The following is a 282,199-nucleotide window of genomic DNA, read 5'->3' as shown; positions in this document are numbered from 1 at the left end:
ACATTAGGCCTATCTGGATAATCCAGGATAATCTTCCTATCTTAAGGTTTATAACCTCAGTTCCCTCTTGAAGTCTTTTTTATCATAGAGTTTAACATATTCCTAGATGCCTAGGATTAGGGGGCCATTATTCTACCTACTACACTTTTCTGCCCACATTTGTGCTGCTTGCTGCATTTCTAGCACAGGAAGGTGAGGCTGGTGACTAGCCCCTACCAAGATGTCTGTCAGCAAAAAGTGTGTGAGGCAATGTTTGCTCTCAACTGCTTCCTCAGTCTTCTTTTAGTTACTAATTAGCACAAAGTACCACGTAAGTCCCCCACTTAAAGACTCAGTGCACTTAAAGCCCCAACAGCACCCCACCCCTCCTGCTCCTCAGGTGTGACCTTTACCTCCTATAAAAAAATAATAATGTCTGATCAGGTAGTGGCCCAGTGGATAGAGTATCAACCTGGGATACTGAGGACCCAGGTTCGAAACCCCAAGGTCACCGGTTTGAGTGTGGAATCATAGACATGATCCCAAGGTCGCTGGCTTGAGCAAAGGGTCACTGGCTCAGCTGGAGCCCCCAGTCAATGCACATATGAGAAAACAATCAATGAACAACTAAAGTGACTCAACTATGAGTTGATGCTCCTCATCTTTCTGCCTTCCTGTCTGTCTGTCTGTCTGTGTGTGTGTGTGTCTCTCTCTCTCTCTGTTTCTCTCTCTTATACACACACAAAATTATAAAGTTCCACCATTACTATCTGGAACACATCTAATAAGTCACTGAATTGTTAAAGGCCAATAGGCAGTAACCCTTCCCTAATAATCTCAGAATAAAAATAAATAAAAAGATTCATAAAATATATCTAATTGCATAGAAAATTTGTTACTCTATGTCTGTGAATTGCAGACAAGCTGTATCCAAAAGCTTGTTAAGTCCTAGTGCTCACCCATGTCCTCTTTGTCAGCATGTCACCATGTCCTTATGGTCAGCAACCAATACCATGCCCTCAGTTTTCTCTCAGGGACTATCATCCATCCCTTTCCCTTCTAGGAGACCCACATTTTGTGCCAGACCTTCAGCCCCAGCTCAGCTCACAGGTCCCCAAGAGAACTTCAGGGGTGTGCTGATTGTTAAGATTATAGACAACAAGGAAGGAGGCTGTGTTACAGAGGAAAGGGCCCAGGTTTATCGGCCTAGAGGCCATCTTCAGCAGTCTCCTCTGTAAGTGAAATCTGCCCAAGATATTTGCTCATAGCATCCATGTTTTATAGAGAAATAATCAAATTTTTAAATATATTGGGAATAATTGTCTTCATAATCATAGGGGATCTTTTTCTATTTATTTAAAACAAAGTTTAGCAGCCAATTTCAAGGTTATAAAGAAAAAAAGTTATTCAGAGATTGAATCTGGCTTGCTTACAAATTCTCTCTCTCACACACACACACACACTCACTCACCTATTTCTTTGATGCATGATTGTAGTAAAGAAAACTAAAACATTAAAACTGTTTTGTTGCTGACAGATTGTTTTCAAAACTCAAAATTTCACCTGCTCTGTGGTGGTGCAGTGGATAGAGCACCAACCTGGAATGCTGAGGGCACTGGTTTGAGGCCCCAGACTTTCCCAGTCAAGGCTCATACAAGAAGCAATCAATGAACAACTAAAATGAAGCAACTATGATCTCACTCCCTTTCTCTCTAAAATCAACTTTAAAAAAAATTTTTTTAAGTAAAAAATAAATTTAGATAAAACACCTCAAAGTTTCCAGATGTCTCTCTCATTAAAGCATCTCCCTGACACACCAGACAGGACACACCTACTTGTCTGCTGGAGCTCACCACGGGGGAGGGGAGGGCATCACATTCTAGCACGCCGTTTTGACATCAGGTAATGTGTATAGTCCACATCCTTCTCTGATCTCTAGCTCATCTCTCACGCCACACCCTAGTCACCTCAAGGGTGATCCACAGTGAAGCCAGCAAAGCATTAGCCTCAGGGCCTTCCACTGAAGGCTGCTGGGAGTACTGGGAGTTGTAGAGGGGTCTAGGTGGGGGGGTGAAGCCAGGTTGCAATCAAAGCACTTTCTTTCTCTCTTTCTTTCTCTCTTCCTTCCTTCCTTCCTTCCTTCCTTCCTTCCTTCCTTCCTTCCTTCCTTCCTTCCTTTTTTTGATTGATTTTAGAGAGACAAGCGTGTATGGCATTCATCTGTTGTTCCACTTAGTTGTGCATTCATTGGTTGCTTCCCATGTGTGCCCTGACTGGGGATCAAACCCACAGCCTTGTCCTTTTAGGACCACGCTCTAACTGACTGAGCTACAGGCCAGAGCCACAATCAAAGCATTTCTGTGTAAGCAATTCTGGTAAATTGCCTGAAAATACATTTTTAAAAAGTATTCTGAATTTGTTATGATTTATTTTCTCATTCTAAATAAATATCTAAATAGGCACCTTTGTACATAATTTTGCATGTTTCTTTTTCCTTAGGAGGCCCCAAAATTATGAAAGCTTCAGCCCCACAAAACCTAGTTCTGCTCTTCTCACCTCATCAATAGCTCTGTCACATCCCAAGGTCTAACTCAGCTTACTTATTTCCTAGGCCCACTCCAACTTGCCTTCAACTGTAGAAACTGCAAGGTCAATGTAAATGCTATTTTCTACCAGTTATTACCTATGTGCCCCTGAGCAAGATATTTAAACTGCATATTCTTCACCTGTAAAACACGGATAAAATCTATCTTACAGGGTTATTTTTGAGGATCAGAAATAATGGATGAGCCTCAGGTGCTAAAAATAGCTCATTACTCAAACATAGGGCCCCGGATGGATTTTCCAGGTAGATCCTGGCCAGGGCACATGTGGGAGTTGGTTTCACTGTCTCCCCTCCTTTCACCTAAAAAAGGAAGAAAGAAAGAAAGAATGGATGGATGAGAAGTGGCCTTCATCTTGCTCAGCAGTAGGCACTGAATTTCTGTCACCTAAGACTTTTGAATTGCTGCAGTATATGGAGAATTGGAACACAAACTATGCGCAGGCCAGATTGAGTCCATGAGTAGCGTTAGCCCTCCCACTTGCTTGTCATGACTTAGACATCAACAAACCTTTATTTTTAAGATTTTATTTATTCATTTTAGAGAGGGGAGAGAGAGACAGAGAGAAGGGGGGAGGAGCAGGAAGCATCAACTCCCATATGTGCCTTGACCAGGTAAGGTCAGGGTTTTGAACTGGTGACCTCAGCATTCCAGGTCGATGTTTTATCCATTGCGCCACCACAGGTCCAACCATCAAGCTTTTGACAGGGGTTGCTTTATGTCCACTACCTTTGAGCCCAGTCCTGGAGTGCTCCAGCTTTGGTAGTCCCGCCTTTTGTCCTTTCTTCCAGGCAACCCAACCTGCCTCAGAGGACTACCCCCCTTTAAATGACGCTCTGTTCCAACCCTTTATTTCTAGCCTGGAAAAAAATATATTAATTTTTCTGTTCCCTCCACATCTTAGTTTGTTAGGACTACTATAACAAAATGCCATAGACTATGTAGCTTCTTAACAGCATAAACTTGTTATTTCCAGTTCTGGAAGCTGAGAAACCCAAAACCAAGGCACCGGTATGGCCAGGTGAGAGCTTTTCTCCTGGTTCGCAGCTAGCCCCTTCTCACTGTGTCCTGGCAGGGGTGACTGGTCTCTCTGGAACCACCTTTTGTGTGTGTGTGACAGAGACAGAGAAAGGGACAGATAGGAACAGACAGACAGGAAGGGATAGATAGGAGAAGCGTCAATTCTTTGTTGCAGCACCTTAGTTGTTCATTGATTGCTTTCTCATATGTGGCTTGACCATGGGCTCCAGCAGAGCAAGTGACCCCTTGCTCAAGCCAGCAACCTTGGCCTCAAGCTGGTGACTTTTGTTCAAACCAGATGAGCCTGCGCTCAAGCTGGCGACCTCGGAGTTTCAAATCTATGTCATCCACATCCCAGTCCGACACTCTATCCACTGCATCATGCCTGGTCAGACTCTGGAGCCACTTTTATGAGGCACTAATCCCATTTATGAGAGCGTCACTGTCATGGCTTAAGCACCTCTCAAAGGCTCCACCTACTAATACCATCATATCACTTGTTAGGATTTAGATATGAATGTGGGAGGTACACAAACATTCAAACCATAGCACTTCACTTTAGCTACTTCTAAGAATTTCTGTGTGATCAATTATTCCTCTAATATTCATTGATCAAATGTATATATACGGGACATTTTGTTAGGTTCTTGGGAAAAAATAACGACAATAAGAACTTCCTACTTTAATAGGCTTACAGGAAATAAAATGGATTCAAAATTACTACAAAAGAATAGAGTGTGTGTTAATTTCTACAGATGTTCAGAAAAGTAAAATATTATTTTGGGCCCGAAGAATCAGGAAAGGTTGAGTGAAGGATTGTCCAGCCTTGACTTTGAAGGATGGAAAGAACTTTGGTAGCAATACAGAGGGAGAGGGAATGTGCTCCCATGTGTCCAAGTCCCTGGCATGGCAAGTGAGTGGAGGAGCTCAAAGAGCTAAAGCTGAAAGAGAAGCTGACCTCAGATTTCCGGGGCCTCGATGCCAGCTATCGAACTATGACGTGGGCAGTGAAGAGCCCCAGGAGAGGGGACTGAAGAAAGAAAGAATGAACAATTACCATGGTCGCTGGCTTGAGCCCATGGTCACTGGCTTGAGCAAGGGGTCACTTTTTTTATAAAAATAAAAAACTCAGCTGGAGCCCCCCTGGTCAAAGCATGTATGAGAAAGCAATCAATGAACAACTGAAGTGCTACAACTACAAGTTGATGCTTCTCATCTCTCTCCTTTCCTGTCTGTCTGTCTCTCTCTCTCTCTCTCTTTTGTGCTAAACATATATAAAATATAGTTTTAAAAACATATACAATTTGTTCAAAACCCTGGGCTTGCCTGGTCAAGGCACATATGGGTGTTGATGCTTCCTGCTCCTCCCCCACCTCTCTCTCTCTCTCTTTTCTAAAATGAATAAATAAAATCTTTTAAAAATAAAAATAGGCCTGACCAAGTGGATAGAGCATTGGACTGGGATGCAGAGGACCCAGGTTCCAGACCCCGAGGTCACCATCTTGAGCGCAGGCTCATCTGGTTTGAGCAAAGCTCACCAGCTTGGACCCAAGGTCGCTGGCTCGAGCAAGGGGTTACTCGGTCTGCTGAAGGCCCATGTTCAAGGCACATATGAGAAAGCAATCAATGAACAACTAAGGTGTCACAATGAACAACTGATGATTGATGCTTCTCATCTCTCTCCGTTCTTGTCTGTCTGTCCCTATCTGTCTCTCTCTCTGACTCTCTGTCTCTGTAAAAAAATAAAATAAAAATAGCCTGACCAGGTAGTGGGGCAGTGGATAGAGCATCAGACTGGGATGTAGAAGACCCAGGTTCGAGACCCTGAGGTCACCAGCTTGAGCGCGGGCTCATATGGTTTGAGCAAAGCTCACCAGCTTGGACCCAAGGTCGCTGGCTCCAGCAAGAGGTTACTTGGTCTGCTGTAGCCCCATGGTCAAGGCACATGGGAGAGGGCAATCAATGAACAACTAAGGTGTGAACAACTAAGGTGTCACAATGAAAAACTAATGATTGATGCTTCTCATCTCTCTCCATTCCTGTCTGTCTGTCCCTATCTATCCCTCTCTCTGACTCTATCTCTGTCTCCGTAAAAAAAATAAATAAATAGAATAAATATAAAATAAAAATAAAAAATTTATACAATTCAATAGCAAAATAACTTTAATTAAAAATTGAGCAAGTCTCGGTCAACTGACTCAGTTGATTGGAGGAGCATCATCTCAAAGCACAGAGGTTTCCAGTTCAATCCCCAGTCAGGGCACACACAGGAACAGCTCAGTGTTCCTGTCTCTCTGTCTCTTTCACCCTATCTCTCAAAAAAGATAAAAAATTAAAATTGGCAAAGGAACTAAATAGACATTTTTTTTAAGGAAGACACACAAATGGCCACCAGGTACATAAAAAGGTGCTCAATGGACATCACCAATCATCAGGGAAATGCAAATCAAAACCACAGCTGGGATATCACTTCACACCTATTAGAAGGGCTATTATCAAAAAGGCAAGAGGTAAGTGTTGGTGAGGATGTGAAGAAAAGGAAACCCTTAAACACCAATGAAGGGAGGCTCATTTCAGCATTATTCACAGTAACCAAGACATGTAAAAAACCTAAGTGTCCATCAATGGGTAAATGAATAAATAAATAAATACATGTAAATATATAATGCAGCTAAAAAACAAAAAAGCAGTTCTACAACAACATAGATAGACCTTTGGACTTTGCGAACATTATGCTAAGTGAAATAAGTCAGACAGAGAAAGACATATATCACATAATTTTACTCACATGTAGATATAAAAAAAAGCTGAACTCATAAAACAAAGATCAGATTGGTAGTTGCCAGAGGCTGTGGGGGAAATTAGGTGAAGGTGATCAAAAGATTCAAACTTCCAGTTATAAATATGTTCTGGGATGTAATGTATATTATGTAATATAACATATATCATGTAATGTAACAATACTGTCTTGTGTTGCTAAGAGAGTAGACCTTAGATGTTATCTCAAGAAAAAAATCTGTAACTATGGAAGGTGGAGGATATTAACAAAACTTATTGTGGTAATCATTTCACAATATATATACACTTATCATATCATTGTACACTTTACACTAATATGAAGTAATGTGTCAATTATCAATAAAACTGGAAAAATTAGAAATAAAAATAAATAGTACTCAAATCCGTTTCTTCCTGAATGTTCCCATTTCCACTGTTTGAGGCCTTCATCATTGTTTTTGAATTATTATGATAGCGTGCTAATTAGTTCCCTGCTTTCTATTCACTGCCACCAAAATGATTTTTTTTTTTTTCATTTTTCTGAAGCTGGAAACAGGGAGAGACAGTCAGACAGACTCCCGCATGCGCCCGACACGGATCCACCCGGCACGCCCACCATGGGGCGACGCTCTGCCCACCATGGGGCGACGCTCTGCCCACCAGGGGGCGATGCTCTGCCCCTCCGGGGAGTCGCCATGTTGCTACCAGAGCCACTCTAGCACCTGAGGCAGAGGCCACAGAGCCATCCCCAGCGCCCGGGCCATCTTTGCTCCAATGGAGCCTTAGCTGCGGGAGGGGAAGAGAAAGACAGAGAGGAAAGCGCGGCAGAGGGGTGGAGAAGCAAATGGGCGCTTCTCCTGTGTGCCCTGGCCGGGAATCGAACCCGGGTCCTCCGCACGCTAGGCCGACGCTCTACCGCTGAGCCAACCGGCCAGGGCCCAAAATGATTTTTAAAACCTTGTTGCCCTTAAAACCTTCAATGGCCCTCCACCTTGCTGTCCCTCAGCTCTTCCAGCATGACGTTTGTATTCCTTAGTGTTATGATCTGCCCCTCACAAACCTCTTCACCTTCCTTTCTCACCACTCCCACCAGCATCAGTTATTCATTCATTCATTCAGCAAGGATTTGTAGCCCATCTACTGTGCATGTCACACCATACACTACAGCCATATTTGCAACACCTGAACACTCATTGCTACGTCCTGCTTTCCTGTGTGTGCTTTCCAAATGCCTGAGCCTCCTCAATGTCCCTGGAAAACTCCCTATTCTGCAAGGCACAAATAAATGCTCTTTCAAGCCTTCACTGACCCCCAGGTAGAGTTGGCCATTCCGCATCTCCGTCCTCACAGCCCGCCTGCTCTTCCACCGTCATTGCACACTACCTGGCATTTGCTTGTTCATTTATTTGTCTTTGCTGCTACACTTTTAACTCTTTGAGGACAGGATTTTACATATCTAATTCATCTTAGATCGTTAACAACACTTAGTACAGAGGTTAAAAGTAGAAATTCAATAAAACTTTGTTGACTAATTTCTCAGATCTTTTCCAGATCTAAAAGTCTGTGGTTCAGGTACAAGATAAATATTTAAAAGTAATAATTGAGACTATGTCATATATTCACACTTCTCACTCCACACAGAATTGTTAATTTGAATTTTCGTAATTGAAGTTTCCTTAAATATTGTGCAGGCAGCAACCACAGTTGCCATACCAGTGTAGGTACTCTCCTGGCTCATCTCTGAGCCCCATCTGTTTTATGGGTGTCAAGTCAATGTTAGCTGTTAGCTCACTCCCTTCCTGAGCTGTATCTTTATTTCTGTAATTTTAAACAAGGCAGGGAAAGGATTCCTAGGCTATTACACCACCTCTCGCCACCAGAGGGCAACAAGTAGACCCAGGTTATGTTAAAACCCTTCTGGCCACCAGATGGCCCCCAAACACCAGCTTAACCGAGGCAATGATTTAATTGAGATCAGATGCGCTTCAGACCTGGTTTTCCTTTATTCCCTCTCCCAGAAAGGTGACCAGACAACTACCTGGAACTTCTCTAGAGTTACATGTTATGAGGAGCAACACTAACAACTCCTAAATTGGTTAGAAAGAGAGGCTCTCTTCAAGCCCAAAGACAAGAACAAAAAATTTGAATATGGACTGAGGGCTTAGGTGAGATTAAAGAATTATTGTCAATTTTTTAAGCCTGTTAATGGCATTTTGGTTAAGAAAATAACAAATATACATAACTAAAGGAAAAACTAACTAAAAGTTCCCTCCCCAAGAGTCCTGGAAGATGGGTAGTAATTTCTAACCATGATTATCAAATTATATTCCTGAAAGCCTGGCACTGTCCTTGCCTGCCTCCAACATACCAAAAATGAAGTGTTTGTGAAACTCCTTCAGAGAGAGTTCTGCTGGGCAGGGAAAATTTTAAGTCATATCCTGTTCCAGGGACCTGGGTGGGCTGGCATGTGGCAGGGAGTGTGGCATATGGCATGTCCCAGGGAGGGTGGCTGGCTGGGAGGCAGAACCCTGCTAGATGGAAGCTACTTTATCTCCAAAGGCTGCAAACTCAGGAGAGGACTTTTCATGTTAGCTCTGGACAGATCTCTGGATTTATATTTTCCTTAAATGCTTTCAGGTCCTCCCATTAAAGATGGGTGGTAGTGCCTGACCAGGCGGTGGACAGTGGTTAGAGCATCAGACTGGGAAGCAGAGGACCCAGATTCGAAACCCCGAGGTCCCCGCTTTGAGCCCAAGATCGCTGGCTTGAGCAAGAGGTCACTCGCTCTGCCATAGCCCCTGGGTCAAGGCACATATGAGAAAGCAATAAATGAACAATGAAGGTACCACAACAAAAAATTGATGCTTCTCATCTTTCTCCCTTCCTGCCTGTCTGTCCCTATCTGTTCCTCTCTCTATATATATATCTGTCACACACACACACACACACACACACACACAAGATGGGTGGTAGTTATTTACCTCAAGTGAGAAATCTCCATTAAAAATCAGATTCAGCCTGACCTGTGGTGGTCGACCTGGAACGCTGAGGTCGCCAGTTCAGAACCCAGCACCCTGCACTTGTCTGGTCAAGGCACATACGAGAGTTGATGCTTCCTGCTCCTCCCCCCTTTCTCTCTCTCTCTCTCTCTCTCATACTCTCTACTCTCCTCTCTAAAATGAATAAATAAATAAATAAATTTTAAAAAATAAAAATCAGATTCACACTCAGATAGTATAAAAATACTGCCCGGGGGCATGTGTGGCACTCTCATTCAGAACTGAGCAGGAGGCTAACTGGGCAGCGTCATCATTATTTTAATTTTGTAGCCCCCAGAAGAAATAATTTCATGCCCTGCTTTTCTTCATAGATCGGTGCTGTTTCTTCTGTGCTAAAAGAAAATTTTATAGGGAGGCTGTTTAGAGGAATTTTTAACCAAAACTATAAACATTACTCCCATCACCCATAACGTGTATGTGACATTCCCCGACTGCCCCATCTAAAGTTGGTCCATGGCACCTGTATATGTCCTTCACAGCAGTATGACAGCCGTTAAGTGTTTCACTTGTTTATTTACTCATTTATTGATAATCCTCTCCACTAGAGTAGGTCACATGAGGGCAGGACCCGGATCTGTTCTCTCCCCCACTCTCAGCTCTTATCAGAATGTCACCAAGTGTGAATTTAGTAAACAGTTGTTGAATGGAAAAAATGAGTGAAGAGAAAGTTCAGTGTCATCCAAATTCTGCCAAATGCAAGAAAGAGGAAAGTGGAATCCTGGCTGGTTCCTATGTTAAACATTCTTTTAAGAGTGAACAGGACCATAAAGATTCTCACTCCTTTTCAATAGAGCACAATTACAATCATTGTTCATTTACCTGTGTTCTCCTGGAAGGACCACTTAAGCCAATTACTAATACTAAAACATAGAAATGTGGAATTTCACTGTTGAGATGGCAATCTATTTAAAATATGTTCTAATTTCACTCTCTTGTTAGATGGTTCTCCTGATAAATCTTTTTATTAAAGCCAGTCCTCTCCTAATTGAGCCTAATCATAGTAGAACAATTAGTATATGGCAAAGAGCCAGGCTGGGGAGTGCGCTGAGTCCCAGCCTGGCCCCTTACAGCTGTGCAACCTGGAGCCAGTCGGCTTTCCTGAGTTTTCGTGTACCCCTCTAATAACACCTCCCTTCAGGGCTGTGCGCCCAGCACACACTGGACCCTAAGAACTATTCAATTCCTCTTCTCTCTCCACCAGCTGAGAGTAGCCAAGTTACCCAAGACACCTCCGACTTACTCATCCAAGCATTAGTAACATTCAGTTTAAGAAATAAGAATGCAGGTCCCATCCCCATCGCCTCAACCTTCTCTCCAGTCTCCATCTCTGTGTACACACTTAACAGCAGATGGACACCCACAGTGCACATACACTCCCCACTTCCGCCACCCCTACTTTCACAGAACTACACTGGTTCTCCTATAGACTGTATTGCTTAATATGGCCAGAGGTCAGCGCTTAAGAAGATAAATGTTTTATAGAAGCTAAGGTTTCCTTAACCCTATGGTCAATGGGCTGCAGTTCAGGGGTATAATATAGCATGTAGTCACACACATAGCTTGACAGAGGCTGATTTCCTTAACATTCAGAAACTATACAAATCATTGAGAAAAATCTATTAAGAAAAAACAAACTACCTAACAGAAAAATGAAAAATAAAAATAGAAAAAGATCCTGACCAGGCAGTGGCACAGTGAATAGTGTTGGCCTGGGACGCTGAGGACCCAGGTTCAAAACCCTGAGGTCACTGGTTGGAGCACGGGCTCATCAGTTTGAGCGTGAGGTTGCTGGCTTAAGCGTGGGATCACAGACATGACCCCATGGTTGCTGGCTTGAGCCCAAAGATCACCGGCCTGAACAAGAGGTCACTGGCTAGGCTGGAGACCCCCAGTTAACACACAGATGAAAAAGCAATCAATGAACAACTAAGGTGCCACAACTATGAGTTGATGCTTCTCATCTCTCTCCCTCCCTGTTTGTCTGTCCCTAGCTCGCTCGCACTCTCTCTCTCTCTCTCTCTCTCTCCCTTGTGCATGTGTGCACATGCATATGCTAAAAAACAAACAAACAAAACAGAAAAAAAATGCAAAAAGCCAATAACCCTATGAAAATGTGTTCTGGCTTAGTCAGAATTAAGTCAATGAGACACCATTTTTCACCTATCAGATTAACAAAAATTAAATCCAGTAATGCCCACCGTTGGCAGGAATGTGGAGACACCAAGTATTCAAACACTATCAACAGAATTCTAAGCTGGGCAATTAACAATATCAACAATGTAAACAGGCCCTGACTGAGTGGCTAACTGGGTTAGGGCACTGTACCGAAACCCCAAGGTTGCAGGTGTGACCCCGTCAGGGCACGAACAAGAATCAGCCAATGATTAATGCACAAATAAGTGGAAAACAAATCAATGTCTCTCAATATATATTCATATCTGTCTCTGTCTCTCTCCCATTTCCTCTCTCTAAAAATGAATTTTAAAAAGATTTTTAATACAAAACTCAACTACACTAAAACAACTTCTGTTCATTAATAGTCACCCATAAGGGCCTGACCTGTGATGACATAGTGGATAAAACATCGACCTGGAACGCTGAGGTCACTGGTTCAAAACCCTGGGCTTGCCTGGTCAAGGCACATATGGAAATTGATGCTTCCTGTCCCCCCTCCCTTTCTCTTTCTCTCCCCTTTCTAAAATGAATAAATAAAATATTTTTTAAAAGTTTTAAATAAATAAATAACAGTCACCCATGTAAAAAGGGAAAAGACCGCCTTGGCTGGTTTGCTCGGTGGATAGAGCATTGGCCCAGCATACGGACATCCCAGGTTTGATTCCTGGTCAGCGCACACAGAAGAAGCAACCATCTGCTTCTCTTTCCCTCCCTCATCCACTTATCTCTCTCTTACTCCTTGCAGCCAGTGGCTCAACTGGGACTGGTTCAAGTGTCATCCATGAGAGCTGAGGATAGCGTGATTGATTCAAGCGTTGGCCCAAGTGGGGTTGCCAGGTGGATCCTGGTCAGGGCACATGTGGGAATCTATCTCTCTATCTCCTTTACTCTCAATTTAAAAAAAAAAGTAAAAAGACAATCAAGAGATTGGGAAAAGATATTTAGCCCTTAACAGACCAGCAAGCACAATATATAATAAAATTCTATAAATCAACAAGGAAAAGACTAACATTTTGAAAGAAAAAAATGGGTAAAGTCAATTCACATAAGAGAAAACAGGCAAGGCCACAGAGTACATGAAGATGCCCAACCTCACTAGAAATCAGAGAAATCTAAATAAAAACCACAGCAAGCATTCACATCAGTCAAAGTCACAAAAATTAAAAGGCTGTACAATACCAAGTTGGTGAGAATATGAAGTAAGAGTGTAAAACCACTTTGGATAATATTTCTAATATCATTGAAGGTTTTCATATTCTATGAACCAGCCATTCCCCTCTAGGCAAATACCATAAAGAAATCCCCACGCATATGCAACCAAGAGTTATTATATACAAAAATATTCTTTTTTTCTTTTTTTTTAAATCATTTAATGATAAGCTTACAACATTTATCTATAGGATCTATTTTTTTTTCAAGATTTTATTTATTCATTTTATAGAGAGGGGACAGAGAGAGAGCCAAGAGAGAGAAGGGAGAGAGGAGCAGAAAGCATCAACTCCCATATGTGCCTTGACCAGGCAAGCCCGGGGTTTTGAACCAGCAATCTCAGCGTTCCAGGTCAATGCTTTTACCCACTGCATCACCACAGGTCAGGCTACAAGAATATTCTTAACAGCATTGTTTGTAACAGAAAAAACTATATAGTACAACTTAAATGATTCATAAGTTGTGGCATAGCCATATAATTTGAAATTATTCAGTACTGAAAAGAAATTAGCTCAAAAATGGTATCAACAATGACGTCAGAGAAATGGCGCTGTGAGGGGTGTTCCCGATATCTCCCCCTTAAATTTCAACAAATTCAACAACTAGAGACAGAAAAACAATCCCAGGCGCATCTGAAATACACATACACCAAACAAAGGTACAATTAGGCAAAAAGGTGGTTGAATATATAATCCACTCTGAATGAAGTAAAATGGAGAATGGAGTATTCTGCTTTCCTCACTGATCTGAGGAAGGGTCGCTTTTGCTTGGAACTGAGAGAGAGAAAAGGAGGGCTGGGGGCGAGGGAAGAAGCTGAGCTAGGGCAGATGATCAAGCCAAGGAGAGAGCGTGCTGGTGGCTCAGCCTGAGATCACGGACACGGAGCTAGTGCAAGCAACAGACTCCGGCAGAGGTGGCCGAGCGGTTTGCCTGTGGAGGCCGGCACCAGAGCGGCTTTGGGCTTTGTTCACTCCTAGTCTGTGATCGCGGACAGTGTGCAAGTGGCTCCACCTGGCACCTCTGGCATGGGTGTTGTGTTCGCAGAGGGGCTAGGCTGGAGACTGTCAGCAGTGGACTTCTGTGTGGGCTGTAGCCAGAGTTTCTGTGTGGTCCTGGCTCCCAGACCAACAGCACAGGAAATGCGCAAGGGCTAGGATCACTAGGCCTGGACCTGTCCAGGCTGGGCCCCTCCACGAGCCAATACAGGTCACAAAGCGCATTCCCGCAGAGCAGACCTCCAAGTTCACTGCGGAAGTCATGGGGGCTGGGCTGCGGGCTTCCAAACAGGGCACAAGGGAGAAGCCTGTGGAGATTAGACCTGCAGAGCACTGAGGCAAACTAGACATACCCGGGGACCCTTAGAAAGGAGCCTGACCAGTAATCGGCTCCTTGCCCTGTCTGCTTATGCTGGTGGCTCCGGTTGGCAAAGCCTTACCCAGAACCCTGCTTTGAGCGGGGCTAGAGGGGGGACTTGGCAGCTCTTAGAGCAGGGGTCCCCAAACTTTTTACACAGGGGGCCAGTTCACTGTCCTTCAGACTGTTGGAGGGCCAGACTATTAAAAAAACTATGAACAAATCCCTATGCACACTGCACATATCTTATTTTAAAGTAAAAAAACAAAACGGTAACAAATACAATATTTAAAATAAAGAACAAGTAAATTTAAATCAACAAACTGACCAGTATTTCAATGGGAACTATGGGCCTACTTTTGGCTAATGAGATGGTCAATGTCCGGTTCCATATTTGTCACTGCTAGCCGCAACAAGTGATATGACGTGCTTCTGGAGCCATGTCGCATGCATCCCACGAGAAGTAGTACTGTACGTGAGTGATGCCATGCTTTGCAGTGCCACTACATACAGTATTCCAGGAGCACAGGATGCAGATGCTGTGCTCCTCTCAGTGACCACCAATGAAAGAGGTGCCTCTTCCAGAAGTGCGGCGGGGGCTGGATAAATAGCCTGTGGGCCATAGTTTGGGGACCCCTGTCTTAAAGCCTCTTGCTCTCCAGGCAGTGACTGGAGCAACTTCACAGCTGGGTCCCAAGGCTGCTGGTTCAGGAAGGAAAGACATGGGGAGAGGCACCGGGGAAACTGACTCTCCCATTGTCAGAGCCTGCAAACCCTAACAAGCCCCACCTACCAACGGGACTGAGGCCTAACTACATCATCGCCATAGTGACATATCAATTGCAAATCTCTATTCAAGAGTACCACAGGGGTAAAACCTGTGGTACAGCACTACCTGCCAAAAAAAAGGAGAAAAGAAAATACCTCTCAAAACCGGGGAAAAAATTACGCTTTTTATAACTTTTTCCATTTTTTTCTTGTATTTTTTTCCACTTTGTTTCTTTTATCCTCTTTCCACCATATTCTTTCCTTTTCATTTTGAACTTCATTACCCATAGGTATTAAAATTTTCATTCTTGTTTTTTTTATGAGGGTTATATTCCAAAAACCTTAACTCTTTTTATTTCTTTTTTCTTCTGTTCTTTTTCACTTTTTCTCTCATTCTATTGTCATTTACAAATTATTTTATTCTGGATTCGAATTATTTCTTTGTGGCATTTTGTGTTTTTTACTTCATTTTTTATCTTTTTGTCAATTACCCTCAACTCTGGCTCTCCATTCTATAGTTTTTTTTTTTTTTTTCATTTTTCTGAAGCTGGAAACGGGGAGAGAGACAGTCAGACAGACTCCTGCATGCGCCCGACCAGGATCCACCTGGCACGCCCACCAGGGGCGATGCTCTGCCCACCAGGGGGCGATGCTCTGCCCATCCTGGGCGTCGCCATGTTGCGACCAGAGCCACTCTAGCGCCTGCGGTAGAGGCCACAGAGCCATCCCCAGCGCCCGGGCCATCTTTGCTCCAATGGAGCCTTGGCTGCGGGAGGGGAAGAGAGAGACAGAGAGGAAAGCGTGGCGGAGGGGTGGAGAAGCAAATGGGTGCTTCTCCTGTGTGCCCTGGCCGGGAATCGAACCCGGGTCCTCTGCACGCTAGGCCGATGCTCTACCGCTGAGCCAACCGGCCAGGGCCCCATTCTATGTAGTTTTTGTTCCAATAACACAATAGAATTTTCCTTTTTTTCACTGTATTTTTAAATTTTTTTCTTTTTTTTAATCATCTCTTATTAGTGTTATTAACAATACCACTTTCAAATGCCATTAAGGAAAAAGAAATCAAATATCATGGATACAAAAGACAGAGATGTAGCTCAGATAAATGAGGAAAAATCTATAGAAAAAAATTTCAATTGCTTGGAAACCTTAGACTTAAATGACAGAGAATTAAAAATTGAAGTCCTAAAAATACTCAGGGAAACACAAGAAAACATGGAAAGGCAATTTAGAGAGCTCAAAAACAATTCAATGAACAAAAAGAATAGATCACCAAGGAAATTGAAACTATAAAAATGAATCAAACAGATATGAAAAACTCAATTCATGAACTGAAAAACGAGGTAACAAGCTTAGCTAATGGAACAGGCCAGATAGAGAATTAGTGACATAGAAGAGAGGCAACTAGAGGCACTACAGAGAAAAGAGGAGAGAGAGACTCAAGAATTTTAAAAATGAGAAAGCCCTACAGGAATTGTCTGACTCCATCAGAAAGAGCAACATAAGAATAATGGGTATAGGCCCTGGCCTGTTGGCTCATCGGTAGAGTGTTGGCCTGGAGTGTGGGGGACCTGGGTTCGATTCCCGGCCAGGGCACATAGGAGAAGCGCCCATTTGCTTCTCCACCCCCCCTCCTTCCTCTCTGTCTCTCTCTTCCCCTCCCGCAGCCAAGGCTCCATTGGAGCAAAGATAGCCCGGGCGCTGGGGATGGCTCCTTGGCCTCTGCCCCAGGCGCTAGAGTGGCTCTGGTCGCAGCAGAGCGATGTCCCGGAGGGGCAGAGCATCGCCCCCTGGTGGGCAGAGCGTCGCCCCTGGTGGGCGTGCCGGGTGGATCCCGGTCGGGCGCATGCGGGAGTCTGTCTGACTGTCTCTCCCCGTTTCCAGCTTCAGAAAAATACAAAAAAAAAAAAAAAAGAATAATGGGTATATCAGAAGGAGAAGAGAGAGAAAATGGAATGGAGAACATATTCAAACAAATAATAGACTTGAACTTCCCAAGCCTGTGAAAAGAATTAGAGCCTCGAATTCAAGAAGCAAACAGAACACCAAGTTATCTTAACCCAAACAAACCTACTCCAAGGCACATCATAATGAAATTATCACAAACCAATGACAAAGAAAAAATCCTTAAGGCAGCCAGGGAAAAGAAGAATGCAGCCTATAAAGGAAGGTCAATTAGGTTATAATCACATTTCTCAGCAGAAACTCTACAAGCCAGAATTTAAATATTGTACTCCAATATTTAAAATTCTGAAAGAGAAGAACTTCCAGCCAAGAATACTGTATCCATCAAAGTTATCCTTCAAATACAAAGGAGAAATAAAAACATTCACAGATATAGAAAGGATGAGGAAATTTATCACCAGAAAACCCCCACTTCAGGAAATACTGAAGGGGGTTATCCAACCAGATACAAAGCACAAAACAAAACAAAACTACAAGTAAAAGCTCCATCAAGATCACAATAAAAACAAGACTAATCTGTGACAACAAAAACAAAAAAGGGGAGAGGACAAAGATTAACAGAAGCAAAGGAGGATGGAGTACAGAAGCACTCATGAGATAATGTACTACAATGAATATGATATGTATGCTTTCTTTTACTCAATGGTAACCACCCCTGAAAAATATCACCACAGAAACACATGGCTTAAAAAAAGAAGAAACAGAGGAAAGAAGTATGGAATACAACCAAACAAAAACAAATGACAGTAAAACAAAAGAGAAGAACCAAACAAGATATAGAGTTATCAGAAAGCAATATATAAAATGGCAATAGAAAACCCTCAAGTTTCAATAATTACACTAAATGTAAATGGATTGAACTCACCAATAAAAAGACACAGAGTAGCAGGATAGATTAAAAAAGAAAGTCCATGGCCTGACCTGTGGTGGCGCAGTGGATAAAGCGTCAACCTAGAAACACTGAGGTTGCCGGTTCAAAAAAACCCTGGGCTTGCCTGGTCAAGGCACATATGGGAGTTGATGCTTCCTGCTCCTCCCCCTTCTCTCTCTCTCTCTCTCTCTCTCTCAATCTCTCTCTCTCTCTATCTATCTCCCCCCTCCTCTCTAAAATGAATAAATAAATAAAAATTTAAAAAAAAAAAAAAAAAAGAAAGTCCAACTGTATGCTGCCTTCAAGAAACACATCTAAGTTACAAGGATAAAAACAAACTCAAAGTGAAAGGTTGGAAAACGATTGTCCAACCAAATAACATCCAAAGAAAAGCAGGTGTAGCCATACTCATATCTAACAATGCTAATTACAAGACAGCAAAGGTAATCAGAGACAAACATGGTCATTTCATAATGATAAAGAGGACATTGAATCAAAAAGACATAACACTTCTTAATATATATAAACCAAACCAAGGAGTACCAAAGTATATAAGACATCTACTAACTGACCTAAAAATAAAAACTGACAAAAATACAATCATACTTGGAGACCTCAATACACCACTGATGGCTCTAAATCGTTCATCCAAACAGAAAATCAATAAAGAAATATCGGCCTTAAACAAAACACTAGAACAATTGTATATGATAGACATCTACAGGACATTGCATCCCAAACAGCCAGAGTATACATTTTTCTCCAGTGTACATGGAATATTCTCAAAAATTGACCATATGTCGGGCCACAAAAATAACATCAACAAATTCAGAAAGACTGAAATTATAAGGTCTACCGGAAAGTTCTGTCCATATTTGGAATAAAACAAAATACAAATTTTTCTTACCATCAATAAACTTTATTAAATAATATAATTGCCATTATTATTAATGATTTCTTGCCAGCATGAGGGCAATTTGTATATCCCATTTTTGAAAAATGCTTTATCTTTTGATGCAAAAAATTGAACCAGTGTTTGTTTGATATCTTCTTCATTTTTGAATTTTTTGCCTTTCAAAAAATTTTGTAAGGACAAAAACAAGTGATAGTAGGAGGGTGTTAAGTCCAGGGAATATGGTGGATGCGACAGATGTGCTTCTGTAGCATTTCTTCCTTGTTGAAATTTGTAAAAATTAAAGTGGCATAAATGAACTTAATCAGTAGCCATAGGTACACTATCACTGCACACATAAGACTAACGTGAATCAACTTTGTTTTAGTTAATTTGCTATGTCAGTATGTATACATTAAGTGATAAAAATAGAGAGGCACACATGCCCCAAATAAACATGTGCTTATGTGTTGAAACTTGTTGTGATAGAAACGGACAGAACTTTCTGGTAGACGTTATATATCAAGCATATTTTCTGACCATAAAGCTTTGAAACTAGAATTCAACGGCAAAAAAGAAGTAAACCACAAAAATGTAGAATTAAACAACATACTTCTAAAAAATGAGTGGGTCAAAGAAGAAATAAAAGCAGAGATCAAAAGATATATACAGACAAATGAAAATGACAATATGACATATCAGAATCTCTGGGATGCAGCAAAAGCAGTAATAAGAAGGAAGTTCATATCACTACAGGCCTATATGAACAAACAAGAGAGAGCCCAAGTAAACCACTTAACTTCACATCTTAAAAAACTAGAAAAAAAAGAACAAAGGCAACCCAAAACCAGCCGAAGAAAGGAAATAATAAAAATCAGAGCAGAAATAAATGAAATAGAGAACAGAAAAACTTTAGAAAAAATTAATAAAACAAGGAGCTGGTTCTTTGAAAAGATCAACAAAATTGACAAACCCTTGGTAAGACTCACTAAGGAAAAAAGAGAAAGGACTCATATAAACAAAATCCAAAATGAAAGAGGAGAAATCACCACAGATATTATAGATATACAAAGAATTATTGTAGAATACTATGGAAAACTATATGCCACCAAATTTAACAATCTAGAAGAAATAGATAAATCCCTGGAACAATACAATCTTCCTAGATTGAGTCATGAAGAAGTAGAAAGCCTAAACAGATGCATAAGCAGGGAAGAAATAGAAACAACTATCAAAAACCTCTCAAAAAATAAAAGTCCAGGGCCACACGGCTATACTAGTGAATTCAAACATTTAAAGAAGACTTGGTTCCTATTCTACTCAAAGTTTTCCAAAAAATTGAAGAATCGGCCTGACCTGTGGTGGCGCAGTGGATAAAGCGTCGACCTGGAACACTGAGGTCGCCGGTTCAAAACCCTGGGCTTGCCCAGTCAAGGCACATATGGGAGTTGAAGCTTCCTGCTCCTCCCCTCCCTCTCTCCCCCCTTCTCTAAAATAAATAAATAAAATCTTTATAAAAAAATGAAAACAAAATTGAAGAAGAATCAATACTTCCAAACACATTTTATCAGGCCAATATAACTCTCATATTGAAACCTGGCAAGGATGGCACAAAAAAAGAAAACTACAGACCAATATCTCTAATGAATACAGATGCTAAAATACTAAACAAAATATTAGCAAATCAAATACAACAATACATTAAAAAAATAATTCATCATGATCAAGTGGGATTCATCCCAGAATCACTAGGATGGTTCAGCATATGTAAAACAGTTAACGGAATACACCATATCAACAAAATAAAGAACAAAAACCATATGATCCTATCAATAGATGCAGTAAAGGCAGTCGATAAAATGCAACACCATTTTATGTTTAAAACACTCAACAAAATGGGTACAGAAGGAAAATATCTCAACATGATAAAGGCCATTTGAGACAAACCATCAGCTAACATTACATTAAATGGCATAAAACTGAGGACTTTTCCTCTAAAATCAGGAAGAAGACAAGGTTGTCCACTCTCACCACTCTTACTTATCATAGTGCTGGAAGTTCTAGCCAGAGCAATAAGACAAGAGAAAGAGATAAAAGGTATTCATATTGGGGAAAAAAGAAGTAAAGATTTCACTTTTTGCAGATGATATGATCCTATATATCGAAAACTCCAAAGACTCCACAAAAAGACTACTAGAAACAATAAACCAATACAGTAAGGTCACAGGGTACAAAATTAATATACAAAAGTCCATTGCCTTCCTATATGCCAACAACAAAACATCAGAAAACGAACTCAAAAAATAATCCCTTTTATGGTTGCAAACAAAAAAAATAAAATAACTAGGAATAAACATAACAAAGAATGTAAAGGACCTATATAATGAAACTACAAAGCATTGTTAAGGGAAATTGAAAAAAATACAAGGAAATTAAAAATATTCCTTGTTCTTGGATAGGAAGAGTAAATATAGTCAAAATGACCATATTACCCAAAGCGATATACAAATTTAATACAATTCCTATCAAATTCCAATGTCATTTTTTAAAGAAATGGAACAAAAAATCATCAGATTTACATGGAATTATAAAAAAACCCGAATAGCCAAAGCAATCCTAAGGAAAAAGAATGAAGCTGGGGGCATTACAATACCTGACTTCAAATTATATTATAGAGCCATGATAATCAAAACAGCGTGGTATTGGCAGAAAAATAGACACTCAGACCAATGGAACAGAATAGAAAGCCCAGAAATAAAACCACATATATATGGTCAAATAATTTTCGAGAAAGGGGTCAACAACACACAATGGAGAAAAGAAAGCCTCTTCAATAAATGGTGTTGGGAAAACTGGAAAGCCACATGCAAAAGAATGAAACTCGACTACAGTTTGTCCCCTTGTACTAAAATTAATTCAAAATGGATCAAAGACCTAAATATAAGACCTGAAACAATAAATTACATAGAAGAAAACATAGGTACTAAACTCATGGACCTTGGCCATAAAGAGCACTTTATGAATTTAACTCCAAAGGCAAGGGAAATGAAGGCAAAGATAAATGAATGCTACTACATCAGATTAAGAAACTTTTGCTCAGCAAGAGAAACTGACAACAAAACAGACAACCAACTAAATGGGAGCTGATATTTTCAAACAACAGCTCAGATAAGGGCCTAATATCCAAAATATACAAAGAACTCATAAAACTCAACAACAAACAAGCAAACAATCCAATAAAATAAATGAGACTTAGAGACATGGACAAGAATGTGATGGTAACAGGGCGTGGGGTGGAGGGGTGGGGAAGGGGCGAGGAAGGAGAGGGAGGGAGTGGGGGGAGGGTAGGGGCACAAAGAAAACCAGATAGAAGGTGACGGAGGACGATTTGACTTTGAGTGAGGGGTATGCAGCATAATCAAAGGTCAAAATAATCTGGAAATGTTTTCTCGGAACATATGTACCCTGATTTATCAATGTCACTGCATTAAAATTAATAAAAATAAGATTTTAAAAAATAAATAAATAAATAAAAATAAAATAACGTTAAAAATATTTTTTAAAAAATGGGAAGAGGACATGATCAGACACTTCTCCCAGGAAGAATACAAATGGCCAACAGATATATGAAAAAATGCTCATCTTCATTAGCTATTTGAGAAATGCAAATCAAAACTACAATGAGATACCACCTCACATCTGTTAGATTAGCTATTATCAACAAGACAGGTAATAGCAAGTGTTGGAGAGGCTGTGGAGAAAAAGGAACCCTCATTCACCGTTGGTGGGAATGTAAAGTAGTACAACCATTATGGAAGAAAGTATGGTGATACCTCAAAAAATTAAAAATAGAACTACCATATGACCCAGCAATCCCTCTACTGGGTATATAACCCCAAAACTCAAAAACACTGGTACGTAAAGACACATGCAGCCCCATGTTCATTGCAGCATTGTTCACAGTGGCCAAGACATGGAAACAACCAAAGAGCCCTTTAATATATGACTGGATAAAGAAGATGTGGTACATATACACTATGGAATACTACTCAGCCATAAGAAATTATGACATCGGATCATTTACAACAATATGATGGACCTTGATTATACTGAGTGAAATAAGTAAATCAGAAAAGACTAAGAACTATCTGAGTCCATACATAGGTGGGACACAAAAATGAGACTCAGGGACATGGGCAAGAGTGTGGTGGTTACCAGGGGGAAGAGAAGGGAGGAAAGGGAGGAGTGGGGGGAGGGGCACAAAGTAAACCAGATAGAAGGTGACGGAAGACAATTTGACTTTGGGTGATGGGTATACAACATAATCAAGTGTCAAAATGACCTGGCCCTGGCCGGTTGGCTCAGCGGTAGAGCGTCGGCCTAGCATGCGGAGGACCCGGGTTCGATTCCGGCCAGGGCACATAGGAGAAGCGCCCATTTGCTTCTCCACCCCTCTGCCGCGCTTTCCTCTCTGTCTCTCTCTTCCCCTCCCGCAGCCAAGGCTCCATTGGAGCAAAGATGGCCCGGGCGCTGGGCATGGCTCTGTGGCCTCTGCCTCAGGCGCTAGAGTGGCTCTGGTCGCAATATGGCGACGCCCAGGATGGGCAGAGCATCACCCCCTGGGGGGCAGAGCACCGCCCCTGGTGGGCGTGCCGGGTGGATCCCTGTCGGGCGCATGCGGGAGTCTGTCTGACTGTCTCTCCCTGTTTCCAGCTTCAGAAAAATGAAAAAAAAAAAAAAAAAAAATGACCTGGAGATATTTTCTCTGAATCTATGTACCCTAATTAATCAATGTCACCCTATTAAAATTGTCTAAATAAAAAATATATATATATATGTCAAAAAAAATAGTATCAACCTGGAGGAATCTCAGAAATATTATATTTAGAATAAATACAAGTCAGAGACAATATATCAGGAAATTACTAGTTATGTAACATGTAAAAACATGAAATATAAAATCATGCATGAGGAAAAGATAATTATCAAATTCAGGACCCTGGTGACCTCCGGGAGGTAAAACTGGAGGAACTGCAACCCGGGTCACACCAAGAACCATTTATGTGCTGACAGTGTTGTTTTTTTGCTGTTTTTATTCTTTATCCCTTTTTTGTATCTCATAAGTCAGTGATTCTCCAACCTTTTTTGAGCCATGGACCAGTTTAATGTCAGAAAATATTTTCATGGACCGGCCTTTACGGTGCGATGGATAAATGTATCACATGACCAAGACAAGCATCAAGAGTGAGTCTTAGACAGATGTAACAGAGGAAATCTGGTCATTTTTTTAAAATAAAACATCGTTCAGACTTAAATATAAATAAAACGGAAATAATGTAAGTTATTTATTCTTTCTCTGCAGACTGGTACCAAATGGCCCACGGACCACTACCGGTCAGTGGCCCGGGGGTTGAGGACCACTGTCATAAGTAACACAGAATAAATATTTTTTTGTTTAATGTACATAAACTTTCACTTAATCTCACTGCTAGGAATTTATAAGGGGAAAAACTGGGAACAACTTAAATATGGGAATATTACATAAAACATTCAATGCAACACCTGAGCTGGACAATCATTAAAAAGAATGAGATAGACCGTAACATATCTCAAGATATATAAGTGGGAAGGGGGAGAAATCACAGGACGAGACTATTTATGGAAAAATATTAGATTAGATGTACACGTACACACACACACACACGCACGCATGCACACATATACAACAAGAAATGTCTGGGTCACACAAATCCATTAACTTTGATCATCTCAGGGAATTGAGAACAGGTAATGAGAGGAGTCTTTTACTTTTCATTTTACACCCTTCAGAATAATTTTCATTTGTTTTTACCATTACAGCATATTGCCTTTATAATGCAAATAAATATAGATAAATCAGTAGAAAAAAATAAGTAACAATGTAAGACTAGGATGCTGGTTTAAACCAAGATTTTATTTTAAAAGCAAAAATCACGCAAAATTCTTTTAATCGCTGTTTTATGCTTATCTCTTTGGGGAATTGATACCACTCAAAGAAATGAATCCCAAAGGTGGCTGCTTTGTACAGAATGATAAATAGAACTGCAGTTAGAGTAAATTATCTGTGGCTCTTTCACAGCTTTATATAACTATCTGCAGAGCATGTTACCAATATTTGCTTTATTTCAAATTATCATACTAACAACCATGAACTGGTTTTTTTTTTCACCTAAAAGAATGTTTTTCTAGAAACACAATCAAAGAGGAAATAAAGACCCAAAGCACATTAGCAGAGTGGGCCTGCATACATAACCCAGCCAGGGTTCTTCCTGGGCCCCGGGCCATCAGGCCTGGCTATTCATCCTGCCTGACCAGAAGCGCACACCTGGCCTTCTGCCTTAGAGCGCCGGTCCTGCTCAGTGGGCTCCCACTCCGGGCAGCTGAAACACGGGCAGAACCGAGCTGTTAGCCTCATCTCCAGAGGCAACACTTGGCTCATACTCTGGGCACACCCAGGGTTCTGCAAAACTTTCGTGGGCTCCAGCCTGGCCTTTGAAGTCAGGAAGTCTGTGGCTGAAAAGGAAGAGGAGGAAGCTGAGTAGCAACAGAGGCTCTGGGGACTGGGTTACCCCAGAAGCAGAGCCCCCTCCCCCCCATAACTGAAAAACTGAGACCCAGATCCTCCCCACTACACTGAAACCAGAACTCTTGTTACCTATATTGATTTTTCTTTTACACTCAGGTAATAATTTATTCCAGAAATAAAGGGCCAAAAATTAAATTTTGTAAACCTTTGAACTTGGGGGTAGACATGTGGTTCTTGAATAGTACAACTTTTTACAATTATTCTTCCATTTCCATTCAGCTATAGGGAGAAAACAGGTGAGGGGAGCTGATAATACCTGCCCTCCAGAACCCCCAGAGCAGCTGTGAGGATCAGATGAGGTCACAGTCATCTTCAGCTGAGAGGCCCTTAGGAAACAAATTTATTGTTTCCTTCCTTTATAATGGAGGGTAGATCCAGTTCAAATATTAGTCATGTAAACAAGACTGTGTGTTTCTTCTAGAAGGAGAAGAAGGAGATGAGGAGGAGGAAGAATAACAATGAGAGCAACAACAGCTCAAGTTACCATTTAAAAAGGGAGACACTGTCTTCAAGGGCTTGCCACCTAAAGGCAATAGGGAAGGGTGGAGGTGGGCAGGGAGGTGTGGAGAGGGCAGAGGCTCATATTAAACACTGGTTCCGTGTCAAGAGCACTGTCCAGTGCATGGATAGCTCCAATATTTCCTTTAACCCGCACAGAAGATAATGAAGGTGCTGTTCTCCCGTTTTACAGATCAGAAAACTAAGGTTCAGAGGGAATAAAGAATTTAGCCGTGGTCAGGCAGAGACACTCCTCACCCAGGCTGGCATGCTTCCAGGGTGCCTATTTACTCCACGCCTTCGCACTCGCTCCTCCTCCTAAACGTTTATGTTCCCTGGCCTTATTTCTCATTCTCCCTTTCTGTTACCTCCCTTTAAAATCTATGGTATCCCTTTCATCCCTTGTTTTGTTTTTAATATTTTTATTTTTATTTTTAAATTTTATTTTGAAAATTAACAGGGTGACATTGATCCATAAGAGTACATAGGTTGTTTTTAATATTTTTAGAGAGAGAGAGAGAAAGCAAGAGAGAGAGAAGGGGGGAGCAGGAAGCATCAACTCCCACATGTGTCTTGACCAGGCAAGCCCAGGGTTTTGAAGTGGGGACCTCAGTGTTCCAGGTCATTCCAGGTTGACCCTTTATCCTCTGCACCACCTTTCATCCTTTGTGTTATTTCCTCTGTGCTGATTCTCTGTCCCAATTTTCAGCCCCCTGGACAGTTCAAGATCCAACTCCTTATAAACCTAGTGTCTCCAAAAGTAGCTCATCACCTAGCCACTCACTCCACCCCCACCTGGTGTTGCAGTAATATAATTGTATAATAATTAAATATATATAAATGTAGAAAAATATGGAAGATATATAGAAATAATTAGGATATAATATTAAAAGCAATTAAGGAAATTAAATAAAGTTATGCTGTCTGGATAGGAATTAACATTGTGTGTACAGATATGATAAACAGACTGCCTTTCACGCAGGACTCAGTTGGTGTGTGTGTGAAGTGGCTTGATGTCACAACTCTGTAGGTTAACATAAACAAGAAGTTTCCCTAGGAACACCTTAAAAGTGGCTTGATGTAACATTTTGGTAAGTTAACATAAAAAGAGCTCCCTGTGAGGAACTCCCAAAAAGGTGGTTTGAGATGATAATCCTGTAGATTGACACCTGTTAGAAGGCGTTGGCCAGAAAAGGTACTAAAGCTAAGGTCCCCCCTGCTGTGGTGTCGCCCAGACTCCAACATTGAACATGGACTGTCTCCACACCGCTCTGACCAAGAACAGCCTAGAGCAGGGGTCGGGAACCTATGGCTTGCGAGCCAGATGTGGCTCTTTTGATGGCTGCATCTGGCTCGCAGACAAATCTTTAATAAAAAAAATAATGTTAAAAATATAAAACATTCTCATATATTACAATCCATTCATTTCCTACTGCTCATGTTCATGGTTGCAGGTGGCTGGAGCCAATCACAACTGTCGTCCGGGACAACACCAAATTTTTATCGGATAATGCGTAACGTACACAGGTCATTATATGGCTCTCACAGAATTACATTTTAAAATATGTGGCGTTCATGGCTCTCTTAGCCAAAAAGGTTCCCGACCCCTGGCCTAGAGAAGCAGGTCAACAGGGCCCCCTTAAGCTGTACCCAGGCACGCCAAAAGGATTTGTGAGTAATAAGCTGCCTGTGTGATTCTTGCAACTAACTTGTATGTTGGTCGTGTTTTTCCTCCAGTAGCAGTTGGTGTTGGCACTGATAAGTAGCATCCTCATAGCCGCCTCAAGAGTAGTCTCGAAGAGGCTACCAGCCCTGCTAGGAGTGTCCACTGTGCAGGGAAGTTGAATCGGGGATGCCTGATCCACGCAGAGCTCAGGCTCTACTGGGACACCTGCGATAGCTCGCTTTTCCCCTGCTTCCCAAGCTCAAAATCACCAGCACTTTTGGTCATTTCTTCCCTTCCCCATCCATAATCATTCCATTATCTCACATTTTTATTCAAAATATCTCTTACCGCCTGACCTGTGGTGGCACAGTGGGTAAAGTGTTGACCTGGAATGCTGAGGTCGCCGGTTCAAAACCCTGGGCTTGCCTGGTCAAGGCACATATGGGAGTTGATGCTTCCTACTCCTCCCTCTGTTCTCTCTCTATCTCTCCCTCTCTCTCCCCCCCTCTCTCTAATAAAAATGAATAAATAAAAAAATAAAATAAAATAAACCTTTAAAAAATATATCTCTTACCTCTCACTTTTTCTTTCTCTTAACATCCCAGAGCCTTATGTCTGCCTGGTCCCTGCAGAAGCCTACAGCTGGTCCCCCCAGTGCTTTCAGTCAATGCTGATCCCTGCTGCTAGATTGGTCCCACCACCTACCTGCCCTGTGCCTTCTGGACATGCACTGCCTCCATCACACCAAGTCCACGCACAGCCCAGCACTCTAGGCAACCTGTATCTGAGCCCTCCTGGCTTTCCAGTCTCATGCACCACTCCCCAGGTTCCTGAGTTTAGCAACAAGATGGCTCACTGTGCCACACCCCTCCCCAGCACCAGCTCCTTCCCTGCTCTCTGCACATGCCCCCCCTCGCAATCCTCCAGCAGGCTGTCCTCTCTACCCACTCCTGCCACCTCTCAGTCAAGGCCTCCAGAGCTCTCCTGGCAAAGCCTGCAGGACTCATTATCTGTACTGTTCACAGGGCAGTAATTTTGCATTCCTTCTAACTTTTCTATTTAGCCTGGAACAGGCATTGAAACGGACTAGTGCTACTTAATATCTCTCGAGTCTGTATCTCATCACCTAAACAGTATAGCCACTTACAAGTGAAGGCTGTCTAACAGCTCTTGGTTTCTCCCTACAGGGCCTAATTCATAGATAATAGGTGCTTACTAAATGTGTTGCTTTCCTTTTTCTTCCCACATATATTGCCCTCAAATAGATAGCCAGGGCTGGTCAGAATAATAAACATCAATGCCCTGGACGCCTGGTCGCAACTACATTAACCAGCGGCCTCCAGGGCACCGGCAGCTGGCTCACAGGGCAGCTCATCTCCAGAGCGGCCTCTGACTGACATCGCCAACCCGGCCCCGCCTACTTATTGGTGATCGTAGTTCCCAGTCCTTTCCTGGGCTCCAGTTAAAAGCAAAATCCCGGGGAATGGGGACAGGGAGCTCCCTAAACCCAGACTCCCTCATTGGTGACGCCCCTGCTTCCCCGCGGCCCAGCTTCGGGCTTGTCAGAAACACCAGTGGGCCCCCTGTCCTTGGGAGAGAAAGCAGACACTGCACCTTTAAGTCTGCAGTCGGTTGAGAAAAACAAGCTGTGATTTATATAAGCGGGAAAATCATGTGATTTGCAGGAACTCTCCCTCCTCCCCTGACCCCCTCCCCTCGTGGCCGCTAGCCCTTCCCAGAGGGGCTCGGCCTGCGGGTGGCGGAGGGGAGGCCGGGCGGGGCGCCCGGGCCTCCAGGCACCCCGCGAGGGACGCGACGCGCGGGCTGGGCACAGGGGACCGACAGTGGCCTCCCTGCTGGGTTCCTGCGGCGCTTCCCGGTGGCCCCAGCAAGTTTGTTCCCCGACAGTCTCGGGGCGGGGTATGTTTAGAACTCCGGGAGGCGCCTGGCCCGGCCCGGCCCGGCCGGCCCAGTGCCCACAACCCCGGCGTCACACAAACCCCAGGGTCGCCACTGCCACCGCGCGCCCTGCCTCAGCATTACCCCCGGGGCAGGACCCGCCTGCCCCTTTCTGGGGAAGCCATTCGATGAAGACACTGAGGCTTTCCCCCAACTTCTCAGAGAGAAAGAAAAGCCAGGGGCCCCCCACAGACTGGTATCTTGTGTCCTCGAACACCGGGGGGGGGGGGGGGGGGGCATTTGGAGAAATAATTTGGTAGGGGAAGGTATAATGAAAATCAGCCATTTCCAGAGCTGAGAGGTGGTTGTGTTTAACCCAGAGGAACTAGCTTTCAGAAAAAAACTGATGTGGCCTTTTCAGACTGAGCCAAGGAAAATAAATACATGATTCAGAGGCCGTAACAACCAGCCCAGATCTTTCCAATAGTAGAGAGGAAGGGGTGTTGCTGCTGCACGGAGCCCACAGCCGCTCCAAGTTAACTCACAGACAGACAGTCGGAAGGAAAGGCAATGCTTGGATCCTCCTGAGTTGCAGAAACTGTAAAGTAGGCAAGACTCGAAGGGGGTCTCGTCTCAGCCATCCCCCATCTCTATAGGAATATACATCCTGGGCTCTTCCAGGAAGTGCTTACATTCAGTGAGGACTCCCCATCCCTTCCAAAGCCTAGCCCAGGGGAACTTAGGGGCTGTCTGGACAAAAAGAGCTGAGAGGAGAGTTAAGACCTCTCTCAGTGCCCTGTCCTTTGTGTAAACCACAATGATGGACTCAGAAATTGTCCAAGAAAAGAAACCCTCAGTGTCTCAGAGTAACCAATTTCATGGGAAAACCTTGTCAGGAATGTTTAAATCCCATTTTATTTTCCTCCAGTGGTCTGTTGGGGATAAGGCACAAACCCAGCACTGTCACATGGAAAACATGATGTAATTAATGAAGTTGCTAATGCACCATCTTGCTGTAACCTCAGCCTGTGGCCAGCAGAGCTTGGTAAATTTCAATCCACCTTCTGCATCCCAGAGCCAGCTGGGCCCTGAGAGGTCACTCTGACCCTCCTCTAGGCCCCGCCCCCACGGATGAAGGGTCTTTATGCTGAGAGAGTTCATAGAACAGCCTCGGTGCCCTCCGTCACACCAACAGCAAGAAGATCCTTCCTGAACAGAAAAGTTGGTCAGATACTCAATTATTCTCTGAATCCTAAAGATGAAAAATATGAGTTGGCAAAGGGATTCAGATACCAACTTCATTCATTCAGTTAGAGTGGGTACCTTCTGTGAACCTGGCCCTGATCTGGACACTGGGGACACACTGGGGACACAATGGGGACAAGACAGACACGGCCCTTGCCCCAAGCCCTTTCTGCTCTGCCTCCCATGACAAAGCTTGTGAAAGACTTTCCTCTGCTCTGCCTGCATATATATGTCCCCTCCCCAGCCCACACCCAGCACTGTGCTGCTGCCCCCAATTCCAGCTGCACATCTTACACATCTGCCAAGGGCTTCTATCAGAAGGCAGTAACTCTCTTTCAATTGGGAGGTGGATATAAAAAGTAACCCAAAGGCCTGTTCAAAATGAGATAAAAGTTGGCAGCCTCCTGCACCCCACCCCTCCCCAGATTGGTAATTTAGTTCAGGCAACACTGCAGTCAGTGCCATTTGATTCCTCTCTTTCTTCACTCCTTTTCTGATCTGCCTGGCTACCCCATCCAGGTCTCCTCTATCCAAGGCTTCCTGTGCCAGGGACCTGCCCATCGCTGAGCCCAGCATGGCAAACCCCAGTGACACCTTCCTAAGACAGTTCACCCACTTCCTCAGGGCACCTGAACTGCTCAGTCCTGCACAGACAACCACTCTGCAAGGTCTCTTCTGTTGCTATAAGGCTCCACATTGAGGGTGCACAGAGGTCCCCCCTTAACCGCAGGCCTGTCAACCTCTACCTTCCCCACCCTCCTAGACCGAACCAGCTGCTGCCTGATTTCAGCCTTTTCCTGAGTTCTGTTGCTGGCTTCCCTTGGTCATTCACAGCACAGTCTGATAACGTGCCGAGGAAGACCTGGCAATAAGCCTGTGGTGAATGAACATTTTAAAGAAACCAACAGAAATTATGACTACAAACTGAAAACACCCTAGAAGCCACAAACTCTGTGACTTTCAAAGAAGCCAAAGCTGGACATCTGAGGTTTCTTCTTGAACAGCGCCAAGGAGCACAGTGAGTGAATGAGTAAAATCAGCTCATCTTAGATACTGTTTCTTTCAGGAAATGGGGCCTCAAGAAAAAAGGCATCCCAGCCCCCACCAAATTCCATTCTGTTTCAAATTAGCCTTCTAGCTAAATCAGGGGGCTGCACTAGCTGGTCTTCATTTCAGATCCTCCTAACACCAAAGCTCCAAGTTCTCCAGTTCCCTGAAACAACCTTTTAGAAAATGCCACATTCTCATAACTGAGTAGAAAATGTATTTGTGCTCAGGGCCTGGGCCTGCAGCTAAAGCTCAGAATTCAGTTATCACCACTGTGTTGTCAGGCCTGTTTCCCTCTTTCTCCTTTCCCGGAAGGGGCCTCTGGTCTTTCTCCAGCTGCTGAGTAGAAGGGAACACACAGCAACCCCAGAGCAGAGGGGCCACCCAAGAGATGGCTGGCCTCGCCCCAGTACAGACTCATCTCCCCTTCTGCAAGGACAGCTCTCTCTCCCAAAAGACAAGGAACTTCTAAACAGCAGATCCTGGGTCCAGCCCAGGCCTCACGACGTCCTATGCCCCAGTTTATAAGCTTTTAGTGGCAACTAACACATTTGGCAAAGCTCCTCGCATGTGAGCCAAGCCAGGCCCTTTTCCCCAGGACCCAACTGACAAAGGGATACTAGCTTGGGACAAAAATGGGATCCAGCCAGACATGCCCAAAGCCTTGGTTCTTTGGTTCTCTGGACCAAGTCTGGAGAGGTCCAGAGGGAAATGTCCTTGAGTGGCCTTCTCATCACCAGGCAGGCTGGTCTCGAGATCTCAGGATGCACCAGTAATCTCAGGCAGAGCTCCATCCCCAGCCCACACTCCACCCAGGCCCTGGGCAGGGACTCTCCAGCATTCCCAGAAACAGGAAACAAGCTTTTCATGCCAGGCTCCATTGGGGCCCCTGGGTGGGAGCAGCTAGGCTCCCTCAATGGGCTCCTGCTGTGCCTGGAAGGTCCCAAAAGCATCTCTCTCGATCAGAGACAGCCACAGAACCAGCTCTCTGCTTTGAGGCAATTTTAAAGAAAATGGTATTTTGAAAGCTCAAGTTATGTTCTGGGCTTGGCTTTGGTTCTACATCTCTCAAAAGAACAGTCCTCTTCCCGTGACTGTGGAACTCCTGAAGGAAGTGAGTTGAGGAGACCTCAAGGAGCCTCTGCTTCCAATGTTACCCAGGCTGTGCCCTGTCTAGATTTTGCTGAAATGTCCCCAGGAAGAAGTGATCCTCGACCTTGGGGAAAGGATCCTTCCTCCAGGCTAACTGGAATGCCTGCCACCAAATATTCAAGACAGTGACTCAAGTCCCACCTCACCAACTGGGGAGGCCTCATCACTGTGTCCCTCCCAACCTCACAGTCCCTCTTGCCTCCTGCCCTTACCACCAACTGTGCCCAGGATTCTCCAAGGGTTTATGCTTCCTCTGTGACCTCTGGCTCTGAGTTCCTGGTTTTCCCCTCTCCCTTCCACCTGCCTCTCACCCCCCATAGCTGCCGTCCTCTCCGTTCCTATGTTCCCCCTCCAATTCAACAAGACTAATAAGCACAGCAGCAGATTTTAGTCAAAGTTTGGGGTCATGAAGGAGAATCACAGGAATTGTGTTAGAGTCTACTTACGGACATCACTCTCCTAAAAATCCATCAACCACTCCGCACCTCAGAAAATTTCTCACTGTTCCCTAAGTCACAACATACGCTATCCTCTCCAGCCTCTCTCTCCTCCAAACCCTTCTACCCAGACTCCAAGTTCATATGGATTTCTCCTGCAGAACAACTTATCTTGCCCTCAGCGTGCCCAGAGGGTCTCATGGTTCTCACCATAATGGTTTCCCTGTCAGGGTCCATCACGGCATCATCCATCAAGGGCACTGGCCTCCAGGGGGAGGTGTTATAATGATATAGCACAGTGTTTTGGTTTGTAGGTAGCACTTTCTGCCTATCCCCCCACCACTGCCAGTGCCCCCTCACATCTAGTACCACTGACAGTCAAGAAATCCACCCCAAATCTTTCCTGTTCTCTTTTTTCTTTTTTACTCCTCTGTGGTCCTGGAGCACTGCTAACTCATATTCCTGTTGTACTTCAAAATGATGCAATCAAACATAAGTTAACATAAGACCAACACAAAAGGACAAATACTGTATGATTCCACTTACATGTGAACACACTTTGAGATACCTAGAGTAGTCAAATTCCCAGAGACAGAAAGCTGAATGGTGGTTGCCAGAGGTTGGGGAGAGGAGAGAATGGAGAGCTAGTGTTTAGTAGGTATGGAGTTTCAATTTGGGAAGATGAAAAAGTTTTGTTTTGAAGATGGATGGTGATGATGGTTGCGCAACAATGCAAATATACTTAATGCCACTGAACTATACACACTTAAAAGTGGTTAAAAATGATCAATTTTATGTTATGTATATTTTACCACAATAAAAAAAGTAATGTCAGGCCTGACCAGGAGGTGGCGCAGTGGATAGAGCATCGGCCTGGGATGCTAAGGACCCAGGTTCGAAACCCTGAGGTTGCCGGCTTGAGCGACCGGTAACTGGCTTGGCTGAAGCCACCTGGTCAAGGCACATATGAGAAGTAATCAATGCACAACTAAGGTGCCACAACCATGCTCTTCATCTCTCTCCCTTCCTGCTTGTCCCTATCCCCCACAACTTGCTAAAAAAAATAGTAATGTTAGTAACATTCACTCTGCCCCCCAGAAACACTTACAGTTAACTAAAGAAATGGGAGTTTTCCCTCTGCCACCTTGGATCGCAGCAGCTTTGCGAACCCCCGTCCCTGAGTTCCTGGGCTAAGGAGAGCACACTCACCTGCTCTCAGATTCATGGTCAGTCAGCTCTCTGCTGACCTCGCCCTGAGTACAGAGGCATACATTCCCTTTCAAACTGAAAACAGAACTACAGAGGAGTGGCAACCGGAGCAGGAGCCTTCAGACTAAACCTGGTTCAGTTGTTAACCAGCTGTGCATTCTTGGACAAGTGATCGTCCAAGTGAGGTAGATGTCTCTACCTCAACATCCTTTTTTTTTTTTTTTTTTTTTTTTTTCATTTTTTCTGAAGCTGGAAACAGGGAGAGACAGTCAGACAGACTCCCGCATGCGCCCGACCGGGATCCACCCGGCACGCCCACCAGGGGGCGACGCTCTGCCCACCAGGGGGCGATGCTCTGCCCATCCTGGGCGTCGCCATGTTGCGACCAGAGCCACTCTAGCGCCTGGGGCAGAGGCCACAGAGCCATCCCCAGCGCCCAGGCCATCTTTGCTCCAATGGAGCCTCGGCTGCGGGAGGGGAAGAGAGAGAGAGGAAAGCGCGGCGGAGGGGTGGAGAAGCAAATGGGCGCTTCTCCTGTGTGCCCTGGCCGGGAATCGAACCCGGGTCCTCCGCACACTAGGCCGATGCTCTACCGCTGAGCCACCGGCCAGGGCTACCTCAACATCCTTATAAAGAAAATGGAGAAGACAACAGCAGCCTTGAGGAGATAATGGATGGGAACACTCTGAGAACTGTGTTCCAGTATCTCTTACTTCACTTGGCCAAGCTAAAGGCATGTGGAATGTAAGAGGGAAGTTGCTACCTGAAAAGAAGGAGACAGACAGCAATTAACTCAGTAAATACAGCCAAAAAAGTAATTCTTTGCTCTCTCAGTCATCATCACCCCCATCCAAGGTAGAATGAAGCAGTCCACTGCAAAAAAAACAAAAACAACAACAACAAAAACCATTTTGTTGAGACATTAATTTTCTCCATGATTAGCTTTCATTCAGAGCCAGAATCTAGCTTTGCCTGGATGCCTGTGTGTTGCCTGGATGAGGCATGGGAGAGGGGTTCCGCAAGGAGCACAGCTCTACAAGCTGTGTCCCATGAGCATGTATTCAAAAATAGCCCCTTCTAACAATGTTCAAAAGCACTCTTAACATGTTGACATGACTGTTGAAAGACTGGTGTTAACTGACACAAGAAGAGGCTACAAAACCATGAACCCCATACAGAAGGTGATCTAAAGGTGCTTCAGTGGGCTGAGTTGGCTGCCCCTTAGTCTGACCACCAGCTGGTTTTGCTGCTGTTAGAACCCACCAGCCCTGGCTCTGCTTCCACAGGACGTAGATGATAGCCCTTCTCTCCGTAAGAACCTCTCTTTCCCACAGGTCTAAGAAGAAAGTTCAGATCACCCACAGCCCAGGTAAGTCCACACTTGGCCCTTCCACTTCCTCCTCCTGCCACGCCTCCCTCACCACAACCCTGTCTGGTCCTTCCCTCATCCTTCCCTTCCCTTCAAGAAGAGACTTGTCAATGTCTTCTCTCCACCCCCAGTGGAATACTCCAAAGGAAGAGAGAGGTCCCAGGACTCCAAGTCTCCGGCCTCAGCCACAGTTCAAGACTGCTTCGTGTATCTCACTGGGCCCCAGCTCAGCCCAGACGGAAATCTCTGGGTAAGGCTTCATACTGATGTCACCAGTAATTACATTATGCTCATCCACACCCATTCCCACATCACCTCCTCCCACGTCCCCCTACCCACTCACTCAGGCAGTGCCAAGAAGTGAAAATGGAAGCAGAGCTGAAGGAACCCAGGCAGGCGATCCCGGGACACAACCAGAGCCCAGGGCTTGGCTCAGGGAATTTCTGTCTCCTGACTTAGTCCAGCCTGGTCTGCCACAGAGCCACTGCACCTCCACAGCAGAATCTGTAACATCAGAGTCGAATCTTTCCTCAAAGCACAGGAAGGGGTATCAGAGATTTCCTGAGCAGCTGGCTCCCTTTGGAGTGGCCTGTTTCCCTTCCCTGCTCTGGGCCCCCTCACACTGCGGGTGGCCTGTCCTTACTGTGGGCCCCAGAGCTGCACTCCACAGCCAGCCAGAGGTGTCTGAGAGTCACCACACCCAAGGTACAAAGACCCGGGGGCAGAGAGTTGTGAGGCTTTGAGAATGTCACTAGAAATTGCTGGGTACTTTTCTTAGTACTCAGGCAAGGTAGACCAAGGGGACTTTGATCCCACAGGCACCTGGTAGGATAAACTTTTACTACAAATCAGGCCTCCTCTCCACCCCTCCTTGCAAAGGTGGCCTGTGTAAGAACCAGCCTGCTCAGGTTAACCTGACCACACCTTCCTGGGGGCCAAGAGGAACCCTGTGGGAGGATAGGGGTTGGGAGGCCGAGCTGTCACTCTGGCTGGAGGAGGCAGGAACTCAAGAACCCCGCCCCCATTCCTGAAAGAGCCAGAATGTAGTTCCTTACACAACCAGAAGTATGAACAGCCAGACACTAGCAAAGCTGGTGATGTCTGAGCCAACACCTCCTCCACCAGCTGCCCTCTCTACTGCTCCATGGAGGCTGGGGTGGGGGTGGGGGTGGGGGAAGGAGTATTGCCCCCCATGAGGCCCCCACTAGCCCTGGCCCTCCCCAGCCTCCTCACAGGGTGCTTTGAGGAACTACAGCTCCTGCTTCCCCAGCCTGTGTCCTCACAAAGGCACCCTCTGTCCCAGCCGCCCAGCACAGGCCTCCCTGTCATGCTACCCACTCTCTCCCCACTCCCCTACCACACACATGCGCTTCCTACAGGAGCAGATTCCAAGCCGAGTTACTGTCGTGCTGTCGGGTACTGTCCCCCAACAACGTGCTGGATCAAAGGCTGCACATGACTAAATGCGCTGGGGTGCTCGTCAGGGCTCAGGGCTTAGGCAAGCATAATTACAGGGAGGGCCCGGCCGCTCTCAGCAGCCACACCTGGCCATACAGTAAACAGCATTTCTTCTATGGAGCTGGGGGGAGTTGAGAGACAGGGAGGCGACAAACCACAATTTGAATCATTTGGAGAGAATCTATAAATATAATAATGAGTCATTTGTAAAATATAATTTCATCCAAAAGCCTGGAAAAATAAATGGAAAAGAAGTTCTTATGCTATTTCAGGCTAAACTGTTCAAGGGTGTTCTGCCAGAACCTGGGGAGGGGACCCAGTTGCCCACCGAGAGTGCAGCTGGGCTCACCTCACATGCGGGCCTGCCTGAGTCTCTCACCCACACCCACACCAACACCCCGGGCAGCACTGCCCTGGACACCCCCTCCCCCAGACCCCTCGTAATATCCTGAGATCGGAATGCTGGCAATTCCGAGTTCTCCGTCGGAGAGCTGATAAGAATCACGGACAAGCAGCTTTCTTCCAGTCTGCACAGCTGAGAACAGTTTAGGGCAGGCCCGCTGTTGTTTTTGGCAAATTCTTTCCAGCCTTGGGGCCTTAACAGCCTTTCGCGCTCAGGGTGCTTTTCCAGTGTGGCTGCAAGGTCTCTCCTAGCTCCGGTTCCAGCCCTGGGCCCCAGCTGCTGGGCGTGGGGGGTGGGGGTGGGGTGGAGGGCGGAGCCTGCACAAAGCTCTGTCTGGGGGTGTGGGCTGAAGTCATTTGGCTGGACCCAGGTCACTGCTGTTGTTCAGGGTAGTAGTGAAGAGCTTAAGGTCTGAAATTAGGCTTTTTCTAGGTTCTGTTAAAACTGGGCCCCTTACTATCTGTGTACCCTTAAGAGTAAGTTACTTAACCTCTCTGGGCTCAGTTACATCTATTAGATGGGTTTAATAATAGTACCTTCCTCAAAGGGTTGTTGAGAAGATGAAATGAATTAATACGTAAAGCACTTTCAGTAGGGTCTGGCGTAGTGAGTGCTCAATAATGTTAGCTAATAAGATTCTTTTTTTTTTTTTTTTTTACAGATACAGAGAGAGAGAGTCAGAGAGAGGGATAGACAGGGACAGACAGACAGAAACAAAGAGATGAGAAGCATCAATCATTAGTTTTTAGTTTTTCATTGCGCATTGCAACATCTGAGTTGTTCATTGCCCTCTCATATGTGCCTTGACTGCAGGCCTTCAGCAGACCGAGTAACCCCCTGCTTAGCCAGCAACCTTGGGCTCAAGCTGGTAAGCTTTTTGCTCAAACCAGATGAGCCCGTGCTCAAGCTGGTGACCTCGGGGTCTTGTTGTGGCGCAGTGGATAGAGCTAATAAGATTCTTGTTATCATTTCTCACTGGGCACTTGATGCAGCAAGGAGCCACAGGACAAAGGCACCATGGCATACAGGGTTGACCCTGAGTGATCAGGTCCCCTGGCTTGTCCATCAGCCATTTCATTCTCAACTTGCCCATGGACGTAGGCAAACCCCTTAATTTCTATGACCCAAGCGTCCCCTTTATCTTCCTTGCAGGCAGTTTTGTCTCTGAACTGAAGCTCAGGTGCACAAAGGGAGAGAAGCAGCAACCTACCTGATGTTTAGAAGCCAAAAGTCAATTCGTCCTTTGAAGCCACAGAGTGCGTACTGAGCTCTAACTTGCCTCTTCTCTTTTCTTCCCTGTGTCTCCTTCCCTCTTTCCTTTCCTCAGATCCATCCTGAGTCCTGGCCTTCCAGCCCCGGGCAGAGTTGGCAGGGTGGAATGAGGTTCAAGTCCTCAAAGCCTATCTCTCCCAAGCCCCAGATCCTTGTCCCCTGTGCTGAGAATGGGATTGAAAGCCCTCAACAAGGCTTCCTCCCCACAAAGCAGTCCCCACACCCCAGAAGACCAGAAGAAGTCAAAGAAAACAGTCTCCAGGTCAATATTCTGCATTTTCCTTTCTCAGAAACTAGAATACCACAGCCCGCTCTAGTGAGGGGAGCCCTTCCTCCCGTAACTGCCTGACTCACCACGCAGGCACACCTTTTCCCGTGTTGCCCATGATCTTCCAATTCCTGAAATTATTTTCTCCAACAATTCTTTAATATACTTGTCAGTGTTTACATTTTCCTGAATGTCTTGTAATTCCCCTCGCCCTTTTTAGTGAGTTTGAATTGGGAATCTAAACAAGATCCATATACTGCCCTAGAAGGATAGCTCAGGTGGTTAGAGCGTTGTCCCAAAGCACAGAGCTTACCAGTTCGATCCCCAGTCACGGCACATACGGGAACAGATTGACCTTACTGTCTCTCTCTTGCTTTCTCCCTTCCTCTCTCTAAAATCTATAAAAAAAATAAACATTTAAAGATCCATATGGCCTGACCTGTGGTGGCGCAGTGGATAAAGCGTCGACGGAATGCTGAGGTCACTGGTTTGAAACCCTGGGCTTGCCTGGTCAAGGCACATATGGGAGTTGATGCTTCCTGCTCCTCCCCACCTTCTCATTTGCTCTCTCGTCTCTCTAAAATGAATAAATAAAAATCTTTTAAAAAATAAAATAAAAAATAAAGATCCATATATATATTTTTAATTATTTTATTTTATTTATTCAATTAGAGAGAAGAGAGAGAGGGAGAGGGAGAGAGAGAGAAAAGAGAGAGACAGGGGGGAGAAGCTGGAAGCATCAACTCCCATATGTGCCTTGACCAGGCAAGCCCAGGGTTTCGAACCGGCAACCTCAGCATTTCCAGGTCGACGCTTTATCCACTGCGCCACCACAGGTCAGGCCAAAGATCCATATATTGTAATTGATTGATATGTCTCTTGTAGTTTGCAGTTTCCCCTCCATGTAAATGTCAGTCTTTCTCATTCTCTCTTTTTCCTTGCAATTTTTTTTTTCTTTGAGAGAGAGAAGCAGGGAGAGAGAGACAGGAACATCCAGCTGTTTCTGTATGTGCCCTGACTGGAAATCAAACCATTGAACCAGCCAACCTCTAAACTGGGACAACACTCCAACCAACCGAACTATCCAGCCAGGGTTTTATTCATTGAATGATTTTTAGAGAGACAGAGAGAGGGAGAGAGAGGGGAGGGGGAAGGGAAGCATTCATTTGTTGTCCTAGTCAGTCATACCTTCCTTGGTTGCTTCCCGTGTGAGCCCTGACCAGGAATCAGACCCCAAACCTTGTTGTTTCTGGATAATGCTCTTAACTGACTGAGCTAACCGGCCAGGGCACATTATTTTTTTGATAAAAAAAAAAAATCCAGTTGTTTATCCTACAGAATTTCCTATCTGGATTTTTTTTTTATTAATTTTAATTAGATTTTTTTTTTTAAGTAAAACACATTTTTTTTGTCCTCTCCTATATCTTGCAAATTGATACTTAGATCTAGAGGTCAGATTTGTGTTTATTATTATCTCTTTTTGTTTCTGTTTTTTGGCAAGATTACCTCACATAGATGGTGAAGTATGCCTCTATTAATATATATAGTATCTGGTTGTCTCTCTTTTTGTCATATTGGCAACCATTGTTCAGCATTGCCTAGATCCATTAATTTATTAGAGGGTTTCAAAATTATGATATTCTAATTATATCATTATATATCATAAAACACTTCATTTCTAGTGATCTTAATTGCCTTGTATAGATCCAGACTTCTATCTAGTATCATGTTCCTTCTGCTTGAAGGACTTTTGTCAACATTTCTTTATTTTTTAAAAAAGATTTTTTTCTTCTTTTCCAAGTGAGAGGAGGGGAGATAGACAGACAGACTCTGCATGCTTCCAGACTGGGATCCACCCTGGCCAAGGCTCTGCCCATCTGGGGCCATGCTCGCTACCAAGCTATATTTAGTGTGCCTGAGGCAGAAGCTCCATGGAGCCATCTTCAGTGCCCAGGGCAATGCGCTGGAACCAATCAAGCCATGCCTGAGGGAGAAGAGAGAGAGAGAAGGGGAAGGTGGAGGCATGAAGAAGCAGATGGTGGCTCCTTATGTGTGCCCGGACTGGGAATCGAACCTGAGACATCCACACACAGGGCCAATGATCTACCACTAAGGCAACCGACCAGGGTCTAAAAATATTTTATTTTTTGATTTTAGCAAAAGAGGAAGGGAGAGAGACAGGACAGGAACATCAATCTGTTCTTGTATGTACCCTGACCAGGAATTGAACTGGCAACCTCTGCACTTTGGGATGATGCTCCAACCAACTGAGCTATCCTGCCAGGGCTGTCAACATTTCTTATAGTGCAAGTCTGCTGGTGATGAATTCTTTCACATTTTGTCTGAAGAAATTTTCATTTCACCTTAGTTATTTTTTGTTTGTTTGTTGTATTTTTATTTGTTCATTTTTAAGTGAGAGGAGAGGAGATAGAGAGACAGACTCCCAAATGCACCCAGACTGGGGTCCACCCGGCAATCTCCATCGGGGATGATGCTCAAATCAACCAAGCTATCTTCAGCACCTGGGGCCAATGCTCAAACTAACTGAGCCACTGACTGTGGAAGGGGAAGAGACAGAGATGGGGCAGAAGGAGGAGAAGAGAAGCAGATGGTCACTTCTCATGTGTGCCCTCATTGGGGATTGAACCTGGGGATGGCTGCATGGCAGGCTGATGCTCTCTCTACTGAGCCAACTGGTCAGGACCACCACCTTAGTTTTTGAAAGATATTTTTGTTGGGTATAGAATTTTAGGGTGACCATTTTTCTTTCAGTACTTCAAAGATGTTGTTTCATTGACTTCTGTCTGTCACTGTGGTAAAAAAATTTACTGTCATTTTTATCTTTGTTCCTTTGTACACAGTGTCTTTATTTTCCCCCCTCTGGCTGCTTTTAAGATATTTTACTAGGCCCTGGCCAGTAGCTCAGAGAATAGAGCATCAGCCTGGTGTATGGATGTCCCGGGTTCTATTCCTAGTCAGGGCACACAGGAGAAGCAACCATCTGCTTCTCTCTCCCTTCCCCCTTCTCTCACTCTTCTCCTCCTGCAGCCTGTGGCTTGATTGGCTCAAGAGTTGGCCCCAGGCACTAAGTATGGCTTGGTTGGTTCGAGTACATCAGCTTCAGGTGCTGAAAATAGCTCAGTACTCGAGCATTGGCCCCAGATGGGGTTGCAAGGTGGATCCCAGTCAGGGTGCATGTGGGAGTCTATCTCTCTATCTCCTCTCCTCTCACTTAAAAAAAATGATATTTTACCTAAAGAAGATGGCATAGGTAAAAATGATACTTGAATCCTCCCACAACTACATCAAAATTACAACCTAACTGCAGAACAACCATCATTCAGAACCACTCAAAATCTAGCTGAATGGAAGTCCTACAACCAGTGGTGGGATTCAGCTGGTTCTCACCAGTTCAGCAGAACCAATACCTAATTTTTTGTTGAGTTCAGTGAACTGGTTGTTAAAATGGCACTTGTAATCAGGGTTCTCTCTAATGTGGGCACCTGGGCAACCGCCCAATGTGGAAATTACAAATTTACATTCCTTACTCTTTTTTAACATTTATCTGTGTAATAGCATATTCTAAGAGTCCGTAGTAATGTTCGTTTCATTCATAGGTAAAGAAATGGGATCCTACTCCTACAGTGAAGAGATAGTTAAGGATAAATCACTGAGCCAATGATGCTCAGATAGAAGCGAAGAGAACTGCAAGTGAGGATGCCAATCGAGAGCAATATGAAAATATCTTAAATAACAGTTTTATTATTAATGTTTCTTCATTAATATTTCAAAACTCTTTCTTATAACATAATCTAGCCTTGTGTACCTCCTTTATTGTTCTTATTTAAGTATTAAATGCATGAAATAATAAACTACCTTTTTGTATATTGGTTTTTTATACTTAAAATGATCATTAGGGCAGAGAACTGGTTGTTAAAATATTTGAATTCCACCACTGCCTACAACTAGGGTTTAAAGAAGCCACATCAAGACTGGTAAGAGGGACAGATGCCCACATGTGACTTAAAACCCAGAGGAGGCCCTGGCCGGTTGGCTCAGCGGTAGAGCGTCGGCCTGGCGTGCGGGAGACCCAGGTTTGATTCCCGGCCAGGGCACATAGGAGAAGCGCCCATTTGCTTCTCCACCCCCCCTTCTTCCTCTCTGTCTCTCTCTTCCCCTCCCGCAGCCAAGGCTCCATTGGAGCAAAGATGGCCCGGGCGCTGGGGATGGCTCCTTGGCCTCTGCCCCAGGCGCTAGAGTGGCTCTGGTCACGGCAGAGCGACGCCCCGGAGGGGCAGAGCATCGCCCCCGGTGGGCAGAGCATCGCCCCTGGTGGGCGTGCCGGGTGGATCCCGGTCGGGCGCATGCGGGAGTCTGTCTGACTGTCTCTCCCCGCTTCCAGCTTCAGAAAAATACAAAAAAAAACCAAACCAAAAACCCAGAGGAATATCTTGGCTGTGGAGGTAGGTCCCCCTTAGGAGTAAGGGGTCCCAGCCCCACACTAGGCCTCCCAACCCAGGGTTCCAGAGCTAGGAAGAGAATTGCCCATAATTTCTAGCTGTAAAAACCAACAGGCATTGTGGCTGAGTGAAATATAAAGCTGTGGGCGTCCCATGCAACCCCTCCTAAAGGGCCCATGCACAGACTTCCTCAGACTCACACCCTCTGAGCTCCAGCACTGGGGCAGCAGCTTGAACGGCACAAGGGACACACAGGGAGGAGATGGATTGTTTGGCATCAGGTGAAAGCTGGGAGGGTGGCAACTTTCTGCCAGATAAAAGTGCTGGCAGGAGCTATTGTTTCTTTTCTGAGACCCTCCACCCAGAACCAGCAAGTGGGCACCATATCTGAGTTGCCATCAACATGGCTCATGCTGTTCACCCCAGCTACATAATTCCGAGACCCTGCATTACCCAACTTGTGGGCCCACCCATGCCATTTCCAGTGGCTTTCCCACAATAGACTATCTTGCCTCATGCTTTGGGATTTTCCTAAAATCTCTCAGACAAGTAGCATCTGGCCTCTGTGTACCCTATACCTTTTGCTAACTGTCCCCAAACCTAGCACTAACAGCAGCTGGTGTTGGTTCACAGCTTGGCCTCTCCTGGGCACCTCCCAAGTGCAGCATAAGTAGCAGCCATCTGCACATTACACTGTAGCTCATGTTGAGTGGCCTCATGAAAGGCACAGGTGGTGACTGACCTTGTACCTCCCAGGAGGCCTCAGAGCCAGTGTACCTGGTGACAACTTCACACCACACCAGAATACAACCCTACCACCTTCACAAGCAACACGCTCAAGAAGCAGCCTCAGTGAGCACAAAAGCCCCACTGAAGCAAATCCTGTTCCATAGAAACAGCTCCTGCAAAGCAGCTCCTCCACTGTAGTAGCAGCTGGTCCTTGCAGCCAGTCAGCCCAGGGATCAATACCTCCCAGTGATACCAACAGCAATCAAGGCTCAACTACAACAAGACAGTGCAGCTGACCAGGCCGTGGCGCAGTGGATAGAGCGTCGGACTGGGATGTGGAAGACCCAGGTTCGAGACCCCAAGGTTGCCAGCTTAAGTGTGAGCTCATCCAGTTTGAGCAAAAGCTCACCAGCTTGAGCCCAAGGTCTCTGGCTTGAGCAAGGGGTTACTTGGTCTGCTGAAGGCCCGCGGTCAAGGCACATATGAGAGAGCAATCAATGAACAACTAAGGTGTCGCAACGCGCAACGAAAAACTAATGATTGATGCTTCTCATCTCTCTGTCCCTGTCTGACTCTCTCTCTCTCAAAAAAAAAAAAAAAAGACAGTGCACACAGCCCACACAGGGATGCACCTGGAATGCCCAGCTCAGGTGGCTAAAGAGGCTGTGCCACTGAGCCCTACAGGACACTTACTCTATACAAGGCCACTCTACCAAATCTGGGAAACACAGCAGCCCCACCTAATACATAGAAACAAACATGAGGAAGCAGCTAAAGTGCAGAGACAAAGAAACTGGTCCCAAATGAAAGAATAGAAGAAATATCCAGAAAAAAGAACTAAATGAAATAGGGCAGGCAAACTACCAGATACAGAGTTCAAAACAGTGGTTATAAGGGTGCCCAAGGAACTCAGTGAGGACATAGAACCATAAAAAAGAACCAGTCAGAAATTAAGGGTACAGGCCCTGGCCGGTTGGCTCAGCGGTAGAGTGTCGGCCTGGAGTGCGGGGGACCTGGGTTCGATTCCCGGCCAGGGCACATAGGAGAAGCGCCCATTTGCTTCTCACCCCCCCCCCTTCCTCTCTGTCTCTCTCTTCCCCTCTCGCAGCCAAGGCTCCATTGGAGCAAAGATGGCCCTGGCGCTGAGGATGGCTCCTTGGCCTCTGCCCCAGGCGCTAGAGTGGCTCTGGTCGCAGCAGAGTGACGCCCCGGAGGGGCAGAGCATCGCCCCCTGGTGGGCAGAGCGTCGCCCCTGGTAGGCGTGCTGGGTGGATCCCGGTCGGGCGCATGCGGAAGTCTGTCTGACTGTCTCTCCCTGTTTCCAGCTTCAGAAAAAAAAAAAAAAAAGAAATTAAGGGTACACTAACTGAAATAAAGAATAATTTATAGGAAATCAACAGTAGAGTAGATGAAGCCAAGAATTAAATCAGCAATTTGAAATATTAGGAAGCGCCTGACCAGGTGGTGGCGCAGTGGATAAAGTGTGGGACTGGGATGCGGAGGACCCAGGTTCGAGACCTCGAGGTCGCCAACTTGAGGGTGGGCTCATCTGGTTTAAGCAAAGCTCACCAGCTTGGACCCAAGGTTGCTGGCTCAAGCAAGGAGTTACTCAGTCTGCTATAGCCCCAGGGTCAAGGCACATATGAAAAAGCAATCAATGAACAACTAAGGTGTGAACAACTAAGGTGTCACAATGAAAAACTAATGATTGATGCTTCTCATCTCTCTCTATTCCTGTCTGTCTGTCCCTATCTATCCCTCTCTCTCTCTCTTTCTCTCTGTCCCTATGTAAAAAAAAAAAAAAAAAAAAAAGTTTACATGAAATATTAGGAAGCAAAAAATACCCAATCAGAACAGAAAAAAAATCCAAAAGAACAAAGATAATGTAAGGGGCCTCTGAGATGACCTTAAATGTTTCAACATTCATATCCTGGAGATGCCAAAAGGAGAACATTGAGAGCAAGAAATTGAAAACCTATTTGAAAAAATAATAACAGAAAACTTTCTTTACCTAATGAAGAAAATAGAAGTACAAGTCTGGGAAACTCAGAGGGTCTCAAACAAGATGAACCCAAAAAATCCCTGGCCAGGTAGGTCAGTTGGTAAGAATGTCATCCTGATATATCAAGGTTGTGAGTTCAATCCCCAGTCAGGGCACATACAAGAAGCAATGAATGAATGCACAACTAAGTGGAACAAAAAATTGATGTTGTCTGACGAGTAGTGGTACAGTGGATAGAATGTTGACCTGGGACACTGAGGTCCCAGGTCTTTTGGGGTTTTTTTTGGGGGGGGGGTTGAGTGTGTGTGTGTGTGTGTGTGTGTGTGTGTGTGAAAGAGACAGAGAGGGTCAAAGGGAGGGACAGATAGAGACAGACAGGAAGGGAGAGAGATGAGAAGCATCAATTCTTTGTTACAGCACCTTAGCTGTTCATTGATTGCTTTCTCATATGTGCCTTGACCGGGGGGCTACAGAAGACCAAGTGACCCCTTGCTCAAGCCAGCGACCTTGGGTCCAAGCTGGTGAGTTTTGCTCAAGCCAGATGAGCTCATGCTCAAGCTGGCGACCTCAGAGTCTTGAACCTGGGTCCTCAGCATCCCAGTCCGATGCTTTATCCACTGTGCCACCACCTGGTCAGGCAGGTCCCAGATTTGAAACCCCAAGGTCACTGGCTTGAGTGCAGGCTCACCAGCTTGACTGTAGGATCACCAACTTGAGCATGGAATCATCGACATCACCTCATGGTCGCTGGCTTGAGCCCAAGGTTGCTGATTTGAGCAAGGAGTTACTAGCTTGCTTGGAACCCCCAGTCAAGGCATGTATGAGAAAGCAATCAATGAACAACTAAAGTGCCAGAATTATAAGTTGATGCTTCTCATCTCTTTCCTTTCCTATCTCTCTCTTGCTAAAACAAACAACAACAATCAAAAGGGTTGTCAGCTGATTTATCAACAGAAACGTTGCAGGCCAGAAGGTAGTGGCAAGAAATATTCAACATGATAAAAAGCAAGGACCTACAACCAAGATTACTCTACCTAACAAAACTATCATTTAGAATCAAAGAACAGATAAAGAGTTTCCCAGACAAGAAAAAGCTAAAGGAGTTTGTTACCATTTAACCAGTATAATATGAAATGTTAAAGAGTCTTTTTGAAAAAGGGGGGGGGGGGGAGAGAAAGAAAAAAGAAGAAGAAAAAAAGATAAAAAATACAATCAGCCTGACCTATGCTGGCACAGTGGTTAAAAGCATCCACCTAGAGTGCTGAGGTCACCGGTTCAAAATCCTGGATTTGCTTGGTCAAGGCACATATGGAAAGCAACTACTGCCTGACCAGGCAGTGGCACAGTGGATAAAGCGTCGGACTGGAACATGGAGGACCCAGATTCGAAACCCCAAGGTTGCCGGCTTGAGTGTGGGCTCACCAGCTTGAGTGTGGGGTCACTGGCTTGAGCGTGAGATTATAGACTTGAGCCCAAAGGTCTCTAGCTTGAAGCCCAAGGTTGTTTCCTTGAGCAAGGAGTCACTCACTCTGCTGTAGTCCCCTGGTCAAGGCACATATGAGATAGCAATCAATGAACAACTAAGGAGCCACAACGAAGAATTGACGCTTCTCATCTCTCTCCCTTCCTGTCTGTCTGTCCCTCTCTGTCCCTCTCTCTGACTCTGTCTCTGTCAAAAAAAAAAGCAGCTACTACCTTGATGCTTTCCTATCCTCCTCCTTCTCTCTCTCTCTTCTCTCTCTAAAAATCAATAAATGAAATCTTTTTAAAATACGAACAATAAAGTAGCAATAAACAACTTATCTATCAACAATTGAATCTAAAAAACAAAATAAATGAACAAGAAGAACAGAAACAGACTCATAGATTTAGAGAACATTTTGGCAGTTACCAGATGGAAGTGGGGTTGGGGGGATGGGTCAAAAGATGAAGGAATTAAAAAGTACAAATTGGTAGTTACAGAATACAAAGGGTCCTGGGTTACAACAGTCCTGACATACAACATTTCAAGTTTACAATGCCCACTACCATAAAAACTTTATATTGAATAAAATTGAGGTGTGAGTATTCTGGCTTATGCTGCTACCATCATACTTATAGACTACACGGGCAAACTAGTTTGGTTGCATGTGGTGAAAGATTACACAGTAATGGGGCCTATAAGTGAGGGAGTTGGTGTCCCCCAGTACACTTACCTACACCATTTTGGACTGTTAAAAGACAAGTGTTCTGTTTGTGTTAGGCTAGGGTGTGTGTCGATTTACACCAAAATTTGGGCTATGTCACTGTCATGGGAACAAACTATGTCGTAACTTGAGGATCCCCTGTAATCATATGGCTATGAAGTACAGCATAGAAAACATAGTCAATAATATTCTAATAACTATGTATGGTGTGAGATGGGTATGAGACTTATCAGGATGATCACTTAGCAAGTTATATAGTATTTTATCACTGGGTTGTACACCTGTAACTAACATAATATTGTATGTCAACTGTAGTTGAAAAACAAGAAATGATTTTTAAAAAGATATTTTACTTAGCTTTGGATTTAAGCAATTAGGTTTTGATATACCTTTGAGTAGTTCCAATATCTTGTGTTAGGAGTTCATTGAGCTTCTTGGGTCTGTGGGTTTATAGTTTTCATAAGACTTGGAATATATTTGGCCATTATTTCTTCAAATGTATTTTTGGCCCTCCCTCTTTTCCTGAGACTCCAATTACACATATATTTTGCCTTCAGAAGTTTTCTCACAGATCACCGATGTTCTCTCTGTCCTTTTTTTCATTCCTCAGTCTTTTTTCTCTGTCTTTCCATTTGGATAGTCTCTATGACTGTAACACCAAGTTCACTACTGTTTTCTTCCTCAGGGGCTAATCTGATATTAATCCCATCTGTGCTTTTTAAAAAAAATATTTCCCATTATATTTTTCATTTCTAGAAATTTGACTTGAATCTAATTTATATCTTCCATGTCCATACTTAGCATATTTAATCTTTCTTTACTTTCTTAAACACATAACTATTTCAATGTCTTTGTTTATTAATGTCCTTGCTCTAATGTCTGTGTCATTTCTGGGTCTGCTACCACTGACTGATTTATTTTCCTTGTTATGGGTTGTATTTTTCTGATTATTTCCTTGCCTGATGACTTTGGACTGAAAGGCTAACATTGTGAATTTTCCCTTGCTAAGTATTTTTGTATTCCTATAAATACTTTTGAACTTAGTTCTGGGACACAGTTAAGTTACTTGAAAACAGTTTGATCATTTTGAGGCTTGCTTTTAAGTTTTGTTAGTTGGGACCAGAATATCTAGTTTAGAACTAATTCACTACTGGGGTAATCCCCTTCTGAGTACTTTATCTGATTCCTTGTGGTGTATGAGGTTTGCCATTCTAATGGCAACATAAACTATTCTTTGCCTCGTGTGAGCTCCAAGAATTGTTTCCTCTGCCTTTTTGTGTGGTGTTTCCCTAGACTCAGGTGTTTCCTCACAAAAGGCTCTGACCGATACTCAGCTAAAGACTCAAGAGAACTCTGAAAATCTCTTTCTCACTCTTTCTCTCTCTCCCTCCTCGCTCCTCCTTTCTCCACATCTCACTCCTCCCTGGTACTCTGCCCAGAAAATTCTAGCTGCTTTGACTTCCCTGGACTACTTGGCCCATCTCTTCAACTGAGAGAAACTGGTAGACTTCACCTAGTTCCTCCAGTTTGTACTGCAGACCGGAAACTCTCAGGCAGTCACAGGCTCATCTCATTTGTTTTCTCTCTCTTGAGGATCATGGTCCTGTGCTATCTGATATCCAAACCATTGCTTCATATACAACTTTTTCATTTCTTCAGATGGAAGGGTATAGTCTATTCCCGTTATTCCATCTTTTCAAGAAACTGAATTTGGCCTGGGTAACTTCTTCGTTAACTTTATATATTCAGCCCAGGACCTTGCTTCTAGAAAATGTCCCTATATCCCACCATCATCTCCACTACTCCAAGTTGGATGCCCTTCTATAGTGAGCTTTTAACACCCTATCTGTGAGCTTGATTATTGCTCGAGTCTCTCTACAGGACTTCTATGTTGCTTCCTAGTCTGGGAGTCCATTTGAGTAGGGTTGTGTCTACATACATATCTTTGTATCTTTGTACCTGGTGTCTGGCATACAGTAGGTACTGAATTATATCTTTAGGATAATGAATAAAGAAAATTTTCTGGTCTCTTGGCCATCACCAGCAAGAACTAAACAACAATATTGCCAAATCCATAAGTGGTATGTAACATTAGACTCGCCGTAAACGGTGGGCACTGACACTGACAGCTGTCCTCCGGGCACTTGCCTCCTTCCAAGCTGAGTTGGCAGTGTCCAGAGCACTCCCAACAATGTGGTTTTAAATTTCCTGACCTTGACAATTCCAAGGCCTTTCACAGAGGGTGTGTGGGGCTGAGACACATGAGTCACACAGGTGCCAGCAAAGTGTAATTGCCTCACTAAGGCTCCCACCCCCTGTCCTGAGATGTGGTAAAAAGATGAAAATAAACATGGAGAAGCCTAGTAAACACTCTCTCCAATGTTTGGTACATTCCTCAGCCTCACAGATGTGTCCAGAACTCTGTGGCTGCATAAGAGGCATGGACGGAGAATCTGTCATATTTCGTTGCCGGCTCACTATCTGGAGAAGGCTGCCTCAGTAAGTGCAAAGCAGGACCAAGCAGAAGCAAGGAGCAGGGCAGCAGGGACTCGGGGCAGATCAGTCTCTGGAATCACAGTCTGCATTCTTCGCAAACGCTCTATGGCTGTGGAAACCCATGCTTTCAGGTCTAACAGACAAGGCTCTGCCAAGCCCCCATTCTGCACAGGGCTCAATACTAGGAGGACAAAAATGTTCTGCTGCCAGTCCTTAAAAAATTTAATAATTTCTCTAAACACAATGTCTCCCAAAGTAGGGTTCCCTATCACCTACATAAGTATCACCAGGGACATTAATTGATAATACAGATTCCTGAGCCCAACTCTAGATAGAAAGAATCATATTCTTTGGAAATAAAGCCCAAGAATTGATACTTTTAATAAGCTTCTTATGTACATAAAAGTATAAGAATTACTGTTTTGACGTATCCCTGTGAGGAGTGATTCACTGTGTTTAAGAACCTAAGATTTATATTAGGAGTTTAAAAGTCCCTGGTCAAGCCTGACCAGGCGGTGGCATAGTAGATAGAGTGTTGGACTGGGATGCAGAGAACCCAGGTTCGAGACCCCGAGGTCTCCAGCTTGAGCGTGGGCTCATCTAGTTTGAGCAAAGCTCACCAACTTGAGCCCAAGGTCGCTGGCTTGAGCAAGGGGTTAGTCTGCTGCAGCCTCACAGTCAAGGCACATATAAGAAAGCAATCAATGAACAACTGAGGTGTCGCAATGAAAAACTAATGATTGATGCTTCTCATCTCTCTCTGTTCTTGTCTGTCTGTCCCTATTTAAAAAAAAAAAAGTCCCTGGTCATTGTCATCTGGACTTTCTTCAACACTATAACTCCCTTGGTGGACTTCCAGTCTATTTGCTTTAATGGAGTCAATGAACTAGTATATAAAAACAGAAAAGGGCTAGGGAGCAAGCTGCACCTATATCTGTCTTATCCCATGCAATATATTCCCCTATCCCTGCTTACACTAACACATCTTGGGGCAAAATTTCCAGGGTTTTCCAGTCCTGCCAGTTTCCAGACCCTCTCTCTCTTTTTTTTAGTGAGAGAGAGCAGGAGAGAGATGAGAAGCATCAACTCATTGAGGCACTTTAGTTGTTCACAGATTGCTTCTCATATGTGCCTTGACAAGGGGGCTCAAGCCGAGCCAGCAGAGGTGGATTTAATGGCAGGCGCACTGGGCACGTGCTCTGGGCCCCAACTTCTGAAGGGCCCCTCAAAACCCCAACTTTACACTTTTTTCTAATGACACCAAGTTTGGTTTCATATGTGCAATTTTTACATTAATAGTTTATAATATTTTTTATTTATTTAAAAATATGATTAACATGTAGTTTTATTTTCCCTGTCTCTGGGGCCCAATATTTTCTTCTGTGCCTGGGACCTCAACTGACCTTAATCACCTCTGCTAGTCAATGACACTTTGCTCAAGTCAGCAATCTTGGGCTCAAACCATTGACCTTGGGCTTCAAGCCAGCAACCTCTGGGATCAAGCCAGAGACCACGGGGTCATGTTGATAATCACATGCTCAACCAGCAACCCCTCACTCAAGCTGGAGAACTTGCGTTCAAGCCAGCAACCTTGGGGTTTCAAACCTGAGATCTCAGCGTCCCAGGTCAACACTCTATCCACTGTGCAACTACCAATTAGGTTCGCAAGGCTTCTCATAGCTAAGCTGTGTTTTCTTTCTTTTCTTGGGTAGGCTAGTTTGAGCATAAGTTTACCCTTTTATAGAACTTTACCAGTAGCAACAAGAAAGAGCCAACCCAATCTAACATTCTAAATGTTTCTATTAAGTAATGTACTGCTAAAGTCACAGTAGGCACATGATCTGCATCCACGATTCAATAGAAAACTGTATAACTAGCTGTCTTAGATTGCCAATTTTTCAACCCAAGATATAAGGTTTCTTATTGCCCTTCTCTTACCTCCTTGGCTAAATCGACTCCATGCTTTAGGGCAGGGGTAGTCAACCTTTATATACCTACCGCCCACTTTTGTATCTCTGTTAGTAGTAAAATTTTCTAACTGTCCACTGGTTCCACAGTAATGGTGACTTATAAAGTAGGGAAGTAACTTTACTTTATAAAATTTATAAAGCAGAGTTACAGCAAGTTAAAGCATACAATAATAATTACCAAGTACTTTATGTTGAATTTTCGCTAAGTTTGGCAGAATAAATCTTTTTTTTTTTTTTAATTTTTTTTTTTTTTATTTATTCATTTTAGAGAGGAGAGAGAGAGGGAGAGAGAGACAGGGGGGAGGAGCTGGAAGCATCAACTCCCATATGTGCCTTGACCAGGCAAGCCCAGGGTTTCGAACCGGCGACCTCAGCATTTCCAGGTCGACGCTTTATCCACTGCGCCACCACAGGTCAGGCCTGGCAGAATAAATCTTTATAAAACAACTTACTATAGTTAAATCTTTTTATTTATACTTTGGTTGTTCCGCTACTGCCCACCATGAAAGCTGGAACACCCACTAGTGGGTTGTAGGGACCAGGTTGACTACCACTGCTTTAGAGCCTGCCTCTTGAAACCCCCCACTCATGATACTAATTTCTAAACTAGTTAAGACTATTTACGTTGGAATAAACAAAAATCCAATCCACTGGATTAAATAACAAAGAGAATGTATTTGCTCAGAGTACTTGAAAGTCCAGAGGAAGAGCTGGCTTTGAGCAAGACTTGATCCAAGAGTTCATATAATGCCACCGACTCAGTGTTTCCCACTCTCCCACTCAGCCTGTCACCATGTTTCATACAGTGGCTTTCCAGCACTCCAGATTCTCCCATTACAAGCATAATGTGAATACAGCAATTCCAGACTCAAATCCACATACTAGTAACTATTTTACAAGTTCAGAGACTCATATTCTCTCATTCATTTGAAATGAGTCAAGTGCTCTACCCTGAATCAACCACCATGGCCAGTGCAGTGGTTAGATTAATGATAGTTGGGGATAACAGCCCAGCCTACCTAAAACCCATGGCTGGAAATGTGTGGAATCCTCCAAAGGGAAACCACATACTGTGGAAGAAGTAGGGAGGGAATGGTTACTGGGTAGGCAACCAGCAAGGAGTATATAACCAAATGGAAAGGAAAACAGACATCTACTTGGTACTAACAAAATGAGGCTAGCAGTGCAACAGAAATGGGGATAACATTAGCTAAAAGAATAAAAGAAAGTACAACATAGTCCACCTGGAGAAATTTAGGAAGGTTTCTGAAAGGAGGAACAAGTACCTTCCAGGTAAGTAAGGAGGCAAATAATAAAGGAAGGTATTTTAGACTAAGATAAAAGCATGCATGAGGTCATGGAGGCTACGGAAGTCAGAATACCCAAGTCCTGCTGGAGAATAAAGGGGCAGGGAATAGCTGGGGGAGAGGGGAATGCCAGCAATGAAGATGGACCAGTAGGCAAGTGCCAACCTATGAAAGTTCTCAGGGCCACATTGTGGATTTATGAAGTTATCAGATAAGTGACAGTGAGCTTCTAAAGAGAATTTGAGCATGACCAGGCAGTGGCCCAATGGGTAGAGCACTGGTCTGGGATGTTGAAGACCCAGGTTTGAAACCTCATGGTCACCAGCTTGAGCACAGGCTCACCAGCTTGAGCACAGGCTCACCAGCTTGAGCATGAGGTTGTCGGCTTGAGCACGGGATTATAAGATATGACCCCATGGTCGCTGGCTTGAGCCCAAAGGTTGCTGGCTTGAAGCCCAAAGGTTGCTGGTTTAAAGTCCAAGGTTGCTGGCTTGAAGTCCAAGGTTGCTGGTTTAAAGTCCAAGGTTGCTGGCTTGAAGTCCAAGGTTGCTGGCTTGAAGTCCAAGGTCACTGGCTTGAGCCCAAGGTCACTGGCTTGAGGAAGGAGTCATTGATTCAGCTGTAGCCCCATCATGAACAAATGAGAAAGCAATCAATAAACAACTAAGGTGCCACAACTATGAGTTGATGCTTCTCATCTCTGTCCCTTCCTGCTTGTCTGTCTAAATAAATAAATAAAATCAACTTTATGAAAAATAAAATAGAAAGAATTTGAACAGAGAAATGATGTGAGACTATTGTATCAGAACAAGTATTCTGGCCACAGAGTAGAGGACATGTTGTTGAAGGGGTGCAAGATCCCAGACTTGGTCCTCCTACCCTATTTCCCCATCTCCATGAATGGCATTATCATCCTCTATCTGTGGTGATTATTAGTGCTGTTCACACACAACATGTCCAGTCTCCCTGCCCATCATATGGTATGACTGCCTCTTTGAAATGAGGGAAGGTCATGAGATTTGTTTTGGCTAAAAACCACCAAGTGCTAATTTTAAGGAATCTGCTATATCCTCTTTTCTGTCTTAAGTGATTATGAAAGCATGAGCCAAGGTGAAAACTCTGTCACACTAGTTCTTTATGAAAGATTGTGCCTGACCTGTGGTGGCACAATGGATAAGGCATCAACCTGGAATGCTGAGGTTGCCGGTTGTAGACCCCAGGTTTGCCGGTCAAGACTCATGTTAGTAGCAACTATGAGTTGATGCTTCCCACTCAACCGTTCCCTCCCTTTCTCTCTCTCTCTTTCCTCCCTCTCTAAAATCAATAAATTTTTAAAAAAATTTTAAAGATTGTTAAGAGTGATAAATATGGAGCAAGAATGAGAAGTAGGCCCTGGCCGGTTGGCTCAGCGGTAGAGCGTCGGCCTAGCGTGCGGAGGACCCGGGTTCGATTCCCGGCCAGGGCACACAGGAGAAGCGCCCATTTGCTTCTCCACCCCTCTGCCGCGCTTTCCCTCTCTGTCTCTCTCTTCCCCTCCCGCAGCCAAGGCTCCATTGGAGCAAAGATGGCCCGGGCGCTGGGGATGGCTCTGTGGCCTCTGCCCCAGGCGCTAGAGTGGCTCTGGTCGCAACATGGCGACGCCCAGGATGGGCAGAGCATCGCCCCCTGGTGGGCAGAGCATCGCCCCTGGTGGGCGTGCCGGGTGGATCCCGGTCGGGCGCATGCGGGAGTCTGTCTGACTGTCTCTCCCTGTTTCCAGCTTCAGAAAAATGAAAAAAAAAAAAAAAAAAGAATGAGAAGTAAATCTTTGTTGTATTAAGTCACTGAGATTTGGAGTTTGTTTGTTGCTATAGCATAACATAACCCACCCTAACTACTGCACCCCCAGCTGCCAAGCCAGAAACCTCAGCAGCATCACAGACTCTTCCCTTGCCCTCACTCCCCACCTCCATGTTCTTCTGAATCTATTTTTAAATTTATCTCCAATTAATCTATTTTTCTTCATCTTAAATGCCACTGCCCTAGTCCAGCACACCATCTTCTCTTGTCTGCTCGACTGTAACTTTGTCCCAACTGCCATCTTTTTTTGTAATTTTATGTGATCCACTAGTTTTTTTCCATACTTAAGCTAAAGTGATCTTACTAAAACAAACATTCAATCTCATCACTGTCTTGTTTTAAATTTTCCAGGCTTCCCATTTCCTTTAGAATGAAGTCAACACTTGTTAATAAAGCTCATAGAATTCTGTATGACTGGGTCAATATCTCTTCTCTTTATCACACTTCAAATGAACTGACCTTCCTTCAGCATCTTAAATTTGCCATGCTGGCCCTGACCAGTGGCTCAGTGGATAGAGCCTTGGCCCAGCATATGGATATCCTAGGTTCAATTCCTGGTCAGGGCACACTGGAGAAGTGACTATCTGCTTCTCTCCATCCCCTTCTCTTCCTCTTCCCCTCCCACAGCCAGTGGCCCAATTGGTTACAGCGTGGCCCGGGCACTGAGGATAGCTCCATTGGACCACATGAGCCTCGGGTGCTAAAAATAGCTCAGTACTCAAGCCTTGGCCTCAGATGGGGTTGCTGGGTAGATCCTGGTTGGGGCATATGCAGGAGTCTGCCTCACTATCTACCCTCCTCCCACCTAAAAAAAATTGCCATGCTCTTCCTCAGCTTTCATACAAGCTTTCCTCTCTGTCTGAAACTCTTTAATCCCGCCTCTTTGCCTGGCTAATTCCTACTCAATCCTCAGATTTCAACTGAGATGTCACTTCTTCCAGAAAGTTCTCCCTGAGCCCCTAGTACTGAGTTAGCTACCTTCTATGTACTCTCTTGTGCTTACAGCTCCTTGAACTTCTCCTGTTTATATCATTTGTTTGGGGTCACTGGTACTTAATAAAAGATAGAAAGGTCCTTATTATGGTCCCTAAGAAATGACCACCTGAACTAAGAGGGTGACAGCAGAGACAAACAAGAAAGAGATTGATTAGGGAAGCATTTAGAATGATTCCTATGTTTCTGGCCTGGGTAATAGAGGGGTTACCAATGTCACAATGAGGAGGTTTGATTCTAACATGCAGGTGATAGGAGCTGCAGCAGACAAGTTTGGGTGACCTACAGTACTTGCCCTTGGCCCACCTCCAATTCGGCTACAACTGCAGCAAACAGTCCCCCACGCATTAATAGCACCCTTCCTCAATGGCCACCACATCTCTGCCTTTCTTCCAGGTGAAGCATGGGGAGCTCCCTCAGCCAGTATGCAGGGCAGCCCAGAAGTATAGGGAGGTTAATGTTCCCTGCACAACCTTCTAAAAATGGGGGAGAGAGAACTTTGACTATATACCTTAGTCTCCTGTCCTGAGGAACAGTGTAAGATACAGTCTCCCAAGTTCCTCAAAGGCCCAGCCAGATGAAGTTCCAGCTGCCCACAGGGGTAACCACAGTCTTTGTGACTTTTCTTCCTTTCTTGTCTCACTCTCCTTGCTCCCTCTCTCCTGCTTCCAAGATCACCTTCCAGATTAACTTCCTAAAAACACATCCAAGCCTCAGGCCTGCTTCCAATGCATACAGGAGGTGACAAGAGAAGGAAACAAGAGGAGAAGCAGGTTGAAGGGAAGCTGTCCAACAATGCCAGCACCTCAAACCTCATGCTAAGTGTTGGGGGCCAAAATGCAAAGATGATAGAGCACCTTACTGTGAGATGCTCACAGGACCACAGGCACTTGATCTCTGCAAATTTACAGTGCCTTCATTTATGACTGTTGACCTCTCTTTCTTTTACACATTTTATGGACACAATACTTCTCTGGTTTTCTTCCTTATGTTCCTAGCTACTACTTTCAATTTCTTTTGTAAAATTAAGTTGAAGGAGTTGAAACTGGGCAATGGGCACCTAAGCAGTTGTGGTTGTATCTTAAACTTTTTTTTTTCTTTTTGTATTTTTCTGAAGCTGGAAACGGGGAGAGACAGTCAGACAGACTCCTGCATGCGCCCGACCGGGATCCACCTGGCACGCCCACCAGGGGGCCACGCTCTGCCCACCAAGGGGCGATGCTCTGCCCCTCCGGGGCGTCGCTCTGTCATGACCAGAGCCACTCCAGCGCCTGGGGCAGAGGCCAAGTAGCCATCCCCAGCGCCCGGGCCATCCTTGCTCCAATGGAGCCTCGGCTGCAGGAAGGGAAGAGAGAGACAGAGAGGAATGGGAGGGGGAGGGGTGGAGAAGCAGATGGGCGCCTCTCCTGTGTGCCCTGGCCGGGAATCGAACCCGGGACCTCCGCAGGCCAGGCCAACGCTCTACCACTGAGCCAACCGGCCAGGGCCCAAACTTTTTCTTTTTAAGATTTTATTTACTGATTTTACAGAGAAAGGAGGAGTGAGAAGCGAGAAGTATCAACTTATAGTTGCTTCACTTTAGTTGTTCATTGCTTGCGTGTTGCTTGTTGTATGTGCCCTGACCAGGCAAGCACAGGGTTTTGAACTGGCAACCCCAGCATTCCAAGACAACACTTTATCCACTGTGCCACCACAGGCCAGGCAGGGTGGGTGTATTTGATACTGTTGTGTGTTCCACACTTTTCAAAATATTTTTTAAGAATAGATTTTATAGCCTGACCAGGCAGTGGCACAGTGTATAAAGCGTCAGGCTGGAACGTGGAGGACCCAGGTTCAAAACCCTGACATCGCCAGCTTTAGCCCAAGGTCTCTGGCTTGAGCAAGGGGTAACTCAGTCTGCTGTAGCCCCCTAGTCAAGGCACATATGCGAAAGCAATCAATGAACAACTAAGGGGCCACAATGAAGAAGTGATGCTTCTCATCTCTCTCCCTTCTTGTCTGTCTGTCCCTATCAGTCCTTCTCTCTGTCTCTGTTACCAAAAAAAAAATATTTTATAAAATCAAACCAGTACTGCAAGAAATGAATTAAATGCTCCAATCAAAAGACATAGAGTAGCTGCATGGATAAGAAAACAGGACCCGTACATATGCTGTCTACAAGAGACTCACCTCAGAACAAAAGATACACATAAAATGAAAGTGAAGGGATGGAAAAAAGTATTTCATGGAAATGGAAATGAAAAAAAAAAGCTGGGATAACAATACTTATATCTGACAAAATAGCCTTTAAAACAAAGGCTATAGAAGGTCACTACATAATGATAAAGGAAGCAATCCAACAGGAGGATATAACCTTTGTAAATATTTATGCACTTAATATTGGAGCACCTAAATATATAAAGCAGATTTTGATGGACATAAAGGATGAGATTGACAGCAATACTATAATAGCAGGTGATTTTAATATCCCACTAACATCAATAGACAGGTCCGCCAGACAGAAAATTAACAAAGAAACAGTGGCCTTAAATAGTACACTAGATCAACTGGATTTAATTGATATCTTCAGAACCTTTCACCCCAAAGCAGCAGAATATACATCCTTTTCAAGTTCTCATGGTACATTCTCTAAGATAGATCACATGTTAGGACACAAAAAAGTCTCAGTAAATTTAAGAAGATTGAAACCATATCAAGAATCTTCTCTGATTACAATGGCATGACTAGAATCAACTACAATAGAAAAACTGAAAAACATTCAAACACTTGGAAGCTAAATAGCATGTTATTAAATAACAAATGGGTTAGGCCCTAGCAGGTTGGCTCAGTGATAGAGCGTCGGCCTGGCGTGCAGAAGTCCCGGGTTCGATTCCCGGCCAAGGCACACAGGAGAAGCGCCCATCTGCTTCTCCACCCCTCCCCCTCTCTTTCCTCTCTGTCTCTCTCTTCCCCTCCCACAGCCGAGGCTCCATTGGAGCAAAGATGGCCTGGGCGTTGGGGATGGCTACTTGGCCTCTGCCCCAGGTGCTAGAGTGGCTCTGGTCGCAACAGAGCGACCCCCCCGGAGGGGCAGAGCATTGCCCCCTGGTGGGCAGAGCGTCGCCCCCTGGTGGGCGTGCCAGGTGGATCCCGGTTGGGCGCATGCGGGAGTCTGTCTGTCTCTCCCCATTTCTAGCTTCAGAAAAATACCAAAAAAACAACAACACAAAAACAAATGGGTTAACAATAGATCAAGAAATAAATTTAAAAATTCTTGAAACAAATGAAAATGAATACACAACAACCCAAAATTTATGGACACAGCAAAAGCAGTCCTAAGAGGGAAGTTCATAGTATTACAGGCATACTTTAAGAAGCAAGAAAAAGCTCATGTAAACAACCTAGCCCTGCACCTAAAATACCTAGAAAAGAACAGCAAATAAAGCCCAGAGGAAGTAGAAGGGCATAATAAAGATCAGAGCAAAAACAACACAAAAGATCAATGAGACCCTGACCAGTTGGCTCAACGGTAAAACATTAGCCCAGCATGTGGCTATCCTGGGTTTTATTCCTGGTCAGGGCACACAGAAGTGACCATATACTTCTCAATGCCTCACTCTCCCTCTTCCCTTAATCTCTCTCTCTTTCTCTCCCCCCCTCACCTCCCACAACCATGGCTCAAATGGTTTGAGCAAGTTGGCCCTGGATGCTGAAATGGCTCCATGGCCTTGCCTCAGGTGCTGAAATAGCTTGGTTGCCGAGCAATGGAACAGTGGCCCCAATGGGCAGAGCATCATCCTGTAGGGGGCTTGCCAGGTGGATCCTGGTGGGGGCACATGTTGGAATCTGTCTCTCTGCCTCCTTGCCTCTCACTTAATAAAAAAAAAAGAGTGAGACCAATGAAACCAAGAATTGGTTCTTTGAAAAAGTAAACAAGATTGACAAACCTTTAAACAGAGTCATCAAGAAAAAAAGAGAGGACCCAAATAAATAAAATTAGAAATTAAAGTGGAGAAATGACAACTGACACCACTGAAATACAAAGGATTGTAAGAACATACTATGAAGATCTATATGCCACAAAATTGGACAACCTAGGTGAAATGGATAAATTCCTAGAAACACACAATCTTCCAAAACTGAATCTAGAAGAATCAGAAAACCTAAACAGATCAATTACAACAAATGAAATTGCAACTGTTATCAAAAAACTCCCGGCAAACAAAAGTTCTGGACTGGGTGGCCTTACAGGTGAATTAAGGTATTACAAAAAATTCAAGAAGAGGGAAGACTTCCAAGCTCATTTTATGAGGCAAGCATAATTCTCATTCCAAAACCAGGTAAAGATACAAGAAAGAAAGAAAACTAGCCTGACTGGGCAGTTGCGCAGTGGATAGAGCGTCGGACTGGGATGCGGAAGACCCAGGTTCGAGACCCCGAGGTCGCCAGCTTGAGCAAGGGCTCATCTGGTTTGAGCAAAAGCTAACCAGCTTGAGCCCAAGGTCGCTGGCTTGAGCAAGGGGTTACTTGGTCTGCTGAAGGCCCGTGGACAAGGCACGTATGAGAAGGCAATCAATGAACAACTAAGGTGTTGCAATGTGCAACGAAAAACTAATGATTGATGCTTTTCATCTCTCCGTTCCTGTCTGTCTGTCCCTATCTATCCCTCTCTCTGACTCTCTTTCCGTCTCTGTAAAAAAAAATAAAAATAAAATAAAATTTAAAAAAAGAAAGAAAACTATAGGCCAATATCCCTGATGAACATAGATGCTAAAATTCTCAACAAAATATTAGCAACCAGACCCAGCAATACATTAAAAAGATTATATATCATGATCAAGTGAGATTTATTCTGGGGAGCCAAGGTTGGTACAATATTTGGAAATCAATATATGTGATTCAGGCCCTGGCCAGTTGTCTCAGTGGTAGTGCGTCAACCTGGTGTGAGGAAGTCCTAGGTTTGATTTCTGGTCAGGGCACAGAGGGGAAGCAGTCATCTGCTTCTTCACTTGTCCCCTCCCCCTTCTCTGTCTCTTTCTCTCTCTACTCTTTCTGCAGCTGTGGGTAAATTGGTTCCAATGAGAGGGACTTGGGCACTGAAGATAGCTCTGTGGCCTCTACCTCAGGTGCTAAAAAATGGCTCAGTTGCTGAGCAATAAAGCATCGGCCCTAGATGGGCAGAGCATCACCCCCTAGTGGGCTTGCCAGGTAGATCCTGGTCATGCACATGAGGAAGTCCATCTCTCTGCTTCCCCTCCTCTCACTAAAAAATAAAAAATAAATTAAAATAAATAAATAAATGTGATTCATCACATAAACAAAATAAATTAAAATCACATGATTATATCAATAGATGCAGAGAAAGCATTTGAAAAAAAAATCCAGCACCCATTTATGATCAAAACTCTCAGCAAAGTGGGAATACAGAGAACATACCTCAACATAAAAAAGGCCACTATGACAAACTGACAACCAACATCATACTCAATGGGCAAAATTAAAAGCAATCCCCTTGAGATCAGGAACAAGGCAGGTGTGTCCCCTTTCACCAATTTTATTCAACATAGTTCTGGAAGTCCTAGCCACAGCACTGAGACAAGAAGAAATAAAAGCCATCCAAATAGGAAAAGAAGAAGTAAACTGTCTTTATTTGCTGATGACATGATACTATACATAGAAAATCCTAAAGTCTCCATCAAAAAACTACTAGACCTGATAAATGAATTCAGCAAGGTGGTAGGATATAAAACTAATATTCAGAAAGAAATCAGTGGCATTTTTATATACCAACAATAAACTGTCAGAAAGAGAAATTAAGGAAACAATCCCCTTCACTATTGCAACAAAAAAAATAAAGTACCTAGAAATAAATTTAACCAAGGAGGTAAAACACTTTTACCCAGAAAATTATAAGATATTGAAAAAGGAAATGAAGGAAGATGCAAACAAGTGGAAGTATATACCATGTTCATGGATAGGAAGAATAAACACCATTAAAATATCTATATTACCAAAGCAATCTATAGATTCAATGCAATTCATACTAAATTGTAAAGGCATACTTCACAGATCTAGAACAAATATTCCAAAAACTTATATGGAACCAAAAAAGAACCCTAATAGCCTCAGCAATCTTGAAAATGAAGAACAAAGTGGGAGGTATCACACTTCCTGATATCAAGTTATACAAGACAATCATAATCAAAGCAGCTTGCTACTGGCATAAGAACAGGCATACAGATCAATGGAACAGAACAAAGAACTCAGAAATAAACTCACACCTTTATGGTCCATTGATATTTGAGAAAAGAGGCAAGAGTATAGAATGAAGTAAGGACAGTCTCTTTAAATAGTGTTGGGAAAATTGGACAAGTACATGCAAAAGAATGAAACTAGACCACCAACTTACACCATTCACAAAAACAAACCCAAAATGAATAAAAACTTAAATGTAAATCAGAATACCATAAAAATCTTGGAAAAAAACATTGTCAATAAACTCTTGGATATCTCTTGTTGCAATTTTTTTGCCAATGTATTTCCATGGGCAAGAGAAATAAAGGACAAAATAAACAAATGGGACTATATCAAACTAAAAAGCTTTTGCACAGCAAAAGACACCACTGACAAAATAAAAAGACAACCTACACAATGGGAGAACATATTCGCTGATACATCTGATAAGGGGTTAATAACCAAAATTTATAAAGAACTTCTAAAACTCAACACCAGAAAGGTAAACAATCCAATTTAAAAATGGGCAAGGGAACTGAATAGACATTTCTCCAAAGAGGACATACAGCCTGACCAAGTGGTGGCGCAGTGGGTAGAGCATCGGACTGGGATGCAGAAGGACCCAGGTTCGAGACCCCGAGGTCGCCAGCTTGAGCGCGGGCTCATCTGGCTTGAGCAAGGAGCTCACCAGCTTGGACCCAAGGTCGCTGGCTCCAGCGGGGGGTTACTCGGTCTGCTGAAGGCCCGCGGTCAAGGCACATGTGAGAAAGCAATCAATGAACAACTAAGGAGTCGCAACACGCAACGAGAAACTGATGATTGATGCTTCTCATCTCTCTCCGTTCCTGTCTGTCTGTCCCTGTCTATCTCTGCCTCTGTAAAAAAAATAAATTAAATAAATAAATAAATAAATAAAAAGAGGACATACAGATGGCCAATAGGCATATAAAGAATGTTCAACATCACTAATCATCAGAGAAATGCAAATTAAAACCACAATAAGATACCACCTCAAGCTGTCAGAATGGTTATCATTAACAAACCAACACATAAGTGCTGGAGAGGATGTGGAGAAAAGGGAACAAGGGAACTTTCTTGCATTGCTGGTAGGAATGCAGACTTGTGCAGCCACTGTAGAAAACAGTATGGCATGTCTTCAAAAATATTAAAAATGGAACTACCTTTTGACCCAGCTATCCTACTTTTAGGAATATATCTGAAGAATCCCAAAACACTAATTCAGAAAAAGATATGCACCCCGTGTTTACTGCAGCATTGTTTACAATAGCCAAGATCTGGAAACTGCCCAAGTGTCCGTCAGTGGATTAGTGGATAAAAAAAGCTCTGATGGAACACTATGTGGCCATGAAAAAGAAGGAAATCTTACCTTTTGCAGTGGCATGGATGGACCTGGAGATTATTATGCTAAGTCAAATAAACCAGGCAGAGAAAGACAAATGTCATATAATTTCACTTATATGTGGAATATAATGAACAAGGTGAACTGAGGAATGGACTAGAGGCAGAAGTGGGGTTACAGAGAGCAGAGGGACAGCTGTCAGAGGGAAGGTGGAGGAGAGGACAAGATCAGAGAAGGTGAAGATTAGTGAAATTAGGTACTGCTCATGAAAATTAGGGGATCGGCCTGACCTGTGGTGGCGCAGTGGATAAAGCGTCGACCTGGAAGTGCTGAGGTCGCAGGTTCGAAACCCTGGGCTTGCCTGGTCAAGGCTCATATGGAAGTTGATGCTTCCAGCTCCTCCCCCCTGTCTCTCTCTCCTCTCTAAAATGAATAAAAATAAAAATAAATTAGGGGATCAAGGAACATGCAGATACTCCAGTACTTTTAGCCTTTTGTATAGTGCATTTTCACCAATGAAATAAAAATTGGTTTTGCATCTCATTTGCTTAATCAAACAAATTTCCTTGACTTGTGTTTGCTTTTCTGATATTCTTGTTTAATTTTTTAAAAATCAAATGCTTATTTTTTATTGCTTCATATTCATTTTGAAATATCCCCTAATTTTTTTGAGCAGTATATATACATAACACATAGATACAGGTAACAGGACAGCAAATCCCAGAGGGAAGGAGGAGAGTGGACCAAGGGAGAGTAGTAGGGGACATGCTGGTGGGGGTGAGAGTGTTATATTGAGTGGGACAGTTGAATCCATGTTAACACAATAAATTTAAATTTTTAATAAAAAAAAGAGTACATTTTTAAATGGGGTTTCTCTTCTCTACTCTGTCTACCCCAGTTGTTCCCAAATGTGTGCAAAGCATACATAGGCATCACCCGGGTATCTTGTTAAAAGCTGGCTTAACTTGCCCTACTTGACCCGGTCCCTGCTATTTTTCTGAACTTATCTCACACCATGCTACCTTGGGCTGACATTGCTCTGGCCACACTGGACTTCCTTCTCATCCTTGAACACACTAATGAGCTATCTATGACTTTTGTGCTTCACAGTCACAAATGACAGATGCCACTGTGTGATCTCTGCTCAAATGCTACCCCCTCAAAGCATCACTCTGAAATGGTGCAAGCATGCTCTGGCTGGGTAAGTCAGTTGGTTAGAGCATCATCCTAACACACCAAGGTTATGGGTTTGATCCCCAGTCAGGGCACATACAAGAATCAATCACTGAATGCATAAATAAATAGAACAACAAATCGATGTTTCTCTCTCTCTCTTTCTCTAAAAACAATAAATAAAATATTGCAAGCACAATACACACACACACAAGCTCTGTCACACTGACCTGTTTTATTGTCTGCTAACACTTATCACTATCTAAAATTATCTGGCTTACTTGGATTTTTGTCCCCTAACTCCATATTGTCTAGCACTTCTAGAATGTGCACTTCTGTTTATTGCTTTCTCCTAACTCCTGGCATACTCAAATTGCTCAATAAATATTTGTTAGATGCATGAATAGAGATATGCTTTCAGAACTCAGTAGAGAGAGCAGGGGTAATAGATTTGGGAACTGGCATCACAACAGTAACAGTTGAAACCATTTCATTAATTGGTTTGCCCAGTGAGAGTGGGTAGAAGCAAGGAAGACCAGAATAGAATCCAGGAGAACATCTACAGAGTAGAAAAGAAAAAGGAGCCTGGGAAGGAAACCAAGAAGATATGGCCAAAGAGACTGCAGAGAAGCACTGGAGGGAGAGACTTGTCTTAGAAACCAGGAAAGAAAAAAGTTCAGGAGTGGGAAGTAGGGGTCAGAAAAGCAAAGAAGGAATGGGACAGAACCATGTGCATTGAATTCTGGTTACTAGAAAGTCCCTGCTAAGCATCAGTTTCAATAAAATGAGGGGCATTTGAGTCCTGGCCAGATAGCTCAGTTGGTTAGAGTATCGTCCCAAAGCACAGAGGTTGCCAGTTCGATCCCCAGTTGGGTACAGGAACAGATTGATGTTTCTGTCTCTTTCTCTCTCCCTTCTTCTCTCACTAAAGTCAATTTAAAAAAAAATACTCATTGGATACATGCTCCAGCCTCCCTCCATTTGGAGGGACAATTTCAATGTCCCTCAGAAGGTTCCTAACATGGGAGGGACTGAGCCTTTCCCTTACATTTCATTGCCCAGAAATGGTTCATGTGCCCATGTATACACTAATTATAACAACAAGGGAAGAGGATTATTATGACTGGCTTAGACCACCCATGATCCATTCTCTGAGGCTGGGCATTCCATCCATTGAGATCATGAAGCCAGCTCCCAACTACATCTCCAAACTATCACGACTCCCAGGACTAATGAGCATGGGGGTCCCCTCTCAAGGATGGCTCATCTTAACTCCTGCACACCCTACCTGCACCAACCACAGCTACAGACTTCCAGGCACTCAGTTCATGCTTCTGTTCTGCAGGGCACCATGCTAAGTGCTGAGGGTCAAAATGAGAAAAACCATAGATAGAATTCCTGCCTTAGATGGCTATATCATCTAGATTGCATACACAGGACTATAATGAAAAGTACAAAGAATAGCACAGTTGATTCTAAATCAGAGAGGGAAGGATTATTATCAGTCAGGAAAAACTAGGCTATATACTGAAAAAACAACCCTCAAATTTATTTATGCCTCACTAATAAGCCTTCATAATGGACAGGAGGTTCTCCTGCGTGGCATCATGATCACACCAGAACCCAGTCCAGTGGAGCAGCCAATATCTTGATATTGCTGAGCCAGAGGGAAAGAGAGCTCAGGAGGGCTTTGAATTAGCAATTGAATTCTTGGCTCAGAAGTGAAATGTATGACTCCCACTTACAACCCATTGGCTAAAACTGATCACATGCTCAAATCAACCTCAGAGAGCCAGGAAGTAAGATTCAACCATATGCCAGAAAGCAGAGAGGCAGAGATATTTGGTGAACAGTGTAAAGACTTCCAGAAATCGTGAAGAATAACATTTTCACCAAGCTTTAAAAAAATTTTACTCTACAGTAGATGAAGTTAGGAGGACCTGCCAAATAGAGACCTATCCAAAAGAAGTCACAGAGGCCTGGCTAGTGTGAGCAAAGCCAGGCTGCTCAAGGAGGCAAAGGTGGGGCTGGGATTGGACCTGGACAGGCAGGCTAAATTTAGACTGAAGTCACAGAGGCCTGGCTAGTGTGAGCAAAGCCAGGCTGCTCAAGGAGGCAAAGGTGGGGCTGGGATTGGACCTGGACAGGCAGGCTAAATTTAGACTGCAAAGGCTTTGAATATCAGAGTAAGGATTTTATACTCAAGATTACCAACAATAGGATGCTACCAAAAGGTTTTTAAGCGGGTAAGTAACAGGATCTGATTTGCTTTTCTGGGAAGATAGCTTTGGCAGCAGAAGGGGGAGGAGACTGAAAGGGAGAGAGACCAAAAGCTAGGAGACCATAGCAGGCTGCTGTCATGGTCCAGGCTAGCCAGGAGGAGGAACTGAGACAAGGGAATGGAGGAAGAGACAGATGGGAGAGACTTCCCATTTCAGAAAAGATCACTGCCTATTCTTTTTAAAATGAAAATATTCAAACATATATTAAAGAAGAGAAAATAGTTGAACAAACCTCATACACCATCACCTGGCTTTGTTATCCACACACAGCCGGTTTTGCTTCAGCCATGCCTCCCACCCCCTTCACTCCAGTACATTCTTTTAAAGCAAATCCCAATTACCATAGCATTTAAATTGTAATTTTAGTATGTGATAAAGACTCTTTTTTTTGTTTGTTTGTTTTGTTTTGTTTTGTTTACAGAGGCAGAGATAGACAGGGACAGACAGACAGGAACGGAGAGAGATGAGAAGCATCAATCATCAGTTTCTCGTTGCGCGTTGCGACTTCTTAGTTGTTCATTGATTGCTTTCTCACATGTGCCTTGACCGTGGGCCTTCAGCAGACCGAGTAACCCCCTGCTGGAGCCAGGGACCTTGGGTCCTAGCTGGTGAGCTCTTTGCTCAAGCCAGATGAACCCGCGCTCAAGCTGGTGACCTCGGGGTCTCGAACCTGGGTCTTTCCGCATCCCAGTCTGACGCTCTATCCACTGCGCCACCACCTGGTCAGGCGATAAAGACTCTTTTAATCATGACTACAATACCATTATTGTGCTGAAAAAAAAATTAACAATAATTACTTAAGGTTATCAAATACCCAGTCATTAGCAAAATCTCCCTCATGGTCTCTTATTTTTTCTCAGTTGGTTTGTTTGAATCAGGATCCAGACACAGTCCACACGTTCCATTCGGTTCTCCTTCTTCCTCTCACTTGTCATTTACTAGTTGAAGATTCTGGGTCATTCATTCTACAGAATTTCCCAAATTCTATATTTCACTGATGGAATGCCCCTGCTGACATTTGAAAAGCTTGTCTTCCTTCTGCATTGCCTGGGAACCGGTGGCTAGATCTAATACTTCTCTTCTTTGAACAAAGCAGAGAGAACAGAAGGGCAAGGGGGAGGAGGCCACTGTTTTTATAACACCTACTATGCGCCAGATACTGTGTAGGTTCTTTACAAAGATGATCTCGCTTAATCCTCAGCACAACTCTTTGAGGTGAGTCCTCATCACCGGTTGGACAGATTCCCCGACCAAGGACAGACAGCATATATGCAGCTCACAGCAGTGAGGCAGCCAGGGAGGGCCAGCCCATGCCTTGCCCCATTAATCCTGATGGCATGGACTTCCTCCTAGAGCTTTCTCAGGAGGCCCCACTCCCTGCTGCATGAGGCTAGACTCTGTAAGGGGACCACTCAAAGGGCGGCAAAACCCAGGGCTAGAGTGGCCCTGTGAGCAATTTCTCCTCCCCAGAGCTGCCACGAACAATTGAAGAGAAAAACCAGGACATTTTCCCCCACCAGGATATTTTGTATGCTTTGCACTTACTGCTGCGTTTCCTTCATCTAAAAGCTCTAAAATTTCAAATAAAAAGGTACAATGAAAGCAGCAGCAGGATAAATAGCCACAGTGATCTAAGCTGAAACCCTGGAAGCTTTGTTCACATCTTTAGAAAAATTCTGAAGGCTCCTAGTAGCAGCTGCAGTACAAAGCCTCACACTTTAATTCTAAGGCTGCCAGAAATAGGTCTGTCAGGCCTGAAATATCACTGCATTTCATTACTCTTAAATGTGCATTACCATCTCTGCCTCATTACCAGCTGGGGGGTATTCTCCACACCAACTCCAGAGACAACTGAGGATCTGGGCTCTGTGGGAAAGGGGAAAGATGGAGTTGGGGCTAGAACACAGGGGATAGGAGGGGAGACCTAGTGACTTAAAGCCTCTCAAGAACACAGATTAGACAGAGGCCCACAGAAGTGGAGGATCCTGTTATTAACGTGTCCCCAGCAGACAGGCACTTGGAAGAGTCTGATGTCACCAACTTGGACAGTGAAGCCAGGAGGAGACAAAGAAGAGGCAGGACTGCTGGGGTGGTGGTGAAGAAGGTTGTTGAGCAAAGAATAGGGCCCAAGGAAGCACTGGGTAAAGGGAACAGAGGCCTGCCGGCAGGTAGGAACCAATCAAAGGCAAATTAGGCCATCAAGGCCTGGGAAGTCTGAAATCACAGGCACAAAGCAGCCAATGAAAAATCCTGGTGAGGGCTGCTGGCAGTTTGGAAGTTTGGAGCTCAGAGTAATCTGCATGTTTATAATAAAAGTGACATTCAGGGCAGCCCTGAATAATTCAGTAGGCCCTGTGATCTCGTTACAGTGCAAGTCCCCAGGGTACAAAGGGAAAGGGGTTGGCTGGGCCTGGGCTGGCTACCGTTGCCTGGCTCTCTTGAAAGGCCGGGACAGATGGGTCAGTGCTAGCCACCACCCAGTCACGCTTCGAACAGTGATTGGTTTTCAAAGGAGGACAGGGTTTGTGAATGAAGCCAGCTTGTTGCTTGCTGCCCTCAAAATAATGCTGCTGGGCCATGTGGCCAGCCAGGCCCCCTTGTGAATGGGGCATCACCAGTGGGTGGTGAATGAGCCAGAGGTGACTCCCTGTCCCCTCCCCCTGTCACTGCTGAGGCTGAGGGTGGGGGGAGGGGAGAAGTGCCACAAACTCTTCTCTCTGCTGACAGGGTTACCTTCCACCGGTCTTCCTCTTTGCTAGGTAGCCTTGTACCAGGTAGAATCAAGTTCAGCTGCATATACAAAAAAAAAAAAAAGTAAAAACAAGATGGAAATCTACTTTTCTCTCATGTAAAGAAGTCCAGAAATAATAGGACCTAGTTTATCAGTTTCACCGCTATCAGAGACCTAGGCCTCTTGCCTCCTGTAGGTTTGCCATTCTCTGTCCTTACAGGCCACTCCTGGCCTAACGTAATTGCTCACATGCCAACATTATGTCCACGCTCCAGCAGCCACCAGGAAAAAAGAAGATTGGAAGAAGGGGCCCAGGGCACATGCCAGGATTTTTTGCAACTTCCCTGAAGCTGCCACAGAAAAACTTACTTAGATGATTATACCTAACTACAAGAGAGGCTGGAGAATATGTTGTCTGTTTTATATGACCATGTATTTCTTGGCAGACAATTATCCAGGGTTCTATTCCATTTTTGCACATCTAGCAAGTGAAGTATGGACTTCCCTTTGTTCCAGATTCTCATTTCCAGGACATAGTAAACATCCATGGGAGGAATATAGTGCCTTCCTCCAGAGCACAAGGCAGGCACGCCACTCATTTTTAAAGATTCAGGTTCCTCTCCTGAAACACAACCCACTGTGTGTCCAGGCATAACCTGGCCCTCTTTGTGAATCCCTGTTGAAACTGAGGCTGACGCTCTTCTACCGCTATTGCTGTGAGAAATGAACCATCCCTCATCTCTGACTCAGCTAAGGCTCTTGTCATCAGCTACAACACAGGTTAATTTGTTAGCTTGTAAATAGAATAAGATCTCATATCTACAAAGTTCTTGACAGTATTCAGCTAAGAATCAGGGTTTCTCCAGAGCTAGTTACCAGAAATCTGCTACATTTCCCTTCCTAGCTACCTGAGCTGTCCACATGGGTTTCTCAGATGCCCCCTCCCCTCCCACAACCAGAGGAAGCAGCCTTCTTGTGAAAATCGAGCCACTTCCAGAGTTCCAGCAGGTCTTAAAATGCCCAAACACAGGGAAGTTAACACACTTGCATCCTCAGTTCTGAGTGTTCTCTCTGAGCCCATGGACCTCCTTGTCCCCATCTAGTCACTCCCCAGATTAGAGGAGCATGCTGAATCCTGCTTTGGCTTTTGCATCTGGAGTGACTTGGTGACCACCTTCTCCTCAGTTTCCTGAACCAAACTACACCTTCTTCTCTGTCTCCCACTCCATCTTCTCCAGTGCCACCCCTCCCGACTCTTCTACTCTCCTCCTCACCCTCTCACCAATGTCTCCTAGTTCAGATTTCCTTAGAGGTACAACTTCAGTCAGACTGTTCTGTTACTGTGTCCCTGCCCTACGACAGTCCTCTGGCAGTGAAACTGGGGCTCAGCCAGTCCATTTATGCAGCACCCCATCACCAGCCCCTACTCAAGATACTCACATGTGTGTCAAGGGGAACAACTCCAGCTTGTTTCGCCTCCCCCTCAGTCCCTCTTCTCTTAATCCTGCAAGCCAGAACCCTGAAGTCACCTACAGCCCTCTCACCTCTCACCCCCCTTCACCAAACACTCACTAAGCCCTGCCTTCTAAGTCTCTCTGGTGTCTGTTCCTCTTTGCCCCAGCCCCACTGACCCGGGTCAGACCCCATTGCTTCTTACCTGGAGTTTCATAGCAGCTGCCCACCAGGTGCCCCCAAACATTACTTAGTCCAGGCTTCAAAGAGCTTCCCAAGTGACCATTCTAAGAAGTAAATTGGGCCCTGGCCAAGTGGCTCAGTGGATAAAGCATCAACCCAGTGTGCCAGAGGTTGCAAGTTCAACCCCTGGTCAGGGCACCAATGAGAAGCAATCAATGAGGATACAACTAAATGGAACAACTAAGTGAAATGAGTTGATGCTTCTCTTTTCCTTCCCCGTGCTCTCTCTCTTCCTCCCTTCCTTTCTCTCTCTCTCTCTCTCTCTCTCTCTTTCTCTCAAATCAACAGAAAAAAATTTTTAATAAATTTTTTAAATGAGCAAATTGGCTCATAACCCTCACCAGCAGCTGAACAATGTACAAATTCCTCATCATGGCACCTGAGGCCTGATTATTCACCCTGCCCAAGCTTGTCTCTCTCCCCTCTGCTCTCCTCTCCTAAACACCCTCACACCTCAGCCACACTGAGCTACTCTGCAGTTCACTGACAACATCCTGTTCTCCGATGCCATACCTGTTGTCAATTCTTTCATACCTGTTATCAATTCTTCTAGGAATGCCGTCCTTCTCTTCTCTCCCTGTCCCTTTCCTAGACACTTACCATTTCCTAACCATCTTTCAAGACCCAAGCATGACCTCATCTGGGAAGCTGTCTCTATGCTCCTCTACAATCCTAGCAGCTGGGCTCTGCCCCTCTATGTTGTCACACAACTCTGTACACACATTTTCCCCATTAGGGCACACCCCACAATGTATGCAATTATTCGTCCTCCAGATGGTAAGATCCTAGAAAGCAGGGATCACAGTTGTTCGTCTCTGTGACCCAGCCATGCTCAATAAACCCTGGCTACCTAAATAACTGAATTTTCCCTCACTTCACTCATCTTCAATTCCAAGGCCAGTTCAATGGTGAGTTGTGACCAAGTAACACAGCTCGGAATAGAAGTTGCTCCCCTGAGGGTTTCAGGCTGGAAGATGATTCCAGGATGGAGAAAAAAAAGCAGTGAAGCTGAAGATGGGTGAGTAAGGGTTTGCCCCTCATGAAGACCAAGGAATGGGAGCCAGGTGATGAGGGGCACAGAGAAGAGTCAGATCCCAAAGGACATGCAGACATGGCTCAGACACCCTAGAGCTGCATGTCCATCCCCTTTTCAGGTATGTGTATGTTGGGGATAAGTGACAAAGAGGAGAAACGCCGTATAGGCTGTGGGGTCTGGATTTTATCAGATGCTACTAGAGCCAGCAGGCAGACCCAGAAATGATCCCATAACAGCATTCCTAGGAAACCCAGGGCTCAGAGTGTTTTGTGGCCCCAGAAGAGGGAGCTCAGTCCAGTGCCAGGCACTCTGCCTCGTGCCTCATCGCTAAGGAGAGAGACCCTACACAATAAGACGCTGTTTCCCAACGTGGGGCCCACGCCCCACAGGGGGGCAATTCAATAGTTAAGGGGGGCAATTTGAAAATGGACTCGACACAACTTTAACTCTTTCGTCCCGGGCCATTTAAATGCAATGCTAGATATTGGTGCCAAATTTAACAAAAAATGCAATTCTTAAATAATTACGGTAAATAATTATTAAGTATAATTTTGTTTGACAAGACTAAAATATGAACTGGGTGATTGGCGTCGTCAAGTAAACTTCGTCCTGGGTTCACAGCGGAGCGTGCCGTCTGCCGCGGGGAACCCTGGACGTTTTAAAAGCTCGCTAAACAACGCAGTTATTCTCACCTAATTGGCCCATCGCAACTTCTGTAGTGTTTCACATCATTCAGTTGTTGTTAATTTGAAATAAGTGTCAGTCAAAACTGTTGTAAAAGCTCGTTGATTTAATAAATATACATATATATTGTATAGATATAATTGGTATTTTATTTTATTTTTATCAATATTAAACTCTTTATTAAGTACTTCTTGCATCGGGGCTAGAAAGCAATAATATTTTATAAATATTATTGGGGCTATAATAGTGCATGCATGACAATTTTAATTTTAGAAGCATAACTTTCCAGAAAATTTTGTCAAGTGGAAAAAATATAGATACCTTTTGATTTGCGGTGGTAGTGTAGTAAATGTGTTATATACATTTAAATAAATATGAATTTTTAGTATACATTTACTCTATGTCACATTGAATATATTTTAACACATATTTTAATATTAGTTTTTAATTGATCTTATTTTTATTATAGCCCATAGTAAAATGAGTGGTGCAAGCAAGAAAAAAACTCGTCAATATTCGGAGGAATATTTAAAATTTGGGTTCATACCCGCTGTTCACGATGAGCGGATTCCTTTTTGTCTTTTATGCCAGCAATGCTTGACCAACGAATCAATGAAACGAGGTCGTCTTGAGGTGCATTTGAAGGCGAAACATAGTGCTCATATTAATTCAGATTTGAGTTACTTTAAAACTTTAAAGAAAAATTTTGAAAAAAGAACATTAAAGTCTCTATTTACTGCTCATACTTCAACTAATTATCATGTTCTTGAGGCTAGTTATCAAATTTCTTTATTCATCGCTAAAACTGGAGAAAATCACACTATAGGAGAGAATTTAATAAAACCGTCAATATCAGCATTTCTTAAAACGGTTCTTGAAAAAGATAACAAAGATGTAAAAGCTATGCCACTCAGTGACAATACTGTTAGCAGAAGAATAGACGAAATGAGTGAGGATATTGAAAAACAACTTATTGAAAAGCTGAAAACAAGAAAATTCTCCTTGTAAATGGATGAATCAACTTTGAGAGACAGTGAGGCAGTATTGATAACTTATGTAAGATATATTGATAAAGGACATTTTGCTGAAGAAATGTTGTTCTGTAAAAGATTAGAAAGCACCACTACCTCCAAAGAGATATATAATAAGCTAAAAAACTACTTAGATGTCAATGATATACCAATGAAAAATATAACATCTTGTGCTGCAGATGGTGCTCCCAATATGATGGGCAAGAAAAATGGCTGCTTAAAATTGTTGAAAGATGCGAATCCAGAAATGATTCTTGTGCATTGTGTTATTCATAGGGAAAACTTGGTAGCTAAAAACATCTCGCCTGTTCTGAATGAAGTATTACATACAGTAATAAAGTGTGTTAACGCTATTAACGCTAGTGCCAAATGTGAGCGTCTTTTCAAGCTATTTTGTGAAGAACAAAATGAAGACCATGTGAGACTTTTACTTCATACTGAAGTAAGATGGCTATCTAAAGGAAACTGTTTGAAAAGATTTATGGAACTGTTTGATACTCTTAGTGATTTTTTAAGCGACAAACCTGAAATGAAGTATCTGCTAACAATAGATGGTAAAGCATTTGTGAGTTATTTAGCCGATATCTTTGAAAAACTAAATATATTAAATAAGCAACTTTAAGGAACAAATAAAACTCTGGTCGATGCAAAAGCAAAGATATTTGGTTTCATTACCAATATTGAGTTATGTCAGAAACATATTAACAACAAAAACTTTAAACAGTTTCATTGGCTCCAAAAATGTGAAGTAACTGATACCGCTTTACTTGTTATTGTCAATCATTTGAATATTCTATCGGCTGATTTAAAAGAAAGATTTTCTGATTTAAAACAAATTGATTTCCCAACATGGATGATGCAGCCAATGTTAGTGGATTTGTCTGATATATCAAATATGCAGTATCAAGAAGAACTCGCAGAATTGCAAAATGATGAGTCAGTTAAAGCTTTATTTAATATCAAAGGAGCAATGGCATGGCTTTGTGAGGAAACAGAAATCAAATACCCAAATTCAACCAAATGTGCAAGAAAACTATTGCTACCGTTTCCATCTTCATTTTTAGCTGAATGTGGATTTAGTGCTGTAAATGATTTACTGGTAAAAAAAAGAAATCGGCTGGATATAACACAACGTGGAGACTTGAGACTAAAGCTAACCAAATTGGAACCTAATATAAAATCTCTGTGCAACAAGCATCAAGCGCAAGGATCACACTAAATTAAAATAATAAATTAATATAGAAAAATCTGTATTAAAATTATTTGGAATTTAAATTTGTTTTTCATTATATGTTTTGAAATTTTACTTACTGTGTTTTGTTAACAATTTCATAGTGATTTCTTCCTAGAACCTATCATTTATGTTTATTAAGTGAACAAATCAATTTTTTAATGTTAAAAATTATGTATGTTACATAGGGGGGGACATAAAAATTTAAGAGAGGTTAAGGTGGGGCATGGCACAAAAAAGGTTGGGAAACACTGCAATAAGATCTAGATGGCATATTAATAGGCTTCCAGCCCTAAATGCAATGATTGCACCTTGAAACTGAAAAAGGACATGCATGGAAAACCATGAAATCCAAATGAAGTATGCCGTTTGGTTAATAATATTGTACTAAAGTTAATTTTTTTATTTTGTCAAATGTACCATAGTTAGGTAGGTTGTTAACTTTGGGAGAAGCTGGGTGAAAGGGGTATGGAAACTCCCTATACTGTCCGATATTTTAGTGGTTCTAGAGTTTAACCTGTTTATCTAACTCCACTCCATCCTACAGGTTACCACACTCAGCTTCCAGAGGTGAAAAATGGGGCCAGTTTCTTTTCCCATCACATCCTAGTCCAGGAAAGGCTTTGCTTGACCTGAAAGAGTTAGGATACCTGAGGTGGCTCCAGAGAGTACACTGGCTGAGTTGGACTGGCTCCTTCTCAGCTTCTAACTAGTCATGAAACTATGTTCCTGAGCTCTCTCATTTGTAAAATGAGCAAAGTAATAAGAAACCAACTTTGTCCCAGAGATATGTTGAAGTTCACTGCGCATGAGAGTGTACTTAAAGGACAAAAGTACTTGTATTAATATGATTGTTATAAATATTTAGATTCAGACCAAGAAATAGGTTAGGAACCTCTCTTCTGTAGTTACTACACCCTCTCCTTTTCCGACGGCAAAAAATTCTCAGAAGTGGAGTGAAAAATCGAAGAAAACTGTGCGCTCCCCCAGCGCACGCTGCGAGGCTGGGAGGTCAGCCTGAACCAGCTGGATGGTCAAGGCCAGGGTCAAGCCCACGCACCCATCTCCGCCGTCCTTAGGCAGTCCAGCCACAGCGGGAGGGAAGGGCCCGCGGCTGCGCTGCGCTCTGGACCCGCCCCTCGAACGCGGCTAGAGGAACCGGAGCCCCAGACCACACCCCTTTAGGAGGCCCCTGCTGGCGACCCCGGCCGCGCCCCGCGAGAGGCCCAGCGCAGGCGGCCCCGCCTGGCTTCCACCCAGCCGCCTTCCGAGGGAAAGTTATTGCTCAAGCCTGAGGAATGCGGCACACAGAGGCGCGGGAGGAAGCGGTGGGAGATTACAGCGGCCAGGCCGGCTGGACCGCACCGCACACTGAGCCCTAATGTAAACAGCGCGCCCGGAGCTGGAAGCGGCGCGCCCAAGGCCCCAGGAGGGCCCACAGTCAGGAGGTGACAACCACGGGGACTGGCCTATGGGGCCACGACGGCCAAGCCAAGTCTCCCGCCCCGGAGGCAGTTTGGGAAAGGGCGACAAAGGCATGCAAGAACCTCCCACTGAAAACTCCAAGAAGGCTGGGATTTTTTTTTTTGTCTTTTATGTTCGTGATTAATCTTCCACGCCTGAAGAATGCCTTGAACATAGTAGGCGCTCAACAAACGTTTTTGAAAGCATGTCCTAATCCCTTCTGATCTCAGTTTTCTCCTATGTACAAGGTATGGTTTGATCTGAGGTCCCTAGCAACTCTGAAATTCTAGGATGCTGAGATTAAATCCCATGTGTACTGTTGTGGTTTGCTTTTAGTTTTTCAGGGACATTTTTAGTGCTACCCTTTATGATGTGCCAGGAGTGAATTTGACACCAGATGGCTTTTTTTTTTTCCTTTTTCATTTTTTTAAATAAGAAAGAAGACAAAGGGAGGGAGAAAAATATTTTCCAACTGGCAGTGCTGACAGCATTTTGGAAGAGAATCTAGGGAGGCAAAGAGGAGCTGTTTCAGCCTGCTTCTTCCTCCTCCCGCACACTCTGCCACCCTAGCCTCCACCATAAACGGGGTGGATATACTGGTGCTTTTTATAGACCAGGCGAAGGAATTATCATCACAGGAAATTCTCCCCAGAGCTGGTGCCTGGTCTGTCCAATCTGCCTCGCACAGAGAACTGGCTCCTGAGCCGCAGGTTCGTGAGTCGCATGGATTCCACCTCTAGGACGGGCTCCTGCTGAAGGCTGGCTTTGGCATTCATTGGAAGGACAGACAGACACCTGGCAAATCAAAAGCTAGAGTTTCTTGCCTGGCGAACATTGAGGAAAAATAGCCAAAATGGCAGCGTCCCCTGGAATCCCTCTTCTCTAGGATCCCAGCTCCCTCTCCTCACCCAGGGAAGAGGGGAACTGATGTTTGCTCAGAATAGCCTGTAATTCAGTTCCCAATGTTGTGGCAAGGAAAAGGGAAATTCCTAGAATGAGCCAATTTGGCAGTGTGTACAGTGGTTTTAACCAGGGTTGCTGAAGTCAGACTGCTTGGGTTCAAATTGTGGTTGCACTGCTTACTCTTTGAGTAGGGCAAGCGAATCTACTTCTCTGTGCCTTAGTTTCCTCGTTTGTAAAATGGAATAAAGCCCCCACCTTGTAGGACTGTTGTGTGGATTTAACAAGATAATACCAGAGAGCAGGGTAGCTCAGTTGGTTAGAGCATAGTTCCGCTATGTCAAGGTTGTGGGTTCAATCCTGGGTCAGGGCACATATAATAACCAAACAATGAATGTATAAATAAGTGGAACAACAAATTAATGTTCCTCTCTTTCTATCTCCCTTCATTCCTCACTAAAATCAATAAATAAATGTTTAAAAATAATACAAGTAAAGTATTAGGGGTCTGCCTTTTCAACAGACCAACAAGGTAAGCATTCAATATGTCTTATTGTTCAACTACAGGATCCCTCAAAAGAGGATGTTTTATTAGGCAGGACCTCAAAGAACTCCACTATGGCACTGTCACTTCTGGGTGAGGGAGTTTCAGTTCAGCTGACTGGTCTCTCTCTCCTCCTCCACCTTCGCATCCCCAGGAGACTGGAGAAAGGGGACACGGGATGAGCAGAAATCATGTGTCAGGCTGCAATTTGATGAATCACCCCTAATGGGATCTGTGGGGCTACTAAGAAATAGTCTACCCTATTCCTGAGGGAAGAAAGGAGTAGTGGACAAGGACAGGATAACTGTGGTGCTGGGTGGGAGGTTGTGACTCATGCAGTAGACCGTGAGGGACTTGCCATAGCTGCCTATGGTACATAAGTCTACTGGCTGTCCTTGATTTTCTGCTGGTAAATTGTTTTCTAATTGTATTAGACACAGTGTTCTTGAATCCTTGATCAGCAAGCTCCTTGAGATCAGGTCTTGTTTTCCTGTTGTGGTGTCCACCCCACACAAACTCCCAACAGAAGCTACGCAAAATGTAAACACTCTGAAATGCTTTTTGATTTGGTTGAGCTGTTTGTTATGGGCTGAATGTTTGTGTTCCACCACAATTCATACATTGAGAGCCTAAAAAACCAATGTGATGATATTTGGAGATGGGGCCTTTGGGAGATGATTAGGTCATGAGTCCCACAAATGGAACTTAAGTGCTCTTTAAAGAGACCCCATAGAGATCTCTTGCCCCTTCTGCCATGTGAGGACACAGCTAGAGGACAGCCATCTATGAACCAGGAAGCAGATCCTCACAAACAATGACTCTGCTAGCACCTTGATCTTGACTTCCTAGCCTCCAGAACTGTGAGAAATAAATTTCTGTTGTTTATAGGTCACCTATTCTATGGTATTCTGCTATAGTAGCACAAACTAAGACATGTTAAAACAATGGGACATGTTGAAACTCCAGACTGGATGGGCAAGGAGAGACAGCAGGTAGCTGGCATTCAAGACAGAGGATCATCTGCTGGCCCTAAGTGTCCTTTCAACCCACAGGCTCTCCCTCCAAAGAGCCATTCAAATTTTTCCAGCTTATAGAAAGTCAGTGACACCTAGGTTCCCAGCCTGTCCCACCACAAAGGAGGTGATGTCCACACCAGACCTGGGAAAATACATGTCTCCAGCTACTCCTGACCTGCAGGAGCCCCCAGGGCAAGCTTTGTTGCTACCTCTATCCCTTTCTGGAGAAGGCATTGGCCTCCCAACCAGGACAGAGCCAACTGCTGCCCTAAGTTTCTGGAGTCTCCATTTAGTTCTTTATGTGGCTGGATTATTCTCATTCTTTGGGTTTCCTCTTTGTTGTTGTTGTTAAATTTTCTACTGATTTGAGAGAGAAAGAGAAGGAGAGAAAAAGAGAAGCATCAACTCATTGTTTTACTTAGTTGTTCTATTTAGTTGTGCACTCATTAGTTGCTTCTTGTATGTGCTCTGACCAGGGACCAAACCAGTGGCCTCAGTGTACTGGGACAACGTTCTATCCACTGAATTACCTGGCCAGGGCATGGGTCTTCTCCTGAGAGGGAACTTTCTTGACCACTCTTTATCAAAAGTAACCACTCCCTCCCCCTAAAATTAACTTCCATTATTTTATCCTCTTTATTTTGTAATTTACATGCTCATTGTCTTCCCATCCAATCCAGACTGAAGGTTCCAAAAGACCAGGGATCCTGTCTTCTGTACCCTAGACCCTTTCATGGTGCCTGATATAGTGTCTGCTTAATGACTGTCGGCCTCCTCCCTCAGTTATTGCCCTTCTCTCTAGCATTTCAGTCAATTCTTATTTATTAATCTTTCTGTCTCTACTAGATGTGTCAGCCTTCTTTATATTGAAAATTTATTAATCCTGGCCCTGGCCAGGCAGCTCAGTGAATAAAGCATCATCCTGTTGCACCGAGGTCACAGGTTTGGTCCCTGGTCAGGGCACAGACAAAAAGCAACCAAGCAGTGCACAGCTAAATTGAACAAGTAAGTGGAACGAATCGATGCTTCTCTTCCTTCCTCTCTCTCTCAAATCAATGGGGAAAATTTTTTTAAATAAAATTTATGGTCCTGGCTGGTGGTTCAGTGGATAGAGTGTTGGCTGGGTATATGGACATCCTGGGTTCAACTCCCAGTCAGGGCACACAGGAGAAGCGACTGCTTCTCTTCGCCTCCCTCTTCCTCTTCTCTTCCTCTTCCCCTCCTGCATCCAGTGCCTCAATTAGTTCAAGCATAGCCCCAGGCACTGAGGATAACTAGGTTGGTTGGTCAGAGTGCATTAGCCTCAGGTGCTAAAAATAACTTGGTATTTGAACACTGTCCCCACACTCAGTTGCAGGGTGGATCCCAATCGGGTTGCATAAGGGAGTCTGCCTAACTCCCCTCCTCTCACCAAAAAAAGAAAAAAGAAAAGAAAAGCTTAACCAGGCAGTGGCACAGTGGATAGAGAGTTGGCCTGAGATGCTGAAGACCCAGGTTCACAACCACAAAGTCGCCAGCTTAAACGCAGGCTCACTAGCTTGAGTGTGGGATCATAGACATGACCCCATGGTCGCTGGCTTGAGCCCAAATGTCACTGGCTTGAAACCCAAGGTTGCTGGCTTGAACAGGGGGTCACTGGCTCATCTGGAGCCTCCTGGTCAAGGCACATATGAGAAAGCAATCAATGAACAACTAAGGTGCCACAAATATGAGTTGATGATTCTCATTTCTCTTCCTTCCTGTCTATCTCTCTCTCAAAAAAAAAAAAAATGCACCTCACTCCAAAAAATAGTAATAAAAAAAAAGAACAATAATAGAAAATTTACTAATCTTGCCCTTTTATCCATCAATCATCTTATCATTCCTTCCTTTACCCCACCAAGTACCCAGGAAAAATGCTTGGCTTTATGTATCAGGAACTTTGCCTGAAAGCAACAGAAGATCAAGTAAAAGCTGCTTAAACAATGATAAAGTATATCATTTTTCAGAGGCAGAGAGGGTTAATTTTACCTTTAATAAAGTCCAGGCTCTTATCAGCTTCTCTGTGATTCTGTCCAGATCCCTGGTGGGCTTCCTCTCATGTCTCATTTGCCAGGGTTCCATCACATGTCTAAGTCTAACCAATCACTGGCAAGGAGACAGAAGTGACTGATTGGTTGCTTAGACTTATGAACATTTATCTTCTGTGGCTGAGAAGGGCCTTTTTTCCCTGGGTAAAGGGCAGGTAAATCTGGGAACAAAATCGAGGCTTACCAGCACAGAAAAAAAAAAAGGTAGGGAGTGACTGCTGAATCTATGAGCTGCCCAATAACCTTCCAACAAATTGTTTTTCTGTTTAAGTTAGCCAGAGTTGGTTTCTGTGGCCTGTAACCACAGAAGTCTGGCTGAGGCGGCTCTGGGGCTCTTCAGTGAGGAGTGACAGAAGCAGCATTCACGGCCAGGAGGAGTGATGTCAGCACACATTCATGAAATAGAACAGAATGACCACACAAACACAGGCAAGAAATAGCCCTAAAACCCAGGAAAAAGTCTGTTGGGTGTTGTTGAGAGCTGGATTAGAAGCTGTATCTTTCAGGCAACTTTACTGTGACTATAACCCCAGGCTATGCAACCTGGGAAGGTGGGTCATGGATATTCTTATTGAACTAGACAGAAGGGACCACCCTCCCTTTTAAAAATTCTATCCTTCCTTGGTGTTGGAGAGGTCATCCATCTAGATGACTGGCCTTCCGCACCCACTGCCTTTCCTTCAGAAGTCTTGAACAATTATGCAGCCATTTTCAGCCCAGCTCATCTCTCAGCCTCCTCGGGGACATGCTGCTTGAAGAGCTCTCCCAACTCTGGACCCAAGACTCCATATCTCCACTCAAAGCTGAGACTCAAACCTTCCTTCTTTCACCTCCTTTCCTTCTTCCTCTTGGCTCCCCACTCCCACTGAGCACATTTTAAAGAATCTGGTCAAGTCCCTGGCCATATCGACACACAATTAGTGGTAGTCAATATTGTCTTATCCTCTTCTGCCTTATAGTGAATGGCCTGCCCCAAAGCCAGCTCCTCTACTGCCCCATCTGGATCTGGAATGCCCCCCACCCTTCTCAATCACTCCCTCTGAGCTGGGGTTACTCCCCGCTGTTTACTACCTCCATGCTTGCTCCCAGCTGTGCTCATCACTGGTTCTCATTGTCTCATATCAACTAGGCTTCACTGGGGTCCCATACTAATCCTTGTCACCTCTGAATTCCTAATCAAGTTCCCTCAGCAGTTCTTCCAAGCTCCTGAAGCTATTGTCCTCACCTGCACATCTGCCTCCTACAGATAACCCACTTCTGACTCTGTTAGCAGGATCAAGAGTGTCAGGCAATGCCTGTGACCTGTGGCGGAGCAGTGGATAAAGCATTGATCTGGAATGCTGAGGTCACTGGTTCAAAACCCCAGGCTTGTGCAACTACTATGAGTTGATGCTTCCTGCTTCTCTCCCCTCTGTCTGTCTCTCCCCTCTCTCTAAAAATCAATAAATAAAATCTTAAAAAGAAAAAAGTGTCAGGCAAAGATATCACTACTGTCCACTTTAAGCATCTCAGACTTTGGTCACAAGATGCTGGAGTAAAGCACTTTTTGTCCCTTTCTCTCAAAAATCACCCCCAAACAACAAGAATAAGAAACAAATACCCAAACTCCATCTTCAACTAAACTAGGAGACATTTAGAAAGAAAGTGGATGGAGAGTGGCAAATGACAAGGAGAGGCAGGCCCAAAACATCCAGAAGAAGCAAGCTGACTTCCCTCAGAAGTCCAGAGAAGCTAAGGAATTGGAAGTAGCAAGTAAACCAGAAGGGAGGGGTCTAAAAACTGAGGAACTGTTTGGAGATCTATTTAATGAACTATAGAAATGATCCCTGATAGTCTTTCAAAGTTCCATTTAAAGAGTAATTAGATAGTCAAAATACCCAGCCATTCTCAGCACAACCAAATGACTTATTGTGTCCCCCTCCCCACTCATTCAGGACACAGAAAGATCGATTCTGGAGCCCTGAAACAAGACTCTGGACTGTGTAGAGAGGGTGGGTGTGGAGAAGAAGAACTTGGATGAAAAAATGGGAGTGAAAGCCAGTATTCTGAATCCTGTCACTCAGCCTGCTTGCCACGAACCTCTCACCATTCCCACATGGCACCCAGCTCTGGGACCCTGGGCAGATGGACTTATAACTTTTGAGTGTAGAGTCAAAACTAGAAGATCCTTTTCTGGAAAACTAACTGTGCCATTTGATACTGACAATTGGGGCTTCCTAATGAAAGAGTCCAGCCAGTCATCTAATTGCCCTACCCTGAGCCCACATTGAAAGCTTCCAACTGGCTCTCTAGTGCCTCCCAACTCAGCTCTCACCCTCCTCAGGACAACTCAGGAACACCAGCCATCTGAGGAAAGTCTCCATCATGATACCAACCAAAAAACCCCCAAAACATTAAGTCAGGGGAAACAGAGACAATACAGAAAGAACATTTCAAATTAATATCCCCAGAGAGATAAGTTATTGCAAGAATCCAGAGGGTTTTTTTGTGGGTTTTTTTTTTTTTTAAGAGAGAGGCAGGGAGAGAAATATAGAGAGACAGGAACACTGAGCCATTCCTATATGTGTCCTGACCAGGGACTGAACTGGCAAAATCTGCACTTCAGGACGACACTTCAACCAACTGAGCTATCCGGCCAGTGCTTAATTTTTCTATTGATTGATTGATTTTTAGAGCTACAGAGAAAGGAAATGAAGAGAAGGAAGGGAGAAAAGAAGTATTCGTTTGTTTTCCACTTAGTTATATATTCATTGATTGCTTCCCGTGTGTGCCCTAACCAGGGATCAACACTCAATCTTGTAGTTATGAGACGACACTTTGAGTGAGCTAACCAGCCAGGGCCAAAAAAAATTTTTTTTTAAGAATACAGGATCATAACAACATAGTAAATGGATTGGGATATAGCATTGAGGAAATTTCCTATAAAACAGAAAAGATGATCAATAGAAAAATTATAAAAGAATTAAAGGATCAATGCAAGAGATCTAGAATTCCACATAACAGAAGTTTCAGAAATTTCATGGTTTTAAAAAATAATCACTTTAGAAAGAAGACAGTGGAAGAGGGAGAGAGAGAGTGAGAGAGAGAAGGAAGAGGAGGAGCAGGAAGTATCAACTGTCATATGTGCCTTGACCAGGCAAGCTCAGGGTTTCAAACCGTCAATCTCAGCGTTTCAGGTCAATGCTTTATCCACTGTGCCATCACAGGTCAGGCAGAAGTTGCAGATATTTGAAAGAAATAATAAAGAAATTCCCAGAACTAAAGGACATACATTTTTAGAACAGTGCTTTTTAAAATCTAACATGAATAGCCCTGGCTGGATAGCTTAATTGGTTGGAGCTTTTCCTGAAGCACAGAGGTTGCCAGTTTGATTCCCAGTCAGGGCATATACATGAGCAGTTCTATGTTCCTGTCTCACTATCTCGCTCCCTGCCTCTTTATTTAAAAAAAAAGTTTTTTTATTAAAATTTAACAGGACTCAGAATACCTGGAGGGCTTGTTGAACACAGATTGCTGGGCCCTATCACCAGTTTCTGGTTCAGTAGCTATGGGATGGGGTCCTGTATTTGCATTTCTAACATTTTCCCACAGGTGATGCTGATTGAGCTAGTCCAGGGGCCACCCTTTGAAAATCAGTTAGATTAAAAAGAACTATAAAGTGCCAAAAAAAATGAATGAATAATGACCCATGCTAATGTATTGTGCTGTTTCAATATATCAGGAAATAAAAAGAAAATCTTAAAAATGGAAGTGGGTTGGGGAGAGGTGAATTCAGAGTCTCAGGAATCAAAATAGCATGAGACTCCTCAACTATAAAATTAGAAGCTGAAAGACAAGGGAGCAATGTCTTCAAAATTCTGAAGAAAAGGGAATTTTTTTGATGGATTGATTTAGAAAGACAGAGGGAAGAGAGAGAGAGCAAAATACACATTTGTTGTTCTGCTTAGTTGTACATTCGTTGGTTGCTTCCCATACATGCCCAGAACAGAGATATAACCCACAACCTTGGTGTTTCTGGCTGATGCTCTGAGCGACTGAGCTAACCAGCCAAGGTCTGAAGAGAAAGGATTTTCAACCTAAAATTCTATACCCAGCCAAAACTATTCCTCACAGGCGAGGCTGGGATAAAGTCATTTTAGATAGGAAAAAATCTCTAAACTGTTACCTCCCAGGCACTCTTTCCCAGGAAGCTACTGGAGTAACAAGGAAGTAAACTGAGAAAAAAGAAGACACTAGGTCCTGGAAATATAGAAGGCAATGGGAAGTCTGAGGGTGACCAGTGTGCTGGCCTGGAGAGCAACACATCCAGAGGAAAGCGTCCCAGGACAAATGTGTCCCCAAGAAAAAACAAAACAGAATCGATAAGGTTATATGACAGGATTAACCAAATGCATGACTGTACTGAGAAGGCATTTTACAGAACTGTTGAAGAGTGTGGGAAGATGGAGCCAGAATGTGCAAGAAAATCAAGTAAAATAAAAAATGAGGCCTTGGCCTTGTCTCAGTTCACCAAGGGGTTGGCTCAGTGGTAGAGCATCGGCCTGGTGTACGGAAGTCCCGGGTTCGATTCCCGGCCAGGGCACACAGGAGAAGCGCCCATCTGCTTCTCCACCCCTCCCCCTCTCCTTCCTCTTTGTCTCTCTCTTCCCTTCCCGCAGCCAAGGCTCCATTGGAGCAAAGATGTCCCGGGCGCTGGGGGTGGCTCCATGGCCTCTGCCTCAGGTGCTAGAGTGGCTCTGGTTGCAACAGAGCGACGGCCCGGATGGGCAGAGCATTGCCCCCTGGTGGGCGTGCCAGGTGGATCCCGGTCGAGCGCATGCGGGAGTCTGTCTGACTGCCTCCCCGTTTCCAGCTTCAGAAAAATACAAAAATAAAAATAAAAAATAGGCAATTAACTCCAGGAAAAACAAAAATGTACGAGAAAGGATATGTAAACAGAGTACACAACAGAAAGTTATATTAGAAAAAGAAATGTAACCAGAATACTTGCCTCAAAAATAAACAATATTTTCAAAGTCAATAATGAAGTCACTGCCCTGGCTGGGTAACTGTGTTGGAGCACTGTCTCAGTTCGCCAAGGGTGTGGACTCGATCCCAGGGCCCGTTTAGGAGTTAACCAGTTGGCTCATAAATGGGTAGAATGATGAGTTGATGTTTCTCTCTCTTTCTCTTCCTCTCTCCCTTCTTTTCTCTCTCAAATCAAGAAATAAAAATGTGAAAATAATAATAATAATGAAATCACTGAACATAGAGTTAACCATAAATTATAATATAAACATAATGGGGATGGGGAGAGAAGAAGCAAGTAAGAGTCAAATTCTCATCTACTAAAACAAATTAGATAGATGAATCTAGTATGTCACTACATATATGGAAGGAAATATCAGCATAAGCAGCTAAAGGACTTGGAAGTGGTCAACCCTAGGAAGTAGGATAAAGACTGAGAAAGACCAGAATGATTTCTGTTTGTTACAAGCCCTTTAGAACTACTTGATTTTTAAGCTATGTGTATGCAATATATTTTGAAAAAAGTAAATTTTAATTTTATACAGCATCTTTCAAAGGAAGTAAAACCTCCTCCACTACAGTATATCTAGGACTGATATACTTTGAGCCCCACGTAAGCTCAAAGAAACAAGGGTCTCTCCACTTTCATCCCCCCCCCATGGGCATTACTCATCAGCACAGCCAGCTTTCTTTCCCACATTCAATCTCTCTTATCTCCCCCTGTTCAATCAGCCATTGACAGGATGGCTGTATCCAGCCCTACTGAGCTGTCAGTTTCCAGATCGTGCCTCTGGGACTTTGCATACACTTTGCCTTCTCAGGAAGGTTACTCTTTCCTATTCTGCTCTCACCCCAACAGATTAATGATGGTTTACTTTAGGCCTTATCTTAGCTAACACTTCCTCCTAGCTCTCATTCTTCCCAAAGTGATCAGGACAAAAGTACACCACCCCCATACTTTCATACAGTTGTGCTTCCCATGGTTGCTCTTAGCACACTGAAATGTGTAAATGCATCTCACCTGTTTGGCTTTCCCACCAGACTATAAACTCTATGAGGGCAGGAACCTTGCCTTACTCAACCTAGCGCAGGACAAGGTCAGGAGCGTGGTAAAATAGTCAATGGCCATACAAATGGCTAAATACAGGCTCACACTTAGTAAGGAGTCAATAAATATTAGAACAAGTGAATTAATGATTTACAAAAAGTTCAGACCTCTGCTTTCATCCAAAATATGCTTCCCTCTGCCATTTCCATTCTATCTACTCTCTCACTGTCCTACAAGGTCATACTTTTCAGGCAATCTATAATCTACTCACTCCTGCCTCAATCCTCTAAAGTCAGGGCCCCTTCATGTGACCAGGGGCAGCTCCAGTATAGGGCTGTCTGTGTTCACACTAGAATGGAGTGAGCAGGTTAGGGACTATCTGGGTGCCCAGCGGGGAAGGAAATCAACCCCCTCTTAGTTTCCCTGTCCAGGCCCAAAGTACAGCTCTAAGAGGTCTGGGACACGCTAAATAGAGGGAACACGGTTAACTCTTGCTTTGGTCTAACAAGGTTAGATCTTGGCCTAAACTGAGCAACTAGCTTTACTCAGTTTTCTCACCTCCCTGCCAATTTTGCAGGCCAAGAGCTGAGATTCTAGCCCTTCAAGCTGGCAGGCCTTGGTGACTCTCGACCTGGAAAGGTATGCGGCCCTTATCTGGGGTGCAGGGAGGACTGAAGTAAGGCGCCTGAGCATTAGGCAAGGGCCAGACAGTAAGCTCTGGAGGGTAAAAACCCACCGTGCATCACCCCCAGAGCTGTAGAGGCTAAAACGAATCTGGCCTCCGCGAGGCCTAGAAAGAAAGGGCCAGAATCGGCATCACTGCACAGCCTGTCAATCTCCAGCCTGGGTCAGGGGCTTTCTGTTGCCCCCCCCCCCACCGCGCCACGTGACCTCAAAGGGCCGGGGGAGTTTGGAATGCAAAGACCTAAGCTGTGCCCTTAAGAGGGGCGGGCTGAACTTTGTCGGCTGCGGGCGGACTGGAGGCGTGGGGGTGGGGCGCAACAGGGGTCCTTCTCTCCTTTCCCCACGGCGCAAGCAGGGGTAGCGACGGGAGGAGGAGGTTTGGCTTCGTACGGGCAACCTGTAAATACTAGCCGAGAAACTCGATCTGTTGCTGTAGCTTCCCTATTTAGGAGAAGGGCCGGTGCCAGGCGATTAGTGGCTGCTAGGGGCGCAGGTCACGTGATCACCCAGGACTAGGGGGATGGGGAGGCTGTGCTCCCGAGGAACCTGCATCGTGGGAGGTGAGAATCCCAGTCAGGCCTGCTGGCTCCCACCCCAAGTAATTACATTTGTCCTTCTGTTACAGTCTCCTGCACTATCCGTAGGGTGGGAGGTCCAGGGTGTTTCCTGCTGCGCGTTTGTCGACCCCACGCGCCCTCTGAACGCCTGGGCATTCACAAAGGTCTATTGCTTTCACAAAGCGCTGGTGAGATAAGACATGACTTCGGCGCTTGTGGTGGTGGCAAGGCTGCCAGGTGCTGCGGGGTGTGCGAGGCTCCGGGCCTGGGGCTCCCCCATCCTGGATGGTGGAGGACGTGCCTAGAAGGCTGGCATTCAGCCTCCCTGCCTCAGTGGCCCAGATCAGCAGTGCCCACAAAGTGCCTGCTAGGACTGTCTTCCAACAGAGCCTACTGTGTGTCAGGCTCTGTCAGAGGCATGAGGTATGTGGAGAAAAAAGTCCTTGCCCTCAAGGAGCTGACTGACAATGGAGTGAGGGGAACAGTTAGGTAAACCAGAATGAAAATACCGAAGCACAGAGGAACACCTAAGTCAGGCTGGGATCTGGGTGGCTGTGAGGAAGAGGTGGCACTTGAATTGTATTTTAAGGGGTAAGGAGTCATCACACCGGAGGGGGAAGGGCATCCTGGCAGAAAGACCTGCAGAAATGTGGAGGCACAGGGCATCAAAGATTTCCTGCTGCTTAGTTCTTCTCTAGACAGATGATGTTAAGTGTGGGGAAGGGTTAGGGCATGGGGCAGGTAAGCCAACAGGAGCCAGAGCTAGCATCTGAGCTCGATCCTGAAAGAGGGAGGTGGGGATGGGGGTGGGGTACTGCTGAATCATTTCACTTAGATAGGATCAGATTCGCATCTCCTACTAAAACTGGGTATGGATTTAGATTTAGGACCTAGAGAAGGAAAGAAAATAGGAGCATGTGGCAAGCCTCCCCAGAGCCAGCAGCAGTGGAAATGGAAAGAATGAAAAGACCACACAAATACTTGCGATGGAAAGAGCAACTGGTCTTCAGGACAGATTGCGGGTGGCCATGAGTGGGCAGGAAGAGTCTTGGTGACCTCAAGTTTCTGGTTTGGAGAACTGGGAAGATGAAGGATGCAGAAGGAACAGGTATATACCTCATTGAACAGATATATTATCTCATTGAATCCTCACAACCTATGAAGTAGATAGTACTGTTATCTCCATTTTAATATGAAGAAATTAAATCAAGAGTTAAGTGACTAAGTGGTAGGGGTGGGATGCATGAGCAGGCCTGCACCCTGCAGAATGCATTATCGCAAATCTGAAGTCCCAGTGAGGTTTCCCATGCTATTCTATAGAGAAGCTCATACTTACTTCCACAAGCTTCTCCTTTCCTCCCCAGCCCAGGTATCTGGCATCCCCACAGCTATTCAGTCACTGTCACTGGGTTTCCTTCCCTCAAGCCACCTCACCCCCAGGACCATGCCCTGAGCAGCCAGATGGAACCACACAAACTTCGTAACAGGAGTGCATAGGGCTCCAGAACCCTGGTGCCAAGACCCCACCTTCCCAGTTACAATACAAAATGCAAGTGAGACTGTGGGAACAATCGGGGGAACCAAGTAATGGATGTGTTCCATTTGTAATAAAATTTTAAAAAAATTAATGGAATACTTCAATGCCATCATAAGGTCATGAAAGGTCTCCGTTAGCCCAACCTTATGTTTGTTTTCTGGGGGGAAAGGGACAGAGTTCTGGAACAAACATGCAACTTCCACAGAGCAAGATGATCCAGCTTTCTCCCTTTCCCAAACCTTGGCTCAGAAACACCCAGTCCAACTCGAGTAGCCATGGGAGACAGACAGCTATTCCTTTGAGCTCCAGTCTCACCACTACTTCTTGCACAGGGGTAGGAGGGTGATGTTTCCAAATTGCCTCTCACCAGCTGAGGTAAAGATGAAGTAAAGGAATGAAGCAGACTGGTGACCAGAGAGAATCCATAGCTTTCTCTTAGGAGAGATGTTAGGCCAGGGCTTTAGCTATTACCCTTGAACCTCATTAACCAGCCTACCCAAAGTCTCACAACCAGCAATGGCCTCAAGGCCGAGAGGCAGGAGATTTTTTACAAGATTGTTTTAGGCAGAACTCAGAATGTCCACTTTCCCCCTACCTCCCTTACCCTCTTAACTATAGGAGAGAGCCCCATCATGACCCCAGAGAGCTTTCTGTTATGGAGACCTGTAATCTGGGGACAGGACAGTGAGAAGATGATGGCATCAAAAGTCCCTGCATATCTTTGTTTTGGAGTTCCAGGCTCCAGTAAAGCTGTCAAAGCCTTTATAGTTTTTGGAGGCACAAAGGTTCTCTTCACCAGACATCCCAGACCTTCTCTCATCTACCACTCCCCATCCCCAAAGCCCACCTTGGATTCTGTTCACATCCTGGTGCCGATGGTCTTAGAAGGGTTTTTGTATGCTTTTTCATAGATAAACCTTTCTTTGACCTCAAAGCAAGAAGTACCTGAGGGCCATCTCCTCTGCACCTTTCAGGAACAGCTAGAGCCCCACACATAGGAGGTATGCACAGCACACAGGAGATGAAAGCAGTGTTGTTCCAAATGTAGATCACAACCTGGAGGTGGATCGTGAAATCAGTTTAAAGGGTTATGCCAGCACCTTAAAAAAAGAGAGAAAAGAAAAGAAAGAGGCCTGGCCAGTGGTTCAATGAATAGAGCATTGGCCCGGCATATGGACATCCCAGGTTCAATTTCTGGTCAGGGCACACAGGAGGAGCAACCAATGCTTCTCTCCCTCCCCTTCTCTCCCCCTTCCCCTCCTGCAGCCAGTGGCTCTATTGGTTTGAGCAGAGTACTGAGAATAGCTCTGTTGGAGTGCGTAGGCCTCAGGTAATAAAAATAGCTCAGTACTTGAGCATCAGCCCCAGATGTGGTTGCCGGGAGGATCCTGGTCAGGGCACATGTGGGAGTCTGCCTCACTATCTCCCCTCCTCTCACGAAGGAAGGAAGGAAGGAAGGAAGGAAGGAAGGAAGGAAGGAAGGAAGGAAGGAAGGAAGGGAGGGGAAGAGAAAAGAAAGGAAAGGAAAGGAAAAGAAAAGGAAAAAGAAATACAATACAATGAACAAATAGGAAAAATATCAAAGTGCATCCATATAGCGAGGATAAAAGTTGTCCCCATGAAACTTATTTCACAATATAAAATGTGCTTCTTACTGTGGGTCACTGAACCCCTGGACAAAAGAACACTAGTTAAGATGTAGAGTCAAGCCTAACCAGGCATGGCACAGTGGAGAGAGCATGGGCCTGGGATACTGAGGAGCCAGGTTCAAAACCCCGAGGTTGCCGGCTTGAGCGCAGGTTCATCTAGCTTGACCATGGACTCACCAGCTTACCGTGGGATCATACACATGACCCCATGGTCACTGGCTTGAACCCAAGGTCACTGACTTGAGCAAGGGAGCAAGGGGTCACTGGCTCAGCTGGAACTCCCCCCCCCCATCAAGACATGTATGAGAAAGCAATCAATTAATGTGCTGCAACTATAAGTTGATGCTTCTCATCTCTCTCCCTTCCTGTCTCTCTCTAAAAAGAAAAAAAAAAGACATAAAGTCAAGACTCATACAGCAGACACAGAAAGGCTGCCTGCTCTATCAGGCACTATGCTAGAAACAAGAGACCCAATAAAGTCTCTAGTCTCAACCCATATTCTAGTTGTGAAGCCAATAAAAAAAAACAAAATAAAACCAACAGTTGCAAGACATGGTGTTTAGTATTCTGAGAGAGTATGTAGGGGGCTATAAAGCCCTGATGTGAGAGTGGGTATCTAGGAGGGTTTCCCAAAAGAGGTGATAGAGTCAGAGTTCTTAGCAAGAAAAGACAGTGACTAGGTTCTAGGACAGGGGTGGCCAACAGTTTTGCCTCCAGGCCAGATTAAAAAGAAAACATTTTTCACGGGCTGGACGAAATATTAAAATTAAAAAATGTTAAATACATGCCTGACTTGTGGTGGCGCAGTGGAATAAAGTGTCGACCTGGAACACTGAGGTTGCTGGTTCAAAACCCTGGGCTTGCCCGGTCAAGGCACATATGGGAGTTGATGCTTCCTGTTCCTCCCCCTTCTCTCTTTCTCTTTCTCTCTCTCTCTCTCTCTCTCTCCTCTCTCTCCCTCCCTCCCTCTCCCCTCTCTGAAAATTGAATAAAGTTTATTTTTAAAAAATGTTAAATACAAAAACGATTCGTTTAAGTAAACAAAATTTTATTATGTAATTTGTTTATGAATGTGAGTGGAAAAAATTTAATATACAATATTATTTTAATAAAAATATAATTACATAATGTGTAAATATCCAAACTATCACAATCAACCGAAACAATATTTAATTAATAGAATGAGCTTGAAGGGGTTATATCGCAAGTAAAACAATTATTTCGTTTTACAAACAGCCTGGACACGTTTTCAGTTATCAACTGCAGCTATCGTCTATGCTACAATGCCACTTGATTCAGCACACCTGACCACAAAAATAACGAATTGTTTGACCTTGGGTGCACACTGGCAAACTCCACCTAAAAGAATGTGGGTTTCACATCTCCGCTAAACGTCAAACAGTTCATATCGAGTACAGATGAGTACAAAAGTTGTAAATCTTTATAATGGAATTTAAAAAAAAAATAAAGTATCATGAATCCATTTGACCAATTATCGGAAGTTAACCCGAAATTAGTCACACGCAGAATTCTTTTCCGTGTATCACTATCTTCTTAAATATCTCGATTTCCAATAATCAAAGACGCTTCCGAGCCTGACCAGGTGGTGGCGCAGTGGATAGAGCGTTGGACTGGGATGCAGAAGACCCAGGTTCGAGACGCTGAGCTCACCAGCTTGAGCGAGGGCTCATCTGGTTTGAGCAAAAGCTCACCAACTTGAGCCCAAGGTCATTCACTGGCTCAAGCAAGGGGTTACTCTGCTGAAGGCCCGCGGTCAAGACACATATGAGAAAGCAATCAATGAACAACTAAGGTGTTGCAACGCGCAACGAAAAACTAATAATTGATGCTTCTCATCTCTCTGTTCCTGTCTGACTCTCTGTCTCTAAAAAAAAAAAAAAAGACTTCCGATTCTGAGTAGCTGAGATTTTAAAATAGCGGAGAAAATTAAAAATTTAATTGTGGGCCGCATAAACTCATTACGCTGGCCAGATCCAGCCTGCAGGCCGTATGGTGGCCATGCCTGCATCTCTTCCATCCTATAGATAGGAAAGGAACTATGGCCAAATGTCTAGAGTTCTAGTCTTAAAGTCTAAAGACAACTTCTAGCCCTGCCTCTTCTTAAAAAGCTGAGACCTTAGGTGAGCTTATTAACCTTTCCAGAGCATTTCCTCATCTATAAAATGGGCATCTCTGCTGTCAACCTCAAAGAAGAGATCATATTAGACATAAAATGTATGTGAAAGTACTTTGTAAGGGAGGGATTGCCTCTGTGGACGAGGAAGTGAAAGTGTAGAGAGGCGAAGGGTCCTGCTCAACACTACAGAGCTGGGGGTCCCCTCAATCCTCAGCCCCTGCTCCTGCTTGTACTCCTCCTTCTCACTGCAACTAAGCTACCTTGCAAGAGGATGGGGGCAGGACCTAAAAAAGTCCCCTAGCAACCTGACTGTTGAAGACTTACCTTAAGAATTCTACTGTTTTAATGATAGGAGATAAATAAATATGTGAGAATTCCTCCCCTTCCCCTTCTGTTAATGAATTGGGATCTATCCAAACTCAGTGTTTAAAGTTACATAAGCATTATTCAGATCTTCTGTAACAGCTTTCATTTTGGTAAAAACATTTCCATTAAAATGGTGTTATGTAAAAAGGTTTTGTGTATGTACGTGTAGGGATAGAAGGAACAGGCACACATAAGCACTGTTAAGGCATACAGACACATACAACCATGGGGAGTAGGTATTTGATAGTACTTGGCAAGTTAAGATGTATTGTCCTTCAACCCCCACTGCAACCTGGAGCATGTTGGGCAATGGAAACAGTAGCAAGAAGGCCATCAGCTGCCTCCACTCCCTAGGGATCAGAAAGGCCCTGACCTTTCTGGAAGCCCCTTTCTTGGCAGGGTGTGTTACATTGAATCCTAGACTATTAGGGTTGGAAGTAGCTTGGAAGTCACCCAGTGCAATCTCACTCTATCACTTTTGCCAGCTGTGATTTTAAGTTTCCTTCCTCCCAATGCAGTCCATGTCACCTGTGGTCAGATGTAGCTCACTGGAAAAAGACCTGATATAGAGCTGAAACTTGCCTTGCTGAAGCTCCTATTTCTTGGAGACAAATGTATATCCTTCACCTTGAGCCACAGAAGTCTAGGAGCCATAGACAGTGGAGGGTGTTTAGGGCCTAAGGGCAAGTAGGATAGCCAGTATGAGTCTACATACCTGAAGTTCTTCCTTTAGTGGCATCCATTCTAAACTGAGACTAGCACTAGGGGGAGTGGGGGAATAAAGGGTGCAGGGCTGGGATAAGAGGAGGGAAAGAAAAATGAAAATCCTGAGTGCAAGTAAGTGGCTTTGAGCACATCCCTACACTTCAAGTCTCATTTGAAGTGTGGGGGTCCAACATCATGAGCTCAATTTCAGCGATGATACTCTGGAATCCTTCATCCAGGAATCGACGGTTGTCCTTTTACGTGAAATCGTGGGTCAACGATTCCAGGGCCAAGCAGGAAGTAAAAAAACTGCCACAAATCCTCCCATCATGGCTAGCCAGACCTGGTTAGGCTTCGCAGCTAGCTCTGGTTATCCGAGAATTGACGAACAAACCGGAACACTTCAGCACCGAGTAGGGAAACGTGAGCTTTGGAGTGTCCTTTTAAGTTGTTGGGAAGGAGGTGTGGCCGAGGAGACTGGGAGGCCGCAGCCCCGCTTAAGGGGAGTGGCCCGAGGGGCGTGGCCGTAGCTTTGGAATGTTGTTGGGTCCTTGCACCGCATAGTAAGGAGGGGCCACGCCCCTTTTCTCTGAGATGGCCAATTGGAACGCTGGAGCAGTTTCAAGTCTCCCCAGTCAGCCTGCTCCCCCTGCCACCCCACCCCCCTCGGGGATTCGCTTTTTCCGTAACGAAACAGCAAAGCTCCGGATGTTCCGCGGCCCCGTCTGCTTAGTAACAGAGAGTTCCGAGGCCTAGAACGGTGCTTCACAACGCGAGGGGCCGGTGGGCCGGGGAGAGGCCGGGTCCAGAGCCCAGGGGCGCGCGGGGGCGGGCACTGCAGCCGCGGGTTGTTTATCTGGAGTACGGAGGGGAGGGGGGAGCCTGGAAACCGCCCTGTGTCCCATTTCCTCCTCTTGTTTTCGCTCCGGATTCTCCATGTTGGACCCAAACTGAGGAGCCCGGAGCTGCCGCGGGAGGATCGGGGCCAGGGGGACCCTGGGGAGCTACTGCCCAGGCCGCCCGCTCTCGGTACAGGCCGTCTCCCTTCCCGGCCTAGGGAGGGAACGAGAGCAGGGATGTGAACAGCTGTGGGAGTTCGAGTCTCGCGAGCAGGAGCCGGAGCGGGCCCCCGCCCAGGCCCCCCAGCCCAGCCCAGCTCGACCCGCTCGCCCGCCTGTCCTCCCGCCCAGCCAGCCCGGGCCCGCGGGATTGTTAGATGGAACACGGCTCCATCATCACCCAGGCGCGGAGGGAAGACACCCTGGTGCTCACCAAGCAAGGTAGGGGCAAACAACTTCCCAAAACTTTGCGTCGCCCCCGATCTGGAAGGGGGCTAACACGGCCCCGAAACGGAGCCTTGGCCCCCAGATCTCCCGACGCTCAGAGCGGGAGATACCGACCCGATCTCCCAGTTTATCCGCCCCCGCGTCCGGGTAGGCACTCAGACCTCCGTAGGGGTTGCGCGGGCCCGGGGCTTCGGGCGCCCGAGGGGGTGGGGCGTCATCTGCGCAGCTGTCACTCCGTCCTGCACCCCCCCCCCCCGATGAAAAGAGACGGGGGTAGCGCTGGAGGTGCGAGTCCACCCGCGTTGATTCTCTCCAGAGTTGGGGGTGGGTCGTCACTTTCCCGCACTACAACGCACGCTGCCCTAGGACAGAGGGGAGAAAGGTGGGGAGTAGGACGGAGGGGTCCCGAGCTGGGATGGGAATCCAGCACTTCCCAGCGTACCTCCACCCCACCCCACCCCACCTCCAGCCCGTGGTCGCCCAAGCAGAGGGTGGTGACGGCGTCCTGCGCGACTTGGGACCAAGTTCACCGCCTGGGGGCGGGCGCCGCCGCGGTGGGGGAGGGGCCGAGCCTAGGCGAATCTGACCTGGCCAGCCGGCGGCCCTGCGCTGGGACTCGGACTTCGGCCGCGCGGGGCTCTCGCACGGCCCCCTCCTGCAGCCTTCGCTGAGCAAACCAGCCCGACCCCGAGGCCCGGCCCGAGCCCCTCCGTGCCCCGGTGCTCTTCCCCGGGGCCGCCTCTGCACATAGAGTCGTGTTTGTTTAGCCCGGGAGCGGTGTCCCTGGTTACATAATTCGCGGGGTGGCATCAGACCCGGCGTGTTTCTGAATCGCGCAGCGAAAAAGTGCGAGTTCTCTGTGGACAGTGACTCGCGACCCCCGCCTTCCTGAGGGTCAGGTGGAGATACGAGGGGGCTTAGTAGGTGGGCCCTCTCTGGGGTGGGCTTGGGGACCAGAGAAAGATGAGGCCGAGGCCTCACCCGGGGCGGGGGAAAGATTGGAACATGAAGGTGGGATTTCTTGAGTTTGGTCATGGAGGCCCTGAAACTCTTCTCCCCTCTGCCACGTTCCTTTCGGGTTTTGAGGAATGTGTCTAAACGAGCGGACAGAATTTCCGCGACGAGTAAGGACTAGCGTCACTTTTCTTGTGGTGTTTTTGGGGGAACTTGCCGCACTAGGACTACCTGGTCCAGAGCTGGGGAGAGTACACTCTTGGGACCAAATTCGGAGTTACTGCCTTTCCCTGGATCCCCTCTCCTCTCCCCCCTCCCAGAACAGGGCGTACAGGGCTAGTGGTGCAGTGGTACACATTAAGGCTTAGAGCCTAGCGGTGGGGGGGCAACCGTGGGGTCTCTGTGTTGCCCTAAATCACCCTGTTTGGTAATATTACTCAGCAGATAACTTACTCGTTGAGTTCACGGCCCCAAGGAGCTCCCCCCCCCCCCCATTTGCCTAGAGGCAGCAAACCTGGGCTGGTGGTGTCAGCCTTTCCCTGATTTTCTCCAGAAGGGGCAGTGTATGCTCCTGTGTCACTCACTGGCCTTAGTTAAATAAGCCTGCCCTGAGGACGAGGACAATTCTGCCCTTCTAGCTGCATCACCAACCAGGCTGTGTGACTCAGGCTACAACTTGACCCCTCTGCTGGTTGCTCAGCTGTGCTGAGGGCAGAAGAGGGGAGACTTTCCGTGCTGATAACTTCACTCCTGACTCTTCACTCTCTTTCCAACTTCACCCCAGGAAAGGACTCCTAGAGCTAGCCAGAGCTGAAGAAATTGGGTGTGGAAGGATTCCAGAGGTGGCAGTGTTGAAGAAGGGGGAAAGGCCCTCTGTGCTTACCCACTCAAGGTCCTCCCTTCCTATAGGGGCCCAGGAGGGGCCTTCTTGGTGAGGGCACAACATTGGGAGTGAGGAAAAACTGGACTGCTGAAGGGGAATCTTAAAAATAAGCTGATGGGCCTGACCTGTGGTGGCACAGTGGATAAAGCGTCGATCTGGAAATGCTGAGGTCGCCGGTTCGAAACCCTGGGCTTGCCTGGTCAAGGCACATATGGGAGTTGATGCTTCCAGCTCCTCCCCCCTTCTCTCTCTCTGTCTTTCTCTCCTCTCTCTCCCTCTCTGTCTCTCTCTCCTCTCTAAAAATGAATAAATAAAATTTAAAAATAAAATAAAAAGTTGAAAAAAAAAATAAGCTGATGGTTCATCCATCAGTGCAAATGGCAGAAAGCAAAGCAGCTGGCTTCTTGACAGTGTTTATTTAGTTGTTGATGCTGGTTGGATTTTCTTGGAGTTAAGTGTTTCATTTTCTTTTTTTGTGTGGCTTGTCCTTCCTTCAGATTTATCTCTGGGGGGATCTGAATTCTTAAGCTAACAGCCATGGGTGTCTCTCTCCTCCATATAATTTGATTGCATTCCAGAGAAAGCATACTTTCTTCCTGGATTGCTTAGGCAACCAGCAAGCCAGCTTTTTGAGTCCTTCATCATTTACAAACAAATCCTGTATCTTAAAAAAAATAGAGAGAAAGGTAGGGAGCAAATGTTTTAATAAGATCCTTTAGGAGTTCCTAGCCCTCTCTCCTCTCCATAGTACCTCATCTCTAGGCCCTCCCTTTGGAAAAAGGAGAGTTTGAGGCAATTTATTAAATCTGTAAGAAAAATGTATTCCTAGTTGGGGTGTTTTTTTAGTTAAGTCGTTGCCATTGCAAGGTTTTTTTGTTTTGTTTTTTGCATTCTCTTCTCAGATTGAAGGCTGGCTGGGTGTGTTGATGATTCAAAGTAATTATAGTAGGGAAAGCAGAAGAAAGTTGCTGAAAGCATTGATGATAAAAGGACCAAAATTGGACCTTCTTCCCAGATGGGTGAAATGGTTTCCTGGTACAGCAAGGACAGGCTTGTGTGTAATTTACAAAGTAAAAAACAGTTAATATCAGTTTGGCCAGAGAATGGCCATTTACTACAGCCCCATGTGAGGGTGTTGCACCATTGCTGGGAGGTTGTACTGTAGGCTTTGGGATTTGGTGGGGAAAGCCAAGGAAACAGCCCCCCCTCCCACTTCCTAGTGGGAAATGAGAGGGTGGAGGCAGCCTCTTCCAGAGCTCAAGGTGACCCACAGTCCCTTTGGGGCAGTCAGGACCTTTGGGACCTTCTTTGTTTTCCGTGAGAACCAGTGTCCCCTCCTTTCACGGAGAGGAGGGTGATGCCCTGTGTTGTCTTCTCAAACGTGCAACTGAACAGGTTCTGGTAGTTGACCATCCCTAAAAATTAAAATGGTGGCAAGTTTTTCTAACTCTTGCCTTTTCCTCATGAGGGAGAAATTCTGCCTTATTCTCCCATGAAAAAGCTCAGATACTTTCACCGTAGTTGTAGATAGCTGGGCCCTTAACTTGAACAGCTTAGGCTGAATCTTCCTGGGGCTTTCTTCCTTTGCTTGCTCTTGTAGGTCCAGTGTGCCTGTTTGTAGCTGGCTCCTCCTACCCGGCTGGGTTCCTCTCCCTCCTTGTCCAGTCTTCAGTCTTAGCGTCTTTGTGGCTGCTGAGGCTGCTCAGTGTCTCCTTTAGAGTTCCCCTTCCCCCTTTCTGGGAGTGGGTAGTGGCCTGTGTGGGGTGACAGGAGCTTGTATTTGCTCAAGGGAGTACTGCTAACTCAGCAATGAAGTTTGAAATGCCTAACATCTTGGGGCAGGGAGTTTGTAGTTTTGCCACTGAGTTTGAGTAACAGGGCTTTCAACTGAGCAGGACTTAGGAATTGCTCTAAAAAACCCTTCCTGGGATGGCAGGAGGGGGTGGTTGTTCCTCTCCTTTCTTTTCAACTATAGAGGTCTTAAAGAAACGGGGTCATCCTCTCTGGGAACTTCTAGATTTCTTGGAATCTTGGACTTTGTTAAAACAGCAAAGGTAAATTGATGCTCCCAGCATTCTCTGGAGAATTTATTAATACAATTGTTCGTAACTAAGTATGGGAAAGAAAGACAATATGTAATCATGCACTTATTTGTCTGTAACTAAGTATGGGAAAAAAAGAATATGTAATTATGCACATATTTATATACAAATATATCCCTTTCTCCTCCTCCTCAACTTTCTTTCTACTAGATTTTAAGTAATTTGGGGTTGTCTATTATTTCCATTTTGGATTGGTGGGGCAGAGGTGAGGCAGAGGCTGCAGTTACAGTGTTCATTGTTACTTGAAAGAATTCTTGCAGGAGCAAAACTGGTTGCTTCAGGCCTGGATGCAAATCCCTGCTTTCATTGTTTACAATGAAACTTGACAGATCACTTTAGTGTTCTTAATGACCTACCTGTAAAATAGGAATATTGATAGCTACTCGTCTGTAATGCTTGGCACTTAGTAGGTGATTGATAACGTTCATATCCTTTTTTTTAACACAGCTAGACCACTGCTTCTCAGTACCTCCACCGTTCCCCCAGGGCACGGTGCTAACAGCACACAGTCATGCAGGTTTATTGTTAAAGACAAGTGGCCAGGGGTCAGAGGGGACACTGATGTGGGAGCATGGACCTTCTGGAAGGATCAGCCTCATGACCTTGTTACACAGACCCCTTCTTTGTGCCAGTATGACTTAGGGTGGGATTTTATCTGCACTTCTGCGAGTAGCATGCCCCTTGGGCTTTTGTAGTTCTGCCTGGCACCTGGCATCTGGAGTGGGAGGAGGCCAGGAAGCCATCACCTCCTGGGAAGAGTCTCTGAAGTGTCAACCTTCAGAGCAATTGCTTGTCCTCTCAGAAATGAACATAATGAAGATTTGAGACAACTGTGTGCTGTGTTCTCTTACTGTCTGCATTTGCTTTGAGAATTAATGAAGCCAGTGAAATTCCAATTTATTTAGAGAATTCTAGTTACAAGAGAAAAATAAATGGGTTTTGAAGAGAAGTAGATGTTCTTAAGCTATGCCTTTACTGCTGTGGTTTTGGGGTACAACATTGAGAAAGCATAAAAATCAGCATAAAACTGCTTTTCATCCTGTCTCAGGCAGGCCAGCTCAGGAAGCATAAAATTAACTCACTTGTCTTAGGGACATGGGATAGGGTGTGGTCCTAACGTGATTCATTCCCTCTTTGTGTGTGTGTGTGTGTGTGTGTGTCAGAGAGAGGGACAGATAGGGACAGACCGACAGGGAGGGAGAGATGAGAAGCATCAGTTCTTCATTGCGGCACCTTAGCTGTTAATTGATTGCTTTGTATATACCTTGACCAGGGGGCTCCAACAGAGCGAGTGACCCCTTGCTCAAGCCAGATCTTGGGCTTCAAACCAGGGACCTTTGGGCCCAAGCCAGCAACCATGGGGTCCATGTCTATGATCCCACACTCAAGGCAGCAGCCCCCATACCCAAGCCGCTGATCACAGGATTTCGAACCTGGGTCCTCTGCGCCCCAGTCCAGTGCTCTATCCACTGCGCTATCACCTGGTCAGGCACTTTCCCTCTTCTGAAATGGAGAAATAGTTCTTAACTAGGATGCAGATGAGCTCATTAACATCCAAATCTTATGAAAGAACTAGTAAAAATCAAAGTGGAGAAGTTGATATAGAACTGGAAGCTTCTCTGTACCAGAGGCTAACTAGCTCAAAGTTACTTTGTCCAGCAAAGAGCCCAGCCCTTCAGGTCTGAGTGGTCTGTGCCTACAGAACGGGGCTCTCCAGCAAGCATGCAAGCCTTCCTCTGGGCAGGAGGGCAAATGTCCTGTTTCAGTTGTCAGCCTGAACCTGATCTCTGAGTGGACCTCCTGACATTTCCTTTCCTTTCTATAGGCATTGCTAACCCTCTCTGGCCCCACATCAGACTTTGTTTTTACTCTCTTTTTATTCTATACCTTCTATATTTCCTGCACTGTTTTCAGGAAACAGATGTGGCCCCAACCCCAGTGAGCACCAAGCAGATTCATGGGAAAGCTCAAATCGTATAACACAGGCCTGCAGAAGCCCCTTCCCAAAATGGTGGATCCCAGCTCTTCTGTTTCCATTGTACAATGGGGCTAGGGCCCTACTTCACAGAAACAGTGACTTGCACAAATAGACAACAGGCTTGGGTCTTTTGACTCAATGATAAAATAGAGCAAGTGCCCCTAGAAAGGAAATCCAGGCCTTGAGGCACAAGTCTTCTGAGGCATGCAGGGACACTGAGTCAGTAAGGTATGGTATGGGAGAGGCCCAGGGGACTCTGGCTGAATCACCCTTTGGTCCTGGAAGGGTTAGTCAGAGACCACTGGCCAACCTTTTAAACATCAGGTCTCAGCCAGGGACACATATCAGATTCTCCTTTGACACTAAAAATACCCCACATGGGCCCTACTGAATCAGCTTGAGCGGGTAGGCCAGGCGTGTGCATGTTCCAGATGCTCCCTGTGATTCTGACAGGTGTCCCTGGAGAAGAGCCAGCTAAGCACAGCAGTATTCCCAACTGCCTATTTAGCCCCGAGCTGGAAGAGTCCCCTGGAGGGATCCAGTTTTGCTATTGGTTAAAGATCCTATGGCTTCTAAAAAAAAAAGATCCTATGGCTTCTAAAGGGAAGTTCTAAAATTTTCTTAGTATGAACGGGCAGAGTAATGATCCTCACCCAGTAATGATCACAGACCATATTTATAGAGCACTCACCATGGGACAGGTACTGTTCCTAGCATTAAATGCCTTCGAGTTGAAGCTTCAGGTGAACTGAAGCCACTTGGTAAGGAACCTTGTAGTGTAGGGCTTCCCAGGAGTGAGCTATGAGGAAACAGAAGGAAGGTTGTGTCTTAGGCAAGACTCCAAAACTGTTTGAGAGGATGAAGTGGGGCAGGAAAGGTGTACCGACTTCTAGCTAGTGCTCTCCAGGTGGGCACACCTGCACTGGTTGGTTGAACCCAGGGGAAGCTGGAGGCTGTGGGAAGAGCAGATCAGTGTCCCTAGAGGTGGGACAGACTCCCTGGCAGGCCTTCCTGGCTGACTCCTTCCAGTCCTCCTGCAGAGGCCAGCCACGAGAGGAAGGAAGGAAGGGAACTGGTTGGCCAACCCCAGTGCGTTTGTTGGTGTGTGTGTGTGAGAGAGAGGGGGGGGGGACTGTGATTGGTTTTGGTGGAGTCCCGGAGAGGCCATTTCCCAGAGTTGGCCCTACAAATACTTCTGTGTGACCTCTGGAAGGAGAAGACATTTCTGTGGTCTCTTTCGATATGTCCATTTTGAGATTGAGACTGTGATAAGGATGTGAAAATACTTTGTACTTAATGACTAGCCGCTGATACTCACTGAGCTACTGAGCATTTACTGAGGCCTAGACACACCCTAAGCTTCTTGTAATTTTCACAGCTCTATGAAATAGATAATATTCGTCTCCCTATTTTACAGATGAAGAAACAGGCCCAAGGCCACACACCTTATATGTGACAGAGCCAGAATTTAAAGCCGAGTCCGTGGTAACTTGTGTAATCACTCTGTTGTTCACTGGTCAGGAGAGATGGTTGTGAGTCCCTTACTTTGTGCCTTTACTCCTCTTTCTCCATCTCACTGTCATGCTTGTATCACCTAGAGCAGGCTTCCATAGCTGGAGGGGAAAGAGTCTCTGGATTCTGGTCTTTCACCAAATTCAGGCGTTCTAGGAATCAGGCAGAGAGCCAAGGCAGGGGCTGAAACTGTCACCCAGAGGGTGATTGTGTCCTCCTTGGAGGGTTTTTCTTAGCCTCCCAACCTCCCACAAGGGCCTGCTCAGCACCTCCTTAAGGGAAGAGAGAGAGGCCCTTTTAAGGGTGGACAGATGTGGTTTCCAGTTAGTGGTGGGATTCAAATTATTTAATAATGGGGTTCTCTGCCCTAATGACCGTTTTAAGTATAAAAACTGATATATCGAAATGTAGTTTATAAGAAAGAGTTATAAAATAATAATGAAAAATATTAAGTAATACGTGACAAAGATATTTCCAATGACAGCGTGTCACCCCCTGGGTGTTTGGCACTTCTTTACGTTATATTTGTTTACTGAAGTAACAAATGCAAGGGAATTAAAATACAGTATTTCATGAAAGGTATAATGAGTTTTATGAAATGAATAAATATTACAAGCATAGTTCTGTCAAATTTTTTTTCCCCTGTGGACGGAATGAACATTACCACAGTGCTTAGCATATGCTGTTGCGCAGATGAACGTTAAAAAAGAGTAAGGTATGTAAATTTGTGATTTCCACATTGGGTGGCTGCCCAATCTGGCGCCCACCTTAGAGAGAACCCTGATCACAAGTGCCATTCTAACAATCGTTTCGCTGAACTAAGCAAAAAGTTAGGTATCGGCTCTGCCAAATCAGTGTAAACCTGCTGAATCCCACTACTGCTTCCAGTCCTCTGTGATGACATCCCTGCTCTACTTGGCTTTGCATGGGGCAAGCCTCCTGCTGAGGCAGGGGCAGGACCCAGCCCTTTGTTTTTTCCTGGATGGTGTCTCAGATCTATCCCTGCTGCTCCTGTAGGCCATCAGATCACTTTCTGACATCCAAGAGCCCCCTGGTGTGGGGCTGGGGGCGGAGCCTGCTGTTAACACATCTGTGAGGAAACGGCTTCTCCATCTCTGGTTGGGACCTGTTGCTTCTTTTGGGAACCTCATGCCCACCCCAGCATGTTTTTGAAGTATGTGAGAGCTGCCCAGGAAGGCGTTTTGGCAATAACTCTTTTAAAGGCTAATTCTTACCCTGTCCTGTGGTGGTACAGTGGTTAGAGCATTGACCTGGAACACAGGGCGCTGGTTTGAAACCCCAGGCTTGCCCAGTCAAGGCACGTAGGAGAAGCAACAACTATGAGTTGATGCTTCCTGCTCCTTCCCCCACCCTTTCTCTCTCTCTTTATCTAAAAGGAATAAAATCTTTTTAAATAAAGGCTGATTCTGAAATTGATGGAGCATCTTGATCACGTTTTAAAAGTCGTCAGGAAACCCCTGCTCTCCAAACTGAGTCCTTCTTGAAGGAAAGTCCTTAAAGTTGAGGCCCTATGTTGAGATCAATGACTAGCTTGCTAAAGGGGACAGGAGAAAGGCAGGAGACAAGGTATACAGTGACCTGTGACACCCCCCCCCCCCCCCCCCCCCCGCTCTTACCCCACAGGTGGCATTAAGGACCTGGGATTGAAAGAAGTTCTCCTTTCTTGGGAAGGAGAGGTGGAGATGCAGGGAAGGAAAACTAATAGACCTAAAGTCCTTGCCGTCCTTGCTCTCTCTCTTTGTGCAAGTGTTTTACCCTGGCTGCAAGTACTGGAATGCAATCCTTTCTTTTTCCCAAAGAAATCCTTTCTGCGGAGAAAAAAAAAAGTCCATGCTTTCAGATTCACAGCTGCTCTTTGGAACTTTGGGAACTGTTGCTGAGCTTGTTGAGGCCCTGCTTGCCTTGTTTTCCAGAAAGAACAGTGTCAGCATTTCGGCATTCTGGAAACTGGTACACCCTCCCCATATTTTCAGGCTTTTCTGTGTGGGGAATGTCCAGGCATATCTCACCCTCTTGTTCCCTGCTGATTCGTCTGCTGGTCCAAGTGCCCTCCCATCCACCTGGCACTTTAGGGCCTGCCCTTAGCCAAGGCACCACTGCCCTTGCTGAAGAACTGGGAGGAATCCTCTCCATGGGGAGCCCCAATCAGATGTGTCTTGGCTGCAGGGCCCAGGCAGCTGGCCAAGAAGGGCCGGAAATGCTCCAAATACTCTCCTTCCTCCAATAGCTAAGGGGAGGAGGCCCCCTCTAAGAGGCCATTTTATAGTGATAACCAGACTAAATCCTTTGCTTTGGGTGTATGGGAGATGGTGGAGAAGAAAGTACTTCTGAGGGATGAACCAAGAAAGCATCCTTCTACATGAATGGGCTTGCTAAAATCCAGTAGCCTGGGGGCTTGCGTTCTGCTGAATCCCAGGCCGATGTATAAGGAGTTCTTTTGCTGGGACATGTGGCTGTATTGTTGGCAACAGTGATATCTGAACCTGACCTTTAGAAGGAGATTAAAAATAGTGTTGTCCTGGCAAAGCCATTCTTTATCTGTGTGTGTACGTGTGTGTGTGCACATGCGTGTGCTCGCACCCCTGTACATGCACTAGCTTCTTAAGAGGCAAAAGCAAAAATGTTCCCATCTGGTGTTTCTTAGAGGCGGTGGTGGTAGACATAAGGGGAGAGGGCATTGTTTATTTATTTATTATTATTATTTTTTACAGAGAGTCAGAGAGGGATAGACAGGGAAAGACAGACAGGAACGGAGAGAGATGAGAAGCATCAATCATCAATTTTTCATTGTGGCACTTTAGTTGTTCATTGATTACTTTTTCATATGTGCCTTGACCGTGGGCCTTCAGCAGACCGAGTAACCCCTTGCTCCAGCCAGCGACCTTGGATCCAAGCTGGTGAGCTTTGCTCAAACGAGATGAGCCCGCGCTCAAGCTGGCGACGTCGGGTCTTGAACATGGGTCCTCTGCATCCCAATTCGGTGCTCTATCCACTGCGCCACTGCCTGATCAGGCAAGGCATTGTTTATTTCAAGTAAATAGCCTCTCACCTGTTTTCCTGTTATTTGCAGAATTCCAGCCCAGGATTTGGAAGCTGGAAAGAAACTTGTAGTGTATTTGGGAGAGAGTATAGGATTTTTTTTTTACTTTTTAAAACCTGCTCATGATCAGAGTTCTTCTGTCACCTTTCATCTTCCTTGTGCTTCAACCACATGTGATGGAAGGAGGGCTCATAATCCTCCTGGAATGAGGTCCACAGTGTTGCCAGGTAGTGGCCATCTCCCCATAGATAATTAAAATGAGCACAATGATTAGCTTTAGCTTGCACAGTGCATTACTGGGCTGATAGTAGGTTTTATCATTTCAGTCAGGAGTGAGGTCTTGCCATTATCCCAACGAATGGATGAGGAAGCTATGGTTGAAAGAGGCTGTGTGGCTGAGTCAGACACTGGCAGAGACCAGACCCCAAACCGGTGACCCTCAGACTGGGGAACACCTTTCAGGTCCCCCTTCTTTCCATACCCTGCCTCAGTAGGAAGCCTTGCAGTAGTGAGCTGGAGGGGTTTCCCTCTTCTCGGTCACCTGCACAGATTCTTCCTAAGCCAGAGCTGCCCTCATTAGCTCTGTGCTCATCCTCTCCAGCATCCAGCCCTAAGCCAGAAGTTTGGAGTCGCGAGAGCAGTTGCACATCGGCACCTGGGCGGAAGAGGAGGGCTGGTGTCCACAAAGCAGGTAGCAAGAAGGACAGAACAGCTGATTTGGGGCTCCATGGCACCCATTAGAATCCTGTCTTTCCTCAGGGAAGTCGTGTACAGGAAAAATCCTCATGGGTGTGTAAATCTTGTGCCCCTCCCCATCATTTGCAGAGGAACAGGGAGATGGCCTGCACCTGGCTGTCCGGGAAACGGTGCTGAATGGTGACTCAAAGGCTCTTTGACAGAAGTTTCAGATCCCACTCTGGTGTGTATTCCTTCACTCTGAAACCTACTGAACAAAGCGGGTCTTGGACCAAAGCTCCTGGCTCCAGCTTCTCCCCCTCTCTGTTCCCCCTTGTCTTCTTGATGTGACAGAGGTAACCACCAGGCAGAGTAGATGCAAGGCTGGTGTGTGGGTGAGGCGAGCCCCAGAATGTAATCCCAGAGCCTTGTACTGTTTTACTCTTTGCACCTTTCATGGCCTGCCCAAGGGCAGCAAAGAAGACTGACTGACCCTTTACTAGCCCAGCTGAGAGAGGAACTGAGCAAACATTCTAAGAGACCTTGGGGTGCCCCTCAACCTCCCAGTTGTTGCAGGCATAAACATCCAAGGTGCCCCTGAGCTGTGGGGGGCCCTAGATTCAAGGAGACCTAGGTTCGAATCCCATTTCTGCTGTCCTCACTACCTGTGTAACCTTAAGCAGTTCACTTCTTCCTGTGCTTCAGTTTCCCTTCTGGAAAATGGGGGGTTGGGGCCTACAGATAGGTTTTTAGTTAGAATTAAAAGAGGTAATGATGTCAAGTGTCTTTAATGCAGGCCTGGCATATCATCGGTGCTAAGTAAACATGACCGAGGCCCAGAAAGACTAGGCAGCTTGCCCCAGGTGCTCAGCTCTTTCAGAGCCCACCTTTTCTCACAAACTGGCACCTTTTCTGCATCGAACTCTTCTTGGCTATTGCAAACCATTGCAGACTTCCACAGGTCCTGGCTCTGTAGAAGTGACAGGTTGTGGAGGCCCCTGGAATCATTCGCCCAGCCAGTCAAAGTTTTGAGCACCCAAGCTGGAGGCCTCAGCCATTGTAGGCCCAATCAGGAGACAGCCATGTTGGGGGAAGGCTGAAGAAACCCTGATGGATTCTTTTTTTGTTTTGTTTTTGGTTTTTTTTTTTTGGTATTTCCAAAGTTGGAAACAGGGAGGCAGTCAGACAGACTCCTGCATGCGCCCGACCGGGATCCACCCGGCACGCCCACCAGGGGGCGATGCTCTACCCATCTGGGGCATAGCTCTGCCGCAATCAGAGCCATTCTAGCGCTTGAGGCAGAGGCCACAGCCATCCTCAGCACCTGGGCAAACTTTGCTCCAATGGAGCCTTGGCTGCAGGAGGGGAAGAGAGAGACAGAGAGGAAGAAGAGGGGGAGGGGTGGAGAAGCAGATGGGCGCTTCTCCTGTGTGCCCTGGCCAGGAATCGAACCCGGGACTCCCGCACGCCAGGCCAACGCTCTACCACTAAGCCAACCGGCCAGGGCCCCTGATGGATTCTTAATGGCAGTGTGTGTAAAGGTAGGGAGAACAGACAGCCTGCCTGGATGGAAGAGGAATGAAGGAAGTGGGGCCCCAGCAGGGGGAAGGGTAAGTGAATCTGAGGTATTAGCTTGCTGCTATGGATCCTGGATACTCTCCCCCAGCACAATAGCTCTGTGCTCTGCTCTGAATGCCTATCCCTGAGGTCAAGGCATTTGTGGGCTCTGAGGCCCAGGGTCTGCCTAGCCTCATTGTCTTTTTGAGAAGACCATCACCCCCTACAGAGCCCAAACCAAACTGAATGACCCTCAGCGGCAGCCCACCAAGCTCCCTAAGACTGAAGCACTCCTGCCTGTTGGGCCTTCTGCATTGGACACCAGCGTGGCCTCTCTGTGGCCCCAGCCAGCTGCCCCTTTCACCTCCTTGCCTCTCAACATTACTCAGCCTTCACAGCATCTGTCACTGAGATACTGAGTGAGTTCTTGATGTCCTCTCTTCAGGAAAGGCTTGGGCTATGTGGCCTTTTAAGGAAGCCTCAGTGCCCAGGTTAAGCCTGTGTTTGTGGTTCTGCATGTAGAAACCATAAACCAAAGTAAAAGCAATCGTTCAGTTTTGGTCTTGGAGCTTTGTGTCAGTGTCTGCTGAGTCCCTGGACTTGGAATTGAATGTGGGTCATACAAACAGATGGAGAAGCTGTCTTTTCCCTCTGGTTTCTGCATAGATTATAAATAGGTAAAATTGAAGAAACCTTTCATCTTGCTGTCTTTAAGTACTGGGCTCTGCTCTGAAGTTTGTCTCCTTGATACATGGGCCATGAGGGGAGGTCCTCAATATACTTTCTTCCGCCAAGTTTTTAGGGTAATTGCCGGAGAGGCCTGATCATCTTCTAAAAGGTTTTCAATGGTCAGTCCAGTTTCAAGGGATCTGGCCTAACCAAAGGAGGGGGGAGAGAGAGCGCGAGCTTTGAGGGACCCACTGACCAACGAGAGGCACCCTCCATAGACCTGCAGGAATCCTTCCACCTTTCTTTTGGGACAGGGCTCATTTGGTGGTCGCGGGGCCCTCCCCCACTGCCACTTGACTCATTTACTCTTCGGTGGCCATTTCCTTACCTTTGGTCCTGGAGAACAGCAGAGTTTGGTTTTCTCCTCTCCTCTCCAGGGCAGGCAGCCCAATAACTGGGTGTTAAAGGAGCTCTTCCATCACCACATCTGCTAAGTCCATCTTGGTGATGCGGTGCATGCTGTGAGGGAGGAGCTTCTGGGTGCCCCCCTCCATCACATTGCTTTCCCCCTCCCTTACAAAGAACAACACGGGAAAGTTGTCTTAAGTGCCACATCCATTTGCCTTTTTTCCTCCAAAAAGACACTGGCATTTCCAGCATCTATTTTCCTGCACAGTAGTTTACCCTGTGCTCTAAAGTGGAATGAATTAGTTTTAATCCTTAGTCCCATCTCCCACACAGGCCTGGGGAGAGGAGACCTGTGGCTGAAGACCATCCTGGCAGTGGTCGTGTGGCGCCACCTCCTGGCCACAGTATTCATAGTGTCTTCCAATTCTTGCTCACAGTTGCAAAAATAGTTCATCTGAAAACCAAAAGGAATTTGAAAAAGATGTTACGTTTTGAAGTAATTTCTGGCTCATCCTTTGCCCATAGCTTTTTGTATCATCTTGGCCTGAATGGGCTGCCTTTCCAAGCCTCTATTATAAAATGGTTTTATATTGCCCTGGCTGGATAACTCGGTTGTTTGGAGCCTCATCCTGGAGCATGGAGGTTGCTGGTTTGATTCTCCGGTCAGGGTACATACAGGAGCAGCCCAGTGTTCCTGTCCCTTTCTCCCTGCTTCTCTCTCTCAAAAAAAGGGGGGAGGGGCTTTGTGTTTCCAAAGCCCTAATTACCAAAGCAGGACTAAGCTGCCGTCCAGAAGCAGGGACATCAGGCCAGAATCCTACACTGGATATGTGTGTCTCAAGGGGTTAAGCTGCCTCTGATTTAAGATTAGGGGAGGGGAGTATTCAGAAAAGTGTCTGGAGCCTGACCTGTGGTGGTGCAGTGGATAAAGCGTCGACCTAGAAATGCTGAGGTCGCCGGTTCAAAACCCTGGGCTTGCCTGGTCAAGGCACATATGGGAGTTGATGCTTCCTGCTCCTCCCCCCTTCTCTCTCTCTTCTTCCTAAAATGAATAAAAAATAAATAAAAAGAAAAAGAAAAGTGGCTGGAGTGTGGGAGGAGACAAGGTTATGAAAAAAGTATTATCTTCCTTGGGGCTGCAGCCTTCTGTTCTTTAGTTGGCTTTATCTAGTCTGGCCTTGATTCTGCTGCCTCTGACCCTGAACAGAACTACCACACCACTAACTTGAAGGGAAGGGGCTTAGGTTACGCTCTTATCTAGAATGGGTAGTCTTGTGGGAATGGGTGTTAGGGAAGATTTGAGTCTTTGTGAATTAATTTTGAGAGTACCCTCAGTGTGCTGCTATTAGAACAGGATGGCAGGCCCTGGCCCCGGTTGGCTCAGTGGTAGAGCGTCGGCCTGGCGTGCAGAAGTCCCGGGTTCGATTCCCGGCCAGGGCACATAGGAGGAGCGCCCATCTGCTTCTCCACCTCTCCCCCTCTCCTTCCTCTCTGTCTCTCTCTTCCCCTCCCGCAGCCGAGGCTCCATTGGAGCAAAGGATGGCCCGGGCGCTGGGGATGGCTCCTTGGCCTCTGCCCCAGGCGCTACGGTGGCTCTGGTCGCGACAGAGCGACGCCCCGGATGAGCAGAGCATCGCCCCCTGGTGGGCGTGCCGGGTGGATCCCGGTCGGGCGCATGTGGGAGTCTGTCTGACTGTCTCCCCGTTTCCAGCTTAAGTACAAAAAAAAAAAAAGAACAGGATGGCAGCTGCTTTCTATGCCTGGTATCATCTTTAAGTGTTCTCCTCTAAAACAAAGAGCACATTTTCTGCAGCTCACTTCCCAAACCAGAAAGTGGAGATTCCTGCGCCTTTTTTTTTTTTTTTTTTTTTGTATTTTTCTGAAGTGAGAAGCAGGGAGGCAGAGAGACAGACTCCCACGTCGCCCTACCAGGATCCACCCGGCATGCTCACTAGGGGGCAATGCTCTGCCCATCTGGGCCTTTGCTCATATGCAACCTGAGCCATTCTAGTACCTGAGGTGGAGGCCATGGAGCCATCCTCAGCACCCGGGCCAACTTTGCTCCAATGGAGCCTTGGCTGCAGGAGGGGAAGAGAGAGACAGAGAGAAGGGAGAGGGGGAAGGGTAGAGAAGCAGATGGGCGTTTCTCCTGTGTGCCCTGACCGGGAATCGAACCCAGGACTTCCACACACTGGGCCGATGCTCTACCACTGAGCCAATTGGCCAGGGTCCTACCCTATTTTGTTCTAGAGAAAAGATGTTGGTGTAAATGTACATTCAGTGTTGACTATATTGGTCCTTGGCTAAGCACATGTGTACCCTGGTGGAACTTATAAACTAGAGAGTGGATCTAGCACCAGGGTTGGGGGGAGGTACTTGTAGATAGAGATGCTCTGTAGTTAATGCTTTGCTGTTATTCCTTCTGTTCTAGGCCTGGTCTCCAAGTCCTCTCCCAAAAAGCCACGTGGACGTAACATCTTCAAGGCCCTTTTCTGCTGTTTTCGCGCCCAGCATGTTGGCCAGTCAAGCCCCTCCACAGAGCTCTCCACATACAAGGAAGAAGCCAATACCATTGCTAAGGTGGCTGGGTCTGGGTGGTGTGATGCCAGGAAGGAGGGCTGCTAGTGGAGGTCCATACAGCAGCCCTGCCTGACGTCATGAAAATCTCTGGCTCAGAAGAGACCTTTCCTCTGGGCCCCATAGTTTTTCATCTTTCTGTTGCTTCCCATTTATGGTACGGCTCACCCAGTGTCCCTGTCATTTCTGAGGGCCCCTGCAGTCCAGATCCTTCCAGGCTCCAGGTACTGTGCAAGGTGCTTTGCACATACTTGTCTCATGTGATCCATATAGGAGCCCTGCAATGAGATCCACAGGATTCCCACTTACAGATATGGAAACTGAGACCCAGAGGTTTTCTGTAGCCCCTAAAGAGCTAATGGTTAATAAATAGTAGTGTTGGGGTTCCAACTCCTAGTTATGGCTATAAGTCCTCTGTTTGTTTTTTTACTATACAAAGCTACCTTCCAAGTTACTTGACTTTCAGGGAACCAAGGAATTGAAATTTTTCTTCTACATTCTTTATAACCCCTTCCAGCACTCTCACCTGTACCTGTGAGAGACATTTGGAATGTATGGGTATCTTCATTTGTCACAATGACCAGTAAATATGTCTGGCATTTCAAGGGTAGGGGAGCTTTGACCAAAACTTCTTCTGCCCCCATTGCCATTGGTACTTCTCGAAACACCAGGACCTAGTTGTCCGTCCTGTCTCTCAAAACCAGGCTAATGACATGCACTTCAATGAAAGATCACACTTCATTATTCACGGTATTATTAAGCAATTGATTTTTACAAAGAGTTCATAATGTGGAAAACTGTTGAGTTGCAACATTAAGTGGATAAGCAGAATGCAAAGTTATATATTATGGGGAAAAGAGACTGCTGAAACACATTTGAAGGAAATACACTAATATGCCAAATTAAGTGTTTCTAAGTGCTAGGATTTAAATTTTTCTTCAATATTTCCATTAAGAACACACTACATTTTACAACTATGACATCTTTATTATTAGCAAAAGGTAGGAAAAGCCATTCTGATCTTTCACTCTACCTCAGTCTCCATTTTGGAATCCATAGTGTGGGTTCATATTGGCTTACTTCTGTTTTCTAGAGACTCACTTACCCCTACTTAAGCCCCTCCCCCCAAGGAGGGTCTAATACATGGTCTCAGAGAGAAGCCTGGGTTCCAGGACTAAGCAAGAGGCTAAACCACCATAGTGAGAGATTCTGATTTTGGTTCTGACTCTGTCCTTGCATCAGTCACTTGAGTTCCGTGTTCCTCACTTTGTCCAGTTGAGAAGCAGTGGCAGCTAAGGGCAGGGACTCTGTCTTCACCTTCATCAAGCCTCATGTGGAAAGGATGTCCCGGCCTTTCCGGCCCAGCTCTTTAAACAAGTCGATTTTGTCCTTTGTCAGTACTGCCAGGGGGCTGGGGTCTCAGGGAGAAAATGACTCCAGGCCTGAGACCAGCAGTGGGCTGTAAGTGGGTTGGGGAAGGCGCTTATAGGTTGGCATTTGACCGCCTCCTTTTTTCCCACAGTCTGATCTGCTCCAGTGTCTCCAGTACCAGTTCTATCAGGTATGTGAATCCGACCTGGTGTGTTCTAAAGCCCACAACCTCAGGATCTCTGCCGACCCTTTGGGGTAGTGCCCTTGTTCTTCTGTGTCCAACTGTCCCTCTCCTCATCCTAGGAAACCACTTGTTCCACATATTTGCTGAGGGCTCATTATGGATAGGGCAGTAGATTTCTGGGGGATAGCTGGTGTCCACCCCACACCAGCCCTGGCCTATAGCACCAGTGTCCAGGTACTTCATTTCATTAGTCCAATGAAGTACTGAAGGAGGGAGGCTGAAGCCAAGGAGCCAACTTTGTCTCTTCTTTCTCTACCTCTTGGCGTGCAAGTGGCACCTCTCCTGGATTGAAGTTACGGGTCTTTCGTCTCCTCACTGAACCCAGCTCTTCCCAGAGTTCTGCTGAGGGGAACAACTGGGCTTTCTTGGTGGCAGATCTCAGCAGCCTGGCTCTGGTTTTAGATCCCAGGGACCTGTCTGCTCCCAGAGGTGACAGAAGAAGATCAAGGAAGAATCTGCGTGGTCATTGACCTGGATGAAACCCTTGTGCATAGCTCTTTTAAGGTAATTTGACACCTGGAATCCTTCCTACACCCATCTTGGGCTCTCTCGTGAACCTGGCTATGGTTGCCTAAAGTTGATAGAAGAGTAATTAGGATGGAACAGCTGGGCCTCTAACATTTTGGCCACACTGGCATCACAGATATCTGGAGACTTCACCAAACAGTGTTGAGTAGGAACCCCTATTCCCTCCAGTCACTGCCAACAGGCCACGACTGCCCCTAGGCACACAGCACAGAATGCCGCCAGGGTTGTATGTGGGGCAGGCCTAAAAGGGGGGTTGAATCAGCCTTGGACCTTGCCCTGCTTTTTCTGTTAACTCCAGAAGGCCCTGAAATGCTCAACTCAGGCAGAGTTTGGCTGGGGGGTAGGTAAGTAGGAATGCCAGAGGAGACACTGCATCCTGTGCTGGGTGAGATAGGCAGGGGAGTGGGCTGGCAGGGGAGCTTTCTGGAGTTTCTTAAAATCTTTCCCTCCTGCCTGACCAGGCGGTGGCGCAGTGGATAGAACGTCGGACTGGGACACAGAGGACCCAGGTTCGAAACCCCGAGGTCACCGGCTTGAGCACAGGCTCATCCGGCTTGAGTCCAAGGTCGCTAGCTTGAACAAGGGGTCACTCACTGTGCCGGAAGCCCCAGGTCAACACACATATGATAAAGTAATCAATGAACAACTAAGATGCCGCAATGAATTGATGCTTCTCATCTCCCAGCATATCTGTCCCTATCTCCCTCTCTCCCTCCTTCCCTCCCTCTCTCCGTCTCTCTCAATCACTTAAAAAAAAAAAATCTATTTCTCCCCACCCCTCCCAGGTGACAGTGCAGTGGCTGTGGCAGAGGCTTCTCGTCTCCTTGCTACACACTGACATCATTAACTTTTCTTCTTTCCAGCCAATCAACAATGCTGACTTCATAGTGCCTGTAGAGATTGATGGGACCACGCACCAGGTAAACTGCCAACCAGGCCACACCCAGCCCACAAGTTCAGGGTTCTCTATGCTTCTCAGGACTTGTGTTCCATCAATTGATCCCTTTCTATAACTTTGTTCTCTCCCCTTTTTTTGGTACCTTCTTTTTTTTAAGATTTTATTCATTATAGAGAGGGGGGAGAGGGAGAGAGAGAGAGAGAAGGAGGGAGGATCAGGAAGCTTCAACTCCCATATGTGCCTTGACCAGGCAAGCCAGGGTTTTGAACCGGCAACCTCAGCGTTTCCAGGTTGACGCTTTATCCACTGAGCCACCACAGGTCAGGCTTATTGGTACCTTTCATACCCCTTCACACTCAAGGCTGCCTCATCTTTTAAAAGTAATAATAATAATAATTCAGCCTGACCAGGCAGTGGTGCAGTGGATAGAGGATCAGCCTAGGACACTGAAGACCTAGATTCAAAACCCCAAAGTCACTGGCTTGAGCAAAGGGTCACTGGCTTGGCTAGAGCCCCCTGGTCAAGGCACATATGAGAAGCAATCAATGAACAACTAAGGTTCCACAACTATGAGTAGATGCTTCTCATCTCTCTCCTTTCCTGTCTCTTTCTCATTAAAAAAAATTTTTTTTCAGCCCCTTATCCCCTACTAGCTCTCACCTATTTTCTCTACAGCCAAGCTGTTTGAAATTGTTATTTAACCATAGTGATAGCTATAATTTATTGATCACCACCTCTTCTCCCAGTGTGACCAGCACCATTGTATAATTTATTACATTTTCTCTTACCCTGAGTAGTTGGTCTTCTGCCTGTTCTGGGCAAGGAAGCCAGTACTAGCTGTTTTCTCTCTTCCCCATGCCCACCCTCTCACCTAGCTAGGGAATTCCTTCCTTCCCAGCCAGGCATCTCCTCTGTGAAGCTTTCTCCAACTCCCCTCAGGCTCCTACAATGGATTCTTCCCCAGTGAGTACTCAGTACACGTCTGTCAGAGTAAATAAGATCGGACTCCGGCCTGCATGAGCTGCTTGGCCCAGGGTTAAGGATCTTGAGGTATTGATAGTGGAAGACCATGTACTGAAAATGCTTGCCCAGAAGGCCTGACTGCGAGCCTGAGAGTCAGGGACCATCAGGAACAATGCCCTGGTGGCCCTGTTATTTGCCTGCGTGGTCTGGTTCAATAGTAGAGTTACTACAGAGGGATGGGGCTTTGTGGGTTGTAGTTGCTCTCCTGTATCCATCAGAGGTTTTCTTCACCAGCACCACCCTCTCCCAGAGGACCTCTGCCAAGCCCAGCGGCAGCCCCTGCTCAGAGCCAGACTTAGCCCTTGAACTACCCGGCCTCTGCCCAGCAGCCCTGCTGTCTAGTTGAGGGCTGTAGAGATGTACTAACCACAGATGAGCGTGGCTACATGCAGAAGGCAAATTTTCAGCAGAGTGGTGACGGGATGCTGAGCTAGATGAAGAGCCAGGAAGAGGGAGGAACTTGCTGAGGGTTGAAGAAATAGTAAACAGTGGGGCCAGTTGTGGTGACCTGGAACAGAGAATTTCTGCTACAGAGCTAAGGTGGAGGTGGTAGCCAAGTCAGACCACCTTAAGGAGGGAGAGTCATGCCAGGGACATGCTCTCCAGGAGGAAGTAACGTAGGTAAAAGGGGCTTGGAAGGAATGTTTCTGGTAGTACCTGTGTAGGCGGGGTGAGAGGGGACCAGCTGAAGGCAAGGAAGCAACAGCATGCAGACCGATGAGAACATGCAGCCGATGGATGTTTTAGGCCACAGTGTGCAGGTTCATGAAAGGCAGGCACAAGTGTCAGGGTGTTGGGCAGGAGCAAACACAAATGGATGGGGGCACTAGAGCCAGACACCGCAGTCTGTCTGCCCTCATTGAGTGGGAAAGTCACTCCTCCGTGGTGTGTTTCAGAGAAGCTGTGTGAGGGCATGAGCTTTCAGAGAGGACCTGCGACCTTGCCTGATGATGACCTGGACAGACTTTCCTGCCAGAGCCAAGGATAGGAAGTTCCCACAGAAGCTGTGGCTGGATTCAAGTAATCCAGGATAGGCTGTTTCCGTCTGTGAGGCCTATTCTTGATTACTTGTTTCTGGAGGCAGCTGATAGTTCGCCACCGGAAGCAGTTGGCTCCCAGGACATAGGTGCATGTGTTTCTTCCTGAGCTGGGTCAAGGCTGAGACCACCGAGCCAGCAGAAGCTTGGTGAGAGGCGATGCTAGTGCGCTGGTCTGTGGGCAGAAGGCTTCCAGCCGAGCAGTCCCAGAGGCTGAGCTGTGGGAGTTTGGACAGAGTAAGGTCTGAAACTTTTTGCTGCTTTTTGTGTACATGGTGACAATGACCGATGCTTTGAAGCTGCACCCTCACAGAGGTGCCTCCAAGAAGCCTCTCTGCTTTTCCTCAGGTGTATGTGCTTAAGAGGCCTTATGTGGATGAGTTCCTGAGACGGATGGGTGAACTCTTCGAATGTGTTCTCTTCACTGCCAGCCTGGCCAAGGTATCTGGGGCAGGAGGGGAGAAGAGAACTGGGAGCCGGTGTGGCAGCTACGGGTGGTCAGCATCCCCTCATTGTCCCCAGATTGACACTGGGGAACAAGGATGACATCCAAACAAAAGCATCTTCTCTTCTCCCAGTATGCTGACCCTGTGACGGATCTGCTGGACAGGTGTGGGGTGTTCCGGGCCCGCCTGTTCCGGGAGTCCTGTGTATTCCACCAGGGCTGCTATGTCAAGGACCTCAGCCGCCTGGGAAGGGACCTGAGGAAAACCCTCATCCTGGACAACTCACCTGCTTCTTACATCTTCCATCCAGAGAATGCAGTGAGTGGCCTGGTCATGCTCACACTGCAGGGGCCTGCACTAGGTGGAGGAGGAAGTTGGTGGGGGACCCCCAGACTTTACCAGAAGAGCACTCCACTCCAGGTTGACCCAGCCAGCCTGCAGGGGCTCCAGCATCAGGGAGGGGAAAACTGGCATTTGGGAGATTTATACTGTCTTTTTGCTGCCCCAGGTGCCCGTGCAGTCTTGGTTTGATGACATGGCAGACACCGAGTTGCTGAACCTGATCCCAGTCTTTGAGGAGCTGAGTGGAGCAGAGGATGTCTACACCAGCCTTGGGCAGTTGCGGGCCCCTTAGCCTTCTCTGTTTCCAAGCAACAGCCATCCCAGTAGTGGACTCTCCTACCCTGTGCCTTTATAATCAGCTGGACAGACAGAGTGGAAGCTGGAGCATCTCGCCAAATGGGCCTTGGAAATAGAAGTGATGGGAAAGAACCTTAGGACAGGGCAGCTGCTGAGGGCAGATGTCAGACCAATGATACCCCAAGCTGCCTACACCCTGAGTTGGGTTTCTGAGATGAGAGAGAGAGAGAGAGAGAGAGAGAGAGAGAGAGAGTGTGTGTGTGTGTGTGTGTGTGTTGCCTTGAACTGTGTTCAAGGATATGTGTTTCAGGTTGGGGAAGAAGCTGAAAAATCAAGACTCTACCCAAATTAGTTCGTCTCCTTTCCAGTCACCCTGAGAGCCTCGGAGCTCTATAGGGATGAAGACTCTTCAATGCTTCATTGCCAAACCCATGGCCTTTCCTCGGTGTTGTAAGGCTTGTGCCAAGGAGAAAGGGTGGATCAGAGGAGGCCTTTGGATGCCTTTGGGTGCCCCAAGCACACTCCTTTCTGAAACCTTTCTCCAGCCAGCTGCTGCAGATAGACAATTCTGGAAGATAAAAACTTGTTTCTAGAACTGGTAGTCCCATCTAGTCCTGCAGCCCAAGGCTGCACGTGCCTCCAGCCGAGTGCCTGGCGTGGGCCCTTTCTGTGTCTCTGCAAGGCGTGGGCCCCAGGCTTGCCTCCCTTACTGCCTAGCCGTAGTCTCGAGGGAAGTCTTCTCCCTGCTGTAGAAGAGGGCATATAACTGATTTCCCTTCTTTTAACTGTTTTAAACATCGAGTGTTGGGCCTGTTTTATTTCTGATGAAGCTTCAGTCCTAGGCTCAAGGTGAATGTGGATGGTACTGGCAGTGCAGCGAAGAGGAAAACCCCAAAAGCATGAGTGTGTGTGTCCCCTTGCTTGTATGTGGATCAGCTGAGCTTGGGACTGTCCTAAAGTCTGCTCTTCAGGGATTCTCTGCTGGTGCTGGTGCGAGGACTTTGTTCCAAAGTTCGGGAAGGGCACTCCCTATCCGCCTTCCCTATTTCTTGGGCAGGGTTCATTCCCGTTGTGTCTTCACCTGGGCCTGTCCTGTGCCAAGCTCACTGGTCCATCTTCATCCTTCCTGGCTGTTGCTTTTTCTCTCCAGGGCCTCAGAGGCACGCCTCCTTTTCCTGGGCTCGGGGGGTGGATGTTCTTACCATTACTTGACCAGCCTAACACACATGTTCCTGTTTCTGGTAACAGGTATGAGCCCTGAGCATACCTGCCCTTTTTTGGGTCTCTTGCTTTCAAAGTTTCTCAACAGTGAATGTTTTAAAAAGAATAAAAAAATAGAAGTTTCCCTAGGATGGAAAAGGGGACGTGCTGCTGTAATTGGGAGCACAAGGGGCCCCCAAAATGGGGTCCCATTTCAGTATCACTGCCTTAAATTGTGGCCTCCCCCAGGATTGGGTAGGTTCTCTCCCATAAAGCGGGAGGGAGTCCCTACCCCTTTCTACTTTCCCTGGAGGTGGGTGTTAACAAGCACTTGTACATTGTTTCAGGTGTGAGCACACTGACTGGGATTCATCCCCTTATCCTTTTTAATTTACGCACACTAGGTGCAGCCTGAGGAACTAGACAGTTTGGAGAAAGCCGGGTGGGGGACAGCAGCTTGGTGTTCTGACTGATAGCTGGCTGATGAGTGTCTTTCTCTAACATTATGTTGCCAACTCCCTACCTTGTCCAAGGTTGTAAGGCCTTGTGTTTCCCTTTGGTGCCACAGAAGTGGAACACAGTCCCAAATCCCATGTGGTCATTTCCCCAAGCATCACTCGCTGGTTCCCAGGGGGTCCTCCTGCAGGTAGGGGAAGAGGGCTCTGGTGCTAGCCAGGAAGGTGCTAGCTCCTGAAGGAAAAGGGAGCTTCTGATTCTAAGGTCCGGGTCTAGGCTTCCATCCTAATATTGCAGAAGTAGCCTCTCTCTCAAGGCCCACCCTAGGGTTAGTTTAGCCCAGTTGCTATCTGGGCCCAGCCAAGCCTTTCTGACTAAATAAGCAATAAGAGGCTCTATGCTGATCCTAGGACCCTTGCTGCCCTCCTTTGGGTCTCCATGTTACTCCAGGTAAAGGAAGAACCAGGCTTGTGCAAGTGTGACTCATGACAAGCCCAGGATAGTGTGGTGGGAGTGTCCCTACGTCTTCTGCATGAAGCCCCTGCTCTCTAGGCCTCATTCCCATCAGAACTCTGCCCTGCCACCTGAAGTTCCTCAGTAGACGAGCCATTGCCACTTCCCCAGAGAAGCAGCGAGGCCAGATCTAAACAGTTCATCCGTGTGGACCAGAGCCAGGCTCATTTCTGTCTGGTTTCCCATTTCACAGTCATTCGGGGCCAGTGAAGATGGCTCCTGAGAGGAATCAGGCCAGACTCAACTTTGAAGGAGGGGAAGATTGGAAGGGAGCCAGTTCACTCAGGATCTAGTTTAGGGCTTCCCACCAGCCTTTTCTGTTTGAGGCTGGTCTTTGGGAGGCAATCAGCCATCATGCCTGGTCAGCACCAATTCAAGCCATGCCAGGAATCCGCCCCCCGCCAGGTTCAGTTCTTTAATGTGCCTCTTCAGGGACAGTGTGTCTCTCTGATTGGGCTTCTAAATCAAAAGCCTGATGTTCGTGTCCCTCTTATAGGGGGAAGTTTTGGACACAGGACCAGTTTGGGAAGGGTCAGGTAAGAGTTTTCACTCTGCACATTGTAGAGGGATACTCTATAGGCCCATGGGTCCCTTACTATATACAGAGATTGAGTAAATTTGCCTTCAGTTAACCTGGGACCTTCTGTTTAGTTCCCTCCTACCTCCCAAAGATTTTGACCATTTTGTAAGTATATAAACTCACCTCTGTTAACAGTGGCCCAAAAGTTTTTTTGTGCTGAAAAGTATGGGAATCTAGAGGCATCCATTCCCTGGGAAGTGGATGCCCTTCTATTTTGCTACCCCTACCGTTCCTGAGGCCTCACTCAGTAGGGCAGCCCCCTTGTAAGTCTGTCCTGCATCCCATGTCCAGCCACGCCAAGTGTCTGAGGAAGGTAAGCATGTTTTCCCCTTTAAGTCTTCAGTTGGTTACTTTATCACTTTGTCCCTCGGTCACTTTGTAAAATGGTTTAGTGCCCCCCCTCCTTTTTTTTTTAACAGCAAATATTTGCATTTAAGCAGGGAAGGTCTGGCCTGCTACCCCGTTCCTTTCATGTAGGGCCTGCTCCTGGCGCAGACCCTCCTTCGGGCCCCATAGTATCTTTGCTTGTAGTCACCCGAAGTTTGACAAGCTCCATGTCAGTACCACTTGCCCCCTTCAAGATGCCATTTGGAGGATAGGAGATCTGCTTCCCACTGTGACTGGGCTGTGGGATTCTGACTACCTTGCTTACAGATTCATGGTTTGATCAATTTGTTATATTCAAAAACTTGAAATGTAAGACGCCATTAAGTGTCTGTTTATATTTTTGGAATATTTGTATTACAGTTAATAAAAGGAGGTTTAAAAAACCCACCCAGGAATGGGCACTGCCTCTGATCCTGTTTATTTGGGCACTTACTGGGCACACCCTTCACTCCTTGCATTCCCTTCTAGTGTGAGAGCTGCGATGCTGGGGCCTGGAGGCCAGCTGCACTCAGCACTGGACTTTCACTCATGGTTACAGAAGTCGGGCTACATTAGCTCCCCCGGGCCCCCAACGGAACCAACTCCATTGCCATCCAGGTGCTTGATAAGCATATGCTTAGTGTCCTATTATCAGGATGAACCAGCAGCCCCAAGGACTTGAAGTCTTCATTCTTTTGCACCCCTTACAGATGTTCCCAAACCAGGATCCCTTCAATTGGGAGCCCAGGATGGTCCCTGGCACATAGTAGGCACTCAAATACTGGATTGGTGTATGACCCTAAAGAGCAAACAGAATGAGGTAATAACACACTCCTGGTCCCACGCCTAAACTTCCCCCTCCCTGAGAATTGCCCGGAAGCTTCTTAGGCGCTTGCCAGCCTGGACATCCAGGCCTTCAGCATAATGCACCCGTATCTACAATATAGCAAATTTCATATCCTCCCACTCTTTCCTGCATTATTGATGGGCTATGTACTTTTTAAAAATCAATTAGATCAGGATGTGGAGCTGGAGTTAAAAAAACAAAAAGCCTTTAAAAGTCTGCTCTTGTTTTTGCTGTTTTGAATAGGAACAGAAAGCTTTCCCTCAGGTTTGAGTAAGTCAAGCCCAGGCTGGCCGTGAGTGGCCAGGACCAGGAAACTGTGGTTAAGATGCAAACCCAAGCAAATAGAACCCTGTGTCTATGCAGCCATTATTAAGATTAGGCAGCAGACCTGGAGCCTCTGCTCTGGGGTGGTTCTTCAGTACCGCTGCTGCTTGCTTGCCAGCAAACTGGGAAGCCGGTGGGAGAGAAGGCAAGGTAAGATCTGTTTGGTTTATGGGTGCATGTCAGTAGAGCTATCCTACTGAACAAGGAAGGAACGTAAGGAAGAGGAGATAGGGATTTACCTGGCTTTGTCTTCTTGGATGAGGCTTTTACAGGGTTGAACCAGGAACTATGACCAGTTTTCCAAACTTCCTGTTGAGAGGCCAAGGCCCTTTCTAGAGACCACTGAACCAACAGGGCATGTTTTTAAAAGGTGGGGATGAAAAACAACCCTCAGAAGGATGGGATGGGGGAAGGCAGAACTTAAAACCAGCTTCCTCTGTGTGGGATCCATTCATACTGATATATCTAAGAATTAAGGGCCATCAGCTTTTTTTTTTTTTTAAGTTTGTTTATTTGACAGAGACAGAGAGAGGGATAGATAGGGACAGACAGGCAGGAACGGAGAGAGATGAGAAGCATCAATTCTTAGTTGCGGCACCTTAGTTGTTCATTGATTGTTTTCTCATGTGCCATGACCGGGGGGCTACAGCAGACCTAGTGACCCCTTGCTCAAGCCAGCAACCTTGGGCTCAAGCTGTGAGCCTTGCTCAAACCAGATGAGCCCGCGGTCAAGCTGGCGACCTCAGGGTTTCAAACCTGAGTCCTCCGTGTCCCAGTCCGATGCTCTATCCACTGCCACCGCCTAGTCAGGCAGGGCCATTGGCTTTTAACCTGGGATTTCAGGTTAAACTGAAGATCACTGCACCCCACCCCACGGGTTTCTGCAGTGATCTTAGAGTGCTGAATTAATAAGGACTTGGCGGGGGGGGGGGGGGTGACCATGTTTGGGGAAATTTGATGTCACAGATGGAGTCACATTTTCTGGGTGTTCCAGTGTGGCAAGAAGTCCCTTTGAGGCCCTGGCCGGTTGACTCAGTGGTAGAGCATCAGCCTGGCGTGCAGGAGTCCCGGTTCGATTCCTGGCCAGGGCTCACAGGAGAAGCACCCATCTGCTTCTCCACCCCTCCCCCTCTCCTTCCTCTCTGTCTCTCTTCCCCTCTCGCAGCCAATGCTCCATTGGAGCAAAGTTGGCCCGGGCGCTGGGGATGGCTCTACGGCCTCTGCCTCAGGCGCTAGAATGGCTCTGGTTGCAACAGAGCATCGCCCCTGGTGGGCATGCTGGTGGATCCCGGTTGGGCGCATGCAGGAGTCTGTCTGACTGCCTCCCCGTTTCCAACTGCAGAAAAATACAAAAAATAAGAAAGTCCCTTTGAGGGTGTCCCCTCCTGCATTTGGGAGACCCAGGACCAATAAGGTCCCTCCCAATTGCTAAGTCCCTGCTGGCAAACGGGACTGCTGTTGGCCTCTAAGGCTCACAGCCCCAATTAATGCCAAATGGTTTGGCTTTTACCAGGTTGACACTCCTTTATCTTCAAGGAATGAATTCATGGGCCTCTGTCCCCTTCGCCTAGTTGGGTAACAGCATTTGCTTTTAATGACTGAAATCTAGAATCTGAAGAAAACCTGAACAAGTATTTCCTGGCAGTTCTGAGCAGCACAGAGTGGGGCAGCTAAACTTAGCCAATTAAATCCTCAAACAGCTGCTCCGCGTCACCGCCCCGCTTTAGTTCTGCCATAGCAGTAGACAAAGGGAGTTTGCTTTTGTTTTTGCCAAAGTCCATACTAAATAATGGCACATATTCCCCAAACCTGGCGTCATCCACCACAACTCAAAAACAGAATGGCCAGACATGCACCTCTTAACAAGCACAATGTGCCTGCAGATAGCAAAGGTCCACACAGACCTTTCTGGACGGGTTTTTGACTTGAGTAGATCCATCAGGCGTGTCCTGGTCCTTTGCCTCTTGGGAGCATTCGTCATTGGTGATGGCATATCAGATTGTAAGCTCCTTGAGAGTAAGGATCAGGCATGCACTGTAATTATATAAATCTCCTATGTGACCATGGATGTGAGTAGAGGCTTGATAATCTCGAATGCTCCTTGAATAGAGATGGTGCATGATCCACACAGACTTTTCTTTCCCAATTATTCCCTCCCTCCAGCTAAGGTCAGACACAGCAGCACGGGCTCCTCAGGGTCTCTGTGGGAGGGGAGAGGGCATCAGCTCACTGACAGAACAGGCCACACCCACCTTCCCCTGCGGCACCTGCACTGTCCCAGACCTAGCCCTGCCATTTTATTTTCCCTTTTCTTCTGGGAAGTACAGGGAATATATTAGTCATGAGACAAAAGCAGGATGGGTTGTCTGAATTTTAGGATAGTTTACTCAAGAGTCTGGAAACTAGAAGCCCAAAGAGAAGGTCAAAGAGTTGACTATGGAGAGGAGCTGGGAAATGAGAGGAGAGGAGAATGAGAAAGCAACCCAATTTAGAAATACTTATTCTGACATCAGCTTTTCTTCCCTGTGTACCACTGAATTTGGGTAAGTTTAGGAAAGGCTTTAGTACATCAAAATGACTAAAAGCACAGGTTTTAGGATCAGATACGGATATCCTAGCATATGATCCTGGGAAAATTATTTAAACTTTCTGAACCTGTTTTCCTACAATGAAAGATAAAGGCCCTGGCCGGTTGGCTCAGTGGTAGAGTGTCAGCCTGGTGTGCAGGAGTCCCAGGTTCAATTCCCGGCCAGGGCACACAGGAGAAGCGCCCATCTGCTTCTCCATCCCTCCCCCTCTCCTTCCTCTCTGTCTCTCTCTGCCCCTCCCGCAGCAAGGCTCCATTGGAGCAAAGATGGCCCGGGTGCTGGGGATGGCTCTGTGGCCTCTGGGGATGGCTCTGTGGCCTCTGCCTCAGGCGCTAGAATGGCTCTGGATGCAACAGAGCGACGCCCCAGAGGGGCAGAACATCGCCCCCTGGTGGGCATGCTGGGTGGATCCCGGTCGGGTGCATGCGGGAGTCTGTCTGACTGCCTCCCCGTTTCCAGCTTTGGAAAAATGAAAAAAAAAAAAAGAAAGAAAGATAAAATATACTTGGCTTATGAGAATTAAATGAGATAACATAAAGTGAATCAACACAGAGCTTAACATACTTATCACCCCTTCAGTAAATAATTGTGGCTGTTACCAGAGCTCTTAACAAGGGACATGGCAAGTGGGATGCAGAACTTCCTTCCAGGTGGGGAACCCAGGGCAGACTTACAGTGTGACCTTGGACAAGTCATTGCCCCTATCACTGAAATAGCACAAGGATGCACCACAGACATGGGAGGATGGCTGATGAGATCCAGAAGGACTTAGGAAGAAAGCTGGATGAATGCCTGCTGGGAGAGGCCTCATCTCCCCGCTTGCTCTATGATGTTTCAAATCCCAGGAAGACAAGAGCCATGTCTCTGAGCAGCGCCTTCAGGACTGTGGGCAACAACCCTGGGATTATCACCTGGAGAATAGAGGTGAGCTGGGCTGGAGGCACACCTGCTCATCCTGCAGTGGGGGCAGACTTGACCCAGCCAGATCAGCTACAGGACAACCCTCCAGCACTCCTTTGTCCCTGGCCTGTGGTTCAGGAACAGTGAGAGGCAGCATCAAAGTACACATTTTCCTACCCTTGACCCTTCCTAAGCACTGAAAGCAGGTGGGTGGCAGGTAGAGGAAATGTTCTTAGTGTTGGAGAGGAGGGCTCTAAGCAAAAATAAGCTTGCCCTTTATTCAGACATCTGCTCAGCTAGTCTGCACTTCCAGTAAATGCCCTGGAGAGATGGGTGAGGCCAGGGCCTACCCAGGAGACTGATACTCCTGGCTGCTTCTGTCAGAAAAATGGAACCTGTCCTCCTCAGTGTTCTGGCTCCTGCAGTAGTAGGGGAGCACTGTGTGGATGGGGGCATGACACATCCCTTCTCCCACCTGACTTGAGCCCCTGTGGCTGACCGTGAGCTCCAACAGTTTATAACTGGCAACCGTCCTGGCCTGGGCAGAGCCACCTGCCAGATGTGAGACCCCACACCACCACCTCCTGCTCAGAGCCCAGTGAGTGGCTGCTGCATAAAATTCAGGGAGGCCTCACTCCACTATCCTCCATTTGGAAGAGGGAGTCACAGCCTCTAGCAAACAAGTCAAGAGTTTGTGAGAAGCCCAGGATACTTCCACTGTTTTTAAAAAACAACTTTTGTACTAAGAAAGTACAAAAATTATAGAATAGTTAACATTTTTACATTTAACACACACATTTTGCATAGAATACACACAACTATGACTGCATGTTTACTTTACTTGGAGGCAGGGATGAAAACCTGTATCTGAAACCATGAGAACAGTCCTCCTGGAGCAAGACATGCCGGTGACAAGTCAGGGCCCCAACTCAAACTCAATATGGGATCCTGGGCCTGGAGCCCTGCACACTGCTAGCATTCACCACCACCACCCGCAAAGCTCCACAGAATCTCAGGGTTTTGTTCTTTCACACCTTGGCCAGTATTGCTGGTCAGAGCTGGAGGACATGTTGGCAGCCATGGTACACGCTCAGAGGCGTGTTTTACTTGATAGCTTACATATATCCAACTCTTTTCCTTGCAACGGGCTGGAGGTGGCTGACAAGGCTTCTTACAGTGCAGCAAGACAGAACAGAGAAGCCAGGGAGCAGGGAGGAGGATCAGATGAGGACAGGGATCCACATTCAGACCAGGGCCATCCAGGCCGAGTGCAGAAGCTAGAAGGTGGTCACACTAATCTTGTAGCTCACTGCCACACCCTGTAAGATCAGTGGGGACACCTCCCTTACCTCTGCCCTGCTGCCTGTGCCAAGTGATGGAGAGGAAAGGGAGGCTGGAGGGAGGTGGAAGGGATGCAGCCAATGCACATCCCTTGTCCTTCCAGAAAATGGAGCTGGCGCTGGTGCCCCTGAGTGCCCATGGCAACTTCTATGAGGGGGACTGCTACGTCATCCTCTCGGTGAGCTCCCTTCCCCCCATTCCCACAAGCTTCTCCCCTGAGAGCCAGGCTCCTCTGAGAGATCTGCCAATAAATCTCATCAGGCCCCTGGTATCCATCTTGATTCTTCCTTAGTGTTATACAGGCCAGACTTCCATTTTGACCACTGAAGACCATTCATAGGCCAGGGAGTTTACATTTTCCATGACAGGGTGGGGATGGGGCCCTCAGTCTGAACCTGGCTAAGTAGCTCATGAACAGCACATCTCCTGGGGAGGGGGGCAGACCCCAGATTAAAGCAGTGTGGATGAAGGCCAGATAAGTATAGGCCATCTCTGGCCTCAAAATGCTCATTCCAGTTGAAGAAACAACATCCCCCATGAACAGCGCTGACAGCCATGAGATGGAAGGTCCACCCCATCGGTGGACCAGCGGTGTAAGAGCAGGGGAGCAGAGCGTGGCGAGGGAAGTCTGCAGGACAAGTTGAAAAAAGGCCCCACTGCTCTCCATTGATTTTGAGAATAAGATGTCAACTTTTCCCAGATGTGGGGAGCAATCAGGACTGCCAGAGCTTGAGCCACACAGCAAGTCTGCGCAGGGACCACTGCAGGGAGGGAGGTAGAAGCCTGACTAGGACAGGACATGAGTCGCTGTATGCTGCGTTCTTCCCATGCCAGAGGGGCCAGCAGCAAAGGGAAGGCGAGCTGGTCGGTCCCTGACCTGATCTCTCTGGCTACATCCCAGACGCGGAGAGTGGGCAGTCTCCTCTCCCAGGACATCCACTTCTGGATCGGGAAGGACTCCTCCCAGGACGAGCAGAGCTGTGCAGCCATCTACACCATGCAGCTGGACGACTACCTGGGGGGCAGCCCGGTGCACCACCGAGAGGTCCAGTACCATGAGTCCGACACCTTCCGTGGCTACTTTAAGCAGGGCATCATGTGAGTAGTTATGTACAGAGCAAGGACAAAAGTGGCAGTTTACCAAAGAAGGAAACCCAAAGGGCCACAAGTACATGATAAAAGTAATCAGAGAAATGTAAATCAAAACAAAGCTATCATTTCCACCTACTGAAGTAGCACAAACTTGAGAGCTGGGTGGTGCCAAGCACTGGCGAGGCTGTAAGGAAATAGGAGCCCTCATGCCTTGCTGGCATGAGGGAGGACTGGCACTGCATTCCACAGTGATCTGCCTGAGGCAAGTCCCACTTCTGGGTGTTTAACTCAAAGGAATTCTCAGGTACCGAGCTCCATAAGGGCACATGAACCAGAACCTTCACAGCAGAATCATCAGTGATGGTAGAAGCTGCAGGCAATGTAGAAGCCCATCTCTGGAAGACCAGACAGGATAATACTCCATGACATTAAGGAGTACTATGCAGGAACTAGAAGAAATGGACTAGATATGTACCTAATATGTGGACAGAGATTACAATCATGGTGTTTGGTGAACACAGTAAGAAACAGCCTTGAAGATATTTAACAGAATGCCAATTTCTGTGGGGTTTTTTTAAACGAGAGTGAGGGGCGAGAGAGGAGAGAGAGAGAGAGAGAGAGAGAGAGAGAGAGAGGAGGTGGGGACAGAGACAGACAGACAACAGGAAGGGAGAGAGAGGAGAAGCATCAATTCTTCATTGTGGCACCTTAGTTGTTCATTGATTGCTTTCTCATATGTGCCTTGACTCGGGGGCTCCAGCTGAGCTAGTGACCCCTTGCTCAAGCCAGTGACCTTGGGTTCAAGCCAGCAACCATGGGGTCATGTCAATGATCCTATGCTCAAGTTGGTGAGCCTGTGCTCAAGCCGGCAACCTCGGGACTTCAAACTTGGGTCCTTAGCCTCCCAGGCCAACACTCTATCCACTGCACCACCACCTGGTCAGGCATCAATTTCTGTTTTAAAAAACACAGCCCTGGCCGGTTGGCTCAGTGGTAAAGCGTCGGCCTGGCGTGCAGAAGTCCCGGGTTCGATTCCCAGCCAGGGCACACAGGAGAAGCGCCCATCTGCTTCTCCACCCCTCCCCCTCTCCTTCCTCTCTGTCTCTCTCTTCCCCTCCTGCAGCGAGGCTCCATTGGAGCAAAGATGGCCCGGGCGCTGGGGATGGCTCTTTGGCCTCTGCCCCAGGCGCTAGAGTGGCTCTGGTCGCAACAGAGCGACGCCCCGGAGGGGCAGAGCATCGCCCCCTGGTGGGCATGCCGGGTGGATCCCGGTCGGGCGCATGTGGGAGTCTATCTGACTGTCTCTCCCCATTGCCAGCTTCAGGAAAATACAAAAAAAAAACCACAAAAAAACCCACACATGAATACAAAAATAAATAAGTAAATATATGAATACAAAACAGCAGGCTACATTTTACCAGAATGAAAACAAACAGATGTTAAACTATTAGAATTGCTGCCTATGGTGGAATGAAGACTGAGAGTAGGGTATGCAGATAAAAGAGAATACATAAATACTTAAAACAAGAGAGGAGTCTGGTAAAGGCCAATTATGATACTGTTTCATGAACTGATGAGTTTGATTAACTCAAAACTTTGCACTGAACATGGAAAACAAAATGAGAAATTCCAATGACCTGAAGAATGCTGAGGCTGGTTCAAGGCCAGCTTCTTGCAGATCAGCAGTTCCGACTGACTGAGGACATACGGGGCAGAGAGCATCACACCAAGTCACCAGCAAATCCAAAGATATGCCCACCCTCTGCTCCAAGGTGGTTCTGTGCACCCCCTTCACCTGTGGGACACCTGATGGAGGCCGGGCGGGGGTTAGCGCCAGGGGCAGGGGAACTGATCCCAGCAATGGGCTGGTCTTAAGGCCATGGTGTCTTGAATGCTTCCGCTGCTGCCTGCCTTGTGTCCCTCTCCCCATCACTCCAATAATCACACAGTTCCCAGAACAGAACAAGCTCCTTCATACTGTGGGGTCTTTATCACTGAGGACCCCTGTCTGGAGCACTAGTTCCTTATTGTTGGTTCCTATGCCTCATATCTCAGCTGGAATGTTACTCCTTCTGAGAAGTCTGCCATTACCACTGTCAAAAAGTCCTTCGCTGCCTGACCAGGCAGTGGTGCAGTGGATAGAGCGTCGGACTGGGATGCAGAAGACCCAGGTTCCAGACCTCAAGGTTGCCAGCTTGAGCGTGGGCTCATCTGGTTTGAGCAAAACTCACCAGCTTGGACCCAAGGTCGCTGGCTTGAGCAAGGGGTTACTCGGTCTGCTGAAGGCTCACGGTCAAGGCACATAAGAGAATGCAAGCAATGAACAACTAAGGTGTCACAACGAAAAACTAATGATTGATGCTTCTCATCTCTCTCCGTTCCTGTCTGTCTGTCTGTCTCTGTCTATCCCTCTCTCTGACTCTCTGTCTCTGTAAAAAAAAAATCCTTCACTGTGTCTACTTCTGTGGTGGCAATTACTGCCACCTAGGTTTGCCCTGCTTATTTAATGTCACCCACATGGGCAGAGGCCACACCTGTGTGATTCACCACTGTCTCCCCTATACCTAGCACATAGCAGGTGATCAAGAAATAACTGAATGGCTATTTCCTCAGCTACAAGAAGGGGGGTGTGGCCTCGGGGATGAAGCATGTGGATACCAACACCTATGACGTGAAGCGACTGTTACACGTGAAGGGGCAGAGAAACATAAGGGCCACCGAGGTAAGTGCTGCCCACTCTCTGTTCTGGGCCCAGGGCCTCTCTACCTGGTACCTAAGAATTCCTCCAGAATAATGTCTACTTTCAGGTGGAGATGACCTGGGACAGTTTTAACCGAGGTGATGTCTTCTTACTGGACCTTGGGAAGGTCATCATCCAATGGAATGGTCCAGAGAGCAACAGTAGGGAGCGCCTGAAGGTACGGCTCTTCCTGGTCTTCCCGCTCTCTCTTCTCCTCAGGCCTGGCCATAGGGCTTGGCTCTCTCAGGTGCGTTTTCCTTCTTCCCTCCTCACTGGCTCTTCCCTGATATTCAAGCCAGAGCCCTGCCTTGGAGTAGAATCTATTTTAGAAAGAGGCCAAGTGCATGGGTCTCTGACTCAGCTCTGGGCTCCTCAGCATCACAGTGACTGCTGTCTGGGGTCCAGGCTGCTCCTCCCAAAGCCATCAGGCAGGAGTGGAGCAGGGGGAGGAAGCCCAGTGCTTCCACGCATTTCTTTGACAGGCCATGCTTCTGGCAAATGATATTCGGGACAGGGAGCGAGGGGGCCGTGCAGAAATAGGAGTGATCGAGGGAGACAAGGAGGCGGCAAGCCCAGAGCTGATGAAGGTACTTCAAGACACCCTCGGCCGACGCTCAGTGATCAAACCTGCAGTCCCAGAGGAGATCACGGATCAGCAGAAGAAATCAACTATCATACTATATCAGTGAGTAGCTAAACCTGGCTGCTGGTTGGAAGCTGGGGTAGGGGGAAGGTGTCCCCTAGAAGACTAAGCACTTCTGCTTGGCTCCTCACTTTGCGGTACAGGAGTCTGGCTTTCTTTTAGTCTTCTTTCAAATGCAGCCTCTGGAAAGAGCTCAGTGTTCTGACTCAAGGAGGCAGCTAAGACTGTTCCTGTTAGCAACTCTTCCTGGTCTCCAAGGGAAACTTCCTTTACTCGGATCTCTCCGTGTCCAAGGATGTAGATGGGATATTTGGAGAGAGATACACAAAAATCTTCTCTAGAGCACAGAGTCCCTCACATTCCCATCTGCATTCAAGCCACACCTTTCATAAGAAGTCAAACTCTACCCAGAAACTGCAAACTAAAACAAAGCCAGGAAAACATCAAATGACAACAAGGTGCTTTGTAGAAGAGAAGGCACAGGCTAACCTCTCCTTTCTCCAGTGTCTCAGACTCAGCTGGGCAGCTGGAGGTCAGAGAGGTAGCAACGAGACCTCTGGTCCAGGACTTACTGAACCATGACGTAAGCAGAGCTTGGGTGGGCTTGGCGTGCGTGGGGTGACAACACCTGGCTTCAGAGGCAGGCCCTAGGGAAAGTGTAACCGTTTTTCTCCCTGGCTGCTTCAGGACTGCTACATCCTGGACCAAGGTGGAACCAAGATCTATGTGTGGAAAGGACGAGGAGCCACAAAGGCTGAGAAACAGACAGCGATGTCTAAAGCCCTGGTAGGAGCTACAGATGTGCAATATTGTCCAAAAAATTCTGTCAGTAACACTTCGTATAACATTGCAGTTATATACATGGACTTTGAAGTCAGACAAGCTGACTTTAAATCCAGGTTTAATACCATCTCCTGGGGTTGCTGTGAGGGTTAACATAACATTTGTAAACCGTTCAAAACTGTGCCTGGCACACACACTGGCTCAATAGAAGGTGCTATTACTATTGAAGGGGACAGCTATCGCTGGTCAAGGCTAACAGCCCTGTCCTCATGGAGCTCACAATACTGTGCAGAGCCATGCAGGAGAACCAAGCAGGATGTACTTTCAAAGCAATAACTGGGAATATGAGTGTAATACAAAGTCAGTAGAGCACATCGAGTATTGAAAGAACAGAATATAGAGGATTCTGCAAAAAAGAAAATTAGTAATAATCATGACAGGACAATAAAGTGATGACACAGTGTTCCTCACCTCAGCCCTTTCTTTTTTTTTGGTATTTTTCAGAAGTGAGAAGCGGGGAGGGGGGGGGGGTGTACAGAGGCAGACAGACTCCCTCATGTGCCCAGCCGGGATCCACCAGGCATGCCCACCAGGGGGCGATGCTCCACTGCAACCAGAGCCATTCTACAGCCTGAGGCAGGGGCCATGGAGCTGTCCTCAGCACCTGGGCCAACTTTGCTCCAATGTAGCCTTGTCAGCCCTTTCTTTGAATCAGGTAAGTTTGTCCCTAGACAGAAATGAGTTAGAATTTGTCTCTGATTCCCAGAAGGGAGCAAGGGAGCAATCCTAACAACTGGCTTCAAAGGGCTGAATCACTAGCCAAGCAAAGAACTCAAGTCAGTGCATTCCCAGACTTACCTGCCTTCTGGGGCTGGGGGGTTGTCTACAGAACTTCATCAAGATGAAGGGTTACCCTAACAGCACCAATGTGGAGACCATCAACGATGGTGCGGAGTCAGCCATGTTCAAGCAGCTGTTCCAGAAGTGGTCAGTGAAGGAGCAGACCATGGGCTCGGGGAAAACATTCAGTATTGGTAAAATCGGTAAGACTGCCGCAGTTGTCTTCGCACTGCTGGGATGCTAGAATGGCAGGCATGGGTGCTTTCACTCACTTGGCTTCTCCCAACCCCTTCTCCGCAGCTAAAATTGTCCAGGATAAATTTGATGTGACTCTGCTGCACAACAAACCAGAGGTAGCTGCCCAGGAAAGAATGGTCGATGATGGCAATGGGAAAGCAGAGGTAAGCCTCACGATTCACATCTCAGGGCGGCCAGCAGCAGGGGCCCTCTGGCTGTTCTGCTGGAGAGGAGGCTTTGCTTTCCTTTCCATCTCCTGTCAACAGCTCACCCAGCAGATCTATTCAACTCAACTCTGAGCTGGTATGAGGAGGTGACTAACCAGGGACAATGCAGGTCTCCTCCAGATTTAGATCATGCAAGTGTGGTAATCCCTACCTACTGGGAAAGCAGCAACAGAGGCTGCAGGGGGTCTGTGAGTGGACAGGACAGAACTTAGTGCCTCACCTGGGTTTCTCTGCTAAGCATGACTCTGTTCCTCCCAGGCAGCTATCTCTTCAAATAGGACCCCCACTTCCCGGGAATTGTATCTCCTTCTGTGCCCAGGTCTGGAGAATTGAAAACCTGGAGCTGGTCCCTGTGGAGCATCAGTGGTATGGCTTCTTTTATGGGGGAGACTGCTATCTGGTTCTCTACACATATGAGGTTTATGGAAAGCCACACTTCATCTTGTACATCTGGCAGGTAGGCCTGGGGCAGGCTCTTGGCTTTCAGAGGTGATGTTTCCTTTGGCCACACAGCTGGGGCAGGTGTAGCAGTGACCCATTCCTCCCATCACCATTGCAGGGCCGCCACGCCTCACAGGACGAGCTGGCAGCCTCCGCATACCAGGCAGGGGAGGTAGACAGAAATTTCAATGGGGCCCCTGTGCAGGTTCGGGTCACCATGGGGAAGGAGCCACGCCACTTCATGGCCATCTTCAAAGGAAAGCTGGTTATCTTTGAGGTGAGAACCCTCAGATAAAGTTACACTATGAGCCAGAATGCTCAGAACTAACATGCCAGCAGGGGCCACAGTGGAGTGAAGGAGGGATAGACGTGGACAAGAAGGGGTTAATCTCTCTAAGACACTAAAGTGAATCCCAACTACCTAGGACTCCAAGTCCAAACCACTGCCTAATTCATGTTCAAAGTCTTTCATAATCTGACCCATATTACCTGTGTAGGTGTATTACCATCAGCTCCCTAACCTACCCCAGTCAGATGGGTCTCTTCATTAGACCTCACAAGTGCCTTATCATTCCCTGTCTACCTCCCCCACCAAATCAGATTCAAGTCCTACTTCTCCCATGAAGCCTTGGCTGAACCACTACCCAAAATGCACAATATCACATGCTTGACCTATACAAGTTTGTGGTCAAGTCCTGTATTTGCCATTATTAGCCCGGTTCTTCCTGCCTCAGTTTCCTTGTCTGTACTATGGTATCATACCTTCAGTTACCAGGAGGATCAAGGAAATGATGTAGGTAAGTACCAGCCACAAAGCCTGGCATATAATAGAGATCTCAGAATGAAAGCTAACATCACTGGCACCATGACTCCAGAGCACCTTCACCTCTCCAGGTAGCCTACAAGTTCTCAAGGGCAAAAACAATGTCAGATACATCTGTGTTCTCCACTACCGCTAGCCCAGTGCTCTGCTCACATGGCGTACCTCAGATCCAGACTCTGCTTTTCTCTTCCTCTCCAGGGTGGGACTTCCAGGAAGGGAAATGCCGAGCCCGAGCCTCCGGTAAGGCTCTTCCAGGTTCAAGGAAATGACAAATCGAACACCAAAGCAGTCGAGGTTCCAGCCTTCGCCTCCTCCCTAAACTCCAACGACGTCTTCCTGCTGAGGACCCAGGCTGAGCACTACCTGTGGTATGGCAAGGTAGGATGGCTGGCCCAGGGGTCACACCTGCCCTGTGCCCACCCTCCTGTCAGCAAGGCCAAAGGAACCCAACAGTAGGCTGGAACAGTACACAAAAAGCAAAGCCTTTTTCCTACAGGGTCTCTGAAAGGACTGCCAACATTCCCCACAATTAGGCCTCCGGTTAGAAAGCCAGTGACAGCACTGCTCACACCCAGGAGACACTCTAATAGACTTCTAAATGGACAGAGGCTGAATAAGTTGATCTTCCTATACCAATCTGGTGGATTATAATAGGATAGGCATTACCACTGGGGGAAAAAAACACTAAATAATGTGATTTTGTCAATTCAGACTGCATCTGCATTAAAAAGCATCAAATTATTTTACAAAAGAGAATTATAGGAAAAGATGCTCAATAACATTAGTCATTAGGGAAATGCAAGTGAAAACCCAAGGAGATACATCTGCTACACACTTAATAGAATGGCTAAAAAAACTGACAATATTGGCCCTGGCTGATTGGCTCAAGGGTAGAGCATTGGCCCAGTGCCAGTGCACGGAGGCCTTGGGTTCAATCCCAGGTTGGAGCACACAGGTAAAGTGACCGTCTGTTTGTCGTCTGCTTCTCTCCCTCTTCCCCTCCTGCATTGGTTTTAGCATCAGCCCAGGTGCTAAGGATATGATCCGAGCTGCTGAGGATATGGTCCCAGCATGTCAGCCTCTGGAGCTAAAAACAGCATCAGCCCAAGACTGGGGTTGCTGGGCTGGGTACATGCAAGAGTCTGTCTATCTCCCCTCCTCTCACTTAAAAAACAAACTGACAATATCAAGTGAAGATGCAGAACAACAGAAACTCTCCCACATTGCTGGTGGAATGCAAATCCGGCCTTTGAAAAACAATTTGTTTTTCTTTTTTAGCAATAGAAAGAGATAGGGAGAGAGATGAAAACCATCAACTCATGGTTGTGGCACTTTAGTTGTTAACTGATTGCTTCTCATATGTGCCTTGATGGAAGGGAGGGACCTCCAGCTCAGCCAGTGACCCCTTGCTCAAGCCAGAGACCCTGGGTTCAAGCCAGTGACCATGGTGTCATGTCTATGATCCCACTGGCAACTGGCAACCTTATGCTCAAGCTGGTGAGCCCGCTCTTTTTTTTTTATTTTTTTATTTTTTTTTTATTTTTTACAGAGACAGTGAGTCAGAGAAAGGGATAGAGAGGGACAGACAGACATGAACGGAGAGAGATGAGAAGCATCAATCATTAGTTTTTTGTTGAGCGTTGCAACACCTTAGTTGCTCATTGATTGCTTTCTCATATGTGCCTTGACCGCGGGCCTTCAGCAGACCAAGTAACCCCTTGCTGGGTCCAGTGACCTTGGGTTCAAGTTGGTGGGCTTTTGCTCAAACCAGATGAACCCATGCTCAAGCTGGGGACCTCTGGGTCTCGAACCTGGGTCTTCCGCATCCCAGTCCGATGCTCTATCCACTGCGCCACCACCTGGTCAGGCTTTAAATTTTTTTTTTTTAATTTATTCATTTTAGAGAAGGGGGGAGAGAGAGGAGGGGGAGAAGCAGGAAGCATCAACTCCCATATGTGCCTTGACTGGGCAAGCCCAGGGTTTCGAACTGGCGACCTCAGTGTTCCAGGTCGACGCTTTATCCACTGCGCCACCACAGGTCAGGCCTGGTGAGCCCGCTCTTAAGCCGGCAACCTCGGGGTTTTGAACCAGGGTTCCTCAGTGTCCCAGGTCAAAGCTCTATCCACTGCGCCACCACCTGGTCAGGCTACAGTTTCTTATAAAACATACACTTAACACTTAGGCCTCACCTGTGGCGGTGCAGTGGATAAAGTGTCAACCTGGAACACTGAAGTCGCTGGTTCAAAACCCTGGGCTTGCCTGGTCAAGGCACATATTGGAGTTGATGCTTCCTGTGCCCCCTCCCCTCTCTAAAATGAACGAATTTTAAAAAATTAAATTAAAAAAAAAAAAAGATACACTTACCATCTGATCTAACAATCCCACTCCTGTGCATTTACCCATGTGAAATAAAAAACTGTCTTCACAGAAAAACCCATACATAGATGTTTATAGCACATAGCACCTTTATCTGCAATCACCCAAAACTGGAAGCAACTGAACTAGAGAATGGGTAAATAAAGTGTTTCATCTATACAGTAAAAAACTACTCAGCAACACTGAAAACAAGGCTACAGGTGATGCTAAGTCAAAGAAGCCAGACTCAAAGGCTACAGAGTATATGATTCTAATAATGACCTTCTGGAAAAGGCAAAACGATTGTGATGAAGAATAGAGTAGTGGTTGCCAGAGGTTAAGAATTCAGAAAGGTTTGACAAGAAAGGGGTAGCCTGGGCAAATTTTTTGTGGGGGCGAGGCAACTGATCTGATTCTTTGTTGTGATGGTAACATGATTCTATGTATTTGTCAAGACTCACAGAGCTGTATGCCAAGAGTGAATTTTCTTGTATATAACTTCTAAAGTAAATTTAAATTTTTCTTCTTAAAAAAAATCAAAATTAGGGGCTAAAATTCTAACTGAAACCAAAACAAAGGTGACTCCTGTAACACCCATTATGGGTTTCAGAGTCTAGTTCTGTTCTTTGCCACCACATTGCATTTTCCTCCTCTCACCCATCCGCCCTCCCAGCACTAGAACACACCTGTTTCCCCATCCCCAAGTAGCAGAGCCTGGCAACACAAAGCTATTAGTAATAAGCTTTTGTTCCATATCAAAGTGCTCAATTGTGACTAACATCTGTGTTTTCTCTCACACTACTCAGGGGTCTAGTGGGGACGAGCGGGCAATGGCTAAGGAGCTGGCCAGTCTTCTCTGTAACGGCACTGAGGATGTTGTGGCCGAGGGCCAGGAGCCCCCGGAGTTCTGGGACCTGCTGGGAGGGAAAACTCCCTATGCCAGTAGCAAAAGGTATGGGACCACAAAATCCCCTCCTCCGGGCTCCCCCTGCCTCCCAGGCTTGTGAACTGCACATGATTTGTAAGCAGCTCGGTTCCTTAACGGACTGTATTGCAGACTACAGCAAGAAATCCTTAATGTCCAGTCCCGTCTCTTTGAATGTTCCAACAAGACTGGCCAGTTCATTGTCACTGAGATCACAGACTTCACCCAGGATGACTTGAACCCAGGTGATGTGATGCTCCTGGATACCTGGGATCAGGTAAGACAGCCAGAGTGCTTGGAACAAATGACAAAGATCCTTACAGTTTTGGCTACTTTTATGTTGTAACTACCCTGCCAAGATAAACTCAAGGTAACTCTGGACCGTCCCCAAGTCAATCAAACAATTGTTAGAGGTGATCAATGAAAGAGTCTTCTTTTTGGCAGGGTTGGAAAGAACAGAATGTTGTTTAAAACTCACCATCCTGGGCCCTGATCAGGGCCCACAGAAGCATCCATTTGCTTCTCCCCTACCCTTCCTCCCTTCTCTCCCTCGGCCTCTCCTGCAGCCAATGGCTCAGTTGGTTCAAGCATGGCTGAGGGAGCTATCGGGTGCACGTGGGAGTCTGTCTCGCTATGTCCCCTCCTCTCACTTAAAATACAAACAATTCACCACTCCAGAAATTTCCCACCTTACTCTGGGGAAATCAGGCTATCCTATCATGAGGCACTTCTTTCTCTCAGGATCAATAGCAGGATCCACACCAAAAGACACAGGCCTTTTAGGAACAAAGGCGTGAAAAGAGGATATCTTCAAGGCAACCCCTCCTGACATCCCATTTTCCTCAATTTGGCTCAGCACTATCTGTGTTCTAGTCACTGTGCTAGGTGTAATGTCACCAAGATGAAGAGTGCCATCCCGCCCTGAGGGACTTTACAAGTGGATGGGAACAGGGGGAATAAAGAAGGACCATTTTACTATAATGGAGATACACACAAGGTGCTTCAAATTAGGGGCACTCACAGTTTAGCGGCTCCCAGATGACTTCCTGGAGGAAAGGGCTCCCTTATCTCAAAGGACAAGTAGGCATTAATCAACCAGGTCAAAGAAGGCATTCTGGGCAAATAAAATAATACAAGTAAAAGCAAGGCACAAAATAGTCTAGTATATAGGGAACTACAAGTAATATTATCAGAACATAAGAGTTAAAAAGAGCACATTGGGGCCTGACCTGTGGTGGCGCAATGGATAAAGCATCAATCTGAAACGCTGAGGTTGCCAGTTTGAGACCCTGGGCTTGTCTGGTCAAGGCACATATGGGAGTTGATGCTTCCTGCTCTTCCCCACTTCTCTATGTCTCCTCTCTAAAATGAATAAAGTCTTAAATATATGAGAGCACATTAGGGCTGGTGCTGTTTATACCTACCATGTGAAGAAGTTTTAGATGTATCCTGGGAAGCTACTGAAATTTAAGCAGGTGAATGGCAAGGTGAGACTGCGCTTTACATAGAGCATTCCAAGTGTTATTTACAATAGCCAAGATATGGAAGCAGCCCAAGTAACCCAGCAATAGATGAATGGGTAAAAAAATCTCTGGTACATTTACACACTGGAATACTACACAGCCATAAAAAGGGAAAAACTGTTACCCTTTGTGATGGCATGGATGAACCTTGAGATTATTATGTTAAATGAAATATACCAGTCAGAAAAAGATAAATACCATATGACTTAATTTATGTGTGGAATCTAACGAACAAAATAAACCAACAAACAAAATAGAAACAGACTCATAGATACAGATAATAGACTGGCAGCAGTCAGAGGGGAGGGGGTTTGGGGGTTGGGTAAAAAAGGTGAAGGGATTAAGAAAGGAAAAAACTCATAGGAACAGACAACAGTGTGGTGCTTACAGGAGGGAAAAGGAAGTGGGGGAGGTAGAAGAGGATAAAAGGGGATAGATGGTGATGGAGGGAGACCTGGCGTGGGGTGGTGAGCACATGCTGCAGTGTCCGGATGACATGTTATGGAATGGTGCACCTGAAACCTATGTAATTTTATTAAACAATGTCACCACAATAAATTCAATTTATAAAAATAAGTTAATTATTTTTAAAAAAGGGATGGGGGTGAGAACAACAGAAGATGATGCTGAGAGGCCAGTCACTACACTGCTGTAACAGTTCAGTAAGAGCTGCTGCGGGCCTGCAATGAGCAGTGGGGGAGGGGCAGGGGGATGACAGATTGGACGAATGCATAGAACATAAACTGCCCAGCCCTGGTAACTCACTGGATAGGGGGCATCTCTAATGACTCCCAGGTTACTGTCTTAGAAATGACTGGGTAGGCACCATTCACCAAGAATAGAGACCCAGACACATGTTTAGAAAAGAAGAGCTACATTTTTGGGGTGTTATATTTGAAGTGCTTCAAGACAGCCAAGACGAGGTGTTTTACAAGTTGGACTCAGGAAGTTGAAGTTGAGAGACAGAATTCAGGACTGGAGATGTAGGTATGGGACATACACATGGCAATTAAAATCACAAATCAAGATGATTCCAAGAAAAGCTTTCTCTGCTGAGGCTGAGTTGCAGAGGCAGAAAGAGAGGGCAGTGTTTATGATCTGGAACAGAGTCCTTGCTATGAGTGCATTAACCAACATTCACTCTCTACCTCAACAGGTGTTCCTGTGGATTGGGGCGAAGGCCAATGCCACAGAGAAGGAGAGCGCTCTTGTTACAGCCCAAGAGTACCTGCACACTCACCCGAGTGGCCGAGACACTGACACACCAATCCTGATCATTAAACAGGGGTTCGAGCCCCCCATCTTCACAGGCTGGTTCTTGGCCTGGGACTCTCACATTTGGAGTGTAAGAACAGAGAGAATGGGGAAGACATTCTTATTGTCATGGAGCTCAACATTACTAGCTCAGTGGGAAGGTGGGATATCAAGGGCTGAGTAAATCCAAGTCCACATCTGCCTTCTCCCTGTCCACTCCCTGCTTTTCACTTTTCTTTTCTTCCCCACCCTCCACAGCACTAAGTCCAGTTAGAGAATTCCCAGCTTGTTTCAGGAATATGTAGTATGTAGAAGTAACAATGTTTAGAAAGTATATCCACATCTTTTTTAGCTTTACAACCATCCTGACAGCTAGGGTGAACATTGTCTCCCATGTTACATACGTGGAAGCTGAAAGAAGTTATTTGTCTAAAGTCACAATTAACCAGGTTTTCTGACTTGTAGTCAACTGCCCTGTCCTAAGTCTTGTATAGGGGATTTAGGGACCACCAGCAAAGAGTGCAGAGTATGTTTACACACCTTCCAATCCTGCATAGGCCGAGAAGGGGCGCTTCACTTTTGCTCACCCCTGAAACGCCTTCCAATCCCCTGGCATTTTTGCTTTTCTCAAGGGTGCAGAGTAGGCCTGAGCTGGCCCTTCTGACATGCAGCACCTCATCCTGTTTTTCATCTCTTCTTTTCAGGCAGGGAAATCATACGAACAGTTAAAAGACGAGCTCGGAGACGCTGCTGCTATCACCAGAATCACTGCTGTGAGTGTCTGGAAGAGCAAGTCACACAGGCGACCAGAGCGAGAGAGAAAGAGTCAATGCCTGTAGTGGTGAAACCCTACCGTGCCCTCCTCGTATCGCTCTGCTCTGGTGCTCTATTCTGATATGAAGACTGTTTCAATCAGTAGAAAAGCAGGTCTCAGAGCCAAGTTTCTTATTTAATGCCTTCCAGAATTTAGAATAGACTTGCTGTTAAAAAAAAAGTCCAATTTTATTATTCAGTTCTGTCATTCAAGACAGATTAAATTTATTGGCAGCATTTTTCAGAAGTAGTATGTTTCTAATCCCAAAGGTATGTTAATCAGTTTCTGACAGTGGAGTCCACAGAAATTCAGGTCATTACCCCTGTTTTAAACTGATAAGAACAAGTACTATGCTTCATCTTGGCCCAAAGGCTGAGAAGTAGTTTTACCCCTATTTTAATGACTAACAGGAGTGGAAGTTCTGGCCAGGAATTCAACAGCAATGAACATCGGGATGAAAGCAGGGCACCCAGCTGTCCACATACGGGCAGTTTTGTCTTGCGTGCTTTACAAACTCAAGATTCCAAAGCTAACAGTGATATAAAATCTTTAAAATATATTTAAGAAAAGTATGACTTCAATTTGAAGTCATTTAAAGGCTAGAAATGTAGAACTGAAGTGCCAAGAGAAGGGGTGTGATCACAATATTTAATGAGATTTAAGCATAGCGTTTATGCCAAACTGGCTATATAGATTTACCTCAGACTTATTCAGTCAGCTTTCCCAAGGACCTTAAAAATCTGAGTATTTTAGATTTCCAGATGATTTTTTTTTTGTGACAGAGACAGAGAGAGGGACAGATAGGGACAGACAGACCAAACGGGAGGGAGATAAGCATCAATTCTTCATTGCGGCACCTTAGTTTCTCAGTGATTGCTTTCTCATATGTGCCTTGGCCGAGGGGCTACAGCAGAGCGAGTGACCCCTTGCTCAAGCCAGCAACCTTGGGCTCAAGCTGGCGAGTCTTGCTCAAACCAGATAAGCCTGCACTCAAGCTGGCGACCTCGGGGTTTCAAACCTGGGTCCTCTGTGTCCCAGTCCAAAGCTCCATCCACTGCACCACCGCCTGGTCAGTCTCCAGATGATTCTGACATGCAACCAGGTTTGGGGGCAATTGTTCTAAAATATAATCACACCCTGACCACGAGTGGCTCCAGCAGATAGAGCAGGGGTCTCAAACTCACGGGCCACGGGCCACATGCGGCCCACTGAACAATTTTGTGCGGCCCGCAGACTAATCCATGAAGTTCAAAATATTTTGGATAAAATTAAGTAAGCCTAGGGGCCTACTTGTATTTTTCATTTCTCTAGCATCCTAGCTAGATATTAGCTTAGTTAACAGCAGTTGTGATGCGAACTACAGTTTCTGGTCGTTTTGTGACACTGAGTAAACTGCATGTACGATTGTGCTTGTTGTACTGATTTTTTTTTGTTTTCAACTGCAGTGAGAAAAGTGTTGCATAACAGTTGCCTTTTGTAGACCTAGTGCGGCCCTCCGAACGGCTGTGATCTTGCTCTGCGGCCCACATGCTGAGTTGAGTTTGAGACCCCTGAGATAGAGCACAGTACTGGGATGCAGGGGAGCCAGGTTCGAAACCCCAAGGTCGCTGGCTTAAGTGCGGGCTCATCCACTTGAGCACAAGCTCACCAGCTTGAGCGCAAGGTTGCTGGCTTGAGCATGGGATCATAGACAAAATCCCATGGTTGCTGGCGTGAGCCCAAGGTTGCTGGCTTAAGCAAGGGGTCACTCAGTCTGCTGTAGCCCCCTGGTCAAGGCACATATGAGAAAGCAATCAATGAACAACTAAGATGCTACAATAAAGAATTCTCTCTGGGCCCTGGCCAGTTGGCTCGGTGGTAAAGCGTGGGCCTGGCGTGCAGGAGTCCCAGGTTTGATTCCCGGACAGGGCACACAGGAGAAGCGCCCATCTGCTTCTCCACCCCTCTCCCTCTCCTTCCTCTCTGTCTCTCTCTTCCCCTCCCGTAACCAAGGCTCCATTGGAGCAAAGTTGGCCCAGGCACTGAGGATGGCTCTGTGGCCTCTGCCTCAGGCGCTAGAATGGCTCTGGTTGCAACAGAGCGACGCCCTAGATGGGCAGAGCATCGCCCCCTGGAGTGCATGCCGGGTGGATCCTGGTAGAGCGCATGCGGGAGTCTGTCTGACTGCCTCCCTGTTTCCAACTTCAGGGGAAAAAAAAAAAGAATTCTCTCTGTCTCTGTCAAAAAAAAAAAAAGAAAATGATAATTACAAAGGGTGAAGTGGTATAAACCAAAATTTTAATATTATACAGACAGAATTTCAATAGCACAGACTTAAACAGTTTTTTATTCTATGTTTGTGTTTTTATCGTATCTTACCTAGGACATGAAGAATACAACCTTCTGCCTGAATTCTGAGACAAAATATTATCCTATAGAAGTTCTATCAAAAAATCAGAATCAAGAGTTGCCTGAGGATGTGGACCCTGCCAAAAAGGAAGTGAGTAGCTGAAGGAACTATGTCTGATGTAAGTGGAGCTTTCCAAGAATAAAGCACCTGTCTCAATATATTGCCTAGGACAGTTCCAGAACATTGTACGCACTCAACAGATGTTTGGGCTATACAGTAGTAGCTCAAGCCAAAAAGCCAGGGCTCCTTCTTGATACTTTCTTCTCACTTCCCACATCAATCCATCAGCTAGCCTCTGTCCACTCCTCTTCATCTCTCTGTAGCCAGTCTGGTCCAGCCATCATAGTTTCCACACCATCCCTACATTCTATTGCCCACAAAACAACAAATGGGATTTAAAACAGATAACACTGTTCTATTTAAAACACCATGAATGGCTTCCCACTACACTTAGAGAAGAATCCAAATTCCTTTGCATGGCCTCCAAGGCCCTACCCAATCTAAACACTGCCCTCTCTGATTTCATCTCACACACAGTGTCCTCTTCACTTAGCCCCTTGAGCCAGTGGCTACTTTTTCTCTAACGTGCTCATTCCAGCCTGTGAGCCTTTGCACTTGATATTGCTTCTGCCTAGAAAAAACTTAACAGCCAGCTTCTTCTCATTATTCAGGTCTCAGCTCCAATGTCACCTCCCCAGGAAGGCCTTCCCTGACTGACCAGGTGGTAGCACAGTAGATAGGGCGTTGGCCTGGGAAGTGGAGGACCCAGGTTCGAAACCCCAACATCGCCAGCTTGAGTGAGGGCTCATCTGGCTTGAGCACCCCATGATCGCTGGCTTGAAGCCCAAGGTTGCCGTCTTGAGCAAGGGGTCACTAGCTCTGCTGTAGCCGCCTCCCCCCCCCCCCCCCCCCCGCGTCAAGGCACATATGAGAAAGCAATCAATGAACTAAGTGCCACAACGAAGAACTGAAGCTTCTCATCTCTCTCCCTTCCTGTCTGTCTGTCCCTATCTATCCCTCTCTCTGTCTCTCTATCTCTGTCACACACACACACAAAAACCTCACAGATGTCATATCTTAATAATTTTACTTGGATAGAAAATATCAATTAAACATCAATAAATAAACGTTAGGAAATTTTATGCCCTCAGCAAGATCTCTCTGATCTTATATTTGAAAATGTCTGGATAAAAATGGCAGATAAGGACATAAAGCAAAGAAAACCCTCACTCAATTTAGTTCTCCATTTAGCCAAAACCTAATGTCTAGAGTTCATACAAAAGAAACTGGTGCCAAGTGAAACCCTGGAACAGTGAATTGAGTCAGTTCTTCCACAGACCAAGATGGGACTCTACAACCTGAAAAACTCTCCAATGAATAGTTTAAATCTATTACTGACTTTCTGAAAATTCATTCTGCTTCCCCAGTCAGGGACCTACTCTTTTAGCCCCCCTCTCCCAAACTCTGTGGGCACTGATCCGTGCCATGTCTTCCTTCTAACTGGAAACTGTTTTCTCCCTTAGAATTACCTCTCTGAACAGGACTTTGTTACTGTGTTTGGAATCACAAGAGGGCAATTTGCTGCTCTGCCTGGCTGGAAACAGCTGCAGATGAAGAAAGAAAAGGGGCTTTTCTAAGGCAAGAAAGTACACGCCTACTGCACGACCACAGAAGACAGCAGATAGCGCCAGTACCTGGATCAGTAAAGACTTTATCTACCAACTGTTGCCTAACATTCAGCTACTTAATTGAGATAAAATAGGGCCTGCAAATAACAGCATGTTCTCCATTTTTCTCATCCTTGTATTCCTTATTTATTGTTATATACCTAAAATGGTAACTATCTGCTTTTTGATTTTTCTGGCTTTCTGGCTAAATAAAGCCTCAGCAGAAAGCACTAAAACTACACGAATATGGAGAAGTCAAAGTAAAAGAACAAAAAACAAAAATCAAAACAAAACAAACCCAAGTTTCAAGTGTTTACTATTAAGGCAGAAATCTAAGTTTTCAATTTTAAGATCGGTATTTCCAAAACCTATTTAACCCAAAAGTCATTGAAGTTAATCACCTGTACACCCCAAAGCCAAAATCCAGATGCCCAGATCTGTATGTGCCAGAGCTTTTTAACTTTTCAAATAAAGATATCTTTAAGAGCAAATGGAAATTCTTTTTAGTATTATGGATTGGCCTACTATAGCAACTATTGACTGTACTGTTGGGAGAAATGTCTCAGTACCAGGAAGCAGAGAGGCACTCTGAGTAAGCTCTCTGGCTCACTGGACCACTGCAATTCCTGTTCCAGCACAAGAATGCCAAAATCTGCCTTGCAGCTGTCCAGGAAACCTTAGTCCCCACCTACTCACACCCATTATCCAAAAGAGAAATGTGTTATTAATTTCAGTGATGAGGCCACAGAAAGTGTGTATACCACCACAGAGAGCCTTCGAAGCACACAACAGACATCAACAAATGAACCACATTTTCCAAACAACTGTAAGTTTGAGTCAACAATTCCAAAAGAATCCATGTGGCAGGAATAATGTAACTGGGAAGTTCCAGCACAGAAGCATAGTCCAAAACATCACAAGAGTGTTCTACATCACAGAAGTAAGACAGAGTAAGTCAGAAGTTTTAGGGACACCATAATAAATCTATGTTGAAGGGAGTATGTCAATCCCTGTTTTCCCAGACATCGTCAGTCACTTCAGTAAAGCCCACCTGTTGTTTTCTAAAACTTGTCATAAGCAAGACACAGAAAAGCTAAACCCAGTATTACACAAACAAGGAGAAGATTCTACTTTATTATATAATAATTTTATTTAATAACTTTACCCATGAAGTATAATTCCATTACAAACTCATATGAAAACTAAATCCTGGATTTGAAGAGGCTGAGGAAATAACTTCTTTTTGTAATAATGTCCAGGACTAAATCTAAACATTTTTTCTGGGCCAAAAATCTCTGGAACCTATTCAGCCTCTGCTGCCTCTTCGCCTTCTCCACATTCAAAGCGTACAAAGTCTACTACATTCACTCCATGGGGCTGCACATACTGACCCAATGTGATGGAGGGATCCAGCAAGTATGGCTGGGCCAGCATCTTGGTTTCTGCTTCTCCCCCAGGTTCATCATCCAGGGAGCCAACGGAGAGAGGGGCCATGCCTACCACATGCTGCCCAAGGCGGCGGCCAAGGTCTTCCAGGCTTGCTCTCCACTCAGACGCCTCGCAGATAACCAGGGCCCCGTACTTCCCCAGCACCAGGTTGTGCAGTGAGGGGCTGTGCACTGCTCCGTGGACATAAGAGCCAACATAAAACCCAGCTGGCACCTTCACCCATGCAGCTCGTTTAAGAGTCATGTTTTCTCCCAGTTTCCCTATAAAAAAGCAAAAACAAAAAACACGCTTCCAGAATACAATGCTTGTGGTAATACCAAAATATACAGAGTTGGCCAAGTTTGGGAGATAGTCCTTCGCATTTACTATAGATATGCTGTTAAGATGGAGATGCCACTTTCAGTTTAAAGAGGAAAAGGTGTGCCTGGCCTGTGGGGGTGCAGTGAATAGTTTCAACCTGGAATGCTGAGGTCACCAGTTTGAAGCCCTGGGCTTGCCAGGTCAAGGCACACAAAAGAAACAACTACTGCCCTGGCCGGCTGGCTCAGCGGTAGAGCGTTGGCCTAGCGTGCGGAGGACCCGGGTTCGATTCCCGGACAGGGCACACAGGAGAAGCGCCCATTTGCTTCTCCACCCCTCCGCTGCACTTTCCTCTCTGTCTCTCTCTTCCCCTCCCGCAGCCAAGGCTCCATTGGAGCAAAGATGGCCTGGGCGCTGGGGATGGCTCCTTGGCCTCTGCCCCAGGCGCTAGAGTGGCTCTGGTCGCAACATGGCGACGCCCAGGATGGGCAGAGCATTGCCCCCTGGTGGGCAGAGCATCGCCCCTGGTGGGCGTGCCGGGTGGATCCCGGTCGGGCACATGCGGGAGTCTGTCTGACTGTCTCTCCCTGTTTCCAGCTTCAGAAAAATGAAAAAAAAAAAAAAAAAAAGAAACAACTACTAAAGTTGATGCTTCCCACTCCTCCCCATCCTGCCTTTCTCTCTCTCTATGTTCTGTAAAATCAATAAATAAAATCTAAAAGAAAAAAAAAAATGAGCCTGACCAGGCAGTGACGTAGTGGATAGAGCGTTGGACTGGGATGCGGAGGACCCAGGTTTGAGACTCCGAGGTCACCAGCTTGAGCACGGGCTCATCTGGTTTGAGCTAAAGCTCACCAGCTTGGACCCAAGGTCTCTGGCTCAAGCAAGGGGTCACTCGCTCTGCTGTAGCCCCCGGTCAAGGCACATATGAGAAATCAATCAATGAACAACTAAGGAGCCGCAAGGAAGAACTGAAGTTTCTCATCTCTCTCCCTTCCTGTCTGTCTGTCCCTATCTGTCCCTCTCTCTGACTCTCTCTGTCTCTGCCACACAAAAAAATAAAAGAAAAAAAAATGAAAAAGTGTGTGCAGGGAGGGGCTGGAAAAATGCAAAGTACCTTTATGGAGCACCAACTACATACAGGTAAGCTACATTTAAAAACATAGGCAATGGCCAACAGATATTTGAAAAGATGCTCATCTTCTTTAGTTATTAGAGAAATGCAAATCAAAACTGCAATGAGATACCACCTCACACCTGTTAGATTAGCTATTATTAACAAGACAGGTAATAGCAAATGTTAGAGAGGCTGTGGAGAAAAATGAACCCTCATACATTGTTGGTGGGAATGTAAAGTAGTACAACCATTATGGAAGAAAGTATGCTGGTTCCTCAAAAAACTGAAAATAGAACTACCTTATGACCCAGCAATCCCTCTACTGGGTATATACCCCCAAAACTCAGAAACATTGATACGTAGACACATGCAGCCCCATGTTCATTGCAGCAATGTTCACAGTGGCCAGGACATGGAAACAAACAAAAAGCCCGTCAATAGATGACTGGATAAAGAAGATGTGGCACATATACACTATGGAATACTACTCAGCCATAAGAAATGATGACATCAGATCATTTATAGCAAAATGGTGGGATTTTGATAACATGATATGAAGTGAAATAAGTAAATCAGAAAAAACCAGGAACTGCATTATTCCATATGTAGGTGGGACATAAAAGTGAAACTAAGAGACATTGATAAGAGTGTGGTGGTTGGGGGGGGGGGGAAGGGGGAGGGAAAGGGGGAGGGGGAGGGGCACAAAGAAAACTAGATAGAAGGTGACAGAGGACAATCTGACTTTGGGTGATGGGTATGCAACATAATTGAACGACAAGATAACCTGGACTTGTTATCTTTGAATATATGTATCCTGATTTATTGATGTCGCCCCATTAAAAAAATAAAATTATTTTAAAAAAATAAAAATATAGGCTCAGCCCTGGCTGGTTGGCTCAGTAGTAGAGCATCAGCCCGGTGTGTGGAAGCCCAGGGTTCAATTCAAGGCCAGGGCACACAGGAGAGGTGCCCATCAGCTTCTCCTCCCCTCCCCCCTCTCCTTTCTCTCTCTCTCCCCCTCCCACAGCCAAGGCTCCACTGGAACAAAAGTTGGCCCAGGCGCTGATATGGCTCCATGGCCTCTGCCTCGGGCACTAGAATGGCTCCAGTTGCAACAGAGCCAGGCCCCACATGGGCAGAGCATCGCCCCCTGGTGGGCATGCTGGGTGGATCCCAGTCGGGCGCATGCAGGAGTTTGTCTCTCTGCCTCCCTGCTTCTCACTTCAGAAAAATATAAATAAATAAATAAATAAATAAATAAATAAATAAATAAAAGCATAGGCTCTGGTGTCACACAGACCCTGGACTCTGGTCTCGGTTCTGCCTCTTACCAGTTATAGGACCTTAGGCAAGTGACTTAATGGCATAAACCCATTTACTAATTTATCAAGCCTTAGTTTCTTCAACTTTAAAGTAGGGATATGCCACTTAAAATAATCTGAAACCAGGGTTACTGGAAGAAGTAAATAGTATAATATATATAAAAGCACTTACCACAATATTTGGCACATAGTGAGCACTGAAATGCTGTCTATTGTTATTAACTTAGGCTTTGCCAGCTTAAGTAAACACGGTTACAAAGCTAATATGTAGCAGAGCTGGAAAAAAACTCAGATCTGACTCCAAAACAATGAAGTGTTTTTTCCCCGACCAAATCACCATCCTTCTCAAATGCTACCATAACTGACACAGACAACTCTTGATCATCCATTGTATCACAGAAAAGTCCACAACTAAAAGCCCCAGAAAATCCAAAACTCTATGTCATTTGAGTTTCAACTTCCTCTCATAAAAAAATTTTTTTAAAAATCACATTTTCAGAGATGCTTATGAGAACCAGAAATGGATTTCAGTTTTACCCTTTCTCTCAGGATGCTCTACCCTCTGGGAGAAGTCCAAATAAGCCAAAAGGCTGGAAGGGATAAGAGAATAAACAAAGGAGTCTGGATAAATATCCCTGAAATTAGCCATAAATTGTACCTAAAAGTTACAAAAGGGGAGTATCCAGACACCAGAAAAAAATCTTAAAACAGCTCAAAGCATCAACCTCATCATGCTTAATTCCCAGAAATTGAAGGCTAAAACACCCTTTTCTTCCAGAATTTCTTAATAAGCACCATACACAGCTGTCAGCCTGATTTCTCATCTATGACTCACTGAAACATTATACATACTTCGAGATGACCTGATAAAAATTGATGCCTTGACTGGAAATGTCAGATGAGCAATAGTTCCAGCAAGCTCAAGCCCCCTCCTTACTTCCCTCTCTCCATCAAGGGCATAGAAAGAAAGCATAATTCCCACTGGTCCCACCGCAATGATTCAAATAATGGGTTCTGAAAGACTGTTACACTTTCACAAGTTCAGAATCAGATGTTTTCAAAAGAGAGACCAGCCTGACCTGTGCTGGTACAATGGATAAAGTGTCGACCTGGAACGCTGAGGTCGCTGGTTCAAAACCCTGGGCTTGCCTGATCAGGCGATGGTGCAGTGGATAGAGTGTTGGACTGGGATGCGGAGGACCCAGGTTCGAGACCCCGAGGTTGCCAGCTTGAGCGCGGGCTCATCTGGTTTGAGCAAAAGCTCACCAGCTTGGACCCAAGGTCGCTGGCTGGAGCAAGGGGTTACTTGGTCTGCTGAAGGCCCATAGTCAAGGCATATATGAGAAAGCAATAAATGAACAACTAAGGTGTCGCAACGAAAAACTGATGATTGATGCTTCTCATCTCCCTCCGTTCCTGTCTGTCTGTCCCTATCTATCCCTCTCTGACTCTCTTTCTGTCTCTGTAAAAAACAAACACACACACACAAAAAAACAAACAAACCCTGGGCTTGCCTGGTAAAGGTACATCTGAGTCGATGCTTTCTGCTCCTCACCTTCCTTCTCTCTCCCCACATTCTCTAAAAATTGAATAAATGAAATATTTAAAAAAATAATACAGGAAGCAACTACTAAGAGTAGATGCTTCCCTATTCTTAAAGAAAGGAGAGAGACCAAATTCCTAAAAACAATGCCCCTAAATCTTCTTGGACCCTTTATAAAGAAGGTGGAATGATCCCTGATGTATTGTAGTATACAGAGAAGCAATCAACTGGAAGTCACAAGGCTCTGCCTGAAGACGTGTTCTGTTTGGTCAGCACAGTGATGTATACAAGTGTTGAAATAATTTTAATTATTGCCAACAGCTAAAAGCTGGTATTTTTGCACACAAATCTAAATTCTTTTAAAGAAACTTTAAAATTCTGATGACAGGGGTTAATAACCAAAATTTATAAAGAACTTGTAAAACTTAATACCAGGAAGACAAACAATCCAATCCAAAAATGGGCAAAAGAAATGAATAGACACTTCTCCAAAGAGGACATACAGATGGCCAATAGGCATATGAAAAAATGTTCAACATCACTAATGATTAGAGAAATGCAAATTAAAACCACAATGAGATATTACCTCACACTAGTCAGAATGGCGCTCATCAATAAAACACAGAATAAGTGCTGGCGAGGATGTGGATAAAAGGGAACCCTCCTGCACTGCTGGTGGGAATGCAGACTGGTGCAGCCACTGTGGAAAACAGTATGGAGATTCCTCAAGAAATTAAAAATCGAACTGCCTTCTGACCCAGCTATACCACTGTTAGGAATATACCCCAAGAACACCATAGCACTGTTTGAAAAGAAGAAATGCACCCCCATGTTTCTGACAGCATTGTTCACAATAGCAAAGATCTGGAAACAGCCCAAGTGTCCATCAGAGGACGAGTGGATTAAAAAGCTTTGGTATATATATACTATGGAATACTACTCAGCCATAAGAAATGATGACATAGGATCTTTTACAACAACATGGATGGGCCTTGATAACATTATACTGAGCGAAAGAAGTAAATCAGAAAAAACTAAGAACTATATGATTCCATACATAGGTGGGACATAAAGATGAGACTCAGAGACATGGACAACAGTGTTGGGGGTACAGGGTGGGGGGGAGAGGGAGGGGGTTGGGGGAGGGGAGGGGCACAAAGAGCATAGCTTTTCAGCATTTGCCATATTTCCCCTTTAATCTATAGACAGACAGAAAATATTTACTTATGATGTTTCCACTATAAAGACTGCTGTCTTAGGGACAAATGCTGATAAACTATTTCAGCAGTTTCTCCTTCTTCAAAGACTTATATGTCAACATAGAGCTCCATGTTTCATAGGTCATACTCAAGCTCACTCCATGCTCCCTGGAGCTTTAACACAAGGGAATGCCCTTTTTTTCTTTTTTTTTTGGTTGTATCTATTTATTTATTTTTTGTATTTTTCTGAGGATGGAAATGGGGAGGCAGTCAAACAGACTCCCGCATGCGCCTGACCAGGATCCACCTGGCATGCCTACCAGGGGGAATGCTCTGCCCATCTGGGATGTTGCTCTGTTACAACCAGAGCCATTCTAGCGACTGGGGCGGAGGCCATGGGGTCATCCTTAGTGCCCGGGGTGGCTTTGCTCCGGTGGAGCCCTGGCTGCGGGAGGGGAAGTGAGAGACGAAGAGGAGGGAGAGGGGGAGGGGTGGAGAAGTAGATGGGCACTTCTCCTGTGTGCTCTGGCCAGGAATCGAACCCGGGAATCCTGCACACCAGGCCAATGACTCCTACGGGTCTATCATATCATGCTTTTTACTTAAAAAAAAAAAAAAAAATTCAAAATTTACATTTCTTTTGAAGGCTGATGAACAGGAGACACCAAATCTTTTTCGCCTGCAAACTACTACCTTCTTTATTAGATCCAGCTAATAACACTGTTTTGTCTTTTTCCAAATAGCTCCAGATATATGGAAAAGATTTATATAGGCGGATGGGGATCCTCAAACCCCTCAGCGAGATCTTTTGAGCATGGCTTTTAAGATAACTAGAGGCAGAAAAAGCCCAATAGAGATCAGGGGAACTACCAGCTTTTAGGATACACCCTTAAAGGCTCCAACGCCCCAAAGGGGTCTCATAGGATGCCATCTGGGTCCTGCTTCAATAGTGGAAAGGAAGGTCATTGAGCTAAAGCCTGCCAGGCTTACATGCCTCTGCTGTGAGGAAACAGGGACACTGGAAGGTAGGCTTCCCCCTCGCTCCTCTAAGGGAGGGTTCAGACTCTTCCAGCCCTGCTCCAGCCACCTATGACCTAACCTTGCCCAGAAAGCTGGGGTTTGCCACTGAAGGCTGAAGGTGCCCAGGGCCGTCGGCCCCATCTATGACACTGTGGACGAGCCTAGGGTATTTCTTCCAAGAAGCAGGTAAACTGATCTCATTTGCACAAGGGCCACTTAACTATGTTTTGCCTGAATAGTCAGGTTTTTTTATTCTTCCCTCAAAGATCTCTGTTGTGGGTGTTGATAGTCCTATTTTCTGCTGCTTTGCTTAATATATAGTGTTTCCTTTATCCCTCCTACCTCAATGTCCCACTCATATTTAAGGCTGGGACCTACTCCTAATTTAGAGCTCTCTTTCCCCCTTTTGCCAACTTGTATTATGCATTTACCTTTACCACCCAGCTTAGTGTATCCCAAGGTTCTCTTTACCATGCCACAGTCGCAAAGCTCCAGGGAAAAGCAACCTGGCCTCAACTCTCCAGGCAGAGGAGAACAGAAGCTCCATATCCACACATGCTGCAAATGGCTTTTCCAGTCTACCTGAATCATTACCAGCTAGAAGCAGCGGTCATTGGGACTTGGACATGAGCTGCAAAGTATAGAATGGTGACAACAATTCCAGTGCCATGCAGACTTTTCCTGTGTGGACTTTTCCTGGACTCCTGCTTCCTGTGACAGCTCCTAACAGACTGAACTGTGGTTGGGTTGCATTTTTCAGGGATTTGGCATGGTGATGGGGCCAATTTGGACTTGGTAAACATGTTAAGGACACTACTCTTTTATGGATTCTTGCTGTATTGGCCAAGAGTTTGCTTAAAGGCTTTTAATCACTGTAAAAAAAAATAGAAGACTGGATAAAGAAGATGGGGCACATATACACCATGGTATACTATTCAGCTAGAAGAAACGATGACATCGGATCACTTATAGCAGAATGGTGGAAACTTGATAACATTATGCGGAGTGAAATAAGCGAATCAGAAAAAAACAAGAACTGCAGGAGTCCATACATTGGTGGGACATAAAAGCGAGACTAAGAGACATGGACAGGAGTGTGGTGGTTACGGGGGGTGGGGGGAGGGAAGGGGGGAGAGAGGGAAGGGGAGGGGGAGGGGTACAAAGAAAACTGGATAGAGGGTGACGGAGGACGATCTCTCTTTGGGTGATGGGTATGCAACAGAACTAAATGACAAGATAACCTGGAAATGTTTTCTTTGAATATATGTACCCTGATTTATTGATGTCACCCCATTAAAATAAAAATTTATTTATTAAAAAAAAATTCTGATGACACTGGAACCCCACTTAACAAATCGTTGAGCTTGGTAACGGTTCCCTTCAGTAGAGTGAAAGCTTTTCAGGGGCCTACTGCTCCCTAGTATCTAACACACAACCCACTAAGCACATTCACATTATGCGACCCTTTCAGGCACATGAGCTTGCAATTCTGGATCTAGATTTGGAGGAAACCACAGATACCAAGAGATCCGGTACTTTTCTTCCAGTTTGCAGAACCCTTACAAATACTCACCAATTGCTAAGACCAGTTGATCCTTGAGAGAGCCTTCTCGCTCAGGCCCCACAGGGAGTTCAGAAAGCTCAGAGGAATTCAAGAAGCCCTAGGTGCGCACACACACAAACATGGATTAGTTTGGTGCTACTCAAATGATCAAAACATTAGACACATATAGCCTACTTCTCCAAAACTGATTTAAAACCACTAAGTATAGATGATATTTTCATTAAGCTAAAAGTTGAACATTGATAATAGTTCCATTTTTATAAATATTTTCTTCATCACTGCACTACCCCGAGTGCCATCCCTTTCCTATCTTCTTGCCTAAATTCTCAAAATGTAGTTTCCTAGTGTGCTCTACCTCCCAAGAGCATGCCCACGCCTTTCCTTTCCCCCTTTTCTTCCTCACAGGTATACACTGCTAAAACTCTAAGGCAGGCGACCCCAAACTACGCGGCCCCCTGAGGCCATTTATCCAGCCCCCGCCGCATTTCCGGAAGGGGCACCTCTTTCATTGGTGGTCAGTGAGAGGAGCATAGTTCCCATTGCAATATTGGTCAGTTTGTTGATTTAAATTTACTTGTTCTTTATTTTAAATATTTGTTTCCGTTTTGTTTTTTTACTTTAAAATAAGATACATGTAGTGTGCATAGGGATTTGTTCATAGTTTTTTTTATAGTCCGGCCCTCCAACGGTCTGAGGGACAGTGAACTGGACCCCTGTGTAAAAAGTTTGGGGACCCCTGCTTTAAGGGTCTCCACAAGACTTGCAACCAGGGAAGCAACGGGCAGTGGCAGCTCGTCCCGTGCTAACCCCTTCACCTATCTCCAATGCCCCCTTCCTTCCTCTGACTCTCCAGTGAGCCAAAGGAGCCCTGTCTTGGCTGTCTCCCATTGTCTTCTGTGCTAAGCCCTTCCCTGTTTCACTGTCCTCGCCTTTAATAAAATGTATTCTCAAAATATAAAATGTAGTTTCCTAGAAATCAGAAGTATTTTTATATCAATCATAACATTTTAAAGCTAAAACCTTTTTCAGATTATTGGAATGCATAATGGTACAAAACCAAAATAGGGAATTAGACAACAGGTCACAAAACTAAATATACTTTTATCCTTTGACCCTGCAATCCTATTTCTAGGATTTACCCTGACAATATACGTCCAACGATATGAGCATAAATATGCAGAAAGTTATTCATTGAGCAATTCTTTCTAATCGTAAAATACTGGAAACAGCCTAAATGCCTAAACACAAGAGAAGACTGGCTGAAGAGCCACAGCACAGCCACAAATGGTATACTATACAACTGGAAAAAGAAAAGAGGGAGAGCTCCATGAGCTGCTAGGAAATATTTCCAGGCTCTATTAAATTTAAAAAATTAAAAGAATATATTCAGATTATAGCACTATTGTGTAAGAGGTATTTGTGTAAATATGTTTATTTTTGTGAAAAGACATAAAAGATAACCATAAACCAATGAAATTGGTTATCTATAGGAGTGGACAGGAAATGGGGTAGAAGGTAGAGAAGAGGGAGTATGACAGACAGACAAACACACGCACACACCCGACCTGTCTGCTAAAAGAACAATAGAAATAAGCATACCAGATGCCCAAATCTTGATTTCTAATAACTATACCCCCAATAAAAGAACTCCTTACAGAAATGAAGAATTCATGTTTGGGACAAGGAAAATATGGCATAAGCCTAGACTATCTTGTCTGCCAAAAAGTAAAGAAATACTCATAAAATAATGGGGATACATCAAAGGATAATGGAGCCAGCCTGCACAGGTTTGCTTTGCACTGGCCAAATCCAGGGATAACTTAAGCATCAAAATAACTGATTACACAGTGAACTGTAGCCTAAGGGAGAAGTATCTTTCTTACAGAATGCCTACAAACAAAATTAATACATATAAGTTATAAGAGTTAAAAAATAACCATGGCCCTGGCCGGCTGGCTCAGGGGTAGAGCGTTGGCTCAGCATGTGGATGTCCCAGGTTCGATTCCCAGTCAGGGGGCACAGGAGAAGCACCCATCCACTTCTCTACCCTTCCCCCTCTCCTTTCTCTCTATCTCTTCCCCTCCCGCAGCCAAGACTCCATTGGAGAAAAGTTGACCCAGGCACGAGGATGGCTCTATGGCCTCTGCCTCAGGCACTAGAATAGCTCTGGTTGCAACAGAGCAATGCCCCAGATGGGCAGAGCATTGCCCCCTGGTGGGCATGCTGGGTGGATCTCAGTTGGGCATATGTGGGAGTCTGTCTGACTGCCTCCCTGCTTCTAACTTCTAACTACAAACCCCCCCCCACAAAACATTATACAACTAACATAGTAATAACTGATCTGCCAAGAATCATCAATGAATGCTAAAACTATTAGGCAAGCCCTGGCCAGGTAGCTCAGTTGGATAGAGCATCAGCTTAATATATGCCAAGGTGCAGGTTTGATCCCCAGTCAGGTCACAGACAAGAATCAAGCAATGGGACCAGGCTGGTTGGATCAGCGGTGGAGCGTCGGCCCAGCATGTGGAAGTCCTAGGTTCGATTCCCAGCCAGGGCACACAGGAGAGGCACCCATCTGCTTCTCTACCCTTCTCCCTCTCCTTTCTTTCTGTCTCTCTCTTCCCCTCCCACAGCCAAGGCTCCATTGGAGCAAAGTTGGCCTGGGCGCTGAGGATGGCTCCATGGCCTCCACCTCAGGCGCTAGAATGGTTCCAGTTGTGATGTGGACCGTTAATGGCAAAAAGCCATTATAGATTCGAGGCCTGGCAGGGGGCTAAGTTCTTCCCCCTCCATCTCCATATTTGGCTTTGATGCTGAGTGTTTGCACCCACTCCACTTGTTTCCTTGGGTTGCAGGAAGCAATATACATGCCCTTCCTCTGACTCTTTGTTTATTTCAGATGTTTGTATATTTCACTAATGTATCCTGTTTTTGCTTTGAGAGAGTTCCTATCTTAGCCTTTGATGTGCAACTTTGTATCAGGGTCCTTGATTTGCATATGGCTATATAATAAAGCGAACTGGGGCTGTGAGGCATTCAGATACTGCCAGGCAGTTTGAGGAGTCCTCCTGGTCCCATCGGTTTTGTTTTGACAAAATGTGTTTCCTTAATTCCACACCGTTATTTGGAGCTGCGCTGGTCTGCGGTACAGTTGCAACAGAGCATCGCCCCCTGGTGGGCATACTGGTTGGATCCCAGTCGGGCTCATACAGGAGTCTGTCTCTCTCTGCCTCCCTGCTTTCAAAAAAAAAGGAATCAACCAATGAATGCATTAATAAGTGGAACAACAAGCTGATGTTTTTCTCTCACTTCCTCTCTCTCTCTCTCAAAAATCAATAAAGGCCCTGGCCGGTTGGCTCAGCGGTAGAGCGTCGGCCTGGCGTGCGGGGGACCTGGGTTCGATTCCCAACCAGGGCACATAGGAGAAGCGCCCATTTGCTTCTCCACCCCCCTCTCCTTCCTCTCTGTCTCTCTCTTCCCCTCCCGCAGCCAAGGCTCCATTGGAGCAAATTTGGCCCAGGCGCTGGGGATGGCTCCTTGGGCTCTGGTCGTGGCAGAGCGACGCCCCGGAGGGGCACAGCATCGCCCCCTGGTGGGCAGAGCGTCGCCCCTGGTGGGCGTTCCGGGTGGATCCCGGTCGGGCGCATGCGGGAGTCTGTCTGACTATCTCTCCCCGTTTCCAGCTTCAGAAAAGAAAAAAAAAATCAATAAGTAAAATATTTTAATTAATTTAAAAAATAAAGTAAAAATATTAATATTAGGCAAGTTTTTTGGAAATTGGATGTTTATACAGTCTCAAAGAACCTACCATACAGATAAGTTGTTAATTACAAAGAGAAATATGGTAACTTTACAGTAAAGAAACCTGGCAGAAACTACCTTAACCAAGATATCAAAATTAGAATCAATAACGGGACCAACAGGCCTGACCTGTGGTGGCACAGAGGATAAGGCGTCGACCTGGAATGAAGTTGCGGGTTCAATACCCTGAACTTGCCTGGTCAAAGCACATATTAGAAGCCACACAAGTCAGTGCTTCCTGTTCTTCCCTTCCCTGGCCTTTATCTCTCTCTCTCCTCTCTCTAAAATGAATAAATAAAATCTTTTAAAAAATAAAAGTAAAAGAATAATGGGACCAACAATTATTATGTACCTCCAGATGTGATGTTCTGGAAAAAAAAGGATAATTTATTCACTATTCCTACAAAAATCCATTTCTTTCCATTTTTTATTTTGAAATTAAATTTAATGGAGTGACATTGATCAACAGAAATATATACGTTTCAGACAAGTATCTCTATAGCATCTGAACTGTTGAAAAATCCATATTTTGAGTCTAAATATGAAGAACCAGCAGACAAACCAAAACTAAAAGATATTATACAAAATTGTCCTGGCGCCAGATTACCAGCTTGAGCATGGGGTTGCCAGCTTGAGTGTGGAATCACAGACATGACCCCATGGCTGCTGGCTTGAAGCCCAAGGTCGCTGGCTTGAGCAAGGGGTCACTGGCTCAGCTGGAGCCCCCCGGTCAAGGCACATAGGAGAAAGCAATCAGTGAACAACTAAAGTGCTGCAACTATGAATTGATGCTTCTCATCTCTCTCCCTTCCTGTCTATATCTCTCTCTCTCTCTCAAAAATAAAAAAACTGAAAAATTTGCCTGACCAGGCAGTGGCACAGTGGATAGAGTATCAGCCTGGGACACTGAGGACCCAGATTCAAAACCCTGACGTCACCCACTTGAGTGTGGGATCATAGACATGACCACATGACCACTGGTTTAAGCCCAAAAGGTCACTGGCTTGAGCGCAAGTTTGCTGGCTTGAGCCCAAAGGTTGCTGGCTTGAGTAAGGGGAGCCCCCTGGTCAAGGAACATATGAGAAAGCAATCAATGAACAAATAAGGTGCCACAACTATGAGTTGATGTTTCTCATCTCTCTCCCTCCCTGTCTCTACTACACTCTCGCTTAAAAAAAAAAAAAAAAAAAAAAAAAATGCTTGACCTGTGGTGGCGCAGTGGAAGCGTCGACCTGGAATTCTGAGGTCGCCGGTTCAAAACCCTGGTTTCCCTGGTCAAGGCACATATGGGAGTTGATGCTTCCTGTTCCTCCCTCCTTTCTTTCTCTCTCTCTCTCCTCTCTAAAATGAATAATAAAATCAAAACAAAAATTTTAAAAAAAATCTGTACCTTCAAAAATATCAATGGAAGGAAAGACAAAAGAAAAGAAACTAAACAGACATGACAAATAAAAATAGTGATGATAGGCCTGACCTGTGGTGGTGCAGTGGATCAAGCATCGACCTAGAATGCTGAGGTCACCAGTTCGAAACCTCTGGCTTGTCTGGTCAAGGCACATATGGGAGTTGATGCTTCCTGCTCCTCCCGCCTTCTCTCTCTCTGTCTTTGTCTGTCTCTCTCTCCCCCACACCCCATCTCTAAAATGAGTAAATAAAATTTTTTTTAAAGTGATGATAATAACATGTATATAAAAACTGATAAAGTAAACGAAGCAAAATGTTAACAAATGATGCTGGATAAAAGCTCACTATAGGGGGGAGGGGGGAATGGGAGAGGGAAAGGGGTGGGGAGGGGCACAAAGAAAACAAGATAGAAGGTGACAGAGGACAATCTGACTTTGGGTGGTGGGTATGCAACATAATTGAACGACAAGATAACCTGGACTTGTTATCTTTGAATATATGTATCCTGATTTATTGATGTCACCCCATTAAAAAAATAAAATTTAAAAAAAAAAAAAAAAGCTCACTATAGTTTACTATAGTATACAGTACTGGCAACTTTTCTGTAAGTTTGAAATTTTTTAAAATAAAAGTTTAAAAACTTAAACTAGCCTGACCAAGTGGTGGCGCAGCATTGACCAGGGACACTGAAGACACAAATTCAAAACCCTGAGCTCACTGGCTTGAGTGCAGGCTCACCAGCCTGAGTGCAGGGTCACCAGCTAGAGTGTGGGATCATAGATATGACCAACCCCATGCTCACTGGCTTGAGCCCAATGTCACTGGCTTGAGCAAGGGGTCAATGCCTTGGCTGGACACCCCCACCCCGCATCCCCAAATCCCCCCCCCCCGTCAAGGCACGTATGAGAAAGAAGTCAATGAACTAAAATGCCACAGCTATGAGTTAATGCTTCTCATCTCTCTCCCTGTCTCTTTCTCTCTTTCAAAAAAAAAAAAGTTAAAAAAACCCAAAAACACTTAAAGACAAAAAGAGGGGAAAAAATAAAGGTAAAAGAACCAAAGTCCTCTGTTACAGATAACGAAATAGAAACACAATCAAGTAAGTGAATGGCTAAGGGTAACAAACAGAGTTAATGGCAAAGTCATGATTTCCTATCGTTTTATTTTTATTTATTTGTTAATTTTTAGAGAGCGAGAGGCAGGGAGAGAGCAACATTGATTTGTGTATTTCTGCATTTATTGGTTGATTCTTATATGTGCCCCAACAGGGGATCAAACACACAACCTTGGTATGTCGGGACGACAACCTAACCAACTAAGCTACCCGGGCCAGGGCTGCAAAGTCAAGATTAGAACTTCTACGTTAGCCTGGCCTGTGGTGGTGCAGTGGATAGAGCACTGACCTGGAACACTGAAGTCGCCAGTTCAAAACCCTGAGCTTGCCTAGTCAAGGCATACATTACAAGCAACCAATGAACAGCTAGAGTGAAGCAACTACTTCTCTCCTACCCCACCTCCCATAAAATCAATATATAAAATCTTAAAAAACAAAAAGAAACAAACTGATAAACACAGAGAGAACATGAAAAAAACAAAAGAACTATGTTCAAGTGACTCATCTCCTCAATACAATTCTAATAATCTCAACAGTTTTCCATATAATGTGACTATTTAATGCCAGTAACAACATTTACAAGATCTCAAGAAAAGGATAAATATGGGAGGAGAAAAAGGGTGGTACTAAACCAGGGGTAGTCAACCTTTTTATATCTACCGCCCACTTTTGTATCTGTTAGTTGTAAAATTTTCTAACTGCCCACCGGTTCCACAGTAATGGTGATTTATAAAGTAGGGAAGTAACTTTACTTTATAAAATTTATAAAGCAGAGTTACAGCAAGTTAAAGCATATAATAGTAATTATTTACCAAGTACTTTATGTTGGATTTTCGCCAAGTTTGGCAGAATAAATCTTTATAAACCAACTCACTATAGTTAAATCTATCTTTTTTTTTATACTTTGGTTGCTCCGCTACCGCCCACCATGAAAGCTGGAACACCCACTAGTGGGTGGTAGGGACCAGGTTGACTACCACTGTTAAATAAATTATGTAAGGCCCTGGCGGATAGCTCATTATCCTGAAGCACGGAGGTGGCCATTCAGGGCACATACAGGAACAGACCAATGTTTTTGTCTCTTTCTCTCTCTTTCCCCTTTCCTCTCTTGCTAAAATCAATAAATAAAATTTAAAAATTGTGTAAATAGTTGGTTCATTTTTGCCTTGACAATAAGGATAAATCAAAGGCAAACATATCATTCCTTCCTCCATCCTACTATGTACAAGAATATGCTTATTCTCCTAATTTGTGCATTCTCCAATATCTTATATAAGAATTCTTTCCTCAGCAGCAGCCCCAGATGGGGGTTGCCAGGTGGATCCTGGTCAGGGCACATGCAGGAGTCCTGTCTCTCTGCCTCCCTGCCTGTCACTTAATTAAAAAATAAATAATTCTTTTCTCAGATCCACATGATTCTTCATCAGTTGTGGTCCCCAAACTTCTAAAACAACTACCATCTATCCATCAATGAATTAATATATGTCTAGCTTTAAAATCAAATTGTTCCAGCCTGACCTGTGGTGGCGCAGTGGATAAAGCGTTGACCTGGAATGCTGAGGTCACCAGTTTGAAATCTCTGGCTTGCCTGGTCAAGGCACATATGGGAGCTGATGCTTCCTGTTCCTTCCCCTCTTTCTCTCCCTCTCTCATTCAGAAATCATTCTAGATTTCTGAATACAAATCTGTACCTGATTGACTGACTCCACCCCATTGGCATTCATTCATTCATTTAACACAGATTTACTGAGCCTCAAACAAGTGCTGGGGCCACTCCTCTTTCACCAGACACAGAGCAGTGAAAGACAAAAAGGGAACAACAAAGACCCTAACAGGGGAAGGGAAAAGGGCAGAACAAATCTAGCATGTTGGAGACCCCAAAACTCACTTTACTGTACATGGGGAGTTGATCCTTTAGATTCTGACAATGCAACATGGTTCCAAGGGCTACTTGCTGGACCAACTGTTGAAATTTCAGATTTCTTGAAACAAAATCTGTCTCACAGTTTACCTGTAGGAACAAATTTACTTTGCTGTATAAGCTATTTACTGATAGTTTCCAAAAGTGCCTTAAGTTGGTTGAAGAGTCAACCAAGACATCGATAAAACAAGCTGTAGACTTGAGACCAAAAAGTGAATAAAATTATTCCTGCTGTGTCCCTTAATTAGCAATAACCTGCAATTCAGAAAATTGTTCCATAATATCCTCAAAGGACTCAATAGAAAAGTTTGCCACCTGTGGCTGCATGTCATAATCAACTCATTCTCCAACCTCTCCCAACTACATACCAGTTTTGCTATCAGTGTATTTATCTCCCCTCACTCTAAACTCTAATCCACCCTAATCTCATTCTAATCCACATATGATTCTTCATCAATTGTGGCCCCCAAACCTCTAAAACAACTACTCTCTATGCATCAATGAATTAATATATTCCTAGCTTTAAAATGAAACTGTTCCAACCTGACCTGTGGTGGCACAGTGGATAAACCATTGATCTGGAATGCCAAGGTCGCTATTTTGAGACCTCTGGCTTGCCTGGTCAAGGCACATATGGCAATTGATGCTTCTTGCTCCTCCTCCTTTTTCCCCCTCTAATAAATCTTAAAAAAAAAAAAACAGTTCCAGGAAACAACCAGTGACAAAGTATAAGCCTGACCATGAGGTGGAGCAGTGGATAGAGCGTCATACTAGGCCATGGAGAACCCAGGTTCAAAACCCCGAGGTCACTGGCTTGAGCACAAGTTCATCTGGCTTGAGCACAAGGTCCCTGGCTTGAGCATAGAATCATAGACATAACCCCATTGTTGCTGGCTTGCACCCAAAGGTTGCTGGCTTGAAGCCCAAGGTCACTGGCTTGAGCAAGGGTTCACTGGCTCAGCTGGAGCCCCCAGTCAAGGCACACATGAGAAAACAATCAATGAACAACTAAGGTGCCACAACTACAAGTTGATGCTTCTCTTTTCCTTCCTGTCTGTCTGTCCCTATCTGTCCCTCTCTCTGACTCTCTCTGTCTCTGTCAAAAAAAAAAGACTATACCAGACTAGGCCTTGGCTGGTTGGCTCAGTGGTAAAGTGTCGGCCCAGCGTGTGGATGTCCTGGGTTCGATTCCTGTTCAGGGCACACAGGAGAAGTGACCATCTACTTCTCCACCTCTCCCCCTTGTTGTGGACCATAAATGGCAAAAAGCCATTGTAGATTCCAGGCTTAGCAAAAGGCTAAGTTCTCCCCTCTCCATTTCCATATTTGGCTTTGATGTTGAGTATTTGCACCCACTCCACTTGCTTCCTTGGGTTGCTGGAAGCAATATACATGCCCTTCCTCTGACTCTTTGTTTGTTTCAGATGTTGGTAGATTTCACTAATGTATCCTGTTTTATGCCTTGGGAGAGAGTTCCTGTCTTAACCTTAGATGTGCAACTTTGTATCAAGGTCCTTGATTTGCATATGGCTATATAATAAAGCAAACTGGGGCTATGGGGCACTTGGATACTGCCGGGCATTTTGAAGAGTCCTCCTGGTCTCATCGTTTTTGTTTTGATAAGTGTGTTTCCTTAATTCCACACCGTTATTAGGAGCTGTGCTGGTCCGCGGCAAGTGGCACCCGAACAGACGACGTGAGTATGAGGAAACTAAAACTGAAGGAAGGTGACGGAACTCCCCAAAGTGAAGTGTGCACAGTGAGTAAAGAAAGTTTTTGGGGAAAGTGTAGTCGGGAATAAAAGATTATGGGACAGATAGGGTAAAAAATAAGGGACCTTTATGTAGAAATGTTTCCGTATGAAGACAAGTCGTTGTCTGAAGAGTATCAGGGTGAGCTGGAAACAGAGGGATGTGAAAATGAGGATAACTTGGAGTCTGAGGTTGACAGGGGGGATGAAAAATCCGTGGCTATGGCTGCCTTAGCCGCGGGGCCTCGACTGCCCTCAGCTCCTTCCTACATTCAACCCTCTGCTCCTCCATTCCCTTATTGGGCTGATTGCGGAGTCTGTAACTCAAAATCTGGGAAATCCCCTCTCCAACAATCTATAGACCAGGCTCGAAATGTAGGGGAAACAACAGATGACGGCTTTACCCATTTTCCTGTTGTAGAAAGACAGGATGATACAGGGAGACTAGTGCGAGAAAATGAACCTGTACCTTTTAAAAGAACTCTGAAAGAGCTTAAACTTGCTTGTGTTCAGTATGGACCTACTGCTCCTTTTTCACTTGGTTTATTAGATACTATTAGGGCAAAGGCTCTTCCCCCAAATTACTGGAAGGTGATTGCTTGTGCTTGTCTCTCCGGGGGTAATTATTTGCTGTGGAAGTTGGACTTTCATGAAGGGGCTATTGAGGTAGGGGAGAAATCTCAGCATAGCCAACCTGAGCAGCCGGTTACAGCAACTATAGAATATGAGAATGGCCTGGCCAGGTGGTGGCGCAGTGGATAGAGCATCGGACTGGGATGCCGAGGACCCAGGTTCAAGACCCCGAGGTTGCCAGCTTGAGCACAGGCTCATCTGGTTTGAGCAAAACCTCACCATCTTAAGCAAGGAGTTACTCGGTCTGCTGAAGGCCTGCGGTCAAGGCACATATGAGAAAGCAATCAATGAACAACTAAGGTGTCACAATGCACAACGAAAAACTAATGATTGATGCGTCTCATCTCTCCGTTCCTGTGTCTGTCCCTGTCTATCCCTCTCTCTGACTCTCTCTCTGTCTCTGTAAAAAATAAATAAATAAATGAATATGAGAATGGATAGGAGATTCAGGTATTAGGAAAGTTACAGCTTTTCCTGTCATGAACTGACTTTCTTTAATGTTTTAACTATGATCTTCTGAACTATCATTTTGTTTCTTTCTTATTCTTTGCCTGGAAATTGAGGCAGGGGACCTGTTTTGGATCTGACTATAGAAAATATCCCAGCAGCTGCCGAGAGCAAATTTCTTGAGGAGATTTTGTTTAGTCACATCCTTCAGTCCCTCTGTCAGAAAATGCCCTAATATCAGGCAGGCATCTTTCTAATCTGAATGTGCTCTGAAATCCCGGGTTTCTCTCTGTTTTGTCTAATTCTTGTTTCTGTTTAGTCTTTGTTTAATGTTGTCAAAATGTATATTTTTAAGGCCTGAATTAAGGGTTTTTTTGCATACAAAAACTGGAAATGCTGGCTCTAATATTTAGAAAAAATAAAATGTTTTTAGAACTTGAAAGGAGTACTCATTTAAATTTAAATAGAATAGAACATAGATCCTTAAAACTTACTGATTTGGTTAGTGCATTGTTAGGTATGTTCAGAGTTAGGAGCCAAATAGGCAATTTAAGTATTAGGAGTAATCAAAGTTATATGTTATACTTGTGTTTTTTGTGCATAAATTGTCTTGTTTATGTGTAAGGTTATACTCAGGCAAAACAAAGAAACTGAGCAAAATTAAGCAGGGCCCTAATAAGTCATTTCAAGAATTTGTCTCACGGCTAATCCAGGCACTTAGAGGAATAGTATAAGGATGCTAATTCTGCTTCTCAGGCCACATCCTGCAAAGGAGGCTCCAAGGAAACCAGTGATTTGGCTCCTCTGATTTTGTCAATTGGATTTAAAAAAAAAAAAATAGGTCAGGAACGCCCTGAAATGGAACTAACGATACAAGGACATAAATTTAAAGGACTATTAGATACTAGAGCTGATGTATCAGTTATGCTAAGCTACACTGGCCTCCTTCCTAGCCCACTCATGCAGCAGCCACAGAATTACAAGGTATAGGGCAGAGTAAATCCCCTCAACAAAGTTCTGGTTTTTTACAATAGGAAGATAAAGAAGGTCATTCTGGATTTTTTCAGCCCTATGTGCTCCCTGGATTGCTAGTTAATTTGTGGAGTAGAGATGTTTTGAAAAATATGGGAGCGTTGCTTGTCAGTCCTAATAGTTTAGTTAGCACTCAAATGCGTGATTGGGGATTTTTGCCCACTAAGGGTCTAGGGAAAAGAACAGCAGGGAATTCTCACCCTCATAGAAGTGGCATCCAATACCAGGTGTGGATTAGGATATCAAAATTTAGCATAGGGGCCTTGGCAGCTCCTGCTACCCCAATAATGCATTGTGTGTACTTGGAAATCAGATAATCCTGTATGGGTAGACCAATGGCCCCTTTCTCAAGAGAAACTTAAGGCAGCTGTTCAATTGGTACAGGAACAGTTACAGCTTGAGCACACTGAACCATCTAATAGTCCATGGAATACGCCTATATTTGTCATTAAAAAGAAATCAGGAGGCCCTGGCCGGTTGGCTCAGCGGTAGAGAGTCGGCCTGGCATGCGGGGGACCTGGGTTCGATTCCCGGCCAGGGCACATAGGAGAAGCACTCATTTGCTTCTCCACACCCCCCCCCCTCCTTCCTCTCTGTCTCTCTCTTCCCCTCCCGCAGCCAAGGCTCCATTGGAGCAAAGATGGCCCGGGCGCTGGGGATGGCTCCTTGGCCTCTGCCCCAGGAGCTAGAGTGGCTCTGGTCACGGCGCCCCGGAGGGGCAGAGCATCGCCCCCCGGGGGGGCAGAGCATCGCCCCTGGTGGGCGTGCCGGGTGGATCCCGGTCGGGCGCACGCGGGAGTCTGACTGTCTTTCCCCGTTTCCAGCTTCAGAAAAATACAAAAAAAAACCAAAAAAAAAAACGCATAAATCCTGAAGAATCAATTGCCTTACTAATTTGTCTCTCAAGTTACACTCCAACGGGACTATTGTGGCAAGCTTCACATCCTATTGAATGGATTCATTTAGCTGTTCTCCATATTTTAATCTTGTTGCCTCCTGGATTATCAAGGGGCATGGCGACCCTTACAGCTTATAGGTTTTGAGCCTCAAAATTATTGTTGTTTCTTTTTTCAAAGGATCAACAACAATGGCTCTGGGAAACTTCCACTAAATGGCAAATTGCTTTGGCAAATTTTATAGGCCAAATTGATTCTATTTACTTATGGTTGTTTCCACTATAGAGACTGCTATCTTAGGGACAACTGCTGATGAACTATTTCAGCAATTTCTCCTTCTTCAAAGACTTGTACATCAGCCTGACCTTTGGTGGCGCAGTGGATAAAGCGTCAACCTGGAAACACTGAGGTTGCCGGTTCAAAACCCTGGCTTGCCTGGTCAAGGCACGCGTGGGAGTTGATGCTTCCTGCTCCTCCCCTTTCTCTCTCTCTCTCTATCTCCCCCCCTAAAATGAATAATTAAATAAATAAAATAAAAATTAAAATCAATATACTGTACAAAAAATTTAAAAAAAAAAGACTTGTACATCAACATAGAGCTCCATGTTTTATAGGACATATTCGAGCTCACTCCATGCTCCCTCGAGCTTTTAGCATAAGGGAATGCCCTTGTTGATCAAGCTACTCAAAAGAAAATTATTGGAGCAACCATGACAGATCAAGCAATTCAGTCTCATACTATTCATCACCAGAACACTGCAGCCCTACATAAATAGTTTCAACTTTCTTGGGAAGCAGCACAGCAGATTGGTAAATCCTGTCCGAGGTGTCCTATAATACAATCTGTTCCTTCATTTGGAGTTAACCCTCAAGGACTCCTACCAGGACAACTATGGCAAATAGATGTTACTCATACACCTTCATTTGGCAAACAGTCCGTTGTCGACGTTACAGTGGATACTTATTCTGGATTTATAGTAGCCTCTACTAGAATAGGAGAGGCTGCTATGCATGTTATAGCTCATTGTCTGTATGCATTTTCTATTATTGGACTTCCTGATGTGATTAAAGCTGACAATGCTCCTGAATAGGTAGCAAAAGCATTTACTGTATTTTGTCAAACCTTTCAAATTATGAGTATTTCTTAAAATCTTTAAAGTCAAAGTATTATTAAAGTGTACCCAGCAAATACTTAAGGTCAATTAAACATTATATATATATATATATATATATATATATATATATATATATATATGGGTCATATCCTGGAATTCCAGCAAATCTACCTTATTTTTAAAAAAAATTTTTTTGAATGCTGATGAACAGAAGATGCCAAATCTTTTTCTCCTGCAAACTTCTACCTTTTATTTGATCCAGCTAATAACACTGTTTTGTCTTTTTCCAAATAGCTCCAGATATACGGAAAAGGTTTATATAGGCAGTTGGGGATCCTCAAACCCCTCAGTGAGATCTTCTGAGCATGGCTTTTAAGGTACCAAGAAGCAGAAAAAGCCCAAAAGAGATCAGGGGAAATACTAGCTCTTGGGATACACCCTCAAAAGGCTCCAATGCCCAAACGGGGCCTCATAGGACTCCATCAGGGCCCTGCTTCAATAGTGGAAAGGATGGTCATTTAAGCCAAAGTCTGCCAGGCCTACATGCCTTTGCTGTGAGGAAGGGACACTGGAAGGTAAGCTGCCCCCTTGCTCCTCTAAGGGAGGGTTCAGTTTCTTCCAGCCCTGCTCCAGCCACCTATGACCTAACCTTGCCCAGAATGCTGGGGTTTGCCACTGAAGGCTGAAGGTGCCCAGGGCCGTTGGCCCCATCTACGACACTGTGGACGAGCCTAGGGTCTTTCTTCCAAGAAGCAGGTAAACTGATCTCATTTACAGAAGGGCCACTTAACTATGTCTTGCCTGAATATTCAGGTTTTTAATTCTTCCCTCGAAGATCTCTGTTGTGGGTGTTGATAGTCCTATTTTCTGCTTCTTTGTTTAATATATAGTGTTTCCTTTATTCCTCCTGCCTCAATGCCCTCACCCATATTTTAGGCTGGGACCTACTCCTAATTTAGAGCTCCTTTTTTCCTTTTTTGCCAACTTACAAATTTACCTCTGCCACACAGCTTAGTGTATCCCAAGGTTCTCCTCACCATCCCATGGCTGTACAGCTCCAGTATAAGAAGGCCCCCTGGGTTCATCTTTCCAGTTTAAAGAAAACAAAAGCTCCGTCTTCATGCGTGCTGTGGATGGCTTTTCCAGTCTACCTGGGTCATTACCAGCTAGAAGCAGCGGTCTTTGGGACTTGGGCATGAGCTGCAAAGTATAGAAGTGTGACAGCAATTCCAGTGCCATGTGGACTTTTCCTGGATTTGTTTCCTGGACTCCTGCTCCTGTGACAGCTTTCGATGGACTGAACTGGGGTTGGGTTGCATTTGCAGAAATGTGGAATGGTGTTGGTGCCAACTTGGACTTGGTGAACATGTTAAGGACACTACTCTTTTATGGATTCTTGTATTGGCCAAGAGTTTGCTTAAAGGTTTTAATCACTGTAATGTATTAGAATGTTTGTTTGGGTATCTGTTAGCATTAACTATACTAATTCTGTGTTTGTTCTGTATTTTTTCAACCTGCCTCCAAATTAGAATCTGGGAAACTAGGAAATCAGATGAGTGCAAATCTCAGCACACAAATTAAAAATAAAAAAGAAAAGGGGTATATGTTGTGGACCATAAATGGCAAAAAGCTATTTTAGATTCAAGGCTTAGCAAAAGGCTAAGTTCTCCCCCCTCCATCTCCATATTTGGCTTTGATGCTGAGTATTTGCACCCACTTGCTTCCTTGGATTGCTGGAAGCAATATACTTGCCTTCCTCTGACTCTTTGTTTGTTTCAGATGTTGGTAGATTTCACTAATGTATCCTGTTTTTGCCCTGGGAGAGTTCCTGTCTTAACCTTGGATGTGCAACTTTGTATCAAGGTCCTTGATTTGCATATGGCTATCTAATAAAGCAAACTGGGGCTATGAGGCACTCAGCTACTGCCAGGCATTTTGAAGAGTCCTCCCAGTCCCATGGTTTTTGTTTTGATAAGTGTGTATAAGTGTGTTTCCTTAATTCCGCATGGTCCGCGGCACCTGCTCTCCCTTCTCTCTCTCTTTCTTTCCCTCCTGCAGTCATGGCTCGGTTGGAGCAAGTGGCCTGGGGCGGGCGCTGAGGATGGCTCCATGGCCTCACCTCAGGCACTAAAATACCTCGGTTGCCAAGCAACAGGGCAGAGGCTTCTGATGGGCAGAGCATCGCCCTGTAGGGGGCTTGCCAGGTGAATCCCTGGTCAGGGTGCAACTAGAGTCTCTCTGCCTCTCTGCTTCACACTTAAGAAAAAAAAAAAAAACTACATCAGGCTCACATTTAGGAGTAACATTCTAGACTGTTAGGCCTTTTCTCATCAACATACCTATGCATTTTTTTTTTAAGTGAGAGTAGGGGAGATACAAATAGACTTCTGCAAGCGCTCTGACCAGGATCCACCTGGCAACCCCAGTCTGAGGCAACTTTGGCACCTGAAGTGGATGCTCCACAGAGGGGCCCTCCGCACTCTTCCAGCCATGGCTGCAGGAGGGGAAGGGTGAGAGCGAGCAAGAGAGAGAGAGAGAGAGAGAGAGAAGAAGGGGAAGGGAGAATAAGCAGATGGTTGCTTCTCCTGTGTCCCGACTGGGAATTGAACCCAGGACATCCACATGCCAGGTCAACTCTCTACTGCTGAACCAACCAGCCAAGGCTGCATTTCTGTACTTAAATGAATTCACAGCTAATAACTGTGGTCTCCTCAGTTTAATTCAATTACAGTTTATGGCTCTCAAACACCTCTTCTTTAAAAACACAGAATCCTCCACAAAGCCTTACACTTGAAGGGCCTATTCCTGCAATCTGGAATTTTGACAACTCACCTCAACTAACACGGTCGTGTTTCCTTCCTGCAGCAGCCCAACCAGGCCTTCCTTAGTCTTTCTGCCATGGAGCTTGGCAGCTTTGCTCCAGCCCTCCTTCTGGGCCTGCTCATGCAGCCAGCTCTCTGCCTATAAATTGAAAAGAAAAGGAGTTGTGTGGCCTGTGGTGGCATAGTAGATAGAGCATCGACCTGAAATGCTGAGGTCCCTGGTTCGAAACCCTGGGCTTGACCAGTTAAGTCACATGACAACCAATCAATCAATGAACAACTAAAGCAAAGCAACTATGAGTTGACACTTCTTGCTTCCCTTCCCTCTCTTCCTTCTCTCTGTAAAATCAGTAATTTTATTTTTCTTTTGAAAAGGGAGAGAGATGAGAAGCATCACTTCTTCGTTGCAGCACCTTAGATGTTCATTGACTGCTTTCTCATATGTTCCTTGATGGGGGGCGGGGGGTGCTACAGCCAAGCCAGTGATCCCTTGCTCAAGCCAGTGATCATGGGGTCATGTCTCTGATCCCACGCTCAAGCCAGTGACCCCACACACAAGCTGGTGAGACTGTACTCGGGCTAGAGACCTTGGGGTTTCAAAACTAGGTCCTCTGCATCCCAAGCCAACGCACCACCACCTGGTTAGGCTCAATAAATAAAATCTTAAAAAAATAAAAAATGGGGCCCTGGTCAGTTTGCTCAGTGGATAGAGCATCAGCCTCGCATAGGGACGTCCTGGATCCAATTCCAGGTCAAGGCACACAAGAGAAGCAACCATCTTCTTCTCTCCCCCTTCCTCTCTCCCTCTATCCCTCTTCCCCTCCCGTAGCCAGTGGCTCAACTGGTTGGAGCGTAGGCCACAGAAAGGGCGGGTGGGCACTGAGGATAGCTGGGTTGGTCTGAAGGCATCATCAGCCTCAGGTACTAAAAACAGCTTGGCTGATTCCAGCATCAGACAGGGTCTGGGCACATGTGGGACTGTCTCACTATCTCCCTTCCTCCCACTTAAAAAAAAAAAAAAAGCACCCTAACCAGACAGCTCAATTGGTGAGAGCATCCTCGGAATATGCAGAGGTTGCCAGTTCGTCCCGGGTCAGGGCACATACAGAAACAGACTAGTGTTTCTGTCTCTCAATAATCAATAAAAAAATTTTTCTTAAATGGGTTGAAGACAAAGTCTCAGAATTTAGAACTGAACAGGGCTCTAAAATATGTTCAGGCCCTTCTGCTGCCCCTCAATCCCATAACAGAAACTGAGGTACATCTATTACCGGTATTTACTGGCAGCCGACCCTTAAATGCCATATATATACCCAGCATTGTGCCTGCTGCTTTGGATAAGTTTACTTATGGGGCAAAGAAGAGTATTTTCATTATATATACAAGAACAATATATTGTATATATAAGATTCAATAAAGTGTCCGAGGTCACAGGGTTAGTGTTAGGACACCAGTTACACAAACCCTTTCAGCTCCAAGCAGCAGGAAGCAGCATTGCAGTTTGCAAGATAAAATAAGGTCTGTTAACCCTGGGATCCTGAGTCATCTGCTTCCTAATTAGACGGAGTCAGAGGCTGAGGTTGTCATTTAGGTCAGAATCCTATCTAGAGGTCGGCCGTTATGAGTCACTGGACAGACAGCAAGTCTGACTTCAAGGCTCCCTAAGAGACTGAGTTCCAGGTCTATTACACCTCCCTGCTTCTTTCCCCCGCTTTCCCACACCTGTTTGAGATCCCTGCCACAAGTCTCCAGAGCTTTCTTGCAGTTCACAAAGGAATAGCCCGTTTTCCGCCGCAGCTTCATAAGAAGTTCCTTGCTGGAGGCCGAAGAAGACAGCCGGGGACCAGCGGGAAATGCGTGCCATAGCTGGGGCGACCGAAGTGGAAGGGACCCTGCCTGGAGGGGTAAGAAGAAACGGATGAGAAGCAGAAAGCAGCGGCAGCTCCAGCTCCAGCGCAGAAACCGCAGGGAGGCAACCTTAGGAAGGACTGGTCCCGGGGGCGGGGAAGCTGGACCGCGAAGAGACACTGAGGTGGGAAGTAGGGGCGCACGGGAGATCTGCAAGGAAAGGAGGTCGGTGCAGGGGCCAAGAGCCCTTACCGAATACTCTCCTATTCGCGTGGCCCTGTATACGCGCACTGACCGCAACACCAGCGACATCTCCCCGGCAGCCGCACCCTGCAGCGGATCGGATCCGGCGCTCTAGAGAAGCTATGAGGCCTACAGCGTGGCAGTAGGGTCAAACTTCTCCACTAGAACGTACTAAATAGGGTTGCCGCCACCTGCTGACTGGAGGACGCACATTCGGCTCCCGCAGTTGGTTTATCGAGACATTTCTTTCCTTTCTTTTTTCCTTTTCCCTCCCTCCCTCCCTCCCTCCCTCCCTTCCTTCCCTTTCTTTTCTTTTCTTTTCTTTTTTCTTTTCTTTTCTTTCTTTCTTTCTCTCTCTCTCTCTCTCTTTCTCTCTCTCTCTCTTTCTTTCTTTGCTTTCTTTTTGTATTTCTCTGAAGTGAGAAGCAGGGAGGCAGAGACAGACTCCCGCATGCGCCCGACGGGAAGCCACCTGGCATGCCCACCAGGGAGGCAATGCTCTGCCCAGCTGAGGTGTTGCTCCATTGCAACCGTAGACATTCTAGCGCCTGAGGTGGAGGCCACTTTTGCTCCAATGGAGCCTTGGCTGCGGGAGGGAGGAAAAGGGAGACAGAGAGAGAGAGAGAGAGAGAGAAAGGAGAGAGGGAGGGTGGAGAAGCAGATGGGCGCTTCTCCTGTGTGCCCTGGCCAGGAATCGAACTGGTACTTCCACAGGCCGGGCTGATGCTCTACCGCTGGGCCAGCCTGCCAGAGCTCGAGACATTTCTTTTTTTCTTTTTTTTAGTGAGAGGAGAGAAGGCATAGACAGTCTCCCACATGCTCCCTGACTGGGATCCAACCAGCAAGCCCACTAGGGGGCAATGCTCTGCTCATCTAGGGCCCTTGCTCCATTGCAACCCGAGCCATTTTTTAGCACCTAAGGCGGAGGCATTGGAGCCATCCTCAGCGCCCAGGGCCAACTCACTCCAATTGAGTCATGGCTGCAGGAAGGGAAGAGAGAAAGAGATAGAGAAGCGAGAGGGGGAGGGGTGGAGAAGCAGATGGGCACCTCTCCTGGCACCCGTCCTGTGTGCCCTGACCAGGAATCAGACCCTCAAACCCAGGACATCTAGGCCCTGGACGGATGGCTCAGTGGTAGAGCGTCGGCCTGGCGTGCAGGAGTCCCAGGTTCAATTCCTGGCCAGGGCACACAGGAGAAGCGCCCATCTGCTTCTCCACCCCTCCCCCTCTCCTTCTCTGTCTCTCTCTTCCCCTCCTGCAGCCAAGGCTCCATTGGAGCAAAGTTGGCCCGGGCGCTGAGGATGGCTTATGGCCTCTGCCTCAGGTGCTAGAATGGCCCTGGTTGCAACAGAGCAACATCCCAGATGGGCAGAGCATCGCCCCCTAGTGGGCGTGCCGGGTGGATCCTGGTAAGGCGCATGCGGGAGTCTGTCTGACTGCCTCCCCATTTCCAACTTCAGAAAAAAAAAAACACCCAGGACATCTATACGCCCGAAGGATGCTCTACCACTGAGCCAACAGGCCAGGGCCCACAGAGGCATTTCAAAACCGAATTGCTCCCTGCAGGTGAAAAAGGAAACCATGAAACTAAGTCATCACAAAATAACAATGCAAGGCATCTGGTAACACTTTGTTTCTTTATTTTTAATGCTCTTTCTTATTCATTATCCATTTATGACTCAAGACAAAATTGTGGGGTAGGTGACTGGTTTCAGAAATTTGCTAGAGGTTGCCTAGGGAGGTAGGGGCATAGTTACTTCAAGAAACCCAATAAATATTTGTTAAATGAGCAAAATATTTGTTGAACACTGTGCTGTGCCAGAAACTGTGCTAGGCTTCAGGGAATTAGAGATAAGTAAACCACAGCCCTACCCTCCAAATTAATCTAATGGTGAGAAAATAGGCAGCAGATACATGACCTCACAAGACATGGTAAATCTCATAAGATTAAGTTAAAGTATGTCAAAGGAGAAAGAAATCACATCCAAACAGAAGGCAAAGGAAAAGCTTTTCTCAGGATAGAGGCTATAAGTAATGAAGACCTTTAAGATAGAAATGGGCCTTCCTGAGAAGGAATCATTAAAGAGAATGAAAAAAGGGAATCTTGGTATGGATTTAGGAAACAAGGAGTAGATCTTTTGTACTTTGGTCCAAGGATGCAACACATTTTGGAAACCTATAGGAAATTAAGTAGAGGGTTATTTGGGATTACACAGGATAGACTGAGTACCAAGCAAGCTTATTCTTGCTTCTGTAGGCAGCAGCAGAAGCTAATTAGGACTGATTTTGGAAGAGCACAAGAGTTGGGAGGCCAGGAGGCCAGAGGAAGTGATAAGGCCCAAGGAGTAAGGATAGCCTCAACCAGAGTTACCACAGTGGGAAGAGAAAAAAGGTGAAGGCAAAACACATTAGGAAGGAGAGACTGACAGGGCTTGGAAACCTAAAAAAATATAAAGAGGAGAACCTAGTACTTAGTGATTAGGGCCCCAACTCCAAAAAGGATGAAGAAGCCACAGGCCAAAGGACTATCGCTAGCTTTAGGCCTAGGAGGATTTGACCCTGTTAGGGCCATGGTACCACCAGACAATCTCTAGAAGCAAGAAGTGGGTGGTCTGAGGCCTCTTACTTCCCAGAACCCTGACAAAAGCCTGAATTCTTTGGATGTAGATGAGATATGTAATGCTCATGTTTCTTTCCATTTAAAAAATTTCCAGTAGAATCTGGAGGAAAAAAAAATCTATTCTGTATAAAAAGACAACAGCAGAACTGGAAGTGATCAGTGACTGTCTCTGCAGCCATTGCTCTCACATCCAATTTATCTCCCTTTCCCCTGAAAGCCCTGGACACCCTCCGACCATCCTTTGCTGAGTACAGAGCTGAGAACTTCCTTTATGCTATAACCAAGTGCTACTAGAACCTTAGGATTCCTAGCATGCAGGCACCTCCTTGCACCTGCCCAAGAGTATCCGGAGGAACTAAGAGGGAAGGAGGAAAGAGAGAGGCAATGGAAACTCATCCTTTTTGGTCCTTATATTTCTGGCTTTGGAGATGAAGCAGTAGGACAAGGGATTTGGAGAAGCCGAAGAATGACATCAAGCAGGTCTTGGTTCTCTGTGTCTGGCCCTATAGATGTTGACATTCTTATCCTCATCCCGCCAGGCAAGCTCCAGTTGGAAATACTGGGGCAGGAGGTGCTGAAAGAAGCTCTCCGTCCCATGCTCCTCTCTCACCTTGGAGGCCAGATAGATGGTGCCACGGGGCCCGCACAGGTGTCGGAAAGTCCCTAGCAGCAGTGGAAAGGTAGGCTCCAGATACACGATATCAGCCCCCAGCACCAGGTCATAGTCGCCAGGGAAGACATGCTGGTCAATCCCCCAGGACAAGGCACGCACCTGGACCCGGCCTCCAGCTGGCACATTGGCCTGGACGTTGCCCTGGATCTGTTCTAGGGCCAGGGGCAGGTCAGTGATGGTAACATCACCTCCTGAGAGAGAGGAAGGAGGAAAAATGCAAGTCAGAGGGACCAACAAAGGGATCTCAGCTCCTGCCCAGAAGGTCCAGAGGCCTCAGTGCCTAGGCAGTGGTTTTCAACCTCTTTACACTGGGGACTGGTGAAAATAGAATTATTTTGGAGACCACTAAGGCAGAAGTCATCCTGAGCATAAACAAATTTGACTAAGATCATCAGGTCTATAATCTTATACAACATCAGGGTGGTTAACTCTTTAGCAGACCAGCATGAAATTTCTAGTAGACTGGCTATTGAAAAACACGGGCCTAGAGGACAATGTCTTGACAGCCCAAAGTCCACCCTCTGGATTTTAATTGCCCTAACCTCCATCTTACCCACTGCCATTCTCCTTACTCTACATTCTACAACATCAACATTCTCTCCGAGCTAATCTTCAACCTTTCTGCCCAAAACACAACCACCAACAAACACGTCAGCAGAAGCCTGGACAGCACTAAGCTGGAAATCTATGCACCCAACCCCTACTGATACAGACCAGCCTTCACGGGTCTGGAAAGCTTCCCAGAAGACATGACCTCAGTGAGCCTTAAAGGACAAGTAAAAATTAGTCAGGTGAGTTTTCCAAGCAAAGAACAGAGAGTACAAGGGCCTGGTGGTGAGACAGCATGGAGTATTCAAGGAAGGCTGGATCTTAGAGATTATGTGGAAGGGAGGAGAAAAGTCTCAAGACATGAGAGTAAAGAGAAAAATGATTATGACATGCTACAGAGATTCAGGCTTGACCCTGAGGTCAATAGGGTTTACATATAGAAGTAGAGGATAGGTCCTGGCCAGTAGCTCAGTGAATAGAGCATCTGCCCAGTATGTGGACATCCTGGTTCAATTCCCAGTCAGGACACACAGGAGAAGCAACCATCTGCTTCTCCCCCCCTCCTTCTCCTCTTTGTTTTCCTCCTCCCCTCCTGAGTTAGCCTCAGGTGCTAAAAATAGCTCCATATTCAGTACCAGCCCTAGACAGGCTTGCTGGGTGTATCCTGGTCAGGACACATGCGAGAGTTTGCCTCACTATCACCCCTCCTCTCACGTAAAAAAATAAAAAATAAATAAATTTTTAAAAATTAAATATATAAAGAAAGAAAGAAGTAGAGGATAAAGATAATTAAAGTTAGCATCTCAGAAAGCTGACCTTTGGTGGCACAGTGGATAAAGCATTGACCTGTAATGCTAAGGTTGCTAGTTTATAACTCCAGGCTGGCCTGGTCAAGGCACATATGGGAGTTGATGCTTCCTGCTCCTCCCCCACACCCCATGTCTGTCTGTCTCTCTCTCTCTCCTCTCTAAAATGAATAAATAAAATCTTTAAAAAAAAATTTAAAATAAAAAGTAAATTTTAAAAATCACTTCACGGGTTCGATTCCCGGCCAGGGCACACAGGAGAAGCGCCCATTTGCTTCTCCACCCCTCCGCCACGCTTTCCTCTCTGTCTCTCTCTTCCCCTCCCGCAGCCGAGGCTCCATTGGAGCAAAGATGGCCCAGGCGCTGGGGATGGCTCCTTGGCCTCTGCCCCAGGCGCTAGAGTGGCCCTGGTCGCAACATGGCGACGCCCAGGATGGGCAGAGCATCGCCCCCTGGTGGGCAGAGCGTCGCCCCCTGGTGGGCGTGCCGGGTGGATCCCGGTCGGGCGCATGCGGGAGTCTGTCTGACTGTCTCTCCCTGTTTCCAGCTTCAGAAAAAAAAAAAAAAAAAATCACTTCATTCATGCAATAAATATGTTTTGAGTATCTAAGTTCTGGGAATGCGGTAGTGAGCACGACAAAATCTCAGTCTTCCTTGAATTTTATTCTAGAAGTAGAAATGCACTAAGCACTGCAAAACTCTTTTTTTTTTTTTTTTTTTTACAGAGACAGAGAGAGAGTCAGATAGATAGGGACAGACAGGACGGAGAGAGATGAGAAGCATCAATTTTTCATTGTGACACCTTAGTTGTTCATTGATTGCTTTCTCATATGTGCCTTAACCATGGGCCTTCAGCAGACCAACCCCTTTCAAGCCAGCGACCTCGGGTCCAAGCTGGTGAGCTTTTTGCTCAAAGCAGATGAGCCTGTGCTCAAACTGGCGACATCCGGGTCTCAAACCTGGGTCCTCAGCATCCCAGTTTGATGCTCTATCCACTGCGCCACCGCCTGGTCAGGCAAAAGAGTGAGTATTAAGAATAAATTCATTCATTCATATTTATTATGTGCCTATATGCCAGGTGCTGAGAATACAGCAGTGAATCAACCAAGACAAGACTCCTTCTGCTCATGGAGCTTACAGTCTAGTGGCAAGAAACAGACAACAAACAAAACATAAAATACAACGCACATAACATGGTAATAAGTGCTCCAGTGAAGGAAGCATCAAGCAGGAAAGGAGAATAAGAACAGCTTGAGGGAGAGGCAGAGAAAATAATTTTAAATGGAGGTGGTTAGGAAAAGCCTTACTGAGGAGATACATATGAGCCAAGACCTGATGGAAGTGATGAACAAACCACCCGGACCTCAAGAGAGGGGAGTAAAAGTAGGGGCCAGATCATCACCAGGGCCTTTTCAAGAGACTTAAAATTCTAGCTTTTAGTCTGGGTGAGAGAGGAAGCTACTGGAAAATTTTAAATGGAAGAATGACATACACTGAGTTATGCTTTTAAAGAATTACTCTTGGCCCTGGCTGGTTGGCTCAGTGGTAGAGCATCGGCCTGGCGTGCAGAGGTCCCGGGTTCGATTCCCGGCCAGGGCACACAGGAGAAGCGCCCATCTGCTTCTCCACCCCTCCCCCTCTCCTTCCTCTCTGTCTCTCTCTTCCCTTCCCGCAGCCAAGGCTCCATTGGAGCAGAGATGGCCCAGGCGCTGGGGATGGCTCCTTGGCCACTGCCCCAGGCGCTAGAGTGGCTCTGGTCTCAACAGAGCTACGCCCTGGAGGGGCAGAGCATCGCCTCCTCGTGGGCAGAGCATCGCCCCTGGTGGGCGGGCCGGGTGGATCCCGGTGGGGTGCATGAGGGAGTCTGTCTGACTGTCTCTCCCTGTTTCCGGCTTCAGAAAAATACAAAAAAAATAAAATAAAATAAAATAAAGAATTACTCTTGCTGCTGGGGTGAGAAAAGACTGCAGAGGCGTAAGGTCTGAAGCAAGGAGACCTGTTAGGACAGTGGTCCCCAACCCCCGGCCCGCAGACCGGTATCAGTCTGTGGGCCACTTGGTACTGGTTCTTAGAGAAAGAATAAATAACTTACATTATTTCTGTTTTATTTATATTTAAGTCTGAACGATGTTTTATTTTTAAAAAGTGACCAGATTCCCTCTGTTACATCCATCTAAGACTCACTCTTGATACTTGTCTCGGCCACGTGATACATTTATCGGTCCCACACTAAAGGCCGGTCCGTGAAAATATTTTCTGACATTAAACCGGTCCGTGGCCCAAAAAAGGTTGGGGACCACTGTGTTAGAAGGTATGTGCAGCCTGACCAGGCGGTGGCACAGTGGATAGAGCGTCGGACTGGGATGCAGAGGACCCAGGTTCGAGATCCCGAGGTCACCAGCTTGAGCACGGGCTCATCTGGTTTGAGGAAAAGCCCACCAGCTTGAACCCAAGGTTGCTGGCTCCAGCAAGGGGCTACTCGGTCTGCTGAAGGCCTGCGGTCAAGGCACATATGAAAAAGCAATCAATGAACAACTAAAGTGTTGCAATGCACAATGAAAAACTAATGATTGATGCTTCTCATCTCTCTCCATTCCTGTCTGTCTGTCCCTGTCTATACTTCTCTCTGACTCACTCTCTGTCTCTGTAAAAAATAAATTAAAAAAAAAAAAAGGAAAGTATGTGCAATGACCCCAGCAAGATGATAGTGGTTTGAACCACAGCAGTAGCAAAGTCTTAACAAGTGGTCAGATCTGAATAGATTTTAAAATGTGGACGTGGCCCTGGCCTGTTGGCTCAGTGGTAGAGCATCGGCCTGGTGTGCAGGAGTCCCAGGTTCGATTCCCGGCCAGGGCACACAGGAGAAGCGCCCATCTGCTTCTCCACCCCCACTCCTTCCTCTCTGTCTCTCTCTTCCCCTCCCACAGCCAAGGCTCCATTGGAACAAAAAGATGGCCCAGGCGCTGGGGATGGCTCCTTGGCCTCTGCCCTAGGCGCTAGAGTGGCTCTGGTCGCGACAGAGCGACGCCCAGGATGGGCAGAGCATCGCCCCCTGGTGGGCGTGCCGGGTGGATCCCGGTCGGGCGCATGCGGGAGTCTGTCTGGCTGCCTCCCCGTTTCTGGCTTCGGAAAAATACAAAAAAAAAAAAATCCCAAGGTCACTGGCTTGAGCAAGGGGTCACTGGCTCGGCTGGAGCCCCTGACTCAAGACACATATGAGAAAGCAATCAATGAACAACTAAGGTGCCACAGCTACAAGTGGATGCTTCTCATCTCTCTCCCTTCCTGTCTGCGTCTGTCCGAGGGAGGGAGGGAGGGAGGGAGGGAGGGAGGAAGGAAGGAAGGAAGGAAGGAAGGAAGGAAGGAAGGAAGGAAGGAAGGAGGGAAGGAAGGAGGGAAGGAAGGAGGGAAGGAAGGAAGGAAGGATGGATGCAGGGAAGATATGGCAGTGGCCTGAACTAGAGATGGTGGGGAAAATGGATAGCTGTGGGAGCATTAAGGACATGACCCGTAGGACTGGCTGATTGCCAGGATGTGAGGAGAGAGGGTAAGGGACAGGATGACAGATTTCCAACTTGGCAGCTGAATAGGGGTTGAAGGAGAAGAAATCAGCTTAGGAGCAAGCAAAAGTAGGTATTTCCAACCATGTTACATGCCTTTCTTCCACTTTAGCATAACTGCCCACCTCTCATTCACTCATCCTTTATGCAAACTTCTGTTGACACTCCTTCAGTTATTTCTGAGCCTGCTGTGTTCACACTGTTCACCCATTTCACCTCTGACAGAGCTTCTCCTTAGATTCCAGGTAGTCAAGGGAGAGATGGCCATAGTATGTCTACTGGCTTTGTGAATACCTCATCAGAGTTCTTATACTGTAACATCTTCCCTGTCTTCCCCACTAGACCATGAGCTCCTTGGGGAGAGGAAACCTGGTCTTACCTGTATTCCAATACCTAGCATGACTCTTGGCACACAGAGAATTCCAGATACATGTTGGTTGAATGAATAGAATGAGTGACTGCTTCTGGGAAGACTTCCCTGAATGTAATTTAGTCTTGTCCTTCTAAACGAGGACACGTTAATTTGCATTTCTGGGGAGATTACATCATGAGTGTTTTCAGTGTGAGTTTTTGCCTATCAGATTATAAATTAAAGAACTATTTCCTTTGTAGTTTTTGCTTCTTGACAAAAGTAAAACAAAGTTTCTTTATTTTATTCTTTTCCAAGTCTGCAGTGCCTAATTCCTACCCCACTTCTCACAAAACACACCTTAACCCTCAGAAACTCAAGCTTTCTCCCATGCAAACAAAACCTTAAAAATCTAAAAAATTGGCCTGACCTGTGGTGGCGCAGTGGATAAAGCGTCGATCTGGAAATGCTGAGGTCGCCGGTTCAAAACCCTGGGCTTGCCTGGTCAAGGCACATATGGGAGTTGATGCTTCCAGCTCCTCCCCCTCTTCTCTCTCTCTGTCTCTCCCTCTCCTCTCTAAAATGAATAAATAAATAAATTTAAAAGATTGTTTAAAAAAAATCTAAAAAATACTCATAAGAAAGTTATAAAGGTTTATGAGGTTTAACACCCACAGAATACTTCCTCTACAAGGTACCCCCAAATATACATCTTGCCAGAAAACCATGTCTGAAGTAAAGGAGCTTTTTAAGTGATGCTACTGTCCGTGAAATCACAAAAAAAGTAGAAAAAAATCCTATTAAGGCCTGCCCGATTTTTATATCTTGCCCCCAAATCAACCACCTTTTAGGTGCTCTGACAGCCAATGAGCGCTAGCGCTGGCTTGTCACATAAAAACAGGCGCGCGCGCGGAAACACACACACACACACACACACACACACACACACACACACACACACACACACGAGTTATAAAGAAGGGACTGGGCTGCTGCCAAACCATTCCCCAATCCCCAGGATCTAGTTAATAACCATTTCTCTACACCTCCGTCCTCCCAAACCCTCTCCCGTTACGCACCCTGCAGCGCTGCCAAGATCCCCACGATGCCGGTCCCCGCGCCCAGTTCGATCACCTTCTTGTCTCTGAAATCCACATTTTGATTTTCGAAATAGTTGCACATGCTCAGAGCCTATAGGAAAAAGAAAAAGAAAAAACAATTGTCGCGGGGACGGCTCCATATGGCAAAGGGAAAGTCCGGGGTCTGGACCTCCCCTGGCCCCTGGCCCAGAGCCACCCACTCCTCACCGCATCCCACACGCGCGCTGCCACCCCGAGGCGAGACCCGAAGTTCTGTGTGATGCTCAGCACGTGCCCACAGAAACAGAACCGACTCTTCTCCGAGAAATAGTCAGCGAAGAGCCCGACCTCCCGCGGGAACACCGATTCGGGTTCGGATGTAGGATATGGGCAGAGGTCCGCCATCTGGCCCTGACAGTTCGGGACAGCACTGCCAGCCTTGGGATTCCGGATCTGGAGCGGGGTGAGGACTCGGGACCTCGGGCCGTGTAGGCTGCCCCGTGGCACTGAGCCCCGCCTCCCTGAGTTTGCCCTCCTTCCTCCAGTTTGGCTTCCCAGAGGTAGAATGAGGAGCTACCCCTCCCTCCCTGGGCCCCAGTCCGCTGGGACGGGACTCACTCCAGACTACGCAGTCTGGTCCGAGACCGGGAGAAAGCAGAACGCACAAGGATTAATTCTACCATAGGAAGTGCACGGGGTACTGCAACCAGGATGGTAACCCAGACCCATGCAAGCTGAGGAAAGAAGTTCGGTGCCGGTTCTGGCCTTGCCAGCCCCATTACAAACCAGATGCGGAGGAACTTTGATGTGCCGGCCCCTCCATACATCCCCGCCCAGCCCAGCGGACTCCCCTCTCGAGTCTTTAAGGGGTGGAGTCTGCTCTCAAAGTGTTTTATACGTCATCATCGAGCGCCGCGGGCCTCGGTCTCCACGTGAGTTCGGTAGAGACACTCGGGGCTGGAGATCATGGCGGGAGCCGAGGCTGGGGACGCGGCAGGAGCCGAGGCCCCGCAGCCGCAGAAGCGCTATTATCGACAGCGTGCTCATTCCAACCCCATGGCGGACCATACGCTGCGCTAGTGAGTGAGCAGTGCAGGGGGCAAGAAGGAGGACAGAATACTCGGGCCTAAAGCAGCCCCGGAGAGCGATAGTGTTGGGACGGTTCAGGATAGACCTAGGAGGACCGCCTGGGTGACGTCAATTTTGGGGGAGTGTTTAGCAGATTTGGCGGTTGGCGGATTGCAGCGGGCGTGGCGTTTGGCCAAGTCTGGGTAGCAGTGCAAGTCCGACATGGGAAAGAAACTGTTGCTGAGACTAGAGTGGTGGCGGTAGTATGCCCTTTCCATCATTCGGTTTTCTTTGTCGGACTTAATTAAAAAGACAGGTACCCAGTCCCGCCTGCACTCTACTCCATCCTCTTCGCACAGAGCACGCAAAGTAAGATCCCAGTGCCTTAGGCATCCAGTCTCTGGAATAGGGGGAACTTGTGCTCAAAACCTGTGCCCCGCTGGAGTTACATCAACCCTTAGATAGAGAGATGATGAGCGGGTCAGAAATCACGGGCCTCATGATGGGTTTGTGATTCACAGGGTGGTTTCCACTATGTCTCCTAGAGGCCATAGGGCCGAGACAGAATTTTTGAAAATTGCCCCTTAATCTACTTCCCACCCTTACCCATCCACCCACGCACGTGTAGTATGACTTTTGCAATGGTATGACCAGCCTCCTCATGTTTCTCATGTCTTCTCTCCAATAGCCCTGTGAAGCCAGAGGAGATGGATTGGTCTGAGCTATATCCAGAGTTCTTCACTCCACTGACCCAAAATCAGAGCCACGATGACCCAAAGGATAAGAAAGAAAAGAGAGCTCAGGCCCAAGTGGAGTTTGCAGACATAGGCTGTGGCTATGGTGGCCTGTTAGGTAACAATGTTTGGCCCTTTCTTTGGGCAGGGAGAGGCAATGCCTAGGTTCTGCCACCTCAGCAGGTTTGATGGGGGCCATAGTTGGCCTTTCCCCTTCGGACCAGACACTGGTGCTGTGACATCAGTGTGGAGAGTCTCCACCTTCCCTCTACTCTGGGTCTGTGGCCTTTGCCTTGGAAAAGGGAGGGGGATGCTTCAAATGCCTCTTTGAACTCGTGTTGTCTTGTCTGGCCTTGCCCCTGGCCCCAGTCACTACGTGAGCCATTTCACCTGCCAAGTGCTGGGTCAGTGAACTGGTCAGCACAAGCGTCAGAGATTAGCCACTGTGGCCAGTGATCCTGAACTGACTTTCTCAGGGATTCCACCACTTCCCCCTTCCTCACCAGAACTTATTCCTACTGCTCTAATCCTGTTTTTTTAGTTCCTCTTGTATTCTCTGTATTGCTCTAGATGTGCTTACTAAGCCAGTTCTCTATTTTTAGATCTTCCCATAGAAATAAGGACATGACAGAGAGGAAGAGCATGGTACTTGGTGGCAGAAAACTTTGGTTCAGGTTTCAGTTTTGTCTCTTCTTAGCTCTGTGACCTTGGGCATTTCTGACCCTCAGTTTCCTCATATTCACAATTTACTACAGAATGCTAAGAGGATTAAAGGAGAGAATGTGAAAACACTAAAAGCACTTGCAAATATACATGTATTCCCAGGCCTTCCCAGTCCTGATGCAATTTTTGGATCTCCCCCAGCCCTCTTCTTCAGCATAAAAGCATCCATATAGACATCTCTCTGTCCACGTTTGCCATTCATAATTTTACCAGTTGCAGCTTGAGGTTTTCTTTCCTGTATTGACTCTTGAAGTTCCTGCACTATGAGGTTGATGATTCCATTCCTGTTTCTGTGTCCAGTGGAACTGTCACCACTGTTCCCAGATACACTGATTCTGGGTCTGGAGATCCGGGTGAAGGTCTCAGACTATGTTCAGGACCGGATTCAAGCCCTACGAGCAGCTCCTGGAGGTGGCTTCCAGAACATCGCCTGTCTTCGTAGCAATGCCATGAAACACCTTCCTAACTTCTTCTTCAAGAGCCAGGTGGGGAAGGGCCCTGGTGGGTTAGGTTGGTAGGAAGGTAGGACATGGAGGCCAGGCTCTCACAACCCAGTCTGTACATGTCTGTCTCACAGCTGACAAAGATGTTCTTCCTCTTCCCTGATCCACATTTCAAACGGACAAAGCACAAGTGGCGAATCATCAGTCCCACACTGCTGGCAGAATATGCCTACGTGCTAAGAGTTGGGGTGAGTTCGTAGGGAAGAGCGGGTGGGGTGAATGACCAATTCAGGGACCTTCCACTAATAAATCAGTGGTGGTACGTCCCATCACCTTGCTGCTCAACTGCATGCAGACCCCCTGATTTTGCCTATGCAGGGACTGGTATATACTATAACTGATGTGCTAGAGCTACATGAATGGATGTGCAACCATTTTGAAGGGCACCCCCTGTTTGAGCGTGTGCCTCTGGAGGAGCTGGTAAGTTAGGATCCTAAGAAAAATTCTGAAGATACAGGCCCTTTCCAGAGTGGTTCTATATTATTTGAACCCAACTCAGTGCCAAGAGGACAGGATGGGAGTTTCGGGGCCAGGGGTTGGCAAGGATTTATTGGACCCTTCTCCCAGAGTGAAGACCCCATTGTGGAACACTTGGGCACCTCAACTGAAGAGGGGAAAAAAGTTCTACGCAATGGAGGAAAGAATTTCCCAGCCATCTTCCGAAGAATACACGATCCCACTCTCCAGGCAGAGATCCCCAATCCTACCCCTCCTGGTCACTGACTGCTTACCTTGCTTTATCCGGAATCCATCTTCTAGGAACTAGAAAGAAGATCAACCCCCTGGACCTTCCTAGCTGAGACTTGCTAGGGCTTAGAGGCAACAGTCTCTCAAAGAAGTTGGGAGACTGCCCAGGGCAGAACCCTGGTTTTCACAACTACCTTTGCCTGTTCTCACCTTCCTGCCCTTCCACTAACAGCAGAAACCAGAAGATGACTGGGAATGTCAGAAGATCTTGGACCACAGGGGTCTTTGGAAGGGTATGGGGTCTTGTTCTTCCTTAGTACTTCCTTCCCCCTCTGGGTTATCTTTTCAGCTGGAGTAAAGAATACAGTTCACCACTGTCCATCTAAATTGCCTGTTAGGCACAAATTACCTGTCCACTTGTATGTACTTTGCATTCCTGGGGGTAACATATGTGGGCACACCCCCATGCTGCTATATCTCAGGGAGGCTAGAGTATAAATCAGGTGTCTCCCCATCCTCTCCCTGCCTAAGACTTGACCTGGGGAATCTGCTCCAGAGACTGGGTATCTCTGAAGAGTCCCAGGGAGGGAGTGAGGTTGGAGACCCTTTCCTGTTTTATGTTGACCTTCTACTCCAGAACTTCTCTGACTGGCTGGCACAGAGCCTGTGGAGGTGGACGAGTATAGAGCAGAGAACTAAACTGGAGGATTCTGAGGCTAAAAATAGAAAGGAGCTGCTGAATAGAAAGCCCCCCAAAAGGGACAGAGTCAGCTAGAGATTCAGAACACTCAGCCCTTGCTCTGGCCAGCCCAGTGAAATCTCTGAACTTTTCTAATTTGCAAAAGTTCCGTCATTTCTTCTCAAGCTTCAAATTCCCATGGCTAGGACAGGGCTTGTTGACCCACAAGGAACATACACACCAAGAAACAAAGATTGAGGCTCCAGGAGCCATTTTACCCTATTAACTCACCTGCCATCTGCCTAGTGTCAGGTACATGGAGGGGGTCATGTAGTTCAAGAAAATTCTGCTCACATACAGAGGTGAAGCTTGATGAGCCAAGAATATGGGGACAGCTACAGCTGTGCCTCTTCCCTGCTTGCTGCCCTTCCCGGAGGAGCTCAGGATGGGGAATTCCTGAGAATGAGCCAAAGGGGCCTGGCTCTCTGGGGAAGTGGTGGGACTATCGGGGTCTGACTCTATCTTGGTCATCTAAATCTAACTATATAGCCTTTCCTGTGAAGAGTTCTTCAGCAGCTAGACTAGGGCACCAGCCCAGGAAGAGAAACTGAGGCAGGCCTCCCCTACCAAGAGGGTCATTGCAACATGAGACCCAAGGGAGCTGTGTAGTCAGCCTCAGCCCCTCCTACTGTTTGTAGATGCCACTCCCAGCACGGACCACTCAGGGAAGAGGATTGGCTGAGTAGCTTGGAGAGGGGGCGTCGCCACTACCTTGCCCAAGGATTAAATAGAGGCCCAAGCAACCTACTTAGAAGAGCTTGTCTTTCCTTAAGCCAAACGATGACCCAGACCCTCAAGCTCGCCTTGCATCGCGCCCGCTGCGCTTCTGAGCTGGGCGCCTCACTGGGCTCCAGAAGCTTTGACTCAGCGCTCCGGAGCTTGGCTGACATCCCAGGTCCCTCCACGCCAGGTTTCCTTGCTGAACTTTTCTGCAAGGCGGGGTTGTCGCGGCTACACGAGCTGCAGGTAGAGGGGGACTCTGTTCTTGGGACTGAATGCTGGGGAAATGGACTAGTGCAGAGTGTGGGAGGGAAGGCCAGTGAGATCAAATGCACATGAATTATAGAAAGGACAGTTGAGATTTGGGACTTTGGCTCCAGCGGCTCAGAGCCCATCCCGACACCCAGCAGAGGAGTGCACTCAAAAAGTGCCTTCTCGCGGTGCAGAAGTCTGGAAGCTGGGTAGGTTAAGGACAAGTGTGCGGTAGGCAAAAATGCACGGCACTTTCCCCGCGCATTTGGCTTAAACCTACCTATGTTCCAATACATTCAGGAGGGTGGGTGGGGGTCTCGTCCTGAAACAAACAGTCCACGCGAAGAACTTTTAGGGATTCTTCCGCCTTGGCTTGGCCCAGGTGACCAAGTAGAGGTAATGAAAATCTAAGCAAAGTACCGTTTTACCTATCACACTCAAACTTTCTAGGGATGAGAAGTAGGGGAAAGAACAGGACGTGTTTGAAGCATTAGGGCCATACACTAGCTGGGAACTCGTGAAGGAGCAGAAGCTCCCCCTTATAAAACCCAGGCAACGCCCTTGGCGTTAGCACGCGCCTAGCTGGGAGTTCCCTGCCCCTGTATCAGTGGTCGCCGCGCCCATTCCCCCAGGTGCAGGGTGCCTCGCGCTTCGGACCCGTGTGGTTGGCCAGCTTTGGGAAGGTGCGCACGGTGTACGTGGCGGCCCCTTCACTCATCGAGCAGCTGCTGCGACAGGAGGGCCCTCGGCCCGAGCGCTGCAGCTTCTCATCGTGGGCTGAGCACCGTCGCCGGCGAAAGCGGGCTTGCGGACTACTCACCGCGTGAGTCCTCTCTGGCCCGAAAGCCCATAAGCCCTACTGTGTCCATCTCCTGTGGCGGGTCTGGAGACCGTCTGGGGTGTGGAGGAAGGGCGGCTGTTTCTCACAGACTCTGGCAAATAGGGGTTTCCACCCCAGTCTGTTTCGCCCAAGCTCAGGTAGAGAGCCCAGCCCTCGCTTCCACCCCCACCTTATCTTCTAGGCCAAAATCCTGGGTCCTGTCAAAAGGGGTTAGGATGCCGGGATCCCGATGGGATGTAAGATTCTGTGACTCAGGTCACCCAGGAACCCAGGCCCCTCTGGGACAGGAAATGAGTAACGAAGAAAGAGAATGAAAAGCAGGCGCTGGCAGGGGCAGGTTTCTGTACCCCCAGGGAGCAAGACACAAGCCTTCCCCAGCAAGCCAAGCCGAACACGTTCCGAACCTCAGCCAACCGCGTTGAGCAGCCTCCACACGCCGCATCTGCCCTGATGCGCCCCTTCTCCGCCCCCCGCCCCTCGCAGGGAAGGAGAAGAATGGCAGAAGCTCCGCAGCATTCTTGCTCCACTCCTCCTCCGGCCTCAAGCAGCCGCCAGCTATGCCAGGACCCTGGAAGATGTGGTTCTTGACCTTGTCCGGCGACTGCAGCACCAACGGGGACGCGGCGCGGGGCCGCCCACGCTGGTTCGTGATGTAGCCGGAGAGTTTTACAAGTTTGGACTAGAAGGTGAGTCCCCAGACAGTTCGGGGCAAGCTTAGGAGGTACCGGCCGGTGGTGGGGGTGTCTCCCCGTGTCCTGACAGCGCCCCCTCCCGGCCAGGCATAGCCGCGGTGCTGCTAGGTTCGCGCCTGGGCTGCTTGGAGGCTGAAGTGCCTCCAGATACAGAGAACTTTATCCGCGCCGTGGGATCTGTGTTTGTATCCACACTTTTGACCATGGCGATGCCCAACTGGCTGCACCGCCTTGTACCGGGACCCTGGAGCCGCCTCTGCCAAGACTGGGACCAGATGTTTGCATTTGGTAAGGCGCAAAAATGAAGTGGAAACGGGGACGTAAAGGTGTTCAGGGATAGTGAGGCATACCAGCACCTTCTCCCCACGCAGCTCAGCATCACGTGGAGCTGCGAGAGGCCGAGATAGCTATAAGGAGCCAGGGAAGGCGTGAGGAGGACGTGGGATCTGGGGCACACCTCACCTGCTTCCTGTTCCAGAAAGAGTTGCCTGCCCCTTCCATCCTGGGGAATGTGACAGAGCTGCTACTGGCCGGAGTGGACACGGTAAAGTTCTCCATCTATGTTATAAGCCCCGCTTTCAGAGCTTAGCCTCTGCAGTCTCAGTTCTGCTACAGAGGACTCACTCTGGCCCTGTAGAACAGCTTGGGATAGCAACTCTTGTGCTCCAGACAGCTTCATATTCTCCTCCCTATACTGGTTCCCCACTCTTTTTTTTTTTTTTTTTTTTACATTTTTAAATGTTTTTTTATTTATTCATTTTAGAAAGGAGAGAGAGAGGGGGAGAGAGAGAGAGGAGAGAGAGAAGGGGGGGAGGAGCAGGAAGCATCAACTCACATATGTGCCTTGACTGGGCAAGCCCAGGGTTTCGAACCAGCGACCTCAGCATTTCCAGGTCGACGCTTTATCCACTGCGCCACCACAGGTCAGGCTGGTTCCCCACTCTTAATACCTCCGATGCTCTCACCTGTCCTTTCAGGTGTCCAACACGCTCTCCTGGGCTTTATATGAACTCTCTCGGCACCCCAAGGTCCAGACAGCGCTCCACTCTGAGATCACAGCTGCTTTGGGCCAGGGGTCTAATGCACAGTCCTCAGCCATGGCTCTGTCCCAGTTGCCCCTGCTGAAGGCGGTCATCAAGGAAGTGCTAAGGTGAGGGGGCAAGAGAGAAGCTAGAGAAAATGCTGGGTTAGGGCTGGGGAAGCAGATGGTAGATGGGAGCAGGGAGAGAGCAGAGGAAAATGGTATTCTAGTTCTAGTCAAGAATGGGTTTGGAAGTTGCCGCTATGAGAGGGAGGCTAATGGCCCTCAGCCTCACCTTTCTCTCTCTCCTTGTGCTCTGCAACCCAGACTGTACCCTGTAGTACCTGGAAATTCCCGTGTTCCAGACAAAGATATTCGTGTAGGTGATTATATTATCCCAAAAAATGTGAGTAGAGCCTATGGGTCCATTTTGCTAAGCCATCCCTCACTATCTTGACCCTGCTCCTGTTCTCAAACAACTCTACATAAGCTCTTCAAACCCTCCCCTCAGCATGAATGCTTCTCTCAGGGGTATAATGGGATAGTGGAGAACTCATTCCAAAAACAGCCCCAGAAAATTTCCCCATCACCCACCAGAGGAGCCTGCCTTCATCCCAGTCCATATAGCCTCTTCCCCATGTCCCTCCCTGAATTCCTTGGCCCAAATTGACAAGTTTATGTTCCTCTCTCACCAGACGCTGATCACTCTGTGTCACTATGCCACTTCAAGGGACCCTGCCCACTTCCCAGAGCCAAATACTTTTCGTCCAGCTCGCTGGCTGGGGGGAGATCCAGTCCCCCACCCATTTGCTTCTCTTCCCTTTGGTTTTGGCAAGCGCAGTTGCATGGGGAGACGCCTGGCAGAGCTTGAACTGCAAATGGCTTTGGCCAAGGTGAGTAATCTGGACATACATTCTACCTTTTCCAGATGAGAAAGACTCTAACTCTCTAAAGCTGCAAGCTCTTCTCCTGACAAGCATAGGAAAACATTTAAGACTTGGTAGATCTAATTCTCTGAAATTTTTAGCCCCATTATAGGCCTGAAAAGGGAGTGAGAATATTTGGACTTTTTCCATGCCATAATCCCTTATCCTGATTAACCAAGAAGTCCATTACTAGCCACAGGTGCCACTCCAACCTTGACCATCCTAACACTCATAATAGCCATGACCAAAAAAGCCCACCATTGTATACCCTTCCCATATTGATAGCTTTCTTCCTCCTTTTCAGATCTTGACTCACTTTGAAGTAAAGCCTGAGCCAGGTGCTGCTCCAATCAGACCCATGACCCGGACTGTACTGGTACCTGAAAGGAGCATCAATCTACAGTTTGTGGACAGATAGTCCTGTGGAAGGAGGACTTTCTCTCATCATAGGGGTTTATTATGCACAAGACCAAGAGATGTGTATTTCCCCTGAGACCTGTCTATCTGATCAAACTAGTCAGAATGACCATAGCAAATTGTTTGGGGCAGCCCTGACCAAGGTGTGAAGTATGCACTTGGCCTGATTTAGCAGGCCTGGAGAAAACCATAGTCCTTCTGCCTGCTCAGCTCTTCTCCCGGTCATATTATATGCATCCTTCAAGGGCCAACTCAGATTTTAACTGATAATGCTGGGTTACTTGAAGAAGAATTCCACCACTGCCCTTTTGGGCTTCCACTGTATTCACTGATGCTGCTGGCTATGCTCTTAGTATGACATGAGCCAAGTAATTGTGCATCTGGTCTGCACCTGATTGGTTCTTTCTCCTTGCATGTGAGCTGTTTGAGAGAAAGGATGAAGCCTTATTCCAGCGGTTCTCAACCTGTGGCTTTAGGCGTCCCCTGTGTTTTAGTCGTTCGACCCCCGCCGGGGTTGCGACCCACAGGCTAGGTGACACCACACAAATTCTCAGATTGAATCTGAACCATGTGGCAGAAGGAGCGAGCAGTTTACCAGGCTCTGTCAACCTCATTCCTTCCTCACCCTGCCCCTTGCCCTTGCCTGGTTGAAGGTATTATAAAAACTATTTTTGCTTCTCTGGTCACTATTAGGTTGGCTTGCCAAACACTTAGTTCCCAGGCAGAAACATCTCTAGACCTGTCTCTGTGTGTGCCTTTCTTTTATATATTAAAACTTTAAATTGTCAGTTTTGAAATAAAAAAAATTATTTTTTCTCTCCTTAACTTTTTACTTACTTCTCTCCCACTCTCAGTTCCTACAAGACCTGGAGGCAAGATCCTCACTCAAATCCCCAAGCTTGGTTTCTCAGACCCTGGGAGTGACCCTGTAACATGGGAGGTCTAGACACCTGGAAGAGGAGTTTGCATCACAAGCCCAGACACATTTCTGTCTGGAGTGGGAACAGCCAAGTCTGGCTCCCTGGAAGAGGCTAAGGGGGTGGGGTTGTGAAAAGGAACCACAAGGGCTAGGCTGTAAAAATGGATCAGGAGCTAGGGATTAGCAGAGATGGCCAGAGGCAGCTGACTCTTTGGTAGAAGTAGTTTTAGAACCTGGACTGAAGGACTTCCTAGATTGGCTATTCTGCCCTCTCTGGAAAAATTACTCCAAGGTCATTTCCTTTGAAGAAAGACAGGGATTCAGGCAGAGAAGTGAAGTCAGACATGATGAAAGCTCCGTGTGGGAGCTCCGTGTGGCCAGAGCCCTGGGGCACCAAGGCAGAAGTGGGCAGGGCAGAGGAAGCCTCCGTTTCCCTGAGTCAGCACTCTTTGCCCCCTACCCCAGCCCAGAAGTTGGACACAGTTCTCTCCTTGTGATATATACCAATTAACTCATCTTCCATACAAATAAATCTCTCAGCATACTCCCCACAGCTCTGAAACCCAGATTACCTTCCCTGTGTCCGGACTTGCCTACCTTCCCCTGCTCCCCACTACACCCCATTCCAATTAGCTAGATGTAGATGGAGAATTCACTTCACACTTCCTCCTCCTCCCCACTACCTCAGCCCCTTGCCCTAGACATGGTTCCGTGATCACAGAAACTCCATGAGCCTTCAAACCTGGGAAGTATCTATTTAGGTATGATCTACAGAGGGACAGGTTGTATCCAAGGCTCTGTGCAGAGAGCAGAGTTTGCCTTTACTGTCCCTTCTCTTAACCCCTTCTCTACTATACTCACTTTCAACCCTCACTCCCCTATCTCTAAACTCAACTCGAATCTCGGTAACCTGATTTTTTAGCAGATTTGAGCTTTGAGAGAGAATAAAGTCACAAATCCTCTCAGAATCTTTCCCCTGGACTCCATGATGAGGATTCTACATACCCACACTCCTCACTGGGCAACTTGGACTGCTCACTTGAGGAGAGCAACAGTTTCTATGACCCCTTTCCTGAACAAGAATCTCTTTAAGTTGGAAAAGGGAAGGATAGGAGACTGTACCGATTGCTGGTCCCAACCCCCATACCAAGATATCCAATGGTGCTGAAAGGAAGAACAACATACTCTCTCATTTGGCCTGGTTTTAGGACCCAGAGTGGAAACAGAGACAGTGTGTTTGTGTGCCTGCGGTCTTGGGATTGTTTAAACTTCCATGTGGGGTCATCACAGGTGACAGCCCAGACTTGATACAGGAAACCCTACTGTGTCATACCTACCTGAACCCTATCTGCCAGGATAGGCACTAGTAGTCACTCTGATTTGCTGTCTCCCTTCTGGTCCTCACCAGCTATTCTGTGAATAGCAAATAAGTAAATTCTGGCTCTTCTGTCAGCCCAAGTAGGGAATATGGAGGGTTATCTCTCTGGGAAAAATTTTTTTTGACCAGAAAAATGGGGGACTCAGCCTCAATTCTCTCTCCACTTTGATCCCTAGAAGTGATACATTTTCACATGACTCAAATCAGAGTCCAACTTTGGTTTCTACACTCTCAGGGGAGTCTGGGTGCTAGCACCATGGACAGCAGCAATGACCCCCTTTTGGCCACCGTAGGAAATGATCATTACCCAGACAAGGATATATGACGTTTAGTAAATAATAATTTTCCCCAAAATATCCCCAGGAAAGAAGTAGAGCAGAACCTTCACTGATTGAAGGACTATTAATAGGAAAGGCCTCTAGATCTGACTTTAGCAAAGCATGAAGTAATTAATTTAATTGCTGATGAGTAGTTCACTTAAAAGACACCATTACTCACATAATACACAGCTCCAAGGCCTCAGGAGAAAGAGATGAGACTAAGCTGACCCACATCCTTCCCAAACTTTTTCTCTAATCAATTTCCCTCTATGTTGCTGCCTCCAAGTATAATATATATAATACCTTCTAGCTAATACTGCTAGCTGGGACACACCAGGATCAAGACCTATGACCCAGAACTGGCACAGAAGTTAAAACTGGAGTTGGAGACTCATATCACGGAAGAATTTTGTTCATCTCATTCCAAATGAGTCCAAATTTACTTCACACCACTTTTCTAAGTGAGCACATTACCTGAGGTCTAACAGAATCCAAATGATCCCCACAGCAAGAAAGAGAACTTCAGCCTTCCCCTGCCCCATTTAGGGGATTGGAGGAGTGCTTCTCATTCTTACAAATAACCACCATCCTGCATATTTGTAATGCCTATTTTCCCTCATAATTACTATTATGACACTCAACACACATTTCCAGGGCTTTGTGCAACTGCAGATGAAATACACATTTTGAAATTCATTAACCAGTTATTATTGGAAATAAATGGACCATCATCTAGTATAGAAATCTTTTTATGCCATCACTGATTTTCTTTGCAATGGCATTCACCCTGTCCGTTATTTATCCTCATTCCAACCCTAGGAGGTAGACAGGAAAACTACAGTGGAGATATTTTTTTTTCTAAATCACACAACTTGGAGTTGGTAGGTCCACCCTTTAGATACCTCTGAGCACTGCCATGTAGCAGCCAATATGAATCATTCACCAGCAAGTGGTAATTACTCAGAACCCACTGCTGCAATTGGGATTTTGAACCTCTACAGAGAAACCTCCCCGTACCTCCCAATCCTTCAGAAAAGCCCCACATGAGAAAGGAGTCTCTGCGTGCATATAAATGATTCTTTATGCCCTCCCCCCATGCAATGGGGGGCAGAGCAGGGGAAGTCCGTCCCTCCCCCCCCCCACCCTCATGCAGGGAACGGGAGGTCAATGTATAGTAGTCTTATTGCCAGCTGCCCTGTGGCCATAGGGTGGGGGTGAGGGGGTCTAAGCCCTCTTTCTTCTGGCATTGGTATCCCCTCACCAAGTCATCATGGTAGAGCCGAGGGGCTGGAGGCCCTAGGAGCTGAGGTAAGGACGGTTCTCTAGGGAAGAAAAGCTGCTCTCCCCACTTGCCCACTGGCTGCCCCAGAATAAGTGTGCGTAGCTGTCAGTGGGGGCTGGAATGTCATCCAAGTGTCTCTATCCAGTGGGCAGACAATGTCTTCAGCTTGAGGCTGCCTGTAGAGATCCTCAGTGGTGGGAACAGTGTGCCCCAAACATCTTGTCCAGGTGGTACCTCCAGCAGCCATGATAGCTCATCTCTGACTGATGCACTGACCTAAGATCCCTGCTCCCGGAGTCCAATTCAGACTGTGGTGACCCTCATGACAACCTCTCGTCCAGAATGGGAACTGGAACGCGCATCTGGTGGCCGCAGCTGTCCAAGGAGGTGTAGTATTGTGTAACCACAGCGCTGAGGCAAGAGCGTCCGCATGCGCTGGGCAGCTGGGGGGCGGCTGGCGGCCCCAGATGGAGGGCCCGTCCGTGAGGTCCTGGGGCCCTGCTTCCCTGCCATCCCTCCCCCTGCATCTCCACCTATGTCCTTGGTCTTGTCATAATTCAGGACTTTCCACTGCTGGTTCACTGCCTGCCAACGCTTGAAGATGCGGTAGACAGAGGAGCCTTCATGGACGATGAGGCCTGAGCAAGAGGGGTAAGATATTCAGGGTCAACGGCTGCCCAGACCTAGGCCAGAAGTGCTTAGGCAAGTATTTTCTGGAGTGAGGAGACAGGGTGGTAAAAGGCTTGGAGAAGCTGGGAAGTGAGGGGCAGCACGATAGCCCTTAAGGCTCTCAATGGTAGAAAATGTGGCTATAAAACTGAGGGAATGGGTAGGGAAAGTGAAGTGTATGAGTTAGAGGAAGATGCTCATCAGGTAAAGGGAGAGGGAAGTCCTCACCTATGCAGACGACATCCATGAAGCCATACATGCCGTAGCAGATCTGAAAGAGCAGATCCTGCCGTTGCCACTTGGCTGAAGGGCTGAGTGAGGACCAGATGAGCCAGGAGATGCTGGCGACGAGGAAGAGAGAGCCCAGAACTATGGCTGCAATCTGGACCTTCTCAATGACCGTCAGGGAGATGGCCTGCCACTGTGTGGGAGAAAGGGCTCCAAAAAGTCACAGAAAGAGATGGAAGGCTGGGTGATGGGTGGCCCTGAAGAGGAGGATTCTCCAGGAGTCTTCCTGGAACCTGACAGACAGGATTAACATCTGTCTCCTCTGTGCCTTGATCAAACCTAGAACATGTCACTGCTCATGTTGAGACCATTTGTTTACCTCAGTTTAGAAAGGCAGGATCAGTGCTCCAAAGACAGACCATCTAGGTTTGAATTCCAAATTCTAACTCCATCACTTCCGGCTAAGTAACCTTAGGCAAGTTTTCAAGTCTGTCTGTGCATCTATCTTTACAACAGGGATAATATGGCCCTGGCAAAGTAGCTCAGTTGGTTAGTGTGCATTAGATCCATGGTCAGGGTACATACAAGAATCAACCAATGAATGCATAAATAAGTGGAACAACAAATCGATGTTTCTCTTTTTTCTCTCTCTCCCTTCCTCTCTCTCTAAAATTAAAAATAATTTTTTTAAATGGGAATAAAAATGGTATATAACTAATAGATTAGGAAGATTAGAAGAATTAATACATACCAAGAGCCAGATACAAAGAAAACACTGCATGTATCACTGACATTATCATCCTTTCCTTTTTTGTTGACACAGTGCCTACAACAGTACCTGAAATACAGGTGGCACCCAATAATATCTTTGTAAATAAAGAAAGAAAGGGAGGGTTTACAGCCAGACAGGAAATTGTGGTAGGGTCAGTAAGGTAAGTAAATGGATGAAATTGGTTCCCTGAAGGGTTCCTGATTCTAATTGCTGAAAGGTCCTTGCCCCAATCTGAGAGTGCTTTCCTTGCATCTCACCTGCAGTGGGTTCTTGGTGCTGATCGCCAGGACCTGATACTTGAAGTAGCAGAGTTCACAGCTCCAGGAGCCCCTCTCACTGATCCAGCGAATGAGGCAGGGCTGGTGTGTGCAGCGCACAGAGCCGTCGCAGCGGCAGGGGCTCAGGAGCTCCCCCTGGAGGAAGAGTGACGAGGGTTCCTGTCAGCTATCAACACCCGGACCCCACTCCTCTATGCTCTGGGAGAGGAAAACCTCCTCTCCAGGTCAGTCGTTCTCCCAACTTAAAAAAAGCTCAGGCCTTTCACCCAAAACAGGGCAACAGGCTAAGGCTTCATTCAGCACAAAAGACAAAAGTTAGAGCTCAAGGTAAACTTCCCTGACCAAATCGATGAGGGCTGAAAAGGGATTGGGGTGGGCAGGGGAAACTGGGTCTTTTATTTTCCTAGAATTTGGAGAGGGTGGTCTTTAAAGCTTGCCAAATGGAAGGCTACCCCTTAGGATCTGGAAGGTTAGGGTTTAGGGCTTCAGAGCCATGTCTTCCTCCCTAGCTCCATCATTGTAAAGTATTTCACAAATGTGGTACAGACTGGGATAAGTTACTTCTCCGTTTCCGAGCATCAAAAGGGAGAAATCCTGGGGTGGGCTTAGATGAGGTTCCCCTTTATTTTTTTGAGGGTGATCCCCCTTTTAGTGAAGGAATAATTTCTCACGACATATAGACATTCCCAGCACTATCCCGAGGCACGTTTGTCCCTAACATTTAAACATAAAGTACTCTTCGGAATGATATGAAAAGTTGCAGAATGGGAAGTGAAGAAAAGTGCCCCACGAAGAGAAATACTGAATGAGGCAAGGGCGTCGGCAGTGCCACTCCCTTCAAGATGGGAACAAAAACACTTTCCTCTGCCCACCTCTTCAGCCTACAAAGACCCTGGGGTGAGAGAAGTAGGGGAGAAAGGCTGTCCCCGTTAATGGGTGAGAAGGATTTGGGGCCCTGCCAGGAGAAAGCCCCACCCCTTCCTGGGGATTCCTGACCCACTCCACCCCAAATAGACGCGCGGGGAGTCTCCAGCCAGCCCCCCCCCCAAGCCTCACCCTGTTCCTACTCAGGTCCTGGGTCCCGTCTAGCCTCCTCAGGCCCCGCCCCCTCTTCGCGGAGTCCCGGGCGCCCCAGGTGCGCGCCCCACCACGCCCCGCCTCGCGGAGTGCCCAGCTCTGACCTGCTCAGGGCCTTGGAAGCAGATTCGGCACTGGGGGGTTCGGAGCCCGCTGTCCAGGCTGCTGCTGAGCGACAGGGCGTCCAGCGCGCCCGGGGGCGGGGGCGGCGGCGCAGGAGGCGGCGGGGGTCCGGCCCGCGGCTCTTTGTCGCCGGCCAGGCCCCGGACCCGCGGCTCCGACCCGTAGTACTCCTCTTCGTCGCCGTCGCCGTCCCGGGTCGAGCAGCCGGCGAAGGGTGCCCAGCCGCAGCCGCCTCCCCCGCCCCCCCGGGGCTGCGGCTCGGCCCGGGGCCGCCCCCCGCCAGTCAGCACCAGCAGCTTCAGCTCGTTCAGGAACATGCGGAGCCGAGACTTAAGCATCGTCCGGTCGCCGGGGGACGGGGAGCGGCGTGCAAAGGGGCTCTCTGGCGGGGGGGTGGGGGAGGGAGGGAGAGGACAGGGCCGGAAAGGGGGCGCCCGCTGGAGAACCGAGCCCCGCCGGGGTCTTCCGGGCCTGAGAGCTCCGTTCACTGCTGCCACCGCCGGGGCTCCGGGGCTTGTGGGGCGGTGAGGGCTGGCGGCCCTGGGGTGGCAGGGCGGGCGGCCATGGCCGGGGCAGTGGGCGGGGAGGGGGGCTCAGGGTGCCGCGCCCCGTGGGTCTGGGTCCGGAGCGGGCCTGGCCCCCGGGATTATGCGCCCGGATCCTCCTGCGGCGGCGGAGCCGCCCCCCATCGCCGTCCTTCTGGCCCCAGTCCCGCTCCGGCTCCGGACCCCGGCTCGGCTCGGCCCGTGCTCTCGGCGGTGGCAAATGGCGGCTCCTTCCGGCGGCGGCGGCGGCGGCGGCGGCGGCGGCGGAGACCCCCCCCCCCCCCCGGGGCGGCGGGCGGGCGGGGCGGGAGCCGGTGAGGGATGAAGGGAGGGGCGGGGCGGGGAGAGGGGAGTGGAGGAGAAGTGGCCGCGGCTGCGCATCCCCTCCTAGCCTGGAACAAGCAGGTGTCCCTAGAGGCGGAGGCGAGTGTGCGAGCCCGGGGGTGGACGAAGGGAGGGGAGTGGCCAGGAAAGGGGAGTGTGCACACTGGTACAATAGGTGTGTGAACGGGTAAGGATTGAAGGTGAGGGCTCAAAGACGCAGGTGCGCCAGAAAGGGAGAGGCTTGTGTAAAATGGGAGTGTGCAGAGAAGCTATGCAAGGGTCTAGGATGTGAGGGAAGTGAGTAAGAGATGGACTCAAACAGTAAACAGTTTTACACAAAGACTGGAAAATGTGCATGGTGTCGGATGTGGAAGAGAGGAGAGTATAAGGGATGGAATCTGATTGCATGAGAGACTAAGTGAAGTGTGTGATTGTAATGTGTGAGATAGGTGGGAAAGCAAGAGAGACAGGAGTGGATGGGAATGTCTTTTCTGGCATTCTCCTGCCCTCACCACCACTACACTGAAATGGATACTATACCCCGCACCAGACACACACACACACAGCTCTTTGCCTTTCTGGGGGCTTTGACCCTGAGAACCAGTTCTACCCCCTTACTATTTCTGCATTACACTCACTACCTCTTTTCTCCCTTTTCCAGGTCTGAGAGAAAAGGGATTCCAGGGAAGCCCATTGGGTTAGATATACTGGGGGGAAAATTAATTAGTAAAAGAGTAATTAACAGAAGGCAAGGGTATGGAGCCAGGGACAGACTGCCAAACTAAGGCTCCTCAATAGAACGTGATTAAGGAGAGTAATGCTTTTATGAAGCATTGAAATGCATTGGATGGATGGATGAAGGAATCAGAAAAAGGCAACATAAAGGATAACTTCTTTTTTATTGAATTTATTGGGGTGACACTGGTTCACAAAACCATATAAATTTCAACTGTACAAGTCAACAAGACATTTGCACACTGCATCATGCACCCACCGCCCAAAGCAAAGTCTCTTTCTGTCCCCATTTATACCTACTTTGCCCACGACCATTCAAACCCTACGCTCCTTCCCTCTGGCTATCACCACACTGTTATCTCTCTCTCTCTCTGCACAATAATATATAACATACATTATATATATATTTTGCTTACTCCCTTCACTTTTTGAGGATGACTTGTAAAGACAGTGAGCTGTGATGGGCTTATGTGGAAGGTGAAGCTGAAGTGAACTCTACCACAGAGAAAGTTTGACTCACTCAGAGCCGGCCTTCCAGAAGGTTTACAAAACAACCAGTCCTGATAAGATAGCCAGTGAAACATTCACCTCATAAACCCCTCACCTAGTTCAGACCTTGAGGTTTTCCTTACTAGTCCCAGCAGCCCTTATCAGCAAGGGCCCAGAGTTTTAGCCATCAGAATACAAAAAGAAGAATCTCTACTGACATGTCTTCCGTTTTGCCCTGGAGCATGATTTATATTCATCACAAGTCTGAATTCTTACATCCTCAGCCAGATGGTTAATGTGAATATAAGTAGCCTGACCTGTGGTGGCCCAATGGATAATAAAGCATCAACCTGGAATGCTGAGGTTGCCAGTTTGAAACCCTGGGCTTGCCTGGTCAAGGCATATATGGGAGTTGATGCTTCCTGCTCTTCCCCCCCCCCCCCTCTCCTCTCTAAAAGTGAATTTTTAAAAAGGAAAAAATAGAAGTCAGGGTGTAAGGAGTGACAAATAGAGTAATAAAATCGTTTCAGATTTTAGACAAGTTGTCATAAATGAGACACTGGTCCCTTCCTTCCCTTACTCCTAACCCCACAGTGGCTTGAGAGATAAATGAAGTTGAAACCAGTAAGGTAAGAAAAGCCAAAGAGGCCTGACCTGTGGTGGCGCAGTGGATAAAGCGTCGACCTGGAAATGCTGAGGTCGCCGGATCGAAACCCTGGGCTTGCCTGGTCAAGGCACATATGGGAGTTGATGCTTCCAGCTCCTCCCCCCTTCTCTCTGTCTCTCCTCTCTATCCCTCTCTGTCTCTCTCACTCTCCTCTCTAAAAATGAATAAATAAAATAAAAATTAAAAAAAAAAATTTCTTACTTAAAAAAGAAAAGCCAAAGAGAAAACTGCCTGTTGTCTACATCTAAAGGTATCTGTGAGCAGAGGTCGTTTCGAAAAGATTTGTCTTCTGGGTAGGGGCAAGGGCTAAATAAGCTTGCACTGGAAGAAAAGAAGCACAATAACCCCAAATGCCACAACATTTGCAGAAGGACACAAATCATTCTCGTGTAATGTGGTGGTCTGGGGTGGTGGTTGTGGTAACTTCCTTGCACATGTTCATTCCTATATATACATCTATGTATGATGTTGGGCAGATAAAATATATTATGCTCACTTTGTTAAAGATGGCGCTGCCCACGAGGAGGCCGTCGCCCAGGTGATATTAATGTGTGTCTCTGGGCCAAAGGCAGGCAGAATCCTTGTAGCCTGGGGCTTGGTTTTGGGATTAAGCCTTTCCCACCCTTTTTGATGTAGGGTGGTACAATCCAATCATGTCTCTGATAAGTGACTTTGTATTAGAGACATCCCTATTTTGTATATTAGATTAAAGGTTGTGAAGCTAAACTATAAAATGGGGCCAGAACGGGGGCTTGTGCTCTCGGTTCCTGGGATTATTAGCATTAGAGGAGAGAGCAGAGCAGAGAGCAGAAGGAGGCCATGTGGAGGAGGCCAGGAGAAGCAGCCAAGATGGCGGAGTGTTGAGTGAGAAGCAAGTTAGTGCAGAGTTTGTGTAGGGAGAAGGAAGGAGATGGGGAACAGAGGTGAATAAGTCTGGTGAGCTAAAAACCTTTAATTCTAGGAAACTCGGATAAGTCAGTAGCTTTGTGAGCACTTTGTGAGTGGGTTTTGGAGCCCAGTGTGTGTTTTTACTTGCCCGCCGGGTGCAAGCTAGAATTAAAGATGGTGGCCCACCAGTTTTTGGCTCCTTTGTTTCTTTACCAACTGTTCGAATCCAATGCAAACCTGCATGGGCCAGGCTGCTGTGATGGTGGCCACGGCTCCTGGCTTTACATATGAACTGTGCATCACACACATACACACATATATCATAACATCTCAGTGCTGAAAAGAATCTTAAAAATCAAGTATTCCTCTTTCCTAATCATTGAAAACTTCTCTGCTATAGGCATACCACAAGGTCTCGGCTTCAACACTCCCAGGGAAGGGGTGGAAATTGAGAAAAGGGGAGGGTATTACTAAGGTGACCAATCATCCTCCTTTAGGAGGATTGTCCTTTTGTAAATTCCATCCTCCCTCGAAAAGTGTTCTACATGTCCTCCTTTTTGATATTGGAAGACTAATCTGTAAATGTCTGTATTCCATCAATGCAGAGTCAATCCATTGCGTGTGACATGATGTATTTGTATCTAAATAAGTACTTTTTCTTATAATTATTATTAAAAATTAATAGGCATGTAAGCATAATTACAATATAAAGTGTTACAAATGTTTTTTATTATGCATTTATCATATTATAGTGTATTGTTGCAATGAATAAAATGTTTCTTTTATTTGATATTGTTTTCAATTTATTTTTGTCCTTTTCATTGTAAGACAGTTTGGTCTGGTCACCTTAGTATTACCTTGCCCCTCTTCCTGTTGGATTACTGTATTAATCTGTCTTCCATCAATCCTTTAATCCAAGTTTTATCTTTAGATGGGCATTGTCTACTCTCTATTTTATATGTCAACACAGTTGGCTACATCTAGATAACATCACAACTTCAAAGGGTTAGTGACTGAGGCACCAAAAAGACAGACTGACAACCCCCACCCGACTCACACACAAATGTGAAGCAAAAGCACTCAGTAAAAATTTGTTGAATGAATGAGTGAATGAAACAAAGACACAAATGAGAATATGTTCTTCGATGGTGATGAAGCAGAAAGGCGACAGCACCACTTCCTGTCCCCCAATCAGCCCCTCCACGGCCCCCAATATAGAGTGAGAGACTAGGAGTAAGACTGGAGACGGCAGCACCGGGAATTGGGATCTGGGTGACTTCGGTTTTCTGGACACCGCCTTGAACTCCACCCTCTTTAGTCTTCTCCATCCCCGCCCCCATCCCTGGCCTGGGTAGTGGCAGCTAGTCACGTGCTCTGTCGTAACCACACCTCTGCATCTCAGAGCAAAGTCAACGCGTCACGTGGGATAGCAACAGGTCACGTGGTTGCTATTGCTATTCCTGTCCCTCTCTCCGCCCCCGGACTGGGCACAGCCCCTCCCAGCCCCATGGCGCATGGGTGGTTGGTCACGTGCCCTAAACGTCTGGCGTTTGCCTCCCCACCCTCCGGGTTTCCGCGCGCCTCTTGGGCAGCGGGTCACATGGTCGAGGTTGGGTAAGGGGGCCGCTCTAGTTTGCGGCCTGTGTCTATTGTCTGGCCCGTAGTGTCCAGCTGCTCCGGCCAGAGCTCGAGTGTATGGCGCCACAGAAACCGATTCCCGGGTCCGGATAACGGGCCGCCCCCGCAGGTCCTGGCACAGGGTGAAGTAAGTGCAGCCCCTTCCCAGGAAGGGAGACCATTCTTGTCCACTGTGGCTTCCTATTCGGGCTAGTTACGGAAGGGTCGCTCTAGGGCGGGAAGGTGGGACAGGGTATAATCTGATCTTTTGGGTCGTAGGGAGGTGTAGTTTTAGGGGCTGGGGTGTAGGGTCTTTGATGCAGGGGGTGTGTCGTGTGGAATGTTCCTCGTGCCGGGCTCGACGGTCCCAAAGGAAAAGGCATTTAAAAAAAAAAAATTCTAGGGCCTCACGTGGCTGAAGGGGTTGGGGATAAAGTCATTATGTTGCCGGAGGGGCGAGGCTCGTGGAAGATTGGGTAAGGGAAGGGAAGCTGGTGGTATTGTCTTTGGGATGTCTCATATGGGAGTTACTTTGTTGCTGTAAACTCATTAACATCCGAACTGTGGAAGGGAATGTTGGTGATAGGAACCTCTGTTTGTAGGGTCTCTTCTGATCTGAGAATGGCCACCCCTCGATATGAACCAGTGGCTGAGATTGGTGTTGGTGCTTATGGGACGGTGTACAAAGCCCGTGATCCCCACAGTGGCCACTTTGTGGCCCTCAAGAGTGTGAGAGTCCCCAATGGAGGAGGTGCTGGAGGGGGCCTTCCCATCAGCACAGTTCGAGAGGTGGCCTTATTGAGAAGGCTGGAGGCTTTTGAGCATCCCAATGTTGTCCGGTGAGAAGTTGGAGGGTGGGGAGGGGGTAGTAAGGGGGAAAGTCCTATAGGTGGGGAGTTGTGGTCAAGAGAGAAGTGGGGACCCTGAGGAAATAGGGAAGGCCATGTTGGGGCCAAAGGGATTGCTTAGTCGGTGACTGATCATTTGTTCTGGCCAGGCTGATGGATGTCTGTGCCACGTCCCGAACTGACCGGGAGACCAAAGTGACCCTAGTGTTTGAGCATGTGGACCAAGACCTAAGGACGTATCTGGACAAGGCACCCCCTCCAGGCTTGCCAGTGGAGACCATCAAGGTGAGTCAGGATAGGCAGACAATGAGACGTAAATGGAAACCTTTGCAGTAGAAGCTGTTGATTTCAGGTATGGTGCCTAGTTTTCAGTTCCTTTGTACCTCTCCCTTCCAAACCAGGATCTGATGCGGCAGTTTCTAAGAGGCCTGGATTTCCTTCATGCAAACTGCATTGTTCACCGAGACCTAAAACCAGAGAACATTCTGGTGACAAGTGGTGGCACAGTCAAGCTGGCTGACTTTGGCCTGGCCAGAATCTACAGCTACCAGATGGCACTTACACCTGTGGTCAGTAGAAAGATGGTAGCCAAGACAGGTTCTGGTTGGGAGTAGGAGGCTGATTGCCCATAGCAGTTGAGAAGTCATGTTTCATGACATTGGTTAAGCAGTTGTGCTTTATGGTGACCATAGGGCCCTCATCCACTCTTCTTATTCCCATTAGGTTGTTACACTGTGGTACCGTGCTCCAGAAGTTCTTCTGCAATCTACGTATGCAACACCTGTGGATTTATGGAGTGTTGGCTGTATCTTTGCAGAGATGTTTTGTCGAAAGTATGGGACCCAAGAGTATCCTGAACAATTTTGAATTTTCCAACTCTCTTTTTCTTTTAAGTGGATTGAAAAGTTATTAACTATAAGGAAAAAAATGATTCCTTAAAATCAATTGTGTTTTTTTTAAGAATCATTTTATTTATTTATTTCCCACTGATTTGAGAGGGAGGGAGGGAGGGAGGGGAAGGAAAAGAGGCATCAACTCGCTGTTCCACTTAGTTGTTCCATTTAGTTGTATACTCATAGATTGCTTCTGGTTCATGCCCTGACCAGGGATCAAACCTGAAACCTTGGCGTGCTGGAACAATGCTTTATCCATTGAACTACCTGGCTAGGACTGAATTTCCTAAATCTCTTATAAATTATATTCATACCCTGTCCATTCTTTCATATGAGTGTTATTGACCACCTTGTCCATCACCAGAAGCTCTGAAATATCTTGGAATTAGGAACTTATTATCCCTTTAGTTGCCATATTCTCTGCTTTAAGCCACCAAGCAATAACCTTTTTATTATATCTTTCAAAATGACTGCTACCTGTGTCCCTTCTCACCTTAGGCCTCTCTTCTGTGGAAATTCTGAAGCTGACCAGTTAGGCAAAATCTTTGAGTAAGTGATTGGCAAGGGGAAAAAAGTTTCTTATTCTGAGTCTTTTTTTCTACTGCTGAGCCCTGGGTGGCAACTGGTTCTGCCCTTGGAGATGGAGGATGGAGAAGCAGTGGCTCCCTGACACACACACCCCTGACCTGAGTTCCTCCTGTTCCCCGTAGCCTGATTGGGCTGCCCCCAGAGGATGACTGGCCCAGAGATGTGTCTCTACCCCGAGGAGCCTTTTCCCCCAGAGGGCCCCGCCCAGTGCAGTCGGTGATACCTGGGATGGAGGAGTCTGGAGCACAGCTGTTGCTGGTACTGGGTTTGGGTTTGGGTTTGGGCATGGGTTGAGATCGGGGTTAAAAATGTAGTAGTGGAAAAGGGACTGAAACTATCATTCCTGAGACTTGGTTGGTGGATGGGCTAGTGTCTTTATTACTACTGTGACTGGCTGTCCACAAAGAGGAATGTAGAAAATAGCCCATCTTAGGTATTGTTGGGGGTGAGCAAGTCTCTCTCTTTTTTTTTTTTTTTCCATGGTTGTCTGACCTTTGCCTCCCTTTTCAGGAGATGCTGACTTTTAACCCACACAAGCGAACCTCTGCCTTCCGAGCCCTGCAGCACCCTTATCTACAAAAGGCAGAAGGTAATCCTGAGTGAGCAATGGAGTGGCTGCAACAGAACCGAGACAAGAGAAGCCGTCACTTACCTTCCTTTGAACACTAGCGTCGGGAGCCCCCCACTGAGGAGGTCCTCTGTGCCTTTTTATATCTGCGGCTGTGCAGATGCCGCCTCCAACTTTTTACAGAGAAGATCTTGTTGGCTGCCTTAATGACATCCCCGCCCTTCCCTCATTTTGAGGCTTATCCTTCTGCTTTCCTATTTCGTTACACCAAGGTGTCCCGCCCCTTGTTTTCCCTGTCCTTACCTTTATATTGATACCCTTTTTTATACAGGAAAGAACAAAACAGAAATACGGTCTTTTTATTTTATTATTTTTTTAATGTTTCTTCCTCTGATTGGCTTTGACATTTGGGGATTTGAGAAAACCATTTGGAAGATGGACTTCCCAGCAGAATCTTAAAGATTCTCCTTAGGGTTGCAAGGCCTATATAGTCAATGGAGCCCTTCAACTGGTAAACAGAAGACAAGGCATTTAGTTTGCTTCTTTGAATTTGGAATTTAAATGGCTTTTATTTTTATATTCACTGAACTTTCCCCAAATTGGGTCTTGCTTAATACAAGAAAAGAGTTCTTGGTGGTTTTCTCTCTGGCTCTGTCCCTGGTTTCCCCTTGGGGCCAGGCCAGTATATGTTATGGTGGTCCAGCATGTGGGATGGGAGAAGAGGGGAGACAGCCTGGAATGCCTCCAAGCCCCGTACCATCTTCTGCACTCCCAGGAGTAATCCATGTCCACTCCTGAGAAAGGAAGTTTTTCTTTATTCCTTATCTTGCTCCCACTAAAACATGTCAAGGCAGAAAGCCTGGCTGTTCAGTCACCTTTAGGGCATGGCAAAGGGCCTTTTTCCTCAAACAAAAAAGGCTACTGGCCCTGGATTTTCCCTAAGGGAGGAAGAAAAGGCTTAGGGAGAGCAGGGAGAGAAGTCAGAAAGATCCAAAGTCTCATAGAAAGGCACTGGGGTTGGCTCGAGGATCCTTCTGATTGCGAAATCTCATTGCAAGCCAGACACCAAGGATCTGTAGAAGCAAAGGGCAGTAAGTACCAGATCTGAAACACTGGGGCTAAGACAGATGTAGAGAAAGGGTACATATGAAGGAAATGGAGAATGTTACCTCTGTAAAGCTAAAGAAGAGTCCAACACCCCCCAGGATTTTCAGGGCTTTATCTGAATGCTTAAGAAATTTTTCTCCACACATCTGGCATGTGGGTCTCCGGCTCTTGCAAATCTAGGATAACATGTGTTTGGAGAATGCAGAGTTGCTAAGCTGCCCTATCCCAATACCTATGGTGAATAGCCCTAGAGAGTTACTCTTTTTGATTAGCATCCTACAGGCTGAAATCCTACTTCATTAATTGTCTAGTCTTTGTATCCATCCCTCCTCCCAGTACAGCAGCACACAGCCCCAATACAAGGAGCTGCTAGAGAGAGGCAATCACATTCAAATTCAAATCTGCCAATTTGGTCACTGTCCTTACCCAGTTTCCCTACCCACCCCCTCTCCCACAAACTTACTGCAGTGCAAAAAGCATAATCTTGTTGATACAGCGTTGTGAGGTTGAATAAGCCACAACAATCAAAACTTCTTTCCAGTTCATCCCGGGTCTTGTTGCTCATGACCCACCAAGAAGCATTGATGACATCTGTCTGGAGGATATATGCAGGCAGAGGGAAATTTTTCAATGCTGCTAAGCCTTAAGAAAATATATATGTATTTTTTTTATTAAAATTTTTTTCCCCATTGATTTAAGGGGGAGAGGAGAGAAACATCAACTCATGCCACTTAGTTCCATTTAGTTGTGCACTAATTGGTTGCTTATATGTGCCCTGACCAGGGATCAAACCCATGAGCTTGGTGAGCTGGGACAACACACTATTCACTTGAGCCACCTGGCCAGGGTGAATCTCCCTACATTTTGATCTCAGTTCAAATGCCTTAATTTCCCTATTCCAGTAAAGCGAGTCAATACCCCTTGGGGGTTAAAAAAAGTATCAATTATACAAACCCAGTGATAAATATCCATATCAGGTTCTCCTAGATCAGGGATAGTCAACCTTTTTATACCTATCGCCCAATTTTGTATCTGTTAGTAGTAAAATTTTCTAACCGCCCACCGGTTCCACAGTAATGGTGATTTATAAAGTAGGGAAGTAACTTTATAAAGTTTATAAAGCAGAGTTACAGCAAGTTAAAGCATATAATAGTAATTACTTACCAAGTATTTTATGTTGGATTTTCGCTAAGTTTGGCAGAATAAATCTTTATAAAACAACTTTCTATCTTTTTATTTATACTTTGGTTGCTCTGCTACCGCCCACCATGAAAGCTGGAATGCCCACTAGTGGGCGGTAGGGACCATGTTGACCACCACTGTCCTAGATCATCATGGAAAATTAGCCAGACATCTCAGAGAAAGCAAATGGCTCAAGAGTGTGGAAGTGGTAGACCTAAGAATGATCCCTGGAACCAGGCAGAGGAGGGAGCTATAAGTTCCAGGAAAAAAGCAAGTACTTGAAAGGGCATCCTCTTACCTGTTTGCTTCGGTTAATAGCCAGACATGAGCAAGAGATTCCAAACTGGAAGACGAAGACCAAACCAAGGATGATCATGTACTGAGAAGAAGAGTTATGGGGAAAAAATCCTAGATTCCTTTATGTTCCACCATCTGATCTCATCTATTCATAGAACTTATACAACCATGTCAGCTGGAAACAATAAAACAGAGCAAAGAGATATGTCCCAAAGATCCCTTATGTCTAATTTCTTTTTAGACCACTCAGCTCTCCCAAGAGCTCTAGTGACCCCATCACTTCAGGTCAGGATACAAAGAATAGCAGGACTTGGTGGTGGTTAACAGCACCCACCAGTCCAGCCACCGCGATGAGAAGAAGGAAGACTCCCACAGCAACGACTCCTCCGATGATGTGGATGCTGGACACCAGACCCAGGCCCATACCCCAAGCAGCCACTCCAATGAGCAACAAGCCTACCAGCTATGGGAAACAGAAAGCAGGATACATCTCAATTATAGCGTGCAACACAAAGGTCTCACAGGGTGCCCGGGGCCAAAAAAAAAGAAGAGGAGGCCTAATGGGGACCTGAAACATCCCTGGGCACTACTCCCATCAGAGGTCGGAGTGGTGGGATGGGGATGGGGATGGGGATGGGGATGGGGATGGATGGGGTGGTGGCAGGGGTAGTAATCAATGAACATAGAAACCGAACCTTTAACTTCATCCATCACTTCTCTATTTTGGGAGAAACTGAAGTTAATGAGAAGGGATGGGCCTTCGTGCTCACATCCCCTAGTTCATTCCACCCACCCCTAAACAAGTCCTCAGATCACCGGAAGTCTCCCCCCTTCCTACGTAAGTCCCCAGAAATTCCCTCTTCGCCGGAAGTTCCCGGGAACCTTCCCAGAATACTAACACACCCCTCTCCCCACCATAAATCCGTGGAGATTCTCCCCACTCGCCTTTCCGCCTTGAAGCTTCCCCCACCTCCAAAACCTCACCATGTAGACCACATTGAGTGCGCACAGCGCATTCTTGGAGCAGGCAAAGCCGCCGCAGACCATCTCCCCAGGTTTGGGGACCCAAATGGTCCCAAGGACTTAGGGAGAAGGTCTTAAGGATGGTCTTCTTAAACTCCGACAGCTTCTGTCTCTTTAAATCTAGTCCAGCCAAACCCAATCCTTTGCGCCTGCACCGTCCCACCCCTGCTTCTGGATTGGCGAAATTTGGGGCTAATCCAGGACGTCGATAGCCTGAATGCCAATCAATCTACACTGCGTTACTGACGCGCCTCTCGGCCCCTTCTTTTAGATTCTTTATAGGATGAAACTTAAAACTGGGGCAGGCCTTGTAGAGATTCTCAGAGGGATCACAGCTCAAACTTTGAAACCCCGGATTGAAAGCGAAGCTTTCCACGGTCGCTGTTGGAAGAGGGTTAACCCAGGAAGAGGAGGCTCTGGAGAAACTCCGGTAACGAGAACAAATGCAATTTCGTGGGCTAGGATAAAGGCTTCTTGCTTCCTCCTTGTCCTGCAGTGACCTCGTGATGACGCCATTGTTTATTATTACATCACACTCCGGAATACCCAGAGGAGCAAAATATCGAGCTATTTAGTCCAGCCACAGAGTCCGTGTGTAGGTACAGTAACACCCAGCAAATCTTGACACGTTTGTAAGCATGTCCATTAGTACATATGCCCTGAAACATATTCCCGCCATGGTTGTGAATACGCTAGATATTAAATGTGAAAAATAGCAGCCTTGGCAGGCACATTACTGTATGTGACAAAGCCAGAGGTACAGACATAGGTGTGCCCCGTGTCTTCAGAGCACATGCCTGGTCCAGGCCTTGCAAAAAATACCGAAAGAAGGCGTTTGGAATATGAGTAAATCTGAGAGCAAGGAGGAGTCATTTCACCCTGAAGTGGGCACAGTGGTTGGCCGATCAACATATATTTATTATTTTTAAAATATTTTATTCATTCATTTTAGAGAAGCGAGAGAGAAAGAGAGAGTAGGAAGAGAGGAGGGGGAGGAGCAGGAAGCATCAACTCCCATATGTGCCTTGACCAGACAAGCCCAGGGTTTTGAACCAGCAGCCTCAGCATTCTGGGTTGACTCTTTATCCACTGCGCCACCACAGGCCAGGCATATGTTTATTATTGAGGCATATGTTTATTATTAAGTGTTTTGACACACTGACTTTTTTTTTTTTTTTAAAGATTTTATTTATTGCCTGGCCAGGCGGTGGCGCAGTGGATAGAGCATTGGACTGGGACACAGAGGACCCAGGTTCAAAACCCCAAGGTCATTGGCTTGAGCACAGGCTCAACAGCTTGAGCGCAGGGTCGCTGGCTTGAGTGTGGGATCATAGACATGACTCCATTGTCGCTGGTTTGAAGCCTAAGGTCACTGGCTTGAGCCCAAGGTCTCTGGCTTGAGCAAGGGGTCACTCATTCTGCTGTAGCCCCCCTCTCCCCCCGTCAAGGCACATATGAGAAAGCAATCAGTGAACAACTAAAGTGCCACAATGAAGAAGTGATGCTTCTCATCTTTCCCCCTTACTGTCTGTCTGTCCCTCTCTCTGACTCTGTCTCTATCCAAAGAAAAAAGATTTTATTAATGTTAGAAAAAGAATAGAGAAAGGCTTTTTTTTGGGGAGGGGGAGAAGAATAAACTTGTAGCAGTTGCTTCTCTTATGTGCCTTGACCAAGCAAGCCCAGGGTTTCTAAGCGGCAACCTCGCATTCCAGGTCAGACGCAGACACTGACATTTTTATGGGAATGAAAAAAGAGAGAAGCAATCTTAGTAGGAACATATGAAAAACCTTCGTTCAACCTCACAGAATGATAAAGTTTGTGTGTACTTGGATTCTATGACTGCATAAGCAATATATTGTCTTTTTTTAAAATTAATTTATTTATTTATTCATTTTTAGAGAGGAGAGAGACAGAGAGGGAGAGAGAGGAGAGAGAGACAGAGAGAGAGAAGGGGGGAGGAGCTGGAAGCATCAACTCCCATATGTGCCTTGACCAGGCAAGCCCAGGGTTTTGAACCGGCGACCTCAGCATTTCCAGGTCAACGCTTTATCCATTGCGCCACCACAGGTCAGGCAGCAATATATTGTCTTATTGCTAGTCAGACTGCATGGGTTCCAGCTTTGCCACTCACTAGCTTTGTAACCTTTAGCCAGTTAATTAAGCTCTCTGTGCCTGTTTCCTTATTTTATTTTTTACTTTTTTTATTCAGTGAAAGGAGGGAAGACAGAGAGACAGGCTCCTGCATGTGCCCAGATGGGGATCCACCCAGCAAGCCCACTAGGCTGTGATGCTCTGCCCATCTGGGGCATTGCTCTGTTGTTCAGCAACCAAGCTCTTCTTAGTGCCTGAGGCAAAGGCCATGGAGCCATCCTCAGCACCCGGGGCCAACTTGCTCCAGTCAAGCCATAGCTGCAAGAGCAGGAGACAGAAAGAGAAATTAGAAGAGGGGTGGAGAAGCAGATGAGCACTTCTCCTGTGTGCCCTGACCAGGAATCGAACCTGAGACATCCACATGCCAGGCTAATGCTCTACCACTGAGCCAACTGGCCAGGGTTTGTTTCCTCATTTGTAAAAGGGGGATAGATAATAATACACTGAGTTGTTGTGAGGATTGAATGAGTTAATATACATACATGCTTGGAACAGTACCTGACACATAGCTAACACTCAGTGTAACTTATTGTTCAGATTATTTTACAGGTTCCAGTGAGTAATCCCAACCTCAATTCCCTTATCTCCAACTACAGAAATATTTACATAGTTATAATCCCCTATCTTTCATCAATTGTTATCAAGAAGATACATAGAGAAGAGAGATTTGGCAGGGCCAGAAAGGTTTGAGTCTTGAAACAAAGTAATTAGATCAAACTCTCCACTATTTCTCCCCTCATCTTTCTTGCATCTTTGTTCTGTCCTTCAATTCCTAATCTACCATCTTCCTTTCAGGTCCTAAATCAAGGGAAAGACAGTGACATTAGGGATAAAGGGGACTGGTTAGCAAGAGTCTTAATTGGGTGGTGTAGTGAAAGGGTATCAGAATTATCAGAAGACCTAGAGCTATACTGTATCTTTGTTTCATCTTTTACTGGCCTCTTTGAGCATCACTATTCTTTTTCTTTCTTTTTTATTTTCTTATTATTATTATTATTTTTTGGTGGTTGTTGTTGGTGGTGGTGTATGAGCATCAATTTTCTTTCCAGCAGACTAGGGATAGTAATTCTACCCCTTGGGTCTGTCATGAAGATGATCTATAAGAAGATGTGTTGTAAACTATTGTGTTATACACAAGTTAATTATTATAAAAGTAGTTGAACATGGAGCACAGTGGTTCTGCCTGGTTATAGGTTACTGTCCTCCTCCATAACCTGTTCTCTCCATAATTGCTTGGCCCTTTTAACCAGGAGGTGGTTGCAGTGGGGAAGCTGACTGAGGAAAGGTTGCATTGCAAGATGTAAGTATGAAGGTCTCTGGATGTGTAGTTGGTGGTGATTACGACTATAAACTGGAATGCAGGGCTGTAAGAGTGATGGGCCAAATGTGTATCAATTCCTATGAGGGTTTTTGACTGAACACAAATCTGTAGGTCACCAAGAGTTTGGGATTGCACTTGGGACTTGGCTTGCCACATTCTCCCAGCACCAACACCCATCTTAATTAGCCACCTCCCACAGGAGGCCCTAGAATGTTTGATGCTTGTTAACATCTCTCCATCCACCTGGCTGGGGAATTTTAGCAGAGCCTGGATGGCAGAGCTGATGGGCCAACACTAGGGGGGGTGAGAGGTGCAGGAGGTAGTGCTGTTCCAGGCTGTGGGTTTGAAACTCACCAGTCAGGAAGTGAGGCCAAGACGGAAGGGCGGGCAGGGGCGGGAGTTCTGGGGCAAGCAGAAGGGGCCTGCTGGGGTTTGGGGGCTACGGGCCATGGGCTTCAGGGCCAAAGATTGCTGTTAGCCTGGCAAAACAGGTCTAGGTAACATGCATGCCCAAAGGCACTTGGCTGTAGCTGCAGTAAGAGCAGAAGTCAAACGACATGAGATAGCTAAGCAGGCTCTAAGCCATCTCAGGAAACTGACAGAGAGGGTGGGTGACTCGGAACTTCGGGACAGCATCCAGGCCTCACTGAACAGCATACAAGGTAAGAGAAGGGTTAGCTCCCAACTTGGGTATATTGGGTTCCAGCAGAGGCATAGAAGAGTTTGCTGGGTTATACATTTTTTTCCAATTAGCCACTTCCTGGTAGTCCTCAAGATGGAGCTGGGATTCAGGAGAAGAATACATTGGAAAAAGATGGGAAAAAAACATGGGAGGTGTCATTTTCCTCTTTCTCCAATTCTGATCCTTCTCCCAGGAGATCAAAATACAGGTCACTGCTGAACTGACCTTAGAAATGGAGAAGTGAGTGAACATGGGGAAGACAGGCTGTGACAGACCCATGATAGACTTGGACACTGTCTGGGGAGTCTGGGGCAGGAAGCAGTCTAGGGCAGGAGGTTCTGGGACTGGATGATGTGTTCATTCCCAGGACCCATGAGGGATCAATGACCTCTTGTTCTCCAGCTGTAGAAAAAAACACACACACAAATATGTACACACATTAAAATCACCACCCAGAGAATCTCAGGCTCCCAGACACACACTAACATTCACACAGCATGCTCTGCCGAAGTGCAGAGAAGTCCCCAGGACTCTTCTCAGTCCCCTCTCTTCCCCACACTCCTGTTTCTGCTCTACCTCCTTAGTGCCATTAGAGCAAGTGATGACAATACAGGAAGGAAGTGCTGCCATGGCAACACCATCAGCCACATCCTCCTGCCACCCCAGCTTTCAGTTCTGTGGTGGGGCCTTTGCAGGAACAGCTTATCCATCCACAAGGCACCACCACCAAGGAACTGATAGAACTGGAGGTGTCTCTGGACTTATTATCTCTGAAGTGGCAAAGAACTAACAAAAGCAGGCTTCTTTGCTTGTGAAAGGTGTCTGGAAGAACCACATCTTCCATCTATTCTGGTCTCTTCCAGCCTCTCCATTCTTAGCTGCCTACTTGGAAGTGGCAGAGGGGGGCAGTCAAGAAGTATTCTTTCCATCAAGGGTATCTCTTGCTAGATCTCTTTGATAGTAAAAAAAAACACCAGAGCATAACTTGCGGAAAGAACAGTTTTGTTCATGGTTCCTAAGGGAACAGTTGGATGGCACGCTTCCCATTGCCCTTCTGAGGCTAGTGCCTCCTGTCTATCCCCCAACCTTTACCAAGATCTACAGCTGACACCTTCCCTACAGCATTCATTGTTGGAAAGGCAGACCTATGGGGAATGGACCCATGGGGCCTACTAGGGAGGAACTACAAGCCCTACCTGTGTAGGAAAAAAAAAGTGGGGAGAGAATAGAAGTTTAGGCCAGGTAGAAGAGCTCCCTTTAGCTCTGGAGAAGGAAGGAGTAAGGAGGAGGGGTAGAGGCTGAAATCTCTGAGAAGACACCTCTCTTTACAAGTGATTTCTTCCACTCTTTGCCTAAGAGTCAGGATTCTGTTCCCTTTAAACATAAAGGAAAACTGAGGCCACCAATGAAAGAAAGAAAAATTAAGCCACAATCAATGTGACAGACCCATGACAGACCTCCTTTATTCTCTTTTTCAGAAAAGACTATTGAAGGGTTTTCTGTCCTGGGAATGGTGTTATCCTGGCACTGCGGGGGTGGGTGGGGAGTGGGGCACCGGGCAGAGAGGCTGCTGAACTCTCAACAGGCCTGCGAGGCTTTGGATACAGGTCTTGGGGAAAACAAAGGGCACCTGGCATCCTGGTACCGGTCCCTCACCCTCACCCCCGACTAGGCAGAGCACTCCGCGGGCTCCTGCCTCCGAGAGCCGCCCACGATAGCACTATTATAGTCTTGGCTGCGTCAGGAGGATGGGACACCAAATTAGGGGAATGCTGAGACTCCCCGAGTTTAGGGGTGAGGTCTCCAAGGCTGCAGAGAAACCTCATCCGACTCCCGCTCCACCCCTGCCGGGTCTTTGCCTCTGTTCCCTATAGGCCTAACCCTTCATCCTTCTTCCCAGGCTCGAGGACAATGAGCCTTGAACTCCAGGGTCTCTAGAGGGGTGGGAGATACAGAGCAGACATTTTTCCATTCTCTATATCTTTTTAACCTCTGTAAGAGACCTACCTCTAAAACCTTAAGAGGATGAATATGAACCCAAAAGAAGCCGGCTCTTGCTGGCTCAACTGAGGAGCTCTTGTATTCAGGGGTGCTAAATACCTCACATGTGTGTAACCAGATGTGAGAGTGGTGCCTCCATGAACCTGAAATCCTATGGCGGACCCCCCCACACACACACACACACCACCAAGCACATTGCTCCCTCCTCTCTGCTTATCCCCGCTGTTTCTGAGGCACTCTTGGAGCTACAGTTACTATGGAGACCAGATGCATTTGGTGGTGCCAGTCTGTACGCATATTCCTTTTCATTCCACCTCGAGCTGGAGCCTTTGATTCACTTTTCTTTGGCCTGGGCTCCTCTGAGCCCCTAGATCTCTCCGAGCTTGAGGCACTCCCATCCTATCCTGCTAAGTTCCATGTTTGTCCCCATCCCCAGGGAACACTTTTCAAGTTCACTTTGGGACAGTTGGGTTCAAAATATGGCCCCATCGATGTATTGCGTGAAGGTGGGCTGGAAGTGGGCGAGGGTGCTGGGTTATGGGTAAAGGAACACATGCAAGTACCTGGGGCAGACAGGGGTCTTGGGAAAGATTTCAGGTTCTCCACTTTCCCACTTCGGCTTCTCCAGAATTTGCTCCGTTTTCGCGGCTGACTGCTGACCCACAGACTATTACCTAGTCCTTAAATGCCACACCCGACAATCGCGCTCCCTTACTATGCTGTGCTAGGAGAGGGGGCTAGATTGTTGGAGTAGGTGAATCCAAGTTCCAGAGAGTCCAGCCCAGGGTTTGGGAGGGAAATCCAGTCCAGGATTTTGTGCCGCTTTCGCAGACAGCCGCGCTGGTGGAGAGCAGGGTGGGGGGGGGGCGGATAATGGGGGGACGCCTCCTCTTCAGTGTGAGGGGAGCGCCCGGACACAGCGCGCAGCCGGACCGAGCCGAGCCCCTGCAAGCCCCCTAGACCCTCCGCCCAGATCTCACGGCCCTCCTCTCCCAGACCCCAGACCCTTGGGTTCCCACCCCCTTCGGCTTCCCTCTTTCCTCCCCCTCCGGCGTCTGTATCTCCATCCCCAGCATCCTCCCCGCGCCCCCGCGAATCCCCCGCAAGACCAGCCCCATTGGCTTCCCACCCTCCTAGAGACCCCCTCTCCTGCCCCTGTCCCTTGAGCCCCCATTCCCTGCTCCTGCCTCCCCCGTGGCGGTCTGTCTTCGCCCTCAGCCTCAGGTCCCCCTTTGCTGCCCGCTTCCCCCCTTCTCCCCTATCTGCCCCCACTACTGTCTTCCCCGCCGCCCCCCGCCCATCTCAGCGCCCTTCACCCAGGCCGGGGTGCACGGTCCGGCGCGCCTTCCTGGATCAGCACCAAGGTCTCGGGGCCCCGACGGGGTGGGGGCGCAGGGTGGGGAGCATGGGGAGGGGGCGCCCCGTGTGATGGGAGGGGTGCGCAAGCGGAGGCGGCGGAGGCGGCGGCGACAGCGGAGCCGGGCCGGGAGCTCAGCGGGGTCCGGGGGCTGGGGGCAGCGGACAGGGCGGCCCCATGGCCGGGCCCCCCTGAGGCGGTCCGGGGGAGTCCCCTCCCCTCCCCAGCCCGGGGGTCTCGGGGCCCCATGAGCCGGGGCGCGGGCGCGCTTCAGCGCCGGACAACAACCTACCTCATCTCGCTGACCCTGGTCAAGCTCGAGTCGGTGCCTCCGCCGCCGCCTTCTCCGTCTGCGGCCGCAGCAGGCGCCCCCGGGACCAGAGGTGCGGAGACCCGGGATTCAGGCAGCCCCCGAGGCGCGGAGGAGCCGGGCAAGAAGCGGCACGAACGTCTCTTCCACCGGCAGGATGCGCTGTGGATCAGCACGAGCAGCGCGGGAGCCGGGGGCTCCGAGGGCGCTGAGACCCCCGACCCGTCCCCGGCTCCGGCCAGTCCGGCCCGACCCGTCTCCCCCGCTCCCGGCCGCCGCCTCTCCCTCTGGGCCGCCGCTCCGGGGCCCCCACTTTCCGGGGGACTGAGCCCTGACCCCAAACCCGGGGCCGCCCCCACCTCCTCCCGGCGCCCCCTGCTCAGCAGCCCGAGCTGGGGGGGCCCAGAACCTGAAAGCCGGGCGGGAGGCGGTGTCCCCGGCTCCTCCTCTCCGCACCCGGGCACCGGCAGCCGGAGGCTTAAGGTGGCGCCTCCGCCGCTGGCTCCCAAGCCAAGTAAGACCGTGACCACCAGTGGAGCCAAAGCCGGTGGGGTAAAAGGCGCAGGTAGCCGCCTGTCATGGCCCGAAAGCGAGGGCAAGCCCAGGGTCAAGGGGTCAAAAAGCGCCGGGACTGGAGCTTCTGCTGCTGCTGCCGTCGGGGTAGGGGGAGCGGCAGCCACGACCTCTGGTGGGGTCGGGGCTGGACACGGAGCCCGAGGGAAACTATCCCCTCGAAAAGGCAAGAGTAAGACCTTGGACAACAGTGACTTGCACCCGGGACCACCTGCAGGCTCTCCTCCTCCACTAACCATCCCAGCAATCCAGGCGCCAGCCACTGCTGTCACCGCCACCTCCGCGCAGCCAACTGGGCCTGCACCTCCAATCACTCTGGAGCCTCCAGCTCCGGGGCTGAAACGGGGCCGGGAGGGGGGCCGAGCATCCACTCGAGATCGGAAGATGCTCAAGTTTATCAGCGGCATCTTCACCAAGAGCACAGGGGGGCCTCCTGGTTCCGGGCCCCCTCCTGGACCCCCAGGCCTGTCTTCTGGCAGCGGGTCTAGGGAGCTGCTGGGCACAGAGCTCCGTACCTCCCCTAGTGAGTAGGACCAGGGTCTGAGAACAAGGAAGGGAGGGCAGCTGGAATGCTCACCTTGGGTTGGGGGAGGCATGTGCTGGACTGAAATAGAGACGCTTTTCTCTTGGGTGGGCAAAAGAACCAGGTTGATTTCTCTGCTAAGGACTGGGGTAAAGACTAAGAGGTCCTGATGGGGGTGAGTAGCTATATTGTGCGACATGAGAAATGACTTGATTTCAGAGGGACTCAGAAAGCCTCAGAGCTTTCTGGGAAAATAATGCCCTTGGTCAGAGTGACTAGGAAATTGTTCCAGGAGAAGCCCCAGACCCCACCTCCAGCCTCGGTTTGAATCTGGGAGCTTGGAAACAAGACTTTGCCTTGCCCAGAGGGACCTCGAAGGGGAAGTGGATTAGGAAGCCTCGGTTTCTCCTGAGCACTTGGGGCAGGTGGCATGACAGTGACCTTGCAGGCAGCTCTTCACCAGGGACAAGTCTTCCCCTGGGCCGAGAGCAGGCTAGTGAGGCAGCAAGAAGGGACTTTGTTTCTTTCCATGCAGTGAGGCGGATTGAACAGTAAGAGTGCGTGGGGACTGGATCGTGCTGAATACTTGAATGTGTAATGAGAGGGGGTGGATAGGAAGCCTCACTCCCCCACTGCCCACCCAGGCCCCAGAGCCTAATGGAAACCCCCAGGGGGCTGACCGAGAGTGACTCAAGGGTTCGGAACTGCTGCAAAGGCAATTCTTACCCCCTGCAGACTTAGGAGGAGGTACTGAGAAGGTAGTGTTTCTTTGGCGGGGGTCGATTAGTGGGTGTCTTTATTTCTTATCTTTCTTCTTCTTCTTCTTTTCTGGAAGAGAGTTGAGGAACTCATGGTTTGGCTCACACTCCCAGAGGGGAGGCAGGTCCGGGAGCGGGGGCGGCCCCGAGGTTTGGCTCTGGAGCGGGTGGGAGCAGATGGCTCCGGATCCCAGAGTTCCCGCCGCAGCTGCGGCACCCCGGGAACGTCCGGCCAGTGTCAGGCGCGGGGGCTGGACCCAGCGGGCGGAAGTAGCATCCATCCTCCTCCCACTCCTCCAGGCCTGTGGCTTCTCTCTGCCAGGGAGTGTAGCCCTTCCCCTTAGGTCTTTTGGAGAATGCTAGTGGGAAAGGTTATGGGAGAAAGAGGCACAGAAAATCCAAGCACCATTCACTGGACTGTGGGGAAGGGTCAAAGCCTTCATGCCATTGACAGGGAGGGTATATCCCTCACCTCAGTTTCTGTGAAATGGAGATTGACGAGAACCCACTCTCTTCTGTCTCAGCCCCTGTTCCCTGTTCCCTGGGTCTGCCCTGGGAATCAGACAAGCCTTTGGGTAGAAGACCCTCTTATATTCTCCTTCCAGAAGGAGGAGCCCATCACTATCACAGCTTTGGTCCCCAAGTCTGGGGCAGGGACTTACATTTGGGGATGTGTTTTAAGGGAGATGCCAACTGAAGTATTTTCGTCTTGCTGACTCTGTTGCTAGGCAACCACTGAGCGGCAGCAACAGCTGTGGGGAGAGCTGCCTAGGATGGGAGGACTGGGGACCACTCTTAAACCTAGCCTTTCTACACAGCTCCCCAGCCCACACAAGGCTCTGAGGGTTAAGGAAAGCTGCAGAAGGAGGAGGGGCCTGTAGCATCCCCTCTTATGGCTCCTTTCCCATTGCAGAAGCTGTGGTCAATAGCCAGGAATGGACTCTGAGCCGCTCCATTCCTGAACTGCGCCTGGTAGGTAACCCAGTCCCTTTGTCTGCTGGAAGGCTGACCTGCCCAATGCACTCTCAACTCTCACCCCTTTCCCCCTTCCCCCTCTCTGTGAGAATCAAGAATAGTTGTGTGATTTTTTAGTTCTCCTGAAATACTACCTTTATAGCACCTTTCTGAGTCTTGATACATCCTCACAACTTCTTCTTTAGTCTCCTTTTCCTTGTTTATTCATGATTGTCTTCCAGGCTTCTCATCATTTCTGGCATCTCTCCTATAACTGTTTATGATCCATTGCCTAGAATTGGTTAAAACTTTTCAACCAGTGCCAAAGGCTTTGACATGCCCCCTTCCCCGTCCCCATATACACATCTAGTATGTTTTCTGAATAGCACAACACACATGTACACACACACACACACACACACACACAAATGGTACTGAGTTTCTGGTATTTTTTAGCTCATGGATCATTTTGAGTTTGGGAATATTTCTTGCCACACTCCTGGCCTGATCCTTCTGAATGCTCTCTCTTGACTGTCATCCATGCCCCTGTAGGACATTCCTTGGATGATTTAACACCACCAGTCTTTTTAAGTTCTGCCTCCTCTTAATTTTCACAATTGCTGCTCTACAACCTTGTCCTCAGGGTGTACTGGGCGATGCCAGGAGTGGAAAGTCATCGCTCATTCATCGATTCCTGACCGGTTCATACCAAGTGCTGGAGAAGACAGAGAGTGAGTTTTCAGGAACCATAGTACACTAGGGATTGGGGTCAGGGATCCAGAATCATGACTAGGCAGTGTGATCAGTGTTTAGGCAGGTATGGAGATCAGAGGGAAGGATGAGGCCATGCAGCTAAAGCAGAGGGATCATGGGGCAGTGTGGTGACCTGTGACCTCTGACCTACCACTTCCAATACTTCTGGACAGGTGAGCAGCACAAGAAAGAGATGTTGGTGGATGGACAGACTCATCTGGTGTTGATCCGAGAGGAAGCTGGGGCACCTGATGCCAAGGTGAGGGATGAGATATGGGGAAGACAGGCTGGTTGGGGTCAGCACTGGCCAAGGGAGGAGAGAGCTCTGGTTTCCCAGGTCTAACTGGGAATATCATTCAGAGAAGTAGACTATTTTGACTTTCTATTTGCTTTCTCACCCCCGCAAGTTCTCAGGCTGGGCAGATGCTGTGATCTTCGTCTTCAGCCTGGAGGATGAGAACAGTTTCCAGGCCGTGAGCCGTCTCCATGGGCAGCTGAGCTCCCTTCGGGGGGAGGGACGAGGAGGCTTGGCACTGGCACTAGTGGGGACACAAGGTGAGGAGGGATTGGGAAGGCACCACTGACAGCTAATGGGGTATTGCCTGATATACAAGAGAACTTGGTAATGTGTGGAAAAAGCCATGTGGATTCCAGTTACCTTCTAAAAGGAGCCTAAAACCCAGATAAGGGAGCCATTAAACCAACACAAACTTTCCAAGACCTGAGCAGAGAAAAGGAGACTTTCTAGGGAGGAAGGGACAGCTCTAGTAGCAATTGCCATTCTCTGAGATGTCACCTACCTTGTGTTCTTACACTGTCATTTCCCAATGCCACCACCATGGGAAACAAAATCTCAGGCTCCAGTGTGGGTAAAAAGGCTTTTCCATCTCTCCCTTTCTATAGCTGGGTCAGGCTGACATCTTATTTAAAACGAGTAAACATAAATGAAATGATGGAGAAAACAGAGCAGAAAACATTTTAGTTCTCAGAGAAGTGATTTAGAGACATTCATACTCTCCACTAGGGCCAGGAAAAGCTTCTTCCACTACCCACCTGTGTTGGGCTGGCAGGGCTTTCTGTCTGGATGGCTGTCCAGCAGGTGTCTGCTTCTACCTGTTGCTCACCTCCAGGTTTCCTGCAGCAGAGTGAGCAGTCCACCTGTTACCAAAGGATACGAACCTTTTTTTTCTTTCCTTTTTTTTTTTTTTTTAAGATTTTATTTCTTGATTTTAGAGAGAGGATAGAGCAAGCAAGAAAGGCAGGATGGGGAGCGGGATGCATCAACTCATAGTAGTAGTTGCTTCTCATACATGCCCTGACCAGGCAAACCCAGAATTTCGAACTGGCGGCCTCAATATTCCATGTCAATAATTTGTCCACTGTATCACCACAGGTCAGGCAGATATGAATGAACCTTTTTGTAATTCACATGCCAGGGGTTCTCTCATTCACTTCAGGGTTCATTGGATTTGCAAGACAGGGTGATTACCACTTGTGAGTCTCAGCCAGTTTAGATCTTGTCAGGAAGCTCCACACAACTCCAGTGGAGTATTTTTTGAAAACAAACAGAGTGCAACCAGCCTACTCATAATGCAGCTGGGCATATGAGCTGGGCACAACACTCAAAAAAAGCTTCTATACTCGATTCCACCTGGTCACAGGCGAGACATCCTCTCAGAACCTGTCTCTAGTGGGCCCAGCATGGGACTGGAGCCCAAGGGAAATGAAAGCAGTTAAGGGCCCCAATCCTGCTCCTTTCCTATCCCTTCAGACAGGATCAGTGCTTCTTCCCCTCGGGTCGTGGGCGATGCTCGTGCCAGAGCTCTGTGTGCAGATATGAAACGCTGCAGCTACTATGAGACTTGTGCAACCTATGGGCTCAATGTGGACCGGGTCTTCCAAGAGGGTGAGTGTGGAACACAGGGAGTTAGAGGCCTAGGATGTTCTTAGAGGTTGTGCATCAGGCCTCTCTCTGTGAGTGATAGGTCATTAGCCTGTGTGGGAGGGAAGGGGGATCAGAAAGGTCAGAGAAGTTTTGTTTAATAGCCATAGGGTCTTTCTGGGCTGGAAGAGCTGGCACAGTTACTTGTGGCATGAAGGCCATAGCGACAAGTAAGTTGGGGTCTATGTTATCTCTTGGGTATTTCTCAAAGCTAAGCACCAACGAGTGTTCTTGAGTATCTGCCCTGCTCATACCTCCTTCCCCTACATACTTCAGTGGCCCAGAAGGTCGTGACCTTGCGTAAACAGCAACAGCTTCTGGCTGCCTGCAAGTCCCTGCCTAGCTCCCCAAGCCACTCAGCTGCTTCCACTCCTGTAGCTGGGCAGGTGAGTTGGGGTTTCAGGGTCCACAGTGGGGCTGGTAAGAATCTGAGGAGTGGCTGATGATTTAAGAACAAGTACAGAGTACCCAACAGGTTGTTGGGGGAGGCAGATGGATATGTTAGACACCATTTGTAGAAAGTGTATTGGACTGGAAAGCTGCAAGGTTTCAACCACTGTTTGCAATACCCTTGAGCAAGTCATCTAAACCTTCCAAGGTTGTCAGGAAAATTATATGACCTAAAACTGTGAAGTCAACTTTGTGGAAATCTAAAGCACTCTGACAATGCTAGTGAGGAGTTTTATTATTAATGCTAGTACAAATAGTGATGAAATCAAGGAATTTCTTTTCTTTGTTAAGTGAGAGGAGGGGAGATAGTGAGACAGACTCCCGCATGCACCCAGACAGGGATCCACCCGCCAACCCAGGAGCTAATGCTCAAATCAACCAAACTATTTTTAGTGCCTGAGGCTGATGACCTCAAACCAACTGAGCTATCCTCAGTGCCCGAACCAGTACTCAAACCAATCAAGTCACTGGTGTGGGAAAGGAAGAGAGAGAAGGGGGAGAGGCAGGGGAAGAGAAGCAGATGGTCACTTCTCTTGTGTGCCCTTACCAGGAATTGAACCTGGGACGTCCATACTGTAGGCCAACGCTCTATCCACTGAGCCAACTGGCTAGGGCTCAAGAAATTTCTTGTGTTTCCCCAAAACTAGTTGTAACTGTAGCTTGGTGGGGTGGCAGTATCTCAGCTGTTTTGACTTCTCCAGGCTAGTAACGGGGGCCACACTAGCGACTACTCTTCTTCCCTCCCATCCTCACCCAATGTTGGTCACCGTGAGCTCCGAGCTGAGGCAGCTGCAGTGGCTGGATTGAGCACCCCAGGGTCCCTGCACCGGGCAGCCAAGCGCAGGACCAGCCTTTTTGTGGTATTGGATATGCTGACCCCCCCACCCTGTCCCCTGTTACCTGCCCATCTTCGCTGGACCCTAGACTCTTCTGTTGGGCCCTTATTCATCTGTCCTCCCTGTCCTTCCACCAGTGTATGTCTCTATTTGTTCTCTAACTGATACAAATAACCATTCCAGAATCGCCGGGGCAGTGACTCTGAGAAGCGGAGCTTGGACAGTAGAGGAGAGACAACAGGGAGTGGGCGAGCCATCCCCATTAAACAGGTGGGTGGTCTAGGGGCTGAGGGCAGGCTAAGGGTAGCTGGTCTTAACTGACTTTTCATCCACATGTCTTTTTCCATATACAGAGCTTCCTGCTAAAGCGAAGTGGCAACTCCTTGAACAAAGAATGGAAGAAGAAATATGTGACCCTGTCTAGTAATGGCTTCCTACTTTACCACCCCAGCATTAACGTGAGTGGCAAACTGGCTGGGCCCATTCGCTGGCCTTAGATGCCTTTCCAGCTTTAGGAGTCTGTGCCTCTGACAAACACTAACATCATTTCTGGGAAGTTTGTCCCGTTCTTTTAATTTTAGCAAGCATATTAAAGGTTAGGCACTTCCCATGTGCCCATGCCAGGGATGAAAAGGTAACTATATCTCCAAGAACTTTCAGTCTAGTGGGAGAGCATGGAGAACAGACCTTTGCCTGGCCTGCTATTCAGGGAATGCTTTCAAGAGGAGACAGTGCTGGGCCAAGTCTGTTTGCCTCATCCTCTGGCAGCTCATCCCACCCCAGTCAGCTCCCAGAGCCCCCTTCCCAGTCCCTCTCTAGTCCTTAGTATTGGTTGCTTCCCAGTACCACCAAGGACCCAACTTTCCCTATACTCTCAACCCCTGTGCCCCTCCAGGACTACATCCACAGTACCCATGGCAAGGAGATGGACTTGCTACGAACAACTGTCAAAGTCCCTGGCAAGCGGCCCCCCCGGGCCATCTCTGCTTTTGGCCCCTCAGCCAGCATCAATGGGCTGGTCAAGGACATGAGCACTGTCCAGATGGGTGAAGGCCCTGGTAAGTGGGGCTCATGGCAAAGGGGCAGGAGAGGGCCAGGGCTAGGGGAAAGGAGGGGCTGGGAGTGAATAAGTGAGAAGGTAGGTGATGAAGAAGTACTCCTAGGGCTTGGGGCCCAGAGACTGAGTGGCTTGCTGAGGGTTTATCTTCTTCCCCTTTCAACAGAAGCCACTACTTCCACTCCAAACCCCAGCCGCAGCCCCAGCTCCCTGCAGCCACCACCAGACCAGACATCTAAGCACCTGCTGAAGCCAGACCGGAACTTGGCACGAGCCCTCAGCACTGGTCAGTGAGGGCCCATCCTCCATCCACTGTCTTCTAGATCCAAATGGGATATGGGTAGGAAATGAAATTGGGCTGGAAGCTTGGAGGCTGGACTGTAATGTATGAGTGGATACATTGAGCATTTCCTGGGTGCCAAGCACCAACTTCAGCATTACCGTGTTTATCATAATGTGTAAAACGAGTGGATTGTAGAGCTAAACTGCCTGAACTTAACCTGGCTTGCCACTTGGGCAAGTTACTTGACTTCTCCATGCCTCGGTTTTCTCATCTATAAAATAGAGACAATAGTTTCTACTGGAGAGGGTTGCTTTAGGCTTAAACAAATTGAGAAGGTGAGGTGTCCAACACATAGTCAGCATTCAGTGTTTGGAATGTTCAGAAATATATTTTTTTCCTTAATTCATTTTAAATAGCAAGTAACATTATAACAAGTAATCCTCACAACAATCTTGTCAGGTCAAGATTATTATCCTTATTTTAGGGATGAAGAAACTGAGGCTCAGAAGATTAAGTGCTTGCTCAAGGTATCAAGGCCAGTAAGTGGCAGAGCCAGCATCTGAGTGCAGGTCTGACTCTAAACCACTCATCTGCCCACATCCTCAGGATTGGTCAAGGGGGACCTCCTGAAGAGGGACAGCTGAGAAGGGGACACTAAAATGCTGAAGCTAGTTCAGGGGAGGAGACAGGGTATGGTGAAGTCAGAAAATCTGTGGATAGGGCAACTGAGGCAGCTCTGTCCCTCTTCCTAAGATTGTACACCATCTGGAGACCTGAGCCCCCTGAGTCGGGAACCTCCTCCTTCTCCCATGGTGAAGAAGCAGAGGAGGAAAAAATTGACAACACCGTCCAAGACTGAAGGCTCGACTGGGCAGGCTGAAGGTGAGGCCCTGGTGGGCAGTTGCTCTCCCACTCTGGACCCTCACCCCCAACTCCAGACCCCTGGCCTAGTTTTGGCAGGAGGTGGAAAAGTGCTTGAGCTGAGGGCTTGACTATCATTGCCACTTTGCACATAATTTCGTGAAAAAATGGATGGACACCCCTCAGCCCTTGTCCTTCCTCCCATTGCCCAGTCAATGCCTTTTACCCCAGCAGTCCCCAGACCCCATGCTCGATGACCCTCATAAGTTATTGCTTACTCTCCTAATGATCCTCTAGTTCCTGTTCCTGCCCTCAGCTCTGCTTACCACCTCAACTCCTGCACCCAGAAACCTCCATAACCCCTCAGGGACTCAGCCTCTGACCTCAATGCCCCCATTTACTCCTCACCCAGGACTCTGTGACCCCACAGGCCCTATTCCCAGTAACTTCCTATGATTGCCAAGCTCCCCTGATAGCTCTTGACCACAGTGGTCCCCATGCCTGCACCCACTGATGCTCCCAAAACCCACAAGACCTCTGAACCCCAGGCCTCCTCATCCCAGGCCTATGACCCACCTTCTGTGCCCTTTCCACATTGTTTACTCAGATCCTGACCATCCCTTCCCCTCCCAGAGACCTGGCTCCTGATTGGTCATGATAACTGGTCCCCACAGCCCCTGCTTTCTGCTGGGTGTTCAGACCCAGGTTCCAGACCTGCCTGCTCTCATGGCTCTCAGCTTCCACTCTACTCTACTCCGGGGCCACTGACTTTAGTTCTGCTTTCTCTCCCCATCTGTCTGTCCTGCTTTGTCTCTGGCACTCTCTCTCACTCTCTTCATCTCTCCATCTGTCTCTTTTTCTCTTTTCTTCATCTCTTTCTCTGTTCTGCTCTTTATTCTATCTCTATCTCCTTCGCTTCGGGAAACCAGCCAAGCGCAAAATGTGGAAACTAAAATCCTTTGGTAGTTTAAGAAATATTTATAAAGCAGGTAACAAGCGGGGAGCTGGGAGGGGCTCTCAGTTGGGGTGCAGAGGGGTGGGGGTGTCCCTGCCTTCCCCTGCATGTACTCGGGCTTCCTGCTCTCCCCCATCCTCTGCTTCCCCAGCCCCTCCGCCCCACTCCCAGGGGCTATGGATGGACATCAGGGAGGAAGGTTTGGGAAAGGCAGTCCCAGTTTGAACTCCATCCCTCCCTCTTGACCCCATTCTACTCCCCCTCCCAGAGGAAAATTTCGAGTTCTTGATCGTGTCCAGCACTGGTCAGACGTGGCACTTTGAGGCAGCCAGTTTTGAGGAACGGGATGCCTGGGTCCAAGCAATTGAGAGTCAGATCCTAGCCAGCCTGCAATGCTGTGAGAGCAGCAAGGTCAAGGTAATGGGAGTGAGAAGGTTGGGGGGAAAGCAGAGATGCGTGTCTGAGGAGTTGGGAGAAGGGCTCTGAGGAAGAGTGAATAATAACCACAGCCCTTTCTGCAGTTGCGCACAGACAGCCAAAGCGAAGCCGTGGCTATCCAGGCGATCCGGAACGCCAAGGGGAACTCTATCTGCGTGGACTGCGGGGCCCCCAGTGAGCTCAAGGGGGCAGTGGAGGGGCCTGAGAGGGATCATAGCTCGCTCGAGTTGGCTAATTCCAGGGTGCCCATGCTTGCCCTGCCGGGAGCCGACCTCTCACTCCTTCCCCAGACCCCACGTGGGCCAGCTTGAACCTGGGCGCACTCATCTGTATCGAGTGTTCTGGCATTCACCGGAACCTGGGCACACACCTGTCTCGCGTTCGCTCGCTGGACTTGGACGACTGGCCGCGGGAGCTGACCCTGGTGCTGACGGCCATTGGCAACGATATGGCCAACCGCGTGTGGGAGAGCGACACGAGGGGCCGAGCCAAACCCACGCGGGATTCCTCGCGGTATGTGTGAGGGAGCACATGGTGTCTGTTTGCATGTGGGGGCTCCCGAGACGGTTCCCTGAGTAGAGGGCAGAAGTCCTGAGTGGGGATCCAGAGATCCCTTCCCATTGATCCCTGGTCTTGTAGGGAGGAACGTGAGTCATGGATTCGAGCCAAGTACGAGCAGCTGCTGTTCCTGGCGCCGCTGGGCACTCCGGAGGAGCCGCTGGGCCGCCAGCTGTGGGCTGCGGTGCAGGCCCAAGACGTGGCCGCTGTTCTCCTGCTTCTGGCTCAAGCGCGACACGGGCCGCTCGATACCAGCATCGAGGATCCGCAGCTTCGCTCCCCACTTCACCTGGCGGCCGAGCTCGCCGACGTCGTCATCACGCAGCTGCTGCTGTGGGTACGTGAGGGGTGGCGGGTGGGAGGTAGGTAAAGGGGTCTTTGAGGGCTCTATCTCAGAAACAGCCAGGCAGGGGGAGATTGGTATCCTAAAGGAACCGTGGAAGTGGGCGTGGAAACCTTGGGGAGCGACGTGCAGGTGGCCTCCCGGGGGCCGCGCAGTAACGCGGCCGTTTCCACCTTCCAGTACGGGGCAGACGTGGCCGCCCGCGACGCGCAGGGCCGCACCGCGCTGTTCTACGCCCGCCAGGCTGGAAGCCAGCTGTGCGCCGACATCCTCCTCCAGCACGGCTGCCCGGGAGAGGGCAGCAGCACAGCCACCACCCCCAGCGCAGCCACCACTCCCAGCATTACCGCCACTCCCAGTCCCCGCCGCCGGAGTAGTGCTGCCAGCATGGGCCGCGCTGACGCTCCTGTCGCGCTGGTATAGTTGCCCAGCGGGAGAAACACCCCCATTACCCCACGGGCCGGGCACACGACCGCACCGGGTGGACTGCTGGACAAATGCACCCACTCACCTCTCCAACCTTCACCCTGTCCCATGGGAGCACTTCTCCCCTCACGAGGGCACAGCCCCCCCCCACGCCTCCCAGAAGACACAAACTCACCTCCTTTCCCCAACGAGGCATGTCGACCTTAGCTCAACACGCCCCTTCTCCACTGTTTTCACACTGGGATTGCTCTGGGTCTACCCACTTGGTGTTTGAGGAGGAGGACGCCCGCGCTTATGGGTTCTTCCAACTATGCCCACTCGCGCCCTCTAAAAGCGGGGATGGGGGCGGTGGGGGTGGGGGAAGATCCAGTCCTGCCTGTGCTCGACAATCGCAGGGCAGGAGCACAAACCCAGGCTGGCTCCTGGGGCAACGCCACGCCAGAGAGAGGGCCTAAGACGTGGGAAGACTAGCCCCAGGTCATGGGGCCTATACAAGGACCCCACCTCTTCCATGCTAATCTCACTGCCCACTGAAGGGGTAAGGGCAGCGAGGGGCAGGACCCCTGCTGCCCATGAGGGGTAGGGGGGTCCCCAACCCTTTCCGTGAAAGGGACCACGAGGAGTGGAAATCAAGATGTCCCCCCAAGCACACCCATGGATGGAAGCTAAAGGGCTGGGGAAGCCAAGAGCCTGGGTCCTTCCTCACTACTATCTTGGGAGGGAGAAGGGATGGAGCAGGAGTGGGCCAAGGGGACTGGGGAGGGGTCTTGTAATTTATTGCTTTGTTCCCCATCAAGGGGGCAGGGGTGGGCAGGGGCTTGGGGAGGGTGTTTCAGGGTAGGGGAAGCCAAGGGTGGGAAGAGGGTGGGGTGGGGGTGCTCTTGGGTTGTGTCTGTAACCGTGACTGCGTACCTGTGACTGTGCAGCACCGTGGTGATCTGGGGTGGGGGTATCCCTACCATGGGACCCCTTCCCCACTATTTTCCTATCCAGCCCCTCCCTCCCACTGGAGCTGCTCCAGACCTATTCCTCAACCCCATGATCCCTCCCAGCCAGGATAGGGGATGTGAGGGGGCTGGGAGTATTTCCAGGCCCCTGCCCCTTTCCCAGAAACTGGGTGGTGGGGTGGACTTACCTGGCCCAGCCCTTCCTCCCTCTATCAACCCAGCCCTTGGGTCCTCTGTGTCAGTGGTTTTGGTCTTTTATTTTTATTTCCTGGCTAAAATGTTTTGCAAAGGACCAGGTAATTGGGAAGGGGAGGGGCAAAGGGTAATGCCCCCCTCTCTTCCGAGACAGGTGGTGTGCATCTTCAACAGCAATTAAAGAGGAAGTGGTTTTGTCTAGGGGGTGAGCTGCTGGTCTGTTCTTGAAGAGGTGGGTCAGGGAATGACTTTGGTCAAGGTGGGGAACTGGAGGTGGGAGAGGGCTCCCCCCCCCCCCAGAGGCTGCCTGCTGCTGTGGCTGGTGGCAGGGAATCTAAGGTATCCAAGGGCCCTGAGGTGGTAGGTCAGACACTCCACTGTGCACGACAGTTCTGGGTTCACTTAGTAGAAGGAGACAGGTGGGTCAGAGCAACCGTGGGGATTCAGGGAGCAGAGAAGTCATTGACTCTCAAGATGACCCCAGTTCTGGCAAGGACTTAGGATGTAGAGTTTAGAGGAGGGACAGGGAAGGGGTGCTGCTTGGGAAGTGGGAAGATGGGGTAGTCTCAGTTAAGAACAGGGAGTTTGGAGTCAAGTCTGATTTTGAAATTAGGCCCCCCACTTCCTAGCCAGGCTGCCTTGGGAAGATACCTGGTATCTGTTGGGCATCTGGTGAGGTCTCCAGGGCCAGTCTTGTGGAAGACTGTACCAGGGTAGCCTGCTCACCTTGAGCACCTGATAGCAGAAGTAGAGCTTGTTACAGTAAGTGTCCTTCTCTTGGCCAAGAGGGAGAGGTGAAAGATCTCCTGGTTGCAGAGGTCCCTGTCCATGAACTCCATACCCAGCTGATGCAGACATTTGCCCTCTTCCATGTCATCTATGGGGCCACTGAGGCCAGTGTCCTGCGCTGCCTCCAACAGCTGCAACACCTGCTTCATCACACAGCCAGTGCTGCTGCTATTCATTCCTCATTAGCAAACAGAAGTGTTTGCCCTGAGAGAGGGCTGGGTTTGGTGGTCACCAGCAGGTGCAGGCTGGGTATAGCCACCCATATATTGTCATCTACCTTTACGAACCAGTCAGTGGCCCAGTGTCTTCCAGTAGAGTTGGTGCCAGCCCTCAGCCCAAGATATTCAGCTGCAGGTGAGCCACCAAGCTAACTAGGTGTGGTTGCAGCAATGGGCCCAGGTCCCATTCTCATGGAGGTCCTGGTTCTGCAGGATCCTAGGCTGGATGACTAGCTAGCACAGCAGGCTGATTGAGGAAGAGGTTGGATTCAGGGGTGCAGTGCAGCGACAGATGCAGATGCAGGTGTGTGGTCTGGGAAGGCAAAGTGAGAGGAAGAGGGGCAAGTAGCACAGAAGACTCAAGTGGAAGACCTTGCTGTTCCCCCTTGCAGCTCAGAGAACCTGGATTCTCCCATTTCCTCTCCTTTCCTTGTTGGTGGCAAACTTACGGCCTTCCTCAGAAGCTCCGGAGTGAGAGAGAGTGTGAGGAGGAGACAGGAGCCCTGGAGAGATGGAATACCACAGAGGACCACAGGCCAGGGGGAAGTTCCTTTTATATCCAGCCAGTGAAAGTAGCCAGGGTGTCAGCAACCCCCACAGCAAATCCCAACACAGTATTCCGCAGGATTCTCTTTTCATGGGTTGCATCCTTAGCCTGGCTGGAGATGTAAAGGGTGGTAGTGGATGGGTGACAAAACATCAAGTCCTATAGGTGGTGGCAGGACAGGACTCCAACAAAGGACTTCCTGTGGGGCTGAAGGAGAGCTGCTACCCATGCCACCTCCCCAGCCTGCCTTGGGTGTCCTTACCTGGATTCCAGCTACACCTACCCTCCCCCACTACCCCACGTGGCTGCCATCTGCCACACACCCTGCTCTCCTAGTGAGGATTCCAGAACTGTTTTTGATAAGACTCCATCTGCTTCATATCAAGAATAACCTTTAGCTTCTCCCTACTCTCCCATTCTAAAAGATTCTATTGTAACTTCTGATCAACTTTTGGGAATCCTTCTAAGGCTGTTGCCTCCAAATACCATTTAGTCTCTTCAGAACTCCTCTGCATTTACTGTGGGCCACAGACTGGGCTAACAGCTGGACACATGCTTTCTCATTCAATCCGCACAACCATTCTATGAGGTCAGTATAATTACCTATAATTTACCTATAAGGAAACATCACTTGAAAAGTTAAATATCTTGGTCAAGGCTCCACTGATTGTAGGAAGGATGAGGATTTGAAACCAGCACTGACTACAGCTGCCCTTGAGGCCATGTCTCAAACTTGCATAGGTGAAACATCCCTCTCTTCAAGATATACAAGTGCATCTGGGGAAGCAGAATTTTATACATCTACTCATTACATTTTTAAGTAGAACAATGAATCTCACTTTTGACTTTTTTTTTTTTTTTTTTCATTTTTCTGAAGCTGGAAACAGGGAGAGACAGTCAGACAGACTCCCGCATGCGCCCGACCGGGATCCACCCGGCACGCCCACCAGGGGCGACGCTCTGCCCACCAGGGGGCGATGCTCTGCCCATCCTGGGCGTCGCCATGTTGCGACCAGAGCCACTCTAGCGCCTGGGGCAGAGGCCACAGAGCCATCCCCAGCGCCCGGGCCATCTTTGCTCCAATGGAGCCTTGGCTGTGGGAGGGGAAGAGAGAGACAGAGAGGGAAAGCGCGGCGGAGGGGTGGAGAAGCAAATGGGCGCTTCTCCTGTGTGCCCTGGCCGGGAATCGAACCCGGGTCCTCCGCACGCTAGGCCGACGCTCTACCGCTGAGCCAACCGGCCAGGGCTCACTTTTGACTTTTGGAGACTTGGGAGTTCCATGCCCTCTAGCTATTTTCTTACCCTCTGAGTCAGTGGAAAATCTTCAGGAGGAAGGCTGCACATCTCAGAGATAGGGAGAAAGAGGAGAAAGGAGGGGTTGGGGGAATCCACATTTGCACTTGGCAATGGGTTAGAGATGGAGACTCCTCCCCAGGCCTATCTACCCCCTGGAATACTGGGAAACTAGCCCTCTCTTTGGGCATGGCCAAAGCTAGAGGTCTTTTCTAGATGTTGAGTGGTATGGTCAGGTGGGAACAGGGAGTGGCAACCAGATGGGATCTCCAGCATGCTATAGGGAGAGAGTTCAGCAGAAGGGGAGCCCTGTGCTGGACTAACACCACGGTATGCATTTTGGCTTTCAGGATATAAAGGGGGAGAAGAGAATTAACAGAAAAGGACAGATGAAGAAAAGGAGGGATGACAAGACTGTAGGTGTTTCAGCCCTTGGCAGGCTAGTGGGCTGGCTTGTTATCTGCCCTGGTCTCTTTCTGTAACCCAAGCCCCCACTGATATCACCTGGGAGGAGAACACAGAACAGGATGAAACCATGTGCTCCACCCTCAAGAGAGCACCAAGCCTCCTCCCTACTTGAGCCCCCACCCCCCCACCACACAAAAAATGATTGATGGAGTGATGGTCTAGTTTTTTATTTAGAAACCTGATTGCTCAAGAACCTGATGGGTAGTTCTGTACCCTACCCTTTTCACTGGATTGTGTCAGAGGTGGTGGGCAACTTTCTCCCATTTCCTCAGCAACAGGGGAAGGTGCCTCCACTCAGAAGCACAGATTGTAGGGAACAGTGTGGAAAGGGAAAGGAGCAGGAAACCCCAAGCCAATCCGAGAGAACAAGCTAGGTGACTCCCAACAGCAGCAGGGGCAGGATCAAGGGCCTGTTTCTTAGGGCCTGCTACATAGCACACACTTCTTGCTCCCCCTGCTTTACTCCACTCAAGAGATCTCTAAGTAGGGAGGGAACAGAGACCAACCGTTTGAGGATATAACAAGAGAGGGGTTGTGGGGAGAAGCCTGGGACAGCAAAACGCACAGGCCTGGGGTGGTCTTCGAGCAGCTCTCAGCAGTAGCAGCAGCACTCAGCCTTTGGCTCCTCCACAGCCTTGGCTGGGCCCCTGAAGTCCCCAGCTGGGCTGTACACTGCTGTTTTGCCTTCAGCGCCCCAGGGGGTGGGAGATGGGTGGGGAGGCAGCGGGGCCAGTCTAGGAAGACCCTGGACTCCTTGGCAAACAGATGGTAGTAGTGGTCTCAGAAGTCAAACTCATCCGGGTCCCCTGTGCCCTCCCCACCTCCAGAGCCCCACACCCGGCGGTAATTGTTCTCCAGCTCTTTCTGCCGCTGCCGCTCCCTCTGTGCCTCTTCAGCTCCCTGCACCTGGCGAGGGGGTAGGGGGTAAGCAGGAGTGCTGGTGGCAGAGCCAGGGAAGCACTGGGCGCTGGAGCTCCAGCCCCAGAACTAGCAGCACTGGGAAGGCAGGGATGGAGCACGAACACCTCATACAGGACTCTTGCTGAGGGCCCAAGCACCCACCTGCCAGAACCAGCAGCCTCTCTTAGGGCTGAGGAAACTGAAGCTCACCAAGTGAGCCTGGGAGGTGCCTGTGTCACTCAACCATGCTCACCACACCACAGCACGAGATAGGGGAGGGGGCAGGCTGGAGGTCCAGGGCTGGGGGTAGGACGCCTCTCACCAAGATATTGAAGAAAATCTCCTTAAGGTTTTTCGTGTCTTCATCAGTCAGCCAGCGTGCATCCTCCTCAGTCCCTTCAGCCCCAGGCCGGACAATTTTGATCTCAATTTTTCCTGGAAAGAAGTGGGATGGGCAGTGAGAGAGGAAGATGGGGAGCTTAAGCGCAGGTCTTCTGCCCCCAGGTCCCCAGCCGTGGTCTCCAGTCCACCTTGACCCAGCCCCTCTGCTACCGGCAGAAGGTAGCCAGCCCTTCCAACAGCTCTTAATCCAGCCCCGCCCTCCAGGGCCCACCTTCAGCTGTGAGTCCCTCCCTCTCCAGCAGCTCTTTCACCAGCCCCTCGATTTGTTTCAGCTGTGGGTTTTCCCGTTTCATCTCGAGGACTGTCAGATCCTGATTGGGGCCTCCTTGATGGAGCTTGGTGACCCGGACCCGGACTCTGTGCTCAGGATCCTCCTCTTAGAGGGGGAAACACACAGGAAGACACAAAGCAGAGCTGTGACTCCAGGGTTATGGGCAGTGGTGGTCACTTCTCCCTAAGCCATCGATTGGTTTAGGCAGTTATTCCATCTCAAATATGTATATGAGCCAGGGCCCAAAATAAATTAGCCCTCCAACCCACTACAGCCTATAAATCTCCCTCCACCAACTGCAGCCTCCCTTCTTCACTCCAGATCCAATAATTCTGCCCATCACCAACAGGTCAACAACTCTTCTTTCATTTGATTGATTTTATTGAGACAGAGATAGGAAGGGCGGCAGGGAGATAGAGAAAGAGAGAGAGAGAGAGAGAAAGAGAGAGAGAAGCATTCATTTGCTGTTCTACTTAGTTGTGCATTCTTTGGTGGCTTTCAATATGTGCCCCAACCTGAGACGTGTCCGAACCTGCAACCTTAGTGTTTTGGGACTACACTCGAACTGACTAAGCAAACTGGCCAGGACCTCAACAACTGCTTTCTGAAGCAAAAATCAGGCCACCTGGGCCTACAAAAAAGTTTCGTTTTATTTTTAAAATTTTTATTTATTGATTTTAGAGAGGAAGGGAGAGAGACAGGCAGATAGAAACATCGATGTTCCTGTATGTGCTCTGACCTGGGATCAAAGCCACAACTTTTGCTATGGAAACAATGCTCTAAGCCAGTGAGCAACCGGCCATGGCAAGAAGTTTTGTTTTAGGAAGCAGGAACATGCTCTCCCTCTTGAGAGTGCACCTATGCCTTTCCCTTCCCCCGCTTCTCCCCCCCTAGCCCCAGGCATATTACTTTTTCTTTTTCTTTTTTTTTACAGAGACAAGAGAGTGAGTCAGAGAGAGGGATAGACAGGGACAGACAGACAGGAAAGGAGAGAGATGAAAAGCATCAATCATTAGTTTTTCATTGTGCGTTGCAACACTTTAGTTGTTCACTGATTGCTTTCTCATATGTGCCTTGACCGTGGGCCTTCAGCAGACCGAGTAACCCCTTGTTGGACCCAGCGACCTTGGGTCCAAGCTGGTGAGCCTTGCTCAAACCAGATGAGCCTGCGCTCAAGCTAGCGACCTCGGGGTTTCGAACCTGGGTCCTCTGCATCCCAGTCTGACACTCTATCCACTGCGCCACTGCCTGGTCAGGCCAGGCATATTACTTTTGCCGTTGCCTTTCTCCTATGCTTCAAAGGCCCTTCTTAGTTGGCTCACTTCTACTACCTCTATGACTTTCTAAATAAACTTTCTCTTATAATTTGGAAATAAAAAATAGAAGCAGGTTGAAAAGCTATGGTTTGGCACTCCCATGTTGGTTGGTGCTCAAAACATACTTCAATGTTTATAGAGAAAGTAGGATGGAAGGTTTGAAACTTGAACATTTCATTTGGAATGTCTGATTTCAAATTCACAGAACCCCATGGAATGGGCACAATGTGATGCAAAGTTCTGAGTGTTGAAAGGCTGCATCCTGCACAGATGTGTGGTCTTCAGCACACAGACTCAGTCACTCAGTTAATAAGATCTACTGATCACCCACATGTGCCAAAGTGCTAAGCACTGGGCATATGGGAGCCAGTCAGGAAATAAGATAGACATGCTGTAGAAGCTGCTTCCCCAAGGGATGAGTAGGAGGTAAGCAGCCAAAGAGATGGAGGCGGCGGGAAGAAGGCAAGAGTGAGAACAGTGCTCCAGAAAGAGGGGAGAGAGTATGCACCTTCAGAAGGGAAAGAACACACTGCCCTCCTGCACACACCAGCTGAGGGAGAGATGGGGGACTTGGCTTCCTGATGACAGCTCTCACCTGCTGGTCGGAGGGAGGGGGGAGGCTTTCTGGGGACAACCCTCCTTCTGTGCTTCTTCACCAGCTCTGGACTCTGCTTTTCCTCCAGCCTTTTGATGAGTTTGCTGAGAGTGGATGTCAGGGCCAGCATAGCCTGATCACGCTCCGACTCCTTCTTCAACCCATCTGGGTCCAGCTCCTTCTCTGTCTGGGATACCCAAGGGAGGCACGGAGAGTCAAGGGGCAATGAAGGTCAGTGGTCCATACTCTACCAGAGAGTCATGTCTAAGACTCATCCCTCTCTCTGATCCACCTTCCCCCCACCCACTCCCTTTCAATTAAACAGCTATCGTTTCAGAGAGTACTGTCCCAGGCTGTGCTAGGTGCTGACCTTTCTTCCCATTCAGCCCCTCAGCCTGCCCTGCCCCCAGGAGCAGACTGCTGTAGAAGCAACGGAAGAAAGAGCCACACTCACCTCCTGAATGATGTTCTCCAGTTCCTGCTCCATGCCGGCCTTCACCTCTGAGCGGAGCTGCTCTCGGTCTGATGGGAGCAGTATCCCCTCCAGTTCCTTCTCAAACTCTCCCAGTAACTGCTGTTCATCCTCATCTTCATCTTCATCCTCATCGTCCTCCTCCTCTTCCACCTCGTTCTGATGTTCTGTGTCACCCTTCTCCTTCACCTCTGGTTGCCTCTGAGGGGCTTCTGCAGCACTGTCTACAGGCTGCTCTTGGCCTGCAGTTGGCTTTCCCTGTGTGGATGGGGATCAGAAGAAAAAGGCAGATCATTAGGGTTTCAGTAGAGAACATGGTGGGGGCCTGCGGTGTGGCAGTGGGGGATTGAAAAGGAGTACAGGGAAGGAGTAAGCTCTATGGGGCCCAGCTCAGGCCCAGGTCAGGGTGGTTCTCCAAAGGCTCCCAGCCGGCAGGCTCCCTTTCCCTGAGCAGGGCCCATACCTTTTTTGTTCCACCTTTCAGCTCCTCTATCAATTGAATCAAGTCTGCAGGACTCCGAATGACTTTGACCTGCACATTGTTCTGAAAATCTGAGATAGAAAAATAGGAATGAGGCCCTGGCCAGTTGGCTCCGTGGTGGAGCGTCAGCCGGGCATGTGGATGTCCCGGGTTCGATTTCTGGTCAGGGCACACAGAAGAAGCACCCACCTGCTTCTCCACCCCTCCCCCTCTTGCTTTTCTCTTTCTCTCTCTTTCTTCTCCTCTCCTCCTAAAGCCATGGCTCAAATGGAGCAAGTTGGGCCCAGCACTAAGGACGGCTCCATGGCCTCCACCTCAGGTGCTAAAAAATGGCTCCTTTTGCAATGGAGCAATGGTCCCAGATGGGCAGTGCATCACCCCTTAGTGGGCTAGCTGGGTGGATCCCAGTCAGGGCGCATGCCTCCCCTCCTCTCACTGAAAAAAAAAAAAAAAAAAAAAAGAATGAACCCGTTGTGTCCTAAATTCTACTTTGACTTCTCAAGGAGAGGATGGAGGAGACCAAGGAAGGACATGGTCCCTACCTCCAGGAGCTACCTGTCTGGTCAAAGAGACAGGGATCAACATAGCCCTCCAGACAGCACTGGCCTAAGGTGGACTCACAGGTAAGGGAGAGAAGGATGCTGACAAGCTACTAAGGCCCCTGCTCTTTCATATACTGCTGAGGCCCTTCTGGCAGTCACCCCAGTTTTTAGGACTCGAGAAGAGATTCTAGGGCCAAGTGCTCCTCTTCCCTGGATTCACTGTCTTCTCAGTTCCAGACATTTCACTGTGAACTACAGATCCATTCTCATTTAATCTCACAACAACCCTCTAAATAGGGTGACGACCCACATGTTATGAGTAAGGAAACTGAGGGTAAATGAAATTGTCCAATGTTACAAAGATAGCAAGTAGTAGAACAACTGTGTCTGCTACCTCCACGGAAGAGAATTGTTGTCTACAAAGAGTACCAACTTCTGTAAAAATGAATTCCTGCTGCCTGGCTGCCCAACTCCCTCCAACCCCCAGTTTTTATCTCTACCCCCACCTCCACCCCTGCCAACCTGAAAATACATTCAAGCAGTGAAGAAAATGTGGAGGGTTCACTCACCGTTGGGAGAGCTTGGCACTGGATCTGCTGGCTCAATGTCTGGTTGCTGCTCCTGATGAAAAGAGGGCAGAGTCAATTATGTAAGCTTGGTCATGCCCACCATTCTCTTAAGGCAATGGTTCTGCATATAGCTTGCATCGCCAGACAGATGCAGGATACCTCCTAATGATCTTAGCTTGAGCGGCCCTCCATCCCACAGGCCAGGTTCAGCCTTATCAGAGAAATGGCTGGGAAGCCAGCTCCCACCTCAGTCTGTGCCTCCTCCCCTCCTTGGACCTGGTCCTCTGGCTCATGAATCATCTTCCAGAAATCTGATTCCTTATTGTCATCCTTGGTTGGGCTTGCACCTGGGATACAGAGAACAGAGAGAAATCAGAAAGGAGAGGAGAAATGGAGGGAACAAATAGAATGAGGACATTCTGCTCCTGTTCCCAGGGTGGAAGAGCCCATGCTACTCTTTCACCCCACACCCAGAAGTCAGTCCAGGACAAGAAGACTGGATGGGGAAGGAAAGAAATGGAGACAAGTACCAAAGAACAGGTGAAGCAAGGTCCTACCTGCTCTCTTTGTGGGCGCCAACCCAGGTTTGGTCTCACTCCACATTTGAGGGTCCAGGTCTTGCAGCTCCTCTATCATTTTATCTTCATATTGCTTTGAGTTTACTGAAAAACAGCATGCAGGCAGGACAGAGATACATTCCTCTTTAATATTCTACCTTCTGCTTGTCCTTGCCCATGTCTCTCTTTCCTTTCCTTGCTCTTTTAATTACTCACCAGCTTGCCTCTGAACGTAGGCCGTGTACTCCTCAGGCTGCAGGGCAGGGTGGCAGAGAATGGCCTGGGGGGCAGCGCTGGGCGGAGGCCGGAGGAGAGGGTGAGGGCAGAGCCGTGGAGTCCGAATGGTCAGCACATAGGAGCAGGACAAGGGTTCATCCACACGATCAATGTAGTCCCCAGAAATGCCAACACCTTCGTCACAGAGGAACTGTCAGGACAGAGAGGGCAAATAAATAGTAATTACCACCAATAATTATCTTTAGTTCTTAGGAATTAGGACCCAAAGTTACTAGAATATATTACCTCAAATGTCCAGTTTTCAACAAAAAATTATGTCAAAGAAATAGTTAATTGGGACCCTTACATGGAAAAGCAGGCAACAGAAAATTCCTGTGAAAGGGCACAGATGCTGGATTTCATACAATATTAAATATTCTAAATATTAGAAGAGGAGAAAGACCCCCCCCCAAATCAATAACCTAACCTTCTACCTTAAGAAAACTAAAAAGCCTGACCAGGTGGTGGAGCAGTGGATAGAGCGTTGACCTGGGATGCAGAGGACCCAGGTTCGAGACCCTGAGGTCCCCAGCTTGAGCAAAGGCTCATCTGGTTTGAGCAAAAAGCTCACCAGCTAGGACCCAAGGTCGCTGGCTCGAGCAAGGGGTTACTCGGTCTGCTGAAGGCCCGCGGTCAAGGCACATATGAGACATATGAGAAAGCAATCAATGAACAACTAAGGTGTCGCAACGAAAAACTGATGATTGATGCTTCTCATCTCTCTCCGTTCCTTTTTTTTTTTTAAAGATTTTATTTATTCAATTTTCAGAGAGGAGAGAGAGAGAGAGAGAGAGAGAGAGAGAAAGGGGAGGAGAGGAAGCATCAACTCCCATATGTGCCTTGACCAGGCAAGCCCAGGGTATCGAACTGGCAACCTCAGCCTTCCAGGTCGACGCTTTATCCCACTGCGCCACCACAGGTCAGGCTGTCTGTCCCTATCTATCCCCCTCTCTGACTCTCTCTCTGTCCCTGTAAAAAAAAACAAAAAAAAACCTAAAAAAACATCAAATTAAACCCAAAGCAAGCCGTGGGAAATAAATGAAATAAAAATAGAAAAGCTATAGAGAAAATCAATTAAACTAAAAGTTGGCCTGACCTGTGTTGGCGCAGTGGATAAAGCGTCGACCTGGAAATGCTGAGGTTGCCGGTTCGAAACCCTGGGCTTGCCCGGTCAAGGCACATATGGGAGTTGATGCTTCCAGCTCCTCCCCCCTTCTCTCTCTCTGTCTCTCTCTCCTCTCTCTCCCTCTCTGTTTCTCTCCTCTCTAAAAATGAATAAATAAAAAAATAAAATAAATTCAAAAAAAAAAATTTAAAAAAAAACAAACAAAAAAACTAAAAGTTGATTGTTTTTGGAGAGACAGAGAGAGAGAAAAGAAGGGAAAGAGAGAGAAGCATCAACTTGTTGTTCTACTTAGTTGTGCACTGCTTACTTCTCATATGTGCCTTGACTGGGGGTTGAATTGGCAGCCTCAAGGTTAACCAGTGACCCCAGGCTTAACCCGAAGGCCTTGGGATCATGTCCGTGATCCTGGGGTAGAGCTACCAACCCTGTGCTTGAGCTGGCAACTCCACGCTCAAGCTGGCAACCTCAGGATCGAGCCAGTATCCCTAAGCTCAACCCAGTGACCTTTGGTTTAAAACTGGTGACCTCAGTGTTCTGGGCCAATACTCTATCTACTGCACCTCGACTAGTCAGGCTAATAGTTGATTAATTTTTTTTAAATTTATTGATTAGAGAGATAGAAAGAAATACCAGTTTATTTTAACATTTAGTTGTGCATTCATTGGTTGCTTCTTGTATGTGCCCTGACTAGGGATTGAACCGACAACCTTGCTATATCAGGACAATGCTCTAACCAACTAAGTTACCCAGCCAAGGCCAATAGAAGTTGCATTTTTTTAAAAAGAGCAATATGCCCTGGCTGGGTGGCTCAGTGGGTAAGGTGCTGACCTGGTACACCAGAGGTCACAGGTTCAACCCCCAGTCAGGGCATGTATAAGAGGTGATCAATGAATACACAACTAAATGGAATAATCAAGTGAGGCAACCAGTTGATGCTTCTTTCTCTCTTCCCTCCCCCCTCTCTCAAATCAATGGAGGAAAAAAGATTAATAAAAATGACAAAACTTTAGCTAGATTTACCAAGAAAAAAAAGAGAAGGCTCAAATCAAAGATGGGACATTATTACAAACCATACAGAAATAAAAAGGATTGTAAAGGAATACTATGAATACCTATATACCAAGAAATCAGATAACTTAGATAAAATGGACAAATTTCTTGAAAGACACAAAATATCAAAACTGATTCAAGAAGAAATAGACAATCTGGCCTGATCAGGTGCAGTGGACAGAGCGTCGGCCTGGGATGCAGAGGACCCAGGTTCGAAACCCCAAGGTTACCACCGGCTTGAGTGCGGGGTCACTGGCTTGAGCATGGGATCATAGACATGACCCCATGATAGCTGGCTTGAGCTCAAAGGTCACTGCCTTGAAGCCCAAGGTCACTGGCTTGAGCAAGGGGTCACTCACTCTGCTGTAGCCTCCGGGTCAAGGCACATATGAAAAAACAATCAATGAACAGCTAAGGTGCCACAATGAAGAGGTGGTTAGATAGCTATCTCCCTTACTATTCCTTACAGAATACAGTCAGGATTTATACAGGTTTATGCACTGTGATATATTTCACAATAATTTTTGTAAGTATGATTAGGAAAAAATGGTTATAGCATTAAGGTATGAGAGAGAGAGACAGGAAGGGAGAGAGATGAGAAGCATCAACTTGTAGTTGTGGCACTTTAGTTGTTCATTTATTGTTTCTTGTACATGCCTTGTTCAGGGGGGCTCCAGCCAAACCAATGCCCTCTTACTCAAGCCAGCAATCCTGGGCTCAAGCTAGCGACCTTGGGCTTCAAACCAGCAACCTTTGAGTTCAAGCCAGTGACGATGGGATAATGTCAACAATCCCACACTCAAGCCTGCAACTCACGCTCAAGACGGATGAGCCCGTGCTCAAGCCGGGGACCTAGAGCATTCCAGGTCAATGCTCTAACCATTGTACCACCACCAATCAGGTTCTCTCTATACTTTTTTTTTTTTTGGTATTTTTCTGAAGCTGGAAACAGGGAGAGACAGTCAGACAGACTCCTGCATGCGCCCGACTGGGATCCACCCGGCACGCCCACCAGGGGGCCACGCTCTGCCCACCAGGGGGCGATGCTCTGCCCCTCCGGGGTGTCGCTCTGTTGCGACCAGAGCCACTCTAGCGCCTGGGGCAGAGGCCAAGGAGCCATCCCCAGCGCCCGGGCCATCTTTGCTCCAGTGGAGCCTCGCTGCGGGAGGGGAAGAGAGAGACAGAGAGGAAGGAGAGGGGAAGGGGTGGAGAAGCAGATGGGCGCTTCTCCTGTGTGCCCTGGCCGGGAATCGAACCCGGGACCCCTTGCACACCAGGCCGATGCTCTACCACTGAGCCAACCGGCCAGGGCCGCCTTATACATTTTTAAAATAAATCGATCATACTCTGGATGGTCAGGAGGTACGAGGACGTACATGAACATTCGTACTACTCAAAGAGTTAATGAAACAAACAATAGGATGAACAAAGTCAAAAGGTGGTTCTTAGACTAATAAAATAGACACATCTCTAAAGCAAGACAGATTAAAAAAATAGAGAGGCCCTGGCTGGGTGGCTTGGTGGATAAAGCGTCATCCTGATGCACCAAAGTGACATGATTCAATGCATACACAACTAAATGTAACAAGTAAGTGGAATGAGTTGATATTCCCTCTCTCTCCCTCCCTCTCTCTATCAATGGAAAAATTAAAGAGAGAGAGAGAGAGAGAGAGAGAAATCACAGTCAATATCAGGAATTAAAAAAAAAAATCTATCTGCCTGACCAGGCAGTGGCACAGCAGATAGAGTGTTGGCCTGGGACATTGAGGACCCAGGTTCAAAACCCCAAGATCACCGGCTTGAGCGTGGGCTCAGCTGACTTGAGTGCAGGGTCACCAGCTTGAGCATGAGATCACAGACATGACCCCATGATCGTTAGCTTGAGCCCAAAGGTCGCTGGCTTGAAGTCCAAGGTTACTGGATTGAGTAAGAAGTCATTGGCTCGGATGGAGTCCCCTAGTCAAGGCACATATGAAAAAGCAATCAATGAACAAACAACTAAGGTGCCACAACTATGAGCTGATACTTCTCATCCCTCTCCCTCCCTGTCTGTCTCTCTTTCACTAAAATAAAGAAAAAAAATCTATCTTTAAAAACAGATTATGAAAAAGTAAAAAGACACTCTACTTTTATGGCTAACACATTTGAACATGTAGACAACTAAGTGACAGCCTATGAAATTATAATTTATTAATGCTTCATACGCAGTAAAGTTAAAAAGATCTAATAATCATATGTATGATACCAAAAGCACAGGCAATAAAAGAAAAAACATAAATTACACTTCATAACTGAAAATTTTTGTGCTTAAAGGACAGAGTCAAGAGAATGAAAAAGTAATCCACAGAATGAGAAAAAATGTTTTCAAATCATATATTTGCTAACAGATGAATAACCAGAATATATAAACACCTCTTGTAACTCAACAACAAAATACAAATGTTCCCATCCAAAAATGAGCTAAGGATTTGAGTAGACATTTCTCCACAGAAGACATACAAATGGCAAGAAGCACATGAAAAGACGCTCAGTATCTTCCTCTAACTTCTTGCATCAGAGAAATGCAAATCAAAACTGCAATAAGATACCACTTCATACTTATTAGGATGGCCATTATTGAAAGAAAGAAAGAAAGAAAGAAAGAAAGAAAGAAAGAAAGAAAGAAAGAAAGAAAGAAAGAGAAGGAAGGAAGGAAGGAGGGAGGGAGGGAAGGAGGGAGGGAGGGAGGGGAAAAAAAAGTGTTGGAGGGGGTGTAGAGAAATTGGAATCCTTGTGCATTGTTACTGGAAATGTAAAATAGTACCACTACTGTGGAAAACAGTTTGGCAATTCCTCAGAAAGCTAAACACAGCATTACCTAAGGTATCTTCCACTCTTAGGTCCATACCCAAAAGAACAGAAAACAAGAAGTTAAATAGATACTTGCACATGACTGTTCATTGCAGCATTATTCACAACAGCCAAAAAGGTGGAAACATCAGAGTATCTATCCATCAATAGATGACTAGGTAAACAAAATGTGATATATACATACAATGGAATATTATTGAATATTCCATGAAAGAAATGTGCCATAAAGTATGCCATACAAAGGAATCTGATATATGCTACAACATGGATGAACCTTGAAAACATTATGCTAAGTGAAATAAGCCAGACGCAAAAGGACAAATAATGCATGATTTCCCCTTCTATGAGGTACCTAGAGCAGGCAAATTCAGACAGTGGGGAGAGGGGGAAATGAAAAGTTACTGATTAATGTGTACAGTTTGGGATGATGAAAAGTTCTAGAAATAGTGATAATGATTATGAAAAATTGTTAATGCACTTAATACCACTGAATTGTATACTTAAAATGGGCAATGCACCAGATTCATAAATAAAATATGTACTCCCCATAACCCAGTGATTCTAAGTATCCCCCTGGAGAAACCCTGGCACATTCACAATGAGGCCTACATTGCAAGACTGTGTAACAGCATTAGATTGAAAGCCAATGGTTTCTCAACAGAGGAATAGTTAAATAGACAATGAAACAATGCAATCATTACAATAATTGAATTAGATATCTCCATGTTATGCCTCAGAATGGCAAAAACACTAATTAGTGAAAAAGCAAGTTGATAACACTGATGTATAATTTTAAGAATTTTTAAAAAATAGTTTAGCCTGACCAGGCGGTGGCGCAGTGGATAGAGCACTGGACAAGGAGGACCCAGGTTCGAAATCCTGAGGTCGCTGGCTTGAGCGCTGGCTCATCTAGTTTGAGCAAGGCTCACCAGCTTGAGCCCAAGGTCACTGGCTTGAGCAAGGGGTCACTCTGCTGTAGTCCCCTGGTCAAGGTACATATGAGAAAGCAATCAATCAACAACTAAGGTGCCACAACAAAGAATTGATGCTTCTCATCTCTCTCCCTTCCTGTCTGTCTGTCCCTCTCTGACACACCAAAAAATGTTTATTTATTGATTTGAGAGAGAGAGAGAGAGAGAGAAAGGTGGGGGTGGATAGGGGAGAAGCAGGAAGCATCAACTTGTAGTAGCTGCTTCTTTTTTTTTTTTTTGTATTTTTCTGAAGCTGGAAACGGGGAGGCAGTCAGACAGACTCCCGCATGCACCCGACCGGGATCCACCCGGCCCGCCCACCAGGGGGCGATGCTCTGCCCATCCCGGCCGTCGCTCTGTCGCGACCAGAGCCACTCTAGCACCTGGGGCAGAGGCCAAGGAGCCATCCCCAGCGCCCGGGCCATCTTTGCTCCAATGGAGCCTCGCTGCAGGAGGGGAAGAGAGAGACAGAGAGGAAGGAGAGGAGGGGTGGAGAAGCAGATGGGGGCCTCTCCTGTGTGCCCTGGTCAGGAATTGAACCCGGGACTTCTGCACGCCAGGCCCACGCTCTACCACTAATCCAACCGGCCAGGGCCAGTAGCTGCTTTTTTTATGTGTCTTGACTGGGCAAGCTTGGTGTTTCAAACTGGAGATCCTAGCATTACAGGTCCACATTTATCCACTGCGCCATCACAGGACACTTCTCCCCCTCCCTTTCCCTCTCCTTCTCCCCCTCCCTTTCCCTCTCCTTCTCCCTCTCCTCCTCCCCCCACCCCTCCCCTTCCCTCCCCCTCCCCTCCCTCTGATGTATAATTTTAAAACAAAAAACAATATATACTGTCTCTGATATGTGTATCAGTAATAAAGCTACAAAGAGAAGAGGGAGATGGGTGTGGTTGTTTATGGAAAGGAGGGAGAGAGAAGAAATGCGAGGCTGGGCTTTAACTATATCATTAGTGTTTAACTATATCATTTATTCTTTTATTCAAAAGCTAGAGACTGAAGCAAATATGGTGAAGTGTTAACAGCTGTTGAATTTGGCAGTGGATTTATGGGTCTCTATGACATCATTTTCTCTGTTTGAAATGTTTCATAATTAAAAATTAAAACGGAAAAATATCTTAGATCTCGCTGAAATTTTACATAAGAACATTTTTACATAGAGATAGGGATCCAAATTTATTTAATTCCAGATCACTGACCAACTGTTCCCAAATCCCATGAAAATTGTACTTTTCCCAAACTGTTCCTAATAAGCCACTGGGAAGATGGAACTTCACCACGCCTGCCCTGGAATGAGGGTTTTACTCAATCACACAAGCAAAGAACTGGAGTGGTTTGTTAGGATATGAGAACTAAAAAGAGAAGCAACCTGGCAGAAATGCCCCCAACTTTCTGTCACTAAAACTCCTCCAGACCTCCCAGCAAACACACCACCTTTTCATTCCAGTTACAAGCCTAGAGCCCTCCATCCCTAGGTAACTGCACTCCTGTGTTCTGCATCCCAGTCCTGCCCACATTCTCTTCTCACTCTTTTCCCTGTACCTTAACTTCTCCTTTCTACTGGGTCCACTCAATGGCATTTAAACGTACTCCTACCTTGATAATGCACAGTCACTGTGGAAAACAGTGAACTATCTGATGACCCAGCAAGTCCACTTCTGGGTATATAGCCAAAGAAATCCAAAACAATAATTCAAAACAATATATGCACCCCTATATAAATTGCAGGATTTTGTTGTTGTTGTTTTTTAGCAAGATAAAAAGAGAGTGAGAGAGAGACAGACAGGAACAGACAGGAAGGGAGATGAGAAGCATAAACTCATAGATACAGCACTTTAGTTTCATTGATTGCTTCTCATATGTGCCTTGACTGGGGGGCTGTGCCAGCTGAGCCAGTGACCCCCTTGCTCAAGTCAGCAACCTTGGGCTTCAAGCCAGAGACCTTTGGGCTCAAGCCAGAGACCATAGGGTCATGTCTATGACCTCATGCTCAGCTGGTGAGCCTGCACTCAAGCTGGATGAGTCCACAATCAAGCCGGCAACCTCGGGGTTTCAAACCTGCGTCCTCTGCATCCCAGGTCAATGCTCTATCTACTGCACCACTGCCTGGTCAGGCTAATTGCAGCATTATTTACAACAGTCAAGATATAGAGGCCCTGGCCAGTTGGCTCAGTAGATAGAGCATTAGTCTAGCATGTGGATGTCCTGGGTTCAGTCCCCCATCAGGGCACACATGAGAAGTGACCATCTGTTTCTCTTCCCCTTTCTCTCCCCCTTCTCTCACTCTTCCCCTCTCATAGCTAGTGGCTCAATTGGTTTGAGCATCGGCCCCTGGTGCTGAGAATAGCTTGGTTGATTTGAGTATCGGCTCCAGACAGGTGTTGCCAGGTGGATCCCAGTAGGGTAGCATGCAGAAGTCTATCTCCCCTCCTCTCACTTAAAAAAAAAGATAAAAAGAAATTTAAGTGTCTATGGATAGATGAATGCATAGGGAAGATGTGGTACATATGTACAGTGGAATATTACTCAGTCATAAAAAAGAGTAAAATCTTACCATCTGCGACAAGGATGGACCTAGAGGGTATTATGCTAAGTAAACTAAGTCAGACAGAGAAAAGACAAATACTACTTATATGTGGAATCTAAAAAACAAAATAAATAAACAAACAAAATACAAACAGATTCATAGATACAAAGAACAAACTGATTGTGGCCAAATGGGGAGATTTGGGGGGACAGGTGAAAAAGGCAAAGAGATTAAGTACAAATTGGCTGGTGGCAGTCATCTCCTACTCAGCATCATGGCTTCCCTGAGACCCCTTGTGAAACCCAAGATTATCAAAAAGGGGACCAAAAAGTTCATCTGCCACCAGTCAGACCAATATGTCAACATTAAGCAGAACTGGCAGAAACCCAGAGGCATGGACAACAGGGTTGACAGAAGATTCAAGAGCCAGATATTGACGACCAGCGTTGGTTCCGGGAACAAGAAGAAAACAAAGCACATGCTGCCCAGTGGCTTTTGAAAGTTCCTGGTTCACAATGTCAAGGAGCTTGAAGTGCTGCTGATGTGCAATAAATATTACTGTGCTGAGATTGCTCACGTCTCCTCAAAGAACCGCCGCCAAAGCCATTGTGCAAAGAGCAGCACAGCTGGCCACCAGAGTCACCAATCCCAATGCCAGGCTGTGCAGCGAAGAAAATGAATAAACAGATTGTGTGCAGCACACTGTATTTGTGTTAATAAAACCATAAAATTCTGCCAAAAAGAAAGTTCAAATTGGCAGTTACAAAACAGCCCCAGGGATGTAAAGCATAGCATAGGGAATAGTCAATATTACAACAACTATGTATAGTGTCAGGTGGGTACTAGACTTATTAGGGGGATCACTTCATAAGTTATAAAACTTCTAACCACTACGTTGTAAAAAATAAAAATTAAAAATTTTCCTGGCTGAAAAGCTCAATTTGTTAGAACATCATCCTGATATGCAAACACTGCTAGTTCGATCCCCAGTCAGGGCTCACATAGAAACATATCGGTGTTCTGTTTGTCTCCCTTCCTCTCTCTCTAAAATCTATAAATTAAAAAATTTTTTTAATTAAAATTAAAATAAATAATGCCCCATATTTAAAATAATTTTTTTATTAATGTTAATGGGGTGACATTAATAAATCAGGGTACATATGTTCAAAGAAAACATCTCTAGGTTATCTTGTCATTCAATTATGTTGCATTCCCATCACCCAAAGTCAAATTGTCCTCTGTCACCTTCTATCTGGTTTTCTTTGTGCCCCTCCCCTCCATTCTCTTCCTCCCTCTGCGTAAAAATTTTTTTTAATTAAATTTTTTTTTAATTAAAATTAAAATTATAGCCTGACCAGGCAGTGGCGCAGTAGATAGAGCGTCAGACTGGGATGCGGAGGACCCAGGTTCGAGACCCCGAGGTTGCCAGCTTGAGCGCAGGCTCATCTGGTTTGAGCAAAAAGCTCACCAACTTGGACCCAAGGTCGCTGGCTCGAGCAAGGGGTTACTTGGTCTGCTGAAGGCCCACGGTCAAGGCACATATGAAAAAGCAATCAATGAACAACTAAGATGTCACAACAAGAAACTGATGATTGATGCTTCTCATCTCTCTCTGTTCCCGTCTGTCTGTCCCTATCTATCCGTCTCTCTGACTCTCTCTTTCCCTGTAAAAAAAAAAATTAAAATTATAATAAATTATGCCCCCATCCTAAAACGCAAAACAGCACATGCCCCAACCCCACAGCTCCTCACTAGTGCTCACCTTTCCTTCATGTCCAGACTTCACCACTGTCCTTAATACCTTGCCTTTGCCACCACTGAGACTCTGGCAAAGATTGCCAATGACCTCTGTCATAAGTCCAACCAAAGGACTGGTCAGGAGCAATAAGAAGTAGAGGACTTAGAAATTTTCTTCTGGTGTTCATGCCTACCATCTAAATATTTTATTTCTATGTACATGCTTTGCTTAATTAAAATAATTACTTCCACAATCATTCACAGTTTTTAATTTTCCTTTTCCTTGAAGGTTGAGATGCAGCCAACATCATGGACTGGTCTCTACTTGAGACATGTCCTTTCTGGGTTCCATGTCACCATAGTCACCTCTCTGATCCCTTATTCTTTACAAAGCCCCCTTCTGCTTTTGTTTACAATGACAGCTCCCTCAAATTTGTTCCACTTTCCTCATCATATATTGTTTCTTTGGGGGAGATTTTATCCATACCATGACTCCAATCATAATACATTGATGACTCCTAATCTTCTGGGTTCAATTCAGATCACTCCCTTGAGCTCCAGACTCACAGATCCAACAGCCTCCTGAGATATCTCTACTTCGATACCCATAGCTACTAAAATCATCCTGCTCAAAAACAAAGTAATTTTCCTTCACCAAAGCTACTCTTCTTTTCACTATACCTATGCCAATAATAGGAACCATTATCTATCTATAGTTGTTCAGGTCAGAAACCTGGGGATCTTACTATTGATTTCAACTCCTAAATCTCTCCTCCAAATAATCACATTTCATTCCTAAGCCAACTTGTTTCCTCACCTGGGTTGCTGCAACCACCTCCTACCCAGTTTCTCAATGATTTTCTGTACTCCAGTCAGAGTGCGCCTTCTGGTGATGGCGTAATGAATAGAGCATCAACTCGAAACCCTGGTTACTAGTTTGAGCTCTGGTTCATCGGCTTAAGCACGGGGTCTCCAGCTTGATGCTGGGTCTCCAGCATCAAGATGATCCCAGGATTGCTGGCTTGAGCCCAAAGATTAGTGGATTGAAGCCCAAGGTCAGTGGCTTGAGCAAGAGATCACTGGCTTGGCTTGAGCCCTGGGTCAAGGCACATGACATACATTCAATGAATAAAGAAACTGAAGCAACTACCAGCGGATGCTTCTCACTCTCTCTCCTCCTTCTCCCTCCCTTCCTGTCTTTCTCTCTCTCTCTCTCTCTCTCTCTCTCTAAAAAAATAAAACTGAACATGTTGCCTGGCCTGTGGTGGCTTATGGATAGAGCGTCGACCTGAAACACTGAGGTCACTGTTCAAAACCCTGGGCTTGCCTGGTCAAGGCACATACAACAAGCAACCAATAAACAGCTAGAGTGAAGCAACTATAGGTGATTCTTTTTGTTACACCCCCACTCCCCATAAAATCAATAAATAAAATCTTTTAAAAAAACAACTGAGGCCCTGGCCGGTTGCCTCAGTGGTAGAGCGTCGGCCTGGCATGCAGGAGTCCCAGGTTCAATTCCTGGCCAGGGCACACAGGAGAAGCGCCCATCTGCTTTTCCACCCCTCCCCCTCTCCTTCCTCTCTGTCTCTCTCTTCCCCTCCTGCAGCCAAGGCTCCATTGGAGCAGAGTTGGCCCGGGCGCTGAGGATGGCTCTGTGGCCTCTGCCTCAGGTGCTAGAATGGCTCTGGTTGCAACGGAGCGATGCCCCAGATGGGCAGAGCATCGCCTCCTGGTGGGTGTGCTGGGTGAATCCCGGTCGGGTGCATGCGGGAGTTTGTCTGACTGCCTCCCCGTTTCCAACTTCAGAAAAATACAAATAAAAACAAACATACAAAAAAACAACTGAGTATGTTATCATTCTGCTTAACATACTTCATTGGCTCCCCCTTGTTTCTCAGATTGTCCAAATTCCTCAGCATAGCTAGTTTCAATCCACCCAGCTCCCTGCACACAACCTCTCAAACCATCTTCCCACAATTCCTACCAGTGGTTGTGAATACCTCACATCCTGGGATAGGCCGTCCTCTCTAGACTCCAGGCATTTTGCACTTATGGTTCCTTCCACCAGGGGGGCTCTCTTCTTTTCTCTCCCACACCTCTCCAGCTGCCAGGCAAACTCCTCATCCTTAAATTGTCAGTTCCAAGATCACTTTTTCCAGAAGCCTCTCCTTTACCTAGACTCAGTTAGTTCTTTCATTTGGTGCTCCCTTATGATATGTACTTCACCTGTCAGGGTATTTATCCTGTTTCTTGTGGATGTTTATTTAATGTCTGTCTCCTCTGAGCAGAACTTAGGTCTCTCAGTCATCATTTCCCCCCCAGATTCTATTATACTGGTTTGCATAGAGAATATGTTCAATAGATAAGAGGAATATGCAATCTTTACCCTCAGTTCTTGCCCTACTGAAGTTACACAGAAATAAAGAAATAATTAGAATACAGTGAAGTGCTATAATAGATTATATACATGTGGATGCTTGTGAGCTGCTATGGTCACAATGGTTGTGTCCCCCTAAAATTCCTATGTTGAAATCCCAATGTGATGATATTAGGAGATAGGGCCTTTGGGAGATAATTAAGTCATGAGGACAGAACCCTCATGAATGGGAACAGTATTCTTTTTTTTTTTATTTTATTTTTATTTTTTAAAATTTTTACTAACTTCTTTCCAAAGCTGGAAACAGGGAGGCAGTCAGACAGACTCCCGCATGCGCCCGGCCGGGATCCACCCGGCACGCCCACCAGGGGGCGATGCTCTGCCCCTCTGGGGCCCCGCTCTGCTGCATCCAGAGCCATTCTAGTGCCCAAGGCAGAGGCCACAGAGCCATCCCCAGCGCCCGGGCCATCTTTGCTCCAATGGAGCCTCCGCTGCGGGAGGGGAAGAGAGAGACAGAGAGGAAGGAGAGGGGGAGGGGTGGAGAAGCAGATGGGCGCCTCTCCTGTGTGCCCTGGCCGGGAACCAAACCCAGGACTCCTGCACACCAGGCTGACGCTCTACCGCTGAGCCAACCGGCCAGGGCTGGGAACAGTATTCTTATAAGAGTCCCCACAGAGCTCACTAGACCCTCTCCTATGTGAGGGTACAAGAAGTCTGTGACCCGGAAGAGAGCCCTTGCTTGACTGAGCTGGCTCCCTTATCTCTGACTAACATCATCCCAGGTACCCCACCTGTGGTACTTTGTTATACAATAGCAGCCCAAACAGACTAAGACATGGGTATATGTGGGTGTGGATGGCTGCATAGGGAGCGTTTGAAAGAACACAACTAACTTTCTGGATTAGCCAAGAAAGTCACATAAAATAGGTGACATTTGAACTAACTTATCATTCATTCCTTTCATTCAATAAATAGTCTATAGGCACCTATGTGGTGTAGGCACCGTTTCAGGCACTGAGGATAAGTCAGAAAGTAAGGCAGACATTGTCCCTGCCTTTCTGGAGCTCATTCTAGTGGAAGCAGTCACAAAGAAAGATAAAATTCAAACAAGGAAGATAATTTCAGGAAATGATACATGCCTTAAAGAATATAAAACACTATAGGTGTTTACCCGGAGACAGGTAGAAGGATGTGTGTGTGCGCGCACATGTATGTCTGTGCCAACATCAGGTCTCCCTGTAGAGATGGCACAGTATATATAATCTGAATAAGAACTTAGTGCCATCCATTCAAATATCTGTGGGAAGACAGCTCTAGGCAGAGGGAATAATGAGACCAACAGGTTCAAAGGACAGAAAACAGGCCAGTGAGAGAAAAATACAATGAGTGTTTTTATCTCTAGGCCAGACCTCATCCTTGAACTCCAGAGTATCAGAGCCAACTACCAACCCAACACCACCAGTGGACTGTCTAATAGGCATCTTGGCATTCGTATCACCAACACCAACCTAGTTTCCTCCTCCAAATCTGCCCCTTCTCATTTTACTAAATGATAATACTACTCTTCCAGTTGCTCAAGCTAAAAATCCGGAATCACACCTTTTTTTTCTTAATTGATTTTAAAGAGAGAGGAAGGGAGAGAGAGAGAAACATTGATTTGTTGTTCCACTTATTTATGCATCCATTGATTGATTCTTGCATGTGCCCTGACGGGGTCAAACCCACAACCTTGGAGTATCTGGATGACACTCTAACCAGTCATGGTAACTCTAAGCTACCCAGTCAGGGCCCCAGAGTCATACTTGACTTCACCCCACATTCAGTCTGTCAACAAATCTTTGGCTCTACCTTTAAAATACATTCAAAATTCAACTGCTTTCTACCACCTCCACTGCTACCACCTTGGTCTGGGTTGAAATATTTGGAACCTACCTTTTAAACAAGGCAGAACCATCCAAAGTTTTCCAGTATGGGCAGAGAAGTGACATATGCTTACGCTGGTGTGTTGGACCAGCTCACAAGAGTCAACTGATACATTTTCAGGAATGTTGCAAGACAATTGATATCATGGTGTAACATGAATTTAGCCATGGTGAGAATATCTATACCATGGACATTGGCAAACATTATAAATTACGGCTCTTCTTTCAACCCCTTTACCCTGGTAAAATTTACCAGCACACAATTGTATGTACAAATCTTTATTACAGAAAGATAATTCTTGTGTCACATGGCTCTCTGCAGGGTTGTTTGTGAATGCACATTAGAATCACCTAAGGAGCTTTTCCCACCATATATCCACCTGTCCGCTTGAATTCACTAAGGACCACTAGATCACGAACACTTGTTAAGAGTGATGCAGTTGAGAGATGAAGGTATCAAGAACAGGAAAGAAGAGGAGAGTTGTGAGAGAAATCTAGATTGAATGAAAAAGCTTTGGTGTTTACTCTGAGAGAACTAAATTCCTTTCCTTCATATCACTCCACAGTCTGTAATCACAGACTCATTTCTGTGACTCTTTTGTTAACATCTGTTGTCCTTTCTAGACTATGCATTCCATGAGGGCAGGGGCTGCATGTCTGCCCACGACTGTATCCCCAGAGCAGAGCCCAATACCTACAAAAGGACAACCTCACTGAAGAGTCATTAAGTGGAAAAAGGAAGACAGAGGAAGAGAAAGAAGAGTCAATAATGACACCCAGGTTTCTAGCTTAGATGACAGAAAGGAGAAACATGTAAAAAATAATAAGTGTGTTTGGGGTTTGGAGGGGAGGATTTGGGAGATGTTGACTAAAAGTGCTTCTGCATCTCCAGGCAGTGACATCCAACTGGTAGCTGGATATATGAGTCTTAAGTTTTTGTTTAGGGTCTGGAAGAAGTCCTCTTGACTGTAAAATACAACCTTGCCCTCTTCCATTAGAATCTGAATGGTCTTTGAGGAAGTATCAACTTCCCTCTTTAAAGACTCACCCGAACTTCAGCCTCCCGGGGCCTCCCGTTGAGGTCACACTTGGACCCATTGCCATAGGTCTGGCTATGGTAGCGTTTCAGGCGATGCTGCTTGGAGGCCTACAGAGGACATCAGCAGGAGAGAGGGGGCATGAGAAAGACAGTAAGGAGGAATAACGGTCACCAAGCCCCAAGAAACATGTCAGCTAATCCTGACCCCCCACCCTCTTGTCAGGACTCTTAGTCTGCAGCCAGCAACCCTTTCTCTCCTAATCCCACACTCCTGCCACCTTGGCTGTTTCATCATCCCAGTCGAAGGCTGATTGGTAGTAGCCGAGATAGAGGACTTCACCTTTGATCTCTGAATCTGCAAGAGGAACCACAGTGAATCACAGTTATTCTCTTCTAAGAGGACTAAGAGGGAAGGGGACTAGGGAGGCAGGTCACTTTCCATGATAGGTTGCTGAGGGTTTAGGGAAAATGTAGGCATCTGTCACCTTCCATGTGGTACTGTTGGATGTGGCGTCCATAACAGAATTCATATGTCCACCAGTCCTTGGTCTGAAAAAAAAAATGACAGGGATGAAATGCAGGTATCTCTTCTTGGAACCAAAATCTCTCCTGGCTCCAGGACATATAACCTCTCATCTACTCCTCATATTCCTTTGCTTCCATACTCAATTCATCAGATTCTCAGACAGGAGAGAGTGCTGTTTTATTCTGTAACTCAGCGAAATATCTCTAAAGACTGTTTTCCATCTGTGGGCTTTCTACACCTCCCCCCTTTTTTTTATAGAAGCATTCTTTTTAAGATTTTATTTATTCATTTTAGAGAGGGAGAAGAGAGAGAGAGAGAGAGAGAGAGAAAGAGAGAGAGAGAAAGAACAGGGGGAGAAGCAGGAAGCATCAGCTCCCATATGTGCCTTGACCAGGCAAGCCCAGGGTTTCAAACTGGCAACCTCAGCGTTCCAGATTGATGCTTTATCCACTGTGCCACCACAGGTCAGGCTACACCTCCCTTTTAAGATACTTTTTAATCCCTTTTTGATCTCCATGGTGATAAGAACTCATGGTATTCTGGAAGCACTCAGACCAAGGAAACATAAAATATTAATTGAACCTCTATATGAATTCTTGTGCTATTCTAGTCACTGCAGATACAACTATAAACAAGGTAAACTCTCTGACCTCATGGGCCTAAATTCTAATACTGGGACTCAGACCAGAGATAAATAAACTGATGATTCAGTTAATAAGAAGATTTTTAGATCATGAAATGTGCCATGGTGAAAATAAAATTGCCCTGGCCAGTTTGCTCAGTGGTAGAGCATTGGCTGGGCATGTGGATGTCCAGGGTTTGATTCCTAGTCAGGGCACACAAGAGAAGTGACCATCTGATTCTCCACCCCTCTCCCACCCCTTCCCATCTCATAGCCAGGGCGATTGGTTCCAGAGAACCACCCACTTTGCTGAGGATGGCTCCATAGAGCCTCACCTCAGGTGCTAAAAATAGCTCGGTTGCAAGCATGGCTCCAGATGGGCAGAACATTGGCCCCAGACAGGGCTTGCTCTTTGGATCCTGGTAAGGGCACATGTGGGAGTCTGTTATCTCCCCTCCTCTCACTTGGAAAAGAAGAAAGAAAAAACAGAAAATAAAATAGGATATTGGGGCAGAATGATAGATACAGCGGGTGACTTTACCAGGAAGGTTTCTCTAGGAGAATGCCACTGTCATGCTACACTGACCCTCTTTAGGCACCTCAATCTCGGCTTAACCTTTATTCTGAGATCCATCCTAACTTCCTTTACATTCAACAAAGTATCATCAGTAGTTGAAAGATTCTTTGCCTCTTTCTTGTCTGTACATGTCTACTCCTCCAATGGCCTTTTTAACTCTTAACAGCTCCTCCCCACATCCCACCTGAGAATCACTGACACTTTGATTCTCAGACACACAGCTAGTTCCCAAGCCCTCATTCCATCCATCCCGTTCCCCTTCACCTTCAGCAGGCAAGGAGCATCTTTCATTGGGCTCAACAACTCAAGGATCCCAGGCCCTTGGTAAGCAGGTGTCTCCTCCTCCCTTTCACGCTGGAAGTGAATGGCTCCAGCTGGCAGGCGACATTCATAGCGCTGCTTGTACTTAGATGAGACGATCACCACGTCTGAAGCTTGGCTCTAGGAAAGAAGGGAGGGAGAGTCGGAGGACAGGCAGGCAAAGAGAGGCTGGGGTCAGAAAAAAACAATGAGATCCCTCTGAGAATACTGGGGGAGAACCCAGTCAAGACAGAATGAGTCTGACCAGGCGGTGGTGCAGTGGATAGAGCGTCGGACTGGGATGCAGAGGACGCAGGTTCGAGACCCGAGGTTGCCAGCTTGAGCACGAGCTCATCTGGTTTGAGCAAGGCTCGCCAGCTTGAGACCAAGGTCGCTGGCTTTAGCAAGGGGTCACTCGGTCTGCCTTAGGTCCCCAATCAAGGCACATATGAGAAAGCAATCAATGAACAACTAAGGAGCCACAACGAAGAATTGTTGTTTCTCATCTCTCTCCCTTCCTGTCTGTCTGTCCCTATCTGTCCCTCTCTCTGACTCTCTCTGTCTCTGCCACACATACACACACAAAAAGACAGAATGAGCCACAGATTCTCCAGCTGTGCTTGCGGAGTGAAGGGAAAGGGAAATACCACTTCTTCACGGGGGCGGAGTCTGAACATATTTCAATCAGGAACTAGGACCGAGCTGACAAAGGGAAGCTCCACCCTCCCAGTCCCTGGCCCAAAGAGAATGTGTCTCAGTCTGCGATCCTCAGGAGACATCGTACAAATCCTACCTACTCTTCCCGATTCTCCTTTGACTCCCGCCGCAGACTCCAAAACGGCCCTTCTTCCTCCACTTTTCCCTTTCCGCTTGCCCCGGACCCTTGTCCGCTCTACGCCTCCTCACCTGCCCTCCCATGACAGGCAACGGCAGAATTTCGATCCCATAACGCATCTCACTCAGCTCCTCCAGGTTCAGGCTCCCGACACCGCTGGTCAGATTTGCCGGTGACAGGAACCCCAAAAGCAGCAACACCAACGGCCTGGACAGCACCGCTTCTGCCGCCATCTTTCACTGTTGGTCTCATCCAGAAGTTTTTCCGCCCTAAACAGGGCAGCGGCCTCAGTACGTCATTAAAATTGTCAAGTCTTATTGGCTGGTTGTTCTGTCTCTCTTAGGTATCTTGGTCCCGTTTGTGAACGTGGCTGCAAAGCCCACGGAGAGGTGGATCACCACGATAGCAAAACCATTCACTATGACTGATTGGTCCGAGATGCAACCAATCACTGACGAGATTAGACATCCACCGTCTCCCGGTTCTAGAGAGGCACCGTCTCTGCTCTGGGCCCTTTTAAGCAGTTTTATTCTGTCTTCGCACAGCTGTCGCCCACATCTCTTCTTACTATTTTTTTTAGTTGTTCCTGCATTGTATCCCGCCTCCGCCAGGCGGAGGATTGACGCCAATGGTGGGTCCATGCAACATCCCTGAAAAATACTTGTTGCAAAACAAGCTATTACATAAAGACATTTCTTTTCATGTATACATACAATTTTAGGGCCATGTGGTAATTGTGTCAAAACCTTTCTACACGATTCTGTCTGTATAATATGTTGTCTTACAAAAAATTATAAACAATGGGAATTTTCATTAAAATTGGGGCGGGGGAAGATGCACAATTTATCCTTCAGGCCATATAAAAACAGAGAGAAAGGAGATAACAGCAGCAAAATTTTAGAAGCTAAAAAGCAAATAAAGGAATGGTAACTGGTTTAGCAAGCCTGAGAAACTGATTCCTAAACAAAGGTAAACAAGAGCATGATTACACCTTTGGAAAATTTCTGTGGGGAATCTGACCAGCCCAAAAGAGAAATCCCAAAAATACTCTCATCAGGTTTCTCTTAATAAAACCGATGGAGGAATCCTACAATTAAGCCTTTGGCCTACATACCCAGCCCTCACAATATTTCCAATAAGATTTTTAATGTCCTCACTCTTTTTTTTTTTTTTTTATAATTTTATTTATTCATTTTTAGAGAGGAGAGAGAGAGAGAGAGAGAGAGAGAGAGAGAGAGAGATACAGAGAGAGAGAAGGGGGGAGGAGCTGGAAGCATCAACTCCCATATGTGCCTTGACCAGGCAAGCCCAGGGTTTCGAACCGGCGACCTCAGCATTTCCAGGTCGACGCTTTATCCACTGCGCCACCACAGGTCAGGCTAATGTCCTCACTCTTAAATAGGATACAGCCAAAGATCATAAAACATTTGAAAAAAGTCTTTGGTACATAAGAAAGAAAGCAAAACAAACAAGAAGGAAAAAAGAAATTCAGAAGAAACCAAAATTATAAGGGAAAAAAACTTAAACAAAAAATCCATCATTAATATCCTCAGAAAGATAATATATTGTATCCATAAAATGATAACAGGGAGCAATTTAAAATGTAACTATTATTCAGATAAGCAAAAAGAGCTCTTGGAAATCAAAACCATGATAGCAGAAACAAAAATTCAGTAGAAATATTGGAGTGGCTTAGTTGTTTAGAGCAACTGGATATGACAAGGTTGTGGGTTCAATCCCAGGTCAGGGGCACATATGAGTCAAACAATGAATGCATGGATGGGTAAAGCAACAAATCAACTCTCTCTCTCTCTTTCTCGCTCTCGCTCTCACTCTCTCCCTTCTCCCTGCCTCCTCCTCTCTCCCTAAAATCAATCAGTAAATTAAAAAAAATTTTTAAAAGAAAAAGAAAGACTGGAAGATGAAATTGAAGGTCAAATTTGGTGTACTTTAGGAGAAAATTAATAAAAATTAGAGAATCTGTGCAGAAGTTCAAACATCTAAATAATGAGGGTTTCAGAAAGAGAACAAAGAATCAGAGGGAAGAATAACCAGAGAATTATTTAAAAGTATTCCTCTGAAATAGAGAACTGTGCCTCTAAATTAAAAGGACCTACTAAGTATCCAACTAAACAAATCAGGGCCACATCAAGCACATCATTATAGAATATCAGAACACTGGGCACAGAAACAATTCTGAAAGTTTCCAGAGAGAAAGTACAAGTTGTATACAAGGGTATAAAAAATCAGAACAGCCTTAGTCTTATCAGTTCAACAACTGTAAGGTAGAAGACAATGAAGAAATGCTTTCAAAATTTAGAAGGAAATTATTTCCAACCTAAAATTCTACACTTGGTCAAACAAGTTTAATTTTAAGTCCAGAATAAAGGTAATTTCTAGATATGTAAAATCTCAAAATATTAAATCTACAGGTATTGTTTTTTCAGAAAAATAGTAAAGGATTTATTATACTAAGACAAATAAGTAAATATGAAATCCAAGAAACAGAAGATCCAGGCCAAAAGAGAAACAAAAGGAATCCCAAGGGCAATAGTGAAGGGAGATTCTGAATTGCAAGGCAGGACTAGAGATCAATTCATCAAGATTAGAGCAATTCAGAGAATTTGGGAATGATTGTTTTTTCAAGAAATAAAATAAATAGAATACCTAATGCATGTGAATTTATTGAGAAGAGATTTGTATGACCAGAAGAAAGTTTGAGGCTATATTAATGATAAGTATCTAGAAAGCTAAGGTGGGGGTGTGGGGAGAAGGCTAATTTCAATGAAAGTAAAAAATTGTGCTGGAAAGGTTTAAAAACATGGTGAAGCCAACAGGACAGTAAAATATTAACAGGTTTAAATTAAAATGAAGTCAGAAACCTAGAGTTATCTGAAACATTGCAGTTTCTTTTGGTTGGAAGGCATTTACAAAATTGCAGAATTGAGCTTTGTTGTCTTTTTTTGTTTGTTTGTTTTTTGTTTTCCAAAGGGAGGAACAGAAGGCCCACTCAAGGTAATAAGTCTGAAAGAAGATCCTCCTGTAGTAAAGCTGCCCCCAGCTCTTCAGGGAGCTGCAAGGAAGCTTGCCTTGGTGCCAAATAGAACAGGGGAATTTATGACCTCAAGTAAGTTTTTTTTTAAAAATTTGCATTCCAATTTCACAATATTTAGGTGGTAAAAATAATTTCAAGCCGTAGGTTTAGATTTAAGGAGGAGAGTATAATGCACTAGGCCCTTGGCAGAAGCAAACACAAATAATTCACTCTGGAAAAGTGTCCCTTCTCCCTAGCGACCAAAGAACTCCTACAAATCACTTTCCGAGGAAAGTTAGTATCTCACAATAAAAATGACTAAACATAAAAAAGGATAAGATACCATGAATGAGAACCAGAAGAAACAACAACAGAAACTGAGCCTCAAAGTCTTCAGATATTATAATTATCTGACACATAAAAGAATTATGCTTACTATACTTAAAGAAATAAGAGAGAAATTTGAAACTATAATAGAAAACTATTAAAAAATGACCCAACATATTTATTTTAGCTTTTTTTTTTAAGTAGTTTGAGTTCTTTTTTTATATTTTATTTATTAATTTTTAGAGAGAGAGGAGAGAGAGAGAGAGAAGGGGAGGGAGGAGCAGGAAGCACCAACTCCCATATGTGCCTTGACCGGGCAAGCCCAAGGTTTCGAACCGGCAACCTCAGTGTTCCAGGTCGACGCTTTATCCCACTGCGCCACCACAGGTCAGGCTGACCCAACATATTTAAAGTAGAGGTTCTAATAGTGAAAAATCTAAAGTTTTATATTAAAAACTGAATGGATAAATAGTTTAAGAAGCAATTATTCTTCATAGAAGAATTCCAGTTAATAATTACAACAGGAATGTTATACTGTCATCATTTTACAATCCTAATGAAATAACTTATCTAGGCAATAGTCATCAATGACTGTCAGAAGCATTAGTTATGAGGCTTACAGGTGAATCAAACTGTTGCCATGTACATACACTGATAAAACTTAACATCATGAAAAGAGGAACAACCAGACATTATGTGCTTCTTGATGGGTACAAGAGGATATACAGAGAATTATCTGTGAAGAATTCTTGCCCAAACCACATGACTTTAAATATAACTACCAGTTTACAGGAAATATGAGTAATAGGAGAATATGTTAAATGACATTATTACAATGTGATTCTGATGTAATCAGGAATAAAACAGGATTAACATCTCAGTTTCTTCAATAAATACATTGTAAGAAAAAAAGGGGACAAGAACTGTTAAAGATGAAAAGAGATCTAAGAAACATATTAGCCAGCCCTGGCTAACTAGCTCAGTTGGTTACAATTAAACCATCTATAGAAAGACTTTTATGAACCCAGAAATTCTAATTTTGGATATATATCTGAAGAAACCAAAACACTAATTCAAAAATATATGTGCTCCCCTAGCCTGACCAGGGGTGGTACAGTGTATAGAACATCGGACTGGGATGCAGAAGACCCAGGCTTGAAACCCCAAGGTCGCAGATTTGAGCACGGACTCACTAGCTTGAGCCCGGGGTTGCTGGCTTGAGCGTGGGATCATAGGTCACTGGGTTGAGCCCAAAGGCCACTGGCTTGAAGCCCAAGGTCGCTGGCTTGAGCAAGGGGTCACTAGGTCTGCTGTAGCCCCCCAGGTCAAGGCATATATGAGAAAGCAATAAATGAATAACTAAGGTTCCACAACGAAGGATTGATGCTTCTCATCTCTCTCCCTTCCTGTCTGTCTGTCTCTCACTAAAAAAAAAAAAATACAGTGTGTCCGTAAAGTCATGGTGCACTTTTGACCAGTCACAGGAAAGCAACAAAGGACGATAGAAATGTGAAATCTGCACCAAATAAAAGGAAAACTCTCCCAGTTTCATACCTATTAGGTGCAGTTCGATGTGGGCTCACACACAGATTTTTTAGGGCTCCTTAGGAAGCTATCCCGTGTAGCCTTTACAGACTCGTCACTGACTGATGGCCTACCAGAACGGGGTTTCTCCACCAAACTGCCGGTTTCCTTCAATTGCTTATCCCACCGAGTAATGTTATTCCTATGTGGTGTTGCTTTGTTATAAACACGCCGATATTCACATTGCACTTTGGTCACAGATACGAATTTAGCGAGCCACAGAACACACTGAACTTTCCTCTGTACCGTCCACATCTTGACTGGCATGGCCGTGGGCTGCTCCGCTGTATACACGGTGTTATGTCATCATCTGCGCATGCACACGTGCTGCCACTCATTCTACAGAAACTGGGAGGGCTTTCCTTTTATTTGATGCAGATTTCACATTTCTATCGTCTTTTGTTGCTTTCCTGTGACCAGTCAAAAGTACACCATGACTTTACGGATACACTGTATACATATATTATAGTTTCTATCTTTTTGAGATACATACTTATGTATTTATAATGATGTATTATAATGTCTGGCATTTGCATTGAAATAATTCTGTGGGAGTTTGGGAGAAGTGGTAGGGGTATAGATGAAACAAAATTTACGATATTTTATAATAAGTGAAGCAGGATGATAAGTACATGGATTTCAGATTGCATTTGAAAATTTCTACTCAAATTTTCCTTTAAAAAAAACTCAAAGAGCAGCTTAGATTTAACTGAGGTTAGGATTAATAAACTTGAAAACAGATTAAAAGAGATTATCTATAATTAAATACAGAGAAGAATATGAAAAAAAATAAGACATATGAAGAATAAAATGAGAAATTTAACTAATTGGAGTTCTAGAAAAAGTAAGAGATAATGAAGCAAAGATAATATTTTAATACTTTCTAGAACTAATGAAAAATATAAATCTACAGATTCAAGAGGCCCAACAAATTTCAAGCAAAATAGGTGACAAGTCTATACACAGAAATATCACAGTGAAACTGAGTAACATTAAATAAAAACAGTAGTTCTTAAATGCATCCAGGGTTATATGGTATATGCATTTCTTAAAACTCATTGACCTACAACATTTAAAACCTGTGCATTTCACTGCATGTAAATTTTACTACAATAAAAATAAAATTAAATTAAAAGCAGCCATAAAAATAGATGATCTTCAAAGAATGAAATGGAGAATAGGTAAAAATCTTGTGATTACTGACAGTAAAAAACAATGCTAATTTAATATCTTCTAAAGTTTAACTATTAAGATAGAATTAATACCCAATAAAACAATAATATATACATTGGGAGGCTGATGGATAAAGTTAAAATTTTCTAGGTTTCTAGATTTGAAAGCAGAGTGTGCTGATTATCAAACAATGTTATCAGACTGAAGGGGTCCATTTGCCTGCATGCATCAAAGCCCAATAAAACATGAACAACCTGACCAGGTGGTGGCACAGTGGATAGAACATCAGACTGAGGCATGGAGGACTCAGGTTCAAAACCCAAGGTTTCCCGCTTGAGCGCAGGCTCATCCGGCTTGAGTGCGGGGTCGCCGGCTTTAGCGTGGGATCACAGACATGATCCCATGGTCACTGGCTTGAGCCCAAAGGTTGCTGGCTTAAATCCCAAGGTTGCTGCCTTGAGCAAGGGGTCACTCGCTCTGCTGTAGCCTCCCGGTCAAGGCACATATGAGAAAGCAGTCAATGAACAACTAAAGGAGCTGCAACAAAGAACTGATGCTTCTCGTCTCTCTTCATTCCTGCCTGTCTGTCCTTATCTGTCCCTATCTGTCCCTCTCTCTGACTCTCTCTCTGTCTCTGTTACAAAAAAAAAAAAAAAAGAAAGAAAGAGAAAGACATGGACAGACTTGACTGGTGGTGGTGCAGTGGATAAAGTCAACCTGGAACACTGAAGACCCAGGTTCAAAACCGAAAGGTCACTGGCTTGAGCTCAGGCTCACCATGAGTGCAGGCTCATTTGGCTTGAGCACAGGTTCACCAGTTTGAACATGGGGTTGCCGACTTAAGCTTGGAATCATCAACATGACTCCACAGTCGCTGGCTTGAGCTCCAAGGCTGCTGGTTTAAAGCCCAAAGTCATTGGCTTGAGACCAAGGTTGTTGGCTAGAGCAAGGGGTCACTGGCTTGGTCTGAGCCCCTAGGTCAAGGCATGTATGAGAAGCAAGTATGAGAAGCAATCAATGAACAACTAAAGTGCCACAACTACAAGTTGATGCTTCTCATCTCTCTCTCCTCTCTCTCTCTCTCTCTCTTGCATGCATGCTAAAAGACTTGAACAGGAGTTTGCAGCCAAGAGAGCAAGAACTTATTAAGGAGATGGCACCACGCCCAGAGTCTCAGGAAACTCATGCTAAAAGCCCTTTAGGGTATGTGGTACGTAGAGGGAAATCATTAATCATGGTGACCAATAGAGTTAGGGTGATGGTCTCCACAGATTGGTTGGTTCTAGAGTAGGGGATAATATATCATTGCATTTGGTTCTGATGTCAGCCATGGAGTTGTTCTGTTCAATTTTACAAGGATTTGTTCAGTGAGATCATTGTGCTTTCCTGGGTTTGGAGCTAAAATGCAACTGAGGCCAAGATATTATGTTTAGCTTGATTGAAAACTGTCTCAATAGTCAATAGACCCAAGACCTTGTTTCTAAGACTACTGGATGCTGGCCAGAACTTCATTATCCTGAGGGCTTAATGATTAAGTAAGGGGGAGAGAGATGGGTGAGCGAGGGCACTAGGTGAGGCCAGTGTGAGTCAAAGGGAAAAAAATAAAAATAAAAGGCCAGATTAAAGAAAATAAGGTTTCTATGTGGTTATAACTGTTTTTCAGCTTCAAATCTACTCATCTATGTGTTGCTGGGGCTAGTATTCTGAAAACTACATTCAATTTTTTTTCTATTAAGTAGGCCTTATTTTGCCCTGGCTTGATAGCTCACTGATATTGTGGGTTTGATCCCTGGTCAGGGCTCAACCAATGAATGCATAAAAAAAATGAAACAACAAAGTGATATTTCTACTATTTCTCTCTCTCCTCTCTCTCTCTCTCTCTCTCTAAAATCAATCAATAAAATAAGTTTAAAATAGACTTTATTTATTTATTTATTTTTGTAACAGAGACAGAGAGAGGGACAAACAGGATGAAAGAGAGATGAATAGCATCAACTCATGGTTGTTTTTCTAAGTCACTTCTTCTACTTCTGTGATTTTCTATTCTTTGTTTAAGTGAGAGGAAGGGAGATAGTGAGACAGACTCCCACATGTGCCCTGACAAGGATCCACCTGGCAACCCTCCTGTAGGGCCAATGCTTGACTACAGAGCTATTTTTAGCATGTGGCTGATGTATTGAGACCAACCAAGCTATCCTCAGCACCCAGGGCATTACTTGAACCAATTGAGCCACTGGAGGGGAAAAGAAAGAAGAGGGAGAGGGAGGGGGAAGAGAAGTAGATAGTTGCTTCTTATGTGTGCCCTGACCAGAAGTCAAACCCGGGACATCCATATGCAGGCTGATGCTCTATCCCAGAGGTCAGGAACCTTTTTGGCTGAGAGCCAAGAATGCTACGTATTTTAAAATATAATTCTGTGAGAGCCATACAATATGTTTAATACTAAATACAAGTAAATGTGTGCATTTTATGTAAGACCAACACTTTTAAAGTACAATAAGTCCCTGAATTCTTTTTAATAATGTTGTTATGCTGTTGCTAACCAATGATGAATAAAGTACTTCTTACCATTAATGCGATTTCTGGTGCTGCATGGTTTTGCTGATGGCTTTGTAGTCTGGTTGATACATGGTGAGGTTAAGCTTCATGCAGGCATTGAGACTTCCATCCATTAAACGTGATCGTAGGTTGGTCTTAATGTTCTTTAGATGTGAGAAAGACAGCTCACATGCATACGTAGAGCCAAACACTGTCAGTACAGCAATACTTCAACGCTGCAGTGTGTGGTATGTGACAGAAGCGCATTCCAAGTTTTGACAATCAGCTGGTCCACAGGTTGAAGTTTTTTCATTTCTCCCCACTTGTGTTTGCTCACCAACTCTGCTTGCTGTCGTGCAAGTCTTTCCAATTCTTCATTCAGTTACTTGAACTTATTCATCCACATGTCTGTGGCCTTCAGGTCAGCAGCTTGTAGCTCAAAATCTCTGACGGAGACACCAGGGATGTAACTCAGGTCGGCGCTGTTCACTGCACACTCATGTGGATGGTGATGAACTTAAAAAGACAAGTGTGCTCACGAAATTCTCCAAAGTGCACTTTGAATGACTGCAGGAGATTAGATGTGAAGCCCGCTAGCTGCTGGAGATCAAGATGTTGAGCAGGGTCACTTGCTGTGCATGCATCTTTAAACTCTCCCAGTTTTTCAAAGTGTAGTAAACGACCTGTTTCAATGTCAGAGATGTAGAGTTCCAGCTTGTTTTCAAATGCAAACACTGCTTGTTGAAGGGATAAGGCTGTATTTCCAGCGCCTTGCATTTTCACATTGAGCTGGTTCAGATGTTCAGTCATGTCCACAAGATAGTAGACATCACCTCACCAAGCTGCTTGCCACACATCTGAGCACAAAGCACCTCTTTTTTTTTTTTATTCATTATAGAGAGGGAAGAGAGAGAGAGAGAGAGAGAGAGAGAGAGAGAGAGAGAGAGGGAGGGGAGCAGGAAGCATCAACTCCCACATGTGCCTTGACCAGGCAAGCCCAGGGTTTTGAACCGGCAACCTCAGCGTTTCCAGGTTGACGCTTTATCCACTGCGCCACCACAGGTCAGGCACAAAGCACCTCTTGATGTAGGATGCAGTGAAAACTTATGATGGGTCTCTTTTCATGTTCATGAAGAAGCGCTACGAATCCTCTGTCCCCCCCCCCCCCCCATGCACGGAGCACCATCAGTACACACTCAGTGTTAGCTAACTCAGGATGTTCGACGTTTTTCATTTCAAGAAAAGTCTGGATTTCGCTCAGACAAGCTGCAAAATGGCTGAGCACCTTTCCTCTTGACAACCAACGCACATTGCTGAGCAGAAGCAGACCAGGATAATTATTCCCAACTTCATCCAGCAGTGTTTTAAACTGGCGATCATTTAAAGCTCAGGCAACAATAAAGTTGACCACCCAAACGACCAGCGACATCACCTCACCAAGCTGCTTGCCACACATCTGAGCACAAAGCACCTCTTGATGTAGGATGCAGTGAAAACTTATGATGGGTCTCTTTTCATGTTCACGAAGAAGCGCTACGAATCCTCTGTTTTTCCCCACCATGCACGGAGCACCATCAGTACACACTGAAATAAGTTTATCCACCAGTAGATTTTTTTCTTTAGTGAACTCCACTTTTGTTGTCTCTTTCATAGGCAAAACAGCAAGACTTTCCTCACGTAGTGTGTCACCAACAGCATACCTTGCAATCACGCTGAACTGGGATAAATGGCTTACGTCTGTTGAATCATCCAAAGCAAGAGAAAAGAATGGTGCTGCATTTGTGTCCTTCACTTGGGTTGCCTCAATTTGATTTGCCATTATGATGGTATGATCGTGACCAGTTCTTCCTGACAGAGGCATGTCTTTTATTCATTTGATTATCTTGTCTTTATCCGAAAAGTCATCAAAACGTTCATTGGCAACATCAAGCATGAATGTTTTGGCATACTCCCCATCTGTGAATGGCTTTCCATTTCTTACAATTGCTAAAGCACTAGCCGAATTCCAGTCACCTTGTTGGGTCCAAACACGGAGTTGCTGCTGACTAGTTTGCACTCTGCACAGTAACTCTTGACATGCTTTCTTCCTGCTGTCCCCCGCTGGATATTTTGATGCAAATGTAGTATGGCGTGTGTTGAAGTGCCACTTTATATTTGACCGTTTCATCGATGCAATTTTATCATTGCATATTAGACACACTGCAGAACCTGCTCTCTCCACAAAGGTGAATTCCTCTGTCCATTCCTGCTGAAAAGTACGATACAAATATTGATTGACTTACGACCTATGCAACTCACGACCATTCGACTTTACGACCACAATCACTAGCCACGACTGCTCTGTGACTGGCAGCACAAGCGTTGCCCAGCTAGGCATATGACAATGTGGACCAGCTTCCGGCAGCACTACCATCTCCACGTGCACCATTTCAACTGTTATCCCAGACTCGGTACAGCAATTTGTGTTTTGTGTCTTGGATATTTTTCATCAAACCCCTCCCAAGATTTCTACCAAGGGGAAATTGTCTTTGCAAATATTAAACCAGTTGTACTGGTAATGCAGTGTTTTACTTAAACCTGATGCATGTACAAATAAGAAACAAAATGGTGTAGAGATGATACAAACGGCATAAAATGAACAAAGAAAATTATGATATATAACAATAATGAAAGAAAATTATGATAAAATATGACTTAAAGATTTTATAACATCATTTCACAGTACTGTACATATAGCCTACTCAAGTTACAACCAAATCGTGTTATGACTGGTCTGTTGGAACCAATCATGATCGTAAGTCGAGCACTAGCTGTACTCCTCATCTTTTTTCTTTTAGCTATCTTCTTCGTCAAAAGGGTTTCTGCAGTTAGCTAGCTGACTACTTGATTAAAAGGAGGGAAGTTTACTTCCTGACCTCACAACAACCCATGTATGTTCCGCATTATCCAATAAAAATTTGGTGTTGTCCCGGAAGATAGCTGTGATTGGCTCCAGCCACCCGCAACCATGAACGTGAGCAGTAGGAAATGGATAGATTGTAATACATGAGAATGTTTTATACTTTTAACATTATTTTTTTTATTATTAAAGATTTGTCTGCGAGCCAGATGCAGCCATCAAAAGAGCCACATCTGGCTTGCGAGCCATAGGTTCCCAACCCCTGCTCTATCCACTGAGCCACTGGCCAGAGCCAATGACTTTCTAAATAAACTTTCTCTTACAGTTTAAGTCTTGGCTCTGAATTTTTTCTTAGCCAGACTCAGGTACCCAGGTTGCTGAACCGAGGTGTAATATCTGGTGCCCTTTTGCCACCAATACTTTTGCCAATTGATCAGGCAACCAGACAAAAAGTAAGTAGAAAATTTAATCAACACAATTAGAATCTTTAAAAAAAATTTTTTTTTATTTTTCCGAAGCTGGAAATGGGGAGGCAGTCAGACAGACTCTTGCATGCGCCCAACAGGGATCCACCTGGCATGCCCACCAGGGGGCGATGCTCTACCCCTCCGGGGCATCGCTCTGTTACATCCAGAGCCATTCTAGCGCCTGAGGCAGAGGCCACAGAGCCATACTCAGCGCCCGGGCCATCTTTGCTCCAATGGAGCCTTGGCTGCAGGAGGGGAAGAGAGAGACAGAGAGGAAGGAAAGGGGGAGGGGTGGAGAAGCAGATGGGTATTTCTCCTGTGTGCCCTGGCCGGGAATCGAACCCCGGGACTCCTGCACACCAGGCCGATGCTCTACCACTGAGCCAACCGGCCAGGGCCACACAATTAGAATCTTGAATGGACTAATTAGAGAAGACACATGCTTTCAAGCAAATCTGTATGCTTTTAAAAAGTTCTCCATAGCCTGCCCAATGGTGGTGCAGTGGATAAAGGATCAACCTGGAATGCTAAAGTCACTGGTTCAAAACCCTGGGCTTGCCATATCAAGGCACATATGACAAGCAATGAACAACTAAAGTGAAGCAACTATACTTCTCACTCCCTCACTCTCTCTCCTCTCTCTGTAAAGTTCAATAAATGAAATCTTTTAAAAAAATCTTCACCACAAAGAAAGTTTTAACAAGAATCAAAAGAATCATTGACACAATGGCATAAAATTAGAAATCAATAGTAATCATAGAAAAGGAACAAAATAATAAGCATAATTCTATATGTTCCAAAGTAAGCATAAATCATAATGAAAATGAAAACATCGCATATAAAAACTTGAGGGATACAACCAACATGGTCCTCAAAGTGAAGTGGATGATTAAGAAAGGAGAATGTGAAGGAAGCATCCCACACAGAAAGTTGGAAGAATAGTTGCAAGTCCTGTCAGAACAAAGGGATGATCTATTTTATGAAGAGCTGTTATAAATTGGAAGAGAAAGATCAACAACCCATTAGAAAAATGAGCAAAGAATTTGGATGATTGAGAAAAATCATCCAAATTGATGCTTCTCATCTCCCTCCGTTCCTGTCTGTCTGTCCCTATCTATCCCTCTCTTTGACTCTCTCTCTGTCTCTGTAAACAAACAAAACAAAACACTGGGTTGACATAGCTGAAGAGAAACCAGCATTCTCATACATTTCTGGAGAAAGAGTGTATTAGTCAGGGTTCTCCAAAGAAACAAAAATAGTGTACATATAAGGAGATTTGTTAAAAGAATTAGCTTATGTGATTATGGAGATTTATTATAAGGAATTAGCCTCTGTGATTAGGGAGGCTAAATGCCATGATCTGCAGTGAGCAAACTGGAGACTCAGGAGAGCCAGTAGGGTAGTTCCAGTCCAACTTTGGAGGCTTAAGAACCAGGAGAGCCAATGGTATAAGTCCCCAGCCAGAAGGAAGGAGGAGACTGATGTACCCAGGCAAGCAGTTAGGCAGAAAGAGATCAAATTCTCCCTTCTTCAGCCATTTTGTTCTATTCAGGTCCTCAACAGTTTGGATAATGTCTACCCACATTGAGTAGGGCAATCTGATTTACTTGGTCTATTGATTCATATGCTAGTCTCATCCAAAAACACTCTCACAGGCCCTCTGGTAGCTCAATTGTTAGAGCATCATCCTGATACACCAAGGCTGTGGGTTTGGTCCCTAGTCAGGGCACATAAAAGAAGCAACCAATGAATACACAGCTAAGTGAAACAACAAATTTTTCTCTCTTCTTTTGATCTCTCTCTATAAAATTAATAAATTAAAATACTAAGAAAAAAAATCACAGACACATTCAGAAATAGCATTTAACCATATATCTGGACAGTCTATAGCCATTCAAGTTGGTATATAGAATTAACCACAACAGAGAAAAAAATGACCTTCACAGGACAATTTGGCAGTACAAAGCAAAATCACACAAGTACACTTCTAGAAACTTAAACTACATATATTATATAGGTACAAAATTATTCACTATAGCACTTTTGCCTTAATAAAATATTTAAAACAACCTAAATGTCTATTGGCATGAAACTACTTAAGTAAATTATGGTAATAGAATAAATGAAGCCAATAAAAAAGATAAAAAGTAAATCAACAACCTAAATATAAGAGCTAAAACTAAATACTCTTTTAAGAAAACATAGTAAACCTTCATGACTTTGGATTTGGCAATGGATTCTTAGCTATGATACCAAAAGCACAAGTAACAAAAGGAAAAAGTAAATGAACTGGATTTAAATAAAAATTAATATGTGCATCAAAAAACATTATCAAGAAAGTGAAAAAGACAGCCAAAGAGTGGAAGAAAATAATTGGAAATCACATACTGAATAAGATATTAATACTCAAAATATGTTAAGAACTCCTACAACTCAACAATAATTACAAAGGAAATATTTTAAAAGGCCAAAAGCCTGAATAGACATTTTTCCAGAGAAGGTAAACAAATGGATACAAATGGCCTCTCTTGCCTTATGCTTTGGATTTTCGAAAAACCTCTCAAACAAGCAGCATCTGGCCTCTGTGTTCCCTGTACCTCTTGCTAAGTGACCTCAGGCCTAGCACTAGCGGCAGCTGACATTAGTTCACAGCTTGGCCTCTCCTGGGCATCTCCAAGCCCAGAACAAGTAATAGTCATCTGCATGTTGCTCTGTAGCTCATGCTGTGTGGCTCCAGAAGGGCAGAGTCAGTGGGCACCAGAGCCCCACTGAAGCAAGTGCTGCTTCATGGGGTCAGCTCCTGCAGCCCTGGCCCCTCCACTGTAGTCAAAACCAGTCCTTGCCAGCAATCAGCCTGGGGGGTCTATACCTCTCAGTGATATAACAGCAATCAAGGCCAACTACAAGACAGTGCACAAAGCCCACACAGGGGTGTACCTGGAGTGCTCAGCTTGGGTTGCTGGGAAGGCTGTACCACTGGGCCCTACAGGACACTCATTACACAAGGCTACTCTACCAAGTCTGGGGGACAGCGCTGCTCTACCTAATATATAGAAACAAACATAGGGAAGCAGCCAATGGAGAGGAAGAAACATGTCTTAAATAAAAGAACAGAAGAAATCTTCAGAAAAAGAACTAAAAAAATGGAGGTATGCAAACTATCAGATACAAAGAACAAAACAATGGTTTTAAAAATGTTTAAGGGCCCTGGCCAGTTGGCTAAGTGGTAGGGCATCAGCCCAGCATGTGGAAGTCCTGGGTTCAATTCCCAGTCAGGGCACACTGAAGAAGCACCCATCTGCTTCTCCACCCTTCCCCCTCTCCTTTCTCTCTGTCTCTCTCTTTCCCTCCCACAGCCAAGGTTCCATTGGAGCAAAGTTGGCCCAGTCACTGAGGATGGCTCCATGGCCTCCGCCTCAGGTGCTAGAATGGTCTGGTTGCAATGGAGAAACAGCCCAGATGGGCAGAGCATCGCTCCCTAGTGAGCATGCCAGGTGGATCTTGGTCGGGCACATGTGGGAGTTTGTCTCTCTGCTTCCTCACTTCTCATTTAAGAAAAATACAAAAAAAAAAAAAAAAAAAAAAAAAAGAGAGAGAATACTTAAGGACCTGACCCATGGTGGCACAGTGGATAAAGCATCGCCTGGGATGCTGAGATTACTGGTTTAAAACCCTGGGCTTGCCTGATCAAGGCACATATGGGAGTTGATGCTTCTACTCCTCCCCCTTTCTCTCTATTTCTCTTTCTCTCTCTCTCCTCTCTCTCTAAAAATTAATAAATAAAATCTAAAAAAAAAAAAAGAATGCTTGAGGAACCTTGACCAGGCTCTGGCGCAGTGGATAGAGCATCGGCCTGGGTCACTGAAGACCCAAGTTCAAAACCCTGAGGTTGCTGACTTGAGCGCAGGTTCACCAGCTTGGGCACAGGGTCACCATCTTGAGTGTGGGATTGTAGACATGACCCCATAGTCATTGGCTTGAACCCAAGGTCACTGGCCTGAGCAAGTGGTTACTGCCTCAGTTGGAGCCTCCCAGTCAAGGCACATATAAGAAAGCAATCAGTGAACAACTAAGGTGCCACAACTACGAGTTGATGCTTCTTATGTCTGTCTCTGTTTGTCTGCCTCTTTCGCAAAAAAAAAAAAAAAAAAAAAAAGGAACTTAGGAGGACATAGAAACTATAAAAAAGAACCTGTCAGAAATGAAGTGTACACTAACTGAAATGAAGAATAATTTACAGAGAATCAACAGTAGAGTAGATGAAGCCAAGAATCAAATCAGCAATTTAGAATACAAGGAAGCAAAAATCACCCAATCAGAACAGCAAAAAGAAAAGAAAAGAGGCCCTGGCCGGTTGGCTCAGCGGTAGAGTGTCAGCCTGGCGTGAGGGGGACCCGGGTTCGATTCCCGGCCAGGGCACATAGGAGAGGCGCCCATTTGCTTCTCCACCCCCACCCCTCTCCTTCCTGTCTCTCTCTTCCCCTCCCGCAGCCGAGGCTCCATTGGAGCAAAGATGGCCCGGGCGCTAGGGATGGATCCTTGGCCTCTGCCCCAGGCGCTAGAGTGGCTCTGGTCATGGCAGAGCGACGCCCTGGAGGGGCAGAGCATCGCCCCCTGGTGGGCATGCCGGGTGGATCCCGGTCGGGCGCATGCGGGAGTCTGTCTGACTGTCTCTCCCCGATTCCAGCTTCAGAAAAATACAAAAAAAAAAAAAAAAATGAAATAAATAAATAAATAAATGAAAAGAAAAGAAAAGATAGTATAAAGAGCCTCGGGAAAACTTTAAGCATACCAACATTTGCATCATGAGGGTGCCAGAAAAAGACGAGAGAGAGAGAGAGCAAGAAATTGAAAACCTATTTGGAAAAATGACAGAAACCTTCCCTAACCTGGTGAATTAAATAGACATACAAGTCCAGGAAGCACAAAGAGACCCGATCAAGATGAACCCAAAGAGACCCACACCAAGACACATAATAATTAAAATGCAAAAGGTTAAAGACAAAAGAGAATCTTAAAAGTAGCAAGAGAAAAGCAGTTAGTTACCTGCAAGAGAGCTCCCATAAGATTGTCATCTGATTTCTCAACAGAAACTTTGCAGGCCAGAAGGCAGTAACAAGAAATATTCAAAGTGATGAAAAGCAAGGACCTACAGCCAAGATTGCTCTCCTCAACAAAGCTATTATTTACAATCAAAGGACAGATGAAGAGTTTCTCAGACAAGAACAAGTTAAAGTTCATCAGCACAAACCAGTATTACATGAAATGTTAAAGGGTCTTGAAGAAGAAGAAGAAGAAGAAGAAGAAGAAGAAGAAGAAGAAGAAGAAGAAGAAGAAGAAGAAGAAGGAGGAGGAGGAGGAGGAGGAGGAGGAGGAGGAGGAGGGGGAAAGGGGAATAAGAGGAATTTAAGAATAAGAATAAGAATATACAATATAAGAATAAGAATAAGGAGAGGAAGGGGGAGGGGGAGAGGGAGAAGGAGAAGAAGGAGGTGGGGAGGAGAGGGAGGGAGGAGGAAGAGGAGGAATGAGAGGAAGGAGAGGAAGAAGAGATCAAACATATGAACAATAAAATGGCAATAAATCCATATCTATCACAACTGGATTAAAAAAATAAATAAATGAACTGGCAGAAAAGAAAAATATTCATAGATACAGAAAACATTTTGAGGGTTGTCAGATGGGAAGGGCATTTGGGAATGGGTGAAAGGTAATGGGATTAAGAAATACAATTTGGTTATTAAAGAATAGTCATGGGATGTAAAGTATAACATAGGAAATATAGTAAAAAATATTCTTATATATACCACTTAATATAATATGTTTAAACTGTAGAATGTTTAAGTATAATTCTAAAATATAATAAATCATTTGCCGTATTTTTTGCTCCATAAGATGCACCTGACCATAATACACACTTAGGGTGTTAAGGAGGAAAATTAGAAAAATAATATTCTGAACCAAATGGTGTGTTAAAATATTTAATAAAATACCATATTTTTCACTCCATAAGACACACGGGCATTTCCCCCTCCCCTTTTGGGGGGGAAAAGAGCATCTTATGGAGCAAAAAATACAATATATTTTCATACTCTAGAAAAAGGAAAAGATATACAAATGGCCAGCAGGCACAGGAAAAGATGTTCAATATCAAGGGTCCCCAAACTTTTTACACAGGGGGCCAGTTCATTGTTCCTCGGATTGTTGGAGGGCCGGACTATACAAAAAAACTATGCACACTGCACATATCTTATTTTAAAGTAAAAAAACAAAACGGGAACAAATACAATATTTAAAATAAAGAACAAGTAAATTCAAATCAACAAACTGACCAGTATTTCAATGAGAACTATGGGCCTGCTTTTGGCTAATGAGATGGTAAATGTCCGGTTCCATATTTGTCACTGCTAGCCATAACAAGTGATATGACACACTTCTGGAGCCCTGACACGTGCATCCCACATCACTGGAAGTAGTACTGTACGTGAGCTACGCCTTGCTTTGCAGCACTGCCACATACAGTACTCCAGGAGCACAGGATTCATCCTGTGCTCTTCTTACTGACCACCAATGAAAGAGGTGCCCCTTCTGGAAGTGTGGCGGGGGCCACATGTGGCTCGCAGGCCATAGTTTGGGGACCCCTGCTCAATATCATTAATTATTAGGGAAATGGAAAAGAAAACCACAATGAAATACCACCACACACCACTATGGCTATAATTTTTTTTAATTACATAGTTATCAATACTGTATTATAAACTTCAAAGTTGCTAAGAGATTATATCTTAAAATTGTTTTCATCGGTGACAAGATGGCAGGGGAGTAGGCGGACGTACCAACTCCCACCTCCCAGAACCAAAGTGGATTACAAACTAATTTTAAGAACTATCATCTGGAAAAACCAACTTTGGACTAAACTAAGAGGACTCTTCAACCAAGGAACTCTAAAGAAGCCACACCGAGACTGGTAGGAAAAGCGGAAACTTGGAGAG

At 46.5% G+C, this 282,199-nt stretch overlaps 12 protein-coding genes, 1 non-coding gene and 1 pseudogene across 26 annotated transcripts; 8 read left to right on the top strand and 6 right to left on the bottom strand.

Annotated features, from left to right (window-relative positions):
- Positions 1–28,944: 28,944 nt before the first annotated feature.
- Positions 28,945–43,069, top strand: LOC136322385 (uncharacterized). Its single transcript, XM_066254418.1, has 6 exons — positions 28,945–29,022; positions 29,191–29,381; positions 35,785–35,819; positions 35,951–36,069; positions 39,008–39,214; positions 42,838–43,069. The coding sequence occupies exons 1-6, from the start codon at positions 28,945–28,947 to the stop codon at positions 42,874–42,876; spliced, it is 669 nt and encodes a 222-aa protein (XP_066110515.1). The 3' UTR covers positions 42,877–43,069.
- Positions 43,070–97,030: 53,961 nt separating this feature from the next.
- CTDSP2 (CTD small phosphatase 2) lies at positions 97,031–123,706 on the top strand. Its single transcript, XM_066258851.1, has 8 exons — positions 97,031–97,601; positions 113,838–113,986; positions 115,506–115,544; positions 116,001–116,102; positions 116,990–117,046; positions 119,433–119,525; positions 119,663–119,848; positions 120,039–123,706. The coding sequence occupies exons 1-8, from the start codon at positions 97,538–97,540 to the stop codon at positions 120,162–120,164; spliced, it is 816 nt and encodes a 271-aa protein (XP_066114948.1). The 5' UTR covers positions 97,031–97,537; the 3' UTR covers positions 120,165–123,706.
- A 753-nt stretch (positions 123,707–124,459) lies between these two features.
- Positions 124,460–148,511, top strand: AVIL (advillin). Of its 4 annotated transcripts, none has more exons than XM_066254893.1 (20): positions 124,460–124,605; positions 127,889–127,967; positions 129,388–129,462; positions 130,186–130,382; positions 132,990–133,098; positions 133,184–133,294; positions 133,599–133,801; positions 134,264–134,342; positions 134,447–134,545; positions 135,432–135,585; positions 135,683–135,783; positions 136,166–136,303; positions 136,406–136,564; positions 137,309–137,488; positions 140,272–140,417; positions 140,523–140,667; positions 143,070–143,258; positions 143,872–143,940; positions 146,344–146,460; positions 147,894–148,511. In XM_066254893.1, the coding sequence occupies exons 2-20, from the start codon at positions 127,902–127,904 to the stop codon at positions 148,005–148,007; spliced, it is 2,451 nt and encodes an 816-aa protein (XP_066110990.1). In that variant the 5' UTR covers positions 124,460–124,605; positions 127,889–127,901; the 3' UTR covers positions 148,008–148,511. The 4 variants fall into 4 exon arrangements, with proteins under 4 accessions (XP_066110990.1, XP_066110991.1, XP_066110989.1 ...); XM_066254894.1 differs by having other exon boundaries at positions 130,119–130,382; XM_066254892.1 differs by having other exon boundaries at positions 127,760–127,967.
- LOC136327726 (U2 spliceosomal RNA) lies at positions 144,167–144,365 on the bottom strand. Its single transcript, XR_010729862.1, has one exon. It is a non-coding gene; the product is annotated as a U2 spliceosomal RNA (small nuclear RNA).
- Positions 148,512–149,142: 631 nt separating the features above from the next.
- TSFM (Ts translation elongation factor, mitochondrial) lies at positions 149,143–176,725 on the bottom strand. 2 transcript variants are annotated; one of them, XM_066258859.1, is made up of 6 exons: positions 176,587–176,725; positions 176,209–176,382; positions 174,497–174,625; positions 165,759–165,881; positions 157,561–157,648; positions 149,143–149,746 (listed from the first exon to the last, which is right to left on the bottom strand). In XM_066258859.1, exons 1-6 carry the CDS (start codon positions 176,644–176,646, stop codon positions 149,340–149,342), a joined length of 981 nt encoding a protein of 326 aa, XP_066114956.1. In that variant the 5' UTR covers positions 176,647–176,725; the 3' UTR covers positions 149,143–149,339. The 2 variants fall into 2 exon arrangements, with proteins under 2 accessions (XP_066114956.1, XP_066114957.1); XM_066258860.1 differs by lacking the exon at positions 176,209–176,382 and having other exon boundaries at positions 176,587–176,708.
- Positions 176,726–178,203: 1,478 nt separating this feature from the next.
- On the bottom strand, positions 178,204–186,618 carry EEF1AKMT3 (EEF1A lysine methyltransferase 3). Its single transcript, XM_066258865.1, has 3 exons — positions 186,442–186,618; positions 186,214–186,325; positions 178,204–180,061 (listed from the first exon to the last, which is right to left on the bottom strand). Exons 1-3 carry the CDS (start codon positions 186,616–186,618, stop codon positions 179,670–179,672), a joined length of 681 nt encoding a protein of 226 aa, XP_066114962.1. The 3' UTR covers positions 178,204–179,669.
- METTL1 (methyltransferase 1, tRNA methylguanosine) lies at positions 186,553–190,324 on the top strand. Of its 4 annotated transcripts, XM_066258862.1 has the most exons (7): positions 186,553–186,676; positions 186,899–187,145; positions 187,970–188,133; positions 189,039–189,223; positions 189,316–189,429; positions 189,560–189,661; positions 189,809–190,324. In XM_066258862.1, the coding sequence occupies exons 2-7, from the start codon at positions 187,003–187,005 to the stop codon at positions 189,962–189,964; spliced, it is 864 nt and encodes a 287-aa protein (XP_066114959.1). In that variant the 5' UTR covers positions 186,553–186,676; positions 186,899–187,002; the 3' UTR covers positions 189,965–190,324. The 4 variants fall into 4 exon arrangements, with proteins under 4 accessions (XP_066114959.1, XP_066114958.1, XP_066114961.1 ...); XM_066258861.1 differs by lacking the exon at positions 186,553–186,676 and having other exon boundaries at positions 186,833–187,145; XM_066258863.1 differs by lacking the exons at positions 186,553–186,676; positions 186,899–187,145 and adding an exon at positions 187,152–187,292.
- A 1,096-nt stretch (positions 190,325–191,420) lies between these two features.
- CYP27B1 (cytochrome P450 family 27 subfamily B member 1) lies at positions 191,421–196,346 on the top strand. The gene is made up of 9 exons (XM_066254891.1): positions 191,421–191,633; positions 192,272–192,462; positions 192,964–193,166; positions 193,260–193,460; positions 193,544–193,716; positions 194,150–194,322; positions 194,521–194,599; positions 194,889–195,086; positions 195,424–196,346. Exons 1-9 carry the CDS (start codon positions 191,448–191,450, stop codon positions 195,535–195,537), a joined length of 1,518 nt encoding a protein of 505 aa, XP_066110988.1. The 5' UTR covers positions 191,421–191,447; the 3' UTR covers positions 195,538–196,346.
- A 1,916-nt stretch (positions 196,347–198,262) lies between these two features.
- Positions 198,263–203,419, bottom strand: MARCHF9 (membrane associated ring-CH-type finger 9). The gene is made up of 4 exons (XM_066258850.1): positions 202,564–203,419; positions 201,362–201,517; positions 200,333–200,525; positions 198,263–200,073 (listed from the first exon to the last, which is right to left on the bottom strand). The coding sequence occupies exons 1-4, from the start codon at positions 202,918–202,920 to the stop codon at positions 199,739–199,741; spliced, it is 1,041 nt and encodes a 346-aa protein (XP_066114947.1). The 5' UTR covers positions 202,921–203,419; the 3' UTR covers positions 198,263–199,738.
- Positions 203,420–207,738: 4,319 nt separating this feature from the next.
- On the top strand, positions 207,739–211,275 carry CDK4 (cyclin dependent kinase 4). The gene is made up of 8 exons (XM_066258846.1): positions 207,739–207,995; positions 208,450–208,686; positions 208,845–208,980; positions 209,097–209,264; positions 209,419–209,528; positions 210,087–210,137; positions 210,299–210,434; positions 210,687–211,275. The coding sequence occupies exons 2-8, from the start codon at positions 208,469–208,471 to the stop codon at positions 210,777–210,779; spliced, it is 912 nt and encodes a 303-aa protein (XP_066114943.1). The 5' UTR covers positions 207,739–207,995; positions 208,450–208,468; the 3' UTR covers positions 210,780–211,275.
- A 381-nt stretch (positions 211,276–211,656) lies between these two features.
- TSPAN31 (tetraspanin 31) lies at positions 211,657–214,499 on the bottom strand. Of its 3 annotated transcripts, none has more exons than XM_066258849.1 (6): positions 214,315–214,499; positions 213,665–213,793; positions 213,332–213,376; positions 212,315–212,446; positions 211,914–212,027; positions 211,657–211,817 (listed from the first exon to the last, which is right to left on the bottom strand). In XM_066258849.1, exons 1-6 carry the CDS (start codon positions 214,375–214,377, stop codon positions 211,743–211,745), a joined length of 558 nt encoding a protein of 185 aa, XP_066114946.1. In that variant the 5' UTR covers positions 214,378–214,499; the 3' UTR covers positions 211,657–211,742. The 3 variants fall into 3 exon arrangements, with proteins under 3 accessions (XP_066114946.1, XP_066114945.1, XP_066114944.1); XM_066258848.1 differs by having other exon boundaries at positions 213,332–213,412; positions 214,315–214,498; XM_066258847.1 differs by having other exon boundaries at positions 213,332–213,412; positions 213,626–213,793; positions 214,315–214,497.
- A 3,753-nt stretch (positions 214,500–218,252) lies between these two features.
- Positions 218,253–234,668, top strand: AGAP2 (ArfGAP with GTPase domain, ankyrin repeat and PH domain 2). 4 transcript variants are annotated; one of them, XM_066258843.1, is made up of 19 exons: positions 218,253–218,487; positions 224,943–225,001; positions 225,627–225,714; positions 225,910–225,995; positions 226,144–226,291; positions 227,508–227,642; positions 227,955–228,064; positions 228,830–228,988; positions 229,148–229,234; positions 229,318–229,422; positions 229,860–230,022; positions 230,188–230,307; positions 231,058–231,186; positions 232,095–232,154; positions 232,389–232,537; positions 232,642–232,732; positions 232,849–233,071; positions 233,198–233,453; positions 233,640–234,667. In XM_066258843.1, exons 1-19 carry the CDS (start codon positions 218,328–218,330, stop codon positions 233,880–233,882), a joined length of 2,571 nt encoding a protein of 856 aa, XP_066114940.1. In that variant the 5' UTR covers positions 218,253–218,327; the 3' UTR covers positions 233,883–234,667. The 4 variants fall into 4 exon arrangements, with proteins under 4 accessions (XP_066114940.1, XP_066114941.1, XP_066114938.1 ...); XM_066258841.1 differs by lacking the exon at positions 218,253–218,487 and adding an exon at positions 221,834–223,271 and having other exon boundaries at positions 233,640–234,668; XM_066258844.1 differs by lacking the exon at positions 232,095–232,154 and having other exon boundaries at positions 233,640–234,666.
- A 3,825-nt stretch (positions 234,669–238,493) lies between these two features.
- On the bottom strand, positions 238,494–263,445 carry OS9 (OS9 endoplasmic reticulum lectin). Of its 2 annotated transcripts, XM_066258839.1 has the most exons (15): positions 263,257–263,445; positions 262,315–262,491; positions 260,811–260,874; positions 260,604–260,680; positions 260,335–260,433; positions 244,664–244,874; positions 244,448–244,552; positions 244,137–244,237; positions 243,891–243,942; positions 242,762–242,850; positions 242,281–242,556; positions 241,827–242,013; positions 239,856–240,020; positions 239,565–239,677; positions 238,494–239,248 (listed from the first exon to the last, which is right to left on the bottom strand). In XM_066258839.1, the coding sequence occupies exons 1-15, from the start codon at positions 263,416–263,418 to the stop codon at positions 239,123–239,125; spliced, it is 2,004 nt and encodes a 667-aa protein (XP_066114936.1). In that variant the 5' UTR covers positions 263,419–263,445; the 3' UTR covers positions 238,494–239,122. The 2 variants fall into 2 exon arrangements, with proteins under 2 accessions (XP_066114936.1, XP_066114937.1); XM_066258840.1 differs by lacking the exon at positions 239,856–240,020.
- On the top strand, positions 253,504–253,933 carry LOC136323071 (large ribosomal subunit protein eL32-like; annotated as a pseudogene).
- Positions 263,446–282,199: the final 18,754 nt, after the last annotated feature.

Source organism: Saccopteryx bilineata, chromosome 2 (assembly GCF_036850765.1).
Source record: "Saccopteryx bilineata isolate mSacBil1 chromosome 2, mSacBil1_pri_phased_curated, whole genome shotgun sequence".
Classification (NCBI taxonomy): domain Eukaryota; kingdom Metazoa; phylum Chordata; class Mammalia; order Chiroptera; family Emballonuridae; genus Saccopteryx; species Saccopteryx bilineata.
Note: the sequence above shows the minus strand (reverse complement) of the source record. Positions and strands in the feature narration are given on the sequence as shown.

Coding starts and splice junctions, on each gene's coding strand:
- MARCHF9 (XM_066258850.1), bottom strand. CDS start 202,920: ATGCTTAAGTCTCGGCTCCGCATGTTCCTGAACGAGCTGAAGCTGCTG. Junction 201,518..202,563: donor GCTTCCAAGGCCCTGAGCAG/GTCAGAGCTGGG, acceptor CTCTTCCTCCAG/GGGGAGCTCCTGAGCCCCTG. Junction 200,074..200,332: donor CATGGATGTCGTCTGCATAG/GTGAGGACTTCC, acceptor CCTCTTGCTCAG/GCCTCATCGTCCATGAAGGC.
- AGAP2 (XM_066258841.1), top strand. CDS start 222,113: ATGAGCCGGGGCGCGGGCGCGCTTCAGCGCCGGACAACAACCTACCTC. Junction 223,272..224,942: donor AGAGCTCCGTACCTCCCCTA/GTGAGTAGGACC, acceptor TTCCCATTGCAG/AAGCTGTGGTCAATAGCCAG. Junction 228,065..228,829: donor CCACTCCTGTAGCTGGGCAG/GTGAGTTGGGGT, acceptor TGACTTCTCCAG/GCTAGTAACGGGGGCCACAC.
- OS9 (XM_066258839.1), bottom strand. CDS start 263,418: ATGGCGGCAGAAGCGGTGCTGTCCAGGCCGTTGGTGTTGCTGCTTTTG. Junction 260,875..262,314: donor ATGCTCCTTGCCTGCTGAAG/GTGAAGGGGAAC, acceptor TTTTTTTTTCAG/ACCAAGGACTGGTGGACATA. Junction 242,851..243,890: donor AGTGCCAAGCTCTCCCAACG/GTGAGTGAACCC, acceptor TTTCTATCTCAG/ATTTTCAGAACAATGTGCAG.
- TSPAN31 (XM_066258847.1), bottom strand. CDS start 214,377: ATGGTCTGCGGCGGCTTTGCCTGCTCCAAGAATGCGCTGTGCGCACTC. Junction 212,447..213,331: donor CTATTAACCGAAGCAAACAG/GTAAGAGGATGC, acceptor TATATCCTCCAG/ACAGATGTCATCAATGCTTC. Junction 211,818..211,913: donor TCTTCTTTAGCTTTACAGAG/GTAACATTCTCC, acceptor TTGCTTCTACAG/ATCCTTGGTGTCTGGCTTGC.
- CDK4 (XM_066258846.1), top strand. CDS start 208,469: ATGGCCACCCCTCGATATGAACCAGTGGCTGAGATTGGTGTTGGTGCT. Junction 208,981..209,096: donor TGCCAGTGGAGACCATCAAG/GTGAGTCAGGAT, acceptor CTTCCAAACCAG/GATCTGATGCGGCAGTTTCT. Junction 210,435..210,686: donor CTGGAGCACAGCTGTTGCTG/GTACTGGGTTTG, acceptor CTCCCTTTTCAG/GAGATGCTGACTTTTAACCC.
- EEF1AKMT3 (XM_066258865.1), bottom strand. CDS start 186,618: ATGGCGGACCTCTGCCCATATCCTACATCCGAACCCGAATCGGTGTTC. Junction 186,326..186,441: donor CAGCGCGCGTGTGGGATGCG/GTGAGGAGTGGG, acceptor TTTTTCCTATAG/GCTCTGAGCATGTGCAACTA. Junction 180,062..186,213: donor GATCTTGGCAGCGCTGCAGG/GTGCGTAACGGG, acceptor CCTCTCTCTCAG/GAGGTGATGTTACCATCACT.
- LOC136322385 (XM_066254418.1), top strand. CDS start 28,945: ATGGGGACAGGGAGCTCCCTAAACCCAGACTCCCTCATTGGTGACGCC. Junction 29,382..35,784: donor CCCGACAGTCTCGGGGCGGG/GTATGTTTAGAA, acceptor TCTTTCCCACAG/GTCTAAGAAGAAAGTTCAGA. Junction 39,215..42,837: donor TCAAAGAAAACAGTCTCCAG/GTCAATATTCTG, acceptor TTTCATTCATAG/GTAAAGAAATGGGATCCTAC.
- METTL1 (XM_066258862.1), top strand. CDS start 187,003: ATGCGGAGGAACTTTGATGTGCCGGCCCCTCCATACATCCCCGCCCAG. Junction 189,430..189,559: donor CCTACGTGCTAAGAGTTGGG/GTGAGTTCGTAG, acceptor TTGCCTATGCAG/GGACTGGTATATACTATAAC. Junction 189,662..189,808: donor GTGTGCCTCTGGAGGAGCTG/GTAAGTTAGGAT, acceptor CCCTTCTCCCAG/AGTGAAGACCCCATTGTGGA.
- AVIL (XM_066254892.1), top strand. CDS start 127,767: ATGCACCACAGACATGGGAGGATGGCTGATGAGATCCAGAAGGACTTA. Junction 135,586..135,682: donor ATTCAGTATTGGTAAAATCG/GTAAGACTGCCG, acceptor CCTTCTCCGCAG/CTAAAATTGTCCAGGATAAA. Junction 143,941..146,343: donor CTATCACCAGAATCACTGCT/GTGAGTGTCTGG, acceptor TATCTTACCTAG/GACATGAAGAATACAACCTT.
- TSFM (XM_066258859.1), bottom strand. CDS start 176,646: ATGTCGCTGGTGTTGCGGTCAGTGCGCGTATACAGGGCCACGCGAATA. Junction 165,882..174,496: donor ACACGACCGTGTTAGTTGAG/GTGAGTTGTCAA, acceptor TTGTTCCTACAG/GTAAACTGTGAGACAGATTT. Junction 149,747..157,560: donor TCAACTGGTCTTAGCAATTG/GTGAGTATTTGT, acceptor GCTTTTTTATAG/GGAAACTGGGAGAAAACATG.
- CTDSP2 (XM_066258851.1), top strand. CDS start 97,538: ATGGAACACGGCTCCATCATCACCCAGGCGCGGAGGGAAGACACCCTG. Junction 97,602..113,837: donor CCTGGTGCTCACCAAGCAAG/GTAGGGGCAAAC, acceptor CTTCTGTTCTAG/GCCTGGTCTCCAAGTCCTCT. Junction 115,545..116,000: donor TCCAGTACCAGTTCTATCAG/GTATGTGAATCC, acceptor CTCTGGTTTTAG/ATCCCAGGGACCTGTCTGCT.
- CYP27B1 (XM_066254891.1), top strand. CDS start 191,448: ATGACCCAGACCCTCAAGCTCGCCTTGCATCGCGCCCGCTGCGCTTCT. Junction 191,634..192,271: donor CGCGGCTACACGAGCTGCAG/GTAGAGGGGGAC, acceptor CCATTCCCCCAG/GTGCAGGGTGCCTCGCGCTT. Junction 193,461..193,543: donor GGACCAGATGTTTGCATTTG/GTAAGGCGCAAA, acceptor CTCCCCACGCAG/CTCAGCATCACGTGGAGCTG.